General features: G+C 42.5%; 6 protein-coding genes, 2 long non-coding RNA genes and 1 pseudogene across 19 annotated transcripts; 3 read left to right on the top strand and 6 right to left on the bottom strand.

Moving 5' to 3' along the window:
- Window positions 1-31477: 31477 nt before the first annotated feature.
- MORC3 (MORC family CW-type zinc finger 3) lies at window positions 31478-79597 on the bottom strand. 2 transcript variants are annotated; one of them, XM_037014766.2, is made up of 18 exons: window positions 79432-79597; window positions 69905-69977; window positions 66140-66272; window positions 65030-65244; window positions 64330-64477; window positions 63612-63759; window positions 61946-62074; window positions 61617-61736; window positions 59185-59282; window positions 55686-55790; window positions 51989-52111; window positions 51810-51884; window positions 50776-50821; window positions 49633-49799; window positions 37261-38146; window positions 35814-35971; window positions 33672-33748; window positions 31478-33428 (listed from the first exon to the last, which is right to left on the bottom strand). In XM_037014766.2, the coding sequence occupies exons 1-18, from the start codon at window positions 79468-79470 to the stop codon at window positions 33397-33399; spliced, it is 2772 nt and encodes a 923-aa protein (XP_036870661.2). In that variant the 5' UTR covers window positions 79471-79597; the 3' UTR covers window positions 31478-33396. The 2 variants fall into 2 exon arrangements, with proteins under 2 accessions (XP_036870661.2, XP_036870659.2); XM_037014764.2 differs by lacking the exon at window positions 33672-33748.
- A 106-nt stretch (window positions 79598-79703) lies between these two features.
- LOC140848371 (protein NYNRIN-like) lies at window positions 79704-102992 on the top strand. Its single transcript, XM_073231381.1, has 3 exons — window positions 79704-79830; window positions 89657-99512; window positions 101370-102992. The coding sequence occupies exon 2, from the start codon at window positions 92843-92845 to the stop codon at window positions 94544-94546; it is 1704 nt and encodes a 567-aa protein (XP_073087482.1). The 5' UTR covers window positions 79704-79830; window positions 89657-92842; the 3' UTR covers window positions 94547-99512; window positions 101370-102992.
- Window positions 102993-107321: 4329 nt separating this feature from the next.
- On the bottom strand, window positions 107322-208492 carry DOP1B (DOP1 leucine zipper like protein B). Of its 10 annotated transcripts, none has more exons than XM_037014775.2 (37): window positions 208305-208488; window positions 202354-202518; window positions 182282-182463; window positions 181769-181939; window positions 176750-176939; window positions 174322-174420; window positions 173859-173982; window positions 172096-172205; window positions 171726-171840; window positions 168520-168640; window positions 166880-166999; window positions 163869-163971; window positions 163096-163287; window positions 160558-161236; window positions 158662-158933; window positions 157727-157879; window positions 151996-152096; window positions 151110-151300; window positions 147323-148940; window positions 146728-146839; window positions 145943-146131; window positions 143736-143849; window positions 142827-142961; window positions 140748-140803; window positions 136634-136738; window positions 136393-136537; window positions 134486-134630; window positions 129328-129413; window positions 128986-129095; window positions 128725-128871; window positions 127653-127714; window positions 127032-127160; window positions 111778-111914; window positions 110262-110314; window positions 109863-110024; window positions 108310-108439; window positions 107322-107821 (listed from the first exon to the last, which is right to left on the bottom strand). In XM_037014775.2, exons 2-37 carry the CDS (start codon window positions 202489-202491, stop codon window positions 107570-107572), a joined length of 6948 nt encoding a protein of 2315 aa, XP_036870670.2. In that variant the 5' UTR covers window positions 202492-202518; window positions 208305-208488; the 3' UTR covers window positions 107322-107569. The 10 variants fall into 10 exon arrangements, 7 of the variants coding, with proteins under 7 accessions (XP_036870670.2, XP_036870672.2, XP_036870671.2 ...); XM_037014777.2 differs by having other exon boundaries at window positions 129328-129410; window positions 136471-136537; window positions 143730-143849; XM_037014776.2 differs by having other exon boundaries at window positions 136471-136537; window positions 143730-143849.
- An 8946-nt stretch (window positions 208493-217438) lies between these two features.
- CBR3 (carbonyl reductase 3) lies at window positions 217439-223890 on the bottom strand. Its single transcript, XM_017658852.2, has 3 exons — window positions 223437-223890; window positions 221982-222089; window positions 217439-217929 (listed from the first exon to the last, which is right to left on the bottom strand). The coding sequence occupies exons 1-3, from the start codon at window positions 223723-223725 to the stop codon at window positions 217493-217495; spliced, it is 834 nt and encodes a 277-aa protein (XP_017514341.1). The 5' UTR covers window positions 223726-223890; the 3' UTR covers window positions 217439-217492.
- An 18-nt stretch (window positions 223891-223908) lies between these two features.
- On the top strand, window positions 223909-255432 carry LOC108396122 (uncharacterized). Its single transcript, XR_001852865.3, has 2 exons — window positions 223909-224226; window positions 227261-255432. It is a non-coding gene; the product is annotated as an uncharacterized lncRNA (long non-coding RNA).
- Window positions 253894-260387, bottom strand: LOC108396124 (carbonyl reductase [NADPH] 1-like). The gene is made up of 3 exons (XM_037014779.2): window positions 259925-260387; window positions 258835-258942; window positions 253894-254428 (listed from the first exon to the last, which is right to left on the bottom strand). Exons 1-3 carry the CDS (start codon window positions 260211-260213, stop codon window positions 253935-253937), a joined length of 891 nt encoding a protein of 296 aa, XP_036870674.1. The 5' UTR covers window positions 260214-260387; the 3' UTR covers window positions 253894-253934.
- A 2294-nt stretch (window positions 260388-262681) lies between these two features.
- LOC108396125 (carbonyl reductase [NADPH] 1-like) lies at window positions 262682-270205 on the bottom strand. The gene is made up of 3 exons (XM_017658857.3): window positions 269735-270205; window positions 269093-269200; window positions 262682-263828 (listed from the first exon to the last, which is right to left on the bottom strand). The coding sequence occupies exons 1-3, from the start codon at window positions 270021-270023 to the stop codon at window positions 263335-263337; spliced, it is 891 nt and encodes a 296-aa protein (XP_017514346.2). The 5' UTR covers window positions 270024-270205; the 3' UTR covers window positions 262682-263334.
- LOC140848372 (uncharacterized) lies at window positions 263824-269735 on the top strand. Of its 2 annotated transcripts, XR_012129142.1 has the most exons (4): window positions 263824-264055; window positions 265590-265666; window positions 266867-267008; window positions 269465-269735. It is a non-coding gene; the product is annotated as an uncharacterized lncRNA (long non-coding RNA). The 2 variants fall into 2 exon arrangements; XR_012129141.1 differs by having other exon boundaries at window positions 263824-265666.
- Window positions 270206-278906: 8701 nt separating the features above from the next.
- Window positions 278907-286714, bottom strand: LOC108396126 (carbonyl reductase [NADPH] 1 pseudogene; annotated as a pseudogene).
- Between the last annotated feature and the right edge of the window lie 1644 nt (window positions 286715-288358).

Raw genomic sequence — 288358 nt, forward strand, 5'->3', positions numbered from 1 at the left:
AAATGGGCACAAGAATATTTATACCAGCTTTATTCATAATAGGCCAGATTGGGAAGACACCAAATATCCACCAATAAATGAAAAGTTAACCAAACTGCCATATTCACACAATGGAATCTTTGGTGGTCAAAAATAAATACTGACACATGCAACAGCCTGGGTGAAGAAGCATTATGATGAGCACAAGGGATTATTTTAAGTGACTGACAAGCACAGAAATGTGATAATATCCTAAAGAAAGCTTAAACTTTTTGGGTTAACCTATGGTTCAAAACGACACTGGTATTGTTACTTATGTGTATGCATACATATGTGTTTGTCTATCTGTCGGGAAAAGCAAATAAATAATTATGTGCTTAAGAATCAAGATTCCCAGTGAGAGAAAAAAGACTACAAATATGGAAATATAAAACCTAAGAAAATAAAATCTCCAAATTGGCAATATTGTATATATTCAATATATTTTTTCTCTTAAAATAAAAGGATTTTCTAGCTCTATCTATTAAAAAGGCCTAGAAGAAGTGCCCAAACGAAAAACAATGAGTGTATCTGTACCTAGATTATGGTCTCTAAATAGAATTCCCTATCCAAAGAACCAGAGCTCCTTGGAGTAATGGCTGTGCCGAGGTCTAAAGCAGAAGAGCCTAATGTACTGGATGAGCCTGAAATACCTTAATATCAGAAAGCAAAATAATCCTCAAAGACTGCTAGGCTATGTAATAAGGATATGGACAATTTTTTTTTTGAGAGAGCATCTCTCATATTTATTGATCAAATGGTTGTTAACAACAATAAAATTCAGTATAGGGGGGTCAATGCTCAATGTACAATCATTAATCCATCTCAAGCCTACTTCTCGTCAGTCTCCAATCTTCTGAAGCATAACGAACAAGTTCTTACATGGTGAACGAATTCTTACATAGTGAATAAGTTCTTACATGGTGAACAGTACAAGGGCAGTCATCACAAAAACTTTCGGTTTCGATCACGCATTATGAACTATAAACAATCAGGTCAAATATGAATATTCGTTTGATTTTTATACTTGATTTATATGTTGATCCCACATTTCTCCCTTTATTATTATTATTATTTTTATTTTTAATAAAATGCTGAAGTGGTAGGTAGATGTAAGATAAAGGTAGAAAACATAGTTTAGTGCTGTAAGAGGGCAAATGTAGATGATCAGGTGTGTGCCTACGGACTAAGTATTAATCCAAGCTAGACAAGGGCAGCAAAACATCCACGGATGCAGAAGATTTCTCTCAAAGTAGGGGGGGTGAGGTTCTGAGCCTCACCTCTGTTGATCCCCAATTTCTCACCTGATGGCCCCCCTGCGACTGTGCCTGTCTTAGGTTGTTCCTCCCTTGAGGAATCTTACCCATCGCTGGCTAAACAGTCATCTTCCGGGGCCATACAGGGAAATGTAAAGTTGGTAAGTGAGAGAGAAGCCATATTGTTCGAAAAGGTTAGCTTTTTACTTCTTTGCAGATTTATGCCCTGTGGCTTCTATGTCCAGCACTTGTCTCGAGGTATCTTTACCACCTGGAGGAATTATGATACTCGGTAAATTCGATATGAGGCACGAATTCTATTTAAGGGTTGTAATTAGGAAGGAAGAAGAAAAGCTATAGAGGTAGCATATGGAAGAAAACATGGGAGGATTGATTATTTCTTTGACATATCTTCTTGTACAGTACCTTAAGCATGTATAGGTTTAAACTACTAATTTGCACACACATATTAACATAATAGGAATACGGTGACATAAACAAAGCAAATCTATAATTACCATCCATCTCCAGTGAAGCCAAGAAAACCATTTAGGCACCCTAGGCATTTGTGAAAATTTGTCTATGATATGATGGATATTGTCCAACTGTACTTGAACAGTCTGAGAGAAATCAGACAAATTAAAGCAGCCCATTTCTGGGATCTGTTCACATCCCATATGTTCTTTTAACCGTAGATAGTCTATAGTCATAAGATTTTGGAGTGCTACAACTTGCACCCCTCCCAACTCCTGGTTGAGTTCCAACAGTACAGATCCGGTCAAATTCGTTGTCTCACTGTATGCACATGCCAGCCTAGACATCTCCCTCCTCATTCCAATGGCAAGTCCAGGAAATGGTGGGGTGAATGCAGCCACAACCGCAGCATCGCACAGATCCCTGTGGAGGCTTTTTGATGATCATACCCCTGGCATAAGTCCTCCAGAGAGTGCTGATGCCAGAAGCTCCTCCTCATATCGTATCTTAGTTCATTTTCTGGGTATCCAAGCTAGGCCTTGATCTTCTGCATAGAAACAAACAGACCCTTTGCCCACACTTTGACATGCCCTATATACCACTGTGCAGAACTCACTGGAGGTCAGCACACAGGAACTGCTTTTTCTTTTTTTATGAAGAGAAAGGAATATTATCAGAAAAGAGTACCTCCATAGCTGATCATCTGACACCCTTTAAGTGATCAACATTAAGGATATTTAAAGCATGCGTTGATCTTTGATTTACCAATAGTTTTATCCTATCAAGGAGTAATCCCCCTTTTCTTTCTTTCTTTCTTTCTTTTTTTTTAATCTTTTTTTTTTTTTTTTTTGAGAGGGCATCTCTCATATTTATTGATCAAATGGTTGTTAACAACAATAAAATTCAGTATAGGGGGGTCAATGCTCAATGTACAATCATTAATCCATCTCAAGCCTAATTCTCGTCAGTCTCCAATCTTCTGAAGCATAACGAACAAGTTCTTACATGGTGAACGAATTCTTACAGAGTGAATAAATTCTTACATGGTGAACAGTACAAGGGCATTCATCACAGAAACTTTCGGTTTTGATCATGCAATATGACCTATAAACCATCAGGTCAAATATGAATATTCATTTGATTTTTGTACTTGATTTATATGTTGATCCCACATTTCTGCTATTATTATTATTATTTTTATTTTTAATAAAATACTGAAGTGGTAGGTAGATGCAAGATAAAGGTAGAAAACATAGTTTAGTGCTGTAAGAAGGCAAATGTAGATGATCAGATGATCAGGTGTGTGCCTATGGACTAAGTATTAATCCAGGCTAGACAAGGGCAGCAAGACATCCACGGATGCAGAAGATTTCTCTCAAAGCAGGGGGAGTGAGGTTCTGAGCCTCACCTCTGTTGATCCCCAAATTCTCACCTGATGGCCCCCCTGCGACTGTGCCTGTCTTAGGTTGTTCCTCCCTTGAGGAATCTTACCCGTCTCTGGCTAACCAGTCATCTTCCGGGGCCATACAGGGAAATGTAAAGTTGGTAAGTGAGAGAGAAGCCATATTGTTTGCAAAGGTTAGCTTTTTACTTCTTTGCAGATTTATGCCCTGTGGCTTCTATGCCCAGCACTTGTCTCGAGGTATCTTTACCACCTGGAGGAATTATGATACTCGGTAAATTTGATATGAGGCACGAATTCTATTTAAGGTTTGTAATTAGGAAGGAAGAAGAAAAGCTATAGATGTAGCATATGAAGGAAACTTGGGAGGATTGATTATTTCTTTGACATATCTTCTTGTATAGTACCTTAAGTATGTATAGGTTTTAAACTACTAACTAATTTGCACACACATATTAACATAATAGGAATACGGTGACATAAACAAAGCAAATCTATAATTACCAGCCATCTCCAGTGAAGCCAAGAAAACCATTTAGGCACCCTAGGCATTTGTGAAAATTTATCTATGATATGATGGATATTTTCCAACTGTACTTGAACCATCAGACAAATTAAAGCAGCCCATTTCTGGGATCTGTTCACATCCCATATGTTCTTTTAACCATAGATAGTCTATAGTCATGAGATTTTGGGGTGCTACAACTTGCACCCCTCCCAACTCCTGGTTGAGTTCCAACAGTACAGATCCAGTCAAATTCGTTGTCTCACTGTATGCACATGCCAGCCTAGACATCTCCCTCCTCCTTCTTATGGCAAGTCCAGGAGACGGTGGGCTGGATGCAGCCACAACCGCAGCATCGTCCGGATCCCTGTGGAGACTTTTTGATGATCATCCCCCGGCACGAGTCCTCCAGAGAGTGCTGATGCCGGAAGCTCCTCCTCATATCGTATCTTAGTTCATTTTCTGGGTATCCAAGCTAGGCCTTGATCTTCTGCGTAGAAACAAACAGACCCTTTGCCCACACTTTGACATGCCCTCTATACCACTGTGCAGAACTCACTGGAGGTCAGCACACAGGAACTGCTTTTTCTTTTTTTATGAAGAGAAAGGAATATTATCAGAAAAGAGTACCTCCATAGCTGATCATCTGACACCCTTTAAGTGATCAACATTAAGGATATTTAAAGCATGCGTTGATCTTTGATTTACCAATAGTTTTATCCTATCAAGGAGTAATCCCCCTTTTCTTTCTTTCTTTCTTTTTTTTTTAATCTTTAATCTACACTTACATAAAGAATACTATGTTTACTATGCTCTCCCCTATATTAGGTCCCCCCTAACAACCACATTACGGTTACTGTCCATCAGCTTAGCAAAATGTTGTAGAATCCCTACTTGTCCTCTCTGTGTTGTGCAGCCACCCTCCCCTATCTCCCTCCCCCCCGATGCATGCTAATCTTAATACCCCCCTTCTTATTCCCCCCCCCTTATCCCTCCCTGCCTACACATCCTCCCCAGTTCCTTTCCCTTTGGTACCTGTTAGTCCATTTTTGGGTTCTGTAATTGCACTGCTGTTTTGTTCCTTCAGTTTTTCCTTTGTTCTTATACGCCTCAGATGAGTGAAATCATTTAGTATGTCTCTTTCTCCGCTTGGCTTATTTCACTGAGCATAATACTCTCCAGCTCCATCCATGTTGCTGCAAATGGTTGGATTTTTCCACTTCTTATGGCTGAGTAGTATTCCATTGTGTATATGTACCACATCTTTTTTATCCATTCATCTACCGATGGACATTTAGGTTGCTTCCAATTCTTGCCTATTGTAAATAGTGCTGCGATAAACATAGGGGTGCATTTGTCTTTCTCAAACTTGATTGCTGCGTTCTTAGGGTAAATTCCTAGGAGTGGAATTCCTGGGTCAAATGGTAGGTCTGTTTTGAGCATTTTGATGAACCTCCATACTGCTTTCCACAATGGTTGGACTAATTTACATTCCGACCAGCAGTGTAGGAGGGTCCCCCTTTCTCCACAGTCTCGCCAACATTTGTTGTTGTTTGTCTTTTGGATGGCAGCTATCCTTACTGGTGTGAGGTGATACCTCATTGTAGTTTTAATTTGCATTTCTCTGATAATTAGCAATGTGGAGCATCTTTTCATGTGTCTGTTGGCCATCTGTATTTCTTTTTTAGAGAACTGTCGGTTCAGTTCCTCTGCCCATTTTTTTATTGGGTTATTTGTATTTTATTTGCTGAGGCATGTGAGCTCTTTATATATTCTGGACGTCAAGCCTTTATCGGATCTGTCATTTTCAAATATATTCTCCCATACTGTAGGGTTCCTTTTGGTTCTATTAATGGTGTCTTTCGCTGTACAGAAGCTTTTCAGCTTAATGTAGTCCCACTTGCTCATATTTGCTGTTGTTTTCCTTGCCTGGGGAAATATGTTCAAGAAGAGGTCAATCATGTTTATGTCTAAGAGGTTTTTGCCTGTATTTTTTTCCAAGAGTTTAAAGGTTTCATGAATTACATTCAGGTCTTTGATCCATTTTGAGTTTACCGCTGTATATGGGGTTAGACAATGGTCCAGTTTCACTCTCCTACATGTAGTTGTCCAGTTTTGCCAGCACCATCTGTTGAAGAGACTGTCATTTTGCCATTGTATGTCCATGGCTCCTTTATCAAATATTAATTGACCATATTTGTTTGGGTTAATTTCTGGAGTCTCTAATCTGTTCCACTGGTCTGTGGCTCTGTTCTTATGCCAGTACCAGATTGTCTTGATTACTATGGCTTTGTAGTAGAGCTTGAAGTTGGGGAGTGAGATGCCCCCTACTTTATTCTTCTTTTTCAGGATTGCTTTGGCTATTCGGGGTCTTTGGTGTTTCCATATGAATTTTTGAATTATTTGTTACAATTCATTGAAGAATGTTGCTGGTAATTTGATAGGGATTGCATCAAATCTGTATATTGCTTTGGGCAGGATGGCCATTTTGACGATATTAATTCTTCCTAGCCATGACCATGGGATGAGTTTCCATTTATTAGTGTCCCCTTTAATTTCTCTTAAGAGTGATTTGTAGTTTTCAGAGTATAAGTATTTCACTTCTTTGGTTAGGTTTATTCCTAGGTATTTTATTCTTTTTGATGCAATGGGGAATGGAATTGTTTTCCTGATTTCTCTCTCTATTGATTCACTGTTAGTGTATAGGAAAGCTACAGATTTCTGTGTGTTAATATTGTATCCTGTACCTTTGCTGTATTTCGATACCAGTTCTAGTAGTTTTGGAGTGGAGTCTTTAGGGTTTTTTTATCTACAGTATCATATCATCTGCAAATAGTGACAGTTTAACTTCTTCTCTACCAATCTGGATTCCTTGTATTTCTTTGTTTTGTCTGATTGCCATGGCTTGGACCTCCAGTACTATGTTAAATAACAGTGGGGAGAGTGGGCATCCCTGTCTAGTTCCCGATCTCAGAGGAAAAGCTTTCAGCTTCTCGCTGTTCAGTATAATGTTGGCCGTGGGTTTATCATATATGGCCTTTATTATGTTGAGGTACTTGCCCTCTATTCCCATTTTGCTGACAGTTTTTATCATGAATGGATGTTGAATTTTGTCAAATACTTTTTCAGCATGTATAGAGATGATCATGTGGTTTTTGTCTTTCTTTTTGATGATGTGGTGGATGATGTTGATGGATTTTCAAATGTTGTACCATCCTTGCATCCCTGGGATGAATCCCACTTGGTGATGGTGTATGATCCTTTTGATATACTGTTGAATTCTGTTTGCTAATATTTTATTGAGTATTTTTGCATCTACATTCATCAGGGATATTGGTCTGTAATTTTCTTTTTTGGTGGGGTCTTTGCCTGGTTTTGGTATTAGGGTGATGTTGGCTTCATAGAATGAGTTTGGGAGTATTCCCTCCTCTTCTATTTTTTGGAGAACTTTAAGGAGAATGGGTATAATGTCTTCTCTGTGTGTCTGATAAAATTCCGAGGTAAATCCGTCTGCCCCGGGTGCTTTGTTATTGGGTAGTTTTTTGATTACCGTTTCAATTTCTTTGCTCGTAATTGGTTTGTTTAACTTTTGTGTTTCTTCCTTGGTCAGTCTGGAAGGTTGTATTTTTCTAGGAAGTTGTGCATTTCTTCTAGGTTTTCCAGCTTGTTGGCATATAGGTTTTCATAGTAGTCTTTAATAATTCTTTGTATTTCTGTGGAGTCTGTCATGATTTTTCAATTCTCATTTCTGATTCTGTTGATTTGTGTTGATTCTCTTTTTCTCTTAATTAGTTTGGCTAGAGGCTTATCTATTTTGTTTATTTTCTCAAAGAACCACCTCTTGGTTTCGTTGATTTTTGCTATTGTTTTATTCTTCTCTATTTTGCTTATTTCTTCTCTGATCTTTATTATGTCCCTCCTTCTGCTGACTTTAGGCCTCATTTGTTCTTCTTTTTCCAGTTTCGATAATTGTAATGTTAGGCTATTCATTTGGGATTGTTTTTCCTTCTTCAAGTGTGCCTGGATTGCTATATACTTTCCTCTTAAGACTGCTTTCGCTGCGTGCCACAGAAGTTGGGGCTTAGTGTTGCTGTTGTCATTTGTTTCTATATATTCCTTGATCTCTATTTTAATTTGTTCATTGATCCATTGATTACTTAGGAGCATGTTGTTAAGCCTCCATGTGTTTGTGAGCCTTTTTGTTTTCTTTGTAGAATTTATTTCTACTTTTATACCTTTGTGGTCTGAAAAATTGGTTGGTAGAATTTCAATATTTTGGAATTTACTGAGGCTCTTTTTGTGAGCTAGTATGTGGTCTATTCTGGAGAATGTTCCATGTGCACTTGAGAAGAATGTATATCCTGTTGCTTTTGTATGTAGAGTTCTATAGATGTCTATTAGGTCCATCTGTTCTAGTGTGTTGTTCAGTGCCTGTGTGTCCTTACTTATTTTCTGCCCGGTGGATCTATCCTTTGGGGTGAGTGGTGTGTTGAAGTCTCCTAAAATGAATGCATTGCAGTCTATTTCCCTCTTTATTTCTGTTAGTATTTGCTTCACATATGCTGGTGCTCCTGTATTGGGTGCATATATATTTAGAATGGTTATATCCTCTTGTTGGACTGAGCCCTTTGTCATTATGTAGTGTCCTTCTTTATCTCTTGTTACTTTCTTTGTTTTGAAGTCTATTTTGTCTGATATTAGTACTGCAACCCCTGCTTTCTTCTCATTCTTGTTTGCGTGAAATATGTTTTTCCATCCCTTGACATTTAGTCTATGCTTGTCTTTGGGTTTAAGGTGAGTTTCTTGTAAGCAGCATATAGATGGGTCTTGCTTTTTTATCCATTCTGTTACTCTGTGTCTTTTGATTGGTGCAATAAGTCCATTTACATTTAGGGTGACTATTGAGAGATATGTACTTATTGCCATTGCAGGCTTTAGATTCGTGGTTACCAAAGGTTCAAGGATAGCTTCTTTAGTATCTTACTGCCTAACTTAGCTCACTTATTGAGCTGTTATATACACTGTCTGGAGATTCTTTTCTTCTCTCCCTTCTTATTCCTCCTCCCCCATTCTTCATATGTTGTGTGTTTTGTTCTGTGCTCTTTTTAGGAGTGCTCCCATCTAGAGCTGTCCCTGTAGGATGCCCGGTAGAGGTGGTTTGTGGGAAGCAAATTCCCTCAGCTTTTGCTGGGACATGGACAATTTTAAGAGCTCTCTAGCCAAAGTGAGACAAATTGACATTGGGAAGTTGCCACAATGGATTGAAAGACATTAAATGTTAAAATTCATAGGCTCATAATGATATTAACAACAACAAGCAACAATAAAAACCTCATTGTTAAACATTTATTATGCCTATGCTATATGAACTATATACCTCAGGATAAGTAAATGGATTTTCTTTATAGATTTCCACCAATTCAAAAGGATTAATAAGGGCAGAGCCAAGATGGCGGCGTGAGTAGAGCAGTGGAAATCTCCTCCCAAAACCACATATATCTATGAAAATATAAGAAAGACAACTCTTCCAAAAATAGAGACCAGAGGACACTGGACAACATCCAGACCACATCAACACCTGCAAGAACCCAGCGCCTCACAAAGGGAGTAAGATACAAACCCCGGCCTGGCGGGTCCCAAGCACCCCTCCCCCCAGCTCCCAGCGGGAGGAGAGGTGTCAGAGTGGGAGGAAGAAGGAGCCCAGGACTGCTGAACACCCAGCCCCAGCCATCCGGACCAGAGCGCAGACACACTGCATGCGCAGGGCCCTGGTTACTAGGGAAACAGGGCAGCAAGAAGAGTGAGTGGGTACTGGAGACCAGCACAGGAGGACAAAAGAAAAGCAAGCAGCCATCTTTTTTTTTCTTCTTTGTTGTTTTGTCGTGGTGAGTGCTTTTTGGAAGTCTTAAAGGGAGAGGGACCCCAATACTAGGGAAACAGGGCAGCAAAACCGGCAATTGGGTATCGGAGGCCAGCGACGGAGAACAAAAGAAAAGCGAGAGGCCATTTTTGTTGTTGTTGTTGTTGTTTTGTTTTGGCGAGCACTTTTTGGAAGTCTTAAAAGGATAGGGACCCCAATACTAGGGAAACAGGGCAGCAAGACCAGTGAGTGGGTGCTGGAGGCTGGCACCGGAGAATAAAGACAAACCAGTGGCCTTTTTTTTTTCTTTTTTGTGGTCATTGTTTTGTTTTGGTGGGTACTTTTTGGAATTCTTAAAGGAGCAGGGCGGGACACTTAGTCCAGAAGTAGGGAATCCAGGGATCTCTGGGCACTCTATCCCCTGGGCTGAAGGGAGCACGGAGGCCCCTTATGGAGATAAGTAGCCTCCCGGCCACTCCCCCTCCAACACAACTCCACCACTTTGGAGCAGCGGCCCGAGCCAACCCACACCCACAGCAACAGCAGAGATAAAATCCATAGCAGACAGGCAGAAAGCAGAAGCCCTGTCTGCGTGAGGCTACCCAGCACAAGCCACTAGAGGTCACTGTTCTCCCAGGAGAGGAAGGCCACAAACCAACAAGAAGGGAAGTTCTTCCAGCTGTCACTAGTCCCAGCTCTGCAAACTATTCCTATCACCATGAAAAGTCAAAATTACAGGCAAACCAAGGTCACAGAGACACCAGAGAAGGAGACAGACCTAACCAGTCTTCCTGACAAAGAATTCAAAATAAAAATCATAAACATGCTGACAGAGATGCAGAGAAATACGCAAGAGAAACGGGATGAAGTACAGAGGGAGATCACAGATGCCAGAAAGGAGATTACAGAAATGAAAATCTCTGGAAGGATTTATAAGCAGAATGGATAAGATGCAAGAGGCCCTTGATGGAATTGAAACCAGAGAACAGGAACGCATAGAAGCTGACATAGAGAGAGATAAAAGGATCTCCAGGAATGAAACAATATTAAGAGAAGTGTGTAACCAATCCAAAAGGAACAATATCCGTATTATAGGGGTACCAGAAGAAGAAGAAAGAGGAAAAGGGACAGAAAGTATCTCGGAAGAAATAATTGCTGAAAACTTCCCCAAATTGGGGGAGGAAATAATCGAAGAGACCATGGAAATACACAGAACTCCCAACAGAAAGGATCCAAGGAGGACAACACCAAGACACATAATAAATAAAATGGCAAAGATCAAGGACAAGGAAAGAGTTTTAAAGGCAGCTAGACAGAAAAAATCACCTATAAAGGAAAACCCATCAGGCAAACATAAGACTTCTCGACAGAAACCCTACAAGCCAGAAGAGAATGTCATGATATATTTAATGCAATGAAACAGAAGGGCCTTGAACCAAGGATACTGTATCCAGCACGACTATAACTTAAATATGATGGCAGGATTAAACAATTCCCAGACAAGCAAAAGCTGAGGGAATTTGCTTCCCACAAACCTCCTCTACAGGGCATCTTACAGTGACTGCTCTAGATGGGAACACTCCTAGAAAGAACACAGAACAAAACACCCAACATATGAAGAATGGAGGAGGAGGAATAAGAAGGGAGAGAAGAAAAGAATCTCCAGACAGTGGAGCTCAATAAGTGAGCTAAGTTAGGTGGTAAGATACTAAAGAGGCTAACCTTGAACCTTTGGAAACCACGAATTTAAAGCCAGCAATGGCAATAAGTACATATCTTTCAATAGTCACCCTAAATGTAAATGGACTTAATGCACCAATCAAAAGACACAGAGTAATAGAATGGATAAAAAAAGCAAGACCCATCTATATGCTGCTTACAAGAAACTCACCTCAAACCCAAAGACATGTACAGACTAAAAGTCAAGGGACGGAAAAAGATATTTCAGTCAAACAACAACGAGAAGAAAGCAGGGGTTGCAGTACTAATATCAGACAAAATAGACTTCAAAACAAAGAAAGTAACAAGAGATAAAGAAGGACACTACATAATGACAAAAGGGCTCAGTCCAACAAGAGGATATGACCATTCTAAATATATATGCACCCAACACAGGAGCACCAGCATATGTGAAACAAATACTAACAGAACTAAAGGGGGAAACAGACTGCAATGCATTCATTTTAGGAGACTTCAACACACCACTCACCCCAAAGGATAGATCCACAGGGCAGAAAATAAGTAAGGACACTGAAGCACTGAACAACACACTACAGCAGATGGACCTAATAGACATCTATATAACTCTACATACAAAAGCAACAGGATATACATTCTTCTCAACTGCACATGGAACATTCTCCAGAATAGACCACATACTAGCCCACAAAAAGAGCCTCACCAAAATCCAAAATATTGAAATTCTACCAACCAATTTTTCAGACCACAAAGGTATAAAAGTAGAAATAAATTCTACAAAGAAAACAAAAAGGCTCACAAACACATGGAGGCTTAACAACATGCTCCTAAATAATCAATGGATCAACGAACAAATTAAAATAGAGATCAAGGAATATATAGAAACAAATGACGACAACAACACAAAGCCCCAACTTCTGTGGGACACAGCAAAAGCAGTCCTAAGAGGAAAGTATATAGCGATCCAGGCACACTTGAAGAAGGAAGAACAATCCCAAATGAATAGTCTAACACCACAATTACCGAAATTGGAAAAAGAATAACAAATGAGGCCTAAAGTCAGCAGAAGGAGGGACATAATAAAGATCAGAGAAGAAATAAACAAAATTGAGAAGAATAAAACAATAGCAAAAATCAACGAAACCAAGAGCTGGTTCTTTGAGAAAATAAACAATATAGATAAGCCTCTAGCCAAACTAATTAAGAGAAAAAGAGAATCAACACAAATCAACAGAATCAGAAATGAGAACGGAAAAATCATGACAAACTCCACAGAAATACAAAGAATTATTAAAGACTACTGTGAAAACCTAAATGCTAAGAAGCTGGAAAACCTAGAAGAAATGGACAACTTCCTAGAAAAATACAACCTTCCAAGACTGACCAAGGAAGAAACACAAAAGTTAAACAAACCAATTACGAGCAAAGAAATTGAAACGGTAATCAAAAAACTACCCAAGAACAAAGCACCCGGGGCAGACGGATTTACCTCGGAATTTTATCAGACACACAGAGAAGACATTATACCCATTCTCCTTAAAGTTTTCCAAAAAATAGAAGAGGAGGGAATACTCCCAAACTCATTCTATGAAGCCAACATCACCCTAATACCAAAACCAGGCAAAGACCCCACCAAAAAAGAAAACTACAGACCAATATCCCTGCTGAACATAGATGCAAAAATACTCAACACAACGTTAGCAAACCAAATTCAAAAATACATCAAAAGGACCATACACCATGACCAAGTGGGATTCATCCCAGGGATGCAAGGATGGTACAACATTCGAAAATCCATCAACATCATCCACCACATCAACAAAAAGAAAGACAAAAACCACATGATCATCTCCATAGATGCTGAAAAAGCATTTGACAAAATTCAACATCCATTCATGATAAAAACTCTCAGCAAATTGGGAATAGAGGGCAAGTACCTCAACATAATAAAGGCCATATATGATAAACCCACGGCCAACATTATACTGAACAGCGAGAAGCTGAAAGCTTTTCCTCTGAGATTGGGAACTAGACAGGGATGCCCACTCTCCCCACTGTTATTTAACATAGTACTGGAGGTCCAAGCCACGGCAATCAGACAAAACAAAGAAATACAAGGAATCCAGATTGGTAAAGAAGAAGTCAAGCTGTTACTATTTGCAGATGACATGATATTTTGCATAAAAAACCTAAAGACTCCACCCCAAGACTACTAGAACTGGTATCAAAATACAGCAAAGTTACAGGATACAAAATTAACACACAGAAATCTGTAGCTTTCCTATACACTAACAGTGAATCAATAGAAACAGAAATCAGGAAAACAATTCCATTCACAATTGCATCAAAGAATAAAATACCTAGGAATAAATCTAACCAAAGAAGTGAATGACCTATACTCTGAAAACTACAAGTCACTCTTGGAAGAAATTAAAGGGGACACTAACAAATGGAAACTCATCCCATGCTCGTGCCTAGCAAGAATCAATATCATCAAAATGGCCATCCTGCCCAAAGCAATATACAGATTTGATGCAATCCCTCTCAAATTACCAGCAACATTCTTCAATGAACTGGAACAAATAATTCAAAAATTCATATGGTAACACCAAAGACCCTGAATAGCCAAAGCAATCCTGTGAAAGAAGAATAAAGTAGTGGGGATCTCACTCCCCTACTTCAAGCTCTACTACAAAGCCATAGTAATCAAGACAATTTGGTAATGGCACAAGAACAGAGCCACAGACCAGTGGAACAGACTAGAGACTCCAGACATTAACCCAAACATATATGGTCAATTAGTATTTGATAAAGGAGCCATGGGCATACAATGGTGAAATGACAGTCTCTTCAACAGATGGTGCTGGCAAAACTGGACAGCTACATGTAGGAGAATGAAACTGGACCATTGTCTAACCCCATATACACGGTAAACTCAAAATGGATCAAAGACCTGAATGTAAGTCATGAAACCATTAAACTCGTGGAAAAAACCAGGGAAAACCCTCTTAGACATAAACATGAGTGACCTCTTCTTGAACATATCTCCCCGGGCAAGGAAAACAACAGCACTAATGAACAAGTGGGACTATATTAAGCTGAAAAGCTTCCGTACAGCAAAAGACACCATCAATAGAACAAAAAGGAACCCTACAGTATGGGAGAATATATTTGTAAATCACAGATCCAATAAAGGCTTGACATCCAAAATATATAAAGAGCTCACACACCTCAACAAACAAAAATCAAATAATCCAATTAAAACATGGGCAGAGGAACTGAACAGACAGTTCTCCAAAAAAGAAATACAGATGGCCAACAGACACATGAAAAGATGTTCCACATCACTAATTATCAGAGAAATGCAAATTAAAACTACAATGAGGTATCACTTCACACCAGTAAGGATGGCTGCATCCAAAAGACAAACAACAAACAAATGTTGGCGAGGCTGTGGAGAAAGGGGAACCCTCCTACACTGCTGGTGGGAATGTAAATTAGTTCAACCATTGTGGAAAGCAGTATGGAGGTTCATCAAAATGCTCAAAACAGACTTACCATTTGACCCAGGAATTCGACTCCTAGGAATTTACCCTAAGAATGCAGCAATCAAGTTTGAGAAAGACAGATGCACCCCTATGTTTATCACAGCACTATTTACAATAGCCAAGAATTGGAAGCAACCTAAATGTCCATCGGTAGATGAATGGATAAAGAAGATGTGGTACATATATACAATGGAATACTACTCAGCCATAAGAAGAGGGCAAATCCTACCATTTGCAGCAACATGGATGGAGCTGGAGGGTATTATGCTCAGTGAAATAAGCCAAGTGGAGAAAGAGAAATACCAAATGATTTCACTCATCTGTGGAGTATAAGAACAAAGGAAAAACTGAAGGAACAAAACAGCAGCGGAATCACAGAACCCAAGAATGGACTAACAGGTACCAAAGGGAAAGGGACTGGGGAAGATGGGTGGGTTGGGAGGGATAAGGGGGGGGAGAAGAAGAGGTGTATTAAGATTAGCATGCATAGGGGGGTGGGAGAAAGGGCAGGGCTGTACAACACAGAGAAGACAAGTAGTGATTCTACAACATTTTGCTATGCTGAAGGACAGTGACTGTAAAGGGGTTTATAGGGGGACCTGGTATAGGGGAGAGCCCAGTAAACATAATATTCTTCATGTAAGTGTAGATTAAATATAACAAAAAAAAAGGAATGAAAGAGAAGGGGAATTACTCCCTGATAGGATAAAACTAAGTGTAAATCAACGATTAATGCATGCTTTAAATATCCTTAATTTTGATCACTTAAATGGCATCAGATGATCGTCTATGGAGGTACAATTTTCTGATAATATTCCTTTCTCTCAAAAAAAAAAGCAGTTCCTGTGTGGTGACCTCCAGTGACTTCTACACAATGGTATAAAGGGCATATCAATGTGTGGGCAAATGGTCTGTTTGTGTTTATACAGAGGATCAAAGCCTCATTTGGCTACCCAGAAAATGAACTAAGATACGATATGAAGAAGAACTTCCAACATCAGCACTCTCTGGAAGATGCATACCAGAAGATGATCATCAAAAAACCTCAACAAAGATCCAGGCGATGCTGCAGTTGTAGCTGCATTCATCCCACTGGTTCCTGGACTTGCCATTGGAATGAAGAAGGAGATATCTAAGCTGGCCTGTGCATACAGGAAAAGAACAAATTTGACTGGATCTATACTGTTGGAACACAACCAAGAATTAGGAAAAGTGCAAGTTGTAGCACTCCAAAATCTTACAACTACAGACTATCTACTGTTAAAAGAACATATGGGATGTGAACAGTTCCCAGGAATGGGTTGTTTTAATTTGTCTGATTTCTCTCACACTGTTCAAGTACAGTTGGACAATATCCATCATATCATAGACAAATTTTCACAAATGCCTAGGATGCCTAACTGGTTTTCTTGGCTTCACTGGAGATGGTTGGTAATTATAGATCTGCTTTGGTTATGTAACTGTATTCCTATTATGTTAATGTGTGTGTGCAATTTAATTAGTAGTTTAAAACCTATACATGCTTATGGTACTCTACAAGAAGATATGTCAAAGAAATAATCAATCTTCCCATGTTTTCTTCATCTGCTACCTCTATAGCTTTTCTTCTTCCTTCCTAATTACAACCCTTAAATAGAATTTGTGCCTCATATCGAATTCACAGAGTATCATAATTCCTCCAAGTGGTAAAGATACCACAAGACAAATGCTGGGCATAGAAACCACAGGGCATAAATCTGCAAAGAAGTAAAAAGCTAACCTTTTCGAACAATATGGCTTCTCTCTCACTTACCAACTTTACACTTCCCTGTATGGCCCCAGAAGATGACTGGTTAGCCAGAGATGGGTAAGATTCCTCAAGGGAGGAACAACCTAAGACAGGCACAGTCACAGGGGGGCCATCAGGTGAGAAATTGGGGATCAACAGAGGTGAGGCTTAGAACCTCACCCCCCCTGTTTTGAGAGAAATCTTCTGCATCCGTGGATGTTTTATTGCCCTTGTCTAGCTTGGATTAGCACATAGTCTACAGGCACACACCTGATCATCTACAATTGCTCTCTTACAACACTAAACTATGTTTTCTACCTTTACCTTGCATCTACCTACCACTTCAGCATTTTATTAAAAATAATAATAATAATAAAGGGAGAACTGTAGGATTAACATATAAATCAAGTATAAAAATCAAACAAATATTCATATTTGACCTGATGGTTTATAGTTCATAATAAGTGATCAAAACCGAAAGTTTTTGTGATGACTGCCCTTGTACTGTTCACCAAGTCAAAACTTATTCACTATGTAAGAATCTGTTCACCATGTAAGAACTTGTTTGTTATGCTTCATAAGATTGGAGACTGACGAGAATTAGGCTAGGGGTGGATTAATGATTGTGCATTGAGCATTGACTCCCCTATACAGAATTTTATTGTTGTTAACAACCATTTGATCAATAAATATGAGAGATGCCCTCTCAAAAAAAAAAAAAGGACTAATAAAATGGGAACATCACCATTTCACAACCCCTTATAAAATAATGAATCTAGGTGTGATTATTAATGGATGCTAAAGTCATTAAGTAAAAGGAAAGAATAGGATGACAATACCCACACTCAGTTATTAATTTCACTATAACGAAAGAGACAAATATACATTGTGTCCCTCTTGATACAGAGTACCACCTAAGAATTGTTCACAAAACAAACTTGAATGTGACTGACTCTGTAGATGTGGATCTTAACCGCCAGTTTACAGAAAATACAAAAGAGATACTTCTTAAAGGTTAAATGATACCAAAATGAAGGAAATTCTAGAAAAATAATGTTCTGGCTTCCTCAACTAAAAAGGAAGAGATAAGGAACCCACAGATTTAAAGAAACTTTAGCCAAATGGAATGTGTGGATTTTGTTTGGATCTCAGCTTGAACAAACCAACTGAAAAAATAACTGTGAACTGAACAAAGGAAGTTGAACACTTGACTATATTTGATATTAAATAATTGTCAATATTTAAGCTATAACAACAATATTATTTTTGTGTTTTAAAATTCTATTTAAAATCTTAAAGGAAAACTTTCAATCCTATATTTTAGAAATAATGCCAAATTATTTTAATAATAGATCATAGATGATTTTATAATGTTTAGAATTTGCTTCAAAGTATGGTAGGGGCAATAGAGAATAGAAAAACAGTATAGAGAAAATCAACAAAACCAAAAGTTAGTTCTTTGGAAAGACCAACAAAACTGACAAACTGTTAACTAGACTGACCATGAAAAAAGAGTACTCAAATTACTAAAATCAGAAAAGAAAGTGGGAACATACTACTGATGTTATAGAAATGAAAAGAATTATTTTTGTGGAAATAAAAAGAGAATATTAGGAACAATTGTATGCTAGAGAATTGGATAACCTAGATGAATGGACAAATTCCTAGAAACACACAGCCTACTGCAACTTAATCATGAAGAAGTAGAAAATCTGAATACTTATTACTATTATAAGTAAATTAACTCAATAATCAAAAACCTCCCCAAAAAGAAAATCCCTGGACAGATGGATTCACTGGTGAATTCTAGCATTTAAAGAAGAATTCATACCAGTCTTTCATAAACTCTTCCAAACACTTAAAGAGGAGTAAATACTTCCTAACTCATTCTATGAGACCAGCATTACCTTGATAGCAAAGCCAGATAGACACTGCAAGAAAACATCAATATAATGAATATTTATGCAAAAAAAACCCTCAACAAACTACTAGCAAAACAAATTCAGCAACATATTAAAAGGGTTATACACTATAACCAAATGGGGTTTGTTTCTGGAGTGCAAGAATTGTACAACAAACAAAAATCAACCAATTTAATCCACATTAATGGAATGAAACAGGGAAAGCACATGATCATCTCATTTATGCAGAAAAAGCATTTCACAAATTCAACACTTTCATGGTAAAAAAAAAACAGTAAACTAGAAGTAGGAAGAAATGTCCTCAATCTGATAATATATGAAAAATACACAGCTAACATCATACTCACGGGTGAAAGACTGAAAGATTTTCCCCTAAGATTAGAAAGAAAACTTCCCAATTGTAGCACTTGTATTCAACATAGTATTAGCAGTGCTAGCCAGAGCAATTAAGCAAGAAAAATAAAGAAAAAGAAAAAGATGTCTAAATTGAAAGAAGATGTCTAAATTGGAAAAAAGAGAAGTCAAACAATCTCTTTGCAGATGATATGATCTTATAAGTAGAAAATCCTAAAGATTCCACAAGAAAATGCTGTTAAAGCTAATAAATTAATTCGGCAAAGTTGCAGGATACAAAATCACACAAAATCAGTTGCATTTCTAAACACTAAACATTCAGAAAGGAAACTGAAAAAGTAATTCTGTTTACAATAGCACCCAAAGGAATAAAATATTTTTAATTTCTGAAATTAGAGAGCACATCAATAAGTGGAATGACATCCCATGTCTTAATATTGTTAAGACGGAAGATTTAATAGTTAAGATGAAAATACTGCCCAAACCAACCTGTAGATTCAATGCATTTCTCATCAGAATCCCGATGGTGTGTTTTGCAGAAATAGAAAACCCATCCTAAAATTCATATGGAATCCCAAAGGATTCTAGGTAGCCAAAAGAATCTTGAAAAAAAGAACGAAGTTGGATGACTCACACTTCCTGATTTCAAAACTTCACAGAAAGGTACAGTAATCAAAACAGTGTGGTATTTCCATAAAGCTATATAGACCAATAGAACAGAGAGCCCAGAAATGAACCCTTGCATATATGCTCAAGCAATTTTTAAATATATATATTTCTTATTAAGGCATTATTGATATACACTCTTATGAAAGTCTCACATGACAAACAATGTGGTTACTACATTCATCCATATTATCAAGTCCCCACCAATACTCCATTGCAGTCACAGTTCATTAGTGTAGTAAGATTTCACAGATTCACTATTTGCCTTCTCTGTGCTACACTGTCTTCCCCATGACCCACCACACCATGTGTACTAAACATAGTACCCCTCAATCCCCTTCTCCCTCCCTCCCCACATGCCCTCCCATAACCCTCCCCTTTGGTAACCACTAGTCCCTTCTTGGAGTCTGTTAGTCTGCTGCTGTTTTGGTCCTTCAGTTTTGCTTTGTTGTTATACTCCATAAATGAGGGAAATCATTTGATACTTGGCTTTCTCCACCTGACTTATTTCACTGAGCATAATATCCTCCAGCTCCATCCATGTTGTTGCAAATGGTAGGATTTCTTTCTTTCTTAAGGCTGATTAGTATTCCATTGTATATATGTACCACCTGTTCTTTACCCATTCATCTACTGATGGACACTTAGATTGCTTCCATTTCTTGGCTATTGTACATAGTGCTGCAATAAACATAGGGGTGCATATGTCTTTTTGAATCTGAGAACTTGTATTCTTTGGGTAAATTCCTAGGAGTGGGGTTCCCTGGTCAAATGGTATTTCTGTTTTTAGTTTTTTGAGGAACTTCCATATTGCTCTCCACAATGGTTGAACTAGCTTACATTTCCACCAGCAGTGTCAGAGGATTCCCCTTTCTCCACATCCTCACCAGCATTTGTTGTTCTTAGTCTTTTCGATGCTGGCCATCCTTACAGGTGTGAGGTGATATCTCATTGTGGTTTTAATTTGCATTTCCCTGATGATTAGTGATGTGGAGCATCTTTTCATGTGTCTGTTGGCCATCTGAATTTTTTCTTTGGAGAACTGTCTCTTCATATCCTCTGCCCACTTTTTAAGACGGGTTATTTGCTTTTTGGGTGTTGAGGCATGTGAGTTCTTTATATATTTTGGATGTTAACCCCTTGTCAGGTATGTCATTTACAAATATATTCTGGTCAAGCAATTTTTGACAAGGATAAAATGATCATTCAGTGGGAAAAAGACGGTCTCCTTCAACAAATGGTGCTGGGAAAACTGGATACCCATATGCAAAAGAACGAAGTTGAAATCCTACACCAAATGCAAAAATTAACTCAAAATGGATCAGAGACCTTAATGTAACAGCTGAAACTCTAAACCTTTTAGAAGAAACAGAAGAAAATCTTCATGACATTGGATTACTCAGTGATATATGGGATATGATACCAAAAGCACAGGTAACAAAATAAAAATTAAATTGGACTTCACTAAAATTAAAAACTCTTATGCATCAAAGGACACTATCAAAAGTAGGAAGACCACCCACATAATGAGAGAAAATATTTGCAAACCATTTATCTGAAAAGGGACTAATATCCATATATATTTTTTAAAACTCCTGCAACTCAACAACAAAAAGTAAACAACCCAAATAAATATGGGCAAAGGAGATTTTCCTCCAAAGAAAATATACAAATAGCCAATAAGCACGTGAAAAGAAGCTTAACATCACTAGCCCCTAGAGAAATGCAAATCAAAACCACGAGATGTCCCTTTACACCTAACAGGATGGCTATTAAAAAAAAAAAAAACTGTGTTGGAGAGGATATGAAAAATTTGGAACACTTCCATATTGATGATGGGTATGTAAAATGGGGTAGCCTCTGTGGAAAGCTTTGGCAATTCCTCAAACACTTAAACATAGAATTCCCATATAATTCATCAAGCAATTCCACTCCTGGGTATGTACCCCAAACAACTGTAAGCCACAGTGTTCATAGCAACATTATTCTTAATAGCAAAAAGGTGGAACCAATCCAAAAGTGCAGTAGTGGATGAGTGGATAAAACAATGTGGTGCATACTGTCTGCAAGCCAGGAACAGGGCCCTCACCAGAACCCAACCATGCAGGCTTCCTGATATCAGACTTCCAGTCTACCAAAGTGTGAGAAATAAATGTCTGTTCAAGTCCAAAAAAAAAAAAGTGCATACATACAATAGAATATTATCCAGCCTTAAAAAGGAATACAGTTGATATGTGACATGGATGAACCTTAAAAATGTTATGCAAAGTGAAATAAGCCAGACACAAAATGACAAATATTTTATGATTCCACTTATATGAGGGACCTAGAATAAGCAAATTCAAAGACAGAAAGTAGAGATTACCAGGCTCTGAGGAGTGGGGTAAATGAGGAGTTAGTGTTTAATGGATACAGAGTTTATTTGGGATGATGAAAAGTTCTGGAAATGGATGGTGGTGCTGGCTGCACAGCATTGTGAATGCCCTTAATGCCATAATGAATCACACACCTAAAAATGGTTAAGTGGTAAATTTTATGTCTATTTTCTCACAATAAAAAAAATTTAATGAGTTATTTGTAACATAGACACAAAAAAATACATAATGGGAGGGGTAAGTAAATGGGGGGAAATGCTACTTAGTCTAAACTTGTGACACTCACTGCACAGCATGCCAGTAAGTCTAAAGACAAAGTGTTGCGACCAGGAAAGCAACTTTATTTGGAAAGCCAGCAGAACGAGATGTTGGACTCATGTCCTAAAGCACCATTTTAACTCAGGGTTGATTGTAAGCTTCTTTTATACTAGAGAAGAGGGAGCAGGATAGGGAGTGGGCCAGGGGTGACTGACAGCTTGCAGACATGTGGGCACCAACAAGGGAGAGCTGAGAAACTCTGTGTCCTTGGTTAGTTGACATAAGCTGACGTAGGTCTAGTCACGATGTTTCTAAAACTCTTTAACAGGGCAATCATTATTTTCATACATATTTCCCGATCACCTGGAGGAGGCAGGCTTCAAGTAAGGAGCTATTTGCAGAAATCTCATACTGTAAGCAAAACTCCTTTTTTATATTGAGGTATCATTGATATATAATCTTTAATTTCTCTCATGTCTTACAGTTTTCAGAAGTCTTTCACCTCCTTGGTCAGGTTTATTCCTAAGTATTTTATTCTTTTTGATGCAATTGTAAATGGAAATTCTATTAGTTTCATGTATACAACACAGTGGTTCAACAGTTACCCATATTACCAATCTTCACTCCCACTAGTGCAGTTACTATATATCAACACAGGAAGATGTTACAGAATCGTGTATATTCTCCATGCTGTATTACTATTTTTGTGACTAATTTATATTATAATTGAGAATTTTTGTGCCTCTTATCACCCTCAACATCCCCTTCCGCCACCCCAACCCTTCCCCCATCACTTCTTAGTGTCTATGATTCTACTGCTGTTTTGTTCATTTTGTTTTGTTTCATTTTTATATTTCACAAAAAAGTGAAATCATGTGGTATTTGTCTTTCTCCAGCATAATAGCCTCTAGATCCACCCAGGTTGCTGCAAATGACAGGATTTTTTATGGCTGAATAATATTCCATTGTGTATATGTACCACACCATCTTTATTCATTCATCTGTTGATGAACACTTAGGTTGCTTCAATATCTTGCCTATTGTAAATAATGCAGCAATGAACAGAGGGGTGCATATATCTTTTCTGATCAGAGATTTAGTTTTCTTTGGGTAAATTCCTAGAAGTGGACTTACTGGGTCAAATGGCATTTCTATTTTTAGTGTTTTGAGGACCCTCCATACTGCTTTCCACAGTACCTGCACTAACTGACATTCCCACCAACAGTGTAGGAGGGATCCCATTTCTCCACATCCTTGCCAACACTACTACTTCTTGGTTTTGGGGTAATGGTCATTCTGTCTGGTGTGAGGCGCTATCTCATTTGCAGTTTTGATTTGCATTTCCTTGATGATTAGCAATATGGAGCATCTTTTCATGTGCCTGTTGGCCAACTGCATTTCTTTGAAACAATGTCTGTTCAGGTCCTCTACCCATTTGTTAATCAGGTTATTTATTTTTTTGGTGTTGAGGTATATGAGTTCTTTATATATTTTGGATGCTAACCCCTTATTGGATAAATTATTTGCAAATATATTCTCCCATACTGTAGGTTGCCTTTTTGTTTTGCTGATGGGGCCCTCTGCTGTACAGAAGCTCTTTAGTTTGATGTAGTTCCACTTGTTCATTTTTTGTTTTCCTTGCCCGAGAGGATGTGTCCAGGAAAAAATTGCTCATACTTATGTTCAAGAAAATTTTGTCTATGTTTTCTTCTAAGAGTTTTATGGTTTCATGTATTATATTCAGGTCTTAGTTACATTTCAAGTTTACCTCTGTGTGTGGAGTTGGGCAGTAATCCAGTTTCATTCTCTTGCATGAAGCTGTCCAGTTTTCCCAACATCAGTTACTGAAGAGGCTGTCTTTCCCGCACTGTATATTCATGGCTCATTTATTGTCTATTAATTGACCACATATGCATGGGCTTATACCTGAGCTCTCTATTCTGTTTCACTGATCTATGGATCTCTTCTTATGCCAGTACCATACTGTTTTTATTACTATAGCTTTACAGTATAGCTTGAAGTTGGGGAGTGTAATTCCCCCAGCTTTGTTCTTCTTTCTCAGAATTGTTTTGGCTATTCAGCATCTTTTGTGGTTCCATATGAATTTTAGAACTATTGGTTCTAGTTCATTGAAAAGTGCTTTTGGAATTTGGATGGGGATTGCATTGAATCTATAAGTTACTTTGGGCAGGATGGCCATTTTGACAATATTAATTCTTCTTATCTGTGAACATAAGATAGATTTCCATTTGTGTCTTCTTTAATTTCTCTCATGTCTTACAGTTCTCAGAATAGAAGTCTTTCACCTCCTTGGTTAGGTTTATTCCTAAGTATTTTATTCTTTTTGATGCAATTGTAAATGGAATTGTTTTCCTATTTCTTTTTCTGCAAGTTTGTTGTTAGTATATAGAAACATGACAGATTTCTGTGTATTAATTTTGTATCCTGAAACTTTGCTGAATCCAGTTATTAGTTCTGTAAGTTGTTTTTTGGTGGAGTTCTTTAGGGTTTTCTATATATAATATTATGTCATCTACAAACAGTGACGATTTCACTTCTTCCTTCCCAATTTGGATGTCTTTTATATCTTTGTGTTGTCTGATTGCCATGGCTGGGACTTCCAGTACTATGTTGAATAAAATGGTGAGAATGGATGTCCTGATCTTAGAGGAAAAGCTTTCAGCTATTCACCATTAAGTATGATGTTAGCTATGGGTTTGTCATATATGGCCTTTATATGTTGAATATATCCTTTATTCCCATTTCGTTGAGAGTTTTTATCATGAATGTATGTTGAATTTTGTCAAATGCTTTTTAAGCATCTACTGAAATGATTATGTGGTTTGTATCATTCTTTTGTTAATATAATGTATTATATTGAATAATTTACAAATATTGTACTATCCTTGCATCCCTGGAATAAATCCCACTTGGTCATGATGGATAATCCTTTTGGTGTATTTTTGAATTCAGTTTGCTAATATTTTGTTGAGGATTTTTGCATCTATGTTCATCAGGGATATTGGTCTATAATTTTCTTTTTTTGTGGTGTCTTTGCCCGATTTTGGTATTGGAGTGATGCTGGCCTCATAGAAGAAGTTTGGAAATATTCCCTCCTCTTCTACTTTTTGGAAAACTTTAAGGATGAGTATTAGCTCTTCTTTAAATGTTTGGTAAAATTCAGCTGTGAAGCCTGAATTTTGTTGGGAATTTTTATTAACAATTCAATTTTATTGCTGGTAATTGGTCTGTTCAGATTTTCTGTTTCTTTGTGGGCCACTCTTGGAAGGTTGTGTTTTTCTAGGAATTTTCCCATTTCTTCTAGTTTGCTCAATTTATTGGCATATAATTTTTCATAATATTCTTTATTTTTTTGTATTCTGTGGTATCCATTGTGACTATTCCTTCTTTGTTTCTGATTTTATTTGTGTACTCTTTCTTTCTTGACAAGAGTGGCTAGGGGTTTATCTATTTTATTTTCTCAAAGAACAAGCTCTTGGTTTCATGATTTTTTTTCTATTGTTTTCTTCTTCTCTATATTTATTTCTGCTCTGATCTTTATTATGTCTCTCCTACTAACTTTAGGTTTCATTTGTTCTTCTAGTTTCTTTTATTGTGAGTTTAGACTGTTTATTTGGGATTGTTCTTGTTTCTTGAGTAGGCCTGTATTGCTGCATACTTCCCTCTAGAACAGCCTTTGTGGAATCCCACAAATATTGGACTGTTGTATTTTTGTTTTCATTTGTCATGTATGGCTTGATTTGTTTTAATTTGTTCATTGATCCATTATTTAGAAGCATGTTGTTTAGCATCCATGTGTTTGTAGACATTTTTGTTTTGTGTAATTTATTTCTAGTTTCATATCATACTGGTCTGAGAAATTGCTTAATAGAATTTCAACCTTTATGAATTTATTTAGGCTCTTTTTGTGATCTAGTATGTGATATATTCTGGAGAATGTTCCAAGTACACTTGAGAAAAACGTGTATCCTGCTGCTTTTGTTTGGAGTGTTCTGCAGATATTAAGTCCATCTGATCTAATGTATTGTTCAGTGCCTCTGTTTCCTTATTTATTTCCTGTCTGGTTGAGCTGTCTATTGATGTGAGTGGTGTATTAAAGTTTCCTAAAATGAATGAGTTGCAGTATATTTTCACCTTTAGTTCTGTATTTGTTTTACATATTTAGGTGCTCCTACATTGGGTGCATATTTATAATGGTTATATCCTCTTGTTGGACTTATACCTTTATCATTGTATAATGAATGTCCTTGTCTCTTGTTAGTTTTTGTTTTGAAATCTATTTTGTCTAAGTACTGCTACCCTGCTTTTTTTCCTCCCTATTGTTTGTATGAAATACCTTCTTCCATCCCTTCAATTTCAGTCTGCATATTTCTTTGGGTCTGAAATGAGTCTACTATGGGCAGCATATAGATGGTTCTTGTTTCTTTATCCATTCTGCCACTCTTGTGTCTTTGGATTGGTGCATTCAGTCCACTCACATTTAACGTTATCACTAATAGGTATGTACTTATTGCCATTCTATTAATTTTCTGTGGTTTTTATAGTTCCTTTATTCCCCTTTTATACTCTTGTTAATGGTTTTCTTCAGTGTTGTAATTGGATTTAATTTTTTGTGTTTCTAATAGCCTTCAGGTTTGTGGTTGCCAAAGGTTCAAGGATAGCTTCCTGCCTATATAACAGTCTATATTAAGTTGCTGATTGCTCTATTTCAAATACATTCTGAAAGTACTTTTTCTTCCTCCTCCACACTTTAATGTCATAATATGCACTTTTTGTTTATCCCTTGATTTTGTGAATAGTTTTTTTGCTACTTTTGTTTTAATTTCATATTTGCTTGGTAATTAATTGATCTACTACCTTTACTGTTGATTATTTTCATTGGTGAAAACTATTTAGCCTTAGGAACATTCCATCTCTATCAGTTCCTTTAACATATCCGGTAATGCTGGTTTAATTGTTATAAATTATTTGAGCTTTTATCTGGAAATCGCTTAATCCCTGTTTCAAATTTGAATGATAATCTTTCTGGGTAGAAGATTCTTGGTTGAAGGTCCTTCTGTTTCAGTACATTAAATATTTCATGTCACTCCTTTCTGGCCTGTAAAGTTTCTGCTGAGAAGTCTGATAACCTGACAGGGTTTCTCTTATAAGCTATCTTTTTCCTCTTTCTGGATCAGTACTCTCCTTGTCCTTAATCTTTGCCATTTTAATTATAATAATTAAATTGATATAAATAGTATGTCTTAGTGTTCTTGCCTTCCTGGGATTCCTTTTGTTAGGGACACTCTACACTACCATGGCCTGCATGTCTATTTCTTTCCCCAGATTGGAGAAGTTTTCAACAGTTTGCCTCAAAGAGACTTTCTATCCCTTTGTCAACAGCAATGGGTTGGGTCACCTGTCTGTCTGCTGATAGCGGTTTATCTCAGTCTGCCAAGGTTGGCAGTTTGCCTCAGCAGGCCTTTTGTGATCAGAGCAGTGGCTTCTGCTTGAACTGTTGTGAGTGGCCCTGCCCTCTGCTTGCCCTGCAGCTATGGTGGCGCTGCTGGGTTAACAGGATGGGCAGATCAGTCATACAGCAAGCTGCATAATGGCAGGGTGCACAGGGTCATGGAGGCAGCAGTTTGCACAGTTGTGGAGCATGTGGGTATTTGGCAGCAGTGGCTAGTGGCTCAGTGGGAAGCCCTTCCAGCAGTGGAGGCAGCTAGTCACACAACAGTAGCAATCAGCTGCTGAAACAAGTCACATGGGCGCTCCCTCTCTGGTTGGGCTGAAACAGGGCCAAGAAAGCTAGAAGTCTCCTTCTGCCCACCAGGCAGCAAAATCCAATACTGGTGGGCCAAGAAGGCTGGGGGCCTCAGCAGTGTGCAGGTTAAGTGCCTCAGGGCTGAGCCGCCGGCAAGGGGTTTGGTGTCTGGGGTTCCCAAGAGTTCTGACCTGTTGGGCTAAAGGAGGGCTGGGGAGGTTTCACCCGCCCGCCCTTTTTCCTGCAGAGAAAGCCCTATCCAACCCTCACCCCTCTGGCTCCCTTCCCACTGCTGGCAAGTCTTTCAAACTACTGCCTCTGTGTTGGGTCTCAGTGGGACAGGTGGAGCATGCCTGTCCTCCACAAGTGGCTGGAGTCTGAGTCTCCTAGCGTTCCAAATGTTTCTGGTGTCCAGCCCCACTAAACACCAGAACCCAATGCAATGTGGACTCCTGCTCCCAGAGCAGATGTCCAGGGCCAAGTGTGCAGACTTCCTGGGTGTCTATACCCTCCCTTTTCCATTTCTCTTCCTCCCACACATGGACTGGGTTGGGAAAGCTTGGGTCCTGCTTGATTGTGGCTCTGCCACTTTACCCTTACCCTTCTCTTAGTCATCTTCTCTTCGTCCCCAGGTGTAGGTGCTTCTGTCACGCAGTCTTCAGATCATTTTCAGGTTTAGCTGTATTTGCTGTTGTTATTTCCTTGGTGTGTTTGTGGGAGGTTTCTGCCTTGCCTTCCTACTTGGCCATCTTGAGCTTCATCCTCAAGTATCAAGCAAAATTCCTTTTGCTGATCAGCAAGCCTATGTGCAGGGCTGCAGTGCTGAGCAGAAGCCCTTGCCCCTTTTGCACCAAAGGTTAAGGCAGCAAAGGCTTAAATATAGTATGGAGGCTGAGGCGCCAAGCCTTTTCTATTATTACAGAAAGACAGAACAAGATTGACCATGAGATGAGAATTGTTGAAGCAGGGTGATGGGTACATGGGAGTTCATATAATCATTTCTCTATTTTTGTGTATGTTTGAAATTCCCACAATAGTTTAAAATATCTGACACTGAAAAAAATCAATTTAAGAACAAATTAGTGGGAAATGAGAAACTACTAGTGATTATACTGAATATAACATATAATACTATTATATATTTTATATAATATACATGATTCGTATGTGATATTGTCCTAGACCCCTGTATTTCTCTACCCAGGAAGGAGGTAGCAGGTACAGTTATTTCAGATTTCACTTCTCCAGCTACCAGCTGCTTAGACAACTCAATCCCCTGGAACTCTGTTCCCATTCTGTGGCCTAGGAACAAGTCTCCCCCAGAACTGACCTGCTCAGTCTTACAATAGACAGGGAACAGTGCTCTACAGTCATCTCACCTACTCCAGGACCACAGTTGAGAGATACTCCACCAGGGAAGTAAAAAGAGATGTACAGAAACATGGGGCAATTGCCTCTACAGTAGAAGAAAATTTTAAGTCCAAATAATTTTTTAAGTTAGCCTTGATTTGGTTCATAGCACTAACTTTCAAAGCACAGGCCAAAATATAAAACACTGTATTGAAACAGGAGCCCCCTGGAGATGAGAACACTGATGACTCAAATACTTTGTGAACATAAAGCACCATTACAGGTACAACTGAATTCTGGATACTATTTATATATTGGAGATAGTCATAATGTGAATTCTAGCCAGGTTGAGATGAAAGTTTTGAGTCAGACAAACTTATTCTATATATTATCATGCTACTGAATCCTGACTGCTTTCCAAGTAATTAACACCAAATCATATTAAACTTGTCTTACCTTGGAAATAGGAAATTGCATTTATTCACTTACTAATAGAATGTTTCTGTTGGAAGCAACTTGTGATTTGCACTCATTTTAGAATGGCTAATTCATCCTATGACTGCGTCCACTTGGTAACTTCACCTGTATTTGTATGACTTGTTTACCAAAACCCTGTCTCCTTTGGTCTTGTCTTTCTCCCTACAGGCTAGTATATGGAAATTAACTTCATGGTCACAAGATTTAATTCTAAACAGCAATACATACACATTTTCTTCTATGCTAAGCAGGTATTAGTGGCATTCCTTGTGAGTCATGGCCAATGTCCAAAAGACAACTATATGGAAAGACATGAACCCAGTGGGTCTCACTCCACACTTCAGGGAGTCTACTTATGTGACACTGTGCAAAAGTAAGATTTAATCCGCTGTGGATTTTCTGTAAGCAAGTTATCTGGATAGTGTTTGTGGTCATATTAACATAGGCTTTTAGCTTCTTTAAAGCAGTAAGATGAAGAACCTAACAGAAAATAATAGGCAAAGAATATGCTGCAGTACTAAAAGTAAAATGGCCAGTAAAACATGTAAACATGCTCAGCCTAAGACAAATGCAAGCTGTCATTTTTTCACATGAGATCAGCAAAAGTAAGTCTGAGAGATGGAAGAGAAAATATACTTACATACCTACTTTTTATAGGAGTATAAATTCATTCTGGATGGCAACATTAAAATTTGTATAGCATACACTCTTTGACCTACCAATATTCACATGGAATTCATACTCTGGACATACTTGAAAAAGTGTGTGCTGTGTATTTATTTTCACAGTAGCATTTTTTGTAGTATCAAAAGAAAACAAAGAGCATTAAGAGCATATGCATATCATAGAATACTACTAAACCTCTTTGAGAGTAATATGGAAATGTTAATGTACCAATTAGGTGTTAACACTTTTGTCTAAGTCTGAAATACAAATATATAGAATATAAACTGAATGCATATACATGAATATGTGTATGTATGTAGCTAGTATTTTCTGGAAGGACATTAAAAAAATAGTGCCTACCATTAGGGAGGCAGTAGGAAAGTCTTTTTTACTTTATACCATTCTGTTCCTCTCACATGTCTAACTTGGGCATTGACTCTGCTTCCCTCTCCCCCTCCTCGCTCACTCCAGTGAGAAAGCGGCATGCTAATACTGAGTTTGTTTCAGGAACCAATTGAACTCAACATTCGTGAACACTCATCACTGGAAGGTAGAGATAAATGGTTCTAGCTCTTATGGTTCACTAAGAGGTCTTAAAAAATACTTCTATCTGGGTCCAACCCCAAAGACCCTGACTTAATTAGTAGAGGGTACATCCCTGCATTGGGAGTCCTAAAAACTCTCCTGGGATTCAAATATGCAGCCAGTACCAAGAACTACCAGTATATCTCACTTTATAATTCAATAAAATAATGGCTAATAGGCTGTGTGACAGCAAGAATCAAGCATCTGAGATTATGGGCAGAGTCACCAGCAATACCTACCCATATGTATTAGGAATCTGAGGCCCAAACACAGGACACATGAATATTTTACGCCACTCCCAGTGTGCTAACATTTAGTTTTTACTGATTCTGTAGCCTTAGCTGACTAATGTGGGTCCTGTTTGCAGGGGTTGTGCACTATTTTTCGTTTTAAAGTAATGTTTAGTTTAAGTAACACTGTCCTCCTATGCTAGCCTGTTACAAATTTAGTTATCTCAACCTAAATATGTATGCCATGAAAACCCATATTACTCGCCCGTTAAATTTCTTGTTAGCCACATTAACAGAGAATCATATATTGGTAGTATTTATTCTTAAAGTATGAAAATTACATCCAAAGAATCAATTTAGCAAACAAATTTCATTTACTATTCCTAACTTTCCTCATAAGTCAGGTAATAGCCATATAAAAATTGTATTTTTTCAAGAATAGAGCTGACTAAAAGGAAGGGAAAAAAAGCAAAATCCAGAAAGAACTGCTACATACTCAGAAACTTCACCATGCGCTACATAGCTGCTATGATTTAGGCAACATTCCCTTCAATTAAATGATTTATACAAAGAACAAGTTTCTTCTTGCACGTACAATCCACACACACATGAATGCATGCACATACTCTGAAGGTGAGCTCAGTTTTAGCCTTAATGAAAACAGTCTTAATCTTCTAAATGTCACTTGTAATTAATGCAGTGACATGAACTCAACTTTAGGGTCTTAAATGGACAGCTTTAGTTTTCAAAATATAATCTGAATATAGAATTCTTTGATATCTGAAGTTAGCCATCATATATATTTTTATTTTATTACAAGATGTTTTAAAATTTGGCCAGATGCAATTGTGACAGAAAACCAGCTTCATACCAAAAATACACTTTCAATTCCTTTATCAAGCAAATAAAAATTTATTTGCTTTTTCTAAAAGTTAATATACAGTAAAAATTTAATATTGTTTATGACAGACATGTAACTGAGCATACATACAAAAGTAATATGTATTCAATGTTCAGAAACAGAAGTAAAAATAAATAGCAATGATAAAACTTTGAAAAAAATGGACATTTCAGTTGTGGAAAATGATTCTTAATTCTATATACAGTTATACTTAATAAAAAGCATCTCTTTAAAATTGCACAAAACATAGGACCAATAAAGCATAATTTTATGGCATGTAATACTATAATCCTAGGCAGTCTGTTGCTTTGCTCCAGGATAGAGAACACTTGAGTTTGTACAGAATAAAAGGTATGCAGTACTGTTCAAGAGTGTCTTCCTCACTCACTTTAACCTGTAGTAATCCTACAAAAGGCTGTACAGGAAATTTCACAAAGAGAAATATTAAACAATTATTGTGCCCACTTCATGCTGACAAGCAGCCAAAAATGGGCTTCAAAGTAAATGTGGTGGGACATTTAGTATTTGTTGGTACATTTTTATACTGAACATTTTTTTCTATAAAAACACCTTGTTTAACCATGATTGGCAATCTGAGCACAAAAAAATTCTGGCAAAATGTATGGAGGGAGTTTCTGTTTACCTATTTTCATGAATAATCAGGAGATAAGAACTTATAGGAAAATTAATGCTCAATTCACTTACAACTTCTCTTAACAGGAACTGATCCCATTTTTAAAAAATCCTGCTTCAACTTCTCCTTAAGAAAATCAAAGGTATGTTTCCACTGCATTATGTATGGCACAGCACTCAATTCAGAGAAAAATACACTTTGGGGAACCAGAAAAGATTGCACAAAGGTTAGGGTCACCCTGAAAAGCTCTTGGCAAAAAACACTTTAAGTACTCTAGGGTAATAAAAAAATATGTGCAGACTTAATTACAAATATTTACATTTCAAAAACAGACTCATGAGTTAGCTACCAGCTGTTCAATACCAATGATTCATAGGCATTGTAAAAGGTGTGATAATGTGTCCACACTGCTGTGGCCACACTTGATGCATAGAATACTGTAAAGATTATGGTTCTTCAGCCTGTTAACTATCACATCTATAAAATCAAAATTTTTACACTTGAAAGCTATACAACCAAAGGACTGAGCAAGTATCTTATTACCTCATATAAAATATACTTTAAGTACTACTGATTTCACTCATTTGTTCAACAACTTGTCCTAAAATTTCATCAACTACATCAACGTCATAATTCACTTGCTGAAGATTGAGATCAGGTACAATCATGGCCAGCAGTTGTCCTACGTTAACTCGAAGAGATCGAAGTTTGAGGCTGCAAATACAAATATTGCACCTGTTAGATGAACATTATAACAATTTAATATTCATGCAGGGCTTAAGATTTAAGTGAAACATAATTCAATTTAATAATTACATATTTATCTGTTAAGTAGAACTAGCAACTCTGGTTCCAACTAATATAATTTTCATTTGAGATTGAAGAAAACAGGACTGGTAAAATATATAAACTTTATTTACCTAAAATTTATTTATTATTTAAAATAATTGTTACCACCTGGAAAACAGCAGTGATATACCAGTGAAAGCATTGATCCAAGAATTAAGAATGCCATCTCTTTGAATTCCAGGTTCCTTTTGAGGAAAGTAAATTGTTTCCCAAACACGTTCAATGTTCATTGTTGTATAAGAGGGAAAAAAAGAAATAGTTCTGTGGTCAAATAAGCTTGTAACACTAGGTAAAATAAAGTTGAATCAGACTTTTGAAATGCAGGACTTCTCTGAGCCTTTTACATGCTAAAGTTCACGGACTATATACACTTTACTAGGCATTTATAAAGGAAAGAGTATTTTGCTGAAAACATTGGGAAAACCTGAATTGATTATGATTCCATCCAAGTTTATATACATGTACTTGACTTTCAACATTCTAGACTTTACCTACAACTACACAGCAGCCTTTTCAAAGATTGAGTGAGACGCATGGGTTGAGATTATTTTATCTGTCCTTGTTCTGTCCCCCTCCCAAATATAAAAGTCCACATTAAGTTTGAATACTGATTTTTCTAGGGTAGAAATCTCTGAACAAGCAAGATGCTCAAACTTGACAATGAACAGAAATACAATTTTAAGCATGCTTGTAAGCTTGCATGGTAAGGTTCCATTGGCATTCCTATGCCAGTTGTTTTTTGTCTAAGATTTCCCACCCATCTTTGATCAGAGGCCCATGGTCCAAATAATTTACCGTGCTGTCCTACAAACATCCCCTTTGTCCTAAACAAAACCTTCTATCTGTATGAAAAGTAGACAAAAGACTAGTGTGACTCTACAGCCCCTTACCCATGCTTGACTTCAAGTCTTTTGATTGTCCCTGGTCAAATACTCCTGTTCACTGGACATGTTAGATTCCTATTTTTAGTGTAGAGAACAGTACTATCAGAGAATTATTGTGAGTTCCACGTGCAATTTAAACTATTCAAATAGCCACTTTAAAAGCAAAATGAAATAAATTTGTCATTTATTTAATTTAATCTGACATTGCTAAAATATATAATTCCATCATATAATCAATAGAGGCGTTTTACGTTCTTTTATTCATCCTAGGGCTTTAAAATTCAGCATGTATTTCATATTTAAAGCACATCTCAATTCAGACTGGCTAGATTTCACTGTCAGTGGCCATATAGGTCTAAAAGAACATCAGTTACTCAAAGTTTAGTGTCCAAAAGAATCATTTGGGAAATTGTTGAAAAGCTGGATAAACACCCAAGGGTCTGCATTCCTACAAGCACTATGATACTGTGGTTCCCATTTTCAGAAATACTAGTTGGGATTTTTTTCTAACCCCTCGTCCTCCATGCTTATATGCACTGGTCTATCCTAGTTCCACAAACAGGTTTAATTAAATCCTTCCAAATCCTAAGCTAAAAAACAAAGAAATGATATAACTGGTGTCAAGTGAGGATGGTAGGAGATTATTTCTCAACAACTGTACCTTTAGGTCTGAATTCCTATATTAGTAGGAAGAGTTGCATAATTTTAGCTCTTTTTACTATATCTGAATGGTCATCAACATACCAACACATTATCATCCCCACCCGTTGGAGCCTCTGCCTCCAACCTCAAAAACACAACAAATGAAAACAGAACCCCAAGACCACTTTTATACCTTATTGGGATAGGGTAATCATTCATTTACTGTGTTCTAATTTTCACAGAACTTCCTCCTAATTATCATCTGTACTATGGCAAGTTTTTAGTAATTTTGTGATTTCCCAGAAGTTATGACTGAGGAGGGCACATAATAAAACAGGGATGGCAAATCATAAAGTGGAGAAGAAAAAGGTGAAAAAGTTTCATGAAATAGTCCCCTGTCTTCTAGTCATGGCCACATTCACCCCATTCTTTAACATCCAGTTTAGTTTCATTTTCCCCCAAAAAGCGTTCCAAACCACTCTGATCAATCAAGTGCTGTATTCCTTTGTAATTCCTGTTTCACTGAAGTTTAACTTAACCTGCTGATTCCTTGAAGGGGAGGATGATGATGTGTACCTCTTTTGTATTTCACAGTCTACTGTAATTGTTGGGTTCACAGCAGTCAAGAATTCTTGATAGAACAGTATTTGTTTCATGTATGCTAGCAAGCAAGGATCACACTAACCAGAATTGCAGCCCCAGTCAAACCCTCATTTAACATTACCTTTCCTCATCAGTGTAATTTACAGACTCCTCAATGTTACTTGATGTTGAAACATCTGTTCCTATCTTCTGACTTGCAGATTTTAATTGTTCGATTTCACTTTTCAGTTCTTCACACTGTGAACGGATTTGTGATTTTTCCATTTCCAGTAATTCAACCTGACAAAAAAATTAACTAACTGTAAAATTTAAAAATACTAATCTCTAGGGAAATTTCAGCTAAGAAATATAAAAAACCTGCTTGATGAAAATTAGCATAAAAAAGACAAAAAATACCCCACCCCAATAGCTTACTATAAACAAACTTCATTCGTTTTATCTTTTTACACTGAAAGAATGCAAAATGTTAACTACAGCTTGACTGAAAACAAGTGGTACCCAAACTGAAAACGCAAGATAAAAATGCCTAAAATGATGTGACATCACAGCATTTATTTCTTGCACATTCAGCAACTCCAAATTGTGAGCTTATACTAATTTTAGACAGTCTGTCATCTCCTAAGCCAACACATCAAGATGAATGTGTGAAAGAGCAGTTATGTCAGCAATATTTCAAGGAAGAGGCAGTATAGCACCATGTCATTTCCAAAGTCTTTTTAGCAGAGAAATTCTCCTTTCAAACACCATGCTGTAAATATATCAAATAGATGTTTTTAAAAAGGAGATACCCAAATTTGAACTGGGTGCACGTGCAGAGGCTACTCCTTGTCTCCTTTTTTCTATGTTTTTTCTCTTTCTTCCTCAGTAGAAACCCCTGAATAAAGACTACATTTCCCAGGCACTATTAGCCAGGTGACTCAAACTATAAGCAGCTTTCAGGAGCCCCCCTACCTTCTGCTTCCAGCAGCCCCTCTGCTGTTTAGAGTGTGGATGTGCAATGGCTGGCTGGGCCTGAAGAACCATCTACAGCCACAGCTGTGCACTGAGAAGCAAAGCAATAGTACAGGAAGAGCTTCTGTCTCCAATGGCTGTGGAAGTGCCACTGTTGTTTGGGGGTTTTATGTCTCCTACAAATGAGTCTGTGACTAATACAGGGTGCATCTATAAAATGACGGTATCATATACCTTATATGGTTACTGTTAAGGCTTATTACTAATGGATATACAATTCCCACTACGTTTAATAACAGTGTCTTGGTGGGCACCACACTGGTATTCTGAGCAGGACAATCCTTCAGTACACAGCAGTGTCCTGTGCCACAGCACATTCACCATACCTGATCCACCAGCCACTGAATCCCAGGCATGCCATTTCCACAAGACATTTAAAAAAAACTGTCTTTACACATTTCCACATACCTCCAGGAGGACCACTCCCAGTTGAGAACTAGTGAAGTACAAGACAGTGAATAAATGGAAATACTATTAAGCGATTTATTCCAATCTAGCAACTTTAACAAGTTTCTTGATCCTGGGCTCCCATGACTATGATGAATGACAAAACTCACCTCACTTTTATACTGGTCCCTCTCAATACTGCATTTGTCCAGCTGTCTAAATACATCATCAAGCTGCACCACCATTTCATCCATTTCACTTTTACTCTCACTATTGGAACACTGACTGCATTCAGCCTTTACATGTTGCAAAGCACTACATTGTTTCTTCAGCCTTTCTATTTCTTCCAAAGCTTGCCGATACTGGTACACCACATGGTCTGGACTTTCAGACTGGCCATTAACACTTCCCAGTAAAAATACAGCATCAATTTCAGTAGACTGATGGCAAGTTTCTTTCTTCACATATTTGTTGTTCATTTCCAGTATCCTCTGTTGTAACACTTTGATTTGGTCGGTAAACACATGACACTGTCTTTTATAATTTTCTTTTTCCTGAGCGACTAGAAGCAACTCATTTCTCAGTTCACTTAACTGGCAACCAGTATCAGCCACAGATTTATCAAAGGTTTCCTGAGGTTCATGTGTCTTTCCTTCAGCTTCCACACAGGATGGCAGTACTGCTGTATCATTTCTTGCATCTATCTCATCTTCAATGGTTTCTTCCTTTTTAACAATGAAACTTGGTACTTCAGTCTGGGTAGCCATGGTAGCTCCCTGATCACATCTGGATGAGATGCCTGTTGAACTAGTCTGACCACAAGGTTCATTATCAGCCACAGGCTCAACCTGAGCACCACTTTGCTCAATGTGACTCTGCTCCAATTTTACTTCAACATCATGATCTCCTGCAGGCTTGGGGGTGCTGTTTTCTTCCAAGATGATGACATCTTCATCATCAACATTTTTGTAAGATGAATTTTCAAATGCTTGATTGCTGAACCTCCGGCTCTTTGCATTCAAAATTGAGGAACGAGTAGAAAGTCTCCGTTTGAGGCTGGAAAAAATTTTATGTATGAAATATAAGATTATAAGAGGGCTGAAATAAATGACCTGGAAGTAATCAATCTCAAAATTTTAAGAAACGCCTGTGCTCACTTCTGAAAAGTGACATATTACACTTGAACTACACAATGATTTAATGAAGCAGAAATTACTTTCTTTTATAGATGAGGAAATGGACTGTTGAGATCTCTTTAAAGTCTCAGACCTACATACTGCCAAAAACTTATTCACTCGGTCTCTCTGGGCATTTCAATGTATACATGTGTAAACAAGAACGCCTCCACACGTCCCAGGTCCGTTCTATTTGAGAGCTCAGTGAATGGCGCTGCCCTTGCCGTTTGCCCACGATGGTTTTATCAACATTCAGTGAGCAAATGTGAGCCATCAGGTAAGCCAGCATCTCCACAGACATTTAAAAAAAAGTCTTTACACATTTCCACATGCCTCCAGGAGGACCACTCCCAGTTGAGAATTAGTGGAGTACAAGACAGTCAATAAATGGAAATACTATTAAGCAATGTATTCCAATCTAGCAACTGGCAGTTCTTTACCAAGTTTGTTGATCCAGGGCTTTCATGTAAAACAACCTTCCCTGCATTAAAATCAGCTCATTTTCATGTAAAACAACCTTCCCTGCATTAAAATCAGCTCATTTTCTTCATCTGCTTGGTCTTCTGTGAATTTTAGCACCAACTGATCACTTTTGCCTCACAGAAGGACACATGCACTGGTTTGGTATTTGGGCCTAATGTGTTAGACTTCTTATGTCCTTCATCTCACGAAAAGATTTTCCTTTCTTGGACTTACTCTCATCAAGGGGGCACAATAGCCAATAAAATCCTCAGAAAGGGTACAAATGACATCAAAAGTTAAAATTTTGCGTGACAAAAATCTTCATTCACCTCTGAACCTTATTGTTGGCTTGGTTTTTATATGGATTCCCAGGTTAGGAAATACTTTCTCAAACTTTAAAAACATCATTCCCATCTGCCATTCAGTGTTTCTGCAATCCTGATTCCTGATCTTTTCCAGGTACTTATGTTTTCCTTCCCTGAAAAAGTAATTTTTTCTTGTTTTCTAAAATCCCGTAATATTTCTTAAAATGGATCTTTTCCCAGATGTTAGGCTGTGTACTTAGTGGAAACTGAGTCTTACTTATATTATTTGCCCTTTCTATGATTTCCATTCTTAAATTCCCTCATGCAGATGCTGGTCTTCTGGCACTTTTTCTTTTTCCTATCTTCAACTGTTTATCCACCTCCCTATAACTTTCACAGGGTTTCCTCTACTCCCTTTGTTTCAGTTTGTACACCTGTCAATCCCTGGCTCTTTATACTACAGAGTGAAACTGACTAGAAGCAGCAGAGGGCTGGGTTTGTGATCCCAAGGGTGCTCAGTGTTAGCATCAGGGGTTTTCCTCCTGGGAACCCAGTCAGGGAAGGAAGGGAGGAGGACTTCTCACAATTCAGTGTCCAAACTTTTCTGAATACTATTTTCAACACAGTGGCTCACCCACATCTTCACCAGTAACATGTGCTCCACAAAGTGAACTTCCTACCTCCTACCAGAGAAAGAGAAGCAGTGCTGCCAGACCTTCCAAGCTGGGAAAACCTCTAGGGAACTACTCTTCTTTAAAGTTTCAAACAAGTTTCCTATCATCACCTTTATTTTCCACCTACTGAAGTACCCAGTGCTTTCAGATTCTGAGACTGCGTAGGGATCTACAGAGTTAATCATTTAATTGGGATATGCCCTTCTATTTTTCTTACCAGGCTTATTCCTATCTGTGTTTCTCAAGACTTAGTTTAGGTACCACCTTTCCTCAGACTTATGGGCTCTATGAATTTGAGAATAAAGATAGTCTTTAAAAATTAATGAAAATGTTCTCTCTTTTCTCTTCTTGAAGGCAGTCACTTTAAAAAGTTCTATTATCTTCCATCTGTAAACTTATAGATTTTACTTTTTCTTACTTTGCTTGGAATCATATTTATGAAGCAAAGCCAAGAATATAAAGTCAAAGAGACTAGTTTAAAACTCATACGAATTCTCAGTTAAATAGCAATCCAGTTCCAAAACAAACCCCCAAAATACAGGCAGTAAATAGCAAACAGTATCTCTCATATACAAATGCATAAAGGCCATTATTCCTAATCTCTTCTGAGGTCGAAAATTCCTTTGAGGATGTGATGATGGCTATAAAAACTGGCATCATGTTCTTTCTTCCAGACCTCTGTTCATTCTATTCCCGTAGGACGGGCCACCTGCACAGAGTATGTTTTCAGAATTTCAGGAACCAAATTAAGTATCTTCTCATCACAAAGCCTTCCATGACCATTCCAGTCAAGAGAGCTAACTATTCAATTCACATGTCATGCGTATCTTTCTTCCCCATCCACTCATCCAAAACATACAGCATGCCATGGGCCATGCTAAGAACTTATGTGTTATACTTGACATTACAGTGTTATACTGTTAATTGCTTTGTTTTCTTTATTTAGATAGTGACATTCTTTAAGGCAGGAGTTTTCATACTATATAGAATTTCAAAGAGGTGCCAATTTTACCAAACTCTATAATAAATACAATAAATATTTTACATCTTTTAAATAGGTGGCATAAATAAGGTAAGTTTAGGCAATAAAAAAAAAAGCAATTGGTCCCTTAGGTAAGATTTTTTACATGCATATAAGCTGCACTTTCTTAAAAGTACATTATACAGGTGGAGCCAAGATGGCGGCGTCAGTAGAGCAGTGGAAATCTCCTCCCAAAAACACATACATCTATGAAAATATAACAAAGAAAACTCTTCCTAAAATGGAGAGCAGAGGACACAGGACAACATCCAGACCACATCCACACATGCAAGAACCCAGGGCCTTGTGAAGGGGGTAAGATACAAGCCCTGGCCCGGAGGGACCCGAGCGCCCCTCTCCCCGGCTCTCAGCAGGTGGAAAGAAACCGGAGCGGCTTTTTTTTTTTTGGTGAGTGCTTTTTGGAAGCCTTAAAGGGACAGGGACCCCAGTGCTAGGGAGGGACGGAAGCAGGACCGGTGAGCGGGTGCCTGGGACTGGCGCCTGAGGACAAAGATTATATCGCACGTATTTCTTTTTTTCTTTTTTTTTTTTTTGACGAGTGCTTTTTGGAATCCTTGAAGGGACGAGGACCCGGATGCCAGGGAGGCAGGGCGGCAGGGCCAGTGGGCGGGTGCCTGAGACCGGCGCCTGAGGATGGAGAAAATCGCGTGTTTTTCCCCTTTTTGTTTCTTTTTGGCGAGTGCTTTTTGGAAGCCTTAAAGGGACAGGGACCTCAAAACAAGCAAAACAGGGCAGCAAGACTGGTGAGCGAGTGCCTGAGACCGGCGACTGGGGACAAAGGAAATCGCGCGTTTTTCCCAATGCTAGGGAGGCAAGGAGGCAAGACCGGTGGGCAGGGGCCTGGGGCCAGCGCCTGAGGACAAAGAAAATTGCGCGTTTTTCCTTTTTATTTTTTTGCAAGTGCTTTTCGGAAACCTTGGAGGGACGGGGACCCCAATACCAGGGAGGCAGGGCAGCAAGACCGGTGGGCGGGTTCCTGGGACCAGCGCCTGAGGACAAAGAAAATAGTGCGTTTCTCCCTTTTTTTTTTCTTTTTGCGAGTGCTTTTTGGAGGCCTTAGGGTGACAGGGACTCCAGTGCCAGGGAGGCAGGACGGCAAGGCCAGTGAGCAGGTACCTGGGACCGGCGCCTGGGGACGGAGAGGCTCGTGCGTTTTTCCCTTTTTTTTTGGCGAGTGTTTTTTGGAGGCCTTGGAGGGACAGGGAACCCATTGCTAGGGAGGCAGGAAGGCAGGACCAGTGGGCGGGTGCCTGGGACCGGCGCCTGAGGACAAACAATATAGCGTGTTTTTCCCTTTCTTTTTTTTTTTTGGCGGGTCCTTTTCGGAAGCCTTGAAGGGACAGGAACCCCGGTGCTAGGGAGACAGGGCAGCAGCACCGGTGAGCAGGTGCCTGGGACCGGTGCCTGAGGACAAAGAAAATCGCGAGATTTTTCCTTTTTTTCTTTTTTTTTTCTTTTTCCTCTTTCGTTGTTGCTGTTGTTGTTTTCGTTTGGAGAGTGCTTCTTGGAAGTCTTAAAGGGGCAGGACAGGACACTTAGACCATAGGCAGGGAATCTGGGGATCTCTGGGAACTCTAACCCCCTGGGCAACAGAGAGCACAGAGGCCCCTTACGGAGATAAATATCCCAGCCGCTCCCCCTCAAACAGGGCTCCACCATTTTGGAGGCGCAGCCCCAGCCAAGTCACGCCCACAGCAACAGTGGAGATAAACTCCATAGCTAACGGGCAGGTAGCAGAAGCCCTGTCTGCGCACAGCTGACAAGCATAAGCCACTAGAGGTCGCTATTCTCCCAGGAGAGGAAGGCCACAAACCAACAAGAAGGGAAGCTCTTCCAGCGGTCACCTGTACCAGCTCTGCAAATTATCTCTATCACCATGAAAAGGCAAAACTACAGGCAGACAAAGATCACAGAGACAACACCTGAGAAGGAGACAGACCTAACCAGTGCTCCTGAAAAAGAATTCAAAATAAAAATCATGAACATGCTGACAGAGATTCAGAGAAAAATGCAAGAGCAATGGGATGAAGTCCGGAGGGAGATCACAGATGTCAGGAAGGAGCTCACAGAAGTGAAACAATCCCTGGAAGGATTTATAAGCAGAATGGATAAGATGCAAGAGGCCACTGAAGGAATAGAAACAAGAGAAGAGGAACATATAGAAGCTGACATAGAGATAAAAGGACCTCCAGGAATGAAACAACACTAAGAGAACTATGTGACCAATCCAAAAGGAATAATATACATATTATAGGGATACCAGAAGAAGAAGAAAGAGGAAAAGGGATAGAAAGTCTCTTTGAAGAAATAATTGCTGAAAACTTCCCCAAACAGGGGGAGGAAATAATCAAACAGACCACGGAATTACACAGACCCCTCAACAGAAAGGATCCAAGGAGGACAACACCAAGACACATAATAATTAAAATGGCAAGGATCAAGGACAAGGAAAGAGTTTTAAAGGCAGCTTGAGAGAAAAAGGTCACTTATAAAGGAAAACCCATCAGGCTAACATCAGACTTCTCGACAGAAACCCTACAGACCAGAAGAGAATGGCATGATATATTTAATGCAATGAAACAGAAGGGCCTTGAACCAAGGATACTGTATCCAGCATGACTATCATTTAAACAATTCCCAGACAAGAAAAAGCTGAGGGAATTTGCTTCCCACAAACCTCCTCTACAGGGCATCGTACAGGGACTGCTCTAGATGGGAGCACTCCTAAAAAGAGCACAGAACAAAACACACAACATATGAAGAAAGGAGGAGGAGGAATAAGAAGGGAGAGAACAAAAAGAATCTCCAGACAGTGTATATAACAGCTCAATAAGCCAGCTAAGTTAGAAAGTAAGATACTAAAGAAGCTGACCTTGAAACTTTGTAACCACGAACCTAAAGCCTGCAATGGCAATAAGTACATATCTTTCAATAGTCACCCTAAATGTAAATGGACTTAATGCACCAATCAAAAGACACAGAGTAATAGAATGGATAAAAAAGCAAGACCCATCTATATGCTGCTTACAAGAAACCCACCTTAAACCCAAAGACAACCACAGACTAAAAGTCAAGGGATGGAAAAACATATTTCAGACAAACAACAGTGAGAAGAAAGCAGGGGTTGCAGTACTAATATCAGACAAAATAGACTTCAAAACAAAGAAAGTAACAAGAGATAAAGAAGGACACTACATAATGACAAAAGCTCTCAGTCCAACAAGAGGATATAACCATTCTAAATATATATGCACCCAATACAGAAGCACCAGCATATGTGAAACAAATAATAACAGAACTAAACAGGGAAATAGACTGCAATGCATTCATTTTAGGAGACTTCAACACACCACTCACCCCAAAGGATAGATCGACCGGGCAGAAAACAAGTAAGGACACACAGGCACTGAACAACACACTAGAACAGATGGACCTAATAGACATCTATAGAACTCTACATCCAAAAGCAACAGGATATACATTCCTCTCAAGTGCATATGGAACATTCTCCAGAATAGACCACATACTAGCTCACAAAAAGAGCCGCAGTAAACTCCAAAATATTGAAATTCTACCAACCATTTTTCAGACCACAAAGGTATAAAAGTAGAAATAAATTCTACAAAGAAAACAAAAAGGCTCACAAACACATGGAGGCTTAACAACATGCTACTAAATAATCAATGGATCAACGAACAAATCAAAATAGAGATCAAGGAATATATAGAAACAAATGATAACAACAACACAAAGCCCCAACTTCTGTGGGACACAACAAAAGCAGTCCTAAGAGGAAAGTATATAGCGATCCAGGCACACTTGAAGAAGGAAGAACAATCCCAAATGAATACTCTAACATCACAATTACCAAAATTGGAAAAAGAAGAACAAATGAGGCGTAAAGTCAGTAGAAGGAGGGACATAATAAAGATCAGAGAAGAAATAAACAAAATTGAGAAGAATAAAGCAATAGCAAAAATCAACGAAACCAAGAGCTGGTTCTTCAAGAAAATAAACAAAATAGATAAGCCTCTAGCCCAACTTATTAAGAGAAAAAGAGAATCAACACAAATCAACAGAATCAGAAATGAGAATGGAAAAATCACGACAGACTCCACAGAAATACAAAGAATTATTAAAGACTACTGTGAAAACCGATATGCCAACAAGCTGGAAAACCTGGAAGAAATGGACAACTTCCTAGAAAAATACAACCTCCCAAGACTGACCAAGGAAGAAACACAAAAGTTAAACAAACCAATTACGAGCAAACCAACGGTAATCAAAAAACTACCCAAGAACAAAACCCCGGGGCTGGACGGATTTACCTCGGAATTTTATCAGACACACATAATACCCATTCTCCTTAAAGTGTTCCAAAAAATAGAAGAAGAGGGAATACTCCCAAACTCATTCTATGAAGCCAACATCACCCTAATACCAAAACCAGGCAAAGACCCCACCAAAAAAGAAAATTACAGACCAATATCCCTGATGAATGTAGATGCAAAAATACTCAATAAAATATTAGCAAACAGAATTCAACAGTATATCAAAAGGATCATACACCATGACCAAGTGGGATTCATCCCAGGGATGCAAGGATGGTACAACATTCGAAAATCCATCAACATCATCCACCACATCAACAAAAAGAAAGAGAACAACCACATGATCATCTCCATAGATGCTGAAAAACCATTTGACAAAATTCCACATCCATTCATGATAAAAACTCTCAGCAAAATGGGAATAGAGGGCAAGTACCTCAACATAATAAAGGCCATATATGATAAACCCACAGCCAGCATTATACTGAACAGCGAGAAGCTGAGAGCATTTCCTATGAGATCAGGAACAAGACAGGGATGCCCACTCTCCCCACCGTTACTTAACATAGTACTGGAGGTTCTAGTCATGGCAATCAGACAAAACAAAGAAATACAAGGAAACCAGATTGGTAAAGAAGAAGTTAAACTGTCAATATTTGCAGATGATATGAAACTGTACATAAAAAACCCTAAAGACTCCACTCCAAAACTACTAGAACTGATATCGAAATACAGCAAAGTTGCAGGATACAATATTAACACACAGAAATCTGTAGCTTTCCTATACACGAACAGTGAATCAATAGAAACAGAAATCAGGAAAACAATTCCATTCCCCATTGCATCAAAAAGAATAAAATACCTAGGAATAAACCTAACCAAAGAAGTGAAATACTTATACTCTGAAAACTACAAATCACTCTTAAGAGAAATTAAAGGGGACACTAATAAATGGAAACTCATCCCATGCTAGTGCCTAGGAAGAATTAATATCGTCAAAATGGCCATCCTGCCCAAAGCAATATACAGATTTGATGCAAACCCTATCAAATTACCAGCAACATTCTTCAATGAATTGTAACAAATAATTCAAAATTTCATATGGAAACACCAAAGACCCCGAATAGCCAAAGCAATCCTGAAAAAGAAGAATAAAGTAGGGGGCATCTCACTCCCCAACTTCAAGCTCTACTACAAAGCCATAGTAATCAAGACAATCTGGTAATGGCACAAGAACAGAGCCACAGACCAGTGGAACAGATTAGAGACTCCAGAAATTAACCCAAACATATATGGTCAATTAATATTTGATAAAGGAGCCATGGACATACAATGGCAAAATGACAGTCTCTTCAACAGATGGTGCTGGCAAAACTGGACAGCTACATGTAGGAGAATGAAACAGGACCATTGTCTCACCCTATATACAAAGGTAAACTCAAAATGGATCAAAGACCTGAATGTAAGTCATGAAACCATTAACGTCTTGGAAAAAAACATAGGCAAAAACCTCTTAGACATAAACATGAGTGACCTCTTCTTGAATATATCTCCCCAGGCAAGGAAAACAACAGCAAAAATGAACAAGTGGGACTACATTAAGCTGAAAAGCTTCTGTACAGCGAAAGACACCATCAATAGAACAAAAAGGAACCCTACAGTATGGGAGAATATAGTTGAAAATGACAGATCCGATAAAGGCATGACGTTCAGAATATATAAAGAGATCACACGCCTCAGCAAACAAAAAACAAATAACCCAATTAAAAAATGGGCAGAGGAACTGAACAGACAGTTCTCTAAAAAAGAAATACAGATGGCCAACAGACACATGAAAAGATGCTCCACACCGTTAATTATCAGAGAAATGCAAATTAAAACTACAATGAGGTATCACCTCACACCAGTAAGGATGGCTGCCATCCAAAAGACAAACAACAACAAATGTTGGCGAGGCTGTGGAGAAAGGGGAACCCTCCTGCACTGCTGGTGGGAATGTAAATTAGTTCAACCACTGTGGAAAGCAGTATGGAGGTTCATCAAAATGCTCAAAACAGACCTACCATTTGACCCAGGAATTCCACTCCTAGGAATTTACCCTAAGAACTCAGCAGTTAAGTTTGAGAAAGACAGATGCACCCCTATGTTTATCGCAGCACTATTTACAATAGGCAAGAATTGGAAGCAACCTAAATGTCCATCGGTAGATGAATGGATAAAGAAGTTGTGGTACATATACACAATGGAATCCTACTCAGCCATAAGAAGTGGAAAAATCCAACCATTTGCAGCAACATGGATGGAGCTGGAGAGTATTACGCTCAGTGAAATAAGCCAAGCGGAGAAAGAGAAATACTAAATGATTTCACTCATCTGTGGAGTATAAGAACAAAGGAAAAACTGAAGGAACAAAACAGCAGCGGAATTACAGAACCCAAAAATGGACTAACAGGTACCATAGGGAAAGGAACTGGGGAGGATTGGGTGGGCAGGGAGGGATAAGGGGGGTATTAAGAGTAGCATGCATTGTGGGGGAGGGAGAAAGGGGAGGGTGGGCTGTATAACACAGAGAGGACAAGTAGTGAGTGATTCTACAGCATTTTGCTAAGCTGATGGACAGTAACCGAAATGTGGTTTTTAGGGGGGACCTGATATAGAGGAGAGCATAGCAAACATAGTATTCTTCATGTAAGTGTAGATTAAAGATTAAAAAAAAAAAAGAAAGAAAGAAAAGGGGGATTACTCCTTGATAGGATAAAACTATTGGTAAATCAAAGATCAACGCATGCTTTAAATATCCTTAATGTTGATCACTTAAAGGGTGTCAGATGATCAGCTATGGAGGTACTCTTTTCTGATAATATTCCTTTCTCTTAAAAAAAAAAAAAAAAGAAAAAAAAAAAAGCAGTTCCTGTGTGCTGACCTCTAATGAGTTCTACACAGTAGTATAGAGGGCATGTCAAAGTGTGGGCAAAGGGTCTGTTTGGCTGCATCCACCCCACCATTTCCTGGACTTGCCATTAGAATGAGGAGGGAGATGTCTAGGCTGGCATGTGCATACAGTGAGACAACGAATTTGACCGGATCTGTACTGTTGGAACTCAACCAGGAGTTGGGAGGGGTGCAAGTTGTAGCACTCCAAAATCTTATGACTGTAGACTATCTACGGTTAAAAGAACATATGGGATGTGAACAGATCCCAGAAATGGGCTGCTTTAATTTGTCTGATTTCTCTCAGACTGTTCAAGTACAGTTGGACAATATCCATCATATCATAGACAAATTTTCACAAATGCCTAGGGTGCCTAAATGGTTTTCTTGACTTCAGTGGAGATGGATGGTAATTATAGATTTGCTTTGTTTATGTCACCGTATTCCTATTATGTTAATATGTGAGCGCAAGTTAGTTAGTAGTTTAAAACCTATACATGCTTCAGCTACTCTACAAGAAGATATGTCAAAGAAATAATCAATCTTCCCATGTTTTCTTCTATATGCTACCTCTATAGCTTTTCTTCTTCCTTCCTAATTACAACCCTTAAATAGAATTCATGCCTCATATCGAATTTACCGAGTATCATAATTCCTCCAGGTGGTAAAGATACCTCGAGACAAGTGCTGGGCATAGAAGCCACAGGGCATAAATCTGCAAAGAAGTAAAAAGCTAACCTTCTCAAACAATATGGCTTCTCTCTCACTTACCAACTTTACATTTCCCTGTATGGCCCCGGAAGATGACTGGTTAGCCAGAGACGGGTAAGATTCCTCAAGGGAGGAACAACCTAAGACAGGTACAGTCGCAGGGGGGCCATCAGGTGAGAAATTGGGGATCAACAGAGGTGAGGCTCAGAACCTCATCCCCCCTGCTTTGAGAGAAATCTTCTGCATCCGTGGATGTTTTGCTGCCCTTGTCTAGCTTGGATTAATACTTAGTCCATAGGCACACACCTGATCATCTACATTTGCCCTCTTACAGCACTAAACTATGTTTTCTACCTTTATCTTGCATCTACCTACCACTTCAGCATTTTATTAAAAATAAAAATAATAATAATAATAATAATAAAGGGAGAAATGTGGGATCAACATATAAATCAAGTATAAAAATCAAACGAATATTCATATTTGACCTGATTGTTTATAGTTCATAATGCGTGATCAGAACCGAAAGTTTCTGTGATGAATGCCCTTGTACTGTTCACCATGTAAGAATTTATTCAGTAAGTAAGAATTCGCTCACCATGTAAGAACTTGTTCGTTATGCTTCAGAAGATTGGAGACTGACGAGAATTAGGCTTGAGATGGATTAATCATTGTGCGTTGAGCATTGACCCCCCCCATACAGAATTTTATTGTTGTTAACAACCATTTGATCAGTAAATATGAGAGATGCCCTCAAAGAGAAAAAAAAAAAAAGTGAAAAATAAAAAACAGTGCTGTTGTAAGCAGACTCACAGAAAAAAAAAAAAAGTACATTATAGCCATGGAAGTATCAAATAAAAGCTCTGTTTAATATTCATTCCCCAAATAGAAAAACCCATTTTATCACCAACCTGTTGCTCTCAGGTTCAGAATGGGGTGAACCTCGATGATTATTTGTAAGTCTTGTTGTGTAAGTATTTGCTGCTTCTGAAAGGTGTCCTCTTGGAACACTTTCCTTCACAGGAGAAAAGCTCTGACTTGACACAGTCGTTGTCCTAAACAATAGCTCAGCATTAATCTATTGGAGGAAAAGAAAACTGATCTTGAAGAATTTTAGAAAATGTGCCATGTCCAAAACACAAGACATTATTTTTCCCTGCTCCCTTTATCCCAGAAGATGAGTACTATCCTAACCATGTGAATTCCTTGTGTAACACCAAAGAACAACAAACAAAAGGCCTGCAAGTGAGTTAAGAATGGTTTTACATTTTTAAAGGTGTGAACAAAACAAAGCAAAGAATATCCAACAGTGAGTGTATGTGATCCACAAAGCCTGGTATGTACACTAAACTTTACTCTCTGGCCTTTAACAGAAAGATTTGCTGACCCCAAATTATATATAGGACTTACTAGGACACAATAAAAACAGACTTTTCTGAGAAACTGAAAGTCATAAAGAATACTGCCTTAAAAACACAAAGACCACTCTTTTCCCCCAGTTCTGTTTCACCCTGTATATAAGAAAACATTTCAATGTAATTCCAAATTTTCAGATTCAGTGTATTTTCAAACATACTCATCTGCAACAGGCCAACACTTCTTACGTCACAAGTACAACTACCTACTCACATACTCGAAAAAAGCTCCGTAACACCATTAAGCATTAGGAGGGAATGAAATGGCCAGGGAGAATGGTTGACACAGAGAAAGAAAAACACTGTACTTTGGCCCAGGTTAGTACCAGAACATGGTTCCCCAAGTGCTACTATGAACTGTTCCTTGATTGCCAACCTAGCAATAAGATTCTTTACAGAATATCTGCCTTTCCTTAGAAGATCCCAGTGAAATAACAAAAGCGAACACTTTGAACAAAATTGTTGGGTTAGAAAGGCAGGCAAGCAGCAGTACAAGAAAAGAGGAGTACATGAACTGAATCAACAGGATCAGATCAGTCTGTTACGTAAACTCCTAAGCTTTCAAATCCAGTATTTGTTATTAAAGTAACCACCATCCAGTATGAGATATAGCTATAAAATGAAGAAAGGCTTTATTACCCGAGGGATCATTTCCGGTTGTCTGATCCTCAATTTTTCCTTGTCTCTTAAAAAAAAGACGGGATATGAACATTATTTAAATTTACTTCATTACTATTTTTCAGTTGTTTTCCAATGCATATTTGCCGTTTCACCACTGAGCCACTCAGACATGTACCCTAAACTTTGCTTCAATTTCACTGTAACCATTGGTAAGCCCTTAAGTAGAGGAACAGTTCCACCTCTTCTCTCAAAAACACCCTAAATGTCTGTCTCAAGCTCTCCAATCTGACCAGCATTATTCTCAAGACTGAGCAGGAATATCACACAGACCACTAACAGGTTTCTTTACTTTCAATCCTGCTGTTGGATTTATCCTCAAGAACAGTACACTATAAATCAATCACCTGGAAGTTCTTAGTGAACCTGGCCTCCTGTGTGCAGTACATTAGCCTCCAGTTCACTGTAGCTGCCTATCATTCACTACCCAGCTTCTCCATCCCACCTCCATTCCCATTACACCTATTACCATGTTTACTCCAGCTAATTGAACAAATCATTGCTCCCTGTACTACACTCTCACTTTCAGGGACTATTACAATCATTCATGAACTTTCCTGACCCAAACTGCTCCCCTACTCCACCCAGAAGTAATCTCTCATTAAGGGTTTCCTAACAGGATTGGATTGTCATCAACGGTATTCACCAAGTTCTAATTGATAATACACACGTCTCACTTTCCCTGTTACACTGTAAGCTCATAAAGAGCAGAATTCACTTTCAGATTCATCTGCATATGGTCCAAAAAGAAACTATTCTGCGTGCCAACTATTTTATGGGATAGGATAACAATAAACAGCAAGTGAAAAGAGAGCACCTATCTACAGCATACACTTAAAAAGAAAAAAGAAAGCACCTGATGGAATGCATTCTATTATCAAATTCTTTTTTGGCTGTACTAGCTTTATCTTGGGGATGAATCAACTAATGCTGCCAAACACCACTGTTGACAGTTGGGGCATTATTTTTCCAGCATACATTAATACAACACTCACTTCTTTTTGTAGGTTTTTTCATAAGTGGGATGCACCAAATCCTCATCTTCAGGTTCTTCTGGAACATCACAATTTCTAGTAAAAAATCACATAGGGATAACACGTCACCAGCGCCTATTCACACATCTTCAACAGTACTTTCTGCCTTTCCAAAGAGGGTACTACCAACTATATGGTACCTGAACTGTGGGTCAGAGTTATTGGAGCAATACCATTTTTCTGGAAGTTGATCTATTCCATCTGGTAATTTTCGCCACTTTAGACAGGAATCACATTGAACCCATGTCTGATCAGGACGTTTCCTATAACAAAACAACAACAAAATACTAGCAGGCAACTTAACCAAGGAGGTTAAAGACCTATACCCTGAAAACTGCAAGACACTCTTGAGAGAAATTAAAAGGGAACACTAATAAATGGAAATAAATTCCATGCTCTTGGGTAGGAAGAATTAATATTGTCAAAATGGCCATCCTGCCTAAAGCAATCTACAGATTCAATGCAATCCTTATCAAAATATTGACAGCATTCCTCAATGAACTAGAACAAACAGTTCTAAAATTCATATGGAACCACAAAAGACCCTGAATAGCCAAACAATCCTTAGAAGAAGAACAGAGCAGGGGGATTACTCTCCCAAACTTCAAGCTCTACTACAAAGCCACAGTGATGAAGACGATTTGGTACTGGCACAAGAACCGAACCATAGATCAATGCAATAGAATAGAGAACCCAGATATAAAACCACAAATAAATGGCCATTAATATATGATAAAGGAGCCATGGACATACAATGGGAAAAATGACAGCCTCTTCAACAACCGGTGTTGGCAAAACTGGACAGCTACATCCAAGAAAATGAAACTGGATCACTGTCTAACTCCATACACAAAAGTAAATTCAAAATGGATCAAAGACCTGAATGTAAGTCATGAAACCATAAAACTCTTAGAACATAGGCAAAACTCTCTTGAATATAAACATGAGCAACTTTTTCATGAACTTATCTCCCTAGGCAAGATATACAAAAGCAAAAATGAACAAGTGGGATTACATTAAAATGAAAAGCTTCTGTACAGCAAAGGAAACCATCAGTAGAACAAAAAGGCATCCTATGGTATGGGAGAATATATTCATAAATGACATATCTGACAAGGGGTTAACATCCAAAATATATAAAGAACTCACACTCCTCAACACCCAAAAAGCAAATAATCCGATTAACAAATGGACAGAGGATATGAAGAGACAATTCTCCAAAGAAGAAATTCAGATGGCCAACAGACACATGAAAGATGCTCCACATCACTAATCATTAGGGAAATGCAAATAAAAACCACAATGAGATATCACCTCACACCAGTGAGGATGGCCAGCATTGAAAAGACTAAGAGCAACAAATGCTGGGGAGGATGCGGAGAAAGGGGAACCCTCCTACACTGCTGGTGGGAATGTAAGCTAGTTCAACCATTGTGGAAATCAATATGGGGGTTCCTCAAAAAACTAAAAACAGAAATACCATTTGATCTGGGAATCCCATTCCTTGGAATTTACCCAAAGAATGTAAGTTCTCAGATTCAGTAAGACTTATACACCCCATGTTTATCGCAGCACTATTTATAACAGCCAAGATAATGTCTATCAGTAGATGAATGAATAAACAAGATGTGATACATATACACAATGGAATACTATTCAGCCACAAGAAAGAAACAAATCCTACCCTACCATTTGCAACAACATGGATGGAGCTGGAGGATATTATTATGCTCAGTTAAATAAGCCAGGTGGAAAAAGACAAGTGCCAAATGATTTCCCTCATTTGTGGTGCATAACAACAAAGCAAAAGTGAAGGAACAAAACAGCAGCAGTCTCACAGACTCCAGGAAGGGACTAGCAGTTACCAAGGGGGAGGAGTGTTGGAGGGCAGGTCAGGAGGGAGGGAGATGGGGATTGAGGGTTATTATGTTTAGTACACATGGGGTGAGGGGTCACAGGGAGGACAGTGTAGCACAGAGAAGGCAAATAGTGAATCTGTGGCATCTTACTACACTGATGGACAGTGACTGTTATGGGGTATTGGTGGGGACTTGATAATATGGGTAAATGTAGTAACCACATTGTTTTTTCATGTGAAACCTTCATAAGAGTGTATATCACTAATACCTTAAAAAAAAAAAAAAGAACAGCAGCAGACTCACAGAACCCAAGAATGGACTAATAGTTACCAAAGGGAAAGAGACTGGGAAGGGCACATGGGAAGGGAGGGATAAGGGGATTAAGGGGCATTATGATTAGTGCAAATATAGCGGAGGCACAGTATAGCACAAGAGAAGACAAGTAGTGACTCCATACCATCATACTAGGCTGATGGACAGTGACTATAATGGGGTATGTGATGGGGACTTGATAGTAGGGAGGAATCTAGTAACCACAATGTTGCTCATGGGAAACCTGTACATAAGACTGTGTATCAATGGTAGATTAATAAAAAAATATATATGTATTAGCATGAAAATGTAGATGCTAAGTATACTTTAGATTTTCTACATCACTTCCACCACAAAATGACTGTTACTTATTTCTGTTCTTGAAAATTCTGTGACATAACTGTTGTTGTACAGCAATTTAAATTTAAAAACAACAATTTGGTTACAGTCAAAAGGTTAAATTTAAACAAAGGCCATTCTAAATAAAGTGACTTAATATTAGTAGCATACTATTAAATTTGTTTTATGATAAAAACTCAAACAACTTAAGAATATATTCCAAATGCCTTGGTCCTTTTATATGAAGTTGTAGTAAGTTAAATTTATATTAAGTTAGCATGTGCAATTTATTTATTAGCACTATAAAGCACTCAAGTACAAAAAAATAGACAAGTTGTATTAGTATAATTTAAGCAATATATGATTTTATTACATTTTTATCCTCTAGCGTATTTCTGAAAAACAAAATTTGTCTATTTATAGTTTAGAAAATGCTTTCATGTTAATCTTTTGAAAAAAATGATCCTGTAAAGAATTTATGTACACACATTTAGTATATGAAAATGTTACCTTAATGCCAGTAACTTAAAACTCAGTTTTAAAAATATTTACTTAGTTATATAAAACTTCAAATACACAAGTTTACAAAGTAAAACCAAACCCCTTGTTTCAGGTCACCACTGTTAATTTTTTTAATCCTGGAGAATTTTCTATGCTTAGAGAATTATGCATATGTATACAGACACCTTAAAAACACAATGAGCAATACATCAAGTCAGATCTTTTTGTTGTTCATGATGTATCTTAGACAGCTTCCCATCAGCACACACATTCCCAGGCGTGCTACTGTGTCTGCATGTCCTTCTGGGTGCTCGTCAAGCATCACATCTTTTAATTCTTACAGCTCTAGGAGTTAGGTGTTATTAATGTTCCCATTTTACAAAGAGAAAATCGAAGCTTATGAAAGACCAAATATCATGGCTGGTGTCACATAAATACTTAAGCAGCAGAACTAGAATCTAAACTTAAGTCTGGCTTTGAATGACCCTATTATACAAGACCAGGATTTTTCAAACTGTAAGATGCAACTCATTACTGGATCATGAAATCAATTAAAAATTTGCATTTTTAAATGAAATAAATGCTATTAACACACAACATATGGGTCAATACTGTTTTGTGAATCTTATACATACATACACATATGTATGTATGTATGTATAAATGTGTATATTCATGTGTTTACTTCATGATGTGGTGATTACAGTTATAGAATTTATTTCTTACTATAGGTTAGAATCAAGTTTGTGGACACTGTATAATCACTGTACCCTCCATTATTACATCTTGATATTAGAGTGGGCTAATATTCTTTTAATGTGCTTACTGTATTTCTTCAACTGGCAAATTTGGAGAATAGTCTGTATTTTTCTTCACTTTCATTTCATTCCAGTAATCATTCAGCTTTTCTCCTAGTGCTGCTATTGTGAGCCTTAAAAAAGTGAATTATAAAATCAATTTAAGAAAAAAATAAAGATAAAGATTAAATCTGTCAAACACGGAGAAAGCATAAACAACCTATTAATGATCATGTGGACATTGAGGAGAGGGACAGATGAAGACTCCAAAAGGTACAGTTAATAAAGAACACTCAAATTAATGGCAACTTACTATAAAGACCCTAAAAGTTCCTATAGCAGAGCCAGGATCATATAGGAACTAAGACACAAAACAGTAATACTTTGGGGGTTCTTTATTAAGCAAGTATACTGTAGACCAATTACTGGGAGAACCACAGGCTCTCTGAACTCCAACCCCAACAAATAAACTTATAAACTATTCAAATTAGAACTCAAATGTTTGGTTTACTAAAGTATTCAATCATTCCAAGCAGGTATACTTCAAACCAGCCTCTGTTGCACAACTAACACTTTCACTTCTACATTATATTAATAAAAAGCAAATCAATGGGACCTATTAAGATAAATAAACTAAGGCCACATTTGAGTAATTATTTATTAATGAGTTAAGCACCTTTTGTGCCAGAACTATGTACAAAGTATAGTTAGCCTAACATTCTAAATTTAAAATAAAGCTTTTAGAAAATAAGACTCAAATTCTATGCTGGCAGATTAATATTAAACCTATCTATGCCTAAGCATTATCTCCCACTTTCTCTCCACCAGAAAGCCCCAAGGTCATGTAACAGTGTAATAGGCAGGCATCCAAATAACACGAATGCAGCTTCTCTCCCTTTCATACCATGTTTTCCGTTTTTTCTCATCGCTTCTACTGCTCAGTCCATGAGACTGTACCTCTTTCTGTTGAGAATATACCTAGAAGTGAACTACAGGGTTCACTTATTGTCTTAACTATTTTTGGTTTTCTAATTTTTCACATAAAGTTTAGTAAAAGCCTATCAATACTGACACAAACATCACTGCTGAGTTTTCACTTCTTAAAGTTTTTAATTCTATTTACTTGTTTTAAAGAAAAATTGACATCTTATAATATTCAGCTTTTCACTTCTTGAACCTGCTGTATCTACTTATTAAGGTTTTAAATTTCACTCCACAATATATTATAGTTTTCAGTGTGTTGAGGTCTTTGCATATTTTATTTACTCCTAAGCACTTTTTTTGATGCTATTATAAATGACTATTTTTTTTTAACTTCACATTCTGGTTTTGTTATTGTTGGTGAACAGAAATACAATGATTTCTGAGTATTTCTTATCCAGCAACCTTTGAATACAGTTTCTTTAAACTCTACGTTTGCATATAATTTTGAACTTTCTATATACTTAATACTTTCATCAATAGTTTCATTTCTTCCTTTCCAATCCTTTAAAAGTCTCTTTTTCTTGCCTTATTGTACTGGTTATTTCTTCAAGACCAGTGGTGAGTAGCTGACAGCCTTACCTCATTCTCACTCTTAAGGGAAGCTATCAATATTTCACAATCAAGAATGATACTTGCTGTTTTTTGTAAATATTCTGTATTGCTCAATATGCCCTTCCATTAATGTTTAAGTGTTCCCTTTTTTCCTAAATCAGAAATGGGTTTTGTGATTTATCAAGTTGCCTTTTTGGTACCTATGAAAATAACAATGAGATTTTTCTTTTTTAACATCAATATTAAGAATCACATTGACTTTTCAATCTTAAAATCACACAAACCATCTGGGAATACAATCCACTAGATTGTATTATCATTTTTACATGTCACTGGATGATATTTGCTATTATTTTAATAAAAACTTTTATATCTTGCTCATGAGAGACACTGACATAAATTCCATTTTTGTATTCATGAGTTCACTACCAAAGTTATGTGGCCTCATAAAACCTTTCAAGATTGTGTAAAGCTGGTACCACTTCTTCCTTACCTGTCTGAATTTAATATATGGGAAATTTTCTAAAAATTGAGTCAATTTCAAAGGAATGTGTCTATATCATTTACAATGGTGAAGAACTGTTCATGTTATTCCTTTGATGCTTTTGTGTCTGTAGTAATGTCCTTTTTATTTCTTATGTCAATGAGTTGTTTTCTTCTTTTTTCCCTTATCTTGCCAGAAGCTTACAGACTTCACTGATCTCATTAAAAAACAAACTTTGTCCTTTCTGACTCTTGTTAGTCATCACTTTATTGTCTCTCAGCTCAAAATTCAGTCTTCTTTGCTGTTTTGTGACACTGGAGCTTGAAACTATAAGCACTCATCCTTTTTGTTTGTAAGGCTGAAGAATAACCTGAGTTAATGGGGCATTGAACCTGCCAGGTGACGGCAGCAGACACTTGTCCTTCAGGTTCTGGTACTTCACTGCTATTTGGCTGGAGTCCAGTGGCCTCCCAAAGGCATCCAGCTGTGCTCTCAGACCAGCCCAGGTCCTCTAGCAAGAGCCTAGTTCCAGTGTACTTACATCCTTGAGCAAAGACAGGTTCCTCTACAAACCAACTCCAGCCTAGCCATACTATCTGGCAACAGCAGGTCATGCCTACAGAGCAGCCCCAGCCAGGACTTCTGGACAGTTTATTTTGACATGGTAGGTAGCTTATTACTATGTTTGTCACCACTCTATGAAGAGATCTGAATTTCTAACTTCAGGGGCACGGTGTCCTCTCCTAGTTCCTTTATTGTTTACTTTTTTCAACCTAGAGGTGACAGCTTTTCTTCTGTATCTGCTAGTTCTTAGCACATACTGTCTTTTTTTACCCTTTTAGTAATCACTCCTCTTCTAGTTACAATTCCTTATATTAAATTACCCTCTTTCAAATAGTGTATGTTTCCTAATTAACTGATTTTGCCTTTACCTTTATTTCCTTTCCTTCCACTTTGTTTTATTTGTTCTCTATTTGAAGAAAGGGCCTATGGCATTTATCTTTGTCTTTATCACAAATACTATGTTTGCATTCTACTACATAACATATGCTCATTAGGACAACTGTGCTTCCTAAATGTACAAGTAAAATTGATAGTCATGTTTATTCTATGGCTTCTAACCACTCTTGGATACGAGTATTTCTAAGGCACACAGGACTAAAAGTATCTTAAAGTTCCCATCTAAGCTGAGTTTCAGAATTTTGTATTGCACTAAAAATGCTGATACCAAGGTAAGCAGTTACTCCTTCCACTTTCTATGAACCTCATAAATACTTAAATCAGTAAAGACAGGGGAGAATATATTTCTAATTGGGATAGAGTAGAATACAATATCTAGGCCAAAAGAAGATGGTTAAATGTGTTCTCTGTGTAAACCTCTCACCTACCAATTTTCTTAAAATTCTGTAATATTAAAAAAATCCACAAGATAGAAATTCAGCTTAGAAAAAGTTAGAAAGTATTTCCAAGATAAACTAAAAAGTCAGTAATTTAAATAGGGAACATACCTGTATTCATTAGTATAGTCAAAATCTTGTTTATTATGAGTTGGCTTTAGGAAATTACACTCTATAATTCCTACTACTCCAACTCCCATGTTGTTTGCCTGAAAAATAAAATGAAGTCAGTGTTTTGAGCATAAAACATGGTGTTCAAAATAATTACCTTTCCACAAAAATTTACAATTCGTATGAAACATTTACCCATATTTTATTCCATGATTCTTACGAAATTTAGATTCAAAAACAGTATCTGAGAGGTAATTTACTTTTCTGGGAGTTAATTCCTAAATATAGGGGAGCCTTCTTCCAAAACCACTTCCACTGTTGTCAATACTTAGACAGTGTCCTCACTCCCAATTTTATACAAGGGGGAAAAAAAGACCACCCTTACTGGATGCAAAACCACACTAATTCCTTTCAATATTCATTGTGCCTTGCAAAGGCTTATATTCTGTAAGCTGCCAGATAAAAATTCAAGTCATTTATACAAAGTTACACATCAATTGCTAATAGGAGTGAAATATAAACCTATGTTAGCTGAGATCAACTTACCTCTAAACCTACTAGTTTCAACACTGAATTTAAAGTATATAAGTCAAACATTCTGATTATCTACATGTGATTAACAAGGGTATTTTGTTCACGATTATAGCTGAATCAACAAAAAGCGAAAAAATATGTAACTTAGGAAAACTTTCTTAAATACAACTACAGATGAAGCCGTTGCAAATCTAATCATAACCCTATGCTATGAAAAACTGCCAGTACTCCCTCAGCTTCTACAATTTCTAAGCCAAAGTACCATTCAGCTTGCAGTTCTTTTTCACCTTCCTTCCAGCCTCATCTTGTCTCTCTTCTATTACTCCACTGCCCACTTACCATCCAGTCCAGGTACAGCAATTAACTCCTTTAATGATGCCAAATTCTCCAAAGCCTCTTTCCCTTCCTTCGCACATACTCTTTTCTCTCTGCCTGGAAAGCCCTTTTCAGATTTTCCAGCACAGTAAAGTCAACTAGACTCATTTCAATCACCACTCTCCCCGAGAAGCCTTTTCTCATGCTCCAAGAATGTACCATATTCCCCTCACCAAACAGAAGTCTGAGAGTATGCTCTCTATCTATCTTATCATCTGCTTATGCTGAACACCTAGCATGGCAAATCATACCAGGGATTAGAGAACTAATGTTTACTGGATCCACAGACTGGAAATAACAGACCCAGTTGATCATCTGGTAAAGAAAAAACATTAAATTAGTTGCAAAAGCCTGTTTTTAACATGGTCACAAATTAACATAATGCAAATTTAAACTGAGTTGGAAAAATGGTAAACGTTATCACACTGAAGTCAGGCTCCTAAACAATAAAAAAAAGACAAAAACAAGTATGTTCTGCTGCAGATACAATGTTTCTCTTCAAACTCAAAACACTTGAGAAATAAGACCTATTACCAAAAAAGCAGTTTCAATTACCAGTGAAATTCTGTAATTTTAATTATAAAATATTTTTGACAAAAACTAGTATTTCTATTACAAATAAAAATTAGCATTCTAAGTAAGTTATTGCTACCTCTTATCCTGGTTGCCAGATTTCTGGATTTTTAGACTGAAATTAGTGGTTATAAATAAAAGCCCAACAGAGTTCATTTCTTTTTTAAAAAATGCTATATTCTGGGCTCATGTCATGTAAAATATGTACAACCTCTGTTGAATAATATTCAAGATAAACCCACACTATTATACTGTGCAGAGCTTCTATCACTCTATAAAGAATTTAGAATGAAACAGGAATAGAAAATGAAAATTAGATAATTAGAAAGCAAAATATGCCTGGATTTAAACTTTTAATAAAACTGATTTTCAGAAGTTATCAGTGAATTTGTCTCACACACACACCTGTGAAAACATATAAAGAATAAACAAATTAACATAGAAGGCAATGTTCATCTTCAACTGAATTTCAAAATAATGGAGGTGGTTAAGAAGGAAGGCTCTAGTATATTTAGGAAGTAACTTCAGAAAAGTAAATCCCCTATCAGATACTATTTTTTAGTCTGCTGAGTCAACACTAACTAAAACCAACCAATTTCATTCCAGCATGAAACAATCTGGGACCCATATCCAACTTCCATCAAAAGATCTGCATCTATGTCTAAGAGCCATACTCATTGGAAGGTCTAGAGCCAAGTTACTTTGTTAGACCCAGTTTCCTCATCTGTAAAACAGAGATTTAAAAAAACATTCCATGCCCCATGTAAGATTCTTCAGGACCAAAAGAGAAGTTAATATAAGCTATTCTAAATTCAAGTGCCATATCAATATTACTCAAAACACTGACATTGAAAAGTCATTATAAAAAAAAGCACATTATTTCACATTTGACCCAACACATTACAATGACTTTTCTAAGAGATATGAACATTTTCAGATATAAAACTTACCCTTAACTGACATCCTACTTTTTCATAAGCTTTGATGAGTCTATTTCGGTGATACATCATTATTCCATAATGATCTTTATTTCTGCAGTTGAATCCAAAAGTAATTCTTACCGTTTTGGTCTTAAATGTTAAGAAAAATTCTGAACACATCATCTCATTCTCTTCAAATCACTCTATTTCATTTTTTTTTTTGAGTCCAAAAGTACATAAAGGCAAAGTTGGAGAGGAGGATTAGAATCCATATCATGATAAAGGGAGAAAGGGCAGAGGGAAATATTCTTGATTAATATATCTCTATATGGCATCATAAAAAGGAAAGTAAAGGATACTAAAAATTTGGGCCGATAAACATCACGTTCAATGAGAGCAAGACTCTTCGAAACTAGCTGTGTCTTTACTTTCTGTCCACGTAAGATGATCTGCATTCTTGGCTTTAGATACAATATACTGCAGTAAGCCTGCAAAGACATACAATTATCTGTCCTTTCCAAATAATTATCTGTGTTTTTTTCAACATTACTTATCCATGTATTTAAAATGAAAACAACTACCTTGCTTTGATAGATGAACCATTTTAATAGAATAATATAGACTATAAAGCTATATTAGGTAATAGGATTACTTCTCATTAAAAATAAACTCAATAAACTGTAGCTAATAAAAATGATTTGTAGACAATCTATTGACTAATATAGATGTTGACGTTAAGTGAAAAAAGTTAAAATACAGTGTGTATGACTTTATTTTAATTAACAAATACACACATACACAAAAAGGACCATGTTTTCTGACTCTTGGGTCAAGTACATATATTACTATTGTGATTTAAAAAGCATCAATAAATTTTATTTAGGCAGAAATCACAAGCAAAATCTAATAAAAGGGACTATTGAAAAAGAAAATATCATAATGTACCAACACTTAAGTAGACAAGCATGGTACTTTTTCAAAACTGAGCTATGACAGTCAGCAGGAATCCAGATGTGCTTTTAATTCTTAATGCATTAAAGTTTAGATACTTCAGAATCTTGACCAAAATTTGCATCCTAAATCATGTTAAAATGCTCTTCTGTGCTTGCCTCCAAGCTAGCAGAAATCCCTAAGAAAATGAATTACCAAAAAGGATAGATGAAAGGTTCAACACAGAATTAAAATTTGAACATTTCTTACTTTTTTCCTGACTCCTTATTTCAAAATTAGTTATGTTTTGTTTTGTCATATATAAAATTTATTAATGATATTTTAAAACATTTTACTCTGTGGTATACTAAAACCACACTGTCTGCTCTGGCCGCCTCTGAACCTGTTTCAGATCCAAGATCTTCTTAACAACATACTTCAGTAACATTTTGGGGTATATCAAGGAATAGTAAGTATCTGACACTATAATTGCCAGAGTTACGGTAAACTCATAAATGTCAAACGTATTCTCAGTTTGTGGTAGCACAGAAAATAAAGGTAGAAGTATTATATGTCTTAACATAGTGACTAAGAAACTTTTTTATCATGGTACCTATCCATTTCTAACATCAAATCTCAGAAATATTTATCACAAAATTGTATTAATGTACATAGCTATAGTCTATAATTTATTGCTTTAGGATGCCAAATAAGAGGTGCATGTCTATGTACTGTGTAGTATTTTAAATAAAAAAAAAAACACTCTGCTGGGTTTTTTTAATTGAATTAATCAATATGGGTATCATAGCATATACTGATTCTAGTATTCCCAATTCAGTTAATCTAATCACTTGGTAGAACTTTAAGTTCTTCATAGCTCAGTTTTGAAAAAGACCTGATGGCTTCCCAATTTAAAAACATTTTCTAAACAAACAAAACCACCAGTGCACCCCTCAAGTTTAACAAATTGGTTCATGTCTGAGATGCTTTCACTTAAGAGATTGCTGGCAGCATTTATAACACAAAAGGGTAACACTACTTCCATTATTTGATGATTTTCTCACTAAGAGACCACAAAGAAAGCTGCATACATACCCTCAGGGAATAGTCACTCTCAGGGGCAATTTGGTCCATCCTTTCTTGCTTCCTGTACCCTTTCTTTCCAGTTGTCTCATCTAGATCTTCAGGAATTCTGATGTCATATTTATCCTTATCAAAATCAAACTCAGTTGCATTTTTATAGCTGTAAAAGTAATTTTTTAAAGGAGCTAAGCTAACTTCAGAGCAAGCAAATACTATTAAGTTAACAAAGCAAAACACACATGGTGGGCGTCATGGAAGGTGGGGACAAAAGCAAGAAAAAATATTAAAGGAGTCCAGGAAGATGTAGAACAACTGTATTATTCACTCATACAAGGTTGGTAAGAATGTCAAATGGTAAACCCAATATGAAAAACATTTCTGGCAGTTTCTTAAAAAAAAAAGAGTAAATATTCAACTACCATATAACCCAGCAATTATACTCCTGGGCATTTATCATCCTAGAAAAATAAATATAATAAAAATTATATTCCCACAAAAACCTGTACCCAGATGTCCTTTATCAGGTGAATGGTTAACACATGGTGGCCCATCCATACATACGCTGTAATATTCCGCAGCAAGAAAAAGCAGGCAAACTACTGACACCCAGCAGGTGAGTACCTTCCAAAGTATTTCTACTGTGTAACAAGGAATAAATGTAACGAAACTGTTCCTGCACAATGCATTTCATCTCCCAAATGGTAAACAACTAGCTGAGGTCTACATTTACCTTCTAAGATTCCAAATGATGATCCTTGTCCCCTTCTTACCCATAACAGCATCAAGTTCTGCAAGTAATTTCTGTTCCGTTGAAAACAGAGAATGTCCCAGAATTGCAGCAAGACTTGCTTTTGATTCTGCTAAATTAATCATCTGTCGTATATCCTAAGTTAAAGACTCAGACCAACAACATATTTTTCACAAATTGCAGTATGGGAACCAATTCAACTAATAGAAGAACAATTTCCTCAATTATTTTCTACGTTACAAAAGTGTAGTTTGTTTCAAATAACCACCAAAATGTTTTGAGCAAGTTTACTCTGATTTCAAACCTAATTTAATGGTTTCCAATATTTGAATGTGTTTATAAAACACAGAAGACATTTTCCTAAAAATATCTTGCTTTCCATGGTCACTAGTGAAATATTCAAACCAGACCATAGTAAAACTGAAATGGAGAGGAGAATTCTGGGAAATCAATATAAAACACAGCCACCTGACTTAAAGGATTCCCATGGCATAGTTCCAATGCAGAAGAGAAAGGGACAATGCTTAGCCTCAGATGTAGGGTGGTCAGTAGAAAGGAACAAGAGCTAAAATGGGAGGTGTAATTAAAAATCAAGAATCTGGATGAGGGCAAAAGGAGGGAATAGTTCAGAATATTTATTCAGAGTTTCCCTATAGTTCCTATTTTAAAATCAAAAGGATATGGTGTTTGTTGAATGCCACTATTGGGACAAGAACGTGTTCTGCTTTTATGACTTCCAAGTAGGTCTGAGACAAGAAGCCCACACTCATGCTTTCTCCATTTTTGGTAAAAACTATTGCATCTTTACCCAAACGCATAGAGCCTGACTTGAATCCATTTCCATACAATCCAACTGGGACATGACCATTCATGGTGACTTTGTCACTGAAGCCAAAGCTAAAAAGAAGAGATTTTAAAAATAAATGTGTGACCTCTGCATTTTATTCAAAACCTGTAATAACCAAGTAAAAAGCCTGGTATGAATGCTGGTCTCATCTTTCCTAGCTGTATGACCTTGGGCAAACTGATTTTATATTGATGTGTTCCCCCATCTCTCAAACAACAGAAACCAAATCTACATCATAGGGGTGTAAGGGTTACACATACTAAAACAGTGGCTCATTGCTTGGCACATCCTGGCTAAGCTGTTGAGTTATAATTTGCACTCCAGGGGCCTTGAAATTCCCTCTAAGTGAGAATGAGTGTCTTGATCTCAGCAAGACTACTTACAGTATGATTGACAGGGTAAATTTGACTTTTTGGCAACGTAATGAATATTTTCAGAACAGTAGAAATGCCTCTGCTGCCAAATTCCCCTCTACCCTACAATGTACTATGTATCTTTGTTTCCATTTTAGATATATTTAGCTTCATCCTGACAACCTATTTCTGTGATCCTAGAACCCAAGGCCTTATGACTATTTTATGCAGCTTCATCTTCTGAATGTCTTTAAAATCACCCCACACCAAAAGTGGTTAAGTTTTATTGGAAATACTGGTTAAAACTAATTTACAATAAAGTGTAAATAACTGATCCATTCAGTGTGCTACGACTCTAACGGAATGGTAGAATTTTAGATGTCAGACATATGGAGGAGGTTTTAAGAATGGTAAGGATTGTCTAAAAATATAACAGTAGTTAAAAATGATGGGCAGATACAGGAGACAACACACTGTAGGTGTAGTGTTTTGTTTACAAAAAAAAAAAACTATGGGCAGCAAGTATGACACATGAAACCCTTGAACTGAATAAAAGCAATGATTTTAAGAAATATGACATTTTTTAACATACCTGAGCATTTTATGTAGTTTATCTGAAGTCATACCATTCCCATTATCAGTGAATGTCAAGCATATATGGTCATTTATCACTGTTTTGTCAATCCATATCTGTTTAGCATTCACATCAGGATCGTACGCATTATCTGTGACACAAGTTTTGAGAAATTCTCATTTTGCATTTTAAAGAGCAGTTAACTCAAAACAATCCTTTAACAAGCAACAAAATAACACTATTTTTTTTTTATTAAAGTATCATTGAAACATAATCTCTTATTAGTTTCAAGTACACAACACAGTGGTTCAACAGTTACCCATATTATTAAACCTTCACCCCCACCACCACTATTGCAGTTACTATCTATCAACATAGGAAGATGCTACAGAATCTTTGGCTATTCTCTATGCTGTACTACCATCCCCATGACCAACTTATACTATGATTGCTAATTTTTGTACTCCTTTATCCCCCTCACCCTCTCCCCACATCAGCCCCAACCCCTTCCCCATGGTAACCAATAGTCACTTCTCAGTGTCTGTAAATCTACTGCTGCTTCATTCATTCTGTTTTGCTTTCTATTTATACCCAAAGGTAAGTGAAATAATATGGTATTTGTCTTTCTCTGCCTGGCTTATTTCATTGAGCTTAATAGCCTCAAGATCCACCCATGTCATGGCAAATGGCAGGAATTTTTATTGCTGAATAATATTCCATTGTATAGGTACACTTTGTTTACCCGTTCATCTGTGACACTGAGGTCACTTCACTATCTTGGCTATTGTAAATAATGCAGCAATAAACAGAGGAGTGCATATATCTTTATAAATCAGGGATTTTGTTTTCTTTGGGTATATTTCTAGAAGTGGAATTACTGGGTCGAATGGTATTTCTATTTTTAGTTTTTTTGAGAAACTTTCACACTGCTTTCCACAGTGGATGTACCAACTGACATTGCCACCTACAGTGTAGGAGGTAATATTTTTAAGGAAACTTCAAAAATTATAATGTTTAGGAACTCCTAAGATGTGAAAATATGAAGTTAAACTGTACCCTGCTATATTATTCATCAACTGTTAACAGAATTAACTCTTTCCAAAGCCCTCCATTTGTTAAATAGTAAAAACTGGTACACACAATCTGATAAAGTATAAGTAAGAATCACTGTACTACAGAGAAATCAAAGACAGGGAGGTCTTCTGCCCTGGCTATCAAGAGGAAACCTGGAAGCTAAGTGTCAACTAACACTATGAGTTAATAGGGAAGGAACACAATGTGGTTACTGAATAAATAAGAACACAGTATCACTTTGTACTAAGCAATACATGTAGATGTAGCTTACCTTAAGTTGTCGCCCTTTAATCTAATGAAAGTTTCTGGTGGCTCTTAATGTTTCTATGAGCTCCCTACACCCCTCTAATTAACACCCTAGTTTAGCATCCTTGTTTCTCTCAGAACAGCTAAGTATGAAGGAACACATAAAAGAAAAATGAAAACCCTTTCAACAGTACCAGTAACAAAATCAACTTCCTGTCTATCTAAATAAGGTCCATCTGAATAACCCTAAATGACTGAATATACTTTTAGGGCATATTTTGAAGTCTTTCTTACAATATAAATAATGGTTCTCAAACAATCCTTCCATAACAAAGCCTATCACTGAAACCAAATAATCTTTTTTTTTTCAACTACTTTAGGAAAGACAGTGTTTCATTAAAAACTTAAAATTTGATACACCACAAAGAGGACCATGACTTTTAGTTGCTCTAACTCAAAACTAGAGAATCACTATATGCAAAAGAACATACCCTGGTTGGGTAGCTCCTCTGGGTTGCCATAAAAAAAAGAATGAGTAAAGAGCTACAATGTCATAGCGTATCTTCTGTGGGGCTTAAAAAACCCACCTGAACTCAAGCCTAAGTTAGCACTATGAGACTGGAAAGTCTAACTATACCAAAGAAATGAAGGGTACTCAAAATATCCTTCTTTTATTTTTCTTGCATATCCTGAAACAGAACCAACCCTTCCTTGATAATGAATTTGAAGTATATCTAAGATTTCTAAGAATATAATTATTTTATTATGTTTCTCAAACATATGCTTTAATTTAAAAAAAATTTCATGTGCATGAATTTTCCTGAAGAAATCAATCATGATCCATAATGATCTACAAACCTGTCTCTTATGCTCATTAAAGCACTACTGAAATACAATCCTATACTTGATCATTCTATTAGAGGAAACAAGTACTACTGAGGTAGGACAGGGATATGGGACAAGCATCATGAGTAAATTTTTCTGCCTGTGATGAAAATGTTGATATATAAACAATACAGTAGGAACAGGAGGATCTCCATCTTAAGGTTAAGATTCCATTTTAAAAATCAGAGACTCAGAAGGCGAGATTCCTGACATACTCTTTGGTGGGTAATCAGCCAACAACTGACTCTATGTTAGGACAGGCCGAGTGGTCCTCACTGGTATGTTCCCAGCGCTTGAGGGTAACCACTATCTTGAAGAACAGGGTCAATAAATTCCTTGTGTTAATTTTATCTTACAGAATATCTATAGGACTGACTGTGGATGGTAACATAATGTCTCTCACTGGAGAGACATCATGAAACCACACACACGTCAAGCCTGCACGCCCGCCCCCCTTTGCCTTAAAAGACAGAATTCTACGCTTTTGAGCTTACCTCCTCTCTGAGGTTGCCTGCACCCTCCTTTCTTCGAGTGTGTCCTTTTTGCCTTAAATAAAGACTTCTCACCACTCAACTTATTGCATTTGGCTCTGTGCTCTTCCAGTGGTGCCTTTGTTACTTTGCTATTTCATTCAATTTTCTAGACTTAAGCACAAGTCTTCTCTCTCTCTGGCCTACTTCAGACAAGTGGGGAAGGGCTACTGAGAGCTCTGATTCAGGCTTTCAAGTTCCTGTCACTTGGGTGACCCAGACAGGACTGCAGCTGTGCGATCACACTCTTTAGTAGCCTGACTGAACATCTCCTTGTTTTGCCTTTGGGAAGTTCTCAGAACATAATCCCACTCCATGCTGTGCTCTGCAGCTCTCCACATCCTGGGCTGGTAGGGGCTTAGTTCCCACGCTGTGCAAGTGCACACTGGACACACCAGGTGACTCTGGCTTCAGGAGTTGGCAAGGGATTTGCCCTATGCTGAGCAGGAGTTCAATGAGCTTCCCTTTCCTGCTTGGGCTCTTCCTTGCTCTCTGCTGCCTGCAAAAGCAGCTGCCATTCGCTGCTACTCTCACTTTAATGAATTCTTCCCTTATACCTAACATTTGTCTGACCTGCTCAATCTCCTTCAGAGTCAAGAAACCCTTGCCTGCCTGGGCTAAGGTTTCACCTAGTACACAGGGAGTTCTCTCTCTAGATGGGGCTGCCTGCCAACACTACCACAAATATAACATTAATACTCCTACTAACATCAGAAAAACCCACTGTTACGCATACATTCCAACTATTAAAAACAATTTTCACTTTTTGTGATAGATTTATTTCCTTTATATTCGGTATAAAAGTATTTTCAACATACATGCTTTGTGAACTTAACAAATTAAACTACCTTCATAGTAGTCCAGGAAGGGTTGAGCAGTGAATAATCTGACATCTTTTTGAACACTTGTTATGCCAGGTAACCTACACATTGTTCAAGACACATTTCTTTTCTTAAAAAGCACATCTGCATATTATTTTTCAATGCAAAGTTTTTTAAAATTTCAATTGCAAGCAACAGACCATATATGAAATGTCAGTTTTACATACCTATTAATTCAGCGACTGCACTGAATGGCCATGTGTGACTAGTAGAATTTGTATGTAAAAACTTCGGGCAAAGCTGAAATAAACCAATAATTCACGTAAATTAATTCAGGTCTTTTGAAACAGAAACCAATATAATTTTCTGTCCCTGTGTTAAATTGAGACCAAGCAAAAATGACAGCTGCTTGCTTCAGGATACCTGAACATACAACATAGAAAATAAAGAGTCTTGGGAGGTAAGGCTGTGAAAAATAGTTTACTTATCAAGACTTCAAAACTCTTTCCTCCTGTGTCCACCAATCCAAACCATGGTATTACATACTGCCCAATCACAACCTGCCTTACAAAACTTACCTCAAAATTACTGAGAGACACAACTAAGACTTTGTCAAGGGGGTGTTTTCTCAGTGCATTCGTTTTAATAAACCTAGCTTTGCCTGTTAATCAACAGGCTTTTCTCGAGATGTCTTGGAAAATCGGTATTTGACACTTTATTATATTATTTAGTCCGGTTAGTTATAGTCAAACTTGAGAACTTAAGGTGATGAAGTAGTATTCATCTACCAACACTTCAAACAATGTCAACTAATCTATTAGGAATGTTAGGCAGAAAGACAGACATGAGCAGCAGGGAAAGGGGAAGATAAGGTTCAAAGAAAAGACTGCATAAATTCTGCCCAGGTAGGATGTGAAGACAATAAAGGCTTTGCAGGGAGATAACTTCCTTGCCTATGGGGACCAGACCAAACTGGTCCCAGCCAGATTCCAACACCCTCACAACTGAATAGAACCAAGAACTGCCCAAACCACACCAAATCATGGGAAAGGCCATGCTGAGAGGGGTGGCTATACAGGAGGACCTGTAAATCAAATAACACCACCTTGTCAATTAAGTAAGCACCTTCCAGCCAGAGAACAGACTGGGCCCATTGTGTACCTTGACTCTGGCTCACTCCTTCCTTGGAGTGTATTCAAGTAATGCTCTTGCTGTACTTCATTATCGTGTCTCTAGCTTCCAATTCTTTGTTATGGTGCAGAAAAGCACAGAGGAGTACAAACTCAGCCCGGTAACAGTTAAATTGCCACAAACACTCTTGGTTTCCAAGGATTTTAGGTCTTATTTTATTCATGGTAATACAGTATGGAAGATGAGGCCAATGAACCTCATGCTATAGGGAACTACATTCCTAAGTAATGTAGGTATCAAATGTATAAACACATGTACATGTGGTTTTAAAAGGTTGAGTCTTGAAATTTTCAATACGCAGAGAACTTTCATGCAATGGGGATTTCCCGTGTTCATTCTTAACAGATTCTTTTATATTCAAGGAAAAAAGGAGAGGTGGCACTCTTAAGAGGTCTAGGTGAGGAGCCCTAGAAACGTGAGTTGATTCTAAAACAAACCAACTCTGTAGTGCTCATCTGCTGCCACAAGGTGTCAGAAAGAGGTCTACTCCTCTGTCCACACTTGATTTTAAGACAATCCCCAAGCATCATTCATCATTAGATGGAAGTACACATATGAGAAATGCTATTTTGTAGACCAGTGGTCTTCAAAACATAACATATGTAATTCAGGCTTTCTATGGCATACATAATGTAATATGGCACACATTCATGTATACAGACTATAAGCAACCCAGGTGTTCTAAAGCACATACCACAAGTTTTTAATGAAAACCAACTTCCCAGGTCTTCACCTTGCACAAGAAGCCTTCTCTCCAATTAATCTACCTGAGAATATCTTCCTGTCCCAGCCACTCCCCTTGTATAAGCATCATTCTGCCATTTATAAAAGGGCATAATCCTCATCCATTCTAATCTTATTGTTGGGGGTGTCTGGGTTGGGGGAGACATGGCTTTGGGGTATAAAAATCTCTGACTACCAAAGGATAAAATGATTAATCAAGCACCATAAACCCTTGGAATTTCTGTCTTTGCTCTATTTTACGCACTTCAGTTAAGCATGGAGTCTGGAGTTAGAAATAGGGTATTCTGGCCCATGTTACAGTACTCTTATTTTAAATGTACAGCAGAGTGTGATGGTGGGAATGTCAATTCTCATTTAATGTCTTCACCCTATAGGCCACACTGACATGGTACACTGTTCTTGAGGAAGAGTCCCAGGAGAGCAAAGCAAAAAAGGCTTCAGCAAGAAATAATGAAGGCACAACAGTGACTTCTTGGGTAAACATAAGCAATTATTTTAAACTCTTCTTAATTCTCATCTGTAGACCATATAATTTGCTAGTAAAACACACCTGCATAGCCAAAGCAGAAATAACACATGCACCAGAAGCAGAAATACCAGAGTATAGTGTGTAATCCTGGGCAAGAAGCTTAATGTCTGTGCCTCAAGTTTTGTCATCTGTAAAAATGAGGGTGGTAATAGTATCAGCTTATATTTGTAATATTTGTAATATTTGGAAGAACACTTGAATAGTAATAAGCATTACTAGTGTGTTAAAAGAAAAAAAAAGTATTCCTTTAAAGCACAACTGAGCTCGTATAAAAATAAAAATAAGGAAAATCCTCAAGGGCCTCATGTAAAGAGGGAATTAAAAATGAAAATAAAATCTGAAAATGGGGATGTACTCACTGGTGTGGCTAAAATGAAAGTTTGTGTGTCCAGGATTCTCACCTGGCCCTGGTTGGCTAACTCACTACACACGTGTGGGCAATATGTTGTTACTGACTGTATATAGAGAGCCCTGCCCAGTGCTCTGGGCAACAACAAGGCTGCAGGAAAGCAGAGGCTGGAGTGGTGGCAGCACCAATGACAGAAGCCCAGAGGATGGCTGTGAGGGCAGACGCCCAGAGGCAGAGACCAGCTTGCTGCATGCAGACTCACTCTGAGTGGATGGGATTTTAGTAACTGACCTGCCACCGTGGAAATAAAGTTGCATATAACCCTTTCACCCCAAGAACGTCCTAGTGTCATTTCTTTGGTCACACTGAATCCACAGTGAACTTGCCCAGGGCTGAAACCCATTGGCAAGACAACTGGGGATTAGAGTGGGGTGCTTAACTGGAATACAAAAATTTCGGTTTTAATGGTTATTCAGAGATAGGAGATTTGGCACTCAAGAAACTCAGAACTGCTCCCCACCCCCTCAATACAAAAAAGAGGAGAGTGGGGTTCTGCCTAATAGGAAGCTTGTCTGTTTTGGTTTGAACTCAAGGTCAAAAAAAAAGAAGTGTAACATGAAGCTGTTAAAGGAGGCATGCATTCAGTGGGGTTAAGTGTTTCAATTTAACCTGCAGAACCACTGTGGAGACACAGCCTCAACCAGACAACATGGGATTCCCCAGGTCATTATTTGAGGGAATATATGAGTGTATCATGTGGATAAAATAAGAGTTCCTGTGGTTAGGATTCTCACCTGGCCCTGGTTGACTAGCTCACTGAACACCTGTGTACAATACATGGCTGTTGACTCTATAAAGAGCTCTGCCCAGTGCTCTGGGTGACACGATGGCAGGGCTACAAGGCTGCAGGAGAGCAGAGCAGAGGCTGGAGTGGTGGCAGCGCTGAAGACAGAGGCCCAGAGGACGACTGTGTGGGACTACTGTGCAGAGAGGCCCAGAGGACAGCTGTGCGGACAGAAGGGCCCAGAGGCAGAGACTGGCTTGCTGCATGCAGACTCGCTCTGAGTGAACGGGATTCTAGTGACTGACCTGCCACCTGGAAATAAAGTTGGGTATAACCCTTTCACCCAAGAACATTTTGCTGTTGATTTCTTTGGTCATATTGAATCCATAGCGAACTTGCCCGGGGCTGAAACCCACTGGCAAGACAATCATCTAAAATAATATTTAAGGAAACAATCCACCAGGAGAAAATGTTAGCAGACAAGATACGGTAGTAGTAAACTCTCTCCTCCACCAGATCATTAGGTAAATAGCACCCCCTAAAATAAATATCACTTGAATAAGACATTTAAAAAATAGTTTTCAAAAAACACAAAAATGTGATGCTATCAAGATCATAGATTTTTAAAAAATCAATAGAACTTCAGAATCAACAAATAGTCACTAATTTAAAAACTAATATAAGACTTTTTAAACATGGAGACCTAAACACATGGAGAGTGTTTACCTGTGCCCTTCCTGAAACTGCTATATAATGGGGGGAGAATGGGGAAAGCACAAACCCAGAAGAACAAAAAGAATCAGAGAAGTGATGGGCAACAGTAGACAAGACAGCCAGTAATCTGGAAATTAGAAAGCAGAGACTAGTGAAAACCAGTTCTACAGCCTGAAAAAGCTGAATGTGAAGCCTATAGGAGACAGCAAACCCAATGAAAACATAGGCCAGGAACCTTGGCAGAACCCCAGAAAAGACTTAGTAATTAGATTTTTGTGCCATTTAAATCAAAAGTATTAAGGACTATGAAAATAAGGTAGGTTGAAAGTCTTTAAAAGAAACATTTAAGATAACCCCAGATCCTTCTTCCACCCTGAGCAGCCCAGTATAGAACTGGAGGTCTGTTCTCTGGAGAAATCGATGAAAACAGGCTCACTGACAGTGGGTTGGTTGAAAGCAAACAGGCAAAGAGCCCAGAAATAAACCCTTTCCGATACAATCAGAAGACTTTCCACAAGGGTGTAATGACCATCCAATGGGGAAAAGACAGCATTTTCAACAAACACTGCTGGGAAAACTGCATCTCCACATGCAAAAGAATGAAACGGTACCCTTACCTTATACCCTTTACAAAAATTAGATCAAAGACCTATACATAAGAGCTTAAACTACAGCACTCTAAGAAGAAAACATGGGGCAAATTTCATCACACTGGATTTGGCAATGATTTCTTGGATATGACAGCAAAAAGCACAGGAAACACAAGAAAAAAATAAATTGGACTACATGAGAATATAAAACTTCCATACATCAGAGGACACACAGTGAAAAGGCATAGAAGGAGGAAAAAAAACCCTACAAAATGGGAGAAAACACCTGCAAATCAAGTATCAAATTAGGGATTAAAATCCAGAATATATAAAGAACTCCTACACAAATCAACAAGACTAGCAAACCAATTAAAGAATGGGCAAAGGACTTAGATATTTCTCCAAAGATGGAATACAAATGGCCAATAAGCTCATGAAAAGATGCTCATCACTAATCATTAGGAAAATGCAAATCAAAACCACAATGATGTACCACCTCACATGTATTAGGATAGCTATATTTTATAATACAAATACGAATATAATGAAACAAAAGCAGAACAAAACCAGAAAATAACAAGTGTTGGGGAGGATGTGGAGAAATTGGTACTTGAGTGCACTATCTGAGGGAACGTAAAATGGTGCAGCCACTATGGAAAACAATATAAGAGTTCTTCAAAAAATTAAATATAGAATTACCATATGATCCAGCAATATCACTTTCTGGGTAGATTCTGGAAAGAACTGAAAGTACTCTTGAAGAGATTACTGTACACCTAAATTCACAATAACCAAACAGTGGAAGCAACCTAAATGTCCATCAATGAATAAATGGATAAGTAAAATGAGGTATATTCATACAATATTCAGTATTAAAAAGGAAGGACATATTGACACATGCCACAGCATGGATGAACCCCTGAGCACATTATGCTAAGTGAAATAAGACAATCACAAAAAAATATATTATTCCACTTATATGAGGTACTTGTAATTCATAAAGTAGATGACGGTTGCTAGGGAATGGGGGAAGGGAAAATGGAGTTATTTTTAATGGATATAGTTTTAGTTTTTCAAGATGAAGCATTCTGGAGATTGGCTGCACAATGCAAATGTACTAAACATTACTGAACTACATATACTTAAAAATGGTTAAGATGGTGTATTTTATGTTACATGTATTTTAGCACAACAAACAAACACTAAGTCAGCAAACTGAACAATGTGATATACTTATCTCCTTTTCCCTGCTGAGCTTCCAAAAGAGCTAGCAGCTGGGATCATATGTGCCATAGCAGGAGAGTAGATGTAGAATTTGTCTCTGGAAAACTGAAATGACTTCTAAAAGTTCTGTTCCTTTACAACTGTGCCAAGCCTTTCTGGACAGCATCTTATTCTTGTTGTTTGAAGTTTTAAAAAGTTAATTTTAAGAAAATTTAAACTTGATACTGACACAGGGTGTCCCCCACAAAATAGTTGACTCGCATCTTATTCTTGTTGTTTGAAGTTTTAAAAAATTAATTTTAAGAAAATTTAAACTTGATACTGACACAGGGTGTCCCCCACAAAGTAGTTGACTCCTTCGTATTTGATCACCCAACACTGAAGCCCATCAAGGGGCAAGTTGTACTCTCCAGTCAGCTTTTACTGCAGTGTCTCACTTGGGAAGCAGAAGGCTAATCATCTCCAGACATTTGAGAATGTGTAAAATTAGGAATAGAATCAAAAGCACACAGAGAAAAGGAAGAAACAGAGGCAATGCAGTGAGCAAAAAGAAAAGCCCTCAAAAATACTATGATTAATATGCCCAACAATAAAAACAAATATTTTGTCCAGGGAGATTCTATAAAGAGAGTAAGAGAGATACACGGTAAGAGAGGCAGGGGATCAAGTGAAGGAAACCTCTGTTAAAGGAAAGAAAAAAAATGAGAAAGTTTTCCAGATTATTAAGGACTTGAGATTCTAGCCTAATAAGCACCCAATACAGCTGCATAGTACTCAATCAAAAAAAAAAAGCATGGATGGAAAATCAAGAGTCATTTCTAATCTAGAATTACAAACTCAATCAAATTATATGTAAGGAGCAAGTAATGGTAGCATAAACATATGTCCAAGAAATGACATAACCAATTTTTCTTTCCACGTACTCTGTTCTCAGGAAACTACATGTTTTTGGAAGGATGGATAGGCTCTACCCCAAGAAAGAAAAAAAGAAAATATTTACTGAGTGCTTACTGCATGCACAGGCCCTTTATATGTATTTGCTCCTGCAATTTTTAAAACAAACCTCTGAGGTGGGTAAGATTATTATTCCCACCCTTTAGATGGGAAACTCTGGCACAGAGAGGTTAAGTAACTTGCCCAAGGTCACACATCCAGTTTCCAGTCAGGATTCGAACCGAAGCAGCTGGGCTCCTGAGCCCAAGCTCAGTCACTAACTTACTGTTCTTGCTAAGGGAATAAACCCCAGAAGAGGAATATGTGGGATGTAAACACAACAAAAAGGGGAAGGAAATTTCCAGAAAAATGATAAAGGGAAGTCCCCAAAACACAACTGAGCCAACAAAACTGGCAGAATATTGGGTGTGCTTGAACACGTGGAAAATATTTTCCAGTCCTCTTAAAGTTTGGATGAAACAGTGATCAATACAAAGAAAAATTAAGCAAGCAAACAAAACACAAATAAATTATTAACTTCAGGGAAAGCAAGAAGTCATACAGCAAAGAAAATGCAATCACAGTTCTGGTTGGACATTTGTGAATAATGGTAAAAGTGATAACAAATTACACAGTAATTCAACCAAAAACAGTGATACAAGCACTGCAGGATTGGGAGGAGGCAAAAAGAGCATGTGTTCCAGCTAAATCCTCAGCAGGGTCTCTGGAAAACAATAAAATGGCATCAGCATTTGATTAAAGATATACTGAGGCAAAAAGCAAAAACTTAAAAATTAAGTTTCTGTCACTCTGCATTCCATTCTGGGATCGCCCTACTCCTTAAAAGATTTTTTTAAAATTTGCTGATTATGTTTCACCCGTTGTGCCTTAAATGCATAAATTAATCTATCACTTAGACCCTCTCCTAATGCAAGCATTAGTAAACCAACGAGTATGGCTATATTTCAATGAAACTTTAATTTATGGAAACTGAAATGTGTATTTCACATAATTTTCATGTTATGAAATATTATTCTTTGTTTTTTTTCCATCCTTTTAAAAATCATTCTTAGATTGTGGGCTACACAAAAACAGGTGGCAGGCTGGATTTGGCCCATTAACTGTAGTCTGCCAATTCCTGTCCCAAAGCAGAGACCAGTAGATACAGTCCAGAAGCTGCAGGTGGGAGATTTCTGTCAAAGAGGTTCCAAACAGCCCAAAAGAAAGATTTAGCACATAGACAGCTGCTTCACTCACAGAGCCAGCTAACAAAAATAAAGCCAGAGACAGCAACATACATAGGAGGGGCTGGGGAAGGGAGAAGAGAATCCAAGTGCAGGAATAGGAAGAAATCAGTTCACTTTTTTGCCTAAAATTTAGTCCAATCTGGGAGGGAATAGGGCAAGGCATTAAATTAAAGAAGATTTTAAACGAGGTTAGACTTTACAACACCTAAGACTAATTGGAAAGTGCCAGATTCACCCAGATGTAAGAACAATTAGCAAATACTGTTTAAAGCTATCGATAAGAAAGAAGTTGCTCTCTATATTCAAACTACTAAATACTATCTCATTCAATAAACCAGTTACATAACCTAAGGGCCTATATTCAGAATACATAAAAAACTCTTTTATACATCAATAAACATTCCCCCAAGAAAATAAGAGATACTCCAATCTTTGAATAGGTATTTTTTTAAAACACAAAAACCCAAAAAGTTGAAACATGAAGAAATTTCAACTTCTTAGTCAAGAAAATGCAAAGTAAACCCAGATACCAATTCAAGCTCATCAGACAAGGCAATTAAGTTTGACCGGCGTCATGTTAAATGAATGAAACAAGTCACAGAGTCAAGGCACCGTTTTTAAGGTAATGAATGGCATTAATAAATGTTGAATTCAATGGCAAGAATCTACCACCTCAAAAGAGGAAGGTACCTTTTTGCACGACTCCTTTTTCATGATAATCGGGCAGGGTGGCCACGCCCACACTTTAGGAGGTGAAATTTTAATTCATAAGTGTGTGACTGTTCCCTACAATGAGATTCATAGATAACAGAAATACTTTAGGATTTCCAAGAACCCGAAATGTCCCGAAACGGACGCAACTAAGGGGGCTAGAGGGGAAACAGGAGAGCTCGGTGACCTAGGGATTGGGGCACGAGGACTTCACTGGAGGGAAGCGGCAGTAATTTAAACGGATCAGGAAGACTCGTCGCGGCTCGCGACCCTTCTGAGGTCCAGGCCGCCCGGAATCTTTGGCCGCAGACAGCCGCTCCCTCCCCGCGGGGCGTCCCCGGGCCCGGCGGCCGGGAAGGGTCAGGGGCCCCGCTGTTGGAGGGGCGGGAGAGCCCGCAGCCGAGGCCTCGCCGTCGGACGACAGCTGCGAGGCAGCCAGGAGGAGACCGGGAGGAGGGGCTGAGGCCCCAGCCCGCCCCAAAGCCGCGGGGCCAAAACAGAAAACCAGCGCGGAGGAAACGGAACGCACCCTGGCCCTGGTCGCCCGTCCCGGCCCTGCCGGCCACACGGCCGCTCCGCCGACAGCAGCCAGAAGGCCGCCCCCTCCTCAGCCCCTCCACAGCCCCAGCCGCAGCGCCGGGCCCACGAGTCGCCACCGCCCACTGCCGGCCCCCCTTCGCTTGCCCGCCTGCCCGCCCTCCTGGGACACGGCCCGCTCCACCCCTCGCGGCTGCTCACCGCGCTGAGTCGGATCCCGGTGGGTGGTTGCGCAGCCATCTTGAGCAGGCTACAAAGCCAGGACCGGCCTCAGCCTCAAACCGACTGGGAGGCAGCGGGGACGAACGTAGGGCCCGGTGAGTCCCCGCCCACTTCCGGGGAGGGGCGCTAGGCCTTCCCGCCCACTCACTTCCGCCTTCAGGCAAAGTCGGAATCGAAATGTGGGGAAAGTGCAGGACCCTTGTGGTTGAGGCTGGGAGAGCGATAGCGCTGGGCTCCGAGTGCGGGGCTCTGCGAGGGGAGGGCGCATGCGTGCGGCGCAGCGGCGCGTGCGATCCCTGCATTAACTGTGCATTACCTGGACCTGGAGGCTTGAGAGTTCCGAGGTTGAAGCCTGGAGGGACGTGCGGTGGTGGCCAGGTAAAAGTGCACTCGAGGCCCGTGACCTAGCTGGACATGAATTGCAGTGAGAAAAGCCAGTCCATACCTACCAGTGTCAAAAGTGATTTGAAACCTTGTTAACCAAAGAAAGGTTTTCTACATTTTGACTTTACCCTGAGAATTATCATCCTTCATTCTGATGCAGAGTCCTTCTTCACGTTGGTTAAGTCTTTTTGCTCGTGCACACTTATTCGGTGTCAGCTTTGAGTGGGGCATTGGGCTGGGTAGCGTACAGAAATGGGTAAGTCAAGGACTGTCAGATACAACAGGTAGAGAAAGAATTGAAAATATTCATCACGGGTTTTTTTTTCTTTTTATCTCTTTTGTCCTGGTTTTGGGGAAGTGGGGGCACATGTCAGGCCTCTAATACTTGTTTTTGTATTTTAAACAAAAATAAACAGTTCATTCATTTCTTCCCCTCCCCCCACACCCATTGTGGTTTTATATTGTAAAATTATTTTCTTTGTGAAAATTCAAATAATGCATAAATGTAAAACAAGATTTACCCCTAATCCCTTCACCACAACATATAAATAATTTGGTGTACATTCCTCCTGTTAACAAATCTCTTCATAAAAAAGGACATTAAGTCAAGGAGAACTTTATTGCTGAAAAACAATCAGCAAACCAGGAAGGCACAGCTATAAACCAAAAGTACACTGAGAAACAGGAGTTTGTTTTTATAAAAATTTCCACGTGACTTCCCATTCCGGTCCCTTTATGCAAATAAGGGATGGAGCCCTGTTTAGTTCTGATTGGTTGGTGTAAGTTGAAGCTGGTTGGTGTAAGTTGAAGCTGATTGGTTGACTTCCCAGCCATTGTTTGTTTTAGGCTGGTTCTTCAGTGAGCAGATGTGGGGTTTGTGGATCTTTTAAGGGTACAGAGTAAGTGTGTGGCCTGTTAATACAAGGCTGATGGGCTCGTTTTTGCTGTGGGCCTTAGTTAGCCTGACAGAATCCAATTTTCTGGAACAATTGGATTATTATGGGGAGGTGGAACTCACTTGGTTTTGTCTAATCTTCACACTCTATAGACATTTATATACTAAGTATTATTTACAACACAGCCTCACAATGGTATGACTTACAGGTTTTCAACTTTATGATGGTGTGAAAGTGAAACGCATTCAGCAGAAACCATGCAGCGAATTTTGAATTTGGGTCTGTAAGTCCGGGGAGAGGAAATCCGTTTCAAATACGTTTATTTACAAACTGCAGTCCGGGGCAGCAGTTTCTCTCTCCTGCTCCAGCAGAAGCAAAACCTGCCCTTCCCTCATCTCTCAGGTACAGATAAGCCCTCCGTTGCCCAGGTAATTACTCGTTGATACGGAGATGAACTTCTCTCCACTCCTGAGGATATGCAAATGCACTAAAGCCACACTTCTTTCTACCCCTGAATGCCTGTTGATATGCAGATGTACTAAAGCCAGGCGGGATATTCTGGAAATACTATAATTTTACCCACAGGGTCCTTTCCACAGCATCCAGTTAGCCACATGATCACAAGAGAAACAAGTGATACACTTACAATCATTTTGTACCCCTACAGCCATTCTGTCTTTCACTTTCAGTACATTATTCAATAAATTACATGAGATATTCAACAGTTTATTATATAAATTGGGCTTTGTGTCATGATTTTGCCTAACTGTAGGCTAATGAGCACTTTAATAAGGTAAGTTAGGCTAAACTATGATGTTTGGTAGTTTAGATGAATTAAATGCATTTTTGACTTAGGAAGGGTTTATTGTGAGGTGACCCCATCATAAATTAAGGAAGATACGGGACTAAACCTTACATAATTTTTCTGCAACTTGTGTTTTTGTTGATGGAAATACTTCAATCCAAGGCTTGTAAGTGCTCAAATATTTTTGAATTAATGAATTGCTAAAACAAAATTAAACAGAGTAAAATTGAAGATCTAATTGTCTTTATTAAGCAACTTGTGAATTGGGCAGCATCCCATCTAGCATCCTCCAGGTTGAAACCAGTCGGTTTGGCAGGTGTGTTACCTAGTAAGTAAAGGGGAGCTCCAGGAGTTGCACAAAATAGGTTTTTATAGGAAGGAGGGTGGGGCAAGGAAGTGATTAGCAAAAGAGAAGAAAGGATGGTCTCAGGGAGGTCACTTTCCCTTAGGGGGAAAGCAGAGGGTCTAATCATGCAGATGGCCTCTTTTCTTTGGGGGAGGGGGGATGGAGAGGGCCCAGGTGACAGATTACCTCATGGGTGCTGACCAGAAAATTCCCAACTAGTTAAGACTACATGTCTGGGGGAGGTTGGAACTGCAGTTAAGTCAGGTATTCCCCCTAGCTTGGTGACTTATCCCAGCATCAGTGACTCCATTTTGGGCCTGTACTTTTCTTTTTGACAGACTGAATAAATGAATGAGGAAACACTAAAAACAAACAAACAAAACAAAACCCTGTGTTCTGTTGTCACCATTATGATCCACCAGTGGGTAAATGACATTGGGTGAATCACCCAAGTAAGAGTGCTAGTAATACTGTTGTCAGGCCATCCTGTCCAGGGAGAGCTCCCTGTGCACTACGTGAGACCTCAATTGGGAGAGGGTTCTTGACTCTGACTGAGAAAGAATTCATGAACAGGTTGGGCAGGTACAAATGAAGAGTAGTTTAGTAAAGCAAAGTACACACTTGAGGGATTACAGGCATTCTCGAGAGGTGAGCAGCATGGTGGGGTTTGGGTTGGGGGTCTAAGAGCTGGAGTTTAAGTGGGGGGTGGGGGTGTGGAACATTCATTAGGACAGGTTGTCTTTTCTCAGAATCAGGAGGGGATTTCTGGGAAATGGGGTGCTGACCTCTTTTCATCCATAGATTGATCTGCCACAGAACTGTTGTGGGGCCAAAGGTGTGACTTTAAGTATGATTATGAGCACATAACTACTTTGAGGTGAAGTCAAGGTCAACTTCTCCTCCATATTGGAACTGAGACAGGGACAGTGGGTGTAGTCAGAGTAGGGTGAGGGCCTCCAAAAAAAGCAAGGCAGGATATTTACAGTCAAAGCAATCAAACAATGTAAAGAAGTCCCTATCTCTGTGTTTAGCATTATGCAAAGTCAAGGTCACACTAATTCTCTAGGGTAAAGATACGAGACTAGGAATATAGACATCTTCAGTGAGATCAGTTAAAGGTCAAAAGGCCAGGAGCAACTTGGCCCGGAATGTTTGAGTGTTCCACAAGGGTATCTCAGCATAACCCGTGACCAGCCCTGGCAAACAGACAACAACCCAGCCCACCTTGAGGGCAGGGCAGGTGGTACAAGTCCACACCCCTAAGCCTTATTCATTTTTTTTGGTATCATTAATCTACAATTACATAAGGAACATTATGTTTACTAGACTTCCCCATCACCAAGTCCCCCCCCAACATACCCCATTACAGTCACTGTCCATCAACGTAGTAAGATGTCATAGAATCACTACTTGTCTTCTCTGTGTTGTATAGCACTCTCCATGCCCCCTCCCATATTATACATGTTAATCATAATGCCCCCTTTCTTTCCCTGCCTCTTATCCTTCCCTTCCCACCCATCCAACCCAGTCCCTTTCCCTTTGGTAACTGTTAGTCCATTCTTGGGTTCTGTGAGTCTGCTGCTGTTTGGCTCCTTCAGTTTTTTTCTTTGTTCTTATACTCCACAGATGAGTGAAATCATTTGGTACTTGTCTTTCTCCACCTGGCTTATTTCACTGAGCATAATACCTTCTAGCTCCATCCATGTTGTTGCAAATGGTAGGATTTGTTTTCTTTTTATGGCTGAATAATATTCCATTGTGTATATATACCACATCTTCTTTATCCATTCATCTACCGATGGACACTTAGGTTGCTTCTATTTCTTGGCTATTGTAAATAGTGCTGCAATAAACATTGGGGTGCATCTGCCTTTTTCAAACTGGGCTGCTGCATTCTTAGGGTAAATTCCTAGGAGTGGAATTCCTGGGTCAAATGGTATTTCTATTTTAAGTTTTTGAGGAACCTCCATACTGCTCTCCACAATGGTCGCACTAATTTACATTCCCACCAGCAGTGTAGGAGGGTTCCCCTTTCACCACATCCTCAACAACATTTGTTGTTGTTTGTATTTTGGCTGCCGGCAATCCTTACTGGTGTAAGGTGATACCTCATTGTGGTTTTAATTTGCATTTCTCTGATGACTAGCGATGTGGAGCATCTTTTCATGTGTCTGTTGCCCATCTGAAATTTCTTCTTTGGAGAACTTTCTGTTCAGCTCCTCTGCCCATTTTTTAGTTCTGTCATTTATGAATATATTCTCCCATACTGTAGGATGCCTTTTTGTTCTATTAGTGGTGTCCTTTGCTGTACAGAAGATTTTCAGCTTGATATAGTCCCACTTGTTCATTTTTGCTTTTGTTTCCCTTGCCCGGGGAGATATGTTCAAGAAGAGGTCATTCATATTTATGTCTACGAGATTTTTGCCTATGTTTTTTTCTAAGAGTTTTATGGTTTCATGCTTTACAGTCAGGTCTTTGATCCATTTTGAATTTACTTTTGTGTATGCGGTTAGACAATGATCCAGTTTCATTCTCTCGCACGTAGCTGTCCATTTTTGCCAACACCGCTATTGAAGAGGCTGTCATTTCCCCATTGTATGTCCATGGCTCCTTTATCATACATTAATTGACCATATATGTTTGGGTTAATATCTGGACTCTCTATTCTGTTCCTCTGGTCTGTGGGTCTGTTCTTGTGCCAGTACCAAATTGTCTTAATTACTGTGCCCTAAGCCTTATTTTCACATCCCCCCAAATCCTCAATTGCCTACAAATCTCCTAGACAATGCACCACCCTGGGTTCTCTTGTCCCCTCCTGGTGTGAGCCAGGAGCTCTGTCCTCTCACTGTATCTCTTAATAAAAGCCTCTCTCTGGCTCTCCTACCTTGGGTGTTTGCAAAATTAATTCTTTGACTCAACAAACAAGAACCCCGGCATCAGAACCACTCAGTTTTGGCAGGTCTGGTATTTATGCTATCCCTCCCCACATCCCATGGGCACAGTTTATAAAGAATGTTTAGAATATAAACAAGCATATAACTGAATGTAAACACCAGCCAAGGTCCCCAACCCTCTTCCTGCTCATGTCTGGCTACCTACCTACCATAACAATACCATTTGTGATGCTCTGGACTGGGTGGTTCCTTGATTTCCTCCAGCTTTAAGATTGTATTGTTATGTGCGAGGCTCTTTCATCAACTGTTTATTGAGAGCCTTCTTTGTGTCTGTCAAGGTGAGGGCTCTTGGGATGCAGTGGCAGGCAAAATAGAGATGGTTTTCACTCGGGTGGGATTTAGGATTTCAAGGCTGTGTCTATTTAAATAAATTGTGGCCCATTAGTGAGTCATGAAATCAGGTTGATGAGTCTCAATTAGCACTTTGTAAAAAGCAGAAGAGAATTTTAATTTAATAGCATAATGTAGTGTCTGGGCCTGAATCCACCTTCTTCGCTTATTAGCTGCGTTATGTTCCACAAGTTACTTTGACTTTGAGATGAGATTAGCCTGGATTATGTGAGTGGGCCCTTGATCAATCACCAGTGCTTTGTAAAACAGTGGCAGAGAGAGATGTGGTCACAGGCTATGTCCACTGAAGAAGAGGGTGGCTTGAATATGCTAAGCTGCTGCTTTTCAAAGTGGAGAAGGGGCCATGAGCTACATACAAGGAATGTAGCCCTGGAAGCTGGAAAGAGGCAAGGAAATATTGGGAAGAAATTCAGTTTGGAGATGCAGGGAAGTCAGAGTGGAAGGAATTAATTAAAGCAAGAGTAACAGGGAATGGCAGCTACCTTGCAGGCAGCAGAGAGCAAGGAAGAATAGAGGCAGGAAAGGGAAGCTCAGCACAGGGCAAATCCCTTGTCAACTGAAGCCTGAATCACCTGGCATCCAGTGTCCACTTGAATTTGCAGTGTGGAAACTAAGCCCCTACCACCCCAGGATTTGAGGGAGCGACAGAGCACTGGATGAAGTGAAATTATATTCTAAGAACTTCCCAAAGGCAAAGAAGGGAGATTTTCAGGCAGGCTACTAAAAAGCATGATTGTGATGCCGGGGTTCTTGTTCACAAAGCCGAAGAATGAGCTTCACAAACACTCAAGGTAGGAGAGCAAGGTAAAGGCTTTTTTTTAGAAATAAAGTGAAAGGACAGAGCTCATGGCTCATGCCAGGAGGGGGCAAGAGAGCCCATGGTGGTGTGTTGTCTAGGGGTTTTATTGGCAAATGACGATTTTTCAAGAACATGAAAATAAGCTTAGGGGTGTGGACTTATTAAGTGGTCCTAGGATATTTAGAATGAACTTGATACAAGTAACTTCCTGCTCTGTTCATTTCTCCCTGAGATACCAGCATTTTGGTTTGGGGGCATATGAAACAAGGCCACCTGCTCAGCCCCCAAGGTGGGCTGAGGTATTGTTTGCTAAAGAGTAAATTAAGTGCAATCTTATCTTTAAGGTGGAATCCTTCTTGCCTTTTACTGTGTTATGGCTGGGCTTGCACACTAAATTAGTTTGCGCAGTTTGCAAAATCACTTCATCAGATCTGAAGGAAGAAGGACAGCACATAGGCCTGGGCCTTTTAGCATATTAAAGTGAGTCTTACACATGATTATAAATGATTAGCATAAAATAAACATGTGCCACTCTTCTTTTTATATTTTTTTATTTTTTATTAAGGTATGATTGATATGGTAAATTTGGGGAAAGGAAATCCTGGGGCAAAATACCCCTAAAAAACTAAATCAGTCAAAGGGAGAAATAAAGTTTAAAACTCGTTTATTGCTCACAGACTGCAGTCCCAGGCCATCTTTCTTCTCTGCTCAAGCAGCAACCACACCGGCCCTCCCCCTCACCTCTAAGGTACAGATAAGCCCTCTGTTGCCCAGGTAATTACCCATTGATATGGAGATGAACTTCACCCCTGAGGAAAGATGCAAATGCACTAAAGCCTACTTGTTTACACCTCTGAACGCCTGTTGATATGCAGATGAACCCAAGCCAGGCGAGAAATTCTGGAAATGTTTCAATTTTACCCAAAGTCCACACCTCCAGAAATCTTGCCTTACAGTTTACTCAGTCCCCCTCTTCTGACCAGTCTAGTAACATGCAATAGTAACAGCAATAAAATCTTGATAATCCTCAAGCCAGAAGATTCAGCCTATGCAGATTAAATAAATGTGCTTTACAGCATAATCTCTCACTAAGCACAAAATACGTTTCTACACTTGTTTACTTATTTCTAACAACCATGCTAGATTGCTCACAAAACTTTTACCAAACATTAGACAAAGTCAAGCCTCTCATTATTTTCTTGACAACAGTAACACAATCATAATTCTCAAGCCAGAGGATTCAGCCAGGTTCAGAGTCCCATGCAGATTAAGTCCAAAGCTTGTCCATTCCAGCCATCACGCGGCAGCTGCAGCCAGGGGGCACATCCAGGACACAAAGACCATAGAGGCAAATAACCATGATTTTCAGGGGCTAATTTGCTGTTATTACAGGAATACACAGGAGGCCAGCTTCCAGGACTTTTCCCCAAGGTGCCAGAAGAGCCAGCAATAGTCGATCCATGTGTTGAAATGTCCAGGGCCACGTTCATTTTACTCCTAATTGCTGCACCCTGTTAGGGTCCAGGCTTCCGAGGCTTCCCCAGAGAACAAACTACACAGGCATAGAGATGTAAATTCAAGCAAAGTCTTTATTCAGCTAGCTAGCTGAGGTCCAAGTCAGCCCGATGCAGCGGGTCTTAACAAGGACCCCGAGCACTCAGAGCCAAGGGTTTATATAGCAATTTCAAAGCACTTAACTCATAGCAACTTTCTATAACTATACATTATTCTTGCAAGACATATATCCTGGGGTTAAGCAAGGGTAGGGTAAGACTACTCTTCAATGGTTAGGGAGGTTCTGCACGATAAGCTTGGTATGTAAGATTTACTGACCAAGGTTAGCTGACCAAGGGTCACAGCTGCCCACCACCCGGTGCTCATGATTAACTTGTTTTTCAAGGCCTTACCCAGGCCCAGGGTTTGTTTGTTTTTGTTTGTTTGTTTGTTTTTGTTTTTTTTCCTCTGAGTCACACTCTCAGAAAATGGTTTCTAGGTTTCTAAGATGGCTATGCTTATGCTAATTTACTAATCTTACTAATGCTTAGATTCTACATTTCCCCACTTTCCTTTGACCATTCCAATCATGGAATGTTTGTTTCTTCCTGCTGTGTGAGTGAATGATACTGCGGTCTCAGCATTAGCACCTGAACAGCACTCACTCTTTCCCTAACAAAGGCTATTAGCCGGTTTAAGATACAGGGACCTAAAGTGAGAAGCAGTATAAAAATAAGCAAGGGCCCTGCCAGGGTGGATATCAGCGTTGTAAACCATGGGGATTTAGTAAACTAGGATTCAAATAGCCCTTGGCTGGCCTCTCGCTCTCTCTTCCTTTGATCTGGTCTCTCTCTAAGTTTAGACATTGAATCTCTTACTATTCCGGAATGGTCTGCTGTTAAGGTTTAGCTAAGTTTTATTAGTTCTTTTTCCTGACTCTTAATGCTCTCTGCACTCCTTTACACACCCATCCTTGCAACACATGTCCAATAAATTGATGCTGTAGAATCTAAGCATCAAATGAGAATAGAAATAGGTTAGCATAAGCATAGCCATCTTAAGGGCCTAGAAGCCATTTTCTGAGTATGTGACTTAGAAAGAAAAACTGGAACTGGGTAAGGCCTTGAAAAACAAGTTAATCATGAACACCAGGTGGTGGGCAGCTGTGGCCTTTAGTCAGCTAACCTTGGTCAGCTAATCTTACATACCAAGCTTGTTAGGGTCTAGGACTCCGATGTTTCCCAGAGAACAAGACACACGGACACAGAGATAAAAATCCAAGCAAAGTCTTTATTCAGCCAGCAAGCTGGGGTCGACAGCACCTCCCCTGACACGCAGGCCGAGTCCGAGCTGCCAACCCCGAAGCGACTTTGGGTACTGATTATATAGGATCTTCACAGCCATTACACCAAAGCCCGTGCAGTTCTACAACTAATAGGTTTAAAACACACTCTATATTGTAACCAATGGGAAACATTGTAACCTTTTTAGGGAACGCGCCAGTTGCCTGCCCGCTTCAATTGTTATCTCTTGCTTACCCAAGCATGTCTAGGTGACTTATCACGGGTTACATCCCCAGGCGTTCCCAGGCTGTTGCCCACTTCTAGTTATCTAACTTAGGGTAGGCGCATTTCTCAGAAGCCTCGGGTAATTTACACAAGAAAAGACTGGGTGGCTCTTGCTCTAGGCAGTCAGGTTAAGTGTCATTAGTTCTTTTTCCTGACTCTTGATGCTCTCTGCACTCCATTACAAGCTTATCGTGCAGAACCTCCCTGACAATTGAGGAGTGGTCTTATCTTGCTCTTGCCTATCCCCAGGATGTATGTCTTGCAAGAATAATGTGCAGCTATAGAAAATTACTATGAGTTAAGTGTTTTGAAAATGCTATATAAACCCTTAGCTTTGAGTGCTCGGGGTCCTTGTTGAAACCCGCTGCGTCGGGCTGACACTTGGACCCCAGCTAGCTGGTTCCTGAGTAAAGTCCTCTTGCTTGTTGCATCAAGAGACATCTTCCGTGAGTGAATTGGGGTGGCGACCTCCTTTGGGGAGATCCAACATTTGGGGGCTCTTCCAGGATCGAGCGCTCGCCCCGATTCACTCCCGAAGTCGCCCTTGGAGGAAGAGGTAAGGTTGGTGGTGCCTTGAGTTGTCTGTGTTTCATCTTCTGTCTTTCAGAGCAACCGGTCGGAATTCTGAAGGGGGTACCCTCCATCTGGCAGCCGTCTCGAGCCCATAAAGGGTTCAAGACCACGGTTGGTAGACGTACTCGGAGCACCGCAGGCTGCAACCCTGGGGGACACCTCAGGGAGACCAGAGGGCCAGGGACACCTGGTGGCCTCTAATCTGTTTTTTTGGCAAGGTGAATCTGATGAGATAGGGTTGATTTTCAGGTGCCAAGAGTATCAACCCTCCGATTCCTTTCGGTTTCTGATCGAAAAGCTGAGGAAAACAAGGAGTGGCCGCCGTGTGTCTAATCTGTGTGTGTCTCTGTTTTTTCTGTCTTTCACGTGCCTAATAATTGTTATACTGACAATGGGACAGACAGTGACGACCCCCCTCAGTCTGACGTTAGATCATTGGACAGAAGTAAGGACGAGGGCACATAATTTGTCAGTAGAAGTTAAGAAAGGACTATGGCAGACTTTCTGCACCTCTGAGTGGCCCACCTTTGATGTTGGGTGGCCCCCGGAGGGGACCTTTGATCTCTCCATTTTACTAGCAGTAAAAGCTGGTTTTCCAGGACTCGCCTCAGGGACACCCGGGTCAGCAACCCTACATTGCAGTCTGGTAGGAGTTGGTGGAGAATCCACAGCCCTGGGTAAAGCCCTGGGTACAAAAGAAAATGGGCCCTCGGGTCTTAGTTGCCCAGACCCAACCTCAGAGCAAAAAAAAAAGAGACCACCAAAGTTCACCCGGACACTCAAGATTTACTCATGGTTGATGATCCCCCTCCTTACCCTCCTGCCCCTATGGCCCCCCCACCCCCAGCACCCCCGACACCTCCAGTCCCTGGTGCTGAGGCAGTGGGGCCAACTCCGGGACCTGCCCAGGGAACTCAGCACCACCGAGGGGCTACCTTGGACCCCCCAGGTACTTTTCCTCTCTGGTCTTATGGGGCTCCCATCCTCGGAGAAGAAGGGGACCCACCTTTCCAACCTCTGCAGTATTGGCCGTTTTCCTCCACCGATTTATATAACTGGAAAGCTAACCACCCTCCTTTTTCAGAAGAACCATAGAGACTAACTGGGCTGATAGAGTCCCTGATGTTTTCTCACCAGCCCACTTGGGATGACTGTCAGCAGCTTTTGCAGGTGCTCTTCACCACGGAGGAGAGAGAAAGGATCCTCCTGGAGGCACGAAAGAACATGCCTGGAGCCGACGGACGACCATCGCAACTCCCTCATAATATAGAGAGGGGGTTCCTGCTGACCAGACCCGACTGAGACTTAATTCTCCAGAAGGTAGGAAGCGACTAACCATCTATCGCCAGGCTCCGGTGGCGGGTCTCCGCGGGGCCGCAAGGTGCCCCACCAATTTGGCTAAGGTAAGAGAGGTCAGTCAGGGAGCCACTGAGGCACCCGCAGTGTTCTTAGAATGCCTGATGGAAGCCTTTAGGCGGTACACTCCCTTTGATCCTACTTCTGAAGAGCATAGCGCCTCAGTGGCCCTTGCTTTTATCGGACAATCAGTGCCCGACATTAGGAAGAAGCTTCAGAGATTAGAGGGCCTACAAGATTTGTCACTGAAAGATTTAGTAAAAGAGGCTGAAAAAGTTTATCACAAGAGGGAGACTGAGGAAGAAAAGGAGTTGAGGAGGGAGAAAGAAAGAGAAGGTAAAGAGGAGAAGAGGGACAGGAAGCATGAGAAAAATTTAACAAGGATCTTGGCTGCAATAGTAGAAGGTAGGGGACGCCCACTCTCTAGTGGCAGAGGTAGCAAGACAGGGTACCTGGGCAACCGGACCCCTTTAGAGAAGGACCAATGTGCATACTGCAAGGAAAAGGGGCATTGGGTGAAGGAATGCCCTAAGAAGCCACCGAGGGGACCTCCGAAGAAGGTGTTGTCTCTGCTAGAGGATGAAGAGTAGGGAAGACAGGGCTCGGAGCCCCTCCCCGAGCCCAGGGTAACTCTGAAGGTGGAGGGGCAACCCGTTGAGTACTTGGTAGACACTGGTGCTCAACATTCTGTACTGACCCAAGCTAAGGGCCCCCTCTCTGGCAAAAAGTCTTGGGTGATCGGGGCTACGGGCCAGAAACAATATGCGTGGACTACCCGAAGTACAATAGACTTAGGAGTGAGACAAGTAAACCACTCATTCCTTGTCATACCGGAGTGCCCCACACCCCTGTTAGGAAGAGACATATTGACCAAAGTAAGAGCCCAAATATCCTTTCAAGCTGAAGAAACTCGAGTGACTAATCGAGAAAAAAAACCTTTGAGCCTAAGTATCCTGACCATAAGTTTAGAGGATGAATACCACCTTTTTAAGGAACCAGAACCCTCCCGAGTTGGTCAGGAGTGGCTTGACCAGTTTCCAGGAGCCTGGGCAGAGATGGCGGGTATGGAGCTTGCTGTGAACCAGCCCCCTGTGGTCATAGAACTGAAAGCTTCAGCTTTACCAGTACTGTGATACAATATCCAATGAGTAAAGAAGCCAGAGATGGAATTAGACCCCATATCCAGAGGCTTATAGAGCAGGGGATATCAGTAAAATGTAAATCCCCCTGGAACACTCCCTTGCTGCCCATAAAGAAAGCGGGAAGAGGAGATTATCGACCAGTGCAAGATTTAAGAGAAGTTAATAAGAGGGTACAGGACATTCATCCCACTGTGCCAAACCCTTATAATCTGCTAAGTTCCCTGGTCCTGGAAAACACCTGGTATTCAGTCCTAGATTTGAAAGACGCTTTCTTTTGTCTGCGCCTGCACCAGAACAGCCAACCGCTGTTTGCTTTTGAGTGGAAAGATCCCTCCACAGGAACTACTGGGCAATTGACCTGGACTCGTTTGTCACAAGGATTCAAGAATTCGCCCACCCTCTTCAATGAGGCCCTACATCGGGACCTGGCTTTTTACTGAGCCTCCAACCCACAGGTAATTTTGTTGCAGTATGTTGATGACCTATTAATAGCGGCCCCTACCTGGGAAGCCTGCCGAGAGGCCACTGGAGCCCTTCTGACTGAACTTGCTAAACTGGGGTATAGGGCATCTGCCAAAAAGGCACAGATCTGCCAACGACAAGTGACTTACTTGGCATATTCCCTGAGAGAAGAGAAAAGGTGGCTCACTGAAGCCCGAAAGCAGACTGTGACACAGATCCCGGTTCCCACCACACCACGCCAGGTTCGCGAGTTTCTGGGGATGGCAGGATTTTGTAGACTGTGGATACCCGGGTATGCTACCCTAGCCACCGCCCTGTATCCCCTAACAAAAGGGGCGGCCCCGTTTGTTTGGGGATCTGAACAACAGCAGGCCTTTGATGATATTAAGAGGGCCCTCCTGTCGGCACCTGCTCTGGTGTTGCCAGATGTGACAAAGCCGTTTGTCCTCCTCGTGGATGAACGGAGCGGGGTAGCTCGAGGAGTGCTGACCCAACAATGGGGACCTTGGAAGAGACCTGTCGCCTACTTGTCAAAGAAATTAGACCCAGTAAGTAGTGGATGGCCTGCCTGTTTGAGAGTAGTGGCGGCCGTGGCCCTCTTAGTTAAAGATTCTGACAACCTTACGCTGGGACAAAAACTCACTGTGGTTGCTCCCCATGCGCTGGAGAGTGTAATTCGGCAACTACCTGAGAGATGGATGTCGAATGCCAGAATGACTCACTACCAGACCTTGCTACTGAATCACGATCGTGTGGAATTCGCCCCGCCCGCCATCCTAAACCCAGCTACTCTGCTCCCTGACTCGGGGAAAGAAGTGCTTCACACCTGCCAGGAGATACTGGCTGAAGAGACAGGGACCCGCCGGGACCTACGAGATCAGCCCTTGGAGGGACTGAGACTCCTGACCTGGTACACAGACGGAAGCAGTTACATCATGGGAGGTAAGAGGATGGCGGGGGCTGCAGTAGTAGACGATGACCGGATCGTGTGGGCCAGTGGACTTCCAACGGGCACTTCCGCACAGCGAGCAGAACTCATTGCCCTTACCCAGGCTCTAAGGATGGCTGAAGGTAAGAGACTCAATGTTTACACTGACAGCCGATACGCTTTCGCCACCGCTCATATACATGGAGCTATCTACAGACAGAGAGGGCTGTTGACTTCTGCTGGGAAAGATATCAAAAACAAACAGGAAATTTTAGATTTATTAGAAGCCATCCATAGACCCAGGGAAGTAGCAATAATACATTGCCCTGGACATCAGAAAGATGAATCTCTAATAGCTCGAGGGAACCAGAGAGCAGACCAAGCCGCAAAACAAGCAGCCCAGGGAATGAACATTTTACCCCTCCGGGTATACCAGGAAGACACATGTGCTAAAAGCTTCCAGTATACACCCACGGACCTCGCTCAGATAGACAAGCTGGGGTTCCAAAAATCCTCGCCCCTTGGAACATACGAGTCAGGAAGTGAGAAGAATATTCTGCCCCAGAAAGAGGCAGGAAAATACTTAAGGCAACTACATCAGTTGACACATTTGGGGGCCAAGAACCTAAAAGCCCTAGTTCGAAACTCCCCTTATCACATCATTGGCTTGGGAGAAATGGCAGACGAGGTGGTGAGAAATTGCGTTCCTTGCCAATTGGTAAATGTGAACAAACACCAAGTAATACACGGAAAAAGGCTTTGCGGGGATCGACCAGGAGCTTACTGGGAAGTTGATTTCACTGAAATTAAGCCTGCTAAGTATGGACATAAGTACCTCCTAGTCTTTTTAGATACTTTTTCAAGATGGACAGAAGCTTTCCCTACCAAGACCGAGACAGCTCAGACGGTGTCCAAGAAGATACTTGAAGAAATATTTCCAAGGTTTGGAATCCCAAAGGTAATTGGCTCCGATAATGGACCTGCCTTCGTTGCCCAGGTGAGTCAAGGATTGGCCAAGATCCTGGGGACAGATTAGAAATTGCATTGTGCATATAGACCCCAGAGCTCAGGACAGGTAGAAAGGATGAACAGAACTTTAAAAGAGACCTTGACTAAATTATCCATAGAGACTGGTTTATGTGATTGGTTAGTCCTCCTTCCCTTCACCTTATTTAGAGTCAGGAACACCCCTGGCCGCTTTGGACTAATGCCCTTTGAGATAATGTTTGGGGCCCCGGCTCTGCTCCAATCGGCTCATCTTCATACATTCCCCGAATGTGCAACTAATAAGTTTCTACTTGAAAAGTTACGGGCCTTAGAAGTCGTGCAGAAAGAAGTGTGGGCTTCCATCAGGGAAGCCTATCGGCCAGAGGACTTCTCAGTACCCCACCAGTTCCAGGTGGGAGACCCTGTCTACGTGAGATGACACCGAATGGGAAACCTTGAGCCTCAGTGGAAAGGACCCTTCATCGTCCTCTTGACTATTCCCACAGCCGTAAAAGTAGATGGCATCTCCTCCTGGGTACACGCTTCACATCTGAAGAAGGCACCCCCACCAGACCCAGACTGGCGAGTAACTCGGATTGATAACCCACTTAAGCTTCACTTGTGTAAAAAGAACTATGTTATTAGTGATTCTGATGCTCCTGCTACTTCCAACCCACCAGAGCCCTAACCCCCATGAACCCAGGTTACTGACATGGCAAATCATTACCCCAGCTTCCCACCAAGTAGTAGTCCAGTTAACAGGACAACACCCTAGGGGGACCTGGTGGCCTACCCTCACTGTAGACATATGCACTCTCCTCAAACAAGACCCTTGGCATGAAGGTAGAATAGGTATACCAGGATGTGGTACTTGGGCTTCCATGAAAGCACTCCAAAGTACCTGCTTCTATGTATGTCCAGCCCTCTCAACCGATCGGGCCAAAGTCTCACAGTGTGGTGGGTGGACAGATTTTTTCTGCAAAAATTGGGGTTGTGAGCAGACTGGGACATGCCATTGGCTGACAGGAAAGTCTCCTCCAGGCCTCATAAAAATCCAACGAAATACCACTCACACCCAATGCATGACTAATCCCACCTGCAACCTAATTGACATCTCCTTTACAGATGCAGGAAAAAAAGTAACAAACTGGGAAATAGGGCTTATGTGGGGACTACTACTCTACCAGAGTAGATATGATAATGGAGTCTTGTTTATGCTCAGGCTTAAGATAGAGACCCTTCCGGCTGCCCCAGTAGGACCCAATACTGTCCTAAGAAATCAGCCGTGTCCCCCAGACCCAGCCCTGAAGCAGGCCCCAGTTCCGTCGGTGGGCCCTGCCACCACCTTCTCTGTTCCCATTCCTGACCAAGTAATCCCCTTTTCTGGCACTGGACAATGCCTCCTCAACCTCGTCGAGGGGGCTTTCTGAGTTTTAAACAACACCAACCCTAGCATTACTGAATCCTGTTGGTTATGTTTTTCCTCTGGCCCTCCTTATTATGAAGGGTTAGGGCTGTCGGGCAGCTTTAACAATACAACCAGCCATGAAATCTGTAGCTGGGGCAGCCACAAGAAGCTGACCCTGACCGAAGTAACTGGGAAAGGGAAGTGTCTAGGAACGGTCCCCTCGACTCATAAGAATCTGTGTAATGAAACCATATCTATAGCCTCCTCAGGTGAAAATAGATATCTAGTCCCTCCCCCCGAGGGGTGGTGGGCTTGTAATACTGGACTCACCCCGTGTGTCTCCACCTCAGCCTTTAATTCCTCCCATGATTTCTGTATTATGGTCCAGCTATTGCCTAGGCTAATGTATCATGATGATCTCTCATTTGTAACAGAATTTGAACCCAGACATAGATATAGAAGAGAGCCTGTCTCGTTGACTCTAGCTGTATTATTAAGAGTGGGAGTTGCGGCAGGAGCAGGAACAGGCGCAGCCGCCATTATTCAAGGAAACCAAAATTATGAGGGACTGAGAACAGCTATTGATGAAGACTTAAAGACCATAGAACAATCCATCACTAAACTTGGAGTCCCTAACTTCCCTTTCTGAAGTAGTGCTACAGAATAGACGAGGACTAGATTTACTGTTCTTAAAAGAAGGATTGTGTGCAGCCCTGAAAGAAGAATGCTGCTTTTATGCAGACCATTCTGGAATAATAAGAGATTCAATGTCCAAACTTAGAGAGAGATTAGATCAACGAAAAAGAGAGCGAGAGGCCAACCAAAGTCTATTTGAGTCCTGGTTTACTTGGTCACCATGGCTTACAACCCTTATATCCACCCTGGCGGGAGCCTTGCTTATTTTTGTGTTACTCCTCACCTTAGGCCCCTGTATTTTAAACCAGCTGGTGACCTTCGTTAGGGAAAGAGTAAGTGCTGTTCAGGTACTAATGCTAAGACAACAATATCATTCTCTCACACAGCAAGAAGAAACAAACATTCCATGATTGGAATGTCCAAAGAGAAAGTGGGGAAATGTAGAATCTAAGCATCAAATGAGAATAGAAATAGGTTAGCATAAGCATAGCCATCTTAAGGACCTAGAAGCCATTTTCTGAGTATGTGACTTAGAAAGAAAAACTGGAACTGGGTAAGGCCTTGAAAAACAAGTTAATCATGAACACCAGGTGGTGGGCAGCTGTGGCCTTTAGTCAGCTAACCTTGGTCAGCTAATCTTACATACCAAGCTTATCGTGCAGAACCTCCCTGACAATTGAGGAGTGGTCTTTTCTTGCTCTTGCCTAACCCAGGATGTATGTCTTGCAAGAATAATGTGCAGCTGTGGAAAATTACTATGAGTTAAGTGTTTTGAAAATGCTATATAAACCCTTGGCTTTGAATGCTCGGGGTCCTTGTTGAAACCCACTGCATCGGGCTGACACTTGGACCCCAGCTAGCTGGTTCCTGAATAAAGTCCTCTTGCTTGTTGCATCAAGAGACGTCTTCCGTGAGTGAATTGGGGTGGCGTCCTCCTTTGGGGAGATCCAACACCTCGATCACTCTCAGTCACCTGTGGTCAGCCATAGACAACAGAGAGATGCTCTAGGCCCCTCTCGGTGGTTTGCTGATCTGCACAATGTGCAGGGAACTCCTTCCGGGCTCGGCTGACTTCTTCAAAGGTGAAAGACAAGTCACACCGATGGGCCCACATTGTCTTTTGAGGTGTCTGTGCCACGCCACTCCATTGCCTTTGGGTCCAGTCTCGCACCCACCCTGCGATGGGATAGGAGGTTATTACCTTGGTTGGAACTGTTCCAGCGATGGGCTCTGTAGCCAGCAAGGCGTGGTACACAGCAGCCAGTTGCTTCATGGTGACTCGGACCTCTGCTCCTTTCCATGGTTGTGGCCAGGCTCCAGCCTACAGCAAGAGCAGCAGCAGTGGCAGAAGCAGTAGCCTTAGGCTCGGGCCATGGGCCGGGGTCGGCATGGCCAGCAGCGGTGGTGGTGCCTCCACAACCACACGAGTGTAGACAAATGTCCCTTGGCATGAGCACCACTTCTACCCGTCATTTCTAGGGGCGGCCCTCCCAAAGGTCGCACCCATTATGATAGGTTTCGGGTTCACAGGAACCCTGCTGACTATGCCAATTGTAAGTCCAGGGAAAGGAAATCCCGGGGCAAAATACCCCTAAAAAACAAAATCAGTCAAAGGGAGAAATAAATTTTAAACCCGTTTATTGCTCACAAACTGCAGTCCCAGGCCGTCTTTCTTCTCTGCTCAAGCAGCAACCACACGGGCCCTCCCCCTCACCTCTCAGGTACAGATAAGCCCTCTGTTGCCCAGGTAATTACCCATTGATATGGAGATGAACTTCCCCACCCCTGAGGAAAGATGCAAATGCACTAAAGCCTACTTGTTTACACCTCTGAACGCCTGTTGATATGCAGATGGACCAAAGCTAGGCGAGAAATTCTGGAAATGTCTCAATTTTACCCACAGATATACACTCTTATGAAGGTTTCACATGAAAAAACAATGTGGTTAGTACATTTACTCATATTATCAAGTCCCCACCCATACCCCAATGCAGTCACTTTCCATCAGTGCACATGTGCTATTCTTCTTTATCTGGGGTATATTAACTGATCTTACTGAAGAATGACTGTAGAGCTGAATGTTTCACACAAGTTTTAGTAGGGGGTTTCCTTGCATGTAGTTATATTGCTCTGACTGCAAATATCCTGCCTTGCTTTTTCCGGAGACCTTCACCCTACTCTGACTACACCCACGGTCCCTGTCTCAATTGCACAGTTGTAGTCCTGTCTGGCTCACCCAAGCTATTGGAAGCCCAAATCAGAGCTCTCAGGAGCCCCTCCCTACTTAGCTGGAGTAGAACTTTCCAGAGAGTGACACACTCAAAGAAAGGGGAGTGCAGGCGACCTCAGCGGGGAAGCTTGTTTAAGGGTTTAGGGTTTGGGATTTTATAGTGCTTTTTGGGTAGGGGTCAGCATAAAGCATGATGTATAAAGGTGATTATAGTTCCTTTGAAGTTTTGCCTTAAGAATAGGGTTATTTAGGTGATTGTGTTAGTCCAGATCTTGGCATTCTTTATTCACATAGGTTTATTTATACTTTGGAGGTCTATCTCACGTCCTGGTTACAAAGTTACTTGATTAAAGGGCTGGGAGGAACAACAGAATATAGATTAAGTTAAAGAATAAACTGGGCCTTTTTCTCAGGCTAAGTAGATTTTATAATGTTGTGACTCTTGTCCTATTTCCCTGCCCTTTGAAACTAATTAACGGATTAACTCTGTCAGTTCTTTCTGGCCTCTTGTTTTATCTGGTTAACTCTTTGAGTCCCTTTCAGTGGGCTTTACTGACTTTGTTCTCTCTCCAGCCTGCTCATGCCTGTCTTTCGGCTGAACAGAAACCCCGGGCTAGAGCCCGAAGAGCTTTCAGCAGGAACGAGACACTGCACACAACTTGGTTTCAGCCCAGTGAAAGAAACACACTCCAGACATCTGACCTCTAGAACCAAAAGAGAATGGATTTCTCTAGTTTTAAGGTACTAAGTTTGTGGCAATTTGTTAGAGTAGCAACAGGCATAGACAACAGTATGTTCACATAAAAGCAAATACTTACCTGTGCATACAAATTTATGCCCCCTCTCCCCACCTCACCTTTTTTTTTTTTAACACAATCAAGCATACGGTGGACTTCTATGTTCTTAAGGCTTACTCATATGGAAGAAATGTGAGGCAAACAAGTACAGGCTAAAAGGACACTAGGTTGGTAATAAAAAGGCTTTTCCGGGAAAGGATATGCTCCATACCATACCCCTCTGTGCTTACAGAAACAAGCTTACCCAGAAATCCTTATTTTAAAAATGTCAAATCTGAATTTGATATTTTTTAAATGATAAAACTATTTTTATGGGGAGTGCTGTAGACTGCATGTTTGAAGTGCTTTCAACGATTCACATGTTGAAATCCTAATCCCTAGTATGATGTTATTAGGAGGTGGGCCTCTGGGAGGTGATTACATAATGAAGGTGGAGCCCTTATAAAGGGCCCTTGTATAGGAGACTGTACACAGGTCCCCCAACCCTTCTGCCATGTGAGGATACGATACGGCAAGAAGAACCAACAGGGCGCTTTGATCTTGGACTTCCTAGCTTTCACAAACTGTGAGAAATAAATGTTTGTGGTTTAAGCCATCTACCCTAGAGCATTTTTGTTATGCAGCTCAAATGGACTAAGACAGGAAGAGAGAAATTTCTTAAGTCCATACAAGGGTTAGAATATTGTCTACATAAAATAAAACCTTCATCTTTCAATCAACACAGTGCGAAATCTGGTTGCTTTCACAAACTTACACATCTTGACTTTTATGTTGAACAACATATCTTGGAGGTCTTCCACAGCTGTACATAAACAGCTGCCTCATATTTTGCAGCTTCATAACATTCCATTTTATTGATGTATTGGAATTTATTTAGCCAATCTCCTATTGGTGGGTACAGGTTGTTTTCAAACTTTTGCGATTACCAACACTACAGTGAACATTCTATGTTATTTTGCACATATGTAAGCATATCAGATAAATTCTTGAAAGTAGAACTGTTGGGGCAAAAGATACATCCTATCATAGTTTTGATAGAAATTGTCAAATTTCATCCACACAGCTTGTACCAATTTATATTTCCAATAGCAATGTAGGGTGAATCCTGTTTTCCATTATTACTGATATCTCTGAAATGGTCAATTAGTAATATTTCAGAGCAATTTAATTTTTTTCTCATATTGTAAGGTTGGGTACCTTTTTACATGTTTGAAAGCCAATTGTGTGTGTGTGTGTGTGTGTGTGTGTGTGTGTGTATATAAACTCCCTGTTCATATCTTTTGCCCACTTTTCTATTCCTTGTCTTTTGATAGGAGTTCTTCAAGTGTTGGAGGAATTAGCCCTTTGTAATATGAGTCAAACATTTTTCTCAGTTTGCCATTTGTGTTTTACTTTGCTTATGCTTTTTATATGTAGAATTTTTAAAAGAAAATTTGTATAGTCAAAATTATAGAACTGTCTCTTATGGCTTCTGGAATTTATATTTATTGAAGAAAAGTTATATCCATTCTTGGCTTATGTAAATATCTTCTCTTGGTTTATTCTAGTATTTTCATGGTTTCAATCTCTGATGTTTTTGGAATTTATTTTAGTGAAAGATGTGAGGTATGAATCCAACCTTTTTACCTTGTTGGCTACCCAATTATCCCAGTACCATTTACTGATAAGCCTCCTCTCTTTCCTGTATGGATTTGAAGTGCCACCTTTATTATAGGCAAATTTTCTATGCATTTGTGTCTACGGATGGACTTTCTATTGTTCTACTGGTCTCCTGTCTTTTTCTTCACTGGTACTGTTACAGAAAACCGGAAACCTGGACTGGATTGCTGACGGAAGAACCAAGTGGCACTTGGAGATCCTGGAGATGGAGGTCTATTTTATGCTGACAGGCTCAGAGGAGAGCAATCTCCAAAGGTCTGAGCCCCACGTACAGCAGGGCCATGCATTTTATACATTTACTACAAAGCTGAGGAGGGAGTTAGCTCCCAGAAACTGTTGCAGTAGGAGCTATTAGGTCACTATAGGTGTATTCAGGATGCTAATTATATTTTAATCTATTTCTGTAAAGGTTACCCGGATACTGTATTGTAAACTAATAGGCTTCCATGACTGTGATTAACAAACTGTTCCATACCACTGAGTCCCGGTAGGGGGTGGGGAGTGGGGATACATTGTTACATTGTTTCAATCCCAAGCACCCAAGCATTTTGTGATTCATCTGTATTTTTGAAGCCTCAATAGAAACCCTGTTTCCTTGGATTTTCTTGGCTTCCCACCATACCTGTCAAGAGGGGGAGGGATTTGAAAATTTTCTGAGTATTTCCTCATCAGTACAATGATTTTTAGCTTTATAGTATGTTTAAATATTTGCTCAGGCTAGTTCTCTTCATTACTCTTCTTTTTAAGAAAATTACTGCCTACTTTGCCTCTTTTTCCATGTAAACTTTATAATGAGTTTATCTGCTTAAAAAAAATCCAAGTGTTGTTTTTTGGGGGTTGCATTAAGTTTCTGGATTCACTTAGAATTCACAGCTTTATGATGTTGAATCTTCCTCCTTAAGACATAATAAACCTTTCCTTTAGCCCCAAGTTTTCTATATTCCTTTGGAAGTGTATTCTTCAAGAAGCTCTTATACAGGCTCTTCCTAGATATTTTATTATTGTTATTGTAAGTAGGCTATCATCTCTCTCACAACTGGTCGTGCATATATAAAAAAAGATATTGATGTACAAAAACTATATTGTTGTGTACATATTATAGAACATTTACTCCCCTTTCTTCTTCCTTCCAGTACCATTTTGGGCAGATAAATTAATCTTTACATATTTCATCTAGTTATGTACTGGCTTCCTGCATGTGCCAGACACTGAGGGAACTGAAAGTACAGGCTCTGTCTCTTCCACCAAAGAGACCTCTGCCTTGTAGCCAGCGATGGGCTATCACATTACTAGGTGCTTGTCTGTGAGCAAGAGTGACACCATCTTGTCCAGTCCACCATGTTGGTTGGTGGGTCACCTTTACATTCCCTTTCTTTGACATGCACGTATTCCTCAGATACCATCCAGATTAGAACAATTAACACTCTTCCCTGGGGCAGGACTCCTCGAGCTAGAGCTATTTATAACGATACTACTCAGAAGTCAGTCCCTGCTCCACTGTGCACACAGTGGTTATCCTAGGCATAGACCCTTCCTCCTTGACTCTAATGTAACCCAAAGTGGCTTGGGGCTCTCTGCATCCTGTGGCTGCCCAGGACAGGCTTCTGTAAGATCTCTTCAATAAACCTTTGTGGAATTCCAGATGGACATGTCAGCCATTCTTTGCTCTCCCAGTCCCTTTGGCCTTCGGGAGTTCAGGAGCAGCGCTTTAATAGCGCCACCCTGTGCCCAAGTGCCTCGTAGTGCTTGAGGATATGTAGAAAGAACCAAGACTGAGGGGTCTGGATCTTAAAGGTTGGCTCCCATATATTTGTTAAGTAAACCAACAAATGACTTAAGAAGGACTTTGCCAGATGGAAGAGGAGGAGAAAATAGTGTCCAGCGGATGGAAGGACATATGTTAAGAAATGCAAGAGATAAGAAATGCTGAGTGATTGGAGGAGACATAAGCGCTGAGAGGCCTTTGGGAAGGCTAGGCAGCCCCATCGGGTCCCAGGAGGCATAATTACACTTTAGGGTAAAATGTTAAGTGACCTCTTTCTAGAACCAAAACTTTGAAGGGCAAGTTTTTCCTTAGATTTCTGTGTCCCATCTGCTTCCGGTTGACTCTGGAGGGAAAACCCAGCTTGGAGCAGAGGCTTGTTCCTCAGAAGAGGGGGAGCCCCCACTGTCTCCTCTGCCTTTGCTTTAAACTCATAGTATTTGTTTTTTTGTTTTTAAATTTTATTGTGATAATATATACAGCACATAAAATTTATCATTTTAATCCTTTTTGAGTATGCAATTTAGTGAAATTACATTCACATTGCTATACAGCCATCACCACCATCCATCTCCAGAACTTTTTCATCATCTAAAACTGGAACCTGAACCTATTAAACACTCAATTCTCATCGTTCTCCCCCAGCCCTTGGTAACCACCATTCTATTTTGTTTCTGTGAATCAGATTATTTCAGGGATCTCACAAAAGTGGAATCATACATTTGTTCTTTTGTGACTGGTTTATTGCACTTAACAAAATGTCCTCAAAGTCCATGTTGTAGCATGCGTCAAAATTTCCTCCTATTTAAGGCTGAACAATATTCCATTATATGGATAGACCACATTTTCTTTGCCCATTCATCCACTGATGCACATTTGGGTAGTTTCCACCTCTTGGCTACTGTGAATAATGCTGCCATGAACATGAGTGTGCAGATATCTCTGGGAGACCCTTTCGGTTTTTAGTGGAATTGCTGGGTCATTTGGTGATTCTATTGTTACCTCTTTGAGTGTGTTAACTGTCACACTCTTTTCCTAGACCCATGGTATTTTAAAATCCAATTCCTTACCCCTTGGTTTAAGGTAGACTCAATTTATATGGAGAACCACCCGGAAAGAACTATCCGTATAGGATAAGTAACCAAATAAGCTCAGCCTTCCTGGCTTTCTCCTTGTTCCCTTAAGAGCCATCATCCTTGTTACTGCACTGCCCTGAAAACTATTTCTCCCAGCAGCCCAGGAAGTACTGGCATTGAGGATAATTTGTTACAGGTTCAAATTCCTGAATGTCATCCCAACCACTGATTCAGACTCTCTGGGGGGGTTAGTGAGCTCTCCAGAGGATTCTTGTGCACACACAAGTGCCAGGACCCCTGCAAAGCATAGCTGCTTTGCTGGATTCTAACTGCAATGGACAGATTTCTAATCTCAGGATCCCCATCGCCATCCTAAAAAATGTTTGAAGGAGTTTCCTTCACTCTGAATTTCAGAGACAGCACAAAGTCTGACTGAATCCATAGTATGGAATAATATGCAACTTAAGAAAATATAAGTATGATCATGCACGTAAGATACCAGCATGATTCTCACAAGTTGACTCTTAGTGCAGGATGGATGGACTCAGCTGGCCCATGTCCCATTCCTAATCATATTCTTTTCTTTCAAATATTGGTTTTGCATGTTCATCGGTCTGTGTCTGACTGTATTGCAAGTGATACCCGGTATCACATCAGAGCATTTCATTCCAGAGGCACAGAAGTCTGTCCTGTGCCCCCAGGTAGTTTGGTCAATGCTTTAAGTACAGACTCAAGAGTCTAGCTACTTCTACTCCTAATTTAAACTGGGCATAATATACAAATACTGAAAAATAAGATTTGTTCTAAGACATACCTCACTACATTTTGTGAGCTAGGAACCACCTCTGTGCTGTGGTCCTGGAAGGAATGGGTTTTGTAGGAAGTCCTAAGTGAGCGGAGTAGCTTCAGAAACTGTGGTTCACACACTTCCAACCAGCAGAAAACATTTGGGGTTTCCTGTTCCACTTTCACAGCACTGGGGTTGAGGGTGTGGAGTTCTAGAGGCAGACAGGTCTAGGTTTCGATTCCTGGTTCTACTGGCTTTGCAGTCAGGGCTAACAGCTCCAGCCTCTGGGGGATGTGGTGAGAAAGAGCATCATGCCCACCATGCACTGAGCAGCCCACGCCTGCCCCTGTGAGGCACGTCAGCAGTGGGGATCAGGCCGTGCCCACACCCACCGCCCACTCCCAACAGCCCTGCAGCAGCACGTGCTAGGACACTGCTCTGTTCGCATTGTGGTGGCCTCCCTTGACAAGCCCCCTTCTCCCAACACACGGCTTGCCCTCAGCGCAGCGGCCTGTGGTCCTCGGGCGGGACACACGGCACTCACTTCCTCAGGGAGGACTGCGTCAGAGCCATTGTCCCCAAAGTGAGGTGCAGAAGGGCCCCTGCTGGGGAGTAAGATACATCAGAAGTGCTAATTGCTTTTCCTCATATTTAAAACAATTTCCTTTTTCTCTTTTATAAAATATGTGCTATCTGTTGGTACTCACGGAAATTAATGTAACACATAGGCTTACAGATATTGGTGTGGGCACATGCTCCTTTACGGATGGATGTGTGATCCGAATTGTTTATACAGAGCACAGTGGTGGCACAGAGATGGTTGCTACAACCCTGAGTTGTATTTACCATCAATATTCCCATTTTGTAGATGGCAAAACTGAGGCACAAAGTATTTGCCCAGGCTAGTATGTGGGGAAGCTGAGCATCAAACCCAAGGAAGTTGAATTGAGTGCCTATACTCTCAGCTACTGACAAAAGAGAAGATTTATATGTATATCACATTTATAAGACTTTGCTAGTGTTCTGTGTTAGGGATGTATTGTTGAACTGTCTTTTGATATTTTTATTTAATAAATTTAAAAAAAGCATCAATTTACATATGATATTATCAGAGACCATTAAGTTGTTTTAGGTACTGGGGAGAAGAAAAAAAAAAAACAAATTTGTAATCTAAGGACAGAAGAACTACCATTCATAGTACAACAGATACTGATGATATAAATAAGTATTAGTTTTGTTGTAAATTCTGATAGATGAACATACGCAACAACCTGGATCTTAACTATCAATCAGCATATGGTTATTGACTCATAACTTGAATTATATTATAGGTAATTCATAATGTAAGTTACACAGAATTTATGATTCTACACTTCAGTGTTTAAAATTTACTGACCAAACTTACAAATGTTTTTAGTTTAAAGATAACCTCTACACATAAAATAAACATAATATCCATATAATTTATAACATATTTGTATGAATACCTGTATGTAGTGGTTGTTTTTGATTCTCATTTTTAGCCATCACTTAGGGAACCAAATGGTTCTTTGCTCCCCAAATCCTACATTAGGGCTAATGACACATATCACTTCTGCACTGCACACAAACTGGTAAGCAGGTGGATGTCAGGAGAAGCATAACAGATAAAGTCAAATTCCAAAACACCTTTGTCTACAGAAAGGATGGATATGAGAGTCCTCATTAGGATAGTTTCATCATCTGGCTTGGAAAGTGATTTCATGTAATGCTCTGTTGGCTGAAAAGGGGACATGAGGTAGGCACGTCTGGGAGGCAAACTGCACTCATTGGCAGGGAGCTAAGGTGCCCAGCAGAGGAGGGGTGCCAAGCCAGGATTCTAAGGAGGGCAGCTGCGTAAGACAAAGGGGCTCAGAAAGAATAGGATGACATGCCACCAGGCTAGAGAAGTCTGTGCCTAGGAAGGGATCATTTTAATGCACAGCGATGTCTTCAGAGTGGCAGAGAGACCCCAGAAAGGGCAGCGGGAATGGGAAGTGACCAGGGAGTTTCCGTGACGGTAGTTTCAGGCATTAAATACCCTATTACCACACTGATTGATTTATGCTAAATGGAAGGTGCTGCTGGCAAGGTGCACTGTGGCTCATAACTAAGGTTACAGTTGTCACAATTTTGAAAACTATGTATTTCTTACATGATTAAACAGTGCAAATGTGATTTTAAAGGACAGGAGTTAAATGCCCGAGATATCTGCCAGTGCTCACCTCTGCTGCACAGCCAATGGTAATGGGCAGTTTCAGAAAATAATATATTTTAGTTTTAAAATGCAGCATCAAACATTTTAAAGAACATGTGTGAAAGGTTAAAGATAATATTCAACAAGTTTAAATTTCTAGAGACTATACTGAGACCCACATGTCTACATTAACAAAGAAAACAACTCTTAACTCTCTTGAGACCTTACTTCATATTACAGACCTTGTGCTACCGTTAGATGATATTATTAATTTTATTTTCTTTACATAAATTGAGGAAGAAACATATAATCAGATCCAAATATATAACAAGACATTTAGGGAGATCTGTTTTGTTGCCCAACAGAAAATTATCTGAAATCTACTTTCAAAATTAAAAAAGACTTGTTTAAAAGGTGCTATCCTGGCTCCTTTCTTGGTTAGAATATATCCTGGTTTTCAATGGAACTATCAGTAAATTGATTAAACAGATTCTGTATTAGGCTAACATCCCAGATGTTCCAGAAAATCATATTCAGCACATTCTTCTAGCTGTTTCAAGACCCTTGGGCTACCTGTGACTGGGAACCCCAAGGGTGGGGGCCTTTGGGCGTCAGCAGGCAGCTTACTTTGGGTTTTAAAGGCACAATTTAGAGTCTTGAAGAATGGTATCAATTGCTTAATGCTGGAAACAGAATGTTGGCGCAGGAGAGGGAATTCACTCTTCATGGTTATCTCGTCAGAGCTGCTAGCTTCCTGCAAAAAAACCATAAAAATGATAAAGCTTTGCTAAGGGTCAGAGATGAAAGTAAAGTGCATGCAGGCGGCAGAATGAAGAGGTCGGTTTCTTTATGAAAATTCATTATCAGCACTAATGAGAGCAGCAAAAACTCACATTCTAGGTCTTCTATGGGCATTTTCCACCAGGATTTCACTCTAAGCCCAGCCCCTCGGGGAGCCCCTGCTGTGCTTCCCAGCAGGCCCTTCCTCTGAGGGCTGAAGGGCTTCAGTGGGTTCAAATGGCTACATGACTATGGTCTCCGGGAGGCTTTACCTCTTGGGGTGAGAAAGTGGCATATATGTGATAAAATAAAGATGGAATTTATATCTAAGTTTTAACATACAGATAAGGAGAATCTGAAAATCATTCAAAGTCATTAAAATGAAGTGGCATATGAAGTACTTCACTGCTGAGCCCCTTCCCCCTCCGTCATGATATAAATTTTAAAAAGGAAAACATTTACCCCATATTTTAATTTTAGAAGTTCTAGAATCCTAACAGTGTGGGGTTTGCATTCTTGGTGATTCTCCTCTAGCTCTGACAAGGCGGAGGGGCCCTCTGTGTCCACTTCTGGAACAAATGCCCACCTATAACTGGAGGAAATAAAATCCGAGGTCAGACATGCTGGCTCAGAGTCTACTTAAAGCAGATGTTTAAACGGTTTTATTGGGATGTAATTCATATACAACTCACCCATTTAAAGTGTACAATTCAATGACTTTCAGTATATTCACAGAATTATATATCACCATAATTAATTTTAGGATATTTTCATTACCCCAAAAAGAATCCCACTCCCTATTTAGCTATCATCCTCCAAGCCACTATATCCTCTTGATCAAGGAAAACACTAATCTATTTTCTGTCTACAGATTTTCTTATTTTGCTCATTTCATATAAAAGAATCATACAGTATGTGGTCCTTTGTGAATGGCTTCTTTCACTTAACATAATGTCAAGGCTCATCCAATATTGAAGCACATGTCCACACTTCATTTTTTATTGCTATTTCATTGTATGTACAGACCATGTTATTTATCCAGTCATCAACTGATGGACAGTTGAGTTTTCTCCACTTTTGGCCTATTATGTATGAATAATGCTTCCATGTGTGAATAATGCATCAGAACCCATTTCAAAAATTTTCTTTTTTAGAGCAATTTTAGGTTCACCCCAAAACTGAACAGAAAGTAGAGGTTTCCCACATGCTCCCTTCCCTGCTCTGCCACGCACAGCTCCCTGACTATCAATGCCCCCCACCAGAGCAGTACATGTTATAATCAGTAGATTGACACTGAATGTCGTTATCACCCCAAGTCCAGAATTTACCTTGGGGGTCACTCCCGGTGCTGTGTATCCTACGGGTTTGGATGAATGTACAATCACATGTGTCCATCATCATAGCGTCATGCAGGGTAGTTTCATGGCCCTGAAATTCCTGTGTTGTTCTGCCTCACTCTCCCCTAACTCCTGGCAACCACTGATCTTTTTACTGTCTCCACAGTGTTGGCTTTTTCACTTAGTGATAACCACAAACATTTATACATGTTGATCTCTTTAAGGAGACAGGACAGGGAGAAGTGGCATTTGGGGTGAGGCAAGAAATTAAACATATGAGCAACTATATTAAGTCTACAGGGAAGGAAAGCCAAGGGACTTGGCGCTGGAGACAGCGCATTCCATTTATTTAATTAAAAAGAAAGAGATGAAAAAATCTACACAAATGCAGTGAGGACCACCAGAGGGTGCCTCTTGTTTTAAAAAAGTGTTCAGTAGCCCAAACTACCTGGACACACACACATGGGAACACATCCATAAACACTACTGTGAGCCAAATTCATGAAACCCCAGATGTTGCAGGCAATCTGAAACTTGGTATTCTGAGCAGGCTTGTGGGCCACTAGTAACACATACTGTGGTTTCTCAGATGTTGTAGAGGGAAGAACAAGAAAAAGTGCTCACGAGCGAAGAAAAGTCACTGACGTCAAAGAGGGTAGGTGGTCTTCTCTGACTTACATTTGAAACAATGGCATCTTGTCAGGGGGAAAGGAAAGTGCTGTGTCCAAGAATTTGCAAGCTGATAAATATAAGATGAGTTCACTCTGGGGTATCTCCCCCATCAAGGGCCCATCTCCATCTGCAACTGAAACTTTCATTCTCTTGATTTTGTTGTTGTTTCTACAAATTTGCAAAGAGATTCTCGTTACAAATTCATTCACACCTGCTGTGGTCCATTTGCCTATGTCCATAAGAAGGTTTTTCTTTCACGAGATGGTCAAAATAGCTGGTCCCTTCATAGATACTTCAAGAAATAGTATTTAGTATTAGATAATCCTACCTATAAAGTTTAGGTTTATAAAGGTTATGAAGGTCCATTAACCTTCACATATGTGCAGAGACCCTTGCAATACCTACCTCAATGATTCATCCTCTTTCAGATCTTCTTCAAGCTGTATGAATGTCTGAACCTTAAAAAGAAACATGAATGCAAATTACTAGTTGAGAGAAATGAAACCTAACTTAGTATTTAAAGTTTATATGTCCATAAAAAATAGCAAATAAAGCAAAAAAAAAAAATTAACAAAATGAAAAGACAACCTACAGAATAGGAAAAATATTTGCAAACCAAGTATCTAATAAGGGGATAATATCCAAAATATATAAAGAACTCACACAACTCAACAGCAGAAAAAAGCAAATAATCCAATTAAAAATGGGCAAAGGATCTGAATAGATATTTTTCCAAAGAAGACATACAAATGGCCAACAGGAACATGAAGAGTCAGCTAATAACCAGGGAAATATCACTAATACAGGGAAATGCAAATTAAAACCACAATGAGATTATCACCTCATGCTTGTTAGAATGGCTAATGTCAAAAACACAAGAATCCTGGCGAGGATGCGGAGGAAGGGGAACCTTTGTGTGCAGGGTTGGTGGATTCCCATGTTCAGAGCAGCATTAGCACAATATTAAAACATGGCAACAGGAAGAATGGATAAAGAAAATGTTATATATGTATAAAATGAAATATTCAGCCACAAAAAAGGAGTATACCCTGACATTTTGGACAATGTGTCTGGACCTTGGTGGTGTCATGCCACATGAAGTCAGTCAGACAGAGAAAGCCAAATACTGTATGATCTCACTTACATGTGGAATCTAAAAAATTAAAAAAAACCTGAACCAAACCAAACCCATAGAAAAAGAAATCAGCTTTGTGGTTACCAGAGGCAAGTAAGTAGAGGGAGGGAGAATTGGATGAAGGTGGTCAAAAGGTACGAACTTCCAGTTCTAAGATAAATAAGTATGAGAGACGTGACATATGACACTATATATATATATATATATATATGTATATGTATATATATACACACACACATACTATATATATATACACTATATGTATAACTATATATATATAACTCTAACTATATATATATATAGTTAATGCTGCTGTATATGTGTGAGAGTTTTTAAGAGAATAAATCCTAAGAGTTCTCTTCACAGGGAAAACATTTTTTTCTTTTCTTTTTGTACCTAAATGAGATGATGGATATTAACTAACTTTACTGTGGTAATCACTTCACAATATATGTGAAGTCATTATGTTGTACATCTTGAATTTACACACTGCTATATATCAGTTATATCTCAATAGAACTGGAAAAAGTTAAAAAGATGGCAAATAATATCAAACAGTACAAATTTGTTGGAATAACTTAGTTATTCCAATAGAGTATTTGAGAGATCAAATATAATAGGGTAAGATAAAATATTCTCTATTTAACCAAGAGCTGCTTATGTGCTATAAATATGACAAAAACATTTGCAGACAACATTAGATATATATGAGATAGTACATTATTCCTGAAAAAGCATTTTACAAAGCTTCAACTTTGCTTTCAAGAGTAAAATATTTGTACTTACTAATTCAGAGACCATGATTGGCCACAATGAAGTCAAATGTTGGGGAGATATTCTTAGCAGCAAAACTCTGAAAAAAAGAAACATCTGAGCAGCAACTATGGATGTCTGTCCAACTCTGAGATTGTCTGTCAGGCGTTCTAAGGAAAGAAGATTTTAGAGACGTCACACAAATATGCAGTATGGAGTTTCTCATTAGCAAAGAAGAAAAATAAACTGTAATTATTTTGACATTTGACAACAATCAGTGTAGGAAAGGGGTTGTTGGGAGAATGTCTTGTGCCTCTAGTTTATCCCCAGCCCTCCTCTTTGCGAAGGACAGTTTATGGCCTTTGCTAAAGGATGTGAACCAAGTGGCTCTTCGTCCCCTGCCACAGCTGAGTAGAAGGGCATGAACTTCTCACTCAAGTCAGATATCCATTAGGTGATCAATGACCACTGAGAGTATGAAATATGAGACTCAGAAACCAAAGACAGCCCTTGCTGAGTAATGCAAATATAAGATCATAAAGATTGATTAGCAGATGATACCAAATTTTGGGGTGAGGAGTGGGAAGTGAAGTGAGTGAATAACAGATTTATTCAGTGAAGTTTAGATCTGATGACCATGAACAAAACTTTAATTCTTGCAGGAAAAAAAGTCAGTTATGCTCTCTAGCCCCTCACAGTCTTACCCATTTCTTCACTGAAATAACTGTTTGTAGAATGTGATTTGTGTGTGTGTGTGTAACTTAAGGTTTCTTAGGAACAAATTGCTATAGCAAGCTGACGAACCATGGGCAGGAAGCTAAGATTTGCTGTAGTACATTAGTAATAAATTTCTCTTTATTTGAGATAGCTTAAGTGGGCTTTTACTTCTTGCCTTTAAAAGTACTCTGACCAAAAAAGGATCATGCCCAGCTCAAACAAGTTGGCATTTTTAAGAGTGGTTTGTGCTTTTGGTTCTGGCAAGATGAGAGAAGGAGAGAAAAAAGGGATTGGGGAAAAAAAAAAGAATAGTCTTACACACCAGTGGGACAACAAAAGTACTCCCCCCTTGTCTGAAGGTTTGCTTTTTGAGGTTTCAGTTACCCACAGTCAACCGACGTCAGGAAGCAGATCATCCTCCTGCTGACCTATGGTCAGAAGGTCAACACTGGCCTAGTGCTAAAAGCGAACAGTAATTTGAAGACAGATTTCTCACCAGAAACCATGAAGTCAGAAAGAAGCAGCACATTTTTCAAGCGCTGAAAGACCTCAACCCAGAATTCCATTTCCTATGAAAACATTATTCCAGAATGAAGGTGAGAGAAACCAAAACAAACCAAAACGAATGAAGGTGAACCAAAAACTGCCTCAGTAAAGGGAAACTGAGAAAACTTGTTGCCAGCAGATCTGTGCTGAAAGAATGGCTAGGCGATGTTCTTTGGACAGAAAAGAAAAGACAATGGTAGGAAACACGGTGCATCAGGAATGATGATAAATAGAGAACCAGAAAGGACAAATACATGAGTAAAAATAATATTCCTTCCTCCTGAGTTTTTAAATTATGTGGACAGTTGAAAGCACAAGTATCACAGTCTCTTGTGGCTCCCAGTGTACATAAAGATAACATTTTAGAAAACTGTATCACTTGAAAGAAGAGAAATGCATCCTAAATGGTGGTAAAATGTTGACACTACTAGACCTCAGTATGTATGTGTATTTTATGTATACTGTAATCTCCAGAGCTACCACTACAAAAAACTATATAAAGAGATATACTCAAAAAAACACTCTAAATGAATTTAATGGAATACTAAAAATATGTCCAAGTAACCTCAAGAAAATAGGAAAGAGGAAACAGGAATGAAAAACAAGAAACAAACAAAAAATAAAATAACACAATAAATCCTAACACACCAATAATTACATTAAATGCAATTGTCTAAACACACCAATGAAAAGGCAGAGATTGGTAGAATGGATTAAAGGAAAATGACCCAGTTAGTTACCTCATGTTACCCTCCACAAAACTTATTTCAAATATAATGATATAAGCAGGCTAAAAGGATAGAAAAAAATACACAATGCAAGCATTTTAAGAAAGCTGGAATGGCTCTATTAATAAAAGACTAAATAGACTTCAGAGCAAAGAAAGATGGCAGGGTCAAAGAGGGACATTATGTAGTGTGGTAAGTCAGTTCAACAATAAAATGTAATGATCTTAATGTGAGTGTACCAAACAATGGAGGTGTGAAAAACACAAAGAACTGTCAAAACTCCAAACAAAATAGGCATTGACAATTATGGTTGCGAACATCAACATCTATATCTCACAACTCATAGGAAAAAAGTCAGTAAGGATATAGAAGAACTAAGCAATGCCATCAGCTAACAGGATCTAATCAACATTTACAGAATACTCATTCAGCTGAATATATATTCATTAAGTGCTCAGGAACTTTCACCAAGATAGATTATATCAGGAGTCATAAACTTGAATAATTTAAAATTCTACAAAGGATTTTATGTTCTCTCACCATAATGAAATCTAAACTAGAAATTAATAACAAAAAGGTAACAGGAAAATCCCCAAACACTTGTAAGTTAACAAACTTCTAAATAAGATATGGGCTAAAGAGGAAGTTTCAAAGGAAATAAAAACAAATACAAAGAAATGAATAAAAATTAAAATACAACACATTAGATATAAAGTATTATGGAGAGGGAAATTTATAGCATTAAATGCTCACATTAGAAAAGGGATCAAATCATAATCCAAGCCTCTACCTGAGAGACTAGGAAAAGAATGAAGTAAACCCGAAGTAAGTACAAAAGAGGGACATAATAAAGAGCAGAAACATATGAAATTAAAATAGAGAAAAACCAATCAAACTAAAAGCTGGGTAATTATAAAGAATGATAAAATTGATAAGCCTCTAGAAAGACTGACAAAGAAGAAAAGAGAAAAGGCACAAATTACCAATACCAGGAATGGAAAAAAAGGGACATCTCTACAGACCCTATAGATATCAAAAGGGTAATGACATCTGAATTACTGTTTAAATGGTAATACAAAATGGTACATCCACTCTGGAAATAGGCTGGTGGTTTCTTATAAAGCTAAACACACATTTTCTGTAGAACTCAGTAATCATACTCTTATGTATTCATCTTAGAGGAATGATGAGTTATGACCACACAAAAACCAGTACATGAATGTTTATCACAGAGGCTTTATTTGTCACAAATGGAAACCACCCAAATGTCTATTAGGTAAATGGACAAAATGTGGTACATCCATAAAATAGAATATTATTACTTATTAAAAAGGATCAAACTCTTGATATACCCGTGGACATACCCCACTTGCCTTTGTATGGATCTCAAAGATATTACACTAAGTAGTTAAAAGCTGATCTTAAAAGGTTACATAGTGTATAATTCCATTTATATAACACTCTCAAAATGACAAAATTAAAGTGATGGAGAACAGATCAGTGGTTTCCAGGGGTTAGGTCAGGATGGAGCATATAACTGCAATGGCAGTGCCAGGAGGGACCTGCTCTGTGGCGCTGAGTTCTGTATCCTGGCTGTGGTGCTGGCTGCAGAAATTTGTATATGCAATACTTTTATACAACTAGACACACACAGAACCATGCACAAAATGACTGCATGTAAAAACTGGTGAAATCTGAAAAAGTCTCTAGTTGAATTATGGTCATAGTCCAAAGTTGATCTCCTGGTTTTGATAATAGACTATGCGTGGGTGAGATGCATTACAGGGGAAGCTGGATGAATAGTACACAGGAACACATGGTACTACTGGCAAAAGTTCTTGGGAGTCTTAATTGTCTACAAAACTGAAAGTGTTAAAAAATGGTTTGTACACATAGGGCATGTTTCATACTGGTGCTCCAAATGGAAGTGGAATTTGAGATCATTCTTTAGCCAAGATGATCAATTTTAGAATCCCTAATTTTCTTCAGTCTCAAATATTTCTTTCTTAGCTGAGTGATAAATCTTCCAAACTTACGGAGTCCTTGTGAGCAGCAAGCTGGAGAAACTGCCGAGCTCGAACCCTTGCACCACCATTAAGGGCACAGAACCTTGGTCACATTGGCCACTTAATCTGCTGAGCCTTGCTTCCCATGTGTGAAGAGAGCAGCTCCCCTTCTCTACCCACCTCCAAGGGCATCTACCAAAGACCATAGCCTGTCGCTGGTGGCCGAAGTGCTTAGATTTCAGTCCAGGTGTTGCCCATTAGTGGCAACACAATTTTAGGCAGGTGCCAATCTGAGCATCAGCATCCTGGTGCTTATAAAAAGAGCTAATACCTGCAGGACAACAAGGAAGCCTTCAAAGACAGGATGAACTCCAGAGGACCTGGAGGGGGCCTGTGAAGGGAGCAGTGATGCCTCGAGATCCCTCTGGTGTCCTGGTTAGGATCTTCCCTGGGGGGGGGATACCTGTCCTCCTCTCATTTTAGACAAATGCCATTTTGCACTCCCCTCCCTTAAAAAAATAGTTGCTTTGGGCTAATTACAGCTTCTTTTGTGATCAATGTACAACTTAGATCACGCAAGCCAAGCTATAAGGAGCTGTTCCATTCCTCACCAGCCTTTCTCAGCGCTGCCTGACAGTGCTAAAAATTAGGAGAAAAAGGGGGCGGAGCCAGGAGAGCGGCGTGAGTAGAGCAGCGGAAATCTCCTCCCAAAACCACATATATCTATGAAAATATAACAAAGACAACCCTTCCTAAAATAGAGACCAGAGGACACAGGACAACATCCAGACCACATCCACACCTGTGAGAACCCAGGGCCTTGCAAAGGGGGTAAGAAACAAGCCCTGGCCCTGCGGGACCCGAGTACCACTCCTCCTGGCCCCTGGCGGGTGGAGAGGAGTCAGCAGGAGGGAAAGAGAGCCCAGGACTGCTGAACACCCAGCCCCAGGATTCTGGACCAGAGCACAGACACAGTGCATGCGTGGGGTCCTGGATACTAGGGAAATAGGGCAGCAGGACCGGTGAGCAGGTGCCTGAGGCTGACGCCAGAGAACAAAGAAACAGGAGTGGGTTTTTTTTTTTTTTTTTGGCGAGTGCTTTTTGGAAGCCTTAAAGGGACAGGGACCCCAATGCTAGGGAAAGAGGGCAGCAAGACCGGTGAGCGGGTGCCTGAGACCGGCGCCTCAGGACAAAGAAAATCACGTGTTTTTCCTTTCTTTTTGGTGAGTGCTTTTTGGAAGCTGTAAAGGGACAGGGACCCCAATACTAGAGAAACAGGGCAGCAAGACCGGTGAGCGGGTGCCTGAGAGGGGCACCTGAGGACAAAGAAAATCGCGTGTTTTTCCCATTTTTTTCCCTCTTTCGTTGTTGCCATTGTTGCTTTGGTTTGGAGAGTGCTTTTTGGAAGTCTTAAAGGGGCAGGACAGTACACTTAGCCCAGAGGCAGGGAATATGGGGATCTCTGGGCACTCGAACCCCCTGGGTAACAGGGAGCACAGAGGCCCCTTATGGAGATAAATAGCCTCCCGGCTGCTCCCCCTCCAATGGGGCTCCACGATTTTGGAGGAGCAGCCCCAGCCAGGCCACGCCCACAGCAACAGCAGAGATAACTCTAAACCAACGGGGCAGGTAGCTGAAGCCCTATCTGCGCACAGCTGCCAAGCATAAGCCACCAGAGGCCGCTATTCTCCCAGGAGAGGAAGGTCACAAACCAACAAGAAGGAAAGTTCTCCCAGCTGTCACTCGTACAAGCTCTGCAAACTATCTCTATCACCATGAAAAGGCAAAACTATAGGCAGACAAAGATCACAGAGACAACACCTGAGAAGGAGACAGACCTAACCAGTCTTCCTGAAAAAGAATTCAAAATAAAAATCATGAACATGCTGACAGAGATGCAGAGAAAAATGCAAGAGCAATGGGATGAGATGCAGAGAAAAATGCAAGAGCAATGGGATGAAGTCTGGAGGGAGATCACAGATGTCAGGAAGGAGATCACAGAACTGAAACAAACCCTGGAAGGATTTATAAGCAGAATGGATAAGATGAAGAGGCCATTGAAGGAATAGAAACCAGAGAACAGGAACGTATAGAAGCTGACAGAGAGAGATAAAAGGATCTCCAGGAACGAAACAACACTAAGAGAATTATGAGACCAATCCAAAAGGAATAATATTCGTATTATAGGGGTACCAGAAGAAGAAGAAAGAGGAAAAGGGATAGAAAGTCTCTTTGAAGAAATAATTGCTGAAAACTTCCCCAAACTGGGGGAGGAAATAATCGAAGAGACCACGGAAATATACAGAACCCCCAACAGAAAGGATCCAAGGAGGACAACACCAAGACACATAATAATTAAAATGGCAAGGATCAAGGACAAGGAAAGAGTGTTAAAGGCAGCTTGAGAGAAAAAGGTCCTATAAAGGAAAACCCATCAGGCTAACATCAGACTTCTCAACAGAAACCATACAGGCCAGAAGAGAATGGCATGATATATTTAATGCAATGAAACAGAAGGGCCTTGAACCAAGGATACTGTATCCAGCACGACTATCATTTAAATATGATGGCGGGATTAAACAATTCCCAGACAAGCAAAAGCTGAGGGAATTTGCTTCCCACAAACCACCTCTACAGGGCATCCTACAGGGACTGCTCTAGATGGGAGCACTCCTAAAAAGAGCACAGAACAAAACACACAACATATGAAGAATGGAGGAGGAGGAATAAGAAGGGAGAGAAGAAAAGAATCTCCAGACAGTGTATATAACAGCTCAATAAGCGAGCTAAGTTAGGCAGTAAGATACTAAAGAAGCTAACCTTGAACCTTTGGTAACCACGAATCTAAAGCCTGCAATGGCAATAAGTACATATCTCTCAATAGTCACCCTAAATGTAAATGGACTTAATGCACTAATCAAAAGACACAGAGTAATAGAATGGATAAAAAAGCAAGACCCATCTATATGCTGCTTACAAGAAACTCACCTCAAGCCCAAAGACAGGCACAGACTAAAAGTCAAGGGATGGAAAAACATATTTCAGGCAAACAACAGTGAGAAGAAAGCAGGGGTTGCAGTACTGATATCAGACAAAATAGACTTCAAAACAAAGAAAGTAACAAGAGATAAAGAAGGACAGTACGTAACGATAAAGGGCTCAGTCCAACAAGAGGATATAACCATTCTAAATATATATGCACCCAACACAGGAGCACCAGCATTTGTGAAACAAATACTAACAGAACTAAAGAGGGAAATAGACTGCAATGCATTCATTTTAGGAGACTTCAACACACCACTCACCCCAAAGGATAGATCCACTGGGCATAAAAAAAGTAAGGACACACAGGCACTGAACAACACACTAGAACAGATGGACCTAATAGACATCTATAGAACTCTACATCCAAAAGCAACAGGATATACATTCTTCTCAAGTGCACATGGAACATTCTCCAGAATAGACCACATACTGGCTCACAAAAAGAGCCTCAGTAAATTCCAAAATATTGAAATTCTACCAACCAATTTTTCAGACCACAAAGGTATAAAAGTAGAAATAAATTCTACAAAGAAAACATAAAGGCTCACAAACACATGGAGGCTTAAGAACATGCTTCTAAATAATCAATGGATTAATGAACAAATCAAAATAGAGATCAAGGAATATATAGAAACAAATGACAACACCACAAAGCCCCATCTTCTGTGGGACGCAGCGAAAGCAGTCTTAAGAGGAAAGTATATAGCGATCCAGGCACACTTGAAGAAGGAAGAATAATCCCAAATGAATAGTCTAACATCACAATTATCGAAACTGGAAAAAGAAGAACAAATGAAACCTAAAGTCAGCAGAAGGAGGGACATAATAAAGATTAGAGAAGAAATAAACAAAATTGAGAAGAATAAAACAATAGCAAAAATCAACGAAACCAAGAGCTGGTTCTTTGAGAAAATAAACAAAATAGATAAGCCTCTAGCCAAATTTATTAAGAGAAAAAGAGAATCAACACAAATCAACAGCATCAGAAATGAGAATGGAATAATCACAACAGATTCCACAGAAATACAAAGAATTATTAAAGGCTACTGTGAAAACCTATATGCCAACAAGCTGGAAAACCTGGAAGAAATGGACAACTTCCTAGAAAAATACAACCTCCCAAGACTGACCAAGAAGAAACACAAAAGTTAAACAAACCAATTACGAGCAAAGAAATTGAAACGGTAATCAAAAAACTACCCAAGAACAAAACCCCGGGGCTGGACGGATTTACCTCAGAATTTTATCAGACACACACAGAAGACATAATACCCATTCTCCTTAAAGTGTTCCAAAAAATAGAAGAGGAGGGAATACTCCCAAACTCATTCTATGAAGCCAACATCACCCTAATACCAAAACCAGGCAAAGACCCCACCAAAAAAGAAAATTACAGACCAATATCCCTGATGAATGTAGATGCAAAAATACTCAATAAAATATTAGCAAACAGAATTCAACAGTATATCAAAAGGATCATACACCATGACCAAGTGGGATTCATCCCAGGGATGCAAGGATGGTACAACATTCAAAAATCCATCAACATCATCCACCACATCAACAAAAAGAGAAAAACCACATGATCATCTCCATAGATGCTGAAAAAGCATTTGACAAAATTCAACATCCATTCATGATAAAAACTCTCAGCAAAATGGGAATAGAGGGCAAGTACCTCAACATAATAAAGGCCATATATGATAAACCCACGGCCAACATTATACTGAACAGCGAGAAGCTGAAAGCATTTCCTCTGATATTGGGAACCAGACAGGGATGCCCACTCTCCCCACTGTTATATAACATAGTACTGGAGGTCCTAGCCATGGCAATCAGACAAAACAAAGAAATACAAGGAATCCAGATTGGTAAAGAAGAAGTTAAACTGTCACTATTTACAGATGATTTGATACTGTACATAAAAAACCCTAAAGACTCCATTCCAAAACTACTAGAACTGATATCGGAATACAGCAAAGTTGCAGGATACAAAATTAACACACAGAAATCTGTAGCCTTCCTATACACTAACAATGAATAGAAAGAGAAATCAGGAAAACAATTCCATTCACAATTGCATCAAAAAGAATACCTAGAATAAACCTAACCAAAGAAGTGAAAGACCTATACCCTGAAAACTACAAGTCACTCTTAAGAGAAATTAAAGGGGACACTAACAAATGGAAACTCATCCCATGCTCATGGCTAGGAAGAATTAATATCATCAAAATGGCCATCCTGCCCAAAGCAATATACAGATTTGATGCAATCCCTCTCAAATTACCAGCAACATTCTTCAATGAACTGGAACAAATAATTCAAAAATTCATATGGAAACACCAAAGACCCCGAATAGCCAAAGCAATCCGGAAAAAGAAGAATAAAGCAGGGGGGTTCTCACTCCCCAACTTCAAGCTCTACTACAAAGCCATAGTAATCAAGACAATTTGATATTGGCACAAGAACAGAGCCACAGACAAGTGGAACAGATTAGAGACTCCAGAAATTAACCCAAACAAATATGGTCAATTAATATTTGATAAAGGAGCCATGGACATACAATGGCAAAATGACAGTCTCTTCAACAGATGGTGCTGGCAAAACTGGACAGCTACATGTAGGAGAATGAAACTGGACCATTGTCTCACCCCATATACAAAGGTAAACTCAAAATGGATCAAAGACCTGAATGTAAGTCATGAAAGCATTAAACTCTTGGAAAAAAATATAGGCAAAAACCTCTTAGACATAAACATGAGTGACCTCTTCTTGAACATATCTCCCCGGGCAAGGAAAACAACAGCAAAAATGAGGAAGTGGGACTACATTAAGCTGAAAAGCTTCTGTACAGCGAAAGACACCATCAATAGAACAAAAAGGAACCCTACAGTATGGGAGAATATATTTGAAAATGACAGATCTGATAAAGGCTTGATGTTCAGAATATATAAAGAGCTCACACGCCTCAACAAACAAAAAACAAATAACCCAATTAAAAAATGGGCAGAGGACCTGAACAGACAGTTCTCTAAAAAAGAAATACAGATGGCCAAGAGACACATGAAAAGATGCTCCACACCGTTAATTATCAGAGAAATGCAAATTAAAACTACAATGAGTTATCACCTCACACCAGTAAGGATGGCTGCCATCCAAAAGACAAACAACAAATGTTGGCGAGGCTGTGGAGAAAGGGGAACCCTCCTACACTGCTGGTGGGAATGTAAATTAGTCCAACCATTGTGGAAAGCAGTATGGAGGTTCATCAAAATGCTCAAAACAGACCTACCATTTGACCCAGGAATTCCACTCCTAGGAATTTACCCTAAGAATGCAGCAATCAAGTTTGAGAAAGACAGATGCACCCCTATGTTTATCGCAGCAATATTTACAATAGCCAAAAATTGGAAGCAACCTAAATGTCCATCGGTAGATGAATGGATAAAGAAGTTCTGGTACATATACACAATGGAATACTACTCAGCCATAAGAAGAGGGAAAATCCTACCATTTGCAGCAACATGGATGGAGCTGGAGAGTATTATGCTCAGTGAAATAAGCCAAGCGGAGAAAGAGAAATACCAAATGATTTCACTCATCTGAGGAGTATAAGAACAAAGGAAAAACTGAAGGAACAAAACAGCAGTGGAATTACAGAATCCAAAAATGGACTAACAGGTACCAAAGGGAATGGAACTGGGGAGGATGGGTGGGCAGGGAGGGATAAGGGTGGGGAGAAGAAAGGGGGTATTAAGATTAGCATGCATGGGGGGAGGGAGAAAGGGGAGGGAGGGCTGCACAACACAGAGAGGACAAGTAGTGATTCTACAGCATTTTGCTATGCTGATAGACAGTGACTGTAATGTGGTTTTTAGGGGGCTTTGGTATAGGGGAGAGCATAGTAAACATAGTATTGTTAATGTAAGTGTAGATTAAAGATTAAAAAAAAAAGAGGAAAAAAAGAAAGAAAGAAAAGGGGGATTATTCCTTGATAGGATAAAACTATTGGTAAATCAAAGATTAACGCATGCTTTAAATATCCTTAATTTTGATCACTTAAAGGGTGTCAGATGATCAGCTATGGAGGTACTTTTTTCTGATAATATTCCTTTCTCTTAATAAAAAAAAAAAAAAAGCAGTTCCTGTGTGCTGACCTCCAATGAGTTCTACACAGTGGTATAGAGGGCATGTCAAAGTGTGGGCAAAGGGTCTGTTTGTTTTTATGCAGAAGACCAAGGCCTAGCTTGGCTACCCAGAAAATGAACTAAGATACGATATGAAGAGGAGCTTCTGGCATCAGCACTCTCTGGAGGACTCGTGCCAGGGGATGATCATCAAAAAGCCTCCACAGGGATCCGGGTGATGCTGCGGTTGTGGCTGCGCCCATCCCACCATTTCCTGGACTTGCCACTGGAATGAGGAGGGAGATGTCTAGGCTGGCATATGCATACAGTGAGACAACGAATTTGACTGGATCTGTACTGTTGGAACTCAACCAGGAGTTGGGAGGGGTACAAGTTGTAGCACTCCAAAATCTTATGACTATAGACTATCTATGGTTAAAAGAACATATGGGATGTGAACAGATCCCAGAAATGGGTTGATTTAATTTGTCTGATTTCTCTCAGACTGTTCAAGTACAGTTGGACAATATCCATCATATCATAGACAAATTCTCACAAATGCCTAGGGTGCCTAACTGGTTTTCTTGGCTTCACTGGAGATGGCTGGTAATTATAGATTTGCTTAGTTTATGTCACCATATTCCTATTATGTTAATACGTGTGCGCAAGGTAGTTAGTAGTTTAAAACCTATACATGCTTAAGGTACTCTACAAGAAGATATGTCAAAGAAATAATCAATCCTCCCATGTTTTCTTCCATATGCTACCTCTATAGCTTTTCTTCTTCCTTCCTAATTACAACCCTTAAATAGAATTCGTGCCTCATATCGAATTTACCGAGCATCATAATTCCTCCAGGTGGTAAAGATACCTCGAGACAAGTGCTGGGCATAGAAGCCACAGGGCATAAATCTGCAAAGAAGTAAAAAGCTAACCTTCTCAAACAATATGGCTTCTCTCTCACTTACCAACTTTACATCTCCCTGTATGGCCCCGGAAGATGACTGGTTAGCCAGAGACGGGTAAGATTCCTCAAGGGAGGAACAACCTAAGACAGGCACAGTCGCAGGGGGGCCATCAGGTGAGAAATTGGGGATCAACAGTGGTGAGGCTTAGAACCTCACACCCTGTTTTGAGAGAAATCTGCATCTGTGGATATTTTAAGGCCCTTGTCTAGCTTGGATTAACACATAGTCTACAGGCACACACCTGATCATCTACAATTGCTCTCTTACAACACTAAACTATGTTTTCTACCTTTATCTTGCATCTACCTACCACTTCAGCATTTTATTAAAAATAAAAGTAATAATAATAATAAAGGGAGAAATGTGGGATCCACATATAAATCAAGTATAAAAATCAAAGGAATATTCATATCTGACCTGATTGTTTATAATTCATAATGCGTGATCAAAACCGAAAGTTTCTGTGATGAATGCCCTTGTACTGTTCACCATGTAAGAACTTGTTTGTTATGCTTCAGAAGATTGGAGACTGACGAGAATTAGGTTTGAGATGGATTAATGATTGTGCATTGAGCACTGACCCCCCTATACAGAATTTTATTGTTGTTAACAACCATTTGATCAATAAATATGAGAGATGCCCTCTCAAAAAAAAAAAAAAATTAGGAGAAAAGGACCCCAGAGGGCATCCTCCCAGAGGAAGAGAACTGTTAGAAATCCCCTGTTCCTGCCTCCTTTGATTAGACCTAAGCTTTAGCATGGTGTGGAACTTGGAAGCTTCTGGATGTACCTACCCCCTTGACTTGGGAATCATTGCTCCATGGGGCCCAGTGCAACATCCCAAGACTATCAGGATGCTCTGAATTCTGTCTCTCAGGACCTCATGGAGGCTGGGCCTATCAAAAGTCCTGGGGACAATTACCATACAGTGGAAAGTGGTCTGTAAACTGCCAGTTAAAAAAAATGAAAGGGACTAAACACATATATTTTTTAAACACAAAGTATTCTTAGAAATACAGCACTTGAGCTATCCAAAGTGGAGGGTATGTACTTAGAGAAATTCTTCCTTTGCTAAGAGCCCAAAACCACCTCCAATTTAATTATGCTGACATATATACATATATGTTGCATGTATGAATAGAACATATATAATGTATATGATATTATATTGTCCCTACTTCTCTCTCCCTCTCAGAAGCATAATTTCTCAGAACTGTTGGAGTTAAGGTTAAATCCTGCCATGGCCAAAGGCTCCACATCACTGTTTGAGGAAGGCTGTCTATCCATTTCTTGTTCTATACACTGAATACTGGCATGTTAGCTCTCAGGGCATCACTCCAGAATTTAGAGGAGGTGTGTGAGAGGGGAAAGAGGGGAGAGAAGAAATAGGTATTTGCTCTCAGAGTAAGAAGGCTCTAAAAGGATGGTGAGGTGCCTGGCCAACATGCTCTCCTCTCTATTTCCCACCTCTTGCCTCGACTGAGAAGGTGGAGTTAACACCGCCCTTCCAGACCACTGTCCAGCGGCCACGTGCACAAAGCACCATCAGAGATGCTGCATGTGAACTAGAGGAAATGCGATTCCCATTGTTCCTTCTCCCCTCTGTGCTCTGCAGGGATGAAACAAAGCTCAGCTTTGACTCTGCATTCAGCCGGAGTCTTTGGGGGGTCATCATTACTTTTACTGGCATTACTGGTCACCATCTGATTGAACTAGTCTCCTATGAGTAATTCTAGAAAGATTTGTCAATATTGGAATATTCACTTCAATATATCTTAAGTATTTAAGACAGTATGTTGAAATGATGTCAGCTGAAGCAAAAAGGTATAATTTCACATATGAAATATTGTCATAATGAATAAGCTGTTAGTGTTTTGAACTAGAACAATTGAGACTTTTCAAATAGTTCATCAAGCAGGGAAGTGGGCAGACAACTAATACTGATATTAAGAGTCATCAAGAAGACTTTAGGAGAAGCACATGCTTTGTGAGCTGACATATCTATAAAATTTTTTAAAAGAGCAGAGTAAGAGATTTATATTATAATTCTACCTGGTGAACTGGTAAACCAATCCGAGTGGAATATTATTTACCAATAAAAAAGAACAATCTATTGATAAATACCATAAATAACAATCTCTTAATACAATGGTAACTCAAATATATTATGCAAGTCGAAGAAGCCAGACTCCAAGGCTGTACATTATTTAATAGTATTTATATAACATTCTGGAAAAGATGAAACTATGTGAACAGAAAGCAGGTAAGTGGTTGCCAGGGGCTGGAGGCAAGGGGATGACTTCTGAGGGGCATGGGGGAACCTTATGGAGTGATGGAAATGTTCTGTAAGCTGACTGTGGTTATGGTTATGGGACTGCACATGTTTAGAAAAATTCATAGAGCTGTATAACCAAAGGGTGACTTTACTGTATATAAATTATACCTTAATAAACCTGACCCCTAAAAGAGGATTTATACCATAATTCTAATATTTATAAAACTGCTTGTTACACTAGTTTTTGTAACATTAAACAAAAAAATCCTCCAAGAGTTATATGAGCTTTACTCGTCTCCACTGTGGGAGAACACATTCCTAGTTGAGAAGTCTTTGATATCCCAGAGGAGGGTGGGTTAAAAGAGAATGTCTACTTTGCCACATCAACATTTTATAAGGATGAAAAAAAAAATACCTTCAAAACTGTGCACAACACCCACAATAATTCAGTTCTGAAGCAGACAAAGAATACAGTGCATATGAAGAAGAGGAAAAAGTGTTAAGGAAAAATCAGGTACTTCTCCAAACTCTTGCTCCTTCAGCAGCCTCAGTTAGTACTGTAAACTTGAAGTATTTTGACTGCAGGAGGAATCCAGCTGGAGACATTCATTGCTCAGAACATACTGGCAGACTTTGAAAAACTACTTCATAAAAACTAGCAGCATGATTATAATTGATTTTTAAAATAAAGTTTCAGATTTACTGATACATTTCTGAAGTTCAGTGATAAACCCTGGTGAGTACTCCTTGTAATACTAGCCCGTTCTGCCATAAGCCACGTGGGTCCCTCTAGCAGCCAGCCCACATCAGCCACTGGGGGTCTGAGAGTGTGTGTGGTGGGGAGGGAAGGCTCGGGGGAGGGAGGGCCTTCTTACCTTGTATCAGAGGAAGGTAAAGGTGGTACTGATCGAGTTCTCCACTGAACACAGCAAAAGCCTGGCGCTTTAGCAGCATGGCTTTCTGCTCAAAACTTGAGAACAGTTTTAAAGAACTGCTCTGCATGTCTAGAATAAAAAAGCAAGTAAGTTCCATTACGTGAGAAAACGACAATTTGATGTGAGTGACAGGACATTCATACCAGTGTGATTCCTATCTTCCCTCGTGAAAACGAAAACCATCATCTCAATTAAGAATGGCATGTGGTTATTAGTCACATATTTATTTGTAAAAGTACTTTGATACTTAATGATAGGCTATTAGAAGATACAAAGTATAGAAAAGTAATCCTAATAAATTAGGGTAAACATCATTACTTTCAAAAGTTGTTTCTCCACTAAAAAGTTGTAGAAAAGTCTGTTGAGGCACACCTGTCAGTAGATTGGAACAGGAAAGGCTCATGCATTTAGTCCTGACATATTACACACATCACATTACAGTTTGCAGCTTAGATGGCATCATAAGAGATTTGAGTAGGTTCTGAAATACATGGTACAAGCTGATTATGATGGCACTGGTCCTTTAAAGTGTGACTTATGTGCAAGTAACATAGAACTTACTCATTAAATCTTTAAACATTGTTTTCTCATGAGTCAGAAGATGGTCAATAATGGACTTCCAACTGGATACCAAAAAGAGCAAAATTAATTAAACATGCAAAGGATGGCAGTCTGATTAAAAACATCAAGGAAAGAACATGCCCTTTTAAGATCTATTAATTAAGAACTGCTTTCGGAAAAGAAGGAAACCAAAATAGTTTTTATATAAGGGAAAGCTAAAAAGCTTTTCCTTAACATAGGGAGTGATTAATAGGGAATAATGAATAATTCCCAGCTTCCTGTGAATGGAGACCAAGTTGTCAAGGTACTCTGCCTTTTCAGGGGTTGCCCCTAAAGACATTCACATAGGGTGATGTCCATGGACTTGTGTTGATGGAGAGAAATGGGGGTAGTGAGGACAAATGCCACTAGTTTTTAGATGCGCTCTCGGAGGAGCAACCAGATGGCAGGGTACAAGCTATGGGGCCCTGGTGGTGGCGGGGAAAACTCTCAGGCCCTACAAAAAGCTGACCGATCTCCACTCTCTACTCCTGCCATTAATAAAGATGAGTTCAGCTGAGCCAGGTGGAGTCACTGAGTGGTTGCGTCAACCTCTGAGAAAAGGCCCAGGAACTCCACCTCACATCCGACCCTCAGGGGCTTTCTGCTGTGCAGAGCAGTGTCCGCCCCAGCAAGGTCTGGCAGGTGGCGTGGACGCTGAGGTGCGGGAGGAGGACACTGCAGCGTCACCATTGGGCCCTGTCCTCTACATGTTGGTCCCTTGTTCCGTGATTACAGGATAAAATAGTACAAGACCAAGTCCCACTGGGACCTGTGTTATGCTCTTTAGGAATAAATAACACACTCTCCTAATTCAATCCTTCTTTTGATTTTGAAGGCACCTTTGTATTTTTGAAAGACTTCCTTCCTTCCCGGCGAACACAGTTAATGTGAGCTTGTGACAGGGGCGCTCTATGATTTGGGTGGTTACCAGCCCTGCTCCTGCTGCAGGTAGGAGAATTAATTACTTAACCAGAACACCTTCTCCCCTGGAGGATTCAGAGCACGTTTTTATGAAGACAGCCTTTCTTACTGTGTACAACACGTGTCCATCTGGAAGAAAGCAGGGTCCAAGAATAGCTCCAGGACTTCTTTCTTCCAGGCTCGCTTCGTGTAGGCGTAACCGCTCAGAGAGCTCAGCAGCTGAGTGCCAGCTCGGAAGCTGGGGGCATTGTAGGCACTAACATGGGGTGGGAGGAGAACAGGGTCAAGGTTGAAGGCTGTGCAGGAAAAGCTACTACAACCCATTTTTCTACCTGTGGGCAGGGAGGGGGGCACAGCGAAGACAGCACACCTGTGGTTGCGCAAGTAGGGGAACACGTAGTAGAGCAAACGGGAGATGAGCGGCACTGCCCTCTCCTTCTCATCACTCCGGTAAACCATGTCCAGGAGGGATGCCAGAACCTAGAACAGGGTCCCAAGAAAACAGAAACCTTCTGAAGTGACAGTAGGACACTTAGTCTGCAAGGGGTCCAGACCCAACAAGGAAAGCCCTGGTGCGGCTGGATGCCAGGGTGCCTTCCCGGGTCCCCGGGGATGGGGTAGCCCACTCGGCCTGGCACCTGAGAACAGAGCGCTTTCACCAAGATTCACGATGGCAGTCACTTCCCTAAGGGGCAAGGCAGGTGTGATTTACCTCTGCCAGGAGAGAGAGGGCTTGCACACTGTACATCGAAGGGGCTGATGCGGACACCATTGCTGAACTGGCGGCAGCAGCATCTGCTAAGAGAGTGATGATGTGCTTTAATCATGACGGATGGGTCACCTTTTATGTTCCCAAAAGCATGACATGAACGTGAGGGATGAGCCCCCACCTTTCATACTGATTATGTATGGAAGCATAGGCCAGGTGTTCTTCAGCAACTAACACTTTGGGTGCTTTGATCAAACAAATTAGCACCAACTCACTGTCCTCCTCCCCATTTCTATTCTCATCACCATTCTTGGAACTTCAACATCCCCTTGGACGGTCCATCTAACATCCTGGCGCTGAGCCCCTTGGCCTCTTCGAACAATCTTTTACTCTGCTCCAGCTCAGCCATCCACTGTCACCATCATACCCTGGACCTCAGCAATCTCCCAAATCCCCATAGCCAGTGTTCACATCTTACTTTTCCTGGCCCTCTGCTCTCAAGGACCTCCAATCCCTTGAGTCTAACACCTCAGCGACCTCCCACCTCCCACCTGCACCCAGGCTCTATCACCTCCCTTGCGAATAGCCTTGACTCTTTTGCTTCTCTCCCTTCTGAAGCACCCATCTAGAAAAGTGCAGAGCTGCTAAACCCAGTGACGAACCTACGCAGTTCTCCACAGCTCCACATTCTGGAGAAAACCAGACCACTATGGAGCTGGTTTCACTTTATCTTGTGACCAGGAATCTCAAAAGGGACCTGTAGCCGCCAGGTAATCCTACAACTTGTGTCCCGGTTGACTACCCTTGCTCCTATTTCATTGAGAAAGTTAATATAAACAAAGGGCCCACTCTGACTTTGGCCACTGAGTTATTAACCTAGAACATTACAGCCATGTTCTCTGCCTTGCTCCTGTTTAGATAGACTTGTTCCTGGCTCCTATCAAAGAACTGTCAATCCATTCATGATGTAAATACCGGCCCAATGGCTGCCAAGGACTTGGCTTCCTCACTGTTCTTTTTCTCTTTGGTCTTGATTTCTTCCTCTCTGCTATACTGCTCCATCACCATACAAACATGCTTCCACATAATCCAATTTAAAAACAAACCAAATAAAAGATACTCCTTGGTCCTTAGTTCTATTCGGTTACTGCTCCACAGACAACTAAGCTTCAAGGAGTTCACACTCACCATCTTCCTCTCCTCATCTCCCAGGTTCTTCTCCACCTATTGTGCAAACCACGTGTTCCCGCCCTAGTGGCTTCCGCATTGTCCAACCCACTGGGTCTCTGTCCTGACCTTACTCTGCTTCTCAGCAGCCTTCCACTGTGTTACTCCTTCCTCCTTGAAACGCTCTCCTCTCCGGGTTCTGTTATTCTATGCTCTCTTGGTTTTCTCCCACTCTAGTGACCACTTCATCATTTTTTCTCCCTTCTCTTTTCCAGATATCTCAAATTTAATAGTTGCAAAACCAAAGCTGACTTCCTTCCCCAAAACATTCTTGCTGTGGTCTTCTCCACCTCAGTAAATTGCTTAAGCCAAAATCCTAACTCCTTCTTGATTGCCTTTCTTTTTAGCCCCAACACCCTGTCCATCAGCAAGTTCTGTTGAATGCATCTGAATCAGTCCACCTTGCCCATCTTCCCTGCCTCCAAGCCAACATTATCTCTTGCCCGAACCACTACAAACTCCTTGTAAGTGGACTTCCTGTTTTGTTCTCATTCCATACAGCCTATATTGCTCACAGGAACCAAACTATGTTTTCCAAAGACTAAGATCCTGTTACTGCTCTGAACATCATGGCTTCCTGCAGCAAGTGGGATGAAGTCCAAGCTCCTGATCACGCTCTCTATCAAGCTCACAACCCTCAGCCCCTACTCCTACCTTATCTCTGCCAACCACTCCTGCTCCAGCCACACTGGTCTTCCAGTTCTGGTCTAAGCCCACACCTGCCCTGAGGACGCATCCCCTCTGGGCACTGCCTTCCCAGGTATTTGCACAGCTGCCCCCTTACCTTTTTACTTTGCAGCACGACTACCACTACCTTGAAGACATGCTTTATAACATCTGAAGTGGCCCCCGGCCCACATCTAGTTATTCTTTATAGTGTTATCTTATTTTCCTTATAGTGTTATCCTTCAGTGCAGTACTGAAATTTTCTGGGTAATCTTCTTGTTTCTTGGGTCTTAAAAAAAAACTTCTATTCTGAAATAGTTTCAGGTTTCCAGAAGAGTTGAAAGATACTTTAATTTACTTTTTGATCATGCTCTTCCTTCCGTCCGCACAAGAGCAGAGCCCTGCTCCTGTTTGCTGCTGTAGTGCCAATCTGAGAACAGTGTGTGCCCACGCCTGATGCAAATTTGCACCTGCAACCTCCGCATCAGCTGCATGCATCAAAACTTTAAATGGAGAAAAATATACCAGGTGAAGCCTCATTTTTTTTCATGCTTTATAGAGTCAGTATTTTCTTTAAGACTAAGAGAAAATACAGTTATGATCCAAACACTCAGGTTTTTGGGTTCTTGATAATTTGCTAATTAAGTCTTTTGAGAAACTCAAAAATCACCTCCATCTTTGGAATCTCATGATTTCTTTAAAAAAAGAAATCAGGTAATTTTACTATAGTATTGTTTTGAGGTTAAATTTAGTCACTGTACAAAAGTGAAGCTCAATAACACTTGACAACGTCAGATGCTCTGGTGGTGGGGAAACAGTTCGATCCAAACATCAGTACATAATACAGAAGTAACGGAGGGCAAATTATCCAAGGAGACGCAAATACTCTCTCCCTAGAACCACAACTGTAACCATAACCACAACCTGGGAAAGCATATAATTGTTGGCTTACATTAGCAAATGACAGTATATAGTTACAGCACTGTGGAATAAAGAGAAGCTGATCACCATAACTAGTGCCCACTGAAAGATTTCTAAGGCCTAAGTATTGAAGGTTTCATTAACTCCGGGAGTCTCAAATGGCTACTCTTGAGAACTTAAATAACACCTGTTAATTAAAACCAAATTAAAAGCAAAAGATAACCTATACACCACCTCATCTGTTCTCCTTTGCTGTCTGGATTCCTGCTCACTAGCATAAGATTAAGTGAGAATATTTCCTTCCCTTGGCTATCTTTTGGTGCCCGGATGGATCTGACCCTAACCTTTAGCACTATATATTTTATGTAGATGGAATGTACCCCTTTTGAAATTCTGTCTTTCCTGCCCATCTCCCTGAGGATATAAAAACCTTTGTATGAATTGGACTCCTTAAAACATTTCTCTTATCTGTGAGAGTTACATTTCTGGACTTCTAAGTCCTTAGCCTTGTCAAATCAAATTCCATCTTCATTCCAAGGAGACTTGAATTTTTCGTTGACAGTATCTTCATTACAGAGTAAACAGAATTATTTTTCTTATGCAAACCACAAACCTAGCTACCCAACTAATATGGCAGAAGTAATAGGCGGTGGCCCTGCAGTCTGCTGTCCAGCGCACCATCCTTCTTCCTCCTGGGAGTGGAACCCCTTTGGGTGGCAGCCCATTTCTCCCTCCTCCAGGTAAGCCACGTGGCCCAGGAGGAGCCAGTCAGAATCTCTGCAAGACCAACCTCATCTGAGTGCGTGGTTCCTGCTATGCCTAAAGCAGGCACCAGTGCCTGGGCTTTCCACTTACATGAGCCAAAGCTTTTAGTTTTGTTGTTTTTATTTTGGGTCTAAACAGATTTGTTACTTGTCAGAGAAAAGAGCCTTGATGTCTTGACACTTCTTCCATCAGACCTTAAAAATCACAAATTTAACTCTGGTTCTGTTGCTATAACCACTGCTACTGATACTGGTGGAGGGAATATGTCAGAACCAACAGTTCTTGACCATATACTTTACAGTAGGTAGGGTGCTATGTAGTTCATGTGAGAACTTAAATGTAATTTTTTTGCTGCTGTGTTAATAAAACTGAGACCAAGCCTGTTTTATCATCCAGTGTTGAAGAATGCTAGAGCTGGGCTTATTTTCCTGTCCCTGTGTTAAATAATACTGAGAACTGGCAAAAATAATTACTTGTTCCAAGAAATAGTTAGTCCTGAGAGACTGTAAACCAATGGAACCAGCTTATATATCAAAGCAACCAGCGTGCTCACCAAGATTCCTTTCCGGACCCTTGTCTAGTGCTGTGCCGGCCAATCCAAAGGCATCTCATCATTAACTTTGCCTGCTCCCAAGCAGCACCCCACCTGCAAAGATCCGCCACAGAGAGCTCAGCCTAGGCCCCACAACCCTGTAGGTATCCTCTCCGAATGCCCCGTGTTGACACACTCCCATGGCTGTCGAATCTCTCCCTTGCTGCAGCAGGTGTGGTCACCTAAATTCATCTGATTGAGAGATCAGGGGTCGTCTTTAGGGCACTGGAAATCGACGTCTACACTGCTGCGCTTAATTCAGACTCCTCGAGCGTATCCATTGATCAGGGATGAGTCTCCCGTGAGAGCCTCCTGATCATTTTCTTAGGAAGCTGTAACTAATAACAGGCTGCAGTGGGCCCGGTCTGTGTGCCCCCGTCATAAAACCCTCGCATCCCTGGCAATAACGCAGCACGAGGACCACTGAGAGGTGAGGGTATATTGGTCAGAAATGAGATACACAACACACCTGACAAGTTTGTTGGTTTACTAAGTTTTTACCCCCACATTTCTACAAGAAAAACACACATTCTCATATTCTTTATCCCACACACCTTCTGTCACTGAGTCCATGCAAACATCTTGGGAACTTACTCTCTTGGACCCTCATCCAGGCACAGTGAGGCCTTCGTCACTCAGGATGCTACCAGTGGGATCCTACTGTTTATTACACGTACAACTTTTGTTAAAAAGTCAGAACAGTTTACTTTTTTTTATGCCTTTTTATCTTTAAAAAATTTTTAAAAGAATTTTGCTATCATTAATGTACAATTACATGAACAACATTATGGTTACTAGACTCCTCCTATTATCAAGTCCCCCCCACATACCCCATTACAGTCACTGTCCATCAGAGTAGTGAGATGCTATAGAATCACTACTTGTCTTCTCTGTGTTGTACTGCCTTCCCCGTCAGACAGTTCACTTTTAAGGAAAAACTTGACCCACTAGCTGGCAGCAGGCATTACTTTTTGATCCTTCCACACCTACCGCACAAATCTTCCTCAGCATCAGATTCTTCTAGAGAGATCTGAGGCTGGGCCTTCACCTCCAGGTTTCTGCTGAGCCAGCTGGTTTGTTCCAAGGAAGAGCCAGCTATGTTCCCTACAGCTTCTAGGATTTTCTGAGTAACTTCCTGAGAGTAATTGAGAGAAAGAGGAAAGGAGTAAGTTAATAATCTTAAGTGCTTGAAACAGCACCACGCAGTAGAAAGAGAACGCAAGCCACAATTTTGAACCACACAGTTAATATTAAGTTTTTTAGGATCCACATAAAAAAGAAGGGACAAGTCCATAATGTTTAATCCAATATATACAAAATATTATCAATATGTAACCCACACAAAAATCATTAATGATATTTTGCACTAAGTCTTTGAAATCTGATGTGTATGTCATACTTACAGCACATTCAATTCAGAAAAGGCATATTTCAAGTGTTCAATGGCCACATGCAGCTAATAGCTATTATACCGGCCGATGTAGGCAAAGCACGGGACACATGAAGTCCTAGCTGCACACTGCATCTAGCCGATCAATTTTCTTGTTTCTTTAGGACCATGGGTTCTTGCTAGAAATGCATCTCTCAACAATATAATAAGGAACAAAATTAAATAAATGAGGTTGACACAATGAGGGTGAAGTAAGGAATCATCCATAACAGGAGTGCCATGAGTAGAGAATTTGGCCAAGTAACTGGGATGAAGGGATGGAAACCGAGAGGGTTTCTCAAGCCAGTACCAAGTCTCCCCAGCTAAGAGTGGCGGTACCTCCCTGACATCTGAGGATCCAGCAATCCTGATTCCCACCATAAGCCTAGCGGTTGAATTTAGTCATGAAGCAAGAGCATGCCTCCCTGCCTGGGGCCAGGAGGCGCACCTTCAGGCGTTAGCTACAGTGAGCCTGGGCAGAGGAGGGTGGCCAGAAGGACGGAGAAAAGGGGTGGAGGGCTTGGAAGTCCCATTTCAGTGAGTAGATGGAGAAGTATAGGGTATGCCTGGAAACAGCGGGAAGGAACTAGTGTCAGGGAGCCTAAGGGCTGTGGAGCAGAAGTGGGACCTACCTAGTTCTCCTAGCTCAGAGGACAGAGGTGAGGTCACCAGTTACACCTGTTGAGGTGACGCCTGTGGACAAAGCGATGCCCAGAATGGACTGAAGGGAGAGGGGCTGCCACAGGTAACAGGCCGTGCAAAGGGGCAGCCTTTGAGCTAAGCTGAGGAAGTGCTGCTCGAGAGCTGGGCGGGCAGTGCCTGCACGCTAATGATGCTTTCTTCTCTACAAGGTGAGGCCAGGGGAGGCACCTGGGTCCCCTGATTATGCTTCACTACACTTCATACAGGACTCCTGCGGTTCCGAATAGGGAAAGGGATAAAAGCTCGTTCACAAAATCCAGGGATCATAATGATTAGCAGAAATACGGCCAAAGCCATAAACTTACACACCCCAGTTTAAACTGATGCCTTGGACTCAAAAAGCCCCTTGCTCAGTGATTATAATGGCTGCAAAATACTGACTTTCTAACTCCACCATTACTTCTATTTATCAGTTAGCATTCTACTCTAAGAAGATTTTCCTTCTCCTATGGGTGATTTTCACTTTTATTTTTCACTATTTTCTAAATTTCTTCTGAGTATATACTACTTTAATAAGGGGGAAAAGAAAGGTTTCAAGGAAAGGAATCCATGGGTGAAGACGGAGTTGTCCTTCCAGCTATGCTGGAGAGTAAGCTCTGCAGGAGTCAGAGGGCATCTGTGAATTCCACAGAGGATCGCTCAAGCCCGATGCAAGAACTTTCACCAGGGGACGCTGGCCCAAGTCTACAAGCCCTCTGGAGACAGTAAGAGGAAGTTAGACGCCAGAACAAACGCAAATCTGAGATCCAATCTGCCCAATGCTTACTATCTCCAACGGTCCCCGCTGAAGATGGACAGTGCTCCTGGAACAGTGACAACCCACTAAACTTATTCCCACACAGACCTGCAGGTCTTTTTGGTCCTTCTTGCTTTCCAGGTTGGGGGTTCGTGTCACAAAGTCATTCAGCATGCTGTTGAGAGATAAGCAGCTTTAGGCTAAGAAGGCTGCAGACATAAAACATGTTCCAGTAATAAAATATGATAGCATGAATGCTGTGACGTGATACCTGAGGAGCAGAAAATACCCAGGGGGAGCCAGATTGAGCGGCACAGACTCCTTTAGCACACCCAGCAACGAAGGGAAGTTCTCTTGCAAGGCTGTTACTGGGAGCCTGTTTTTTAAAAACAGGAAAAAATACCCAACTATGAGTAAGTCAAAACAAAATGTTTACTTACGAACACATTTTAGATCCAAGGTGTAGAGCAGAGGGAAGATGACATAACTGACTGACCTGTTTGTTCTTTTTTAAATTACATTATACACAAGCTAAATTTTGGTATTCTGGCAGGAATGTGGAGTTTGGAGACCTGAAATCTGGCTTCTGACAGTTCAGATGCTCCTGGTTTCCTAGTCTACAAAATAAAAGCCTTGAACTAGAGGATTGTCTTTGATCTCTCAGGCCTGTCTAGCTCTAATTTGGCTTCCCCAGCGCTGCTGGAATCATGAAATCAGTTGTCAAAGGTTGCAAAGTGTTAGGTCAGGGGTCACCCACCAGGAAGATGAACCTCAGTAGCTCTCCAGTCAAACCTCATGAGGAATGAGGAGGACTTGGGATTGCTGCTAAACAACCAGGTCATGCAGCACAATTTGCTGCAGCTCAACCATAGCCAGAAGGTCCCAGGTTCATGTCCTGATCCTGGACTTACTGCCTCCTGAGTGACCTTAGCAGTGACTCCTCTACAAAAGGATCATGATAGAAATCTAACCTGCAGCTGCCGGGAAAGCTCAGCTATCACTCAGATGACTATAATAGATGCTTGCTAGTGCTACAGTACATATTAGCTATGTGAACATGAATAAAGGGAAACCTCACTAAAGTGGAGTCAAAAGGCTAGAAGGGGAGTCATACCACTCTCAATTATAGGAAGGAATCATCAATTACAGGCCCCAGTAGGGTAAGATGTACATTGCACCTCCTACAAGAAGTTGACTACCCTGCAACTCAGCCAGCAAGGAACTGTCATTACCCTGAACTCTTGCTTTTCTCCAAAGGACTATGTTCAGAACAACTCCTCCTTCTCCATAAAATAAAGTTCCTCTCAGCTTCCGGCATCAGCACTCTCTGGAGGACTTGTGCCGGGGGATGATCATCAAAAAGCCTCCACAGGGATCCGGACGATGCTGCGGTTGTGGCTGCATCCAGCCCACCGTCTCCTGGACTTGCCATAGGAATGAGGAGGGAGATGTCTAGGCTGGCATGTGCATACAGTGAGACAACGAATTTGACCGGATCTGTACTGTTGGAACTCAACCAGGAGTTGGGAGGGGTGCAAGTTGTAGCACTCCAAAATCTCATGACTATAGACTATCTACGGTTAAAAGAACATATGGGATGTGAACAGATCCCAGAAATGGGCTGCTTTAATTTGTCTGATTTCTCTCAGACTGTTCAAGTACAGTTGGACAATATCCATCATATCATAGATAAATTTTCACAAATGCCTAGGGTGCCTCAATGGTTTTCTTGGCTTCACTGGAGATGGATGGTAATTATAGATTTGCTTTGTTTATGTCACCGTATTCCCATTATGTTAATATGTGTGTGCAAATTAGTTAGTAGTTTAAAACCTATACATACTTAAGGTACTCTACAAGAAGATATGTCAAAGAAATAATCAATCCTCCCATATTTCCTTCCATATGCTACATCTACAGCTTTTCTTCTTCCTTCCTAATTACAACCCTTAAATAGAATTTGTGCCTCATATCGAAGTTACCGAGTATCATAATTCCTCCAAGTGGTAAAGATACCTCGAGACAAGTGCTGGGCATAGAAGCCACAGGGCATAAATCTGCAAAGAAGTAAAAAGCTAACCTTTTCAAACAATATGGCTTCTCACTTACCAACTTTACATTTCCCTGTATGGCCCCAGAAGATGACTGGTTAGCCAGAGACGGGTAAGATTCCTCAAGGGAGGAACAACCTAAGACAGGCACAGTTGCAGGGGGCCCATCAGGTGAGAAATTGGGGATCAACAGAGGTGAGGCTCAGAACCTCATCCCCCCTGCTTTGAGAGAAATCTGCATCCGTGGATGGTTTATTGCCCTTGTCTAGCTTGGATTAACACATAGTCTACAGGCACACACCTGATCATCTACAATTGCTCTCCTACAACACTAAACTATGTTTTCTACCTTTATCTTGCATCTACCTACCACTTCAGCATTTTATTAAAAATAAAAATAATAATAATAATAAAGGGAGAAATGTGGGATCAACATATAAATCAAGTATAAAAATCAAATGAATATTCATATTTGACCTGATTGTTTATAGTTTATAATGCGTGATCAAAACCGAAAGTTTCTGTGATGAATGCCCTTGTACTGTTCACCATGTAAGAATTTATTCACTATGTAAGAATTTGTTCACCATGTAAGAACTTGTTCGTTATGCTTCAGAAGATTGGAGACTGAAGAGAGTTAGGCTTGAGATGGATTAATGATTGTACATTGAGCATTGACCCCCCTATACTGAATTTTATTGTTGTTAACAACCATTTGATCAATAAATATGAGAGATGCCCTCTCAAAAAAAATAAATAAATAAAAATAAATAAAGTTCCTCTCTTTTGTGTGTGGGACTTGCTTATTGTCTTGCCAATAGGTTTCAGCCCCAGGCAAGTTCACTATGGAGTCAGTGAGACCAAGGAATGACAATGGAACGTTTTTGGGGTAAAATAGTTTCTACCTGGCTTTGTTCTCCCAGGATAGGTCAAGCACTAGAATTGCATCTGCATCCAACAGTCTGCAGGTCTGTAATCCTCCTTCATCTCTGCCTCTGCCCAGAGCTCTGCGCAGAGCCCTTTATATAGTGACTCAGTCAATAATAGCTGATTGCCTATGGGTGTGGAAGCAGCAGCCTAGCAGCAGGCCAGTTACATCATCAAGTAGTTTAGGTTCAGGTGAGGATCCTGGCTATATGAAGTTTAGTTTTCACTACACCTATGGTTTTGCCTTAGCTTGCATGTCCCAAATTGCAATTCTCTGATATTCCCAAGTAAACCCTTTTTGCTGGTAAAACAACGAACTTTTATTTTTAAGGCTAACAGCTCTATGGAGGAGAGACATGACCAGTGCATCTTTAATTCCTGTGGGAAGAACTGCAATGATGTGGGTGAAGGGTGAAAGGCTGGTCTGAACCTAACCCCAGACCCAGTGACTCCTGGGATGATGACACTCCGTTACCTTTCTGCAACTTCAGGATGGGTGTCTGAATAGCCATGGAAAGTGAACTGTGTTAACCAAGGAGCTTGCAGCTGGGTGTCAGATTTACTCATTGTGAAACTCTTGGTAGACACATGAGGATGTCAAGACTTCCTTGAGAAGAGGTCTATTACTTCACCCTCATTACCACAACACAGAAGGGCCAGTGGAGGGGTCTGGGAGCCACACCACTGTTAAGATTTGATCCAGTAAAGCTTACTTTCATCCGTGGAGCAATGCCTGGGCAATCTGCTTCCATACGTTTGAGCAGAAACTGCTGAGTATGGTTATGAAGCTCAGTAAACCCATACAGAAGCCACATGAGAAGTGACCAAGGCTGTACCAAAAATCATCATTCTCCTTTTTCTCAAAGAGGTCTTTTAACACATTCCTTTTTTTTATACCAATTTAATGCAAACTTTTTTTTTCTAAGTTAACCAAGCCCACATAAAACTTCGCTGACTAATGTGTTCAACATACAGCATGATTTTTTTTTAATTGAAGTATTGGTGATATACAATCTTATGTTGGTTTCAAATGTACAAGACAGTGGTTCAACAGTTAACCATCGTATTAAATCCTCACCCCCTCTAGTGCAGTTACCATCTATCAATGTAGAAAGATGTTACAGAATCACTGACTGTATTCTCCATGCTCTACTACCATCCCTGTGACCAACTTTTACTGTGATTGTGAATTATTATACAGCATGCAGATTTTAAAACATCAGACTGGATCTCTGGAGAAGGAAAAGTAAGATCATCAGGGTATTTCCACGCCTGGAAAAGAAATTCGGACACCTTATTTTCAGAACTAAGGCTGTCCAGGATTCAAGAAATCTGATCAGAGGTTTTTCTTATAACCATTGTAATGTCACTTATAATTGCAAAGTGTGTTTGAGGAGGCTGGCTTACCTCTGGATGAAAGCATAGCAAAACTGCAACACAGGGATGTCCACGAGGGGCGCTTTCTGAAAATTAAAGCAAAACCAGTTCCTCCAAACTGGAAGGAAGTTAAGGCTAAAAAACAATTCAAATATGAAATGAAACAGACTCTTAATTCTAACAAAGGTTTTTAGCCAGTGTCTCTCAAATGCAATAACAGAAGAGGAAGTCTCCCGCAGCGTGGCATACACAAATGTGTTCTATGAGGTCCCCAAACATCAGTGCCTCTTACCAGACATCCAGAGAGTGATTCCCTTTGTGTCCACCTACTTCCCATTCCAGGCTTTTAGCAAATATCCTGGAAAAATGTGGCTTCTAATTGAACCTCCCCAAACAAAAGTTGGTGGCCAATGTTGATCCTTAGGAATGCATGCCACTAGCCTCGGACAAGAGACAATAAAGAATTCTAATTCTTTGCTCAAGGAATTCCTTCAAATTCAGCCCAGATAATTTCCCTAAATCCCAAGTGGCTGCAAGTACTTGGAAACTGGTTTTCCAAGCACATATTTTCCCACTCCTTGTTTGAAAATGCCATTTGTAGAAGTCATCGAAGTTGAGCTAATTAACTACAAAATGTAATTTTGTGATTCCAACAGCCAAACACCAGTCAGCCAGATAAGATCTAAGTTTATTTTAGCCCAAGAGTTGCAGATATTTGTAGACATTCAAGCAACATGCAGGAAAATGGAGGCCTGCTCTGTGTATAAAGCTGTGGCAGAGCCTCTGACCAAGGGCAGCTTCCTGCATGTGGCCTTGCTGCTCTGCTCTTACAGGACCATGCTCAGCATGTAAGCTCAATTTTTTGACCCTGGACACCTGCTCAGTTTTAAATGCAAATCCACCCGGGGTCTGCCAGCCCCTGCATCCCTGCTCCTCTCTGCAGTGCTAAATGCTTTAATAATCACCCGTGGGTGAAAGGCAGTGAGACCAAAGGCCTTCTGGAGGAGACCCAGGGGCCCACATGCATTTGACAACCAATTCCTTCAAGCACTCTCCAGGTGTTAATCTTTAGGCTGGCTTATCTTCTTTCCCAACCAGAACACCAGTTCACGGAGGGCAGGAACAGTTTCACTAAGGACTCCACACCCCTGACGTGGGATGAAGGAGGGGATGGGCCCCGAGTGTAACTGGGTAGGGAGCCACCAGCAGGACATTCCTGCAGAGGGCTACCCTGTGCCACATGCAAGGTACCCTTTCGGAGGAGGAGCCCCAAATGGAGGGCTCTGCTCCAAGGCAGGAAAAGCTGGGAAAACTGGTAAAGATATCCCTGGTTGATTTTCTCACTATGGGGTGAAGAATAGCTGGAAACATTTCTAATTCCAAGTTTGAGCTTTTGTTCATCATTCCAGGTGTGATGACTTTAAAGAGACCCGAACAAACACTAGCGTGGTTTCTAGCAGCCCAAGGCCTTGTCCCTCAGATGATGACCCCAGCCCCCTTAAAATGCCTGCCTGCGAAAGCTCAAGGCTGCCAAAGCGATATGCTCTTTATAACCCAATACCAGATAGGTCCCCTGACCTCCCTTCTCAGATTTATTAAGAAAGGTATATAGTTACAAATCCTTCCTTTGTCCTTTTGAGATGTATATGCATTTTCCACAACCCAGGAGCTTCTTTCTCAGAGACCTGGGGGCCATCCCTTTAAAATATCGTCATCAAGGATGACAGGGCCTGTCTCCTAGTCTTCCTGGGAGTATAGGTGCCTACGCCCCACAGGTACCAGTTAGCAGACCCAGATGGCCTAGTCACATCACCCAAGCCCCTTTCCCGTTTTGCCCTGACTTTGCTGGGGCCCCTGCTTGTTCACCCTTGCTTCTCCCTCAAAGGACCAGTTAAAATACTGGTTACTTCTGTACAACTCAGATTTGAGCTCAGCTCTCTCTTCTACCACAGGAGTTACTGAACAAAACTGGTAAGAGCATCTACATCCTACAACTCTGGGAATTCCTAGAGGCTCTTAAGACTTCTGTTTCCCTTCCAAACGCCACCTCCAAGATGTGGAGTTGCAAGCATGCCACACATTCATTTGGAGGGTCCCCAGGCCCCTGACCTCATCCCCTCGGATCTGCGGCGGCCTCTTCACCACCTCCTTCACCAGGTGCAGTATTGTGTCTGTCTGCAGGGAGCTGAGTGCACACATCAGGTCGACAAGGGTTAGCTGGGATGCACTTGCTATTGGAACAATCTGCAAGAAAAAAATAATTCCTTTAAAGCTTACAGAGGGAAAGCAAAAATAGGAACAATGCTCAGAAAGTATTCTGTAAGAGTTGCCCCTAGAGACAGATCTGTTTTAACCTTTTAAACAAATACTTAAATGAGAACTGAGTAAAGGGCTCTTTACCCTTATTGGCAGGAATAAGGGGAGCTGAGCATTTGACCACAGTAACATGATGAGTATCTGATATGAATTAGGAATAAAAGGTGCAGTTGATGATGGGTAGTAACATAGGTTACATTCAAGCTTAGAAAGTATTTTAGAAACAGACACACTTCATTTGAAGGATACAGTTTTGCATGGAGAGATGGTCCCAAAAGTATGAGAATGGTAAAAAAAAATAGAGTAATCTGGCTCATGTCAGCTGGCCCAACCAGGCAAGGGTCCCACAGGGGCAATGAGCCATTCCTTAATGTGGGTGGGAAGCTCATGGTGGGGTTTTTATTCTTTGAAATATACATGTCACATATATTTTTGTACATATGCTGTTAGATATAAGATTAAAAAGGTTAAACTGAAGTATTGTATTTTCATTATAGAGAGATCAGGAAACAAGTCTGGGGTGGCCTCTGCCCTCCACCCATCCAACACACAATTCTAGCTATACTGAGACACACATTTAAAACAGTGAAACTGCTTCAGTGGCTTCCCATGTTGGCTTCCGAGGTCACCTCTGATCACACGTGACTTTGGTGTTTTTGGCAGAGTAGGTTTAACTTCAACTCTTTCAGACTTTACCTTCACCTTGCCATGACGTTTAACCTTCCTGTTCCACACGGCGGCAACAGCGGCTGTTAGCTGAGTACCATGGTGGGCTGTCAAGGGGTTCAAGAAGTCTAGAATTTTTTGTCGTAAGGTCTAGAAAATGGAAAAAAAGAAGAATGTGGCAGAGCAGTATGGGGCTGTCACACAGTGTATACTTCACCGCCTCTGCCTGTAAAAACAGGAGCAGGAGCTCATGGCCTCGGGCCCGGGAAGAGGGGGAGCTGGCCCCCTCCCGGAAGACTGGGATGTGGGAGGGCGTGTGAGATGGAGGGGGCAGCCAGCTGGGCAGGAGGGCCCCTGGTGATGAGGAGTACCCCGCTGAGGAGCCGTGAGCAGGCAGCGGCTGGAGGGCAGCACCCAGCGCTCTACAGAGACTAAGCCTTCAAGCTGGCACTGTTCTGTCCCGAAATCCTCCAGCTGGTTTTGTCTCAGTCAGCTCAGGAAGGGTTTTATTCATTAGGAAAGATTTTTTCAATTTCCAGAAATAAGTACCATTTGACCAATTTTACTATTTAGTAACATGGCCTCAGACATCACTCACCACTCTCTCTTTTGCTACATGTAGATTTTTCTCCATTCCTGAAACCTGCTGAAGGGCAACTTCCTCAGTAAATCCTGTGGGTCTCCCAGCCTCTGACACCCCTTCCCTGGTCAAGTCCTTTAAACCTGGGGTCTCAGCTCAGCCACTCTGCTTAGGGAAGGCCTCCCTTCAACCCCCAGACCAGGGCAGGTTCCTGGGTCACATGCTCAGAATGCCCTGTGTTTATTTGTAGCATTTCACATCACTATTTCTAAACTGCCAGTTAATGTCTGTGTCTGCCATGAAGGCGAGGATCTCCTCTATCTTGTCCACAGTGTATAAACAGGGCCAGGAACATGGCAGCAGACATGCAACTATCTATCGAATGACCGAACTGACTGGGGGCTTTCTATGTCCCTACCCCGTGTTCAGTGTCCCGTTAGATAAAATGGAGCATGGGACGGAGATGCCTCCCCATTCCGCCATGGCTTCTAATTAAGAGAAAGAGAGCCTACTGAGGGTCCCAGCCCAAGGTCTTGGGTCCTACAGGGAAGGCTTAGTGTTAAGTGCTCAATAAATGCTAGGGATTATCAAAATTAATCTTTCCATCAGATACCACAAGATAGCATACTGATAACAGACTCACTTCACAGATGAGGAAACTGAAATGCAAACAGTTAGGAGCCTATGGGTTTTCTGAACCTTTTTCAGAGCACAGCTAGGCTTAATTTAAGCAGGTTCCCATGACAGCTTGAAATACAAATTACCCTTGGAGGGTACCCTGGAACCCACAGAATATTCTGGAGGCCACCCGTGCATCACAGTACCTAAAAGACTGCTAGGGCCAAACCTCAGCACAGCTGCCGTGCAATTGAGTGCAAAGCACTCACTCTCTCTATGCCCCAAAATTCTCATCTGGAATCTGGGAGTAATAGTAGTACCTACTTCATAGGTAAGGATTAAAGATGCAATAAAGAGCGCTCTGGCCCATGCCAGGCATCAGGCTTCCACCCGAGGTTAATGAACTGGTCCAGGGCACCACAGGGTGGGGTGACCTAGGCAGTTTGGGCACCTCAGGCTCTGAACCCTCAGCTCAGCCGGGGCTGACAGAAGCTTGTGTAAGCCCTGCGGACAGCCCAGGCACGGGGGGTGCTCGGCCGACACATCATGTGGCCAGGTGATTCTGGGCCCCCAGATATGGATGGCAATTAGAGCCTGAGTCTGGATGCTTCCAAGACAGAGACGGTCAGAACGAAGGGAGTGTGGACTAGAAATGTTCAGGGTTTAATGAAAAACTCAAGGACACCAACATTCCACCTTGACGTGGCTGTGTGTTTAAAGGCAGAACATAAGAGAGAAGCTGTCTTCAAAGTGCTGAGGAGAAGCGGGTGAGGACCTTGGACCCCCAGAGACTATTTGAGTTTAAAAGTAAAAAGGGCAAAGGGAAAAAAGCAGGCTGAAAACCACTCACAGAGCCTTTCTTTTCATGAATAGGAAAGTGATTCTAATAAACAAACTGAAAATTTCTACTTCCAACTTATACCTAACAGGTTTCATTGAGCGTGTTATGTTAGATTACTTCTGTATATATCCCTCCATGTATTTATTTTTGGTGGGACAATATAAGACAAAGGAAACAATGAAACCACAGAGGGAGGTCTCTCACTTTGGTGGTTTTAAAGTAAACGGAAGAGGATCCCTTTGTGGCTCCAAGGAGATCAACCGGTCTCTTTTGAGTCTCCTCCTTTCTGAGAACATTCCAGAGAAGGGCCATGGTGTTAACAATTCGAGGCAACTCTTCCAGAATGGCATTCCTGGCATTTTTCAGATTGGTAGGATCACTCACAACAGTGGTCTATAAATGAAAACAAACACATGAGACTCGGCTGTGTGTGTGGCACCATTTCACTTCCCAGGAGGACAGGGTGATCATGTACAATGTCTGGGCTGTTGCACTCTCCTGAGCAAGCCCCATTTGTGCCAGTCTGGAAGCAAGGTGCTTCCCTGTGCATTTAAACCCCTGGCTCTCTTTCAAAGAGGGACGTCTGTGCTTTTGAGGTTCCACATTACAAACTCAATCATTCAAACAAGGCTGCATTCTAAAATTTAATCCCAGATAGCATAGGGCAACTAATAGCTAAAATGTCTTCAAATGCAGATTTCACAAACACTATGAGGTCAAGTAAAAACTAAATGGGAAAAACATGACATTTTGTCCTCTTTGGTTGCTGATGAAGCAGTGGGCAGAGCACAAGGAGCGCCAGAAAACAAAACCACATCTGCATTACTCACATACCTCCATTTGCATGCACATTTGCATTACCTGCATGCATATATTTGCATACATATTTGCATTACTTACATACATACATTTCTCACTTGAAAAGCCATGACCCAGTGAAGATAAAACAGTGAGAAAATTGCCTCGAACTCAGGAAATAAATCATTTACCTTTTTATTTTGGTTGGATTGTTCCAAAAGACAAAAATGACTAATAGTTGTTAGACCTTCCAAAAGAGTGAGTGGATAATCCGGAGAAATGTTTTCCCTCTTGGAGGTTATGCTTTGGTGAAGAAACAAGAAGTTTGGTTTTGAGAATTTTTAAGAATAAGGCCAGAAAGGTTTTTAATCTTACCTTTAAACATAGAAACCAGAGAGCTACCACCATCTAAATAAATGGGGCCTTCATAATGCAATAGTGTTACAATACAATGGGCATCTTCTGTGCTATTTTATACTCATATAGTCACTTTGGAACAATGATTTTAGACATTTCAGAATTTCTGTAAAGGTGATTCATGTTTTTATTTCTGTTTTGCAAAATAACAGAGAGTGACTGACTTGTCCTATAACACTGAGCTAGCCTGGTACTGGTGAGGAATTAAAAATGAAGGATGAGAGCAGTTAGCTGGTTATCCCTCTTGACAACGCTAACTAGGCTTCTGATTAGGTTGAAATTATCCTCCAGCTGGCTTCTACAGCAAAGCAGCCCTTTAAAAAAAACTCTCATTAAAGCAATAATAATGCATCAAAGAGTTCGTCATACCTGATAGAGAGCTTCACAGATTCGCTTTCATACTGTTTGACCAACTCATCCAAATTTTTGCAAATCTGGACAATGAAGGGTGTCACCGTCCATCCCAGGGACTTTCCAAAGTATGGCAAGGAATGGGTGACCAAGCTCACCCAGGCTGGGTGCATGCCATAGCCGTAGGCTGGCTTCAGGCCTCTCACCACAGCGGACACCAGCAGCCCCTGGGAGGTGAGGGGGTGGGGCTGCACATACTGCATAGCACTGATGGCCTGCTGGAAGTTAAGGGACCTCTGCCACTCCCGAGACAGGTCTGGCTGGTGTTCAGCCTCCTCGTGGACCTGGCCCAAGTGATGTTCTAAGACAATAAGCACCTGCAGGAGCTTCAGCAGTTCAATCTGCAGAGGGTGCTCACTCCAGATCTGATCCTGGCCCAAGTTGATGAGACTCTCCTCAAAGAGGCTGTCCTCCTGCAGGGCCCGGCCTCGCTCAGCAGTGGCCAGCCCGTAGCGCTTCTGGCTCGTATGCATGGATGCCACCAGGGAAAGCAGCACCAGCTCCTGGACTTTGCACTTCTCTAGCAAGCTGTGGATGAACTCCACGTTCTTCCCCTCGGCAGCCTTGGCCACCAATACTAGCTGCATCATTATTCGGATCAAAACCTCCACGCTTTTGACCTGCACATCCCGGTTGCCAAGGATGTCTCGGTGGGAGACCTTTAAGTAACATGGGTAATAGCTGCGCAGGAAGCTCAGGCACAGGTATGTGAGGAGCTCGATGAGCAGGGGGTGAGGGCAGACGTTGGGGGACTGAGTCTGGAGTTTTCCGTAGAAACTCTGGCCAACGAGGGCCTCCTGGTGGCGAGCAAGGAGGTTGGAGATGAGGTTGAGGTGCGCAGTGGAGCTGGTGTCCATGCTGGTCCTGGCCACGGCCTCGATAAATTCCTTGGGGTTGGTCTTGAGCACGGCCTCTAGCACCGAGAAGGCATAAAGAACTCGCCGGGAGTCATAGGGCTGCAGGTAGAGCAGAATGTGCTTAAACAAGGCCTCGATTGTCTCCTGCCTCTCCCGCTGCTGCCTCAGCAGCCTGGATGTGGTGAGGGCCTGGAGCTCCAGGTCGGCCTCCTCGTCACTGGAGAGTGACTCCGATGCCTGGGTTTTGTCTGAGTCCACACGCGCCAGGCTTAACTGGGCACTGGACTGGAAGCTTTCTGCCTGGCAGGCTGTGTGCTTGGGGTGCGGCCTGCCACCTGTGCGGAGGGGTGCACAGCAGTTCTCTTCATTGCTCAGCTCCTGCGGGTCATGGGAGGGCGAGGAAAAGGGGGACGTGGTCTCACTGTCTGTGTGGGCAGAGCTCGTGTCTGCAGAGTCGGTGTGCTCGCTGCTGTCCAGGGCACCGCTGGCCATCCTGTTGGGGAGGTCCACGTAGTAGGGAAGGTCGTCCTCGCTCAGCTCGCTTCTCAGCGGGCACTTCTCTGGTTCCTTCTCCACCTCGGCCCAAATGGCCTCTCGGTCCACAGTGGCAAACTGGCTCAGAGGCATGCTTTCTTCAGAGCTGCCCTCCGGAGGCTCAGGCTCTCCACACGCCTCTTGGAAAGAGGTTTTCTTCCTGTGAAACCAACGATGCAAGTCTTCTGAAAAATACAAAATGACAAACGACTTCAGAATAGCTGGGTTAGCTATGATAAGATGGTTCTAGAGTGATCTTAAAGCCAGACAGAAAGACCTATGTTAACAAAATCCCTCCATGAAATGTCAACACTAGAGTCCAGATTATATTATGGGCAAAAGGTAGACAAGTGAAGTGAACAGGGCTTTTAGGTACACTGTCATAGAAATATGAATATCACAACTTTTGTGGGGAAGACGATTAAAAAAAATGCATATTACTTTGCCCCAGGAGTTTCCTTTCAAGAAATGTATCCTACAGAAATGTCAGCAAGTTTTTCAAAGCTATAAGGGTATTCGTTGGAATGGCACGTGTAAAGACAAAACAGTCCACCAACATCGATGTAAGAGACTGAGCAAAAAAATTATGGCCTGTGCATACAATAGGCTACTGTTCAGGTTTATAAAAGATTCACCTATATGTTGTGATATGAAGCCCTGTGAAGGACATGTTAAGAAAAGAAATCACACTGTAGAGAATGAGCCTGTTTAGGGGAGACCATCTGTATATAATACGCACCCATGAAAAAGCCCGGAAGAGTATCTACAAACCACTGATAGGAGCTGGTGCTCTCAACTAACGCTGTAAGAAGCTTCCACTTGCACTTTCACTTCATTATTCCCATTTTTAGAATAAGCATGTTAGTCCTTCTGTAATCAGAAACTGCCCAATACTTCAAAAGATTCTCTTTAAAAAAGAGCAAAAGCCAGAAGCCTTTGGTATTGCCAAACATCTTTAAGATGCAGCCTTCCGCCAGTCTCTTCCACGAACACTAAGTGAGATTAGCAAAGGAGGAAGAATAAGAAATTAGAAACAGATGACCTGCCTCGTGTGCACAGTAATATTATAGAAATACACTTCCATATTACAGAGACAGGGTGGGGGTCGGCACTATACTTCTAGTTGTTTCCGGGGAAAGAACAGGGCAGAGAAAAGGTGCTTATTAGGAGCTAGCTAGAAAACACCGATTAGAAGCAGCAGCAGAAAGTGCTGTGAAACTTTAAAACCCAATCAACCATGGAGTGAGAAATTTCTTCTTAAAAGAGACAGAGGAATACGAAAGAAGTTAGCCATCATAAATGACAGCCAAACTTTCAAGAAGGTGCTTGATTTGTGCTTCTTCAAATTTTACTTTCTTACAACGTGAAATAAGCCTCCTCTTTGAGAAGGCACCCAGCTTCCCTTCCTAAAGGAAAGCTACAGGTTGTAGCTTGAGGCAAAAAACCTTGTAACGGGTGGAAGCCATCGCAGAAATCTTTGCTGATTTAGGTATTAGGCTGTTTTTCTCTGTAAGACAAACAGAATATCTACAACTCTGTGAGCTAAACTAACTCAAAGCTTGTAAAACCATCGCTTACAGAACTGCAGTATATTTTATTAAATCTGTTAAAAATGCCTCTGGAAATTCTCAGAACTCAAAGGTTTATTTCTTCAGCTTTTCTGATTCTATGTTAACAGAATTTTACAACTTGGAAAGAACCTTAGAGTGAAGACAGAGAAGAAACCACTTATCTTGTCATTAAACTTCACAAATAAATGTTATTTTTACAGATAAAGTACAACTGACCAAATCACATATAAATTTCGACATTCTCAGTCATACCTGGAAGCAACCTAAACCGTCCCACCCCAGGCCCAGGCAGGACTCCGGAGAGCAGTGCTGACCTCACCCACCCGAACTACATCACACAGACATCAAACTGTGAGTCATCTTTCATCGTTAAGGTGCTGACTTTGGGGACGCTTGGCTAGGTGTCTTATTCTCTCTCCCTACCTTAAATGCACTTGAATTGTTTTTTCTAGCAAGAATCAAGCATCAGCTATTTTATTAGAGCATACATTACTAGAATGTATCTTTTCTTAAAAAAAAAAAAAACCCTCTGAATTTCCTGTGAAAACAACAAACCCACTCGCTTGCACATCTAAGTGCTGATTCACCTGATGCTTAAATCCGAAAAGTCCCCACAACTCACAAAGTGGCCTCTCACTATTTCAGTCTAGCAAAACCATGAAGTGGGTCTAAGTGCCTGAACTATAGCAATGGGCAGCTAGTGACCAAATGCCCCTTCCTGCCTCCCAGGCTCAGGGATCCTGGGACACACAGCTGCCTGGCCACCCTATGTGGCATGGTCACCTGCTGAGTTCTCCTGCTTCAGGCAGTGAATGGAGGTCCTCTGGGTTCTGGGCTGGAGCAGCAGCAGGAGCACGGGTTCCAGGATGCGTGCTACATCGCCGAGGGACAGCGCCCGCACCAGCCAGCCCTGGGCTGCTGCGCTGATGGCACCGTCCGTGCAGGCCAGGCTGTCCAGCACGACGAACAAGGGCCTGTGGGCGAGAGGCAGTGTTCAGCGCCTCTGTGCACCAGGATGCACTCAGGGAGCCTCACCCAATGTGGGCCTGTAGACACAGGCAGACAAGGACATGGGATTTCAACCTTGGTTTTGGGCTAGAACGACTGGGAGAGCTTTTAAAATCCTGATGTCCAGGCCTTGGCCCAGTTGGTTTAATCCAACTGTGAGGGTGGGTCCCAGGCATCAGAATCAGCTCAAGTCTCTCTGGGCCTGTGTGCTTGGCCCTATACCTAGAGTTTTGGAAACACCTGTGAAAAAGACAACACGGAATAGACTGTATTGCAGTTAAGATTCATATTGTAAGCATACGGTTGTTGACATGACGGAGTACACACACTGAGCGCAGCTACTGCCGGGATCAAGACCTCAACCATGTCCATCTCCCTGCAAAGGGCACTCGCACTGCATGCTCCCAAACCTCCTCAGGGGATTCTGACTTGGGCTCGGCTTCCTCCCTCCACAACCAAAGGAAGAAGATTCCTACCACATATTCACACATGTCCAGCCTAAATTCACTTAGGAGATCAGGGGGAATCGTTTCCTGTGCACCAAGAAAACGGAGTCGTGTTTTCAACTTGACATACCCCCTCCCTGGCCCCACACACTCACCGGGAGCCTCTGCCCAGTGTCCTCTGTGTTAATGGTGAGTTATAATGAGGACCACCTCACCTATCAAAGGAGCGGTTGTGAGATGTCACTCGGCTGCCTTGGATCTCTCTTGTCAGGTGCCAGATGACGGAAAACCGAAACAGAGCTTCCAATCTTGTTCCCTTGAGTAGGAAACAGACGGGGTGAAGAACCTGGTTTCATAACAGAACCTGTTTTCTTTCTTTTTTTGTTATGAAGGTATTGTTGATATACACTCTTACGAAGGTTTCACATGAAAAGACAGTGTGGTTTATACTTAACAGCAAGAAGCTGAAAGCTTTTCCTTTAAGATCAGGAACAAGACAAAGATGCCCACTCTGCCCACTTTTATTCAACATAGTTCCGGACGTCCTAGCCACGGCAATCAGACAACACAAAGAAATAAAAGGCATCCAGATTGGCAAGGAAGAAGTTAAACTGTCACTGTTTGCAGATGACATGATATTGTATATGAAAAAACCTAAAGAATCCACTCCAAAACTACTAGATCTAATATATGAATTCAGGAAAGTTGCAGGATACAAAATTAATATGCAGAAATATGTGGCATTCCTATACAGTAACAATGAACTAGCAGAGAGTGAAATCAGGAAAACAATTCCATTCACAATGGCATCGAAAAGAATAAAATACCTAGAAGTAAACCTAACCAAGGAAGTGAAAGACCTATACTCTGAAAACTATAAGACACTCATGAGAGAAGTTAAAGAAGATATCAATAAATGGAAACACATCCCATGCTCACGGATAGGAAGAATTAATATTGTTAAAATGGCCATCCTACCTAAAGCAGTCTACAGATTCAGTGCAATTCCTGTCAAAATACCAACAGCATTCTTCAATGGACTAGAGAAAATTGTTCTAAAATTCATACGGAACTGCAAAAGACCCCAAGTAGCCAAAGCAATCCTGAGAAGGAAGAATAAAGCTGGGGGAATTATGCTCCCCAACTTCAAGCTCTACTACAAAGCCACAGTAATCAAGATAATTTGGTACTGGCACAAGAACAGACTCATAGACCAATGGAACTAGAGGGACTAGATATAAACCCAACCATATATGGTCAATTAATATACAATAAAGGAGCTATGGACATACAATTGGGAATGACAGCCTTTTCAACAATTGGTGTTGGCAAAACTGGACAGCTACATGCAAGAGAATGAAACTGGATCACTGTCTAACCCCATACACAAAAGTAAACTCAAAATGGATCAAAGACCTGAATGTAAGTCATGAAACCATAAAACTCTTATAAGAAAACATAGGCAAAAATCTCCTGAATATAAACATGAGCAACTTCTTCCTGAATGCACCTCCTCAAGGAAGGGAAACAAAAGCAAAAATGAACTCATGGGACTACATCAAACTAAAAAGTTTCTGTACAGCAAAGGACACCATCAACGGAACAAAAAGGCATCCTACAGTATGGGGGAATATATTTGTAAATGACATATCTGACAAGGGGTTAACATTCAAAATATATAAAGAACTTAGGCCCCTCAACACCCAAAAAGCAAATAACCCGATTAACAAATGGGCAGAGGATATGAAGAGACGGTTCTCCAAAGAAGAAATTCAGATGGCCAACAGACACATGAAAAGATGCTCCACAGCACTAATCATCAGGGAAATGCAAATTAAAACTACAATGAGATATCACCTCACATCATTAAGGGTGGCCAGCATCGAAAAGACTAAGAACAACAAATGCTGGGGAGGATGTGGAGAAAGGAGAACCCTCCTACACTGCTGGTAGGAATGTAAGCTAGTTCAACCATTGTGGAAAGCAATACAGAGGTTCCTCAAAAAACTAAAACCATCAGTAGATGAATGGATAAAGAAGAGGTGGTACATATACACAATGGAATACTATTCAGCCATAAGAAACAAATCCTACCATTTGCAACAATATGGATGGAGCTGGAGGACATTATGTTCAGTGAAATAAGCCAGGTGGAGAAAGACAAGTGCCAAATGATTTCCCTCATATGTGGAGTATAAGAACAAAGCAAAACTGAATAAACAAAATAGCAGCAGACTCAGAGACTCCAAGAAGGGACTAGCGGTTACCAAAGGGGAGGAGTGTGGGAGGGTGGGTGTGGAGAGAGGGAGAAGGGGATTGAGGGGTACTATGTTTAGTACACCTGGTTTTGGGGATCACGTGGAAAACAGTGTAGTACAGAGAGGGCAAATAGTCAATCTGTGGCACCTTACTACACTGATGGACTGTGATTGCATTGGGGTATGGGCGGGGATTTGATATGATTAAATGTAGTAACCACAATGTTTTTTCATGTGAAACCTTCATTAAGTATATATCAATACCTTAATAAAAAAGAAAAAAAAAAAAGAAAAGATAATGTGGTTACCATATTCACCCATATTATTGAGTCCCCTCCCATACCCCATTGCAGTCACTGCCCATCAGTGTAGTAAGATGCCGCAGATTCACTATGTGCCTTCTCTGTGCTACACTGTCTTCCCCATGATCCCCCACATCATGTGCACCAGTCATTATACTCGTCAATCCCCTTTTCCCTCCCTCCCACACCGCTCCCCTTTGGTAACTGCTAGTCCCTTCTTGGAGTCTGTGAATCTGCTGCTATTTTATTCCTTCAGTTTTGCTTCATTGTTATATTCCACAAATGAGGGAAATCATTTGGTATTTGTCTTTGCCTGCCTGACTTATTTCACTGAGCATAATACTCTCTAGCTCCATTCATGTTGTTGCAAATGGTAGGATCTGCTTCTTTCTTATGGCTGAATAGTCTTCCATTGTGTATATGTACCACCTCTTCTTTTTTTCATTTTTATTATTATTATTATTTTATTTTGGTATCATTAATCTACAATTACATGAAGAATACTATGTTTACCAGGCTCCCCCCCCGTCACCAAGTCCCCACCACCTCTTCTTTATCCATTCATCTACTGATGGACACTTAGGTTGCTTCCATATCTTGGCTATTGTAAAAAGTGCTGCAATAAACATAGGGGTGCATATGTCTTTCTGAATCTGAGAAGTTGTATTCTTTGGGTAAATTCCAAGGAGTGGGATTCCTAGGTCAAATGGTATTTCTAGTTTTAGTTTTTTGAAGAACCTCCGTATTGCTTTCCACAATGGTTGAACTAGCTTACATTCCTACCAGCAGTGTAGGAGGGTTCCCCTTTCTCCACATCCTCCCCAGCATTTGTTGTTCTTAGTCTTTTCGATGCTGGCCACCCTTACTGGTGTGAGGTGATATCTCATTGTAGTTTTAATTTGCATTTCCCTGATGATTAGTGATGTGGAGCATCTTTTCATGTGTCTGTTGGCCATCTGAATTTCTTCTTTGGAGAACTGTCTTTTCACATCCTCTGCCCATTTGTTAATCGGGTTACTTGCCGCTTGGGTGTTGAGGTTTGTGAGTTTTTATATATTTTGGATGTTAACCCCTTGTCAGATATGTCATTTACAAATATATTCCCCCATACTGTAGGATGCCTTTTTGTTCTGTTGATGGTGTCCTTTGCTGTACAGAAACTTTTTAGTTTGATGTAGTCCTATGTGCTCATTTTTGCTTTTGTTTCCCTTGCTTGAGGAGATGTATTCAGGAAGAAGTTGCTCATGCTTATATTCAGGAGATTTTTGCTGTTTTCTTACAAGAGTTTTATGGTTTCATGACTTACATTCAGGTCTTTGATCCATTTTGAGTTTACTTTTGTGTATGGAGTTAAACAATGATCCAGTTTCATTCTCTTGCATGTAGCTGGTCCAGTTTTGCCAACCCCAGTTGTTGAAGAGGCTGTTTATTTCCCCATTTTATGTCCACAGCTCCTTTTTCATATATTAATTGACCATATATGGTTGGGTTTATATCTGGGCTCTCTAGTCTGTTAACAGAACCTGTTTTCCACCATAGCAAACCAACTTCCATAACAAAGAAGAGCTCAGCAGAATAACAGCGACCTCAGCAGAGATGCTGGACTCTCTTCTGTGCTTGGTGCCTGCCTAACCTGGCCAGGAGGACAGGATGGCCTGCATCCTCTTTCTTTGCTCCTTTAGTAAAGATGCACTTTTATTAAAGCATGTATTCAAGACTGGCAGCAGCCCACGTCCAGGGTCACAGCTCGGCCTGTGGTGGAAGGAGGCCTGCACGGTGCTCTCATGCCTCCTGGACATGTCAGTCCCAAGTAGCTTAGGGAGCAAGGACACAACCTGGCTGCAAAGGAGAGCTGGGGCTTAAAGCAGCAACAGATTCTCCATGACTGCTTCCTTTTCCATGAGGTAGTGCAGGGACATGGGACAAGCTTCTGACTAGTATTTCCTGCCTATGATTAAAAATTCTGAGATATAAACAGTACAGTAAGAACAGGAGGGACTCCATTTTAAGGCTAAGATTTCATTTTAAAAACCAGGGTGTTAGGAGGTAAGATTCCTAACATATTTTATGGTAATCAGCCGATAACCTACCCTATCTTAAGGCAGGGCAAGCAGTCCTAAATTATATGTCCCCACTGCTTGAGTGTAATCACTATCTTAGAGAAGACGAGGATCATCAAATTCCTTGTGTTAAGTTTATCTTACAGAATATGTAGAGGACAGATCATGGATGATGACACAATGTCTGTCACTGGAGACAGACACCATGAGACCAGAAGTCATCCTATGCCCCACCACCACGTTTCGTCCCATTCTTGAAAGCCTTAAGAGACAGAACCCTAAGCCTTTGAGTATGCCTCCTCTGTGAGGCTGCCCATACCCCCTTTCTTCAAGTGTGCATTTTTGCCTTAAATAAAGACTTCTTACTGCTCATCTTATTGCAGCTGTCTCTGGGCTCTTCCAGTGGTAAGCGTCTTTGTTACTTTGCTATTTCATTCAGTTTTCTAGACTTAAGCACAAGTCTTCTCTCTCTCTGGCCTCCTTCAGACAAGTGGGGAAGGGCTACTGAGAGCTCTGATTCGGGCTTGCAAGTTCCCATGACCTGGGTGACCCAGACAGGACTGCAGCTGTATGATCACACTCTTTAGCAGCCTGCCTGAAAATCTCTTTTCTTTGCTTTTGGGAAGTTCTCAGAACATACTCTCACTCCATCCAGTGCTCTGCAGCTCCCCCAAATCCTGGGGTGGTAGGGGCTTAGTTCCCACACCGTGCAGATTCAAGTGGACACTGGACGCCAGGTGACCCTGGCTTTAGGAACTGGTGACGGATTTGTCCTATGCCAAGCAGGAGTTCAATGAGCTTCCCTTTCCTGCCTCTGCTCTTCTTTGCTCTCTGCTGCCTACAAAGCAGCTGCCATTTGCAGTTACTCTTGCTTTAATGAATTCCTACATTCATACAACCTGCTTCAGAATTCTTTCTCATTCAGTCAAAAACCCTCCCCCATCCCCCATTGAGGTTTCACCTATGATTCACCTAGTGTGCAGGGAGAGACCTCCCCAGAAGCAGCTGCCCGACAACACCCAGTAGCTCCAGGAGCCCTGAAAGAATTGCCAGAGTCCTGCAAGCATCCTGGGCATTTGGGCAGATTTCCCTGGTGAGCACTGATATGGACACAGCCATGTTTTTAGTACTGTATCAGGGATGGCTTGTGCTTTTGTAGGCCTTCTAGTCCTGAGCTTCTGCAACGCTTCTGCTCATTGAGCAGGATGTCCACTGAGTCCCAGGACTTTAACTGGATAGACATAGGTCTTTTCTGGACACACAGTGATGTGTGGCCCAGTAGTTGGAACCATTGCAGAATGGAGAGTATGCGCTGCCAAGGCTCACCTTGTCAGGGTCCAGGAGAGCATGGCAGATGATGTCCTCGCAGATGTTGGCTGTCGGGGCCAGGCAGTGCAGCCGGTAGAACAGTTCTACACAGGTGATGTGATGCTCCCGGGTCTCCTTGTTCAGCTGATTCCAAAGCACACAAGCCACTCTCTGGACAGAGAGGAGACAGTGTCAACACAGGCAGTGCCTGCTCGTTTCCACCTTGTGCCAGGCCAGTCCAAACCCCAAGGACCTAGCTTCTACCTACGTTTGCTATGTGAGGCTCTTAATCCACAGAGAAACACCACCACCACACAAAACAAGGCAACCCCAGCTCAAACCAACAACCCACCAGGAGTGCTGGGGGAGCAGGAAGAGAAAGGAGCAGGAAAAAACATTTGAAGGAATAATGGCTGGAAACTTCCCAAGTTTGATGAAAAACATTATCTATATATCCAAGAAGCTCAGTGAATTCCAAGTAAGATAAATGCCAAGAGATCTATATCCAGATATATCGTATTGAAAAGACAAAGAGAAAATCTTGCAATCAGAATGAGAAAATCTTGCAATCAGCAAGAGAAAAATGACTCATCCTTTATAAGGGAACCCCAATAAGATTAACTTCTGATCTTTAATCAGAAACAATGGAGGCCTCAAAACCTTTAACCTTATAAATTGAGGCTCAGTCTTTCTCTACCAATCCTTACATATTTAGTCCAGTTGGCCTAAAACTGAATGCAAATATTTACTGAATACTGGCTGCAGGCCCAGAAACAGGGCCAGGAGCCTAGGGTGGAGGGAAGAGGCTGGCATGGGTCTTCAGGAGCTCCCTCCAGTGCCACCAGGGCTGCCATATTCCATATCACAGCAACTACAACCTGAGGAACAACTTCAAATAAACGGTCTGGGCACAGGGGCCCGGGGTCCCTCCCACGCTCTTCCCAGGGAAATACCTGGTAGAAGTCTGTTTTCTCTGCCATGACCTTCAGTATTCCTGGAGCAATGGGAGGGACTGTCACCATCTGCAGCTTGCCGAAAAATGGGTTGTGTCCTGAGCTTTTATAGCGCTTTGTCTTGTCTTCAATGACAAGCGCTAGAGACTGGGAGTGGTTTATGACTTCCAGCAGGGTGGAGATGGCCACATTCTGGAGGTAGCAGTCAGTCACACAGCAGCCAATGGTCATAAGGGATTTCAGCCAGGATGGAAAACTGGAATTGCTGGCTCCTAAAATGAAGCCAGAGAGGATGGAAACAAACAAGATACACAAGAACCGCTCACAATGTGCAGATTTAAGACACCGTTAGATCTGAGAAGCTGGCGGACAGTAGTACGATAACCTGGTGGTGACATGATATGCAGTCATCATTCAGGACCAGAGGACAGATGAGGCCACGTCTGATTTCATATGCTTGTCAGATTATTCAAATTCTCCATATGTCAACCTTGGGGTTTTGAGATGATTCAAAATGATTTTATTTAAAAAATTTACTTATAGTAAAATCCGCAATTTTTGGTATAGAGTCCAAAATGTTTTTTTTAAAGACTCTCTTGGTGGTAGGGCACACGGCATTAGCTTTAAAAGAGGCCAAAAACTACTGAGGATATCAATTCTAAATGCAGTTCTCCTAAGTACACTGCCATTCGCAGCTAACACACTGAGAAACTGCATGGGAAATCAAAGGTAGTGACTGCAAGAGGGGAAATCTTCACCCTCTGTTCCCACCAACTGAATCACTCTTCTTTCCCACCTCCCCTCTATCCCTTAGCCTTTAAAGTGCTAACTGCCTGCCGTGGACTGAATTGTATTTGCCCAAAATTTGTGTTGAAGCCCCAGCCCCTAATGTGCGGGTAATTGGGGTGAGGCCTTTGAGAGGTGACTCGGGTTAGAAGAGGTCCTGAGTGTGGGGCTTTACAGTGGGACACCAGAGAGATGGCCCCACACTCCCAGGAGGTGAGCACACAGTGAGAAGGTGGCTGTAAGCAAGGGGGGAGCTCTCACTGTACGCTAAGTGTGCTGGCGTCCTGACCTCCGACTTCCAGCCTCCAGAACTGTGAGAAATACATTTCTGTTGTTTAAGCCCCCAGTTGGCAGTACTTCGTGAAGGCAGCCTGAGCTGACTAAGGGCCTGTTAGGTGTTGAACTGTGTCTCCCATAAACTTCTTATGTTGAAGTCCTAACCCCTAGGACTTCAGAATGTGAGCTCATTCGGAAATAGGGCCAGTGTAGATGGACCTGGTTAAAATGAGGTCATGGTAAAGTGAGCCCCTAATCCAACATGACTGGTGCCCCTATAAAAGGGAAATCTGAACACAGGTATGTACACAGGAGAACACCATGTAAAGACTGGAGGTTGACACCACAAACTAAGGAACTACAGCCAGAAGCTAGGAGACTGGAACACATCCTCACCTAGCATCAGAGTGGGCACAGTGGTGCCCAATCCCTGAGTGCAGACTTATGGCCTCCAGAACTGTGAGACAGAGCGTTTCTGTTGTTTGGTTCACTTAGTTTGTGGGACTTTGTTATGGCAGGTCTAGCAAACTGATACATAAATCTAAACAACAGGTCTCATGAAACGGTCTGATTACCGACAATTATAAAGCACCTTTTTTGTTCTGGACCTTTTAACAGGTTGTGCTGAACACTCAAAGTTTAAAAATACAGACTCTGCCTCACCAATTTGCCAGCTGGTGAGATGCAAGTCAAAAGCAGACACAACTAATGACAACATAAGGAAACAAATGTGGAAAATGGTTCCTTCTTGGCTGGCATGATTTTAGCTCATCTATAAACATCGACTAAGTAGTATCATTCTGCAAGATGGACTTGGTGGGGCCGCACTCTCACCAGGAAGCTGGAAGAGCATTTCGCAGAGCCGCTCTGTCTCTTCCTCAGACAGGTAGACGGGGAAGGTGGCACAGTCCAGCAGCAGGTGGCAGGCGGCTGCAAAGGCCTCCCTGCAGCCTTCCCTTGAGCTCCCCAGGTTGACAGCCACCTGCTCCACAGCCCAGTCTCCCTCTTTCTTTCGGCCAGGGCTACTGGGCAAAGGCGACTCTGAACTTTTTGTCTTAAATGGAGACCCTCGAATGGTGAACAAGTCTGAGAGCATCTGCTTAAACTGGGGCACACTGATGGGCTTGGCTTCCCACAAGTTCTTCCCGCCAGAGTCGCCATCCTCCATGTCCTGCGTCCTGCCCCCGTGCCCCTGGCCTGCAGGCTCTTCCGTCTTGTTTTCTTCTCTGGACGCCATCAGTGGTACTCTGAAAATGTTCTTGTGGGCAAAGTTGGCAACTAGCTCTTGGATGTGAAGAAATGTCCTCTGCATACTCCCGCCCTTCTTCCAAACGTCGTCTTTTTCAGGAGAGACTCTGGGGACCCGCAAGTGCTCGGAGAGCTCCGGTGACGAGGCACTGAGCCCGATCCCACTGTCTTCCGATTGGAGCGGAGGAAATAAAGTGTCTTCAGCACCTGGAATCACTGCCTTTGTGTCTAAAACGATTTCACTGTTTTCACCTTTCACTGGACTCTGCAAGAAATGGAAATTTGTATTGTGCATTTTGTAGGACCATAGGCTTCCTGTTTTTCAAAATCATAATTCTCTACACCACGAGAATCCCTGTGTAAGAGTGCCTAGTAAAAAGAGTGCCTACCCATCTTCAATGGGTAGGAGTTTGTGGGCCCAAATCGGAGGCTGTCATCCCACCATCCTCTTTGGGTGGGCTGTCTTTGAGCCCATTTTTTGTCTTAAATGGAGATTTAAGGATTCCAGAAAGTTATTTTTAAAAGTTTGACAGATTAAAAAAATATAAATGAGGAAACTGGCGTGAAGGTAACATAAAGGCATGAAGAAATAAGAGAAAACCAGAAGTGTTTACCCGTGTGTGTGTATATATGTATATTACACATACATATGTAAGTGTACGTCTGTATATTCTGTTGCCTTCCAAAGGGATAACACTTCAACCTTTCGTGAATCAGTCTCTTCTTATAGTGCTTCTTATATAATATTAAATTTAAAACTCTTCAGCACTTAAACCACTGTGCCCTCAAGGGAAGATGAGATAGTACAGTGCACTTTTTGAAACATACTGCTGCTTGTATTTGTAGACTACATATGGATAAACTTCATACCTTAAATTGTTTGGGGGGGACCTTGTTTTTCTCACTAGCTCTAACAGAAAGAAAAAGGACTAACATTGGAATTGACATTGACAACCTGTAATTCCCCTGCAGGTTGAGATTTAAGTTCAGCACTAAGTACACAGCTCTCAGGAATGCTTTGCTCTTCAGTCTGTGCCACTGCACTGAATGGATTTCAAGGGCAGAACTCTCAAACCCCCAGAGCAGAAAATAAAAATAATTCAAAGACCATGGCCTCAGACTGCTTGTGGAAGTATATCTGTTACAGTCTCCTTGGAGGGTGATTTGGCAGCATCTCTCTCAATTTAAAAGGGGGCATGCACTTCTAGTTTAAAAATAAATGGGTTGATTGCACCCACTTCTAGGTAATGATCCTTCTGAAACACTTGCCACTGTGAGTAAGCTGTGCAGGGATTCTGACTGCAGTACTGTGGGTAACAGTGAAAAAGTGGAAATAACCTCAATAGGAGAATAGGTGAAGGAACTGTAAAAGCCATACCTCAGACTATCACGCAGAAGTTGAATGATACCTCTGTGTATACTATAGGAACATGGAGAGCTGTCCCCAAAGCAAATCAGAGAATAGTGTATGTTATGGCTTGAACTGTTCCCCATCCCCTCACTGCCTCAAAAGATGAAGTCCTAACCTCCAGGACCTCTGAGTGTGACCTTATGTGGACACTGGCCCTTTGAAGATGCTCAAGTTAAGATAAGCTCAGTAGAGATCGTGGTGATGAGTCTATGTGCCAGGAACACCAAAGAACACCAGGAGCTAGGAGCAGATTCTCCCGACTGCACTTTGACCTGCACATTTCTCAGGAGGAACCAACCCTGCCTGCACTTTGACCTTGGACTTCTGGTTTCCAGAGCTTAGAGACAATAACTTCCTGTTATTTGAGTTACTCAGTCTGTGGCACTCTGTTACTGCAGCCCATGTAAACTAATATCTCGCTGATAATTTTTTAAAAATTACACATACATAAACATACACATAAAAAGGTCTGGACAGTGAGCTCTATAACCACTGGCTGTAGTTAAGGGCTGTGGCAGGGAGGGGTCAGGAGTGAGGATTCCACACTAAACACTTATTAAGGGCTGGGGGACTTTAGAAGCATGTTTTAGAGATTACCTTTATGTCTTCTAGTTTTTAATTCCTGGCCTAACCAACCCTAATGACTTTCTGCTCCCGGCAAGGCATGTGCTTCTTTTAGCCCTGAGAACCACTGAGCTCCTCCCAGCACGTACCCAGCTTCCACTTGCGGGCTCCATGTCCAGGTAGGAAGGCGGCATCTGCACCTTGCTGAGCACTTTGAAACATGTCTTCAAGGCATGCGTGAGTTCAGGTAAGCTTAAAGCCTCCATTTCCTCAGCCAGCGGCTGCACCAGGCAGGCAAGCGCCTGCGGGAGGTACTGGGTTTGCACCTCAGAGTAAAGTTCCTGTGAAATAAAGACACTAGTTTAACTTAAGTTTTCAATTTATAATTGGAAAAAAAGTGCACCGCAAGTGGCATCTTAGAAAATTCAACGTTTTCAGAGAGTAAGTTCCACATTAATCAGAAAACAAAGTAATATTTCTTTTCAATCTAGACAAATCAATGGACATTCTTACTCTCCTTTCAAGTGCTTTTATCCTTAATAGAATATCATTACATTATTACTATATTAAGGAAATTAGACTTAAGAAAATCAGCTAACTGCACAAGTTTAACTAGGAAATACATTTACTTTCACCCCTAAATAACGGTAGTACAGGAGTGGCACCCAGTTTATCATCTTGTTTACATACCTTCCACTGAGCCTACTTACCACTGGCTCAAAGTCTTAACCTCTTTTAAGTAAGACCTCAGAATTTACATCCAGCTACATCTTCCATACCAAAACGCACATTGTACTGGTGGTGTACATTTATGTGAAACTAATTTTCAGTTAGATTGAGGTTTATAAAGTAGACTGACAACACTAATGAGAACATAAATAAGGTGAGAACGGAGTCACATCGTCCCAGCAAAGGACCTTACCAGGGGAATGACATCCAGAAGGAAAACAAGGAGGGTGCAGAGCTCCGAGACCGTTGGGGGAGGGCCGATGCTCTTCCTGACAGTGTAACTCTGCTCGGCTGGCCTACATAGTCCGAGGAAGGAAAAGAACATCAAATCAATTCTTTCTCTTATAATAATTTTAATCTTTCCTGTGATTTCAAGTAAAGTAGCTTATTCTATATCAAACATAATGGGAGATGGCTTCTGTAGTTCTAATAATTAAGCTTTGGTGACTAAAATTACCCAACAAAGAGAAGTGTCAGTAAGTGTCTTGAATCTACTTGTTTCCAACATGGATTCACTCTGACTTGAACGTCATCAGTTCAGATGAGGGCGGTTGCATGCCCACGTGGGATTTATACACAGCAGATCTGGAGAGCTGTAACAGCAGCAATTCCAGGCCCTCAAGCCCAAACCAAAGGCATGTTCCCAGGGAAGGAGCCCTGCTAGAGAGGACACAGGCCAAACAGCTGTTCAGCTTGCTTTAGGGGCCACCCGAGCCAGCTCCTCCCATCTAACACCATGAGCTTATCACACAAGCTGCTTAGAGAAATGCACTTCCACTGCTCAACTCTACTGGTACCTACTTATCTCACACTGAAACTTAACACTGACTTTTAAATAAGTAGGACACTAGTTAAACAGCTAAGTTAAAAAGCATACAGTTGACCCTTGAACTACATGGGTTTGAACTGTGTGGATCCACTTATAAGTGGATTTTGTGAATAAACATGTTAGAAAATTTTTGGAGATTTACAACTGTTTGAAAAAACTTGTAGACAAAGTACACAGCCTGGAAATATCAAAAAAATGAAGAAAAAGTTAGGTATGTCATGAATGCATAAAGTATATATATGTATTTGTTTATTTTGTCATTTACTACCATAAAATATATGTAAATCTATTACAAAAGTTAAAATTTATCAAAACCTACAATCACACTTACAGACTGTACATGGTACCATTTGCAGTTAAGAGAAATGTGAGCAAGTTGTTGTAAACCTCCAAAATATTTTCCAGTACATTTACTAAAAAAAACTTGTAAGTGTACCCACAGTTCAAAGCCATGTTGCTCAAGGGTCAACAGTAGGCTACAGGTAAAATTCTGGGAGAGTCAAAAGTTGTATCTGGATATTCAACTACACAGGGGTCAGCACTCCTAACTGCCCATGCTGTTCACGGGTCAGCTGTGTATTAGTTCTCAAAACAGAGTAACTTTGGACCCATTTAGCTATCATACTACAACTCAACCTGAGTTAATTTTCTTCATTGTAAATGATTATTTAATTGGAGTTTATGTTAGCAAGAGAATGACTCTGAAGAACCGCGTACGCTACATCCCAGTGATTCTACAGCTTAGGTGTCTACTCTAAAGAAACCTGGGCATTGTGTATAAATAGGACAAAGATGGTCACCACAGTACTATTCACAAAAATGGAAAAATCAAAACTGGTTCATTCAGGCAATGGACTATTACACTAAAGGTGAATGAGCTAGACGTGTTACAATATGGACAAATCTCCAGAGGCTCTTAACATCCCCACAAAACAGCACATTGCAGAAAGTTACATACAAGTGGGCACTACTTATACAACATTTGGACAAAACAGACTATTTCATTTCTGGACACTGTTGTCTGTGCTTACTATAAAAGCACAGACAACATCATGAGCAAAGGCAGACACTAATTTCATGGATTAATACTAGAATGAAGAGAGAAGAAGTGCTGGGAAGGGAGAAAAAAGTGGGGGGAAGGTGGAGGTTAGCTCTGTGTAGCAATATTTTATTCCTTTAAAAAAAGGGATCTGAGAAGCAATAGCCAGTGTTGCCTATAATTTCAGCAATGGGTGCACATGTCTGATGTTATTTTCTGTTTTCTTACAGGTGAAACATTTCTTAGTCAGTTTTTTAAAAGAAAGCATGTCTGGTAACTCTGAAATGGAATTAAACTGACCAAAATAAATTCTAGCCTCAGTAGAGGAAGGCCTTGCTGTTGCTCATGGACCCAACTGCAATTTGTTTATTCGTCACAGGTTTGTTTGCCTACGGAGGAGGCACTGGAGGAGGCAGAATGGCATAGTGGGAGCAGTTGGGAAGTCTGGCCTTCCTGGGTTCTAATCTTGGCGGCTGTTAACTTGTTGTGCAATGCCACACAAGGTACGTCATGTCACTGGGCTCTGGATCTCTTATGTGATGGAAATGCCCACTTCTCTTTGGGATCCTCAGGGGCATCCTGAAGAGTTAACGAGAATGCTTAGAAGGCTTTCAGGACAGAGAACCACCCAGAGCAAACCTAACTAAGGCTTCTATTCAGCTGTGAAGTCCGGGAAGGACAGTGTGACAACAGGGTGCTTTCCAATGGAGGGTGATGACAATGAGGTTTTACAGTGTGGACTCCAGGACAAAACAGAGAGATTGGATTCTTCTTCCTTTATGGGCAAAATGACCTGGAATGACTCTGCAGGCAAGCAGGCCATTCCCCAGTGTGTGCTTGAGGTGGAGAGGGTGCAATTCACCAGATTAAAAGGGACAGGAAGCTCATTATAGTATTTTACAACATTAGTGAAATAGTGTATGACCAGTCAGATCAGAGTGCTAAGAATTTAAGAAGACTGATGATTTCAAAAACACTCTATCCAATCTTAGAGTCACAAAACTAAGCTTCTTCAAACAGATCAGGCCTTCAGGAAAACTAGAAAATAAGCAGATTTGATCAGTGTAACTAGAAAATGCACAGAGGATTTTCTCAAGTTAGAATTAACAAGTAAAGAGCTTCAGAATTATGTGGCCAAGATTACTGAGCCTTCTTAATGCCGGTATTTTTTTATTCTACTTCAATTTTTAGTGAATTCTTTCCAATTGTGTACTCATCACAGACCATCCACTTTATTTTAGCCACTGATGTATAATTGACCACAATGAGCAGATATGAAACCATGAAACCCTCTAATCCTTCCTAAATAGTCTATAATCCTGAACTGGATACCTACCTAAAGCAATCCTCAAAACACCTCGTCATGTAATCCCAGAGGAAGTCTGTGCTTAGGGAAGTGATCAGCAAGTTCACCGTTTTAACGATCTCAGAGGCGTTTCTGTTTTCTTTGATTGTACTGTAAAGGAAGGTGGATACTTACAAACATATCTATGAAAAACCCTGTATTATGAGAATACCATGTCTGAAAAATTGTCATTCATTTTACTATTTACATCTTACTTCTAGGGACTGACAAACTCCAATAAAGATAAAAAGTGTTACTGTTCTTATATAGGAAACAATTTGCATAATGCCATCCTAAACAGTATTTATACTGATACGCTCTCTTAGAAATATGCATAAGGGCTATTGCAAAAAGAATCTGATACAGAAGAACAGTTTAAGTGCAACTGTAAATCATTACATACTCTCATGGTGAAACAGCATGGCACAGCCATTCAGGAGGGAAATTTGGAGGCTAATCTTTTAGTGTGTATCTTCTAAGACGCAGGAAGTTTATTCTAGGTATTTTTCCTACAGATACTCTTGTATAGGCCCACCAAGACATGCACATAAGAATACGATTTAAAAATCATTTAAAAATACTGAAAAAGTGGAAAACACCTAAAAGCCTATCATCAGTAAGGGATTGGTCAGTCAGAATTTAGTAAGTGCAAATCCTTACCCATGAATCTAAGGCAACCATTATATTCCACAGAAGAGAGCAGAGCTACCCACAACTTGCGTTTTCAAAAACATGCAACTAAAACAGTATAATTCCATCTTTAAAATAAAAGATAGTAATCTATATATTTATGTATGCACTGAAAGTCTGGAAAGAAATGAAAATGTTTTTCTCTGAAGGGCGGTGTGATTATAGGTGATGTGTTGTTTCTTGATACCTTCAAATATCTGTATATTCTACAGTGAGCATGTCATACTTTCATATTCAGAAAGAGTAATTCTGGGGGAAAAAAGCAAACACTAGGAACTCTTGGTACACCTACATAAATGAAGAAACCAGAAAAATCTTCAAAATGATTTAAATTTTCAACATACCCAATGCCATTCAGGCATAAAGAAATTACATCAAGAATAAAGTAAAAAGGAAGAGGTTGTATTATCTTAAAAAGAACAGAAACAAAACACAGGGCTGACAGAGGACCACCCACTCTAAGGCAATGAGTCTGCTGTCTGCCAAGCCCTGCTCACTCTGCCAGCGGGGTCCTGCAGCATGTGCCCTGGGGGTGCCCTTACCTTGCTCTCCCCTCCTCCACTACCTAGTCCTGAGAACTCCCATCCCTGGCTTCACCTTCCTGGCCTTACCCCCTCTCTTCCTGTAACCCACTACTCGGGAGTGCCATGCACACTGTGTTGAACAACCTTCGTATCTGATTGATAAATAGGGTTTGTACATCTCAGGCTGGTGCAGACTACAGAAAACTCCTTTTAAGCCCTTTACAACTTTGCAGTTATTCCATAGGGAACAGTCCATTCATGTTGACTGACTCGAGTGTAGGTTACCTTAAAGTGCCGTTTGATCTGCTGCATCTCCACTTTCTCTAGCACTTCACAGTTTACAAGAAACAACAGAAGAAAAAAGTCATGGCATTAGGGAGGGAGGAACAAGTGTGAAGCTGGTGGTCAAACCCATACCTTATCAGCGAATTTCCACTCTGAGTGTAGCTAAGTTTAAGATCAGAGCCCAGAGCATGTCTGCAGTAAGAATAAAATGCCCGGATGACTTCCAGAAACAAATTCCCAACCACTTGAGGCCCTGAAATTGAAAAGAAAATGACCAGGAAGAGATCAGCAATACATTTTTAAATCAATGACATATATACTAATCAGTTAGGAAGTAACCCTGAATACACAGAAAATGTATAGTCTAAAATGTACAGAAACTTAACATTGGTTGTGACAATGACAACTCTAGCTGGGGGAATAATATCCATGCAAACAGCCACCATTTCTGTGAAGCTTACTGTGTGCTGAATGCTGTTCTAAGCATTTTCCATCTATGAATTTATTTAATCCTCACAGCAGCCATATGACCAGGTAAGTACCCTGTTGTCCTGATTACAGATAAGGGGAAAGAGGAAGAGATCAAGTGACCTGCCCAAGCCAGACTCTGCTGGGTGGAGCCGGGGCCTAGGCTGTCTTTTAACTGTGCATAAGCTGGCTTGCCCAGACACATAATTCAGTATAAATATGTAGAACAGGGCAACTTTCCTACTCTGAATTCTTTTAATCGTGAGCTAGGACACCACAAAAGAAATGACACCACTCCTGAAAAGCTTATTAAAATGGCACAGAGCAAGTATCAAATGGTTTCACTCATCTGTGGAGTATAAGAACAAAGCAAAAACTGAAGGAACAAAACATCAGCAGACTCACAGAACCCAAGAATGGACTAACAGTTACCAAAGGGAAAGGGACTGGGGAGGATGGGTGGGAAGGGAGGGATAACAGGAAAAGGGGGCATTATGATTAGCACACATAATGTAGCGGGGGTGGCATGGGGAAGGCAGTACAGCACAGAGAAGACAGGTAGTGATTCTGTAGCATCTTACTACGCTGATGGACAGTGACTGTAATGGGGTATATGGTGGGGACTTGATAATGGGGGGGATCTAGTAACCACATTGTTGTTCATGTAAGTGTATATTAATGATACTAAAAATAAAAAAAAAATAAAAAATAAAAAATAAAATGGCACAGAGCACCAGCTGCATGTCGGAGAAGCATCACTGCCAATTAGGCAGGTGGACAGCGTCTGGACAGTTCTGCTCCACAAACAGCGACCATCAGGTGCCAAGGGAGCGACTGCACACCCACGCACTTGGAGGGATGAAAACAGAATCAATTCAGACCAACCGAACGCTCTGTCAACGTATCTGTATGCAAAGCAATCAGCAGGTTAATCCAGTTTTTTATGCTTCCTTTCACAAAAACAAAAGACAGGCCTCTGAGAAAACATTTTTGCAATGAGCCCCACGTATCGTATTTTACTTTTCTACAGCATAAGAATGATGAATGCTTTTTAAAATGAACGCAGGTTTACTGTTCTGATTCAAGGAGGAGAAAATGAGGCAGTGGCCGAAGCCTGGCAGAGAGAGGGGACAGCCCAGACTGAATGAGCACCCTGCGCCTTCCAGTGTAATATAACCCACTCCTTTGCCTCTCAAGTATGGCTTCCCTTGGGCAACTACATTTTCAGACAGAACAAATTAGACCCCTGTGACGGGGCAGGGGAGAAGCCTGCCATTTGTGCCCTCCCAGAAAATATGACCTGGACCCGAGCTACCAGCGCTGCGCCTGGCCCACCAAGGTGCGCGGCCCTGGCACAAAAGCCCGTCTCCAAACGGCCAAGTACACTGTCTTCTCTGAATACTTCAAGTTATGTGCAAGCTCCCAAAATATTTATGTAACTCATTTCACTTTTGAGACTAAATCATGACTCCGAGAGCTGTGGTCACCGCACCCCGAGGAAGCCCGCTGGAGTGATGGCTGGCTGACTGAGACATGGGAGGGACGGGGCAGGGGGACAGTCTGCACAGCGCACAAGTACCGCCAGGCAGCACCGAGGCACATGGCGTGGAGGGGCCGGCGCTTCATGCTTTGACTTTGGCGACAGAAGCTAGAGTCGGATGCATCATGGAATACAAGCCCATCTGTGTTACGTGAGCACACATCTCAGGCACAGCATGTCTGAGGGTCCTCAGGGAAGCGGCAGTGTCCTGTCAAAGACAGCCTGGGCTCTGGGGTCAACCAGAGTTTTAATCCTGGCTCCTGGATGGCCTCTGGCAAATGACTTACCCTTGCCCAGCCTTCGTCTCCCCATCTGTAAAATGGCAATGGTAAGAAAACCTACCTGAGGAAGTATGGGTGGAGACGTAAATTAAATGACATATACAAAACACTGTGTATGAAGTAAATCCTCAAAAACACTTTTATTATTATTAATGACAGTGAAAACATACCAGGACCTCAGAGTCTCCCTTTCATCTAATGTGACCAGAAGCCATTTTTCCCTCTGTAGCCCCAGAGCCCAGCACCATCCCTGCCGTGCTCCACGCCTGTCCCTGAATGAATACGAGAAGGGTCTCATCCTGAGCCAGAGGGAAAAGGAACCTCATTACCTCCCTCGGCTCTTGTTTTCTGCAAAGAGCAACGAGGGGGTGGGCACATCCTACGAGCTTAGATGATGCCATCCAGCTTGAAAGCCCATGGAGAACATGGGGATTTTCTTCCTTGTCATGGTACTCAAGTGACTGGATGTTAAGATCTTATAGTGAATGGATATTGGAGCAATTTCTTTTTTTAAAGTGAGAGAGAGAAGGTAGTTTTCTCAGCTGATGCTCTCAGGACCACAGTGTATAAGAGGGGACATTTTGGGAACCAGAGTCTAGCTCAACCCCTCTCAATAGACAGAGGACAAGACAGAGGCTCAAAGAGCAGAAGCGGCTTGCCGAAGGTCACAAGGCAAGAAGATGGATGGGGGCCCTTATTTCCCTGATTAGAAAATCAGACCTCATTTGAAGTATGACATTTGGTCGGAGAAATGTTCTTACCAAGTCAGTACTGTGTGTGTGCAGCACAGGCACACACACAGGTGTGCACAAGAGGAGCTCAAACTATGTTCCTAACAACAATGTTCAAATTACCACACCAGACTTTTACATGGTGCCAGATATGGTAACCGAACCGTGTAACATAACTGAAGTACTTAAAGACTCTGAACTTCCAGCGATTAAACTATGTTCAAAAATAACACGTGACTGCATCTCGCTATGCAGTAATTCCCTCTAAAGAGGTAACCCGTAGTTGGCGTCTGGTGATAACAGCACCCCTGATGTTACCTATTTCTGGCTTGTCGAGCAGACTCACGAGGATGCGGAAAGGCTTCAGGTATGCGTGGTGGTGCTCCTCTATGTCGGCATCTGCAAACTTCTGGTGCAATATCTCAGTCAGACTCTGTTTTTTGAAAAAGCCACATATTAGGATACTGTGTGCAGTAGGGTATAACATTAGTGGTTGTTCTGATTATTTAAAACTCTGGGATGGAAAGAAAATGAGTCCCATAGCACAAAATGAGTTCACAGTCTTCCCAACCACCTGCCTAGGAACATGCCCAATGTCTACTTTGAGGTCCTACAGAGAAATTCACTGAAGAACAGAGAAATCGGGACCACCCTGATTGGGGTCCACTTTGCAGAAATGCTCCTTTACCTCAACTAAAAGATCCTTGGAATATTTTTCAAAAAAATACAAGCACTGGTCTTCATAAGAACTTGAGATTTCAGATTCCAGCACAATGGCATTTCCTTTAATATCTGAACCTACAAAAGAACAAGCACCATGAGCTGCACAGAGATCTATAATTTCAAAGGTCACCACATGGAGCAAAGGTCTCATGTTCTCCTATTTTTAAAAACAGAATTTCTCCAACAGAAAACCAAAATCAGATCTGGAAAGACCAAGTCACATGTCCTTCTGATGTGCTAAGGATCAGATAGGCAGGATTCCACCTCAACGGGCATCAGTTTAGTGCCCCTAGAATTCACTCTGTCTTTGACAAGTATTATTACAAAGTCCTGAATAAGGATAATTTTAAAAATCAGTGTTTCTTTGTATGGTACTATGTGAAATCGAGGTGTTCTCATTTTGAGCGTTGGGTAAGTCTGTGAGGTCCTCGGGGCAAGAACAGCATCCTCAGGGTCTGAGAGAGCCTGGGCTCCAGGGCCGCAGCTACGAGTCAGAGCCGGCAGTGGACCTGGGTCCCAGGCCTTCTCCACATGCAGGGTGTCAAGTCCCACAGTGGGAAGCTATGCACTGAACAAAATCATCCTGTTGATAAAGATGCTTATAGAGCCTGTGAATATTCTTCTTGAAATTGTTCACAGGTTTCCATGAATGACTTCTCAAAGTTTTGTAACTAGTGGGGAGAGAAGAAAGGGTAAAGAGGACTTTCTGTTTCTGGTGTGAGAAGATCTTTGTGTTGAGGGTTAAAAAAAGCTGGGAAGCAGAGGATCTTTAGGGCAGTGAAAATCCTCCATATGATACTGTGATGGTGGACACATGTCACTGTGCTTCTGTCCAAACCCACAGAATGTGCAAAACGCCCAGAGGGAATCCTGATGAAAACTAAGGACCGTGGGGACAGCGATGCTGATGAACTTCCCTGAGTGTCACAAATGCACCACTCTGCTGGGGTGCTGGTTTGGAGAGACAGGGTGGATGGAAACTCTCTGTGCCTGCCTCTGAATTTTGCTGTGAACCTAAGACTGCTCTAAAAACCTAAAATATTACATATATTAAAAGAAAAGGCTGTGGAACACTTCCATGACTGCTTTTACACCACCTTTCTTAGTACACGAGCATGGGAATTAACAAAACTCAGAAAGCACTACCCTTTTAGTCTTGTGATTTCCTGGGCTCTGATCCTGTGATCCTTCCAGCTAACAGCCTAGAGCTCCTTCCCTCCAAGTTTACAGGCTGCCCACAGAATCAAGCCCGGGGTTCTCATGCTCTCCCAAAGTTATCCAAATAGCTCCCAAAACACGTCAATGCCAGAAACATTCCCATCCTTAGAAAACCTTCTAAACCTTCTTTCATACTTAACCCACAAGATTTGTGGGTTTTCTCTCCACCCTCATCCCATGAATGTCTCCAGGGCAATAGGCTTCTACTTGAACAAGGTTTACCTACAGGTCTTTGTTGTATTGCAAACTCCTTAAAATGGAATTCAGTTAGCATTCTTAAAAATCTCATTTATTATTTCTCCTTTTTGACATGTAATGGCTGCAAAATAACCAAGCCTGCAGTGCAGGCGGTAGAACCCCACCAAGCAGTGATCTGCTCAGCCAGCGCGTTATCCTTCCATACTTGACAATTTGGAAGTGCATCACCGAGTGGAAACATTCCAAAACTCAGCCCTAAAAGGTTTCATAAGAACTTTGCCTTTCAATTATCATGTACTACTCACTGTATACCTAGTAACCACGCATAAAGTCTTCTGTTTAGAGACATATCTCTTCTCAGTAGGGTCTGGGTGGCAGCTGAGAGAATGTGCACGATGTCAGACCTGAGCAGGGGAATGGCTCTCTCATTGGAATCCTATTGGAAGGACAGAGAAAACTTTACTGCAAGGGGATAAAATAGACGACTGGCTTTCTGACATGCAGCCTTTACCAGTCTATAAAGCTTTATGTTAAAAAGGCAGTTCTCAAAAAGGTTGGTTCCTTATGCTGCCCATAGACAGAAGCTATTCAGTTTTTGCTTTGGAAACAGCAGCCTTGCAAAATGAACAAGGACCTTTAACCAGCTGAAAGCAAATGGTGATCACAACGTGGCTGTTCTTGTCTCAAAAAAAAAAAACTGCCTGGGATCTATCCCGCCTACCCCACATTCTTGGGAAATAGCAGTGACTTTCCTAGAAGAACACGAATGTCTTACCAGACAGGTATAAAATGGGAAGAAGAACAGAACAATCTCCAGATTATTTCTTTGCACCAGAACATTTGAATCCAACAGTGATGTGCATAAAGACTTGACCTGTGAGAGAAGGTAAATAGTGAATCTGTGGCATCTTACTGCACTGATGGACAGTGACTGCATTGGGGTGTGGGTGGGGACTTGATAACATGGGTAAATGTAGTAACCACATTGTTTTTTCATGTGAAACCTTCATAAGAGTGTATATCATTAATACCTTAATAAAAAATTAAAAAATAAATAAAAGGATTGTAAAAAAAATAAAAAGACTTGACCTGTAAATGATAGAATGGCACGAACATTTTATTCCCAAGACATTAAACATTATTTATAGGCCACTCTTTACAGTCACAAAAATAAAAGTAACTTTTCCTGGCCTTGAAACCACCGTGTGAATCATGTGGAATAGATCAATACGGAAAATGTGGGGAATTGGGGTTCTTGTGCTGACGCTGGGGGCAGAGTGTACTGGGGAGTCTGCGGCCACCAGCTGATACGTGAGTGGAACCCCAGCAATCGGAGGCTCCTCATCTCTCCCCTGTCCTTGGAATGCGGCTTCTGCCTGCCCTCCTCGTTCCTAGAAGCTGCTGCAAGGACAGGGCCTTGAGACAGTGACGTGGTGTTGAAGCCATGTGGATGGTCTATGTGACTGAGCCCAGCTGCAGCCTTCTATAAACCTTTAAGATCTGGAGGGCGGGTGCGGGGGTCTCCTTGTCATGCAGCCACCAAGACAAGCCTTGTATATAAGTTCCCTTGCTTATTAAACCTTCCACCTACCAATCTGGAGTATTTCTGCCTTTCTTCCATCTCTCCCTGCCCTCTGCTTATAGGGGCCAGTTTCAGATTAAATCTGGAGGCTACAGAAAAGTTTTTGCACTAACAGTGTGACATCAGGGAAGACGGTCAGCGGCACCCCTCACTTGTTTCTTCTTTGGAGGGGTTTCAGGCCAGTGGGTCAGGTCCTAAGACCTCAAATTCCATGGTCCTAGAAAGGAATGTTTTTAGGATCTCATAGGAACTTTGGCCTAACCTAAAACTCCAAAGACATTCAGTCGAATGGATCCCAAACCAATTCAATAAATGTTTCAAGTGTCTTTTCTGAGTAGAGATAGATATAATACAGATGCATGCCAGATGGTTAAGAGCCTAAGGCAAAAGCTAATAAACACCTGTGAGAAGTCAGAAGAGGGAGAGGGAGAGGTCTTTCACCTGGGAAAACAATGAGCTTTGCGGGAGAGGTGAGCTTGAAGGACAGGAAAGACCTAGATTGAGACGCATGCAGAAGACGGGCTGGCAATAACTGCGAGCGGCGGGACAGGCTGGAGCAGGACACAGCATCAGGGACGTATAAGGCCAGGCTGGGCAGTCAGTTCTGGGAGTGCAGGGGGCCTGAGGGGGGCAGTAAGGTATGGGTGAGTTGGAAGCAGACTAGCGTACTCTTGAGATTGGACTTTATGTGTAGGCAACAGGAAGCCAGATGTTTTTCAAACACAGCATAGATAAGAGCAAAGTTATACTTTAGCAAAGCAAATCTCTTAGCAATGAAGAAGGACTGGATCAGTAGAAGATGGGATAGGGAAAAGCCAGTTAGAAAATGATGTATGACCCAGGAGCAAGGCGTAAGAAACAGAAGCAGGGTGGTGAAAACGGAGAAGGGACAAAAAGTGGTCCTGATGGGGCAGGAAAGGAGGCAGCTACCAGGCTCATGCCACGTCAGGTGCTTATTGTCATGCTTTCCACTCAATCCTCAGAGGGCCCCGCAAGGAAGATGTGCTGTCCCCACTTTGCAAAGAGAAACGGACTCGGGCGACGGGGTAAGCAAGTCACACCAACTTGCCGACTTTAACTTAGGAATGTCTTAGGAATTCAGTTTTGAGCATTTATGTTTGAACTGCACCATGAGGGGGCGACACACTGCAGGCCACTGAACACACAGGAGGCAAGTTTGGTAACAAGTCACAGAGATCTGCGAAGTTCGCCCTGAGGAGGGATGTTGTGGCTGAGAAGGAGAGCTGCCCTTGGAAGGATCTGGGAAGGGACGCCTGAGGAACCCGGGTGTCTTGCTTTGAGCAGCAAGAGGAGAGGATGCCGGCAGGGACAGGGCCCAGAAGGTAGCTGAAGGAGGGAGCCTCATGTTGGGGGGGAGGGTAGCCAGCGTGACACAGGGCTGGGAGCTCCCCGTGCCTCCAGCAGGGCCTTTGCAGGTGTGAACGCACCTCTGTGGCCTGTGTTACAAGAACAAACCCACCACCTGGGTTTGGCGGGGCACAAGGTTGCCTCTCCTCCATCTGCTCAGCCCCAGAGTCCCGTGCAGCTCCAGGGCCGGCCACATCTGGGGAGCCGCCTGGGCCCTGCAGGCCCCTTTGCCCTGCGAGCAGCAAGCACCCACCGTGAGCTGGTAATCAGTGCCCAGCATGTACTTCTGCTCCCTGCCGGGCGAGTCCCTGCTGATGTGGCCCACCACGAAGAGTGAAGCGGGTAGGCGGATGGACGGGCTCACCAGGACACTCCCCCAGAGGGCAGCATAAAACACCTCTTTGCCGACCACCAGGGACAGCCTCAGGAGTAGGGCATCAGTTCTGTGGACAAGAGGTGACAGATTAAGGCTCGTTCCCCAGGGTCCCACTGCACTTCCATGGGGCCGGGAACAGCACTGCCTTCCTCGGCCACCCTGCTCCACGCTGTGAGCTGCTGCCAGCTCTGGCCCTTGTGTGTTTAATCACCTGCTTGCCGTTGCCGAAACTGAATTTGTTAAAACAAACATGTCCCTGAGAGTGCAGCTTCTTGGCCAACAGCTATGCAGACTTCAGAATCACTGGGGAAGAAATGTGCGGGGCCTCCCACTCCACTGCGCATCTGTGCGGCCCGCAGCAGGGTTTTCGTCACTGCCCCCGGCACCCGCACAGTGGCCACCGCCCTGCAGGCCCTCCTGCTGGCGCCTGCTGCTTGGCCGTCCTTCTCGCTCTCAGGGTATCCCCATGACGCGTCAGCAACTTCACCTGCATCGCTAAGCTCGTTTTTCCACTGATACCGACCACGGCCAGGCCTCGACTCCTCAGGAGTGCACCTACAGCTGAGCGGGGCCGCCGCCCTGCCCACGGCGAGGACAAAGCTTGCCAGGCCTGTCACAGCATCTGGCAGTAAACAGCAAAGGCCAGTTCCCCCAAAGATGTTTCACTTACTGACTGATCTGACTCAAAAGAGGAAAGGTTTTTCCACCTCTCATGAGTTTCCTATATGCAAAGAAGACAGGAAGAAACCACAGAAGCAGCAGGCCAGTGAAGCGCGGTGGTCGACCCAGGCTTTTGGAGTCAGGCCTCTGTTGTCCCAATCATGTGTCTGTTTCCTGGCAGTTGGCCCTTGGACCAGTTTAACCTGTGCACACTAGCTTTCAGGTCTGAGATAAAGGGTAAAGGAGATGAAGAGGTGAGAACCTCAGAGAACAGAGGGAGTGCACAGGCCACGGCACCTACCGTCACACTACCAGGTCTGCCGTCTGCTGACGGTCCCGGTGTCCAGATGAGCATCTGACACCTGGGAGAGCTGCCAGATGAATGCCGCTCTTTCCCTTTACTGTAACCCAAATCGTCTCCAGCTTACTTTTCAATAATCAGCTCAGTGTATATAGACATGTCACAGAAGAAGTATCTACCACCTTAATACATTAAAAATGAACCTTTTCTCCATAAAACTAGTCTGAATATTTTTGTCTCAGAAAATATTTGAAGTAAATGATGCACAGTGTCATCTTTTCAGAAAAAACAAAAATGAAGGGGCCCAAGTAACAGCCAAATGTTTAGGAAAAGTACACAGAATGGTTCAGTGGCTGTAGAAATTGACTGGTTCTCTAGCAAGGCTGAGCAAACAGACCTTATCGTTGCCTGGCTCTGACAGCAAGGCAGCAAAGGCCCTACTTTTGGGCTGAAGCACCACTCAGCAGCCACAGCTACAGTCAGTCAGGCAGATGGGTCGCCTGCATCACCTGCCCCCAGGGCAGACAGGATGGTCCTGGGCTGGGAAGAGATTCCTACAGCACAGGTTAATTTAGGAAGCCCCTGAGTGCTTCTCTCTCTCTGGGATCCCACTCCCAAGAAGACGAACACTTAGATAAAACTCAGTGAAAACACTGATCTCATACCCCACTTTGCTTAGAACAGCATATTCCCGAAGTATGTTCCACAGAACACTGGCCACTTGGGCTGTTCCACAGAGAGGTTCCACGGCTAAAAAAACCCCTGGGAAATGCCATGCGAGCTATCACTTCTTCAACACTCAGAGTACACTGGCTATTTTATTAAAGAAATGCAGTGTTGTCTCATTTTATTCTAAGAAACATGGATATTAAAATGTAAATGATGCCACAGTTTAGGAAACGGCAGGATTTTGCTGTGGAAAAGTAAGTAAAAAAACCAAGGTAAGTGGGTTAAAAGCCAAGTCACTTTCTATTAAGTAATTGTTCACATCTTCTCAGGTGTGAAATTCCAAAATTAGTGGGCACAGTTTAGAGTCCAGAACTCTAATCTTTTCTATTGAAAACCAAACAACAAAAAAACCCTAAACAAAAACAGACAAAAAAAACCCCAAACTCCCAGTCGCTACCATTCCCATCATCTCCCCAGTTGCTGCTCTTGTGCCTCCTGCAAACATAAACTCAAATGACCCCAACACTCTCTTTTCTACTCAGCTGAGAGCAAGTGAGTAATACAGGGCTGTTTGCCCGTAAACCCCATGCATTTTGCAACTTCAGCTGTGCAGCCAATTGCCGAGTGGACAATCACGGAAAGCCACCGGGGGCACAAGACTGGACAGCTTGGGGCGTGATCACCTGGGCAAGCTGAGCAGTGACAACAGCGCCCTGCAGCAGTGTAGGTCAGACATATGCCCCAAAAGGGGTAAAAATTCTAGAGCCAGCAGAGCTCATCATCACGGTCCCTGGAATGAACCAAAAGAAAAGTCAGTATTGCTCAACTACTGCTTAGGCAGGTTTTCTCAAGCTGGACCCTAGGCACACTTAGGGCTGAGTCACTGCAGTGGGGGCGGTCGTGTGCCCTGGCGGATGGATGCTGAGCAGCCCACTTAGCCTCCACCCACTAGATGCCAGAAGCACCCACTCCACCTCAGTTAGAACACCAAGAATGTCTCCAAAGACTGCTGAACATCCCCTGGGGGCAAAACCTGCCCCCCAGGGTGAGAACGACTGCTTACAGGAAAAATCTCTGGGGAGCCAGTTTTTGCTGGCTCAGAAGCCATTTAAAACATTCACCTCTCCTCCAGCTTCCTGGAAGAGGAGCTTGGTGATTTTCCCTGATGAATCTTGTTTTGCCAGTACAACAAAACACAACTATGTAGCTACTTCATGGGTACCTTAAAAAAGAAATTCTGGCCAGCAGTGATTTGCGGGCATCAAAAGGATAGAAACCCAGCATGAACAACAAGTCCTACCACTGGCCAAAATTTCCATTCCTTATGGTTCACTAAGGAGCGCAGACCAGGAATAGTCTCCACCTCAGGGAAACTCGTGTCGCCCCCGCCTCCATCGGTCCCAACCCAATTCACCCCTTTGCACATTCTACCACCAGGAACATCATGACCTCCCCCGCTCCACCCTCCCTTTCCTGTCTCTGCACAGTATTCTCTGGGGGTGAGTCAATTCCTTAGCACTTTGGGAAAGAAATAGTTGCTGAACTCTCTCAAACGAACATGGATACAGTGACAAAACAATCTTGTGTGGTCATCTAAATACTGCGCCTATACACACCCCCTCAGCTGTTATTCTAAATCCCTCACCTGGCATCCACCTTGGAGAGCTGTGAATGAGTTACTTCTGGCTGCTGCACTCACTGGACTTGGTTTTCCGTCACAGCTATAGCTACATCTACTCAGTGATTCATGCAGCTTTACTCAGCTCTTGGCTGAGTGTCAAGAGATTGCAATATTAGGAAAAAATACTCACGTTAAGCAACTTTAGCAACTGTTCAAATGAACCCTCATTTATCAACTAAGAGAACACACAAAAATACTGCAACTATTTATACTCTTCTGGTGTGATTCACTTTTACAGACTTAAAAAATTGCAGTGCATTTTGGGAACTGATACATTCATCTGTCAGATGATGGAAAAACCATTTACAAACACACGGGAATACATGCGTTTTTGCTTGGAAAACATGACTGGGCCAGAACTTCCAGGAAGAGCCTGGAACTAGGAGTCAAGAGATAGTTAGGTAAAGGTCTTCTTGATGACCCCTATGTGACCTTCGCCGTCACTGACTCAACACACCTCCCATCATGACCGTGTGCCAGCCTTAAAAGTGCATGGTGCAAGGCTTAAAACAGCAAGAAGACAGACTCTGCCTTCTAAGGGAGTGGATCCTAATGATGCTCCTTCATAAAGGTGGATTTTCCACTGGGAGGTGGTAAGCTACCACCTGCTCTGTGGGAAAGCTTGCAGTGGTCAAGTACAAACTTATGGTTGAGTTTGTCAAATCCCACTATAGATGTTCACCATTTAAAATGCATCCCTGGCCAATAATCCCTCAAACCATTCTGATTATCAGGTATCCTTGAGTTTAATGGAACAGTTTGAATAGACCTTGGATTGATTCCTTGACTCCACACTACCCCCGGCCCTGCCGTCACAGCCAATACAACAGGCAAAGGTGGTAAAGGTGGTTGGGCCTCTGTTGTGAGAAAAATCTAAGTGGTGTGTTGTGGAAACAAAATGGAAACTTCTGTAAGGCAAAGGTTTCTGAACCTCCCAGTCAGGCCACACCTGGGCTCTTAAAATGGGTCTTATTAACAGAGGTTAATCACAGTATCAAAGCAGTTAATATGATGGAAGTGAGTTCTTACATTATAATTCTCCAGAAAAATAGGACACTGTATCTACTCAGTAGTCTGAGTGGATATGTCCTCCTCCTGTTGGTAAGCAGTGACCAAAAACCTGTGTGAAGTTTTATGCATGTGAGCTTTACAAATTTCTCCAACGTGTTGCTGAAATCCACCCAGCTCTTCTGCTGAGCATCACCTTTCTGAGCCCTACCCATGAATGAAACCAAGCTTTGCCCGTTCATTTGGAAGCAGTCTAGTATAATTGAAAGGAGGACCTCAGAATCTGACTTCAGTGGACTTAGGAATCTCTGCTCTGCCCCTCCACCAACCCTGTGGCTCAGGGAAACCTTACTTTCTGACTCTCACCTGCAAATGGAGGGAATTCCCAGAAGAACACAGTACTCTGTCAAGCAGAGAACACCGCAGAAATGGAAAACATCAACTTGACTTCTGAGCCTTTCTCTGCTTCATGAGTCTCTGTGCTCTTTCCTGATCTTAGGAAGCAGTGAAAGGGAACACCAGCTGCTTGGCCACCCGCCCGCCCGGGACGCAGCTGCCAGCCCTGGATGGGACTCACCTGTCATAGATCTCCGAGCCCTCCTCCAGGCCGGGTAGCAGGCCCATGATGAAGGCCTGGAGACTGGGCAGGAGCAGCTTCTGCAGTGGAAGGAAGTATTTCTCATACAGGCCAAGCAGCACAGGCCTCACCGACATGGCTGCGTTTGCCAGAAGAGGAAACAGCCCACAGCTTTGGGAAAGAAAAAAGAGTGAGGGGGTGAAAAAAGGCTGAATCAGAATTCTGAATGGTCAGCCAGTGGGGGGCAGTTTTCAAAAGCAGCCAGGGAGCCATTCAAGCTGGTGATGTGGATGCCTGCTTGTCGCGACATGGTCACGAGGCACTGCCACACCAAAGGCAGGTGGTGAGGCAGTGCTTAAAACACACTGACAGGGAAGTTGTGAGGATGGCTCCAACTTCGGCCAAGTGTCACACACCCACCATGTTTTGCTTGTTCGTCGTTTTCTAGCTGTATGAACTGAATTATGGATTACTTGGGTAATCAAAGTTAATATGGTGGGGAGGCTACTATACCTGTATAGGAACAGATCTTTGGCTAGCCATTTGGTCCCCACAATTTTGAAGATAATCTCGTAGGTTTCTAGGGCCTTTAGGTGCACACCGGTGGGCAGAGCAGGATGCAGGCACTGAGCTAATCTCTTGCTGATAATGAGCCGTCTCGGCAGCAAGGAATACTTCAGGTTACTCTGAAGAGCCTGGAAAACACATGCAGAGGGGGAAGTAAATCTGCCAAGGCCAGGAAGATACCTGCAGAAGTAACAGGACAGGGGGATTGCCTGGGGATCGCCAGAGCCAGGGCCAGGCTCCAGGGACACAATGCTGGAGGCACAGCAGGCGCCGGGGCCAAGAGCAAGGGGACTCCATCACCATCAGGACAGCTTCTCGTCGCCTGTGGGACCCTGCGTACAGGTGACGGAAGCCTCCGCTCCCCATCCAGGACTGAGCAGAGCATGGCGACCTCCAGACCCCCAGAAGACCCTTGTCTGAGTGCCATGGAAGCCCTGGGATTTTGCCCAGGGAGTAGAGGAGGTCTCAATTATCTCATCATCCTTCCAGCTCAGCTACATCCAGTGGCTCTGAGTGAGATGGGGCACACCGCTTGGCTGTGAGTCCTGGTCTCTTCCGTAGCTGCTGATCCTTCTAGGAGGGAACCGCATCCCGCAGGAGGAACACACAGCCTGGCTGGGATGGAGTGACTGGGCTCCTGAGCTTCATCTCCCCTTGTCTGTGCCAAAGCGGCCCTGGGCGCCTGCTGAGCCTGAGGAATACGGTCATGAGAGTGAGTGGGTCAGGTCTGCTCCTTAGAGCAGTGACCACGGGCAGAGAGCCACAGAGGGGCGGGTCCTCATGACTCAATCTTATAATACAGTGTCTGTCATTATGGCAGACAATCCACATAACTCACACAAATATTTACTCAAAGCCTACAGGGCAAAGTTCATGCTTCTAAAAAGCCACTCAAAGGCTCCCGCAGCATGACTCCTGCCTACCTCATCTGCCCCACTGCTTTGTAGCTTCAAACTTTGTAAGAACATGGATCCATTGGCCTGTCATTTGCTTCCCTGCTGCTTGAACAGCCTTCGCATTCTCTTTGCTAATTCCCCACACAAGACTGAGCTCAGCACCCCCTCTCATGGAGGCAGGAAGTTCCCCCCCATATTTAGTTACCCCTCCACTGGGTTCCATGCAACACATCTGGCACCAACTTTCATACTGTTCTAAAGGTTGTCTGCTTAAGGGCTGCCTTAGGCGGTGAGCAACTTGAGGGCTGGGTCTACCTTCTTCCCCTTGTGTTCAGCACCCTGCACAGTATCTAAAACAAAGCAGGTATCCTGGAAGACAATAGGTTCAATGCCAATTGCATTTTATCTGTGTGTCACACCTGCTGGCCTCTGGGACCAGATGGTCTCAGGCCATGACGGATTTCTTTTACTAAACGAAGAAAATGATCCCATCTCTAAAACATACACTGAGGTTATGCCAGAGATGAAGGGAAGGGATGGAAAATAATATTTTCATCAGAAGGCTAACTGAACTCTCAAATTCAATAAAACTGCATCTTAAAAAACAGAGCTAGAGGTCACTAACGGCCTTAAAACATTATTTAGAGGAGTCTGATATCTTAAAACAAAAGGACGCCAATGAAGTAGTTTTTAAAAATGTACTTATGTCAAAATTGAGGTGATCTGGAGCACATGTTGTAACAGAGAATAAGAACCAAGAAAGACATCAAGGCAAGAGGAATGAACATGGGAACGCGCAGGAGCAGCGTGTTATCACAGGCATTTACCATCACAGAAAAGCAGGTGGAACAGCAACACAACCATCACCAGCTTCGGTGGAACAGCAACACAACCATCACCAGCTTCAACACGTACGAGCTCCTGGCCAGTCCCAGACACGGCTTTAGTAAACAATGTCTGTAACTCAACTGCTTATTGATAATGTGGTCACAGGCTTTCTCCATGGATTCAAGAGTAGGAGAGCTGAACTCTAACTCTTCATTCTAACAGTTTAAGTTCCGTCAGGTTAGAGCATTTGCTTTTTAAGTCACTACCAAATCTCAGTTTTGCTCAGTGTATTCTGCACTTCTGCCATCGAGGTGTAAAGATGCGACGCATCTCCTGGGGTGGTCATCTGGGATTCACAAGTGTTTAGTTCCCTCAGGCTGGGCATTTAGCAGGACTGCACTTCTTTGCCTTCTGAACCTATGCATGGCAACAGGACTTAACTCTGACCAGTGAGATGAGTGCAGTGTCACTTCTGGCACAGGCTTTAGAAGTCAATTAAGAGCTCACTAGGTTCTCTTTTTCCACCTCTAAGGCCATGGAAACATGGGTTGAGCTGAGGTCCCTCCCAGCCTGGCTCCCTGAGAAATTACAGATAACAGAAACCATTTGCTGACCCAGAGAGGCAGAACTAAATCATGTTGCAAAAAAAAAAAAAAAAATCACTGACATTAGGGATTATTTGTTACCATGGCATAACCTATCCTGACTGATATACCTCTTTCCATTTAAATGCAATTACAATGAACCACACCATTTGTTTCAAATGAATGGGGTTGGTTAGTATTTCTTTCTCATTTAAATTTGTTACCCCACTTAGTTTAATTTGAAAAAAGACACAGAGAAACATAACCAAGAACTGAAGCTGTGACCAGTTCCTATGGAATGGATTGCTCATTATATTATATGCTGCCCATGTTAATCTGTGTGAACATGGCCTGTCTGAGACCAGGAGTTAGTGCCTGCCGAGGGAAAGGTACCTCATGATGAACAAAGCTGTCTGGTCTAAAAAGCAGCAAGAACAAAGGATATAATGGACTAGTAAAAAAATGAGAAGCTGCTCCTCCTTCCTGATAAAAAAAAGGCAAAACCACATAAAATGCTGATCTTTTCACCATTGGCTTGGTCATTTAGATCAAAGCACATAGGTTCAAGAGCAGAGCAGAGCCGCTCAGAGATCAAGTTCATCAAATCTGGAGTCAGGATTTGGCCAGACAGAACGTGTGAGCCTGCTCCCTGGTGCAGTTATGACGTTGAGCCCCTCTGTACCATGTTCATTGCTAAGAATGGGGCTAACATAGTGCCTAGGTCATGGTGATTGTGTCTGTAAACAGGCTAAACAAACAAACTGAAGCTGTGATAATGCGAGCCTAAGTAGGTGAGCTTGTAGGTCAGAGCCTGGAATTCCAGTTCCACCATTTGCTTGTCAGGCAAATTCTTTAACCTTCCCAGCTGTAGTTTCATCTGTAAAAATGCAGATAATGGGGCCTCCCAAAAGTTTGTAAGCATCATCTGAGACACCACATGTAAAGAATTTAGCGCAGTGTCTGTCACAGAGTTAGCGAATGCCAAACATGAGCTCTTATGACAACAAACTGAAAATTGAGCATAAGCTTTAGGAATGAAAACAAGATGCACTACATTTTAAAAGGATCAATGGAAACCCAGTTGTGTATAAATCACGCCCTTTATTGTCACAAAAGCAAACAAGGACACTAGCTACTGTATTAACAATAACAGTTGAGAAATAACATCAGGTTAGAAAGGAGAAGCTCAAACTGTTGTACATGTGTTGGTGAGATCAACTGCAGACCCGAAACATGACAACAATGGCCAAGGGACACTGCAGGCAAGGGGACAGTCTGCATTTAAGAGGTGGAGATAAAGAATCTGAACTTACCTTTTAAGAAGACAAAGTAAAAGATAAATAGTAATTAATGTTTAAGTTTATAAGGAAAATAAGCTATTATTTCTTAAATGATATTTAATGAAAAATTTCTGAAGAAACATTTTGCAGGTCATAAGACTGGAGATGAAAACCCAGGTGAAGATGCTTTGCAGGTAGTGGATTCAAAGTCCTTCTGGAAACAAGAGACAGAACCCCTAGACAGAGCGCCTCCTGCCCGAGTGACAATGCACTCAGGAAAAATGGTTCTGGAAACTACTTAAAAACACCTTCTGGGGGAGCAGCCCTAAGTAGCATCTCAAAAAATGTGCTTGAAGGGGAACACAACCCAAGCCTTGATGGCATTAAGGAAAGGGTGCTCTGTTCTCCACCATCCATCCCTGCCCCTTGTGCAAAGGCTCAGGGGCAGGACCAGAGAAGAAGGAGCCTCTGGTCAGTGGTAAAGGCCAGCACAAAGGTTCCCACTCTGGCTCTCCAAAATCCTATGTTTATAGGCCTTTCCTTTAGTTTCCTTGAGGGCTAACGTATGGCCAAGGGGAACAGGTCCACGCTTTCAGCGCAAACTTTAAAGAGAGTGAGTTATCTAATGATTCATTCCCTCCCTCTGGCTGCCAAAGATTCAGGGCTTGTTGTGGCTCAGCCACGGTGGCTTTCTTTAATCAGACACCCACAATTCAAAAGCTTCTCTGACTGTGAGCTGTCAACTCAAACACCCTTGGACATGAGCAAAGTACTTGGCTGGTGTGGTCAGCCCATTTAGAGGCTCCCAAGGACACTTCTCAGCAGGAAGGTGGAGGGGTGGGGTCCAGCCTGATGCCCATGGCTGCAGCTGCTTTTGAAAAAGAGAACGTTCCACTCGGAGCAGTCCAGGCCTTGCAGGTTTCAGAAGTGAGTGCTATGTACTGCTGGTGGGAACAGAAATGGGGCAGCCACTGTGCAAATCATGTGGGGGCTCCTCACAAAATTAAATGTTTGATTTGTTTACCAAATGATCCAGCAATCCAATTCTGGGTATACATCCCAAGAACTGAAAGCAGGGACTCAAAGGGATATTTGTACACCCATGTTCACTGCAGCACTATTCACAATAGGAAAAGGTGGAAACAACCAAACATCCATCAAGAGATAAATGAATAAACAAAACGTGGTCTGTTGTACATAGAATACTACTTAGCCTTAAAAAGGAAGGGCATTCTGACACCTGCTACAACATGGATGAACCCCAAAGACATTTATACTAAGGGAAATAAGGCAGACACGAAAGGACAAATACTGTGCGATTCCACTTATAGGAGGTCCCTGGAGTGCTCAAGCAGAGACAGAAAGTAGAAAGGTGGGTGCCGGGGGCTTGGGGGACAGGGAGTTAAGTGTTTAATGGGGACAGAGTTTCCATTTGGGAAGATGAAAAAGTTCTGGAGATGGAGGATATGATGGCCGCACAGTATAAACACACTGAATGCCAGTGAGCTGTATGTTCACAAACAGTTTAAAAGTGGTAAGTTTTATGTTAGGTATATTGTACCACCAAAAAAGAAAAGGCAACGAACACTGTGTTTCACCCAACTGCTGGTGCCGAGGAAGCTGTAGGGACCCAGGAACTTCCCTGAGAGTGAGTTTTTAACCCTTAATTAGCAAAATAGCAACCCCGAACTGAGCCCCACTTTCTAGCACTTGAGAACTTCCCTCTTCATCGGTCCCAGCGTTCGCTGGGAGGCTGGTGTGGATCAGGGAGGGCCAGCCTGACGCTACCCTTCTCTTTCCAGCCTCCAGGAGGCACTTCACTTAGGCAAGACATTTCTCTGACAAGAGAAGCTCAGTTAGTATTTCCAGGGAAGTTTCATTGGGTTATTTTTTCCAGGAACCAGAAATGCAAAATGACTAGCAAGTAAGCATGATATATATAGTTTAAACTCTGGAAAAAAATGACATACACTAAAAAAAGAAAGAAATGTTCTTCTACAACTATGGAATAAATATCAGCAAAATTTTGCCTTCCAAACAGATGAATCTGGAAGGAAAAAAATGGTCATGCTTTCAAAATCACTTTGAAAAGGGATAAACAGAAAGGAAAAACTGATTAAATGGGAAATTAAACTTCCTTATTTTACTCAGGAACTATACTAATTTAAAAGCATTCCTTGAGCTATAATCAAGATATAATTACAATATTTTTAAGCTTGTTGTAGTCATAGGCTCAGCAGTTTGACCTTAAAATAATAATACAAAATATAAGTTTGGAAAAAAAGCTTTGCAGTACACCTGGGCTTCACAGATAGAGACCAGAAGTCGCTTTGCTCCATCCAAGACAATGTCTGTGTTTCACGTTGTTTTCCTTTGACATCATGCAATCTGCCAGCCCGATTTTCTCCAGGACTCTCAGCACCATTTAGAATGCTTCTATGTAAGAAACATGATAAAAAATTCTAAAAGGGTAGATCATGGACTGAAAAAGTAATTTAATATACTTAGCAAATGTTTATGATGATAAATTTTATGTTATGGGGATTTTATCACAATTTAAAAAATTCTAGAAAGCTGATTTAACAGTATGGATGGGGGAAAGAGTTTTATTCAATTAAAAAAAGGCCTAGCTTATAAAATACTATTTTTAAAAACTTTCTAGAAGAGAGAGCCCAGATCTGCTCCTGCGTGGATTTCAGAATGCCAGGTCTGTAAGAAACAGAGGTGAGCCAGTTTATAAGTGTGTCTCTCATCAAGCAAATGGTAAAATCCCAGCGTGTCTTCCTTCTGGAAGTCGGTCATTTTTATAAGGATGTTTGTTGCCTGCCACACAAACAAGCTGTACAGTGAGTAGCACTGACCAGGTGGTGCAAGCTTGAACACTCATTAAATACTTGCCACGGGACACCAACAGTGTGCTCTTAGAATGAAAGCAGAGCAGTGAGTCACGATGAACAGCCAGCACTTCCCTGCCTTAAAGTAGGCCAAGCACTGAAGGCGGAGAGCGGTATGCCTTACCTGAAGGGGCAGCGGCTCGGCCACCGTGCCAGCTTGAGGGGTGGGGGATGGCAAGAGACAGGCAGAGAAGAAGGCACATCACCAAGGCTGCTACGAGCCACGACTGAGAGTTGGGCTTTCACAAATAACCAGAGAGGTCAGCTTTTGTTTAACTGGTGGAGTGACACAGGTACAACTCCTTGTAAACAAAGAGCTTCTTTCTCAAAAAGGTCACGGTCAAAATGTCACCATATGGCACTCTGATGCGTCTGCTGAGCGCTTACTGCAAACCTGCAGAGCAGCGCACCCGATCAGTCAGCCTTCAACATGGGTCATGACACCCTTACCCAACAACCAGATCGCAAGAAAGCTCCTTGCAAGGCACACAGTTCTCTCGTTAACTCCACCTTTCACATCAGTTAGAAAGGTACATTTTTTTCTTTTAAGAATTTCTTAAAAGTTATTTTCTTTTGAATCAGCCTTATTATTATTGTAGCTAATAGTAACTCACATTTTCTGAGCAAATAACATGCTGTTCATGTAGTACAACTAAAGGTTGAGTATAAGCACTACTGGAGACTCTACGAAGCACAGACTGAATAGCAAAGGCAACTAACTAGGGCCAGGCCAGGCCTGGAACCAGCTGTCCAGCCTGTTACAGTCACCTGGCCACACAGACACTCGGTCTTCTCACATAGAACACAAGCTCCCACCTACTCATTGGCACGTCGTGTGGGTCAGACTCCAAAGGAGCTGAAACGCTCAGGGTGTTCACTCCACTTCCCCGGGCATCAGGATTAATGCCGAACGCCTGTGTACACTCTTGTACACATGCACACGTGACATGAGCACCAGGCTCCATCCCCATCTCTTGGTTAAGATGACTTGAAATTCTGCACAGTAGGTCAGAAAACTTCTTCTTCAAACACAACACACGTATCGCGACCTCATGGAACGCAAGCTACAACACACATACTCAAATATTGCTCTTCATTCTTCCCCTTCTGAATTGATTACATTTAGACTGTAAAAGCCAGTCCCACTCTAGCCTGTTTCTCCTGTTTTCTCACAGAGCAACTTCTGATCCCTAGCTGTAGTGCTTTTCCCATGCTTCCAGACTCACATTTTATTCTTTTTTGACTGCAGTGCCCTTACACACACACCCCCCACCCCGACCACCATGCACACTCTGCCTGGTGCTGGCTGAGCTTAAATACTGTATGTAGAACCAGGATGCCTCAAGCACGTCTGAGCTTCACTCAGTATAAGGAGTTGAATGGCACCCGACTTTGCAGCATTAGAGGTTTGAAAAACAATGGGTGATGATCATGTAACAGAGACTCACTGAGGGAATTACTCCCTGTTAGGAGGCTACGGGCCAACAGACACCGATACAAGTCAGACGGCAGGAGGCGGTCGAGGCAACTGGGTCCTATAGCAAAGCTACATGAAAAGAAAATGAACATGGGGCAGACATACCCTTCAAAACATAGTCTACATCTGAAACATACGTGATGCAGAGAATAATGACATATGAAAGAATTTATAATCACACACCAGAAGATCTAAGAAAAAGTAAGTGTACCATTAAGATACTAAATGATGCAGTGTCTGGAAATGTTATTTGTCTGCTCTTTAAACTTACTTTAATCCACATAAGAATGATATATTTAACATTGCAGTGTCTGGAAATGTTATTTTTCTGCTTTTCAAACTTACTTTAATCCACATAAAAATGATACATTTAACAAACAAACCAAAAGCCTATTTTATGGAAACCAAACTTGTTAAAGTCAGAGCCAGAAGAAAAGAAAGAACATTTGGGGACAGAATTTTATTACAAATCCCAAACAGGCTTCAGTTCTGAAAGTTCTTCTGGTAGGACTCAATATTCTTCAAAATTCACACCTGGGAGAACAGAACTGGCATGCTCTAGTGAGACTGTTATCTCGTCCGCCACAGAGCAGCCCTCTCTAAAGACAGCACTTCCCGACCCTCGATGTTGAGCAGAATGGGTTCAGAGCGGCCTTTCAGAGCCTGGGACGCACCCCACAGAGTGCTCTGGTTCGCCAGCCCCCAGGAGCCCGGGGCGCCAGAAGCACTGGGGGATGTGACCCTCTTGTGCAGGAGCAGCACCAAGGAGGGTAGTTCAGAACCTCAAGCTGGGAGGCAAAGAACACAGCTGTCCAATGCTGACTGCCTGCTCAGTCTGATCTGAACCTGAGCTCTGGTTCTCCTCCATGCGTTTGCTTTGCTTCCCTGTCCCTGGGACAAGCAACCTGCATATAAGCAGGTGACAGTTAAAGGACAAGCTCTCAGTGGTGGGACCGAGGGGCCCCTAACAGCACACAGGGCGGATAAGCAAGGCATGAACGCCTGGCTCTCTCCAGATCAATTCAAGCCCAAAGCTGGCTTTTTTCTCCAAAACCCAGCAGTTATAAATCTGCCCAGGACACAGTTTCAAGAGGCAGAACGCATGGCTGGCATAAAGCAGCTGCTCAAAGAACATAACCTCCTCAGGAGTGTAATGGAGGTTCTGTACTTAGGATGAGACCTGTCCAGATGGGAGATAGAAAAACCTCTGCAGTTACTCTCTAAAAGCCTGATACCAGCCAGAACCACCCAATGCAGATGGCGAGGGTACAGATTGCAAGGGGCATCCTGCATCTTTTAAAGACATGCAAACACCTTTACTGTCAAGAAACAAGTGTGCCTGCCCACAGAGGAAACAGGCTCCCGTGGGTTAAGGTTGGTTCAGGGTTGCAGGCTCAGTTATGAAGCCCTGGCTATAAAGGATAGGACATCCAGCTACACAAATCTAAGTGAAGAAATGCTTCACCTCACAACTGGAAGTCTAGGGCAGTGGTTCTCAAGGGGGGCAATTTTGGCCCCAGGGACATTTGGCAATGTCTGGAGACATTTTGGGTGTTAGTCGGGGAGGGGAGTTCTCCTGGGATCTGGGATCTGGTGGACACAGGCGAGGATGCTAATAAACATCCACAGTGCACAGGACAGCCTCCTCCCATCCCTACCCTCATCACAGAAGGCCCGCAGCACTGTGGCTGAGGGACTCTGGTCCAGAGAAGCACATTTCTGCAGGTGCTTAATGCAAGGGCTCAGTGACCCCCTAAAAGGACCTGGGCCTTTTCATGCTCTCAACAGTGAGGGAGGGAGGTTATCCTCTGCCTTTTTCTGTCCTGGCCTCAGATGTCTGCCATACATCAGGTATTAAATTCTCACACAACTAGAGGATTAAAAAAAAAAAAAAGAACATCTTGGGGACAGAGTCTTAATACAAAAACCAAAACAAAACCTAGTGTTTATTCCTTCCTGCTCTCTGTATTAGAAGGAAATCCCTTCCAGAAGCTGGCCGGCCACACCTCATGGGTCAGAGAAAGTCACATGCGCAGATCCAAATTAATCCCTGCCAAGGAAAACAGCATTACTAGGATGAGGTCCCAGAACAATAACATTTAAGCTGAGGCTGGGAGATAAGGCTGCAGCACATACCTCTTGATCCCTAGACACAAGTGGTTTCTTCTGACAAGCAGGAAAGGGTGAATGGCTGTGTGGGCAACCAGCACATCGGTCCCTATCTCTGAAGTAAGTGGTTAGCCTGAACATGAACCTGTGAGCTCAGTGTTCCTTCCTTCACTTCACATCTGAATTAGCACACCTTCCAACATATTTACTTTCAAGGCATATCTCAGGTGTTTGGAGAATACGGCTTAAGCACAATAATCACCAAAAGTACACGAGTAAAATGTAAGGCAGAACTGGGCTGTTTGGAAAAAAGCAATTCAAGATTTTACAAACTGATCAGGTAATGAAATAACATCCGTTTCTTGCCATATAAAGATAAGAAGTTATTAAGGTTAGTATGTAAGGAATAAAGTGACCCTTGATGAGATGGACATGCAGGGTGGAGATAATGGTGACACTCTCACGAATGCAGTGCGTGCTGTGTGTGGCAGGGAGAGCAACCACCCTCCCCTTCTGGGCTAAGGGTTGTAGCTAGGCCATGGCACTCAGCCAGGGGATATTTTTCTCCTTTGAAGATGTGAGTAGACATTAACACGTGCCACTAAGGCCTGTGCATGCTATGTGCTCTTCCCTCTTCCTGTGGGGCAGAATGGTAGTGAACAGAGTAACTCTGGAAGCCATGAGTTTAAGAAGGCAGAGTCCGTGGCTTGAGTCTCTGGAATGACCATGTGGTACAGAGCTGCCCAATCCGCAGCACCATGCTCAACTGATACATGAGTGAGAAACTTCCGTCTTATTGGTGGCACTGCATTTCTGGACTTCCTTATTACAGCAGCTAAAATTACTGTACCTAATACACTGGGAGTATCATCATTATTTAACACTGTTTCAAAAAAAAATGCCAGCAACATACTGGGAAACCCCCCCACAGATTCAGTATTGGTTGATGCTATATATGCCTCTCTACCTGAAGAACTCAAAAGAATTAGCTGCAAAAATTACTTAGAAATAAATTCACTAAGCTGGCCAGTTCCCAAAGTCCTTAAGTTGATGGTTTTCCACATCTGATAACCGGTTAAAACAGTGGAAAAGAATCCCATTCATAATAGCAAGAATACATGTCTAAAATATCAAATGCATTTCAGAAACAGGAAGAACTAATGCAAAAAGAATCATTAAATTCTTAGGGACATAAGTGAATACTTAAAAGAATTATTTTTTTAACTTTACAATGATTCTAAAGTTCATCTGGAAGAAAACCTCCTGGAAATGGTAGACAGTTTCTGAAATAGAATGGTTAGGTTGGGGTAGAGAATCTGGTCCAGCCAGATGAAGCTCACAAAGACCACAAAGGACAGCAGTTTAAAGGCTGTTTAGTACAACAGAACAAAGCCCACACAGATTCACGAGTTCAAAGCTTTATGTCCGACAAAGCAACTCTGCCAATATATCCTGATGAAAACAGCCATGTGCAGAAAGATGTTCATTAGAGCTTTATTTAGAACTGGAAGAGACTGGAATCACACCAGTTCACAACAAAGGGCTTCTAGGTCTTGCCCATTCCTGTGCAATCCCCTCCCTTTCTGCCTTTCTCACACACGACTGAAAGCTATACAGGAACGGTTCAACCTGCTTTTTCTTGTCCTCTTCTTTTATCATGAGCATTTTTTCATGTTGGCAACTACAAGTCTGCTTCAGTTGAATGGCTGCATATATCATACCACTCACTTCAAATTTTTTTGGTATTACATACAATAGAGCAGTATAGAATTTTACAGTTATCTTTGTGTTGTATTTCTATAGGATTAAAGCAAATTTACAGTGATCATGTACTAACTCTCAAATCATTAGTCATTTGGGAAATGCAAAAGCCCCAAGGAGCTGCTAGTATACTCCCACTAAACTGGCTAAAATAACTGCTCCTACCAAGTGTTGGCAAGAATATGGAAGAACTGGAGTTCTCATGTGCTGCTGGTAGCTGTAAAATGATACAACCACTTTGGAAGTCAATTTGACAGTTTCTTAAAAAGTTAAATATAAACATACTAGAAGCAACCCAAATGTCTGTTGACAGGGAAATAGATAAATAAATGGTATATACCTTTGGAATCCTACTCAGCAGCACAAAGGAATGAACTAAATATATACAACAACCTGGATGACTCAAAATAGCTATGCTGAGTGAAAAAAACCAGACCAGGAAAAAAGAGTATAAGACTTTGGAAAATGCAAACTAGTCTTTAGTAATAGGAAGCAGATCAGCAGTTGCCTGGGGGGAGGAAGAGGGTCTACTGAAGGGCATGAGGAACTTTCTGGGGGTGACAGGTACGTGCTCATTATCTGTGTGTGGTGATGGCTCCACAGGGATATACACATGTCAAAACTCATCAAATTATACAGTTTAAATACATGTCGTTTATTGGATATCAAAAAAGCTGTAAAAAAAAAAAAAAAAGGAAAAGCCCATTTAAAAAAGATAAATGGGAATGCCTGCACTTGGCTCAAATATAAGCTTGCATATTGCTGCTCATGTTCAATCAGCTGTCTTTTTTGAAAAATAGCCAAGTTTAACTTAATTCCTCCTGTATTAGTTTGCTTTGGCTGCTGCAACAAAATATCACAGACTACATGGCTTAAACCACAGAGATTTTTTTCTGGAGGCTTCAGGTCCAAGACCAAGGATGTGCTAGCTATTTCAATTCTGCTTTGCACAGGGACACCTTCCTGCAGTGTCCTCATGTCCCTCCCCCTCCTCATAAGGCTGCAGTCCTATCAGATTGGGGCCCACCCTTATGACCTCTTTTAATCATAATTACCTCTGAAGACCCTATTCTCCTGATACAGTCACATGGGGGGTTAGGGCTCCAAAATGTGAACTTGGTCAGGAAGGGGGAGACACATAACTCAGTACATTAGCACCTTCCTTAGCACGGCCTGATGTGAAGTTTCTAGTTTCATAACTGTCTTAGTAGAATTTATTAAAATGTAAATGGACCACAAGCCCTTTCCCTTATCCCTAAACTCAATTCCGCTAGGTGAGCTTTTTGTCATTGGATCACAGCAGGAATAATTTATATGGACTATTTCCATCCCTTTAGCAGATCTGAAAGAACAGCAAAAATATCCTTGTTCACATGCAAAATAAATAAGACTATATCCTAGCTATAAATTATTGAAAGGGTACCAGACTCCTGATTTCAGCAACGAGAAGTGCTCTTTCCAAAAGGACCTCATCAGCTTTACAGCTGATGCAGCAGCGCTCACAGCCTGAATCAGCAACGCCTTTGCCAATTCTCAGCCCCTTCTGCATAACCTGCTGTAGCGTAAGAAGCAATAACACCATCTGAGCCCCAATGTGTCACCCACCAAAAGAAGGCTACAACAGCGGCAAAGGATTCGGCAGTCCTTGCCACACATCAGGACATTCTGTCAGCTGCATCTTCTAAGTTCCAGTGCCAAAAAGAAATCAAGACATGCTGCCAGAAGCAGCTGGGCCTGGGCCTATCAGTCTCCTGCAAAGGGACAGGATCTACCTTACAAGCAAGAAGAGTCAATAACTGCCAACGATCTCCTTTCAGTCTGATCTCTTCAGGAGGCCTCCAGGCCCACATCTTTCCTGCAACCAAAACACTTACCTGACCACTTCCACCATCAGGGTCACTGCCTTGGACAACAGTAGAAGGATGCTGGGAAATGACTAAAATAACTGCCCCCAACTGAGGGACCCCAAAAGAGAGGTGACAAAGTAGAACCAGGATCATGGAGACTGAGCACCTCAATTCATATACAGTTTCTGTTATGGGTTGAATTGTCTCTCCCAGATTCATATGCTGAGAATTTAAGCCCCAAAACCTCAGAATGTGAATGAATTTGGAGACAGGCCTTTAAAGAGGTGATTAAGGTCCAGTGAGATCATATAGGTGGTGGTGTCCAATATGGATGATGTCCTTATTAGACGAGGAGATGGACACACACACACACACACACACACACACACACACACACACACAGAAGGATGACCAGAGGGGGGAGGGGGGAAAGAGGAGGAGGCAGCCATCTAGATGCAAGCCCAGGAGAGAGGCCTCAGGAGAAACCAAACTGCCAACACCTTGATCTTAGATTTCCAGCCTCCAGATCTGTAAGACAGTTAATTTCTGTTAAGTCACTCAGTCTGTGGTATTTTGTTACAGCAGTCCTAGCAAAAGAATATGGACCCCATTATGTTTAGTATACATGGTGTGGGGGATCACGGGGAGAACAGTGTATCACAGAGAAGGGACATAGTGGATCTCTGGCAACTTGCTGCACTGATGGACACTGACTGCATTGGGGTGTGGGTGGGGCCTTTTTAATATGGATAAATGTAGTAACCACATTGTTTTTTCATGTGAAACCTTCATAAGAGTGTGTATCGATCAGACCTTAATAAAAAGTTAAAAAAAAAATTCAGTGGTGGGAAAAAAAAAGACCTTATTTGAAAATAAAGTCTTTGCAGATTATTAAGTTCATTTAAGGTCATTAGGGTAGGCCCTGATCCAATATGACTCTGTCCTTATAAAAATGAGATATTTGGACGCACAGAGACACACAGAAGGGAAATGATGTGAAGACAAAGGAAGACCACCGCCTACAAGCCAAGGTACGTCTGAGGTTACCAGAGGCTAAGGGAGGAGCATGGAACCGATTTCACTTCATGACATTTTGAAGAAATCAACCCTGCTAACACCTTGATTTCAGACTTCAAGCTTCCAGAACTGTGAGACAAGAGATTCCTGTTGTTTAAGCCCGCAATTTTGTGATACTTTTTTACAGAAGACTCAGGAAATAAATACAGTGATATAGCAGATTTTACTGAACATTGAAGAACTGTACAGAGGGAGGTTGGTTTATGCAATCATGATAATAACAACTTAAAATTAAATATTAGACATTCCTCCCCTTAAAAAAAAATAATAATATGGACCTCACACTAATGAGGCTTTACTCAGACTAATGCTATTTAATAGAGAAAAGTGGCTGATTAGGGCTAGGGTACAGATCAGAATCAAGTTCATACCCATCAAGTTTTTAGGTAGAAGAGGTCTTGGAGCTGATCTGTGAAGGGCCAGAATAGGTCGCCCGTGCCCCCACGATACCACAGCACTAATCCTGAAATACCAGAGTCAGGAGGCTCTGCTTTATAAAGGAGGTGTTTGTAATTAAGTGGTAAGACTTTAGAAGTTAAAACATTTAACGACTCCCAAGGTCTTCTATTTTTCATGCTATTCATGTAACCAGCTTTCTGGCAATTTGTGAAAAAGGAGGGTATGAAATAAAAAGCAGCATGAAAAGGTGGTGCATTTAGGACAATTATGTTTTCTAAAAAGTGATAAGTTTTTTAATGTACAGAGTTTATTCATTTCTACTATCCTTTGTTTCCATAATTAAAGTTGTAATCCAGGCTTGACACAGTGATTGGTTTCATAAGGGCTCAAAATGCACTTGCTGATTAAAATTTATCTAAAAATAAGCAATGAAAGATGATGACTTAAAGTCGATAAACAAGCAAAATTTACCCTATTCAGGTTGATATACTAAAAATTGTAAAAGACCAACTTTTCTCTAATACAGAAAAATGCTAAAAGTGATACTGTAAGTTTAGAAAGTTTAAAAAATGACACAATTAGAACACGCATATAGACAGACTGACAAACCAAGACCTCTCGGGGTCATTTTCTCATTTGTCAAGAGTTGAGCTATGAGCCTTGTGCTCTGAGTCTACGGTTTATGTTTTATAACTTGCAAACATCTACCTCAGTTAGAAAGCATCTGACCTATACTTTGCATACTGTAATGTCTATTTGCATTATAAAGACTTTTTTTTACTAATTCATTACTAATTTACTCACTGAATTTTTGTGTACATGCACGAGTCCAAGAAATCTGAGCAATACTCAAGCCTTAAGAACACTCCTTATTCACACCAACTCCTGTCAGGTATCCCCGAATGCAGAAGTTTCAAGTCTCTTTAAGAAACTGCTAATGCGCCGGAGCTTGTTCTCTCCGGCACTTTCCCAAACCCTCCACATCTGGTAACCCGGATCTGGGTGCTAAAGCTGTGCACTGCCACCCCAGCAGGCACCCCAGGGGGGCTCACTCACCACACATCAGCCAGAGGGATTCTTCTAGCAGGTAAGGGAGCGGTCACCCTTCCTGGAAGCTCACACCCTTCCTGGAAGCTCAATGGCTTGCCCTCCCTTGCAGAACAAAACCCTGAGACCTGCCCTCGCTGCCTCTCCTCCCTTGTCTCCAATCACCTCTCCACCCCAGCCATGCCCCCTACTGTAGGCCCATGCCCCAAATGAGCCCCTGCCAGTCACTTGCTGCATTCAGGCCTCTGCACAACTAAAATGTTACATTAACAGAGCCATCTTTGCCTGAATCTAAAGATTTCGTTTTAACTTGATTACCTCTGTAAAGATGTGATCCTCAAATAGGTCACACTGAGATACTGGGGTTTAGGACATCAGCATATCTTTTTTGGAGATCAAAGTTCAACCCAGCACATCCACTTAGTAACCATATGACAGCGGCAGGATGATAGTTGCACCTCCCTCATTTGGGTAACAAAGACAGTGCCCCCAACAGCCAAGAGGGATATTCCTGTACCCTTAGGCGAGCCATAAAGATAATGACAGGCAAAAAGCTCAAGAGCATGGGCTTTGGAGCCAGCAGCCAGGATTTGATCCTTGGCCACTTGCTGGCTATGATCTCCATCAAGCTGCCAGTCTGAGATCAATCTCAAGACATGCTATCAGTATTCTACAATAACGCCCACCAAATCCTCAGCACACAGTATGCGCTCTATGAATGTCAACCATCACAGACAGCAGCACTGAGGTAGGGATGGACAGTATCACCCTCATCCCACCATATCTTGCACATTTTCTAAGGGGGCTGCTCTCATCGCCTAATCACAGCAGCAGAGAACAGGAAGCTTGAGCAAGGAGGACATAGCGGTGAGAGTACATGGAATTGAGTAACAACTGTAACAAAAAATTGTCTTTTATCCGACTCCTGCCCCACTGTGTACAGACATAACACCAGGACACCTACCAGATGCCTCGAACTAACTGTCGCAAAGTGAGCCCCCAATCCTCCCGCCCACCCTGAGGAGCTGGCCCTTCTCCAGCCTCCCTATCGCATCCCTGCAGCTTCTGAAGCTGAAAATCTGGGAGAAAACCTGCCAATCATACTGGACTCCTCTTTTTCTCTTATATCCTACATCCGATCCACAAGTAAATCCTGTCAACTACAATGTTAAAGAATATTCAGAGTCCAAACACTTCTCCACTGCCCCATCTATGATATAGCAACAGCTCCTATACATTCTCCCTGTTTCTGCCTTGCCCGACCCCCACCCCTCTTTTCTACCCCCAGTAGAACAGCTGGAAATGGTTCCAGCATAAAAGGGGAGCCAGGCCATGCCATGCTGCTCAGCTCCTTCCAGGGATCCCCTTAACTTAGCAGCCACTGTCGGATTACAGTTTTAAAGGATACACAAGATCGGACGCCCTCCCTACCCCCGGCTCTGCGGCCTCATCTCCTCCGCTTTTCCCATCTCTTGCTTTGTGATAACCTCAGGGCCTCAAACACACCTGAGACTCTGCACTTGGCCAAATGGCACATTCTCAGGGAGGCCTTCCTGGATGACCCCATTTAATACCTCACTGTCCCCCCAAACACTCCTGCCCCCTACCTCTACTGCTCCCACAACACTCATCACTATCAAACAACCTGTATATTTTGTCACCTGGCCTCCCCAGGTGGGCAGGGTCTTTTTGGTTTTGTTCTCCACTGTACCCCGATACCTAGAGCACTTCTGGCAGGTTGTGGGAGCCCACACAGCTACTGAATGACGAATGGCCAATGCTTTAAAAGCACCCCTAACAAAGAGTTCAACTACACTTGAAAACCTACATTTTAAAAGGTGTTTCAAATGATTAAATATGTTAGGAATTTTTTCAGACATATGAAAACAAAGCCTGTACAACAGAATACCTCATTGTCTGAGAAACTTGCACTTACTAAGTTTATCATTTTAGGGAGGTTTGTTGGAGTTCCCTGATGCATTTTACCTAGCTCAAAATGTGTGTGCCCCTAAGTAAATAGAAATGTGTTCACGGGATTATAAGATTTAATATTATTAACATGGCAATACTCCCCAAAGCAGTTTACAGGTTTAATGCAATTCCTGTCAAAATTCCAGTTGGCTTTTTCTGCAGAAGTTGACAAGGTGACCCTCAAAGTCATGTGAAATTTCAAGGGATCCAGAATAACCAGATCAATTCTGAAATGAACAATGAAGCTGGAAGACTCTCACTTCCCCATTTCAAAACTTACTACAAAGCTACAATAATCAAAATGTGTGTGGTACTAGTATAAGCTTAGACATATAGATCAATAGAAAACAAAGTCCAGAACCAAACCCATCTATCAATGGTCAATTAATTTTCAACAAGGTTTCCAAAACCCTTGAAAAGAACAGTCTCTTCAGTAGATGGTGTTGGACACTGGATTTCCACATGTAAAAGAATGAACTTGGAGCTCTACCCCACACCATGTACAAAAATGAACTCAAAATGGATCAAAGACCTAAATGTAAGAGCTAAACCTATAAAACTCTAAGAAGAAAACACAGTGCTAATCTTCATGATCTTGGATAGTGGTTTCTTAGATATGACATGAAAAACATAAACAACAAAAGAAAAAAATAGATAAATTGAACTTCATCCAAACTAAAAACTTTTGTGCATTAAAGGTACTATCAAAAAAGTGAAAGGACAACCCAAATGGGAAAAAGTATATTAGCAAATCATATAAGGCCTAGTAACCAGAATATGTAAAGAACCTGTATGTAAAAATTCCGGGCTAGCATCCAGCCGTGATGTTCACATGTTGTAAATATACCTGCAAGAGGCTGTGCAGTTTCCTGGCCACTACCTGTAACAAGTGCCTGTCTCCATGTGCCATCTGTGAGGGCTGAAGGTTGGTGCTGGACTGCTGCCCAGGCCCTGCACCTTGGTCAGGCTGCTGGGCATTCTTTACTTCCCCAACACCCCTGTTCCTGGAAGAGGCAAATGGAGATGTTCTTTCTCTTTAGGGAGGTTTGTTGGAGTTCCCTGATGCATGTGACCCGGGGAGTGCAGATATACAAAGTAGGACTGGGCATCTCCCAACTCCCACAGCACATCTGGGGTTCAAAGTCAGGTATCAGAGCCAGAAACCATGGCCAGATGGCAACAGAGCTGGCAGCAGCTTCTCTGAGCCCAGATATCTTCTACCTACAAGTCTCAGTGGTCATCTGAGGGCCTGGGCACTACTGTGTCATTTTTCTTCTGGGCAGGATGGGAAAGCACCATGTTCCCACCTACAGAACACAAGGTCAAGCCTGCAAATGACCTGTGGTCTTCCTAGACCAGACCCTTTCTTCTTGTCCACACACACACAGTTTCTGGGCAGATTTCATCATTTACTTCCTCCTTTCTTCTTCCAGGGTTACCAATCAACAGTAAAATGGTCAAAAAGGTAGACCAAAGACGAAAAAGCCATAAAAATCCTAAGCAGTACATGAAGAACAATTCATCTTTGTATAAGTGATTGGGCACATTTTACATTTATCTTCTTTAGCCCTAAACACTGCTGAGAAAAAGACTTTTCAGCTATCCCATGAACAGTATCCACACTATAATTCTATGCTCAGGAAAAAAAAAGCTGGAAGGAGGTACGTACACTGATAAGTGAACAGTATAACTCTGGGTGACAGAATTATGGGTGGTTTTTCTTATCTGCATTTTCTGTTTGTTATAATCAGCATGTAATGTAATAATAATAAAAACACAATGCCTTGAAATAATAAAGACAGCTGTGTCCCCAACTCTACATAATCCAGATACTCTATGCCCACATACCTTGTTGAGCTTGCCCAGGGAAGATATGAGATCTGCCCATTCACTCGAGGACTCAAAGTTTCTTAAGGCCTTTTCAATCACTGAAGAGTAATTTCTGTATCTGTAATCATTTAATAGCTCCTGCTCTTCTGGATCCATTTTACATTCTCACAGCAGAGAAAGTATCTAAAAGTGAATCAAAAAAATAAATGAGGCAGCTATTCAAGGACATAAATCATTCCCAGCCCAGGGCTACAGAACAGACAGGTCCACAAACACCACTGTGCACAAACTCACTTGGCAATCCAATCCAAATATTTAGTAAGGCTTCTGGACCAGGCACTAGAGTAGATAAAAGGCAAACAGTTCCAGCCCTTCTGGATTCCAAGGGAGACAAACAGATGGCGCAGAAAGCAGCAAAAATGCTAGGTTTCTCCTTAACTGACAAAATTAATCCTAGGAGTAAAACTTACCACGCAGTTAGCTACACCTTGCCGCCAACTGGTAATTCTGAATGCAGATGGCCCCTCCCATTGTAGGGCATTTATAAAACCTAAGGAGAAGCAGGTCAATGATCTTAACCGGAACCTACTTAGCAATCCAATCCTTTACAATGAGATTAGGATAGAGGATTGGAAATATTCTACAAGAAAGCCTGATGGAAAAGGTGAAAAACATCAGGATGTATGGATGTAATATCTGACAGCAGTGCTGTCAGAAATCCACCACATGCTCATTCAGTTACAAAGCTCCAGTCATCAAGCAGGCCTCCCCCAGCCATGGCTTTAGGTCTCAGAGTATAGACCCTGGGAGAAGGGTGGTTATGCCAGGGTCCAGGTAACCATCATTTTATTCTTCTGCCCTTGTATATTCTCTGATGGATGCTTTAATTTTCTCCTGTGGCTAGATGCATTCATTATGCATGAACCACTGCAGCTATTGCAAAGTCCAAGACGTAGATGGACTAACCCCAACTCCAACAGCAGCTGATAGTGACCCTTGTTACAAGAGGAATCTAAGAGCAACATGGAATGCTACACTGGTCTGACTCGGTGAAAACATCCATTATGATGCATGTGATACAAACACGTGCTCACGTCATTTTGTTTCTATTCCTTCATTTCAAAAAAATCTGAAGGTCAATCCATCAGTCTGTTCAGACAAATTACAAGCCCGAAAAAACACTCTGTAAGAACAGCAATGTTGATTCAGTCCCCAGTTCCAAACTTGGTTTTATAAATCCCTGCAATGGGAGCGGTCATCTGCATTTAGAATTACCAAGTTCCAAACTTTGGCATTTTCTCAAAAGTAATGTCTTAGAATCCACATTTGCCCTCTTTAGTCTTCATCTGATTAAGGTCTATTTAAAGTGTGGCAGGCACCTACCCCAAAATTCCTTGTACCCCTTTTCCCATAGTAAGGGAAGTCTAACTTTGCTCAGGGCGGCTCTACGGCTCCCAGTCTCCCTTGCAGCTAGGTGGTCCTGTGACGGCTCTGGACAATGAGCCGTCAGTAGAACCTGGTGATGGCACTCCAGGAAAGCCATTTGGAGGGAGGTGGATTCCTCTGGCATGGGTCCTCTGTCCTTCACTCTTCCCCTTCTTTCTGCCTGGAACAAAGGCTTGATGTTGGAGGTGAAGCCACGTCTTGCAACCAAGAAGAAACAACTATCTTCAGTATGTGACTTTTGTGCATAAAGGTAAAGGCAGAGCAGCTGAGGCCCCGGATGGCTTTAAGACAGCACCACACCAACAACAGACACTCTGCCTCTGGACTGCTTTCTGTGGAGAAGAGCTAATTTGGTTCCCTGGCAAAATAAAGCAACACCTCTCATTCCCATCTTTAAGATTTTCAAAAAATCTGAAGGCTTTATTTCAGAAAAATGGACCAAACCTCCCCTCAAGGTCCAGATTATGCAATGTCTACTTGACTCCTGCGCTGCATGTGATGTAGGTGTCTCAAATTTAGTGGAGCCCAAATAGACTGTTGAGTGTCCCTCAACAAAATGTGGCCTAGCCATATAGTGAAACACGATTCAGCAACAAGATGGAACAGAGTACTTATATGTGCTATAGTTAAGGGTGGATCTGGAAAATATATGCTTAGTGGAAGAAGCCAGCCACATACTATATGGTTCCATTTACAAGTTTTCTGTTAACAACCCAACACAATCCTGATTGATAGATGAGGCTAAGTAAGATTTCATTAGTAGGTAGTCTGAGAGGAGAGAGAAATACAGAGTGATGTGATACAATGAAATACACTAAGCATGCTGTAATCAGTGTGCTAACCAAGCTGCACTTAGTCAAATAAAAAGGCAAATATCCTAAGTAGAAGAAACTGAAGTGTAGGTACATATTCTTTAAGCCTGAATCTTTCATTTATTGGCCACTGTGCAGATGTAAGAATCCCATGGTATTATCTACTTCAGTTTCTGATCACTCTGCCCACTCCAATCTTCTCAAGATCACCCCAATTTTTCAAGTCACCAATGTCAGAGTATCTCTCAGTAGGACTGTGCAACAGACCATTTCCTCCTCAAAACGGCCTTCTCAGCCCACACACTCCTCCAGCCCCACCGGCCTTGTGCTGATTTCCACCTACCTCTGCTATTCTTCTACTTTGCAGGCTGATCTTACTCTACCCAATTGCAAAATGTTGGCATTCCTTGGCACTAAGCCTTGAGTCTGCTTTCCCTTTTTATCCATTTCTATATACTACAGACACCATCATCATGCCAATGACCCGTGAATTCATAGCACCCACCCAAACCTCCCCTCAAGGTCCAGATTATGCAATGTCTACTTGACTCCTGCGCTGCATGTGATGTAGGTGTCTCAAATTTAGTGGAGCCCAAATAGACTGTTGAGTGTCCCTCAACAAAATGTGGCCTAGCCATATAGTGAAACACGATTCAGCAACAAGATGGAACAGAGTACTTATATGTGCTATAGTTAGGGGCGGATCTGGAAAATATATGCTTAGTGGAAGAAGCCAGCCACATACTATATGGTTCCATTTACAGTAAATGCCCAAAACTGGCAAATCTATAGAGATGGTAAGTAGATGAGTGGTTGCCTAGGATAGGGAGTAGGAACGGGCAGTAATGGCAAAGAGCACAAGGGATCTTTGGGAGTAATGGAAAGGGACTAAATCTGGATTATGGTGATGGTTGCACAACTCTGTAAGTTTAATAAAGTCACTGAATTATATACGTAACTGAATGTTATGGTCTGTAAATTTGACCTCAGTAAAGCTGCCTTAAAAAAAAAAAAACCTACCCTCTCTATTCTATCTGCTCAACTGTTTCTCAGTCTCCCTTTCCTTAGAAAGTGCCCCCACCACCCACAGGACCTTTGACATGGTCCTGGCTCTTCCATCTCTTCCCCTGCCGCACTCAGTCCAAATCCTGTTGGCCCATCTTTCAAAATACCAGTGGAGTCAAGTGCTCCACCGCCATGCACCACTGTGCCAGCCCCTCTCCCCACACCCACCCCCAGGCTCACAGCGGCTTCCTAATGGTTCTCTTGCCCCTCTCCAAGGTATTGTCACACAGTGCTCCACAGATCTCTTACAACATAAAGCATATCCCCACCATGTTTAAACTCTTTCCATTAAGCTACAACAAATCCAACTTGCCTGCTCCTGCCAAGGCCCTGAAGGCACTCTGCTTGTCCTAAGACTGACCTCCTACCACCCAGCCTTTGCACATGCTGTGCATCTTTGCAAAAATATACTATATGTGCATATGCACCCACACAGTAAGATTGCCTACTCATTCTTGGGCAGGCCTGTCCATTTTTCTGAAATAAAGCCTTCAGATTTTTTGAAAATCTTAAAGATGGGAATGAGAGGTGTTGCTTTATTTTGCCAGGGAAGAAGTTAATACATCCAAATAGTCTATAACTCCCCAAGCCCCCAAGGGAATTTACAGGTGTGAAATCTGGCATCTTGAACCACTGCAATACTCTGCATAGTCCATTCAGTATATTAAGTGCCTATGCTGGGAAGAGAAACATGAAAAAGACAGGGTTCCTCTCTCATAGCTCATAGCCTAATGAAAGAGGAAATACCTGAACACATAATTTCAGTTTAACTGGCACACAAACAATGATGGAGGGTGGGCTGAAGTAATGCCAGCAAAGGAAAGAACAGAGGAAGCCCAGCAACCTGCAGAGAAGTCCTCGAAGACCACAGGTTTGGGCAGCTGGTTAATAGGAAGAAAGTCTCCTCAGCGTTAACATGTGTGTTTAGGAGGAGAGGTGGCAAAGGGGTACTACTGCCCACAGCAAGGAGGGTATCGGCCAGGTTAAGAGCAGGTAACTGGAGAACTTCTGTATTACGGTTGGCCATATGAAGAAAGTACTATTTGGTGTAACTAATAGCACAGGTGAGAACTTTGGAAATAGTCATTCAAACAAGCTCCGTTACTTCACAGTATGAGACATTTAAGCAAGTATTCTGAGTGGGCTTGGTAAATACATTATTTATGCATGCATTTATCTCATGCAACCCATAGGAGTCCTGAGAAGGCTACTTACTACCAGCCTGAAGATGAGGATATTGGGAATCAGTTCCTCCAGAAAATTGCCCAGATCACACAGCAAGCAACTGGCAGAACTGGGATTCCAGCTCAAATCAGTACAATGCCATAGTGCCTTTACATTACGCTATGGGTAAAATAGTTCAACCCTGAAACATCTTTGACAATGATCTTGCAATCAGTCCTGAATACTTTTCTGTGAGGCTCAATAGCTCAGCAAAACTTAAGAGTTCTACAGCCAATAAGAACTGGATACACAGAGTTGTCGCCTTATAAACAGAAGTGTATCTGAACAGGTGTATCTGCCTTAAAATTGAAAATCGTCAGGAAATCTCTTATCCATTCTTAATTACAAGTTCATGCAAAAAACCAACAAATTAGTGGCCCTCTGAAAGAAGTTAACAGTAAAGATGTTTACATGAAGAAACATTTCTGGGTTGGATGAAAACAAAGTGAAAAATGACAAACAGTCACCCACCCTCCCATGACCAGGAACACCCAACAGTAGATAATGACTTTTGGTGCACAGTGCAGAAACCCTCGTCAGCAGTCGGTTCAGCCAATTTAGGGCACATCACCTTGGATTTGGTCTTTCAGAATGGTAATTAAATTGTAGTGAAAAAAATTTAAGACCCTAATGGGAGCAATCCTGGGTCCTGGAGAGGGTTGGGGGAGTGGCGTGAGAAGGGGTAACAGGCTCCACCGCTTTACTAAAAATGTCCTACAAAGATTTTCCCAACTGTAGGGCGGCTGTCCCCGGTTAGGGAAACACCTGCGGATAAAAGTCTCCATAAGCAGCCTCGGTGTGAATTGCTAAAAGACGATCCACGCCGGCAACAGCCGGGTCTCCTGCAAAACGCAGGGGCCAGGCGGACAAAGCGCGCGCACTGCGGCTCGGGTCCCCTCTCTTGGAGACAGTCTTGGAGACTTTGGGATCTTTCCTTAACAGGAAAGCCCTTATTTCATAAAGGGCTCGGTCCCTAGCCCTCCTCCCCGGCCAGGACCGCACGAAAAAACAAAGACGCAGTTTCTGCGAGGTCGGCCGGCAGAGGTGACGAACTGGCGGACTGTGACCCACCCGACCTCCACCTGCCGGACAGGAGACCGCGCCCGGTCCGGCTAGGGCGTGGCCACACAGCCCATGTGCGAGCTGGGGAAACCCGGAGGGGACCCCGCCCAACCAGCCTGCTGCCCCTCGGGGGTCCCGGGCCCGGGCCCGAGCCCGCACACGGCCTCGTCCGGGCTGCTCCTGCAGTGCTGCAGTGAGCGCTGCGGGCCCGGGCCGCTGCCGCGGGGAGCCACCTACACCCCGGGACCGCCCTACGGGCCGGCCGAAGCCTGCGCACCGGGGGAGGACGCTCTCGGGAGGGGACGCCCCGGCTGCCCCGACTTCGCCCGCCCTGCGGCCGAGGGAGCTGGTCCGACCTACCGGCGGCGGCGGCCCTTTTCGGCGGGCGCGCTCACGTGCAGCGTGGAGTGCCCGGCAGCGCTGCGGCAGGTAGATTGAGCGGCTGCTGCGGGCGGCGGGGAGCCGAACCGCGAAGGAGCAGCCCGCCAGAGCCCGAGCGGCCGCGGTGCAGGCGAAGGGGCGGGCGGGTGAGGCTGGCCTCGGGCGCCCAGGGGCGGGTCCTCGGCGGTCTGGCCCTGTAGGCGGGCCCTAGGCGCGGGGGCGGGGACAGGGCGGGTCCTCGGTGCGTGGGGCGAGGCTGGGGGCGGAACCTAGGTGGGGCGGAGCCTGGAGGCAGCTCCGCGGCGCACGGGGGCAGGTTCCCGAGCGGGTCCTCGGCGGGGGGGGGGATCTGGGAGGCGGGCCCTCTGCGAGAAGGGGCGGGGCCAGGGAACCCCAGTGCTTGGGTCAGAAGTGGCCCGAGAACCCGGAGTAGGGCCCGAACCTGGTGGCGGGGCCGGGAGGCGGTACCTCGGCGTGCGTAGAGGGCCGGGAGGCGGGCCCTCAGCGCGCAGGCTGGTCCTGGGAGCTGGCTCCAGAGCGCCAGACTCCCATCCCAAGTCTTTTGCTGTTTCCGGACGGTGGGCGGAGCTCTCAGCCCCAATAACTAGCTCTGCGGTCTCAGCAGGTCTGCTCCTGGGTAGGCCTTGCACAGGTGGGGTGGAGTGGCTCCGCCACACACCCAAACGGAACGGCACGTCGGTTAGGGTGTCAGGCCCCCCAGGGAGGAGCTCTGGAGTTACAGGGGAACCTTGGGTCCCAAGAAAGGTGGGGCTCATGGCACCTGTCTCACCCCATCCTTTCTGTCAAGATCAAACCCTCGAGAGTGAACCCTTCCATACACGCTTATACCGCAGGAGGCTTGGCGACCTGATTAAGGTGCCCCCGACCCCACAAGTCCCCTCGGCATAAGAAAAGCTGAGGGAATTAATTCCTGGGATGAGTTTCCTTATGTGGGCTCTGGCTCAGAAAGGAAACCTCACGTCAACTCTAAAGAACATTAATATTTACAGATAAGCCTCAATACCTCTTTGTCATCCCAGCGAACCTTTGAACCTGGGCAGTTCAGACCCACCCAACCAAGCCTGACAGATGCCCGGCCAACGCTGGGAAGGATGAAAGCCAGGCGGAGTTCCCCTGATTGCACCCCTCGGGCCCCCAGCCAACCACAGCAAAGCCACCTGTTGATTGAGGTCGTAATTTCTGTAGAGGCCGCTTCCCATTTAACCCCTGACAATCCTTTGGGAATTTTCAGAACTAGCTTGGGGCTCCAGATGGCTAGGCAGTCATGAAAGAAAGAATCTGCGGGTGGGAGATCCATGAACACTTTGAAATCAGAGAGAGCATTTTGTGTCTATGTGCTCCCGGAGAAAGGGTGTATAGTTTGTATCAGATTCCCAAGAGGATCAGTTACCTCCCCAAATCACCAAGAATATAAATAGTTTGGGAAGCTGTGCCTCTGGCCTAGCCAGACTTCTGATTCTGATTCCATTTTCAATTGATGTATACTAGGTGTCCCAGGTGTAAATCCCCAAAAGATCAATTTTAGGAATGGTCTTACGTATCCTTAAAACTAGAGGATTGCCAAAACTACTAGAACTAATATCGGAATTCAGCAAAGTTGCAGGACACAAAATTAATACACAGAAATCTGTGGCTTTCCTATACATTAACAGTGAACTAATAGAGAAATCAGGAAAACAATTCCATTCAAAATTGCATCAAAAAGAATAAAATACCTAGGAATAAACCTAACCAACGAAGTGAAAAACCTATACCCTAAAAACTACAAGACACTCTTATGAGAAATTAAAGAGGACACTAACAAATGGAAACTCATCCCATGCTCTTGGCTAGGAAGATTTAATATTGTCAAAATGGCCATCCTGCCCAAAGCAATCTACAGATTCAATGCAATCCCTATCAAATTAGCAACAGCATTCTTCAACGAACTGGAACAAATAGTTCAAAAATTCATATAGAACCACCTAAGACCCCAAATAGCCAAAGCAATCCTGAGAAGGAAGAATATAGTTGAGGGAGGGGATCTCGCTCCCCAACTTCAAGTTCTACTACAAAGCCACAGTAATCAAGACAATTTGGTACTGGCACAAGAACAAAGCCACAGACCAGTGGAACAGAATAGAGACTCCAAACATTAACCCAAACATATATGGTCAATTAATATATGATAATGGAGTCATGGACATACAAGGGGGAACTGACAGCCTCTTCAACAGTTGGCGTTGGCAAAACTGGATAACTACATGTAAGGGAATGAAACTGGATCATTGTCTAACCCTATACACAAAAGTAGATTCGAAATGAATCAAAGACCTGAATGTAAGCCATGAAACCATAAAACTCTTAGAAAAAAACATAGGCAAAAATCTCTTGGACATAAACACGAGTGAGTTCTTCATGAACATATCTCCACGGGCAAGGGAAACAACAGCAAAAATGAACAAGTGGGACTATGTCAAGCTGAAAAGCTTCTGTACAGCAAAGGACACCATCAGTAGAACAAAAAGGCATCCTACAGTATAGGAGAATATATTCATAAATGACAGATCCAATAAAGGGTTGACATCCAAAATATATAAAGAGCTCATGCATCTCAACAAACAAAAAGCAAATAATCCAATTAAAAAATGGGTAGAGCAGCTGAACAGACAGTTCTCCAAAGAAGAAATTCAGATGGGCAACAGACACATGAAAAGATGTTCCACATCATTAGTCATCAGAGAAATGCAAGTTAAAACCACAATGAGATATCACCTCACACCAGTAAGGATCGCCAGCGCCAAAATACAAACAACAACAAATGTTGTCGAGGATGTGGAGAAAGGGGAACCCTCCTACACTGCTGGTGGGAATGTAAATTAGTGCAACCATTGTGGAGAGCAGTATGGAGGTTCCTCAAAAAACTTAAAAGAGAAATACCATTTGACCCAGGAATTCCACTCCTAGGAATTTACCCTAATAATGCAGCAGCCCAGTTGAAAAAGGCAGATGCACCCCAATGTTTACTGCAGCACTATTTACAATAGCCAAGAAATGGAAGCAACCTAAGTGTCCATCAGTAGATGAATGGATAAAGAAGATGTTGTACATATACACAATGGAATATTATTCAGCCATAAGAAGAAAATGAACCCTCCTACCATTTACAACAACATGGATGGAGCTAGAGGGTATTATGCTCAGTGAAATATGCCAGATGGAGAAAGACAAGTACCAAATGATTTCACTCATCTGTGGAGTATAAGAACAAAGAAAAAAACTGAAGGAGCAAAACAGCAGCAGAATCACAGAACTTAAGAATGGACTAACAGTTACCAATGAGAAAGGGACTGGGGAGGATGGGTGGGAAGGGAGGGATAAGGCGGGGGGAAAAAAAAAGGGGCATTATGATTAGCATGTATAATGGGGGGGGCACAGGGAGGGCTGTACAACACAGAGAAGACAAGTAGTGACTCTATAGCATCTTACTACGCTGATGGACAGAGACTGTAATGGGGTATGTGAGGGGGACTTGGTGATGGGGGGAGTCTAGTAAATATAATGTTCCTCATGTAATTGTAGATTAAAGATACCAAAAGAAATTCATATGGAACCACAAAAGACCTCGAATACCCAAAGCAATTCTGAGAAGGAAGAATAAAGCTGGGGGCATTACGTTCCCCAACTTCAAGCTCTACTACAAAGCCACAGTACTCAAGACAATTTGGTACTGGCACAAGAATAGACCCATAGACCAATGGAACACACTAGAGAGCTCTGACATAAACCCAACCATATATGGTCAATTTGTATACGATAAAGGAGCCATGGATATACAATGGGGAAATAAAAGCGTCTTCAACAGCTGGTGTTGGCAAAACTGGACAGCTACATGCAAGAGAATGAAACTGGATTATTGTTTAACCCCATACACAAAAGTAAACTCAAAATGGATTAAAGACCTGAATGTAATTCATGAAACCATAAAACTCTTAGAAGACAACACAGGCAAAAATCTCCTGAATATCAGCATGAGCAACTTCTTCCTGAACACATCTCCTCGAGCAAGGGAAACAAAAGCAAAAATGAACTCATGGGACTACATCAAACTAAAAATTTCTGTACAGCGAAGGACACCATAAGCAGAACAAAAAGGCATCCTACACTATGTGAGAATGTATTTGTAAATGACATATCTGACAAGGGGTTAACATCCAAAATATATAAAAACTCACAAACCTCAACACCCAAGCGGCAAGTAACCCGATTAACAAATGGGCAGAGGATGTGAAAAGACAGTTCTCCAAAGAAGAAATTCAGATGGCCAACAGACACATGAAAAGATGCTCCACATCACTAATCATCAGGGAAATGCAAATTAAAACTACAATGAGATATCACCTCACATCATTAAGGGTGGCCAGCATCGAAAAGACTAAGAACAACAAATGCTGGCAAGGATGCGGAGAAAGGGGAACCCTCCTACACTGCTGGTGGGAATGTAAGCTAGTTCAACCATTGTGGAAAGCAATATGGAGGTTCCTCAAAAAACTAAAACTAGAAATACCATTTGACCAGGGAATCCCATTCCTTGGAATTTACCCAAAGAATACAACTTCTCAGATTCAAAAAGACATATGCACCCCTCTGTTTATCGCAGCACTTTTTACAATAGCCAAGATATGGAAGCAACCTAAGTGTTCATCAGTAGATGAATGGATAAAGAAGAAGTGGTACATATACACAATGGAATACTATATGGCAGTAAGAAAGAAACAGATGCTACCATTTGCAACCACATGGATGGAGCTGGAGGACATTATGCTAGTGAAATAAGCCAGGTGGAGAAAGACAAGTACCAAATGATTTCCCTCATTTGTGGAGTACAACAATGAAGCAAAACTGAAGGAACAAAATAGCAGAAGACTCAGAGACTGAAAGAATGAACTAGTGGTTTCCAAAGGGGAGGGGTGTGGGAGGGTGGGTAGGGAGGGAGGGAGAAGGTGATTGAGGGGTATTATGTTTAGTACACATGGTGTGGGGGATCACGGGGAGAACAGTGTAGCACAGAGAAGGCACATATTAGATCTGCGGCATCTTGCTGCACTGATGGTCAGTGACTGCATTGGGGTATGGGTGGGGACTTGATAATATGATTAAATGTAGTAACCACAATGTTGTTTTTTTTTTTTTACCACATTGTTTTTTCATGTGAAAGTTTCATAAGAGTGTATATCAATCATACCTTAATAAAAATTTTAAAAAATAAAAAATAAAAACTATTTAAATGAAAATACATAATTAAAAAAAACATTAAGATTCAAAAGTTTATTCCTCCATTAAATCTTTTTCTTAGATCAAGTTTTCTTGTGACACTTAAAAGTCTACTTAGCTATGTTCATCTGTTTAAGACATATAAATAGAGCAGATTCCTGGCATAATAATACCCAAGCTAATTAGGGCTTTTCAAATTTAACTGAAATCAGAACTTTAATCCTTAGCCTGTCTGATGATAAAGACAGCTTTATAAATCAGAGATGACTACATTCTCCAGCTCAGACTGACCCACCTATTAGAGAGATTGGCCAGGTAAACACAGTTTGAGTTTCCAGTGCAGATATTGGTGACCCTCTAAGCCTGTCCCTTCCATAAACTAGATTCTACTCCACTCATCTAGATAGAAGTCCTGTGTAGTTCTGTGTTTGATGCTGTGTCTGCTGTGTGGTTGATTTGCAGTATCAAGTAAACTGATGTCAGGATCCTCATTCTCACCTGTTCCATCTCCACATTACTTCACTGTTCAGGTTCTCCGTCTGTCACAATCCTTGTAGCAGGTCAGCGGGGGAGGGAGAAGTCCAAAGGCCATGGCTAAAGCTGATGTTGTATGTAGGTTTACCACACATGCCTTAATCTAGAAAAGAGTATTGCAGAAAAGCTGATGTGGATGGGATTATTGGCTCCATCTGGTGCCTAAAAATCACTTTGTATGGGAAAATCCATTTAAAATAGACCCCTTTTAAGCCATATTTCATTTATCTCCATTATGGAAGAGTTCACGCAGAGGCTATTTTGGGGACCTAATAACGATATGGTCTACAAATCACTAAGTTGATGAATCATCTCTCTTGATTTTTTAAAAATTTAATTTCTTTGATTTTATATCACATCTCTTTATGCTGAAAACCTTGGTGGCATTAACACAATTATTTTCTTTATCCCACAATGTACACGTAACAGTTTAAATTTAACAGTATCAGCATTACTACTCACATTAAGAACACTGAATACAGCTTTCAATCTCTTGCAATTTAAAAACATTCTTAGAATCTGTATCCCATTGGGAGTTAATAGTCATATCACTGTCTTGTTTTTTGATTCCTCAATTTTATTTGGCCACTGGAAGCCTACTACTTGGAATTTCAGGTCCAATTACTATATTATTTTTTTTAATCCAATTATTATTGATATACAATCTTATGAAAGTTTCACATTCATTTCCCTTAATGTTTATATTAAAAAGGGAGTTGCCTCTGGTGTTTAGACTTGTAATAGTGAAGCTGAATGTGCTGAGCATTAGGTGCCCAGAAGAGCCAAGGAACTTTGTAGTGGGTAGTCCTGGACATGATCCTGGCTCTTGGCTCTGAGCTGTGAGATCCTGGGCAAGTCAATCAACCTCTCCAAACCTGAACTTCGTCATTTGAAAAGTGACATTAATACCTACCTCAGAGACCTGTTATGAGAAATACATAACACAATGTGGCAAAAGTATTGAGCATGACCGTATGGCTTAGTATGCAATGAGTTCTCAAGTCATGATTTTTGCTTTCCTTCTGATTCTAAGCTTGATTATGTTTTTCACTACAGCCTACCATGAAACATTTTCATGCCCTTCTATAGTTAGACTGCTTTTGGTTGCAAGCAACAACCCAATTCAAACTTGCTTAAGGAAAAGGAAAAGGATACGAGGGTATCTTGGAGCATTTCTTAGGACCCGGGATCTCAGGAATGGTCTGAGGCCTGGGAAGGAATGCCACTGTGGGGGAGATGGGCTGTCTCTCTCTGGGCCACTCGTAACTGCTTCTCTTGAGAATTGGTTGCCCCCTTTTCAGGCTATGCCTGGCTCCCTCTGCATCTTAGGGCACATGGGACAGAGCAGGGCCAATGACAGCAACACCTCTGAGCATTCCCAGATCCAGTCCAGCTGGTCCTGATCTTCAGAGGAAGGGCCTACAGCTGGAGCAGTCAACTGAGGCTAGCAGGGCAAAGTCATCTTGTGGCTGTTAGCTGCAAACAGTGGGTAAGGAGCAGTGGGGAGGGAGCCAGGAGATGTCTTAGCAAGAGGGTGCTGGACAGACCATGTAATATGGGCCCCCCACGGTCTTTCCACAAAAGTGAGAAATGCCATTCTGATCAGCAGTTTACAAGGAATGGTCTTCTTCAAGGACGACAATGATCCAGAAATGTCAAGGTGGGATTTGGCTAGCAACATAAAAGGGTGAAGAAGTAAAAGGAATTGTTCTGTTTACTGTTGCATTTCCTGTCTGTGACTATCAGACAGAGCCTGAGTGTTCTGTGGTCCCCGTGCTACTGTCCATTGTTGGCAGGGCTCTGGAGCTGAACAGGGAGACCAGAGTGTGAAAGGTGTTCAGGAAACTTACTGAAAGCCATTAAAATATTTTTAGAGAGATAAGAAGTCATTAAAATGTCTTGGGAGCTATAGTCTGAGACAAATATAAGAGCATGCTGGGTTTAATCAGGCAGAATAGCAATGGCTAAAGGAAGTAAAATGCAGCCTGGGTGGGATTCAGAATTTCCCTTTATCCAAAGTGGATTAAAAGTTAGGTGAGGGCTGTCAGAGCCAAATGGATACTTCAACACGCTGCCTTTGTGAGCTGGAGAGTTAAGAAAATCGAACACTTCAATTTTCTGTGATAGACCAGAATTTTCTGTGATGGACAAGAAATAACAGGGACATCTGCATAGCCCTGGTCCCCCAAACAAATGAAACCTGGAGCATTTCCCTATTTTCCTGATTCCTGAATGGAAAGCAGCATTATCCCTTATTTTTGTGATTCTGCTGTCAGGAGATATGACAGGACCATTGTTGTCATAATCCAGTGACAACGTTGCTGTTTCCCTCTTCTGTGGTTTCTTTCCTTTCCACTTTGTCCTGTTGTGTACCTGTTGCAGTTTTGTTGTTGTTAGGCTCGTCATACCTTGACTCTCTTGCAAATTTTCTTGGCAAGTATATTTTTCTCTCTTTTGTAAGATCCTTTGGTCTCCAAGTGCTTTTTCCACAAGGTATAACTAGATCTCGGGAGACTAGTTGCAAAACCAGTCCCATTTGAAAGCAGTGAACGTGGAGTTGCTTGTTGTTAGAGGGACTACAATAGGGCCTCAGCGAGGCATCCGAAGAATCACCTTCCTCAGAGGGGAGCAGGAGCAGGTTAAGAATTCACCTGCATTTGTTGGTACAAAGAGATGGCCTGCACAGAGTCGCCCATGCATGAACAAGATGAAGAAAGTAAGAGGCAACCTTGCAAATGTTCTGGGATGAACACAGAGTGCAAAACCCAAGTGAAAAACTCAGTATGGAAGAAGTCACATCCCAGTGTCAAAGCGATATTCCCTCCAAGTCTTTCAAACCCTACTATTTCATAAATGTAAGAGCCAATTGAAATGCACTCAAATGCAATAAAACAGAATGAGATAGAAAGCAGGGTTGCAGGGCTAAGGAAACAGGCTGAGTCATGCTTACAGAGTCACCACCTAGAAAGAGCAAGAGAGACCTGGAAAATGGCTGAGACCCGCTCCACAGCCCTGAGGCCTCTCCTTAAACCAGTGGTTCTCAGCCTGGCCACAGCAGCTGGGAACTTGGTAGGAATATACATTTCTGGGCCCCAACTCTGGGCAATGTTTTAACCCACCCTCCACGTGGTTCTGACACCCTCTGACATCTGGGAACCACTGGACTAGATTCTTCTCCCTCTCAGGCTGGAGTTTTGGCACAGCAAAATTGCTTGGCTTGATTCCAGAACAAGACACTTTCTTACAGGGAGGTTCTAATCAACTCTCCTCAAGCACAGGAACAGGCTCAGTCCACAACACTGAAATTCATTCATTCATTCCACAAACATTTATTAAGCATTAAGCGCCAAAGCAGACATTCACCAGTTTTGGACAACTTTGTCCTGGACTAGCTGGCCATGAGGGTCAGAAGCATCTGGAGGCAGGAGGGCCAAGTAGACAGGGGTCTCAGCGCCCTCCTCTGCAGTCCTGGAGCTGTAAGCCCCAGCCATGTCCATCTTCATGCTCTCAGGGCAGCACGCATTCAGCAGAATCCTGTCGGCTTTTCTCTTCTCATCCAGACGCTGAGCCAATATTCTTGATAAGACAGTGACCCCCAGCTTGGACACCCCATAAGCTGAGTTGGGCCAGCCTTCCCTCTCATGCACTTCGTTTTTTGTATCCTCCACAAACTTTTTCATGAGGTCCACTAGCCCCTCCTCTGTGAGTGTCTCACATCGGAACTTCTCCTGCAGATCTTCACTGCAATTTTCAAGAGCTTTTGCACCTGCTGAGCAACTGACATTCACCACTCTGCCTGAAATAGAGTAATAAAAATACAAATACACAATCATTGGTTGACTATACCAAACACGCAGCTGAGTCACGGTGCAGGTTGAATTGTTGATAAGATGATTCTAGAAGGCACTGGTGGGTTTCAACCTTTTAAAAATTCCCTGTTCTCCCAAAGGGAAGAACACATTTCCATCAGTAACAGGGGCTAAAGAGCAGGGATTGTCTACTAGGTGAGCAGGGGTAGGTCTATAGTAGAATCACCAGGTAGTTTAATAAAAAACACCCCTTTCCACACCCAAACACCGGCTCTAGGGCTTGTGAAATTCTTTCCTAGAGCCTTTCCTAGAAATTGCCTTCACCCTGAGGATTGAAGCTTCCTATTGGTCTGCACAATTTCCTGGGGCCTTGGGTAGCTGCCTCTTTATCCCTGAGTGTCAAAAATCAGGGTTGAAAAATGCCTCCGGGATAACCCTTGTCTATTCTTAGTGATGGATACTTTCAATGTGGAGGGGTTAATTCTCCATCCGGTTTTGATTTTCATTACTTTTGCAGCCCATAGTTAATAAATAATTACTTAAATATATAACAAATAAATTAATGAATACATTAATATTCATATTAACAATAATTCACAGCTACTGAAGAGACAGTTCTGTCCATAAAAACATATACAAATACAGGCCAGAGACTATAAAACAATTTGAAGCATTGCCGGAAACCCCAAAACCAGTTAATGTGTGAATTTACATATCAAAACACCAAACAACCAAAGTTCTTTTTTTTTTTACATATTATCCTAAATCCACATCCTGGGCATCTGACAGGATAACTAGGTTTTATTTTACTGAGTGGCATTCGCCACAGGCACACACATTGGGGTTGGGGGGTGGGTCACACATCCTGTTCCCCTGGGCCGACTCCATCGGGATGCACCTGCACTCTATCCTTGAACAAGAGCACCTCACTTACCCCTGGGTACCTAAGATCCTTCAGTATTTTCTTTCTTTCCTTCTCTAGTATATGTTTCTTTCCCAACTTTTAACTTTGAAAAATTTGAAACCTTCAGAGAAGTTGCAAGAATAGGTCAATACACACCCATATACTATTCACTTAGTTCTTGTGGAAATTAACAACAGGGAAACCTCAGCAACCTGGAGTTGGGAGAGCTCCCATGCCCACCACTCCTCATTGATTACAGAAGGAAAGTCAATTACACTTTGCAAGTCACACTGTTGAACTATTTTACTACGTAGCAGGAGGAGGGAAGAGTTTCTGCCTCCCTAGGGCAACAGCCCAGCCAAGAAGAGACAGTCACAACTCAGCCAATGAGCAGCCACAACATGTGGGGCTCCCAGTTTCCTTCAATGGACTGTTTTTGCCCCTTCCTCTGTAAATGAGCCTCCTCTTTTTCATTCTCAGGACAAGCCTGTGGTTTTGCCATAGCTCTCGTCTTGAGTTGCAATTTTCAGCTGTTCCCAAATTAACCTATTATTGCTGGTAAAATAATGGACAGTTTTATTTTTAAGGTTAACATCCCCAGCTGTTAACATTTGCTTTCTCTCAATTGCAGACAGATATCATAAACCTTCATGACAAAAACTCCAGTGTACATATATGGTAACAAGGGCATTCTGCTACATAATGGTGATTACACGCAACACTGTTTTCTACAGAACAGTCCATATTCAAACGTCCCCAGTTGTCTCAATAATCTTCCCTTATAGGTTTGGTGTATTTTTATCCAATGGGCTGCATTTAGTGGTCATATCCCTTTACAGTGTATTTTAATCTAGAGTCGTTGACAATGGTCTTTTTGAAGACTAGGTCCCCCCACCCCCACCCCCTGCCTTTAGATTGGCATGACTTCCTTATGATTAGTCACTTCAACATTTTGGCCAGGAATACGACCTCAGTGATTTGTTCTCTACTTTTCAAACAGCTTTGTTCTCAATCAGTTGGCTGCTACAGGGACTTAAATTCAAAAGGAAAAGGAAGAACAAACAGAAAAAGAAATTACAGGAGTTACTCTATGACTTTGGTGGAAATTAGAAGCCTCGTAAGAGGAAGAGGTGTCCCCTTTGACCTCAGGGCCCACCTCTGGCAGGCAAGCCACGGGTGGCAGTCTCAACAGCAGGGTGGAGTCAATCAGCCCTGGGAAGGCTGTGCCCACACCACCTACACCAACCTTTGCTGAGGTGCAAGTGGCTCCACCAATCCAGAAACAAGCCCGACCCCATTCTACAAAGAGTGGGCAAGTAGCTCCCCCTAGTGGCTCAACAGTTGATGAACCTATTTACTCCAAATCTTGCACAAATAAGCAGTAAGGATAGCTTGTTTTAAAGTGATATAAGGTTAAATAGAGAGTGGCTATTTAGTCAGTTTTGTATGGGCAGAAAGTGATTCCCTACAAACCAAGAGCCAATCATCCTCAGCGTTTAGTTTGCCAAGTAAACATGAGGTTTACTGAAGAGTCACAAATATTATTATCAATGTGTTGTAGACCAGAGATTCCCACTTTGGTAATCACTATTACAGAGAAGTGGTAAAAGGCAGTTATTCACCTGCTCTGGGTTGATTGCTAAGCCCCACCTTTCCCAGGGCCTTCTTTTATCTGTCAAAATGGCTTGGTTTGCCATCATTTGATGCTATGATTCTTCCTTCACCAGAACTAATTATCCTGATATGATTGAGGGGTAGTCAGGAAACCTGGTTACTGTTTCCAGCTCTATTACTACCTGGCAGTGTTCACGTCTCTGGACCTCATTTCCTCTTCTGCAAAGTGAAGGTGTAGGAATGTGAGGTTTCTTCAACACCTTGCAGTTTTCAAATTCTATGATTCTAAAATCCACAGGGAGAAGACTTCCTGATACTTGGTAAAACATATCTCTACAATGGAATACTATGTAGCTGTAAGAAAGAATAAGAAAACTTTGTGTCCTGATCTGGAAAGAGACCCAAATAAAGTAAGTGAAGAGAGCAGGGTGGCAAGCATTCTCCCTAATGTTCCTTTCTGTATAAAAATGGGGACAAAAAGAATGCATTTATATTTGCTTAGATTTGCACTTAAAAACTCCATCTCCTGGTTCCTGGGACTCACCAACTCCATGCATCTGGACCCCAGGCAGTATCTGCAACTCTACCTGCAGGCCTTCAAAGATCCCATCTCACTAAGAAACCAATAAAGAGGATTACCTGTGTGGTTGGGAATAGGAATTGGGCAAGTGGGGGACAGGAGTAAGGGTGTAACTCTCACCATGCATCTTTTTAGATTTTAAGATTTCTGCACTGGGGATCACCTTGATTCAACATGCTCAATTAAGAAAAGTACATTTTAAATAAGAAAGACAGTTGACTTCTTGGGGAAGAAAATCCCCAGGGAAGCAAGTCTTAGCCCCCTCCTAGCACAGTTGTGATTTACACTTAAAATTCTTGTCAATGCTGGGCTCCTCCACCAGTCTCAGTGCTCTATGGACACCACAGTACCAGACGTCCACAGTGCTTACCACTGTATCCCCAGCAACCAGCGGAAGGCCTGGGTTATGGCAGGCCCTCAATATTTGTGGAAAAAGTATTAAAAGTTATTTATTGAATACTTGGGAGTGGGGGCAAGATATTTCCTAGTAAAGAAAAATTTCTTTTGGATGTTCTGAATCAGCCTGACAAAGTTTGGTACAAGAAGAAAGCAATACAGGGAAAGTCATGATAATGCTAGATAAATCCTTTTCCTTAGGCCCCCAAGATGAGCTGGGTGTGGCCCTGTCATCTTGGAGGGTTGAGAAGGACTCACTGAGGTTGCTCAAAGGCAAGAAGGCTTTTGGGACTTGCAAACCCTTATCATTCATTCTAGGGCTGAGTTCATGACATGGGACCAAAGAGCACTGCCCCATATCATACATATGTTTTAAAGTTAAAGCTAATGTGTGCAGGTAAGGGGCCAGCTACTGTAAGAAAAGAATGCAGGTTTCTATTTTTCCCCCTACAGAGAAATAGCACCCCTGGGTGGTTCTCAAGGAACAGCCCCGTGCTCACTCTTGCTGATGGATGCCACCTGACAATTCACACGGCTGGACTTACCATGAGGTTTGATTATCGGCAGTAATTCGATGCAGACATTTCTCGTGGCAAAGAAGTTTGTCTTCAGTGTCACCTCAGCTTGAATGTCAAAGGGTGTTGGATCACCATCTTGCAAAAAGAGAAGGAATCAAAGTCAAAGTCAGGCACTTCCTCCTGAAATTCACATGACAAATGGGAGCTTATCTCTAATTAAAGGAAAAACAAGCTAAACGATTTTTAAGCCACTAGGTGGGTGGTTCTCAAACTTCAGGGCTGGGTCTGAATCACTGCATGGCCTGTTAAAACAGCTTTCTGGGCCCCACCCCCGGAGTCTGGGATTGAGAAACTCTGGGGCAGAGTTCCATAATTTGCATTTCTAAGGAGTTCTCTGGTGACGCTACAGCTACTGGTCTGCCAGCCACAGTGACACACTCCTGGCTTTGACCGCTGCTGCTCTTAATTGAACAGGCATAGGAGGTACCTGGGGATTCTGTTAAAATGCAGATTCGGACTCAGCAGGTGTGGGACAAGGCCTGAGATCCTGAGATTCCAAGAGTGTCCAGAGTTCCAGGAGCTGCTGGTCCAACCGCCCACACTTAGAGGGACAAGGGCTTCCAGCGGACCTCAGGGTTTCTCCACGTGTCGTCCAGAAAGCGGAGTTTCAATCCACCAACCCTTCAACTAGTGGCCGAGGGCTGCTTCGGGGGTGTCAGCCACCTCCTGCCAATGCTCTCAGCAAGCCCACAGGCTGAGCTGCAGGAAAATTTAGGCTTCACAGGAGTTCTTTTTACTCCATTCTGCCTCCTAAAGTTTCTCTTCTCTAGTTAAGTGAGGGTGGCCTGATTCTTCCCATCCCAGCACATGGCAGTTCAATAACTTCCTCCATCGAGTAATAGAGTAAGTGATCTCCTTGACATTTTTTCACCCCAAAGGAAGATGCCACTTAAAGCCACATGCTGTACATTTGATAACAAACCTAAATTCCTGGGGGAGGGAACCAGGCTCTCTTCCGTTTTGCCAGAGCCTATCAAATCTCTCATTAAACAGTCTCAAGCCCACTAATGGGTAAATTCGCGCCTATCTTGTTCCAGCGATTCCTTTCCTGCCCGGAGTACATGCCTCCTGCCATTTATGAATGCACTCTCCAAGGAAAGCGAAAGCCCAAAGTGAACTTGGAGACCATTCGCCGAGAAAATGTTTTTTGCATGAGACAGAAAGCTTATGAGCTTTGCAGGGCGTGGCCCCATCCTAGGAGGCCGGTTTTCTTGCAAACCAAGCAGCTGACAGTTCTGGGAGGGCTCTAGGCTGCGCTCCAGGGGGCTGGCGGGCTGGGCGCGAGGAGCCGGGCGCCCGGGAGCACCGGCGAGAGCGGCGGGCGCTGCCTATCGGATCACTCAAGCGTACGCCTTGGGGGTGCCGGCGGCTCGCTGCCCTGCACCCTCCGCGCGCCCAGGGACCTCCGAACCCCGGACCAACCTGTGAAGGCGACGCCCGCGTTGTTGACCAGCACGTTGAGGCCCCCGTAGTGCTTGCGCAGGAAGTCGCGCAGAGCGCGGATGCTCTGCAGGTCGTCGATGTCCAGCAGGTGGAAGCGCGGGCTCAGGCCCTCGGCCTGCAGCTGCTGCACGGCCGCCTGGCCCCGCGCCGCGTCCCGCGCCGTGAGCACCACGTCCCCCGAGAACTGCCGGCACAGGTCGCGCGCGATGGCGAAGCCGATGCCCTTGTTGGCTCCGGTGACCAGCGCCACGCGGCTGCAGGACGACATGGCTGGGTGGGAGGCGCACGGGGCGCGGGCCGAGGAGAGCGGACTGGGCTGTGGGTCACCGCGGGCGCGCGCTGCGGAGACCCGGCCACAGTCAGAGAAGCTGCACAAAAGTGTGTTCTGGGATCCAGTGCTGCGACTTCTAGAGACCGAGGCCGCGAGGCTCGGTCCCTCCCCTCTGAGGAGTGGCCGTCTGTTCCCGAAGGTTTCGTAACGCCCCGCTCCCGGGTCCAGCCCCTCCCCGTGCTGCGTCCTTTTTTGATCCGGCGTCTGAGCCACAGGGTGGTCCGCGGGCGAAGCCGTTGGTTAGCCCCAAAGCAAGACCGGACGGTGAGGGGTTGATGGGGCCTGAAGATTCACTCGGATTGAAGAAACTACTACTTCAGGAAAGCCCCAAAAGGAGAAAAGCCAGTGCTGAGTAATTTTCCTGGGTGTGTGCCCATCATCCCCCGCAAAATGAGATTGCTTCCTTTTTCCTCAAATGCGACAAAATTCTTAGACACGGTGAGTGCTTCTCAGGACATGGATCCCCTTTCTTGCTTAAACAAGAAGAGAGAAAAGAGGCCCCACGAGTGCATTTACAGGTGTGGACAGCGTACGGTGCTCTGTGTGACTCCTTCTGCGCCCCGAAGCGGGAGGGAATGTTTACGAAGCTCTTACTGTGTGCCAAGCCACTTTCTGGAATGATTTTAATGAAATCCTTACGTAAGTCCTATGGATGCTAAGTGTCTGCGTTTCCGGTTTGTCCAAGGAGGACATATATAATTTATTTTCTCCCAGTGAATCGGTGTACTCTCACAGTTCAGCTGAAAATGAATCCCCAAAGGTGTGTTAAACTGTGGATAGGCAATTGGAATTTCCTCACCTTGTCTTAGTGTAATCTGTGTTTGATTAGTTACTTTTAGGTTTATGGAGAGGTGTGATCTCATTATGAACCAGCTTTTCCTGAGAGCTGGCTAGGCTGTTTACGCCTCCATCACCTCCACTCTACCTGGTCCATCAAATCAACAAGGGAGGTCGGGAAGGTGAACGCTTGCTGTGTGTGGTCCGCTGCTGGGGCTCCACCGATATATTCTTTACTTCTAAAGTTTATTTGGAGCTCTAGTGTAAAGACAAAGAGCTATTCAGATTTTCTATTTCTTCTTGAGTGAGCCTAATTTGTGTTTTTCAAAAATTGTGTGTATTTCATCTACACTATTGACTCTGTTGACATGAAGTTATTCATAATAAGCCCTTATTAATCCTTTTAATATTGGTAGTGAGGCCATCTCGCTCATTCCTGATATTGGTAATTTGTGTCTTCCATATTTTTTTTTCTGATTTGTGTGGTGAGAGGTTTGTCAATTTTATTGATTATCCTCAAGGAAGAAGCTCTTGGTTTCATTTTTTTTCTCTATTTTTTTCTGATTATATTTCTGCTCTAACCTTTATTTCCTCCCTTTTGCCCGATTTGGGTTTTATTTGCTTTTCTAGTTTCTTACCATGGAAGCTGAGATCATTTTTTTTCTAACGTAGGCATTCAGAGCTGTTAATTTCCTATGTTAGTGGCATCATATAAACATTGATATGTTGTGTTTTCTTTCAATCAGTTTAAAATATTTTCTAATTTACATTTTTGTATTTTCCTTGACCAAGGATATTGAAAAGTATATTTTTTAGTTTCCAGCTTTTTGGGGATTTCCTGGATATCTTGCTATTACCGATTCTGAATTGAATTTAATTCCATTGTAACTAGCAGACATACACTGTATGACCTGAATTGTTTTCAAAGAATTTTAAAAGGTGGGAGAGGTATTAAAGCATGTTTTTACGCAGTGGTAATAATCTCAAAGAGAGGAAAAATTGGTGAAGGAGAGAAAGGGAATAATTCAAGAACAAAATTTATGGGAAGGTGAGTGCAAATGGGATCTGGGGTTCAGATGGGGGTTCTGCCTGGGAAGCAGGCACCCCTTGTAACAGGAGGAAGGACAGCATGTTGGGTGGCTCTGCTTGGAACGTTATATTTTCTCTTGGAAAGATGAGAGTTTTGAGGTCACTGGCAAGAGGGATCATTGTGGGAGACCTGAGGGAAGAGCAATCATCTTGCAGAATGGGAAAGTGAATTTATTATGGCAGCTCTGACTAGCAGAACCTGGGGCCTGTTAGTGATCTGTAGTGATAAATGTCAAGAGAACAGGATCAGCTTCCCGCAATTTCTCCAGCACCTCTAGCTGCTAGTGCCACCTGGTGCTGGTGGGCAAGTTGGAGGGTTGATTTTGCCAGGCTCACACAACAGAATGAAGAATGTTTGTAAGGGTGGGATTACAGTGGGGTTATGGCCTCTAAGGATGGAAGAAAGGACATGAGAAAGTTGGAGATTTATAACAAGTGGAAAAGAGTAGGGTTGATGGGATGGAAGTCTTTGAAGACAGGGCACTGCTGGAGGAAGCCAGGTCCTGGGGGTCAGTGTGTGATGCTTTGAGGTGGAGGCTTCAGGGTTGTGCCAATGAATCACATGAAGGGGGCAGGGAAATCTTGATGTAAAGGAGGTCAAGGGACTGGGAAGCCAGATTACTGGTTGGACCTGCATATGGCTTGTGACCGCTTCAGAAATGAGGACAGGCATGGAGGTGAAGGAGAGATGAGGAGCCATGTGCTGGCCTCAAGGTGTGCACCCTTAGCTGTTGCTGTCCTGAAATTCTTGAGATCTTTAAAGAAGTGCCTCCATCTTCATTTTGCCCCACAAATTATGTAGCACACCCTCAGTGAAGGGGTGTGAAGAGTAGTTTGGGGAAGCTATCACTCTTGGCAGGGGTTCCCAACTTGTTGATATTAGAATCACTTGGGGATGTTTAAAAACAAATAAAACAGTGCTTGGCTCCATCCCCAGATACAGTGATTGAATCGGTTTGGGGTGTGCTTTAAAAAGCACTGGGAGTTTTAAAAGCTCTCTTGGTGATTCCAACGTGCAGCAAATTTGGGACCTGTTGGATTGTCGTAACCAGAAAGGGGGGTTGGTCAAAGTGAAATAATCTTCAAAAGAGTTGGTGTTTTTGAAAGAGAAAAGAAGAGGAAGGGTTTGGAAATGGCATAGGTTATTGTGGCTAACAGAACAATGCTCCCTGCCACCCATCTTCAAAGGTGTTCATGTCCTAGCTCCACAACCTGTGGATGTCACTTTACAAGGCAGGAGGGACTTTGCAGTTGTGATTTAATCAAGGATCTTGTAAGATCTAGTGGGGAGGTTATCCCGGATTATCTTGCTGGGCCGGATGTAATCCCAAGGGTCCTTCTCAGAGGGAAGCAGGAAGGTCAGAGTCTGAGAAGGAGACATAAGACAAAAGTAGAGGAGAGAGAGATCAGAGATGCTACTCTGCTGGTTTGGAAGATGGCCAGGAATGTAGGCAGCCTCCAGAGACTGGAGAAAGCAAGGAAATGGGTCCCCCCTGAGAGTGCAGCTCTCTTGACATCATGATTTAGGATTCTGACCTGCAGAACTGTACGATGATAACTTTGTATTGTCTTAAGCCACTAAGTTTGTGTTAATTTGTCACAGCAGCAATTGGAAACTACTGATGTCACTGAGGATCGCCAGCACACTCCAGGACTGAGGAAAAAACCCTTCACCTGTACCCAGCAGAGCATTGAACAAAGAATTTGAATGCTGGACAGATTTTTTAAGGACAGGACTGGTTTGGGGGAAAAAGCTTGGATATATTTTCTAAGGGTTGAAAAAGAATGAATTAAAGGGGAAAAGCCACAGGACACCAGGTGTCTCATGAAAAACTGGACCAGGTCTGAGGATCTGTGTTAACTGAAGGCAGGAGTTGGACAAGCTCCCATGCCTGAGCCCAACTCCCACCATCTACATGGCCATGGGTGCCTACTCGGGAGAGTCCCGGGTCCGGCCTTTTTCTCCTTCAGTTCCACTATCTCCCTTTCTGTTTCTGAATCATCAGGGTAAGAATGAAAGTGTTCCCCAGAACACAGGAAGGGTTCTTCTTCTTTAAAAGGCTATCATCTGGGGGACTGGATGCCCACGGCACTCACTCATCGCATCCCTCCAGTGGATATTTGTTCACCTGTTCCGTTCCAGGCGTATTTGGGAGTAAACAGGCCAGGGGAATGCTCCCTGCCCCCTGGAGCTGCTCTCAGCTCTGCTGCTTACAGGCTGTGTAGTCTTGGGCACGGTTCTCAGTCTCTGAGTGCCTCAGTTAGCCCGTTCGTAAAATGTGGACAATTAGAGGGCTTAGTTCTTATGATTGCTGTAGGATGCAATGGACTTGCAAATGGAATACTATATTAATATTTGCTGTTGATTATATTCTCCAGCAAGGGGAAGCAGACAGTCATCTAAAACCAACACATTTGCTTATAGCCATTTACTCAGGTTCCCCAGATAAGACAGCAGAGGACTAGAAGGTCCTGACTTGGCAGGTATTCCTGGCTTGAGGCAGGTAACAGTGTAGGCAGAGAGGGCTGCCGAGGAGAACCTGTCCCCAGCCGCGCCTTACAGGAAACACTACTGATTCCCATCAGCTCCTCAGAACATTTGGGCTGTGAAGGCAGGCCCAGGCAGGAGTGGGACTCATTGTCTTCCTGGAAGCAAGATTAAGGTCAGGTTCCTGAGTCAAATGAAGAGACCAACAGACAGTTTGGGAGCTGTGCCCTGCTCTTCTCATCCCCAGTTCATCAGCCCTTCCCTGCCCAGGTGTGGACAGTAAAGTGGCTTAGGGTCAGAACCATAAAGTAAAGTGGTCTGAGTGCCAGGCAGGTGGCTGGGAGACTCCGGTGCAGCCCCATCTTCCTCTCTGGAGCTATGGGTCTGAGTGCTGAGGCTGGGGTCATCCAAGGGCCACAGGGCTTGACCAGGCAGGCAGGAGGCAGGACAGGCTGATGTTGGATGGCTGTTCTTTTTTTTTATTATACTTTCTTTTACTGTGGTAATTAGCTTATGAAATATACCATCTTAGCCATTTTAAGTGTCTAGTACAACAGCGTTAGCTATGTGCATGTTATGCAACAGATCTCTGGAACTTTCATCTAGCATAACTGAAACTCTGTACCTCCATGGCTTTCCATTTCCCTCTCCCCACAGTCCCTGGGTATCACATTCTACTTTCTGTTTGAACAAAGTTGACTGCTTTAGATGCTTCATAGAATGGACCTCAGGGTCTATCTGCATTGTAGCAAAGGATTTCCTTCCTTTTTGTGGCTGAATAATACTCCATTGCATGAGTATTTTTATCCATGAGAATCTTTATCCATTCATCTGTCAATAGTCACTTATGTAACTTCCACCTCTTGGCTATAGTCAATAATGCTGCAGTGAACATGGGTGTGCAAATTATACTTTTTAAAGTACAATTATTGCTAGGGGACTTAGAAATCATGGGTCCAGCTCTGTGATTTTGCACATGAGGAAATGAAGGCCTCCAAGTGGTCGCACTCCATGTCTCTGCCCGAATTGGAATGGAAGTGAATCTTCAAATTCCCATTTTAACTTCTCTTTCTGCTACATCATTGTCTTAACTGGAACCAAGTTTAGAACTGCTTAGCAGGTCCACTCATGTCTTATTCCGATTAAACCACCCAGGAGGGTCATCACATTTTCCCCCAGCTTTTAACATATAATCTTGTATAGTTTAAGGTGTATAACATAATGACTTTATGTATATATAGAGAAATGATCACCACACTAAGTTTAGTTAACATCCATCACCACACATTGCTATACTTATTTTTCTTCGTGATGAGCATTTCCAAGTTCTACTTTCCTAGCAACTTTAAATACACAAAAAGTATTGGTGACGATAGTCACCACCCTGTATATTTCATTTCCAGGGCTTATCTTATAACTGGAGACCATCTTCACCCATTTCACCCCCACTCCCGCCCCTATTTCCCCCTGTCAACAGCTGGTCTGTTCTCTGTATCTATGAGTTTGCTTTGTTCTGTTGTTTTGTTTTTTAAAGTCCACATATAAGTAAGATCATACAATACTTGTTTTTCTCTCAGCTATTTCTCTTAGCATAAAGCTCTGAAGGTTCATCCATGTTGTCACAAATGGCAGGATTTCCTTATTTTTTATGGCTGGATTATATTCCATTGTGTATGTGTGTGATATATATATATATATATCTCACATTTTCTTTATCTACTTATCCACTGATGGACACTTAGGCTGTTTCCATGTTTCCATGTCCTGGCTGTTGTAAATAATGTTGCCATGAGCATGGGTGCAGATATCTCTTTGAGGTAATGATTTCATTTCCTTTGTATATATACCCAGAGGTGGGATTGCTGATTTTAGGGTATCTCTACTTTTAATATTTAAGGGAAGCTCTCTACTGTTTTCTATAGTGGCTGTACCAATTTACATTCCCTCCAACAGTGCATTCTCACTGACACTTGTTATTTCTTGGCTTTGTGATGATAGCCATTCTAACAGGTGTGAGGGACTATCTCATGGTTTTGATTTGCATTCCCCTGATAATTAGTGACGTTGAACATGTTTTTACATATCTGTTAGTCATTTGTACATTTTATTTGGAAAAATGTCTATTTAGGTCCTTTGTCCGTTTTTAAATTGGATGATTTATTTTTCTGAGTTATATTGACTCTCTTTAACCATATATTTGATAAGGGCTATTAACCCCTTATCAGATATATGGGTTATCAGATATATGGTTTGCAAATATTCTTTTCCCATTTTGTAGGTTGTCGTTTCTTCTTGTTAATGGCTTCCTGTACTGTGTGGAAGCTTGTTGGTTTGGTGGAGTCCCACCTGTTTTTTATTTTATTGTTGTGCCTTAGGTGTCATATAAAAAAATCATTGCCAAGACCCATGTCAAGGAGTTTTTTTTTCCTATATTTTCTTCTGGGGTTTTTATGGCTTTTGGTCTTACATTTAAGTCTTTAATCTGTTTCAAGTTAATTTTTGTGAATGGTATAAGAAGGGAGTCTAGTTTCATTTCTTTACATGTGAATATCCAATTTTCCAAGCACCATTTAATGAAGAGATGGTTTTTTCTCCAGTAATTATTCTTGTCAAATATTAGTTGCCTGTGTATGCATAGTGTGAAGATGACTCTTGAGGCTACCATGGTGGCTGTCCTTCTGGCACCCTGGCATTGGTTTCTGGCCTCTATATTCAGAGACTCAGGGGAAGGGGTGCTACCCGTTGTAAACACTGCAGAGTTGGAGCAGAGACTAGAGAGATGCAGCCACAGCAAAGGAGCCCCAAGGAGCACCCTGCAGATGTGGTGTGAATCAGTGTAAGTGTGCTGTCTGAAGGGCTGGGCTTCATGCCAGAGAGGGGAGTTGGCCATGCTAGTTTAGAGAAGTGTTTCTGGAAGGCTGGGGATCTTTAGCACCCATCATGCTGGTGAACCAACTGAGCTGGGAAATGTGGGTCTAAGGGCCTTTAGCCCTGCCCTTGGGATCCATGTCACTGCTTGTTCTACAGCAGTATTTTCAAGGCTTGGGCAAAACAGCTGTTTTTATACATTTCTGATAGAAATGTGATATAGTAGTACCTCTTGGGAGGGGAACTAGGAATTTGTTGAAATCAAAAATAGCCACCTCTTTCTGGAAAAGAAATTGTTGGGAGAATATATCCTAAATATACCCTCCCATGAGTATGAAGTGATGGCAGACAAGGATGTTCTTTCAAAGCATCTCCCAGCCAAGTTTACTGCAAAGGTCACAAATTATCCAGCAAAATGATAATGGTTGTGAATCTTTACAGTGATTAGATTATAACTTGTTTGCCATCATTAAAAAGGCACAAGTATTTATATAACATCTGAACACTATTTGCATGGCTTTCTCTGTGAACTTGTTTATTTTTGGGCCTCCGTGTATGTGTATGCAGTGCTTGGTAGTAGACAGTGCCCCCTGGTGGTCTAAAGGCTACACTTCATGGCATCTGGCTCCGTTCGTTTCCTGTGGCTGTCATACAAAGGATCACAGAGTGAGTGGCTTAAAACAATAGAAATGTATTCTCCCAGCGCTCTGGAGGCCAGAAGTCTGATGTCAAGGGGTTGACAGAGCCATGCTGCCTCTCAAGTCCGATATCAAGGTGTTGATAAGGCCATGCTCCAGCTCTAGCAAAGAATCTTTCTTTGCCTCTTCCAGCTTCTGGGATTGCAGGGCATCCTTGGTGCCCCTTCCCTGGGGCTGCATCTCTCCAGTGTCTGCCTTCTTCTCTCCAGTGTCTACCTTCATCTCTCCAGTGTCTGCCTTTTTCTCTCCTGTGTGTCTGTGTGTCCTCTCCCCTCCTTATAAGGACACCAGTCATTGGATTTAGGGCCCTCCCTAGTCCACTTGACCTTATCTTAGCTAATTACACCTGCAAAGACCCTATTTCCAAATTAGATCACGTTCTGCAATTGTGGGTGGACATGAATTTTGGGGGAACACTATCCTCCTACAGAATCTTTCCTTAAATTTTTAATTAATTTGTCTAAATTAGTCTAATAAATGACTTAGTCGTGACTTGTTTATCATGAATAGTAATTCTTGCTTGAATGCATAACATTTAGTCCTCTTTTGACTTAATTTGCTCTTACAGTCATACTGTTTCCTCTCATCATGAAAATTATATATGATATTTTTACTATAGTTTTTGTATCTGGTATTAGATGTGTCTAAAGAGAACTTAATTGGATTGTTAACTTTTTCTTCCCTTCTTTCCTTCCTCCTTCCCTGGCTTTTAAAAAATGAGAGCAACTCTTTTAGTGAGTTCTTGCTCAGAGCCAGGTGCTGCCTTAAGCATTTCACACTACAGCTCCTTCCATATAATACAAGGCTCACTATATCGTAGAGTCAAGTTTGGGGACCCCTTCTGAAAGTGGACTTGAAAGCATATTCATCTGGTTGATGGCAAGAACAGACCATTTTTGGAAAATGGGGAAAGACAGTTTTCTGTATGGTACCGCCTAGTTGTGCAAATGATGTTTCTCATCAAAGGCAACTCTTAAAAATCTGGGGAGATTAACTTGAAAAAGACCGGAATTGCATACACAGTTGGTCCTCATTAGCTGTGGACTCCTGTCTGAGGTTTTGCCTACTTGCAATCCTGTATCAGTGCTTCCAGCGCTTTCACAGTTTGCAGATGTGTGCAAAGTGGTAAAAATGCTTGAATTGCCCAATACTGCAGGTTCCCAGCTGAGGTAAAAAAAGGTGACATCGTCTTCTTGTTTCTGTTCTCACATTATGCATACATGTCCTGTTTGTGGCTTTTTCAGTGACATGTGTCTTGCGTTTTTGTTGGTGATTTTGCTGTTTGAACTGGCCTAAGCATTGTGAAGTGCCATTTAGTGTTCCTGAAATGCAAGAAGATTGTGATGTGTCTGAGGGAGAAGATGCATGTTACATAAGCTTCCTTCGTGCATGAGTTTTTGGGGGAGGGAGGATAATTTCCTTTCTATCTTTCTGGGTTCTTAGCAGAGAGTCCTGTAATAAAAGAGATTCACAAGAGAACAGCAAACAGAAGTTTATTAACATGTCTACCTCATCTATATATGGAGATACCCAGGGAAAAATGAGTAACTGCCGAGGTGGCTTGGAATTCAGGATTAAATGTCATTTAAAGCTCTTAAATTGCAGGTACTTCATCAGTATTGTATTTGCCTTCTTGCATATCAAATACTGTTATTAAAAAAAAAATTCAGGGGCTTCCTACCACTAAGATGGTCACTAGATGGCGCCCTTTCACTTTTCCTGGTTTGCCCCGGTCTCAGGGTTTTCTCCTTGGGGGTGAGTTTTCATCTTCAGTACACAGTCCAGCTGCATTCGGTTTCACTGAATGGCTACAGCCTGGACCACCACAGTCAGGAAGGTCTTCATTTGCTGCCAGCTGCAGAATCATGTGGGGTCTGTTACAGTCAGCATCAGCAACGTAGATGCTTCTTGACACCAGCTGGTCGTGATAGATCCCTGGGGCTGCTTCTGCTGAGGCTGTTTCAGAAAGACTGTGGTACTCCCGTGATGGTGCTTGACACCAGAGACAGTGAAGCAACAGAGGTGTGGTTCTCACCTCATTTCTGGTTTCTAAAGCTTTCATGAGTGTATCTGGGAGGCTGAATGTAAATCACACCCAGAACCTCAGCTGCAAAGGGGTCTAGGAAATGTATTATTGACCCAAACTTCCCACTTATTCCTGTATCCTTACCCTTTGAAACAGCCCATTGCCAGTGGGGATAAGTGCCTGCCTCTAGGTCTGGCTGTATGATGAAGGGGCTCAGACTATGCCTCCCCAGAATATGTCACTTTGGCTTTAGGAGTATTTTGAACTGGAGGCAAGTGAGAATCAGCAGAAGTAGAAAGACAACTTCTCAGGGTTTCCCTTATCTGACTAAAAGGAGAAACTTCTACCAAATGAGGATTGCCATAAATCCCTTCTCCTGGGGCAATTTTATGGCCATGGAGATGATGGAAAGCTGGCGCTGAGATGGGTCTGTAAACAAACCTTACAAAAATAACCCTTATCATCCATTAGTTTCCCCCATATATTTCCCTACCTATAATTTAGTATCCCCTAGAAACCCCAAACCCTTTTCCTTTGTCTTATCACACCTCCACAATTTATTATTCTTTGGGAAGATGGGATATAAATCTCTGGGTCTAATCACTTGTTAGGGTTTTCACTTTCCTATGGAAGGCTCCCTATTCATATGCGATAATACACTTATTCTCCTGTTAACCTGTGTTTTGTCAGAGCCCCAGCTATTGACTCTAAGGGGATAGAGGAAAATGTTGTTTTTCCTTCCTACAGTGATGTGCTTTGGTGAGTAGAATAATGGTGGTTGTGATTCAAGCAGCGTTTTGAAAAGCATGTGTGTGTTGAGGCTTGCCACTCTTGTGCTCCTGCTGATGCTATGATCAGCACATGCCCGGGCCGGCCTGCTGCCCTGGAAGTGGGATGAGAGATGCATGAAGTACAGTCACACCCAGCTGAGCTCAACCTTGACCAGCCACTCCCCAACAGCCCCAGACCTGTGAGTGAGCCCAGCTCAGATCAGCCAACTGCAGACTCAGGAAAGATGACAAATGGTTTCCAGTTTAAGCCACTGTGTTTTGGGGTAGTTTGTTATATAACAATAGCTGACTTGTAGAGTGACTTTGACCTCTCTGGTCTCTGTAGTTACAGGAGGGCATGCAGATGCTGGTTGGAATGAATTTAAAGTACTAGTCCACCATGTCTACCATAGTCCCCCTTTCCTTATTGATTCATGAAAGCTTTTTATTTATGAAGGATATTAACCCCTATTCACAAGGCTGTGTTTTCCCCAGCATTGTGTTTGTATCTTGTTTAGGTAGCGTTCTTGGTGCATAAAAATCACTGACACATATGTGCAGCAAATAAATCTCTCATTTCGTAGCTTCTTGTCCACACTTTCCATTTTTGCAGTTCTGCCCTGCAAATGCCCTCTTGCCACCTGCTAATATTCTTTTAAAATATTTGCCTAAATCTTTTAAGAACTCCATCCAAAGTATCTTTTTTAAACCTATGGTCTTGAATTCTTCAATGTCAGGTGACTCCACAACAGGCAGGCTTAGAGGCAACTCTCTTGACTCAAGGCTCTGGGCCGATCCTCAACAGTGGGCAGTAGTGGATAACTGCACCTCTCACCTTGCCTCCCTCATACCTGGAGGAGGGTGAAGGCTGTATTTTGAAATCTTTATCCTCTTGCCTTTTCTTAAGACACTCTCAGGGACTAGTGTAACTGCTATCGGCTCAATTGTTTTATCTTGCTTAGAGAAGTTTAATAAAAGTATTCTTCCACATTGGCTAATGAATGCAAAGTTGTCTGATCAATGGCTCAGTTTCAGCACTGTTATTATGGAAATCTGAAAACAGTCTCTTCCTTTTGCTGTTATGTAAGGAACCCTATCATATTTGTTTTAAAATCAAAGATATCTATATTTTCTCCATAAATATTCAAGATGTACATCTAAAAGATAAGGACTCTTCTTAAAAATACAGTGATCACACACCCTAAGTTGTTGATTTCGCTGTCTTGATTATTTAGTCAGTGCTCAAATGCTGTTGATTATCTCAATCATTTTAACGTTTGGTTCAAACCAGAAGTTAATCCAAGTTCATATAATCCTGTTGCACTTGACTAGTGCATATCTTAAGTTCCTTCAGTCTGTGGTTCTCCTGTCACATCGTCCCCACTTAAAAAAAAAGAAACAGGTCATTTGTCCTATAGAATTTCCCACAACCTGGAGTTTCTGCACAAAGAGTATTCTTTTTCAATCAGCACTTTCCATACAGGTTCCCTAAAGTCTCAAGTCACAGTCATATCAGTTGACAAAACATCAGAATCCCATGCAGGTGTTCTGGGAAGCTTACCAAGGGCACCGAGCAGTGCGTGTCCCAGAAGCAGTGGGCACAAGAGCAGGGCCCACAGCGTCTTCCGCGGGGTGAGGTGTTCTGCATTGGAGCGCTTGTCCTCAGGGCACCGCTACAGAATTCCACATTTAGCCTTGACTTTGCCTTCTGTTGAACAATGAGTCCCCCCAAAAAGCCATGAACAGGCTAGAATCAAGAATAAAGACATGAAACAGGAAAGAAAAGCCATCACACGGAAAAGAATACATTTTAAAGCCATGCACTCAGGAAGGGTTGTGTTAAGTATCTTACAAGTGGTGGCTTGTTACTTAGGAATAGTCTTTCGCTGTGTTCAGGCAGTGTTTTGGGAAGTCGGCTGGGGCTGGGGGCAGATGTGCAGTGCCTTCTTTCCCCTGCAGAACAGGGGAGCAGGCCTCTGGCTGGTGTCTTGGCACTGCCTGGGCAGCTTTCAGGAACAGGTGTAGACTTTTGGCAGGGGAACACCTGTATTCTAGAAGCCACTAAGGTTTTGAGGGAAGTGCATTGTGAAGAAAACCAGAAACCTGGCTTACAAAAGGCTTTGGTGGTACCTGAAGCACCGACAGGAGTGCATCTGCCCTGTGGCCATTCCAGATGTGGCCGAGGAGCGGAGTGGGCGAATTGGAATCTTTCTGAGCACAGAACCTGACATTTGTCTCGTGGTCAGGCCTGGGTTCCACACAGTTTATGCCCCACCAGTTTTTCTATCATGATGGCCCTGTGTGTTGGCTTCTGTGAGTTCCCCTTTCTTATAGTTCCCTGCTGGGCATTTTTATCATGGTTTTCCGGTTCCAGCTTCACTATGGCATTCTGGGTGAGCATATGGAGTATGAAGCATAACTTCTTTCTTCACTTAGAGGTCTCGAGACCCAAGGAGCTACATCCTGATATTTGATTGAGGAACTGACTGGGACTGCTGTTGGTCTTCCCTGGGGAGATAGATAAAAACAAAATCTGGGTCCTTAAAAACCTTGATCCTTAAGTCTCACATGGCCTTTCGGCATCTGGCGATTAAGCTGAGAGCAGACGCTGCTTGTTTGTGCAGTGCCTGTTGAGGTTCCTTGAAGTGGTGGCGGGAGCTCCTTCAGGGCAGATTTCATGTTTATGCTCTTTCCTATTCCCTATGGAAGCAGACAGAGTTAAAAAAAAAAAGTTTGCACAGGGGAAAATAGAACTCCAACAAAAAAAGTCAGTCCTTTCCCGGAGACTGATCACAATCATCTCATCCACTGACAACTTCTAAACAGAGCTTCTAAAATGTGTGGTGGAGGAGGAGATTTTAGCAGTCTAGGAAGAATGTGTCCATATGCCCAGAAGCCTTAGACAATCATGGATCAAAACTGAGGCAAAGAATTTCAAAGACTCAAAAAAGAAAAAAGTCTGAAAGCCACCTCATATAAAAATAAGCCAGAGAGTACAGCTGAGCTATAGATGCGTCAGACAGATGGGACAGTGAAATTCGCACCAAGCAAGGAGCTCAGGTGTGGTGCTAGCTTTGGTGTGGACATGGGGTGTCACTATTATTAGAGGCATGCCAGTCTCTGAGGTTGTCCCTGGAAGGACTCAGCTTATCTGCTTGACTCCTTAAGCTAATTAATGGGGAGGGCAGGCTGGGCTACAGCACCACAGAGACAGAACGTGCAGTGATGTTGGAGATGCTGTGGAAAATGACAAATTCCTGGGATAGTCAGAGCACAGAGTCCTAGCCAGCAGCACAAAGAGCTCGAAGAATGTGACTTGGGAGGAATCCAAGAAGCGCTGAAAGAGGCTAACTCTGCAAAGGCCAGTTGCCCAGGGTGGTTGTGAGCTTGGGTGTCTTGGGGTCAAATAAGACCAGAGCAGTGGGCAGAGTGCAGGATTGGAGACCCCGACTATGCATGTGAGGAAGGGAGGGAGCCGAAAGGATCCTGCACAAAGGCCCACACAGTTGGGACACAGATTTTATTTCTAGAATTTCCTTAGCACTGAAGACCCTGATGTCCATGCTAGTGCTGAAAACACGAGCCTGGGTGGCACGGACAACCTGGGCAGAAGGACCCCTCTGGTCTATGGGGAATTAGCCACTGGAGGTGGAGCCCAGGAACATCAGAATGGTTATCTTTGTGCTGAGGTCGGCCTGTGCCTCTTGATGAAGCAGAGGAGCCGGCCTAGAGCAGGAGCAAACCAGGGTTCTGTGGTGAGATGTCCCCTGCCACGTAATTAAAGAACTTCTTGCTCCTGTTGAAGCTGGCTGCTGATGAGCTCTGCCAGCAAGTCGTTTGCGTGGGATGCACTGCACTCTCAGTGTGGAGCTGCTTAGGTGTGAAAACCACCCGAGAGGCTGAGACCTCCTGAAAGCCGGTCTTGACCATACTGACCTAAAGAGACCCTTGGGATTTAGATCAGCTACCCTGAATTGTGCTGTTGGATTAGCCGCATTGAAGATCTTGTGCACAGATCTTTCTTGAGAACAGATCTTGAGCACTTATCTTTCTGATTTGGAAGCTTGCTCTGCCCCAAATGCGATGCTATCAGCATGATGTTTTTTGTTTGGACCAAAAAAGGAGCAGGAGGGGTCAGGACTCCTTTGAGGCTTAGAGCATCGTTCTGGGACTTAAGTTCATATTGGTCATAAAGCACTGAGAATTCTGTAATACTCCTTGTCAGCTTTCCAGCAAGGTCCATGCCGTTAGGTGGGCTTTATAACCTGGGTTCAGAGCTGTGTTCTGCAAAATTAGCAACGTGACTACTGCAGGATATATGTTCCTGGAGACTGCCTTCTGGATCTGTGTCTTCTGTTTGAAACCTCTGATATTCCTTAACACCAGGATAGCTCCCCCATGCTTGGTCATCTTCTCCGTCTTGGAGGAGATATAGATGAATGCATAGATTCCAAGAATTTGAGAAATCTCACAGCTTTCTGTTGGAGGAGGTAATCAAGAGGATGTGACCATCAGTGGACCCTCCAGCTGGACCTGGACAAGCAGAGGTGCCTACACCCCTCCCCTGTCCTCAGGACACACGCTGTGCCCACTGTTCCCCCACTGGGAGCCATTTTCAAAGACACAGCTTTGAGAGAGTAAGGTATTGTTGAGGCCATCTGCACTATGTACATGAGTGAACCTAGCACAGGCCACTGTATGAACTTTTAAGAATCTGGCAGTGGGTGCAGAGATCTACTTGTTTTATGCCTGCCTAAGACAAGCCTTGTTTGTTAAATTTCCTTGCTTGTTAGACCTACCACCTACCAGTCTGGAGTGGTCTGTCCCTTTCTGTGGTTAGTCCTTGTCTGCCATGAGTGAAGGGGCCAGTTTGTGAACCAGCACTTTCCTAGAAGCTGTCTGCTTCTGTGTCCTTCACAGTTGTCCAGTCAAAGGTCAGTCCTGCCAAGAGCATGGTTGTAATTCCAGTGGTAGCTGCCCTTCAAGGCTTCTAGCATGGAGTGGACATGTGTGAAGGGCAGCAGTACTTTAGGGGTGTTGACTTTGGACATGGGATTCAGCAGCACTAATAACACAAACAGTGATGGGGGTTCTGGCCCCATGCAGTCAGGTCGGCTCACCCTACCTCCAGTGACCTTGCTGTCTCTGGTGCTTCTCCCCCATGTATTTCCCCTATGTTCACATGCCCCCCCGCCCCACATGATTCTCGCCCACCCATGAAGCAGGTGATACCACATGGGACAGAGGGGTACTTCTTGAAATCATAGTTAAAAAAAAAATCAGTTATACTCACTTGTTATCATATCTCCTACTTAGGCAGGTTTGCACTGATGATTTATAATCCAGTGGTTTACTTTTTTCTTCTCCAGCACTAGTGGACGTACCACACCTCCATCACTGACAGTGACTTACTGAAGTTGTGCTTCTCAGTTTTGATTTGCATAGCAGGATTTGTTAGATAACTGGGGAAAGTGAGGGAACATGCAATATGAAAAACCACTTCTTCATTCTTATACTCCCCATCCAAGAATATTTGGCTATAAATAGTACGGAGGAAAGCCCTAATTCCTTTTTCCTTACTATTACCTGATGAGCTGTCAAACACCCCATATGACACCATCAGAGAAATCTGTGGTTACTGAAAAAATAACAAAAGCCTAAGTTTATCAGAAACTTGCCAGGCATGGGGGCCACTGGTTGAATGAATTCCATCCAATAGACTCCCTTAGGGTCTCAAATTATTGGGTTTTAAAAGGTTTAGATTGTTAGTTACAAGCAAGAAATTAGAAGCTGGGGTCTAAACTGGGGTTGGCCAGAATTTGCAGATTAGGACAGTAGTTGAAATGGTTTGTATTTGAGCAGTTTGTCCCTGATCTTATCTTTCTGAAACCAAGCAAACTGAAGCTCAAGCTATCTGAGTTTAAACAGTCTTTCTGTCTTTTAAGTTTATGACCTCAGTATAGTGTATCTGTTTGGCAAGATGTAATCGCTTCACTTTTCTATGTCTCAGTCATAATCTCGGTATCATACTTCAACCACATCTACGGGAGAGACCACATCCTTGACCCCACCTCTGGGTTAAGTATATGGCCATGAGGGAGGTTGCTTGAGTTTCAGCAGATGTTAGATTTTCTTGCTTCTGTCAATAAGATCATCTGGTAAAACAGTGGTTGTGTGGCAATATTGAAGATTCTGTAGAACCACATATTTGATCACTGCAGCACTGATAAGTACTGAGTTGGTGGTCTACTTCTAAGCTGGGAATCAAATGTGTCCGACTTAAGCCAAGAAAACAGGTCCTGCCCCCAATTTGAGAACCTGCTTAGCCAGATATGGGGGTATCAACCAGATTACTCAATTTCTAATGTTTTTGTTTCCCAGATCTCTTTAATTAAAATTAAGGATCATAGAAAAGATTATAGGGATGGAAGTACAACATTCTTTAAGATGGGTCATGCTCTGCCTTGAGAAGGCAGTAAATGTCTAGGATGACTTTGTTTCAATGCACTGCCTGTCCAATGTTGTGAATTTCTTAGGCAAGGAGATCTTTGGCTTTGGTGGCACTGTCTGGTTCCCTTGTCAGTTATGAACTAGAGCATGTAAGTTTTTTACACCACTTCTCAGACTTTCTTTAAAGTGTGACATAGGTATGCCTGAAGACAGAATAAAGCATTGCTCCTCAAAGGTTAAGATTGGGGGTTTTAAATTTCCTCCTTCTTGAATTAAGAGGTCTAAAGACTGCTTTTTCTTAGAGGGGAAATCAATGGACAAGTGGACCTAGAATAATATCAGGGAATTTTCCTGAGCACAGGAATCAGTTTGCTGAGATGGCAAGTCCCTGTCTAATTCATGGGTAGTAGCCAATAGGCATTTTTTTTTTTTTAAGAAAAAATTCAGTATCAGTCATTGAGGGCCACCAACTTGGCCAAAATACCCCTTTGAGATTGTCTGATTTGTTCTTATAGCTTTGACACAAGTTGAGCACTTGACAGTGAGATTCGCAATAGAGATCAGCTAGTAGATCAACAGTCAAGGAGACTAACTTTTCTTTGTAGGATCTGTAAATGAGAGGAATCCCCACTTGCATAATTAGTCTCTTACTACTTAATCTCTTACCAAGCTCTATTTGAAGTTTTGTTGAAGTGCTAATTTCTATGACAGATAGCTAGACTTCATTTTAATGGAGACAGTTCCTATTCTTTGTATGACATGATAGAGGGTCTTAGATTTTTGGTTATCTGACCTGTGATAATATTTGCCATCTTTAAATCACACAGGAGTTCAGTTCTGTTACCCAGAAACCAACTGATTCACTACAAGGAATTGGTACTAAGGGAAAGTGGGTAACATTCAAAGGAAAGTGGTAATAAACCCAAAGGTGGGTTGAATTATATATTTGAGTCATGGAGGGACTATGGGTACAAAGAACAATATTTAAGAATAGTGGCTCAAATGGGTGTCATAGTTAGAAAAAAATATCTATTCACTATCCAGAATCTTCAATCAACAGAGAGAGAAAAAAATAACTGGGCAAATAAATAATAAAACATGTAAAGACATGCATGGCAGTGTTTGGATATTTGAGATCTGTTCTAATGCTTTGGGTGGAAGCTGTCTACTTCACCCTGACTTGAGGTCTTAGGGTAACGGTCTTCTTCCAAAGTTGTCAGCTTCTGAAGGATTCATAGGTGTCCTTTGTTTGAGATCTCCAGTTCAGATGGCTTTTCTTTGGTGTCAGGTAGCTTTGTGTCTTAACTGGGTGTTGCAAATCTGAGGATCAGTCCTTTGTAATGTGATCTCAGTGTGGTGGTCAGAGGAACTTGATAAGAGCACTTTTTGTCATGTTTTGGCGCTACCTTTCCTTGATAAACCATCTAGAGGACCAGGTCTCCAGGTTTGAGATCATGGGGCAGTGACTGGGAGGATGCTGGGGAAAGACTGCCTATGTCTGTTGACGATAAGACTGAGTATATTGCATTATTCTTTTGCAGTATTCAGCTATAACTGCCTGGAATGGTATAGTCTGGGATCATGGGTGATATTCTCAGGCTCATAATCGGGACAGTTACCAACTCATAAGCAGTGAGTTGATAAACCTAGGAAGGAGTTGGTTGCACGGCATTAACGCCAGTGACAATCCCTTTGTCTGTAGATGTTCAAGGGTCTCAGAGCTGTTCCTCCCTCAGCTTTAATTGTAAAAATACCATGAATCCTCTTGACTTTTTTTCAAGACTGAGGATGGTAAAAGCAGTAAAACTTTTGAGTGTCAAGGTTTTGCGGAGTTCTTTAATGATGGCTCTGGCAGGGATTTTTCTAATAGTGAAGAGATGGGTTGGGATTCCCCAAGTAGGAAACATGAAATCAAGCTGTGCTTTAGCTATGGTATGAGCTGTAGCTTTGACAAGGAAAAGTGTCTGGTCATCTCAAGAATGTATCTAAACATGACTCCAAAACAGATTTATTTGCCTACTTACTATTTTTGTTCACAAATACAAGGTTTTTAAAGGAAAAGTACAATTTTGGCAGAACAAAATACATTATTAGGGCAAAGCCTCCCCAGGAAAGTAAATCCCTCACAAGGATTATAAACATGGTGAAAATGTATCCAAAATCTACTGAAGGCAATAATCCTCTAAAGACCATTTGGAGGTGCTGAAGCCTGGGCTATTATCTATGCCCCATCTTTATAGTTTCCTCAGCATTTTCTTGGTAGTAGAGGAGGCACGCGCCAGAAACCCCCTCAGTAGATTTGGTAGAGTTTGTACCAACACTGACCAACTTCAATAGCCAGCTTCACATAGTAATCTCCCAGGGTTCACTTGGAGGGCTTCTGGCAGCAAGAGCCTGCCCTGAGAGTGCCAGAGATCCTTCTCTATCTTCAGCCAGATCTTTCCTGGGATCTTTTTTCCAATGTCAGAGTCATTTTCTGACATTTGATATATTGGCCTCTTTGAGCCAGTTGTGATATTTGACTCTGAGCAACTCTAAGGACCATGATTTTAGCAAGGGCCACCTAGTTGATATGGTGTTCAGCCAGAGCATTTCCTTTTTTCCAAGTTGTTTTTTTTTAATTAAGTATGTTTCTATCTTTTAATGCCGTTTCAACAGAAAGCATCAAGCTTCTAAGAATTTCTTAATCTACGACTGACATTTTTAATTTGGTTTCCTGCTGATATCAGGAAACTTTGTTTCCAGAACATCCCCAAATCATTTACTAACCCAAAGACATACATATTATCAATATATGTATTAACTCTTTTCTCCACAGCCAATCAGAAAGCTCTAATGAGTGCACCAAGTTTAAGTAGATTTTTCTCTTTTAAGTAGAGGTTCTCTTCTAAAGATGAATTAAAATCTGTTTTCGATAAAACCTGATATTTTCCTGCTTCAATTCCACAGTGTCAACTGTGGACTTTCTATGGGAGTCTCCAACAATTTTGTTTGAATTATAGATGGTTCCTAAACCATCAAAACAGAGGGTAAGCAAAACAGAAGGTTCTCCTTAGTTAAAGGACAAACGTGTTAGGGGTCAAAAGATTATAATTGGAGGTTTAAATGGGTGAGGGAGAAAGCAATAAAATCTCATGGGAGGTGAATTTTTGCTGAGAAATGTTGATGATGTTTAATGAGCAGTAAGAATTTTAAGGCACAAGGAACCATTAAGTTAAAAGGAGATCCTGGGGGTAAGGTGGCAGGTCTCCAAATACTGGGCTGATGCTGCTGTTCTGAGGCAAGGTGAATAAGCCTTGCCACTGGACCAAGAAAAAGGCTGAATTAGGCTTTTTGCCCCTAGTTCTCCAGGACTGGGTAAGACTTGAAAGGCTTTGTGCATGAGTAGAAAGGTTTATAGTTAGGCAGAGCCACTGTGGGAAGCCATGGTGTTAGAGGGCTAATTTTAGATTATAGAATGCCTGCTCATGTTTACAGTCCTGTATCTGTTCCCTTTAGCTTTCATAAAAAAATCACTCCAAACTTAGTGACCTGCAACAACAGCATTTTATTCTTCAATAAGTCTGGAATCAGCGTATTGGCATGGCTGTTTCTTCTGAAGGCTCTAGGGTAGAATCTTTCTCGCCTCTTCCAGCTTCTCATGGCTGAAGGCATTCTTTTGCTGCATCACTCCAATCTCTGCCCTTCTTCACATAATGTTTTCTTTCTGTGTGTCTCTACTCTGTGTCTTTTATAAGGACAGTTGTCATTAGATTTAGGGCCCACTCAGATACTCCAGGATAATCTCATCTCAAGATTCTTAACTACATCTGCAAAGACCCTTTTCCAAAGGTGGTCACATCACAAGTTCTGGGGCCACAGTTTTTGGGGGCCACTGTTCAATCTACCACAGTTCCAAAGAACAGGGTGCTCTGACACTGAGGACTTAGTTTAAGTCACAGAGTGTCACAATTATGAAAATGTTAGGAACTCACTTTCTGCAATAGCCAGTGTGATCCCAAATCCTCTTTAATGTCTTTTAGTATCAAGATGGGGCAGTTCTTTATTCACTATGTAAGAATTCATTCACCATGTAAGAACTTGTTCGTTATGCTTCAGAAGATTGGAGACTGACGAGAATTAGGCTTGAGATGGATTAATGATTGTGCATTGAGCATTGACCCCCCTATACAGAATTTTATTGTTGTTAACAACCATTTGATCAGTAAATATGAGAGATGCCCTCTCAAAAAAAAAAAAAAAAAACCCAAGAGATTTTAATGGACCAAATCATTCATACCTCAGAGACTTAAACTGGACATTCCAGCAATAGATCATTATTGATACAAATATAAACACTCTGGGACATTTTGAGGAGTCTGCACAAAATAGAAATAGAGATTTACTAGTAATTTTTCCTGGAACCTAAATTGCATTCTTATTGATACTCGTGAAACAAGGGCCAGAAATCTGGAACATAAGTAGATATGATTTTTCAGTTTGGTGGTCTGTATAGACAAACTAAATTTCTTCTAGAAATGGGAAAATCCCTAAATATAACCCAAAATTTTAGCTATTGAGTGCATACTCAGAGTGTGAAATACACAGAAGCAAAGTCTACTCGCAGAAGCAGAGAAAGGGAAAGCATGCAGCTGCTCTTGCATTTGTAAATCACCTTTAACTAAATACTTATATATGTGACTGAATAAAGGTAGTAAAGAATTTGAAAAACCAGTAGAAAGAAATGTACAATATAAAACCGTGAACCACTGCTTGGCAAAGCAGTGCCTTCTAATCAGTTGAAGAGTTATTTTAGTTTTACATTCCACTTGCTATAATTTTCATTTACCTCAGAAATTCATGTATGCAACCTCATTAAAGAAATATTATGAAATAATATGTGATTTTATGTAACTCAGATAGCATGAGGATATTCTAATCTAAATATAAAAAGCTAAACAAGAAAAAAAAAAAAAGATGGGCCAGTTCTGAATGGCTTATCATCCTTGTGAGGGATTTACCTTCATGGTAGGCTATGCCCTAGATAATGTACCTTGTTCTGCCCAAGTGTACTTTTCTTCTAGAAACCTTATATTCTTTGTGAACAAAAACAGTAAGTAAGCAAATAAATGTTTTGGAGATTATCTTATCCTTAGAACACATCAAAATGCCATTGACATACTGGATGAGAGAGGAATCCTAAAGAAATTGAAGGTTTTTAAGATCTCAAAAACTTGTAAAAAGTAGAAGGGGCTTCTGTATACCCTTGGGGCATAACTGTTATCCTTCTGAAGGAGAAGGCAAACAGGTATTGGTATTTTGCTCCAGAGAGTGGTAAGATAGACAGTGGACAGGTCTATGACAGTAAAGAAAGTAGCTTCAGGTGGCCTTAAGGATAAGATGGTATGGGTTCTGTACCAAAGAAAAATGAGGTATGGCTGTTTATAGTTCCAAAATCCTGGACAAATCAATAGCCTGTCCATTGGACTTCTTCATCAGACAAGATGTGATAAATTTTCTTTCTATCATGTTTTCCATTACAGGATGATAGGATTTTGTCTCTTTAATTTCTGGTCTTAGAAGTTATTGTGAACTTTCAAGTAATGGTTAGATGGATCTACCCCTCCCTTAGTGGGTTCTGCTCCAGTAATTTTGCTAATGACAGTTGAATTCTTTGTTTTAAAGCAGTCCATAGGTCTTCAGTTTGGGGCTGATTTCAACATAAGGGCAATGGTACATTAATGTCTAAATAAATTTTAACCTGATTATAAATAAGGAAATCTTCAGGAATTCCAAAAGGAAATCTCTGGAAGGAAATTTCACCTGACAATTCCATTGGCATAGTGGGTGTTTCTAAATGAGCAGATAAAGAGTCACAAAGAAAGAGTGTCCTTCTGTTAAGCCCCAAAGTGATGGCTCTGTGTTTGGACATGGGACTTGGGGGCTGTGGAGCTGGCCTCCATTTCTGAGGAGAGGTCGGGTGGTAGTGGTAGGGTTTTAGTTGTTTTGTAGTGTCCATATTGTATCATTTCCTGTGCTTGCCACAGCTACCATAGAAGTTTGTTCTCTCACTGTTCTGGAGACTTAAAGTTTAAAAGCACGGTATTGACAGGGCCATGCTGCCTCTGAAGGCTCTAGAGAAGAATCCTTCCTACCCTCTTCCTAGCCTCTGGTGGTTGTCAGGAAATCTTGGCATTCCCTTGGTTTGTAGAAGCCCAGTTCTAATCTCTGACTGTTGTTACATGGGCTTCTCCCTGGACGTCCTCAGTGTCTTCACATGGCCTTCTTACAAGGCGCCAGGCCTTATACGGCCCTCTCTAATCCAGTATGAACTACACATTAACTTGATTTTATCTGCAAAGACCCTGTGTCCAAATAATCACATTCACAGGTTTGGAGTGGACCCTATTCAACCCAATGCCCACATTAATCATAAATTTGTGTGTTTGTCCTTTATGTTTAGATAAACATTTCCATGTGAACAGGGAATCAGAGGATTGTTTTAGAGGGTTCTTTGTTTGGTCATCTTAATTTTCTCTCTTTATTTCATAGCTAGTACAGGATAATTATTTTTCCCATTGCCTGTTTGCTTGCAGTTACTGGCATGTGCTCTTACTCGGGAATCTCCTTGCCTATGAGTCCCAGCAATTATTTCTGTGGGGAACAAACATGTCATTGTTTAAGTTGGAGAATCTTACATTTTTTCTGAGTTTTAGTTTGGGTTTGATCTCTTTTCCTCTAAAATGATTCTGCTGGGTACTGTAGTTGAGGTAAGGGAGTTATTTTCACTGTAACTTGCTTTTGCCAGTCAGTTCTCCACTGAGAAATGATAAAACAGGTCTGCAGTGAAACTGTCCCTACTGTCTATACCGAGTGTTGTGAATTATGTTCACTGACTCACCTCTGAATTGCCCAGTACTTTCATCTTGTTCATAAAACCGAGTAAGAGCCCAGTCGTTCTTCACAGGGTGTGATCATGATGTGACCCTTAAGAGTGTGTCCTGTTTTGATGACCTCGTCAACTCCACTGGCTGTCCCAAGGAACCCAGGGTCCTCTGTGCCTTCATCCTAGAGGGTCTTTTCCAGCTGAGATTTAACATCTGAGGAGCCCACCAATGTGTGAGCTAGTTATATAAAGTCTGGCAGGCCAGGATTATAAATTCATGTCTGTTCTGAATTCTCAGTAAAATTTTAGTATGGCCATTATGGCTTTGAATTCTGATCCAGACAGTGGTTTCAAGTCTATTTTAAGGTTGCCAGTTGTCCAACTTGTGGGAGCTCTTGAGTCTTAGGTGATGCAGGTAGACCAGAGGGGCCAGGTGTAGAGAGGAGGGCAGAGAAGGCACAGGGAGGGAAGAGAGGTAGCTTTCAATACAGGACATGTGCACTGCTGCTCACTCTTAGTGAATCTAATGGAAGCACAGTTGATGATGTGGCCCTTAGACGATCCATTTTTGCCTTCTCAAAAATTTCCCAAAGTAGCCACCGAAAATCCCTATCACCCATGGTGGGATTATGACATATAAAGTGACAATGGAAGGTGTTAGGATTAAGTGGGGATACATGAAAGAAGTCAATTTATGTCAGGAAGAGTTGTGGATTTGCTATCAGGTGAGTCCCTGTGGAATTGGCTTGTGTTCAGTAGGAGGTATTGCTTTTATAACCTATGTCTTGGGCCCCTTAACCTGAAGTTGGGCCATTTCCAGGCATCAAAATGATTAGTCAATGGCCCTGAAAGATGAAGTGCTGTGAGAGGAGCTCTCTTCTGGAATCAACTCCTTACGTATAGACCAGACTAAAGAAAGCTGTTGTAGAGTTTTGATGGGTGACCCTAGACAAAGTCTAAGAAAGGAAGCCAGATCACAAGATCTTTTGTTCATGTATCCCCAGGGCAGGTTGGAGATAGACTTATCAGCCCTATCAACTTCCTCTGAGGGACAGAAAATATCTATGACACAGAGGCTAAAAGGGCCATGAATGGTAAATAAAGGCTTTGTCAGACTTCCGACAAGGCATGTGAATAGAACTGTATTGGAAGTTGAACAATTCCTAAGGAATAATGATCTCAGCTAGGGAGCGTGATGAAAAGCAACGGAAGCTCAGACCTCATGCTGGAGACTTAGTGACCGAGACGGGACACCCGCAGATCAGGTACGCAGGGCCCTTGGGATGTGTGCTGTTAACTGATGTGGAGTCGTGGGCCAAAACGGACGAGGAGATTCTGGCTGGGTGTCACTGGGATCACCAAGTCTACTAAAGCTCCCCATCAAACCACCAGGAAAATGTTTCTGATAAAAATCCCATCCCCCCTAAATCTGAGTTTATTAGAAACATTCCAGGCCAGGGGGCCACTGACCTAATGAATTCCATCATATTGTTTCCTCAGATAGTTTGAGTGCTTGGGTTTTATAAGGCTTTTTTTTTTGGCAAAGCATCCTAGGAGAGTTTTAAGGCAGGAATGATTAAGACCAGAATCTGGACAGAGATTGATAACAATCTGTAAATTAGACCAGTTGCTGAAATAGTCTTTGCTTAAACAGCTTGTCTATAGTCTCATCTTTCTGGAACACAAAGCCAAGCAAACTGTTGCTGAGTCCTGTGTGGAGGAGCATGGGGTTCCATTGGTGGAACTCAGGCCGAAGCTAGAGGTATTCAGGCTTTTTCAGAATTTCCAGAAAAGCTACAGAACAAATGGGTACCTCGCTTTTGTTATATCACCTCACTGTGTGCATGGCTCCACCCTCTCCCTCTGTATCCTGAATCATCATACTGCCACTATATATGTTTATTCACTGGAACTGCAGGGCACAAAACCTCTCTTGTTCCCTCCACTTCTTTCCCCTTGATCTCCTCTCAGCTGATGGACTCTTGTGCAGTCCTGTGTTTGGGAAATAGCACAGATCACGGATGGGCAAGAGAGACCAGCCCACCCTCCTGCAGTGGCTTCAAAGCTGCCTGCTCCTGGACTGAGGTCCACGTGGTAGCATCTTCCTGTCTCAAACTGCCTGGAAAGCCAGCAGTGTCCTCTACCCCTGGGAGCATGTTCTGTCTTTAAGGGGATGTGGGACCCTAACCACACAGAACAGCAACACACACGAAAGGAGAGACATGGTTACTGGTTGCATGTAAATCTTGATTAAAGGCAAGGGACTTCCCGACTTATCTGTTCCCCAATAGCAACACCATGGTATAGCCAGTTATCCCTAGGGTAAGCTGCCAAGAAAAAATGAGGGCTATTTGGGGTAATCTGTCAAAATTTATGCTGAGTTGCAGAGGGGCCAAATTGTTTGCTAAATAAGCAGGGAACATGGTTGTCTTACTTTTCTGGGCCTACCATAACTAATGATTGCTAATGATTGCAAACTAGGTAGCTTAAAACATAGAAATCTCTTCTCTCAACTTCTGGAGGCCAGAAGTCTGAAATCAAGGTGCCTCAAGTGCTGAGCAGTGTCTGAAGATTCTAGGGGGCCTTTCCCTCTAGGGGGCTCTTCCAGCTTCTGGGGGCTGCTGGTGTTTCTTTGCTTGGTTCTGTATCCCCCCGTTCTCTGCCTCGATGGTCACAATGCCTCCTCTTCTTTTTCAAAACTACTCTGTCTTACAAGGGTGTATATAAATGATGCCACTTAGGGCCCATCCAGATAACCCAGGATAAGCTCCCTACTCAAAATTCTAACTTGATCACATCTTTTGCATTAAAAGATGACATTTATACTTTTGCCATATGTATTACTCAGGCTGGAATCTCCAAAGAAACATGAACCCATAGGGTGTGTGCGTGTATGTGTGCACACATGTGTCTACACACATGAGAGGGAGGGATTCATTCACTCAATTTTGGAGGCTGGCAGGTCCAAAAACAGCTGAGCAGGCCAGCAGATGGGACCCCAGGGAGACTTGATGTTACAGGTTGAGTCTGAAGACATTCTGGATGGTGATGTCAGTAAATGGCAGGATGGGAAGTCCCAGCCCTGGTTTTTGCTTTGCATAGAAGCACCAGTTTGGCCGAGGTCAAGAACCCAGCTAAGGAGATGCAGCACTCCATAGAAGCACAAAGCTGGGAGAAGCTGCAGGGCAACAAAGAGAGGGATCTTCTCCAGAAATGGGGAGGATTCTAGGGCAAGGGTGGCTGTCATTCATGGGGAAGGACAGTCAGGAAGAGAAACATGTGTCTGGAGCTCTGACAATGTTCTAGGCAGGTGGCAGATTTTCAGGGACCTAATAAACTGGGGAGGTGAAGTCTCTACTAGCCTGAGTAAGATGACAGAGAGAGAGAGAGAGGAGAGGGGGCAGGAAGGCATGCTCAGGGGCCCCCACATGTGAGGGGCAGAGAATAAGTAAAGGGCCTGTGGGGGAGAGAGACTTGCATGAAGAGCTGAAAGAAGAGAAAGAGGCAGTTGTGCAGGGGACAGAAGCACTGATGGCCATGGGAGAGGGGCCCCTGGCCCTGAGGAGACACACCCCGGGGGCCAGTGTAGCAGAGCAGGGAGAGGGGGCTGGGCTGGGGATGAGGTCAGGGGCAACGGGGCCCGATCCTGCCAGAGACGCTCCATGGGGGCTGCTCACCAGACTCACCTTGGGGTCTCACTAGAGGCAGCAGCTCCATGCAGACATCTCGGGTACCAAAAAAGTTGGTTTTCATCGTCACTTCTGCTTGAATAGGTAAGGGTGTGGGATCATTGGCTTTCAGGGCAGTAAGAGACCAGAGTTACTAAATAGCAGCCATTTGGTAAGAATCCATTTTGACAAAAACCTTACTTTTTTGTGAAATCTGGTGACTTCTAAGTAAAGTCTGGGTCCAGTTAACAATATCGTGTCTATGTCAATTTCCGGCCTCTTCAGTGCTGTATAGTGTGTAAGGTGGCCCCACTGGGGAAGGCTAAGAGAAGGGGCAAAGTGCCATCTCTGGGCATCATTATTTGCAATTTCTTGTTTATTTCTGAATAAGTTAGAAATCCACCAAACTGCTCCGAGAGAAACTGTGACAACCAGGAAAACATCCCCAGGAGCTGAGCCAAAGAAACACAAAGGTCCCTCTGGCTGGGAAGCCCTCCAGTTCCCACTGGACTCTGCTCTAGCTGCACCCGTCCCTCAACCCCTCCTCTCCTCCTTCCCTAGGGAACCATTCTGTGCCCCAAGGCAGGAGAAGCCCCCTAGCAGCGATCTGCAGACAGATCCAGCCCATCCTGGTTGGGGGTGTTCAGCGTGATCTCCTAGCCCATCCTCAGAGCCCCCAGCCCCTCCTTACTCCTGAAGGTGATGCCCACTGGGGTGTTGACCAGCACGTCGAGGCCCCCGTACTCCTTGAGCAGGAAGTCCCGCAGGGCCCGGATGCTCTGCAGGTTGCAGATGTCCAGCAGGTGGAAGTGTGGGCTGAGGCCCTTGGCCTGCAGCTGCTGCATGGCAGCCTGGCCCTGCACCGGGTCCCGCGCCATAAGCACCACATGCCCCAAGAACTACTGACACAGGTGATGCCCAATGCAGAAGCTGATGCCCTTCTTGGCCCCAGTGACAAGAGCTATGCGGGTTCTGACCATGTGGCTGGGCAGGGGGTATGGGATGATTGTGTGGAGAGTGGATGGGGCTGTGGGTCAAGGTAGGTGGTGGGGACAAATGGTACATAGGCCTGGTCACAGAGAAGGTGCACAAAAATAGATTATGATCAAGTGCAGGGACTCCTAGAGGCCCAGGTCCTCCCTTGTAAGGTTAGGTCACTACCCTGCTTCAGGGACGATCAGTTTTCATTCCCCTAATCCTGAAAAATCACTGGTAAAGAAAGTAATCATGAGAGGAGAGGTGTCTTTTCATCTTTTCTTGGATGCTTCTGTGAGGGGAGGCCCATGGGGTGCCCTCCCCGGGGCCCAGGGGGCCAGGCTTGGTGTTGGGCAGGGAGAAGCATCTCCTCACTGCCCTGCTGTTAGGACCACTTACAGGCACTCACATTAGAACATGCTTTCCTTTCCTATGTGCTTCCAGCATTTTCATTTGTATCAATACATTCAATCTCCACAGCAATTCTATGGTTTTTATGCCCATTTCACAGTTGAGGAAACTGAGATTCAGTAAGATGCAGTAGTTTTGTCAAGGTCGTGCAGTAAGGTGGCAGAGTCAGTTCTTCAACGTTTTTAGATGTTGGTCTGAAAACTTTCACACAGAAACGTTGAAAGAATAGTAGTGTAGTTATTTATACAGCCACCAACTAGATTAACAATAGAATGTTCTCACTGCAGTATGTGTTCAGCTTCTACATATTGCTTGCGAACCTCATTTATGTTGCAAAACTCCTGACACTCACTCCCTGGGTAAGTAACACATTCACATCGAAGAGATTTGATAACCATTCTCTAACACTCGCTAATGCCCAGTCCATAGTCAGTTTCCCCACCATCTCCGGTTTCCTTGTGGACGTGTCTTTCACACAAGAGCCCTCTCACATTCACACTTGGCTGTTGGTTTTTTTTCCCAGTGGGTTTGGTGTTAAATTGAGCACACTACATTAGATGCCTCCCCTTCATGGTGATGTTCAGGTAATTCTAGGGGCTGGTAGACTAAAGGCAGCAGGCCCACCAGCCACGCTCATTAATTTATATATTGTCTCTGGGTACTTTTGTGCTATAACAGCAGATTTGAATAGTTCCCACAAGACTATGTAGCCTGCAAAGCTGACAAAATTTACTATGTGGCTCTCTGTATAATGTTTGCTCATCCCTAAGTTACCCTGTTCCTTCTCTTGACCTAAAGTTCAGGTCTATTACATACCTGAGCTGGTTGGCATGTGAACAGTCTGTGCAAGTGCCCATTTGGAAAGAATCGTTTATTCATCTAAGATTTTTATTCATTGTTATCATCTTTCCACTTGTTTCCCCCTATATCCCAGAGATATCACAGCTCAATCAATCCCAACTTAAAGGGAGTACTCCAAGGGCTTAAACTTATTTCTCTCTTTTTTTTTCATGGTCAAAAATAGGGCTATTTTTGACATTGTACATGTGCTTTTGACCAAATCAAGGCAGTTCACATAATTGGAGCCACGGAGGGAGCTCGGAGCTGGGTTCCCATTGCTCAACTTTCTTCTCCATGACAAACTGTCCGTGAGGCCCATCAGCATCTGAGGGTAAAAGGGCCAAGTACACGGGGGTCTCTGCTCCTTCTTCTGGGCTTTTCAAGGCCTTGGGTCCCCCCAGGTTGGTTCTCACCCATCCGGGGCAGCAGGAATTCAGGAGTATCTTGTCCCCTGTCCTCTGCTCACTCAGTTTCCGGGCCTGGATTCTGGACAGGACAGTGATGCCGAGCTTTGTCACTGCATAGGAGGTAAAGCTCAGATGTGGCCAGCCCTCCTTCAAGTGCACTCCATTCTTTGTGTCTTCCACGAACTTATTCATGAGCCTCACCAGCTCCTCCTCTGTGATGGTCTCACTTGTAAACTTCTGCTGCAGTTCTGGGCTGCAGCTTTTAAGAGCTACCAAGCTCAATAGGCCAGATAGATTCACCACTCTGCCTAAAATTCAACACATATTGTTACATAGAAGGGCATGCACAAGAATGATAAATTACCAAATTGCTAGGGTTTATTCCATTAGAGAGACAATTACTAGTTGCTATGAGAATTAATGAAGACTGCCTCTCTGAGTTCAGGAGAAGATATAGTCTTGAAAATTTCATACCTAAACGTCTTAGAGGATGCCAGTGATATGTTCTAATGGAGAAGGCAGTGCCCAGAAGTTCCATAGAAAATGAAAACGGTTAACATAGGAGGTGCTAAGTGGAATGTAAGGCCAGGCTTATTGCATTCATGAGAAGAAATCCTCTTTCCCCCTAAGGCTGCCCTGGGTCCACCTGTGAATGTTACAGTCACAGGGTCCATGCTCTGTGAACAGGTGTCTCCTGACCAACAAAGAGCTGATGGGTTTAGTGATGGCGGTTCCAAGATGAATGCACAGCACCTGGTTTGGAAGGCAGCTGCTCTGCTCTCGCCAGGGGAAAACAACACAGCTCAGTGGGCTGAAATGCATGCTATTTTCTCTACATTTTGGCTTTTATCAGTCGGTGAGTATTGACTAATGGCCGGCAATATGGTCACAGAGAAGGGCAGTGGAGAAGTGGGCAATTAAAGAGATACTAGAAAAAGAAATGGACTATTGAGAAAAGAAATGAAATACTGATGCATACTACAATATGAATGAAGTTTGAAAATAGGCTAAATTAAAGAGGCCAGTCACAAAAGATTATATTATATGAATCTATTTATATGGGATGTCTAGAACAAGAACATCTAGAGACAGAATGTAGATTAGTGGCTGCTTAGGGACAAAGGAATGGGGGAACAGACCGTTGATAGCTAAGGGAACTGGGTTTCTCTTTTGGGGTGATGAAAACATTTTAATATGAATGTTGTGATGGGTCCACACCTGTGCACATGTACTAAACATTAATGAATATAATTCAAATGGGTGAAGTATATGGTATGTGACTTATATTTCAATAAAGCTTTTACAGTATAGAGCAATGACTCAATTCCTACCAATTTTTTTGGAAAACATGGTATTAAAAAAAAATGAAGTTATATGAACATGTATAAAAACTAGTTTACTATTTTTATATTTAAATGACTATTTTAAACATTATAACAAAGTCATGAGATCATACCACCAATAAGAGATCAAGAAAATTAGAAAACTCTCTCTTTTTATTGTGAATATCCAGAAAAGGCTGTCATCATCAGCTAACTTTGAGCTATACCCCACTAAGGGAGTCTCTGTGCAAAGAAATCCAACAGAAAAGATAATCCATGAAAGTAGGACTCACATTAAATGATCTTTTGAGATAGTTGAAGTGAATTACAGAAATTATCTGATTAACCTTGCAACAGTCTTCTAAGATGAATGTGTTTTAGAAATCGGTCGAAGTCTCCAGTCCTTCCTTTCACTTAGAAAATGTAAAGTACAAGAATAAATAGAAATATTTGTCAAATGTTTTACTATGCTCTGCTCAGTGGTTCTAATATAATTATTTCATTTAAAAAAATATATCAGCCTTCATAATAAAAATAATACATGTTTCATGATGTAAAGTTGTATCACATAGAAAAGTATGTACGCAAAAAGACAGTAGGAGAGGAAGCCAGAGTGGGTCACTGGCATACCAGAAAGGCAACTGTGATTATTCATACGGTCTTGAAACCATTTTCTCATGTGCCTTTAGTGTAGACAGTAGATGGAGAAGCTATACTTTCTCTAGGCTATTTGTCCTCTGGGAAGAAGTGATGTTCTGCTTTCTGTTCCTTTTAATCTATCTCAAGAAGTCTATCAGCTGTGAAAATACTTATCTGTGTGCACTAGGGAAGCCTGACCAAGGAGGCCACAGGGCTTTGTGGGTAAATTCCTGGATGTAGGGCTGCATCCCAGTCTCTGTTCTACAAGCTATCCCTCCCACTGCCACATTCCCAAGGGGGTAGGGCAGCCTCCTGGGGGCCTCCCCTCACAGCTGAATGAGACGGTAAACCCTCATGGTCTGACAGCTCAGGACAGGGAACACACACGCAGAGTGAGTAGGAAGCATGGTGTTAGGTTACATAGCAAAGATGTGGGTTTAATTTTTTAAAAAAATCTGGAGTGTATTCTTGGCTCTCAAATGACATTTCAAGGGCACTGTACTTCAAGGGAATGCTTACAGCTAGTCCTTGAAGAAGTGTGATGGGCCATTTTGACATTATTGGACTAACGGTGTGTGTGTGTGTGTGTGTGTGTATGAAACAATTGCCCTTTAATAGTCATTCCACATAGAGAAGAAAATCATGGCATTCATCTAAGAAATTATCCTTTCACTGTTGGTGATAAACAGTTGATTCAGTCAATTAGTCTGTATATGACCAGGTAGTGATTTTAGGGAAGCCATGTTTTCCTTCAAAAGTGTAAATAAATGGAAACATAGGCCACATCTCGAAGGCTTAACCCTCAGTCTTGCTCTGGAACCCTGTGGAGATGACTGTCCCCTAAAGCTTCTACCCCTGCCTCTCCTCTTCCCTCCCCAAATTTAGTGTCCAAAACCAGAGCCAAAGTGAAGCAGACAAAAAGGGATACTGTAGACCTCATCTCACCCCCAGTGGTGAGATGGGTGGTTACAAGAATGTATACACATGACAAAATTCATTGAGCTGTCAAATAAGATTTGTGCATTTTATTGTGTGTACCTCAATAAAGAACATATTTCAAAAAAGAAATATCCATTCACTCATTCTTCTAGATTCACAAAAGGTCAAGGTGGAAGATACCTTTAGTACCAGGATTTTCCCAATTTCCTCTTGATTTTTCAGATATTGGGGAGGTGAAAAGCAGTGCCTTTCCATCAGGGTGGAAGACATCGTCTTTAAAGGGTTACCTGCCAAGTGTAGCCTTAATGAGACTATTACCTCTTAGTACTTGGAAAACTATTATCTGATGAACAAGAGTGTCCAGATTTCTGATGTTTGCGTGATTCCTCAGAGATGGTTTTCCATTAACATCTTTTAAAAATGAAGGCAAATTATAATTCAAAGCCTGTCAGAGTTTTTCAAACTCAGGATGATGGTGACTTTGGGGTCACAGGAGGGATGTGAGATGATAAAGGAGAAGGGACTCAAAAGGCCTGGATATTGATTAATTGATAAAGCTAAGTGGTGACTCCTGGGCATTGTGGATTCTTATCTTTTGTGTGGCAAGAGTATTTGTGAATAACTTTTTCTTTTTTAAAGAAAGGAAAAAAAATGATAAGAAATCCAAATCAATAATACCTGAGTAATCCTTAAGGTCACTATATGCTTTCCATTCCCCTTCCACACCAAAAAACAAACCGAAAATTCCCCTTTTAGATAGTTTCTTCTCCCCACAGAGATTCTGTGGAAACCATTCCAGATTGTTCCTTGTGTCCTAAGTTCTGAGATACACACAGGGAGGGACAGAATTTGCTTTTGGTTACCTTAGCTAGGACCTCTCCCAGATTTTCTCCCCAAAGAGGGCAGAAGAAAGTCATGATAACATGAACTGCTGTGACTCCCCTTCTCCCCAAATAATGTGAGAACTCTCCTATTTTAAAGGTTTGAAAACCTTGCTGCCATACCTAAATATGGCATGTATTTATATTCCCATTAATTCTGACCAGGCTAACAGAGCTGAAGGACTTTTGGGAGGGAGTAAGCATGCAGAGAGTGCAGAGAATGCCCAGGAAGGAAAAGCCTCATGAAAGGGGAATTTAGGAGGGGTGACAGTTGTCCCAGAATGAAAGCTGAGCACCTGTCATACAGCAGAGCTAGAGGAGGAGGCCTGGGGAGAAACTCAGGTGGACAAGCCCTGGGACCTGGTTATTGGTAATAGAAGGAAGGCATGTGACCTCCAGGGTCCTGAGGCTTGGATTAGGTCAGACAGCAAGATGATTTGTGGAAAGGCAAGTGTGTTTTGGAAAAGTTTTAGATGTAGTGGATACTATGCGGAGGGTGGGCACGAGGAAGAGAAGAACAGGCAGCAGGAAATGTGTGTGTCAGGAGCTCTGCGAATGTTCTAGTTAGGAGACACAGCTAAAGGGGCTGGCTAGGAAACTGGGGAAGGGAAGGCTCTACTAGCCTGAATGAAATCACTGAGGGAGAGGGAGGAGAGAGGGCAGGAAGGCATGCTGGGGGCAAGTGAAGGGCCTGTCCAGGACAGCCTGACTACCGAGCTGAGGAAGAGAAAGAGGCAGTTGTGCAGGGGACAGAAGCACCGATGGCCACTGACGAGTGTGTAGTCCTGGGAGAGGGGCCCCTGGCCCTGAGGAGACACACCCATGGGCCAGTGTAGCAGAGCAGGGAGAGGGGGCAGGGCTGGGGATGAGGTCAGGGGCAGCGGGGCCCGATCCTGTCAGAGACACTCCGTGGGGGCTGCTCACCAGACTCACCTTGAGGTCTCACTAGAGGCAGCAGCTCCATGCAGACATCTTGGGTACCAAAAAAGTTGGTTTTCATCGTCACTTCTGCTTGAATAGGTAAGGGTGTGGGATCATGAGCTTTCAGGGGAGTTAGAGAACAAAGTTACTAAATAGTAGTCATGTGGGAAAATTCCATAGAATGAAAAAACATATTTTGCCTATGAAATTCTGTGAAATGTAAATAATCTCTATGTCCAGTTAATAGTATTGTGTCAATGTCAATTTTCTGGCTCGTCACTGCCGCACAGTGTGTAAGGCGGCCCCACTGAGGAAGGGGCAGTGAAGCACGTACAGTGGGATCTTTGTGCATCACTCTTTTTTTTTTTTTTTGAGAGGGCATCTCTCATATTTATTGATCAAATGGTTGTTAACAACAATAAAATTCTGTATAGGGGGGTCAATGCTCAGTGCACAATCATTAATCCATCTCAAGCCTAATTCTCGTCAGTCTCCAATCTTCTGAAGCATAACGAACAAGTTCTTACATGGTGAACGAATTCTTACATAGTGAATAAGTTCCTACATGGTGAACAGTACAAGGGCATTCATCACAGAAACTTTCGGTTTTGATCACGCATTATGAACTATAAACAATCAGGTCACATATGAATATGCGTTTGATTTTTATACTTGATTTATATGTGGATCCCACATTTCTCCATTTATTATTATTATTATTATTATTTTTAAATAAAATGCTGAAGTGGTAGGTAGATGTGCATCACTCTTTTTGCACTTTCTTCTTTATTTCAAAGTAGGTTGAATGTTCAACCAAGTGCCCCAAAGTCCACTCAGACTGAAACTGCAGGAGCCTGGAGGCGGCTGCTGAGTCTGATCTCCTTTACAGGAGAGTGTAAAGGTCATCTGTCTGCAAAGGTTTGTAAGTCTCAGGGGACTGCATGTCCCTGATACCTGGGGTCTGTCCCTCTTCCCTAGAGAGCCCCTTGTAGATACCATAGGAGCTAATGGCCCCACTGCAGTGGTTCAGGAAGAACCCATCCCACCCTGGCTGGACACCCTCCGGGAGGCCTCCCTTCCCAGCACCCAGCCCCTTCCTTACTCTTGAAGGCGATGCCCGCGTTGTTGACCAGCACGTCGAGGCCCCCGTACTCCTTGAGCAGGAAGTCCCGCAGGGCCCGGATGCTCTGCTGGTCACAGATGTCCAGCAGGTGGAAGCGCGGGCTCAGGCCCTTGACCTGCAGCTGCTGCATGGCTGCCTGGCCCTGCATTGCATCCCGTGCCGTGAGCACCACGTCCCCCGAGAACTGCTGGCACAGGCGGTGCATGATGGCCAAGCCAATGCCCCTGTTGGCTCCAGTGACCAGCGCCACACGGTTGCAGGATGACATGGTTGGGTGTGTGTGTTGGGCAGGGTGCTCGTCTGGACAGCAGACAGGCCTGTGAGCTGAAGAGGTAGAGGGGACACTGCTGCAGAGGCCCGGCCGCAGTCCAGAGAACCTGCTCAATAATGGCTTCCAGGAGGCAGTGCTATAATTCCCAGAGGGAGGAGCCCCGCCTGTGTCCCTCCCTCCAGGAGGAGCCAAGTATCCCGGAAGGATTCGTCCTGCCCCCTCCCTTGGTCGGCCTCTCCAGGTGAGGCCCCCTGGGCCCAGCAGGACACAGCACTCACGTGATCCCACTTCAGAGCCAGTAACACATTCTGGGTGAAGAGGTGCGCTTCCCCAAAGCAGCACAGGTTGGCGAGGGCTCAGTAGGAGGGTGAGAGTCAGGGCAGCGGAGGGACCCTGCTTTGGGAGGACCCCTGGGGAGCGGGAGCGGAGTGATGGCTGGGTCAGGCCCATCCCCCTGCAGAGTGGGTTTGCTTGCTCTTCCCCAAGAGGCAATGAAGTGACTTGGGCCCTGGAGGTGGTTCTGAGGACAGTGAGCCCCGGGCTTCCTTAGGAAGAGAGAAACTCAGGAGACAGAGTTAGGGACAGTGGGTCCTGTGATGGGACGGGTGCTGTGGGTGGGGCTGGTTCCCCAGTGTGAGCCCAGGTGCCCCCAGGTGACAGGGAATGTGTATGAGCTCTGCCTGGGTACTAAGCGGTTGATTGGAATGTGTCATTTCATGGTTACAGAATCCCTAGGTTTGCTAACAGTGCCCATTTTAGGATGTGACCTAGGTTAAAGTCAGTAAGTGGTAGGATATTTAGGTGCTACTTTTTTTTTTTTTTGAGAGGGCATCTCTCATATTTATTGATCAAATGGTTGTTAACAACAATAAAATTCAGTATAGGGGGGTCAATGCTCAATGTACAATCATTAATCCATCTCAAGCCTAATTCTCGTCAGTCTCCAATCTTCTGAAGCATAATGAACAAGTTCTTATATGGTGAACGAATTCTTACATAGTGAATAAATTCTTACATGGTGAACAGTACAAGGGCATTCATCACAGAAACTTTCGGTTTTGATCACGCATTATGACCTATAAACAATCAGGTCAAATATGAATATTCGTTTGATTTTTGTACTTGATTTATATGTTGATCCCACATTTCTCCCTCTATTATTATTATTTTTATTTTTAATAAAATGCTGAAGTGGTAGGTAGATGCAAGATAAAGGTAGAAAACATAGTTTAGTGCTGTAAGAGGGCAAATGTAGATGATCAGATGATCAGGTGTGTGCCTATGGACTAAGTATTAATCCAGGCTAGACAAGGGCAGCAAGACATCCACGGATGCAGAAGATTTCTCTCAAAGCAGGGGGGGTGAGGTTCTGAGCCTCACCTCTGTTGATCCCCAAATTCTCACCTGATGGCCCCCCTGCGACTGTGCCTGTCTTAGGTTGTTCCTCCCTTGAGGAATCTTACCCGTCTCTGGCTAACCAGTCATCTTCCGGGGCCATACAGGGAAATGTAAAGTTGGTAAGTGAGAGAGAAGCCATATTGTTTGCAAAGGTTAGCTTTTTACTTCTTTGCAGATTTATGCCCTGTGGCTTCTATGCCCAGCACTTGTCTCGAGGTATCTTTACCATTAGGTGCTACTTTTAAAGTTTAAGAAAAAACAACATCTGTGTGATACCCGAATGCATTTAAAACTAGTAGCTGAGATGCTCTGGTCCTGACCTTGACACTGACGTTCCTCTGAGGCCAGTTTAGAAAAACAAAGTAATGGGGGGGGGGGGGAACTTCACAGCCCTATTGAGGGTGAGTCTTGCAGAATAATACTCCCTTTTAAAATAAGGAAATTGCTTTAGGGGCCATCACTTTTTCTCCCCATAAGCTTGAAAATCACTGGTGAAGAGTGAAAATAATCATGAGAGGAGAGGCATCTTTGCATCTTTTCTTGGATACTTCTGTGAGGGGAACCCATGGGGTGCCCTCCCTGGGGCCCAGGGGGCCAGGCTTGGTGTCGGGCAGGGAGAAGCTTCTCCTCACTGCCCTGCTGTGTTAGGGCCACTTATAGGCACTCACATGAGAACATGCTTTTCTTTCCAATGTGCTTTCAACATTTCACCTATATCAATACCTTCAATCTCCACAGCAATGCTATGACTCTCATGCCCATTTCACAGTGGAGGAAATTGAGATTCAGTATGATGCAGTATTTTCCTCAAGGTCGTGCAGTAAGGTGGCAGAGTCAGTTCTTTTATATTTTTAGATGTTGATCTAAAAACTTTCAAATGGAAAAACTGAAAGAATGGTAGTGTAGTCATCCATACATCCACAAACTAGGTTCATCAGTTATGAACATGTTACTATAGTTATGCATTTATCTTCTGTATATATTCCTGTGAACCATGATAATGCCAGAGACCTCATGACTCATGACACTCAATACCTAATTCATTATGGACAGCTTTGATAATAATTCTCTTATAACCACTAATACCCAGTCTATATTTATTTCTTCCTACTGTCACTGATTCCCTGTGGATGTATCTTTCATAGGAGAGCCCACTCACATTTCACATTTGACATATTTATCCCTGACAGTGTGGTGTTTAAATAAACCACAACAGATGCTTTCCCTTTGTGGTGTTTTTCAGGTAATTTCTAGAGGCTGGTAAACTAAAGGTGACAGGCCAAATCCAGCCCCCTTACTGTTCTACATGTTGTCTCTGGCTACTTTCCTGGTACAACAGCGGATCTGAGTAGTTCCCACAAGACCACACAGTCTGCAAAGCCAAAAATCATTACTATCTGTCTCTTTCTATAATGTTTGCTGACCCCTGAGTTATCCTGTCCCTTCTCTTGACCTAACCTTTAGGTCTTTAGTTACCTGAGCTGGTTGGCATGTAAGCAGACAGCGCAAACAGACATTTGTAAAGAACCACTTATTCATCTCAGATTGTCATTTATTGTTGTCTTCTTATCCCCTTTCTTTTCCCCCATACCACAGAGATACCACAGCTCAACTACTGAGACATACCCAAGTCAAAGAGGTACTCTCTAGGGATAAATTGATTTCTTTTTCTTTTTTTTATAGGGATATTTTTGACAGGGTACACATACTTTTGACCAAATCAAAGTGGTTTATGTAATTGGAGCCACGGAGGGAGCTCGGAGCTGGGTTCCCATTGCTCAACTTTCTTCTCCATGACAAACTGTCCGTGAGGCCCGTCAGCATCTGAGGGTAAAAGGGCCAAGTACACGGGGGTCTTTGCTCCTTCTTCTGGGCTTTTCAAGGCCTCGGGTCCCCCCATGTTGGTTCTCACCCAACCAGGGCAGCAGGAATTCAGGAGTATCTTGTCCCCTGTCCTCTGCTCACTCAGTTTCCGGGCCTGAATTCTGGACAGGACAGTGACACCGAGCTTTGACACTGAATAGGGAGCAAATCTCATATGAGGCCAGCCCTCCTTCATGTGCACTCCATTCTTTGTATCTTCCATGAACTTATTCATGAGCCCCACCAGCTCCTCCTCTGTGATGGTCTCACTTGTAAACTTCTGCTGCAGTTCTGGGCTGCAGTGTTTAAGAGCTACCAAGCTCAGTGTGCTAGAGAGATTCACCACTCTGCCTGAAATTCAACACATAAGTAATTACACAGGAGGTTTGCAGAGGAATGATAAATACCAAAACTGCTGGAATTTTTTCTAGTTGAGAGGCCGTTCCCAGTGTTATGAGCATTAATGAAGATTGCCACAATGAGTGAAGGACATGATACCATCTTGGAACTTGTCATACCATAAAGCCTCAGATGAAGTAGAGGAATGCTATAATGTGGAGTGGATTCTTAGTAAAACTGTGAGTACTCAGAAGTACTGTGAGAAAATGAAAATGGTATATGTGGGAACATGCTAAGGGGAATGCTCATTGCATTCATGAGGAGATAATCTTGTTCCCCCTTGGCTGCCTTTGGGTCCAACTGAGAACCTCACAGCCACATAATCTATCAACAGGGGTCTACTGAGCAGCAGAGAGCTGATTGGTTTAGTGATGGCAGTCCCAAGGCATCTCATTTGGAAGGCTGCTGCTCTGCTCTAGCCAGGGGAGAAACAAATCAGCTGAATGGGCTGAATTGTGTGCATTTTTCTCTAGTTTGGGTCTTTATAAACTCAGGAGCAGTGACTAACGGCCTGACAACACGGTCCCGGGGTGGGACAGTGGAAACGTGGACACTTTAATGGATGCTTGAAAAAGGAATGACCTGCTGCCCCATGCCGCCACACCGATGAGGCTTGAGCACATCGTGACAGAGGCCAATCACAAGCTTCGTATTTATGATTCTGTTTATATGGGATGTCCAGAGCAGTAACATCTGGACATAGAATGCACATTAGTGGTTGCTCGGGGCCAGGAGGAATGGGGGAGCAGAGTGTTGATAGGTAGGGGCACAGGGATTCTTTTTGGGTGATGAAAATGTTCTAATCTTGATTTACTGATGGGTCACAACTGTGCATATGAACTAACACCTTTGAGTTGTGTACATTAAATAGGTGAAGTGTTCAGTATGTGAATTACATCATAATAAGGCCATCAAAAGCCTGTAGTGATGCTGTTGCTCATTAATTGTTTTTTGGACAATGTAGTTCATATTCATAAACATGAATTTATGTTAACATGTGTAAATAGTTTACATTTTCTCTATTTAATGAATTTTTTAGATGTTATAACAAAGTTGTGATACCATACCACCAATAAGAGATCAGGACAATTATGAAACTCTCCCTTTTTAATACAAATATCCAGGAAAGGCTGTCATCAGTATGTAACTTTGACCTCCATACCACTAAAGAAGTGCCCATGCAAAAAATTTAACTAAAAAAAAAATAACTCATGGTAGAATTACTCTTATAAAAAGACCTTTGAGATAATTAAAATGAATTAAAGAAAGTCTCATTAATCTTCCAACAGTCTTCTAAGATGAATGCATTTTAGAAATAGGTCAGTTTCCAGTCCTTCATTTCATCCAGAACACGTAAAGTGTAAGAAGAAATCGAATTTCTTTGTCAATATTTTAGTAATATTCCTCAAAGTTCCTAATAGCATGTAATGTTCTAAAATATCATCTAGCCACTCATAAGAAAAGTAACACACCTTTCATAAGTCAGAAATACAACACACACAAGTGTGTGTAGGAAAAAACAAAGCAAGAAAGAAAGCCAGAGTAGAAAACTGATACACCATAAAGACAGCTACAATTAGTTATTGGGCCTTAAAGCCATTTTTTCATGTACCTTTAGTCTAGACAGAAGACGGAGATACTCTAGCAACCCTCTGTGGGCTGTTTATACTCTGTAAGGAAGTGATGACCTGTATTCTTTTCTATCTATCACAGGAAGTCTAGATCAGCTGTGGAAATACTTACTGTGTGCACTAGGGAAGTCTGACTGCGGAGGCCACAGCCCTTTGTAGGTAAATTCCTGGGTCTGGGGCTGCATCCGGGTCTCCCTTCCCCCCAAGCTGTCCCACCCACTGACCACACCCCCAAGGGGGCAGGGCAGCACCTGAGGCCTCCCCACACAGCTGGGTGAGACTGTAAACCCTTGTGGTCTCACATCTCAGGACAGGAAACCCACAGGAAGCTGGGAGCACTTGGAGGTTAGGCAGCACAGGTTTGGGTCCAAATACTTTTTGTCCCTGGAGTGTGCTTAAGGCGTTCACATGGCATTTCAGGACAGCACACTGGAATGCCCACAGCTACTCTTCTAAGAAACGCTATGGGCCATCATGCCATTACAGGGCTAAGGACATGTGTGTGAAACATTTGCCCTTTAACAGTCACTTCACTTGGAGGTAAAAGCATGACACCCACCCCTTTTACTGGTGGGGCTTTCATTGGATCCAGACCATTATTCTGAATCTGACCAGGTAGTTTTTTAAGGGAGGCCATGTTTTCCTTCAAAAGAGTGAATATGAAAACACACAGGCAATGTACCAGGGCTTGACCCTCAGTCCTGCTCCAGAGATACGTGGGGGAGACTGGCCCCTCTGGGCTCTGCCCCTGCATCTCCTCTTCCCTCCCCAGGTCTACTACCCAGCGCCAGAGCCAGAGCGATCTGGACAACAAGGGGTATTGTAGACCTCATCTCACTACCAGGGGCATACTCTAAAGCTTTACTTGATACGCACAGTCTATTCAGAGGTGATGAGTCCACATCTGCTTCTCTAGACCTTTTCTGATTTCACATTCATCAGAGTCCCTTCTAAGTCCATCTTTTCTAATTCCAACAGTACTTGTACTTAAGTTTCTGGGCTGATGAGAAGTTTTGAAGAAATCCTGCCATGTTAAAATGTGCCCTTTGGGTTTCCCCAAGGTGTCTGGGGCCCTGTACTAAGGAAGACATTGGTCCTAGTCTAGTTGACTTATTTTGTTGACTGTCACCTTGGTGCGACTGAGTAAGGCTTCACCTGAGGATCAGGATCTTTGACGTAAACTATTGGAGGACCACTGAGTAGTAGGAAAAACAACCAGGTTGGATGCCACCTGTGTAAGTCTGCCTCCAGCTGGGCATGTCACCTTGAGATATGTTATGCCCGCAGTTCTTCATCAGTTCAGTATATAAAATGTTTAGCACTTTGCATAATGGAATGTCCATCCACCCATTCTTCTAGATCCAAAAAATGTCAGAGGCCGAAGAGTCCTTTAGAATGATTATCATCCCAGCTTCCTCTAGTGGTTTCTCACAATTTAGGAGCTGAAACGTAGTAGCTTCTTAAGTCAAGTTGGAAAACCTGTTCTTTAAAGGTTTACTTGGTAAGTGTAACTTCAACAAGACTGTTTATTTCCTCCTTAACCTTTTAATGCTAATATGTGATAAAAAAGAGAGTCCAGATTTCAAATGTTTGATTCCTCAGAGGTGGCTTTCCCCCAATATCTTTCAAAATAAATATATATTATAGTTTAAAGAGATAGAAAAATTGCTCTCTACAGCCATTCTTCACACTCAATATGAAGGAGACTTTGGAGGAATAGGAGTGAAATGAGATGGTTAAGGGGGAGGGATTTAAAAAGACTAGATATTGATTGATGGGTTAAGTTCTGTGATAGGTACCTGGGTATTGTAAATTCTTATCTTTTGTGTAGAGAGAGTATTTCAGAATAACTCTTTTTAAAGAAGGGAGAAAACAATAGGAAGAAATCCACATCTATAATCCTTCAATATTCATTGAAGTCACCATAGTCCTTCCTTTTCTCCTTCCATGGAAAAGACAAAACAAAAACAACAACAAAAAATATCCCCAAGCCCAGAACATTTCCTTTTTGGATGTTTTCTACTACCCACTGAGATTTTGTGGAAACCATTCCAGATTGTTCTTTATATCCCAGGTTGTGCAATATGGGCAAGGAGGGCCAGGACTGGACTTTGGTTACATTAGCTAGAAGGTCTGCCAGATCTTTCTCCCCACAGAGGGCAGAAGAAAGTCATGATAACATGAACTGTTGTCCTCAAATAGTGGTAGAACTCTCCTATTTCAAAAGGTTAGAAAATGCTGCTTTCACACATAGAATATCACATGTATTTATATTTCATCGACTCTGGTTTCCAGAGGCAAAATCAATAGGTTGAATAAGCCCTCCCTTAGCAAATCTGGGGGTGAAATCCATCCTCCTCCTTGGCCAGGCTACATAATAAGAGCCACACAGCTCAGTTAATGAAGGGCAATAATAACTAGAAGTCAATAGTATGAGTTCCAAGTGAATACACATGGAATGTGGGGTGATTCAAAAGAACTGCCCTATGAGGCCCTAGTGAACTAAGTCTTAGAAGTAAAAGAACTTTTCTGGAGGACAGCACAGGGAAACGGGGTGGAATTGAGAATAAATGTACATGAATGTTGTCAATTCCAAGCCAGACCTCTTAATCTTTCTAAAGCTCATATTATTTGGTGTATTGAATGGTCGGTGGTTCTCCATCCCATCTCACACCTTGGGATAGGTATTGTAGGAGTTTACTTCCAAAGTAATATGATAGTTTGTTTTGTGCAGACTATTAGTTCTGGTGCAGGAGAGTTAACACGGGCGAAAGGCAGGTTGGATGGCAGAGAGAACTACAAGCCACACCAAGGGCTTGGACTTTGAGGTGAAGTAAGTATGCAGAGAATGCCCAGTAAGGAAGAGCCTCATGAAAGAGGTACCTTGGGAGGGGTTACAGTTGTTCCAAATTGAAAGCTGAGCACCTGTGTACAGCTGGGCTGGAGGAAGAGGCCTGGGGAGAAACTCAGGTGGATAAGCCATGGGATCTGGTTACTGAAAATAGAAAGTGGGCATGGTGGCCTCCAGCATCCTGCGGCTAGGATTAGGTCAGCGAGCAAGATGGTTTTTGAAAAGGATGAATGTGTTCTGGAAATGTTTTAGATAGGGGTATATTCAGGGACAATGTTGGCCATCACAGAAGACGGACAGGCAGTAATAGATACTTGTGTGTCTGGAGTTCTGTAATATGTAGGCAGGTTAAGATGTTTCTCGGAGCCTAATAAATCGGGGAGGTGAAGACATCATTAGCCTGAATAAGACCACTCAGAGAAAGAGGGAGGAGAGAGGGCAGGAAGGCACGCTTAGGGACCCCCATGAGTGCGGGTCAGGGAGCAAGTAAAAGGCCTGTGGGGAAACCTTGACTGAAGAGCTGAGGAAGAGAAAGAGGCAGTTGTGCAGGGAACAGAAGCACCAGTGGTCACACAAGTGTGTAGTCCTGGGAGAGGGGCCCCTGGCCCTGAGAAGACACACCTGGGGACCAGTGTAGCAGAGCATGGAGAGGGGGCAGGGCTGGGGATGAGGTCAGGGGCAGTGGGGCCCGATCCTGCCAGAGACACTCAGTGGGGGCTGCTCACCAGACTCACCTTGAGGTCTCACGAGAGGCAGCAGCTCCATGCAGACATCTCGGGTACCAAAAAAGTTGGTTTTCATTGCCATTTCTGCTTGAATAGGTAAGGGTGTGGGATCATCAACTTTTAGGGGAGAAAGAGAAGAGAGTTACTAAATAGTAGCCCTGTGGTAGAATTCGGTTCAATGATACAAAATTTTCTTTCCTGTGAAACATGGTCCATGGTAAGTAAGGTCTGGGTTCTGTTAACAGTATTGTGTCAATGTCAATTTCCTGGCTCTCTAACGCTGTATAGTGCATAAGTTGGCACCATTATGGAAGGTTAAGTGAAGAGTATAGGGTGAGATTTCTATGACTTTTTGGCAATTTCTTTTTTATTTCCAAATAGGTTAAAAATTCACCAGCCTTTTCTAAAGGCCAATCTGACAGAAAGTGCAGAAGCCTGGAGGAGGTCTGATCCAGCATTCTGCCGTCTTCATGGACAGAAAGTCTTACAAATCTTGGGTTCGGCTGACCCTGATGCCTCGTGTGTGTTCTCCTTCCCAGGGACTCCCTTGTAGGTTCCAGAGGAGCTAATGGTGCCACAGCAGCGGTTCGGGACCAGCCGTAGCCCATCCTGGCTGGACGCTCTCACAGAGGCCCCTCCACATGCACTTACCCCAGAAGCTGATGGCCGCGTTGTTGACCAGCATGTTGAGGCCCCCGTACTCCTTGAGCAGGAAGTCCCGCAGGGCCTGGATGCTCTGCGGGTTGCAGATGTCCAGCAGGTGGAAGCGCGGGCTCAGGCCCTCAGCCTGCAGCTGCTGCACGGCCGCCTGGCCCCGCCCCGCGTCCCGCGCTGTGAGCACCACGTCCCCTGGGAACTGCCGGCACAGGTCGCGCACAATGGCCAAGCCAATGCCCTTGTTGGCCCCCGTGACCAGCGCCACGCGGCTGCAGGACGACATGGCTGGGCTTGGGGGTGTTGGGGGTGTGGTAGGGGAGCCGGGGTGGTGGTGTTTGGAGAGACTGGGCTGTGGGCCTCCAGAACACCTGCTGGGGAGTACTGCCCACAGTCAGAGAAGATGAAGAAAATGAATGGCTTCTGGGAACCCACGTACTAACTCTTAGAGGCCAAAGCCCCGCCCTGGCCCCTCCCTCCAACGTGGGGCAGATTGTTCCAGGTTTCCTGCTCCTCCCACTCTTGGTTTGCATCTGACCGGGGAGGCACCCAGGCTTAACCAGGCACAGCACTTCTAGGACCCTGCTTCAGAGCCAGGAAATGGTCCACGACAGGAGAGGCGCGCTTCCCCACCCCAGCCCAGGTCGGTGACGGCTCAGTAGGAGGTAGAGACTCTAGGCAATTGAAGTGAAACTGTTTTGGGAAAAGGCAAGCAGAGAAAGAGGATGCAGAGCAACTGCCTGGTTTGGGACCCATCACCCTGCAGAATGCGTTTGCTTGGTTTCCCTAAATCCCGATGTTTTCACCTGGACAGGGTAACTGCTTCTGAGGACAGTGATCCCCTTGCTTTCTTAAGAGAAACTCATGACAGAAAATTAGAGAAAGTACGTCCTGTGATTAGACTTTCACTGTGGGCTGGGCCTCTCTCACTGTGAGTCCAGGTGTCCCCCAGGAGGGGAGGGGGTGTTTATGAGCGCCTCCTGTGTGCACGAGCCTTTTTGTTTCGTGGACACATACTCTTTAAGTTTGCTAAAAATCCAACCTTTTGATTTCTTCCTAGGTCAGAGTTAATAAGTCATAGATATAGTTATTTTTAAGGTATTAAAAGAGAAAAAGAAAAGCATCTTTGTGATACAAGAATACATTTCTGAACCAGCAGTTGAGATGCTATGATCCTGACACAGACACGGACGACCCTCTGGTGTCAGTTTAGACAAACAAATTAAAGGGAAGGAAATTCTGTAATACAGATGATCCTCTGAAACCTGACTCAAAGCCAGTTTGACTGAAGTAGCTATTTTAAAAGACAAACTGCTGGGCTGCATTCCTAGGGAAGGGGTGGGGGCCTACTCCCCTCGCCTCAGCCTGCAGGCTGGCAATCCCAGGACTGCAAGAATATTTACTGAATCTGCAAAAACTCAAGAAGACAGGATAGAATTCCACCCTCCCCCTGGCCTAATGGGCAGGGTGAGGCAACTTTGGTAGACCAGCTGCTGGAATGTTGTCCACTACCCACTACTTAACCCCTTTTGTAAAACTCATTTACTCGCCGAGCTGCACTTGTCCCAGTCGTTCCCCCACACCTGGCCTGTTGGTTTCCTCACAATTCCCAGGAATGCGTTTCTTTTACATCCTTCCAAGAAATTCTCATAACAAATTCACATCCCTGTTGAGGCTGAAACTTGTAAAATAAACCTCACTTTTATTTATTTATTTATATTTAAAAATTTTTTTGCTTTTATATTTTGTTTGTATCATTGTGGATTCATGGTGGTTCTGGTTTTCTGCTGCTTTTTGTTTTAGTCCAATGTGTTTTACTCCATTCCTGTCATATTCCTTTTTTTATTATTATTACAGTATCATTGATATGCAATCTTATGTTGGTTTCAAATGTACAACACAGTGGTTCAACAGTTATCCATCTTATTAAATCCTCCCCCCCTCTAGTGGGGTCACTATCAACATAGTGAGATGTTACCGAATCATTAACTGTATTCTCTGTGCTGTACTACTGTCCCTGTGACCACCTTATATTGTGATTGTGAATTATTGTGCCCCTTAATCCCCTTCCTGCCCCTCCCCCTACCTCCCCAACTTCTCCCACCTTAATAAGCACTAGCCCCTTCTCAGTGTCTATGAATCTACTGCTATTTTGTTCTTTCTGTTTTGCTTTGAATAAGCCTCACTTTTAAATAATGGCTCTACCCTTGCTTCAGAGGTCATCTCCTTTCTGGCAAGCTGGAAAATCCCTGGTGAGAGTGAAAAATCATCCTGAGAGTAATATCCAATCCATATTCCGTTTTCTCCATTGTCTCACATTCCTTTAGGATGAATCTTTCATACAGGAGACTATTCCCATTGTACATTGCTATTGTTTTTATCCTAATCAGTTTGGTTTTAAGGAGAACACACAGGTTGTTCAGGTAGTATTAGAGGCTAGTAAAGTACAAGCAGCAGGCCAAACCCAGCCACCCTCGCTGGTTTATCTATTGTCTCTGTGTACCTCTTTGCTGCAGCACCAGATCTGAGTAGTTCCAACAAGATCATGTGGCCTGCAAAGACACTAATACTTATTATCTTGCTATTTCTATAGTGTTTGCTGATTCCTGAGTTATCCTGTCCCTTCTCTACCTAACTTCTAGGTCTATTAGATACCTGACCAGTTTGGCATATAAATAATCTACACAAGTGGACATCTATGATGATGCTTAATCATCTAAGATTTTCAATCATTTTTGTCCTCTTCCACTTGTCCATCATGTATATCACTGAAGATTGATAGCCCACTGAATACCCCACAGGCAGATTTGCTTATTTGCTTGTTTGGATGAGAGATGTTTCTGACAGTCTAAATATCCTATTGGTCAAATCATGGCAGTTCACACATTTGGGGCCACAGAGGGAGTTCTGAGCTGGGTTCCCATTGTTCAACTTTCTTTCCCATGACAAACTGTTCCTGAAACCCCTCAGCAATGGAGGTCAAAAGGGCCAAGTACATGGGGTCTCCCCTCCTTCGTCCAGGCTTTTGGTGGCCATGGGTACCCCCGGGTTGGTTCTCACCCACCCAGGGCTGCAGGCATTCAGGAGATCCTTCTCTCCCATCTTGCTTGCTCAGTTTCTGGGCCTGGATTCTGGACAGGACTGTGATGCTGAGCTTTGACCCTGTTTATGAGGCGACATTCTTATAAAGCCAGATCTCTTTCAAGTGCCCCCCATTTATTGTATCTTCCATGAACTTGTTCATGAGCCCCACCAGCTCCTCCTCTGTGATGGTCTCACTTGTAAACTTCTGCTGCAGTTCTGGGCTGCAGCATTTAAGAACTATAAAGCTCAGTGTCCTAGAAACAGACCCCCTGCCTAATTCTATGCATATTGTTTCATAGATGGGTGTGCACAACAGTGAGAAACACCAGAATTGGTAAGATTTTGTCATTTGAGAGACAATTACCAGTTGCTTTGAGGATTAATGGAAACCTCTTCTACGTGTGAAGGACATGATACAGTCTTGAAATTTATCGTATTGTTATGTCTCAGATGTGAGTGTAATACAGAGGCTTACCCAAAAACTCCATAAGAAAATGAAAACGGATTTTACAGAAGAAAATGAAAGTGGTTTTTACAGAAAGTGCTACCTGGAATGTAAGGACTGTGAGAAGTGGTACCTTCTCAGACAAGGTTAAAAACATTGTCTTTAAAGGTTATATGGTAAGAGTAGCCTTAAGATCTTTTATTTCTGCCTTGTACTTTCCAAGCTGCTATATGATGAACAAGAAGGCCCAGATTTCAGATGTTTATTTGATTCATCAGAGATGTTTTTACCCTAAGTTCTTTTAAAAATAAGTGCATCGTATAATGTCAAGAGAAACTGCAGAATAACAGCCTACAGCTTTCTTCAAACTGAGGACGAATGTGACTTTCGTGGAAGGAAAGGGAGATGAGGTGACCAAGCCACGGGATTTGAAAGGCCTCAGGAGAGATTGGTAAACTCTGTGGGGGGCACCTGAACATTGCAAAGCTTATCTTTTTTGTGCCTAAAGTATCCCAGTAAAATTCTCTTTAAAAATGGAAAGAAGAGGTGTAAAAAGAAACCTATCAGTTTCCCTCAGCACTTCTTAAGTTCACTGTAAGGAGACCCTTTTTCCATTTCCCCTTCTGCATCCAAAATCAAACTGCACCTTCCCAATCTGGATATTTTCTGCTCCTCACATAGATTATGTGCAAACACTCCAGATTGTTCCTTGTATTCCAAGTTCTGAGATATGGGGGAGGAGGGACAGTATTTGCTTTTGGCACCTTAGCAAGGACTGCTCCCAGGTTTTCTCTCCAGAGAGGGCAGAGGAAAGTCAAGATCCTATGAACTGCTGAGGCTGCCCTTCTCCCTAAGTCATGGGAGGACTTTGTTCTCATATCTAGAATACTGCATGTATTAATATTTCCATGAACTCTGGCTTGTAAGGCAAGATTGATGCTTTGATTACAGTATTTGACTACAGATTTGCCTTAGCAAATCTGGGGGCGCACACCTTTCTCTTTATGGAGCAAGGCAACACGAAAGAATGAACACGGCTCTGTTAAGTAAGGTACGGGTTCAAAGAGGAATACATGTTGATCGTGGGCAGTGTCACACGGCCTTCCATTCCTACCCTCAAGAGTAAAGGAGTCACGTGATGCTTGAAAGAGCTGACCTTTGAGGCCTTAGTGAACCAATGTCATAGAAGAACTGGTTGAACTTTCCAGAGGACAGTACTGGGAAGTGGGCCAATCTGAGAGTAGACTGTACATGATTGTCATCAATTCTAAGCCAGACCTCCTAATCTTTCTAATCCTATCTGCTTGTTTTAACTGGTGCATTTAATGGGTGGTTCCCAGTCCCCCCCCCAACCTTAAGGTAAGTATTGTAGTAGTTTTCCAGCAAGTAATACAATAGTTTGTTTGTCTAGAATATTTGCACTAACATGAGCTTTCAGGTAGGCAGGTCAGATGACAAAGAGATCTACAGTCATGCTAATGGCTTGGACTTTGGGGCTGCGGTGGGGGGAGTAAGCATGCAGAGCGTGCAGACAATGCCCAAGAAGGAAAAGACTCAAGATGTGTCCTTAGGAGGGTTTATAATTGCCCTGAAATGACAGCTGACCATGTACTGTAGGGCTGGAGAGGCTTGGGGAAAACTGAGTGGGACAACTCTTAGGATCAGATAAATGATAATAAGTAAGAGTCATGTTGTCTTTGAGGGTCCTGGGCCAAGGGCGGTGAGCCAGCGAGCCAGGCGATCTGAGGAACGGATGAGTGTTCTTGGAAGTGTTTTAGGTGGAGTGACTCAGCTGAGATGGGTGGACGTGAGGGGGAGGAAAACAGGCAGGAGGAGAAATATGGGGCTCTGGGAGTGTTCTAGTCAGGTGATACAGCTAAGGCAAGGCAAATAAACTGGGGAGGTTACGGCTCTACTAGCCTGAATAAGATCACCCTGAGAGCAAAGGGAGGGGAGAGAGAGGGCAGGAAGGCATGCTTATGGAAGCCCACGAGTGAGGGGCGGGGAGCAAGTCAAGGGCCTGTGGGCGAACCTTGACTGAAGAGCTGAGGAAGAGAAAGAGGTGGTTGTTCAAGGGACAGAAGCACCGATGGCCACTGACGAGTGTGTAGTCCTGGGAAAGGGGCCCCTGGACCTGAGGAGACACCACAGGGGTCAGTGTACCAGAGCAGGGAGAGGGGGTAGGCCTGGGGATGAGGTCAGGGGCAGCAGGGCCCGATCCTGCCAGACACGCTCCGTGGGGGCTGCTCACCAGACTCCCCTTGGGGTCCCACTAGAGGCAGCAGCTCTGGGCAGGCAGCTCAGGGACCAAACAAGTTGGTTGGTTTTCATTACCACTTCTGCTTGAATAGGTAAGGGTGTGGGATCATGAGCTTTCAGGGCAGTTAGAGAACAGAGTTACTAGATAGCAGCCAAGTGGGAAAACTCCATAGAATCATAGACTATTTTCTTTCCAGTGAAATGTGATCAGTTGTAAGTATGGCCTGGGTCCTGTTAACAGTATTGTGTCAGTGTCAGGTTCCTGGCTCTTTAATGCTGTAATGTGTGTAAGATGGCCCCATTAAAGAAGACTAAGGGAAGGGTGCAGGATGGGATCTCTGTGCATCATCCTTTGCAATTTCCTCTGTATTTCAAAAAAGGTTAAAAATTCATCGGACTGCTCCAGAGTCCAATCAGACAGACTGAGAAAATCTAGATGAATTCCCTGGGTCTGCTCCATGATAAGCAAAGGTCATCCCACTGGAATGGTTTGCATGTCTCAGGGGATTGGACGTCCCTGATGCCTGGAGTCTGACCTCCGTCCCTAGGGAGCCCCTTGTAAATCCCATAGGAGCTAATGGTCCTACAGCAGTGGTTCAGGACAGCTCCAGCCCACCCTGGCTGGACACCCTCCTGAAGGCCTCCCTTCCCAGCATCCGGCCCCTTACTCTTGAATACAGTGCCCATGATATTGGCCAGCACGTTGACGCCCCTGTACTCTGCACAGGAAGTCATGCAGGGCATGGATGTTGTGCAGTTGTCTAAGTCCATCAGGTAGAAGCACAGGCTCAGGTGCTCAGCCTGCAGCCGACTGCATGGCTGCCCAGCCCCATGGTGTATCCTGTGTCATCAGCACCACATCTCCCAGAACTGCTGGCACAGGTGGTGTATGATGGCCAGGCTGATGTACCCGCTGGCCCAGGACAATGCAGTGTTTGACCACATGGCCGTGCTGTGGTGCAGGCGGCACATGGAGAGCTAGTGTGGAAGGCAAACAGGCCTATGAACCTACGAGGTGAGTGAGGGCACATGCTTCAGGTCTGGTTATAGTATGAGGAACCTGCATAAAAATGGCTTCCAGGAGGCAGTGCTGTGATTCCTAGAGAGAGAAGCCCCGCCTGTGTCTCTCCCTAGGAGGAGCCAAGTATCCCGGAAGGATTTGTCCTGCCCCCTCCCTTGGTCGGCCTCTCCAGATGAGGTTCCCTGGGCCCAGCAGGACACAGCATTCAGTGATCCCACTTCAGAGTGAAAGGGCAAGCTCCCAGATTCTATTTCAGCCAATTGGGACCTGGATCCTACCTCAGCCAATCAGGACCTGGATCCTATTTCACCCAATCGGAGCTTGGTCTCTCCTCCCCAGTCAGCAAAGAGCTCACCCACCACCCTTAGACCCTGCCAATTGACCAGAGCCACGACCTATCACCCCACCAACTACCCCTAGATCCAACCAATCAGCCAGAGCCATGAGCATCACCCCACCAACTGCCGTTAAAACCTTTATGGCAGTTAAAACTGCCATAAAACCTTTGTGGTATTGAAACTCGCTCTCTTTCTCTGGTATCTTGCCACTGCATTGGTGTAGATGAGAGATTGAGCTCGAGCTAGCTCGAATAAAGGCTCTTTGCTTTTGCATCGGTGTTGGCTCCTTGGTGGTCTTCTGGGATTCGCGACTTTGGGCACAACAAGAGCCAATAACACATTCTGGGTGAAGAGGTGCGCTTCCCCAAAGCAGCACAGGTTGGCGAGGGCTCAGTAGGAGGGTGAGAGTTAAGACGGGAGGGACACTGCTTTGGGAAGACCCCTGGGGAGTGGGAGCAGAGTGATGGCTGGGTCGGGCCCATCCCCCTGCAGAGTGGGTTTGCTTGCTCTTCCCCAAAAGGCAATGAGGTGACTTGGGCCCGGGAAGCAGTTCTGAGGACAGTGAGCCCCGGGCTTCCTTAGGCAGAGAGAAACTCAAGAGACAGAGTTAGGGACAGTGGGTCCTGTGATGGGACGTGTGCTGTGGGTGGGGCTGGTCCCCCAGTGTGAGCCCAGGTGCCCCCAAGTGGCAGGGAATGTGTATGAGCTCTGCCTGGGTACTAAGCGGTTGATTGGAATGTGTCATTTCATGGTTACATAATCCCTTGGTTTGCTAACAGTGCCCATTTCAGATCGTGACCTAGGCTAAAGTCAGTAAGTGGTAATACATTTAGGTGGTGTTTTTAAAGTTCAAGGAAAAATAACATCTGTGTGATACCCGAATGCATTTAAAACTATTAGCTGAGATGCTCTGCTCCTGACCTTGACACTGATGTTGCTCTGAGGCCAGTGTAGAAAAACAAAGTAATGGGGGGAACTTCACAGCCCGGTTGAGGGTGTGTCTTGCAGAGTAAGTGCCTACTTTGCTTCAGGGGCCATCACTTTCTTTTCCCCATAAGCCTGAAAATTGCTGGCGATGAGCAAAAATAATCATGAGAGGAGAGGCGTCTTTTCATCTTTTCTTGGATGCTTCTGTGAGGGGAACCCATGGGGTGCCCTCCTTGGGGCCCAGGGGGCCAGGCTTGGTGTCGGGCAGGGAGAAGCTTCTCCTCACTGCCCTGCTGTGTTAGGGCCACTTACAGGCACTCACATTAGAACATGCTTTCCTTTCCAATGTGCTTCCAGCATTTTCACTTGTATCAACACATCCAATTTCCACAGCAGTTCTGTGACTCTCACGGTCATTTTATAGTTGAAAAAACAGATTCAGTATGATGCAGTATTTTCCTCAAGGTCATGCGATATTTTCCTCAAGGTCATGCAGTAAGGTGGCACAGATAGGAATTCTCTGTTTCCAGGTTTTATTTTTTGAAATCTTTCAAATAGGAATGCTAAAAAAATAGTATCATAGTCATCTATACAGCCACCAAACTAAGTTAACAATAGAATGTTTACTATAGTTATGTGTTCATCTGCTGCATATTTTTTGCTAACCTCTTTTATGTCACAGGCCTCCTGACACTCACTCCCTGGGTAAGTAACACATTCACACAGGAGATTTGATAACGATTCTCTAATTCCCACCAATGCCCAGTCCATAGTCAGTTTTCCCCATTCTCTCCGGTTCCCTTGTGGGCATATCTTTCATACAAGATCCCACTCACATTCACATTTTGCTATTGTTGTTTTTCCCAGTGGTTTGGTGTTAAAGTGAGCGCACTAGACTAGATGCCTCCTCTCCATGGTGATGTTCAGGTAATTCTAAGGGTTCGTAAACTAAAGGCAGCAGGCCCACCAGCCGTCCTCATTAATTTATGCACTTATCATCTCTGGCTACTTCCTTACTATAACAGCAGATCTGAGTAGTTCTAACAAGACCATGTAACCTGCAAAGCCAAAAATCATTCCTGTTTGGCTCTTTCTTCAATGTTTGCTGACTTCTGAGTTTTACTGTGTCTTCTTTACACCTATGTTTAGTTCTATTGTCCCTGAGGCTCTCCAGCATTCGATGGAAAAAGTGCAAAGTACACAGGGGTCTCTGTTCATTGTTCTGGGTTTGGTGGCTTTGGATCCCCTTGTATTGGCTTTCACCCACCCTGAGGAGGAGGCGTTCCAGAAGATCTTATCCTCTCTCCTGTTCTCACTCAGTTTCCTTGCTTGGATTCTGGACAGAAATGTGATGCCAAGCTTCGACACTGCAAAGGACGTGATGTTTGTATGAGGCCAGCCCTCTTCCAAGTGCACTTTATTCTTTGTATCTTCCACATACTTGTTCACAAGCCCCACTGACTCCTCCTCTGTGATGGTCTCACTTGTGAACTTCTGCTGCAGTTCTGGGCAGCAGTGTCTAAGCCCTGCCAAGCTCACTGTGCCAGAGACGTTCACCGCTGCACCAAAAATCAACACATATCATTATATAGAAGGGTGTGCTCAAGGGTGATAAAGGTAGTAAGGGGGGAAAAGATGGTGGAGGAGGGAGTCAAGGCAGAAACCTCCTCCCACACACACACCATGGGGGCAACTACAGCAAGTACAATGACTTGGAAATGACCTGTGGACTGCAGAACAGAGCACCTACACCTGGTGAAGAAGGGAAGACCACACAGAAAAGTGGCAGAGCCACTAGCAGTCTGGACTTCAGCTCTTCCCTCATCCCAGCCCACAGGCTGGAAGTAGAGGAATGGAGTGGGGAAGGGACTCAGAACTCTGCACACCTGGCCCTGGAGATCTGCTCTAGAAACACGAATCCGCATTGGGTTCTGGTGATTAGTGGTATAGGACTTCAGGGACAGTTGAAACACTCTGGGAAGCTGAGACTCCAGCTGCTCGTGGAGGACAAGGACACTCACTGGTCCTACTGAGACCCCGAAACAGAGACTGTGTGAAAGGCATGCCAGAGGTGCAGGGTTGGATGGTGCTTTCTCTGAAGGAGAAAGGGCAGGTGGATGATACTTCCCCAGCCCTTCTGCAGCCCAACAGTCTGGGCACCCTCACTCTTGGGAGAGCCCAGTTGCTCCCTCCCTCGCACTGGTGGCTCAGTCCCCAGGGGCTTGCCTGTGCACTGCCAGTGGGCCAGCCCGCTAGGCCCAACAGGGTAAGGCTTTGCTGCCTGGCTGATGGAAGGAGGCTTTCCCAGCTCTCTCAGCCCTCTCTTAGCCCAATTAGGCGCCTGCAGGAGCCAGTTCCGAGCACTCTTTCCTCATCACTGGTGGCCCAGCCTGGTGCTGTGTGCCCACATACCCCATCACTGCTTCTGCAGGTGGTGACTTGCAGCTGCATGCATGCCCCAGAGCCCCATGACTGCCCCACCCACCCCATTAACCCAGCAGCCCCACCATCATGGCAGGGCAGGCAGAGGGTAGCCCAACCCACGATGATCCCAGCACAAGTACTGCTGCTCAGCTCACAAAGGGCTGGCTGAGGCTACCTCTACTGACAGAGATTAGCCACTGCTGGCAGACAGGGAGAAAGGTGGACCTACCCATAGCCTGCCCATAACTGGGGCTCCACTGCAAAGGAGAACCAGGTACTGGAGAGCAAAGAGTTTTGAGCTTCTGGAACTCACAGGGCACCTTCTTCATAAAGCCATGACTCTCTAGACCAGGAAACAGCAGATCCATCTAATGCAAAGGAAGAAACATAGAAACCCTAACAAAATGAGCAGACAGAGGAATATGTCCCAAACAAAACTACAGGATAAGACACCAGAAAGAGGGCTAAGTGAAACAGAGATCACCAATCTTCTTGATGAAAATTTCAAAGTAACAGTTATAACATAAGCATGAGCAATTTTTTTCTTGGGTACATCACCTCAGGCAAGGGAAACAAAATAAAAAATGAACAAGTGGGACTACATCAAACTAAAAAGCTTTTAGTACAGCAAAGGACACCATCATCAGAACAAAAAGGCATCCTACAGTATGAAAGAATATAGTCATAAACAACTTATCCAGTAAGGGGTTAACACCCAAAATATATAAAGAACTCATACACCTCAATAGCAAAAAAAATAAAATAACCTGATTACACAATGGGTGGAGGACCTAAGCTGACATTTTTCCAAAAAAGAAATCCTGCCACTTGAGACAAGATGGCTAGACCTAGAGAGCGTTATGCTCAGCGAAATAAGCCAGGCAGGGAAAGACAAATACCATATGATTCACTTATTTGTGGAATATAAAAACAAAACAAAACAAAATGAACAAAAAGCAGTGGACTCATAGATGACCAACAGGCACATGAAATGATGCTCCACATTGTTAATTATCATGAAAATGCATATCAAAATCACAATGACACATCACCTTACACCAGTCAGAATGGCCACTATCCATAAGACCAGATATAATAAGTACTGGTGAGAATGTAGAGAAAAGGGAACCCATCTGCACTGTTGGTTGGAATGTAAACTGGTCCAGTCACTTTGGAAAACAATATGGGGGTTCCTCAAAACACTAAAAGTAGGAGTACCATACAACATAACAATTCCTCTTGTGGGAATTTACCTGAAGAAAACAAATCCCTGATTTGAAAAGATATGTGCACCCCCCTATGTTTATCACTGCATTATTTACAATAGCCAAGTTATAGAAGAAACCTAAGTATCCATCATAAAGGAATGGATAAAGAAGTTGTGGTACATATACACAATGGAATATTATTTATTCATAAAAAAGAAATCCTGCCACTTGAGACAAGATGGCTAGACCTAGAGGGTGTTATGCTCAGCCAAATAAATCAGGCGGGGAAAGACAAATACCATATGATTCACTTATTTGTGGCATCTAAAAACAAAACAAAACAAAAAACAAAAAGCAGTAGACTCATAGATACTGAGAAGTGCCTGGTGGGTCCCATGGGGGAGGGGTGGTGGTGGATGTGTGAGGAGGGTGAGGGGGATAATGGAGCACAGAAATTCTCAATCATAATATAAGTTGGTCACTGGGATGGTAGTACAGCATGAAGAAGAGAGGCAATGGCTCTGTAACATCTTCCTGTGTTGACAGTAACTGCATTAGTGGGGGTGAGGATTTACTAATATGGGTAACTGTTAAATCACTGTGTTGTATACTTGAAACCAATATAAGATTGTATGTCAACTATACTTCAATAAAAAGGGAAAAGAAAACATTGCTCTTATACCTAAAATATTGCATATATTTACATTTCCTTTAACTCTAGCTTTCCTGAGGCAAGATGAATCAGTTGATGAAAGCCTGCCTTGATATCCCAGGAGTGCAAACCTTCCTCCTTGGGACCAGCACCACTGAGCAAGAGCTAACACAGCTCAGTTATGTAAGAAAAAGGTTCAGCCGGAAGCCATTAGGATCAGTTCTAAGAGGACTACAGGGACAGAGCCGGCTGGTGGCATAAGGAATTCATTCCTACCATCAAGACTTGGGGTGAGAGAATCAGGTGACATTTGAAAGCATTGCCCTTTGAGGCCCTAGTGAACCAAGTCTTAGAGAAGTGGTAGAATGTTCCGGGAAGACAGGCCAGGGAATCAGACCATTTGAAATCAACTTTATGGGCAAATTGTCAGTTTCAGACTAGACTTCTTAATGTCCTTAATATTATCTGCTTGTTTTAATTAGAGTACTACCTGTTATCTGCCAACACGAACCACACATAGGGGTAAGTAGTGCAGTAGTTTACCACCAAAGAAATATGATACTTGTTTTGTCCCAAATATCAGCTATGGTGAAGGGGAGTTAACATGACCTGGGGGAAGTCAGGTTATATGACAGAGAGATGCACAAACCATGCTAAAGTCTTGGACATCCACTGGAAGGACTTTTGGGAGGGAGTAAGCTTGCAGATGGTACAGAGAATGCTCGGGAAGGGAAACACTCGAGACAGTGGTCCCTTAGGAGGGGTTATAATTGTCCCAACTGAGCCTGTGTTGTAGAGCTGGGGTGGAGGAGGAGGCCTGGGGAGAAACTAAGGTGGACAACTCTGGGATCTGGTTAATGATGATAGGAGGTGGTCATGTGACCTCCACATCCTGAAGTATGAATTAAGTCAGAGGTCAAAAGGTCTGGGGGAAGGATGAGTGCGTTTTGGGAAATGTATTAGCTGTGGTGGATGCTAGAGGAGGGGCGGCTATCCGGACGGGAAGGACAGGCAAGAAGAGAAACGTGTGCCTGCTGCTCTGACAGTGTTCTAGGCAGGAGACAGATTTTGGGGGGCCTAATAAAGGCTCTACTAGACTTAATAACTTCACCCTGAGAAAGAGGGAGGGAGGAGAGAGGGCATGTGAGGGGCAGAGGGCAAGTAAAGGGCCTGCTGGGGAGCCTTGGCTGGAGAGCTGAGGAAGAGGAAGAGGCGGTTGTGCCACAGAGAGAAGCACCGATGGCTGCTGACGAGTGTGTAGTCCTGGGAGAGGGGCCTCTGGCCCTAAGGAGACACACCCGGGGGCCAGTGTAGCAGAGCAGGGAGAGGGAGCCGGGCTGGGGACGAGGTCAGGGGCAGTGGGGCCCGATCCTGCCAGAGACGCTCCATGGGGGCTGCTCACCAGACTCCCCTTGGGGTCTCACTAGAGGCAGCAGCTCCGTGCAGACATCTCGGGCACCAAAAAAGTTGGTTTCATTGTCACTTCTGCTTGAATATGTAAGGGTGGAGGATTACCAATTTTGAGGGGAAAAGAGGATGCAGTTACTAAATAGTAGCCATGTGGGAAAATTCCACAGAATGATACAATTTTTTTTTTTTGTCTGTGAACTCTGGTGACTTCTAAGTAAGGTCTGGGTCCAGTTAATAGTATTGTCAGTGTCACTTTCCTGGCCTCTCAGTGCTGGGCAGTGTGTAAGGCGGCCCAATAAGGAAGGCAGAGTGAAGGATATACAGTGAAATCTCTGTCTACCTTTCTTTGCAATTTTTTTATTTCAAAAAAGTTTATAAATTTTTCCTCAAAAAACTAAAAATAGAAATACCAGTTGACCCAGGAAAATCGGGGATGAGTCTCCTGAGTCTGATCCGTGATAAAACAAAGGTCATGTGACTGCAAAGATTTTCAAGTCTTGGGGGCTTGGATATCCCTGTGCCTGGAATGTGCCCTCCTTCCCCATGGAGCCCCTTGTACATCCCTGAGGAGCTAGTGGCCCCACAGCAGTGATTCAGGATGAGCCCCAGCCCAATGTGGCTGGACACCCTCATGGAGGCCGCCTATCCTCCTAGCAGCCAGCTCCTCACTCTGGAAGGTGACAGGCATCTTGTTGACCAGCTGTAGTGATCAATGTCACACAGGTGTCTGATGACCTGGCTGGGTGGGGGCTTGTAGGCTGTTGGCATAGATCGGCCTCTGGCCATAATATTTGGTTTGGCCAGAGTTTGAGAGGCTGCAAAAATAATGGGTGTTGGGAAGCAGTGTGGAAACTCCTAAATGCTGAGGCTTCCCCTTCCTTCGTCCCTTCAAAGTGGGTCAGATTGTTCCAGAAGTTTCCTAATGACCAAACTCTTAGTCTGCTTCTGCCCAGTGAGGCACCCTGCACAAACCAGGGCACAGCACTCATCTGATCCCACTTCAGAGACAGGTAATGGTCAGGGTGGAGAGGTGTGCTTCCCCAAACCAACACACGCTGGTGATGGCTCAGTATGGGGTGGAGATTTGAGGCAGTTCAACTAAAACTATTTTGGGAGAACCCCAAGGAAGAAAGAGGAGTCCAGAGTCATTGGCTTGGCTGTGGGCCCATCTCCCTGCAGAATGGATTTGGTTTCCCTAAAATGCAGTGATATTACTTGTAAAGGTTAACTGTTTCTGTGGACAAGAATGATCCCTGTGCTACCTTGAGACAAACTCAAGAAAGAGAATTAGGGAAAATGGGTCCTGTGATTAGACTTTCACTGTGGGCAGGGTTCATGCCCTGGTGGGAGTCCAGGTGTGCTCCAGGTGGGAGGGGTATGTATGAGCTCTAACTCTGTGCCAGACTGATGACTGGTGGTTTCATTTCATGGTTCTAAAATTCCTAAATCTGTAAAAAGTCCAAATTTTGGTTTTGTCTCAGATCAATGTTATGAAGTGGTATATATAATAAGTTATTCTATTTAAGGTATTAAGGAAAAAAATATTTTTGTGGGACCAGAATATACTTGCAAACCAGCAGCTGAGATACAACGGTCCTGACATAGACACTGATTTTACTACAATGTCAGTTTAGACAAACAAATTAGGGGAAGGAAATTCACAGCCCCATTGAGGCTGAAACTTGCACAGTCAACCTCCCTTTTAAAAATAAGGGCCCTACCCTTGCTTCAGGGGCCATCATTTTTCTTTCTAGTAAGCCTGAGTACGTCTGGCGAAAAAAAATTATGACTGTTGGACCTAATTCATATTAGGTTAAATAGAGCACACCAGTGCCTTCCCACCATGGTGTCATGCAGGTAATGCAAGAGCCTGGTAAACTAGGCCCCAGGCTGATTCTGACCACCCTTGTTGGTTTATTTATTGTCTATGACTACTTCTTTTGCACAACAGCAGACCTGAGTAGTTCCAATAAGACCATGTAGCCTGCAAAGCTGAATGTCGTTTCTATCTGGCTCATTCTATACTGTTTGCTGACCCCTGAGTTATCCTGTCCCTTGCCTTGGCCTAACCTTTAGGTCATTAGCTCCCTGAGCTGGTTGGCATGTAAACAGTCAGCACAAATGGACATTTGTAAAGAACCATATATTCATCTAGGATTTTCATTCATTGTTATCATCTTTCCACTTTTTCTCACAAAGGAAATTACCAAAGACTTCACAGAATTAGTACCCAAGTCAGAGTGGGTACTCCATAGGGATGGTGATTCAGTTTGTTTGTTTGGGCTGGGGTATATCTGACAGTATTTATGTCCTTTTGGTCAAATCACCATGTGCCACATGATTGGAGCCTCGGAGGTAGCTCTGAGCTGTGTTCCCATTGTTCAACTTTCTTCCCCAAAACAAACTGTCCGTGAGGGCCTTCAGCATTCGAGAGCAAAAGGGCCAAATACACCAGGGTGTCCACTCCTTCTTCTGGGCTTTTCAAAGCAGAGGGTCCCCCCATGTCTGTTCTCACTCACCCGGGGCAGCAGGCATTCAGAAGGATCGTGGCCCCCTCCTCTGTTCATGTAATTTCCTGGCCTGGATTCTGGACAGAACAGTGATCTGAGCTTTGACACTGCATTGTAGGTGTGGATAAAATGAAGGTTCCTGTGGCCAGGATTCTCACCTGGCCCTGGCCGGCTACCTCACTACACATGTGTGGGCAATACATTGTTAATGACTCTATATTAAAGAGCTCCACCCAGTGCTCTGGGTGACACCGTGGCATTGCTGCAAGGCTGTAGGAGAGCAGAGCAGAGGCTGGAGTGGTGGCAGCGCCAAGGACAGAGGCCCGGAGGACGGCTGTGCAGGCAGAGAGGTCCAGAGGCAGAGACCAGCTTGCTGCATGCAGACTTGCTGTGAGTGAATGGGGTTTTAGTGACTGACCTGCCACCGTGGAAATAAAGTTGGGTATAACCCTTTCACCCCAAGGTATCATTTCTTTGGTCACACTGAATCCATAGTGAACTTGCCTGGGGCTGAAACCCATTGGCAAAACAGCATCCAGCATTCATAGGAGACCAGCCCTCCTCCAAGTGCACTCCATTGCTCGTGTATTCCGCGAGCTTGTTCATGCGCCCCACCAGCTCCTCCTCTGTGATGGTCTCACCTGTAAACGTCTGCTGCAGTTCTGGGCTGCAGCATCGAAGCCCTGACAAGCTCACCATGCTAGAGACGTTCACCACTCTGCCTAAAGTTCAGCACGCATCCTTACACAGAAGGGTGTGCTCAAGAATGATGAATGCAAAATTGGTAGAATTTTGTCATTTGAGAGACAATTACCAGTTGCAGTAAGCATTGATGAAACTGCCTTTATGAGTCAAGGACCTGGTCTTGAAATTGTCCTACCCATAATGTCTCAGATGATGTGAGGGACATGTTCTGATGGGGAAGACAGTGCCCAGAAATTTCATAAGAAAATGGGAATGTTATAATGAGGGTGCCTAGGGCAATGTAAGGAGGTGCTCATTGCATTCATAAGGACATGGCCTCTTTCCCCCTGAGGCCACCTTTGTGTCCCCCTGAAAATCTTTTGTTCTTAGCATGTGAGGGGTGCTCTGTGAATAGGTGTGTGTTGACTAACAGACTGATTCATTGAGTGATGGCAGTTCCAAGGTGAATGCACAGCGCCTGGTTTGGAAGGCTGCTATTCTGTCTAGCCAGGGGAAAATGTCCATGCAGTGGGAAAATCTGCATGTTTTCTTTGTGTTTGAGTCTTCATCAACTTCTGAGCTGTGACTAATGGCCAACACCCTTTCTCAGGTAGGTGGAAATGTCAACATTTAAAGGGATGCTTGAAAAGGAAATGCTGCATTTGGATGAAACATGAAAACATTATGCTAATTTGAAGAGAAAACTCACAAAATAACATATTATATAATTCTTTTTATATGGGAGCCCGAGTAAGAGCATCTAGAGATGAAATGTAGATGGTGAGAGGGAATGTGGGTCCACAGGATTCATAGCTAAAGGGTACAGGGTTTATTTTTGGGGAGATGAAAGTGTTTTAATTTTGAATGTGGAGGTGGTTCCACAACTGTACTGTGCTTCAACATCAGTGGGTTTTCTACTTTTAAATGAGATTCCTGGTTCTGACCCATGATAACCACATGTCATCTGGCTGGAAAGGTTTGAAAACCTCTGGGGACTGGGCTGCCCCTTACGCCCGTGTGTGTCCTCCTTCCCTAGGGAGCCCCTTGTAGATCCCAGAGGAGCTAAGGTTCCCACAGCAGTGGTTCTGGACAAGCCACAGCCTACCCTGGCTGGACACCTTCATGGAGGCCACCTGCCCTCCCAGCACCCAGGCCCTGCCTCTGGAAGGTGACGGGCATGTTGTGGACCAGCCACAGTGACCAATGTCACACAGGTGTCTGATGACATGGCTGGGTGGGAGCCTGCAGGCTGTTGGCATGGAGAGTGGTTTGAAATCTGGCCATGGGGGTGGGGGTGGGGGCTCTGATTTTGGAGGTCCAGCCACAGTTTGAGAAACTGCACAAAAATAGGTTCTGGGAAGCAGTGTATACACTCCTAAAAGCTGAGGCCTCCCCTTTCTTGCTCCTGTGAAGTGGGTCAGATCGTTCCAGAAGGTTTCTAATGACCAAACTCTTGTTCTGCTTCTGCCCAGTGAGGCACTGTGGACAAGCCAGGGCACAGCGCTCATATGATCCTTCTTCAGAGACAGGTGATGATCAGGGTGGAGAGGTGTGCTTCCCCAAACCAGTATGCCTTGGTGATACTCAGTCTGACTCAGTGTAGGGTGAGATTCTAGGCGGTTCAACTAAAACTCTTTGGGAGGAGCCCTGTAACTCCAG

The sequence above is a fragment of the Manis javanica genome, chromosome 3 (assembly GCF_040802235.1).
Source record: "Manis javanica isolate MJ-LG chromosome 3, MJ_LKY, whole genome shotgun sequence".
NCBI classification, from domain to species: Eukaryota; Metazoa; Chordata; class Mammalia; order Pholidota; family Manidae; genus Manis; species Manis javanica.

Excerpts from the sequence above, each read along its gene's own strand:
- MORC3 (XM_037014764.2), bottom strand. The coding sequence starts at position 79,470 with ATGGCTGCGCAACCACCCACCGGGATCCGACTCAGCGCG. Across the intron at positions 52,112-55,685 it reads TTGCCAGTTGAAGAAATACA|GAAACGTCCTGATCAGACAT; the intron begins GTAAGCACATTA and ends GTTTTGTTATAG. Across the intron at positions 49,800-50,775 it reads AACCGGAAATGATCCCTCGG|ATTAATGCTGAGCTATTGTT; the intron begins GTAATAAAGCCT and ends TTCCTCCAATAG.
- LOC140848371 (XM_073231381.1), top strand. The coding sequence starts at position 92,843 with ATGGCAGGATTTTGTAGACTGTGGATACCCGGGTATGCTACCCTAGCC.
- DOP1B (XM_037014772.2), bottom strand. The coding sequence starts at position 202,491 with ATGGATCCAGAAGAGCAGGAGCTATTAAATGATTACAGATACAGAAAT. Across the intron at positions 161,237-163,095 it reads AGCCCGCAAGTGGAAGCTGG|AGTCCAGTGAAAGGTGAAAA; the intron begins GTACGTGCTGGG and ends CATTTCTTGCAG. Across the intron at positions 151,301-151,995 it reads CACAACCGCTCCTTTGATAG|GCCCTTGTTCGTCGTGCTGG; the intron begins GTGAGGTGGTCC and ends TCTCGCCCACAG.
- CBR3 (XM_017658852.2), bottom strand. The coding sequence starts at position 223,725 with ATGTCGTCCTGCAGCCGCGTGGCGCTGGTCACCGGAGCCAACAAGGGC. Across the intron at positions 222,090-223,436 it reads CGCGGGCGTCGCCTTCACAG|ATGGTGATCCAACACCCTTT; the intron begins GTTGGTCCGGGG and ends TCTTTTTGCAAG. Across the intron at positions 217,930-221,981 it reads GCCGATAATCAAACCTCATG|GCAGAGTGGTGAATGTCAGT; the intron begins GTAAGTCCAGCC and ends ACTCTATTTCAG.
- LOC108396124 (XM_037014779.2), bottom strand. The coding sequence starts at position 260,213 with ATGTCATCCTGCAACCGTGTGGCGCTGGTCACTGGAGCCAACAGGGGC. Across the intron at positions 258,943-259,924 it reads CGCGGGCATCGCCTTCAAGA|CTCATGATCCCACACCCTTA; the intron begins GTAAGGAAGGGG and ends CTCCCCTGAAAG. Across the intron at positions 254,429-258,834 it reads GCCTCTAGTGAGACCTCAAG|GCAGAGTGGTGAATCTATCT; the intron begins GTGAGTCTGGTG and ends GTTGAATTTTAG.
- LOC108396125 (XM_017658857.3), bottom strand. The coding sequence starts at position 270,023 with ATGTCGTCCTGCAGCCGCGTGGCGCTGGTCACGGGGGCCAACAAGGGC. Across the intron at positions 269,201-269,734 it reads CGCGGCCATCAGCTTCTGGG|TTGATGATCCCACACCCTTA; the intron begins GTAAGTGCATGT and ends CTCCCCTAAAAG. Across the intron at positions 263,829-269,092 it reads GCCTCTCGTGAGACCTCAAG|GCAGAGTGGTGAATCTCTCT; the intron begins GTGAGTCTGGTG and ends GTTGAATTTCAG.